Source organism: Marmota monax, unplaced genomic scaffold (assembly GCF_021218885.2).
Source record: "Marmota monax isolate L192 unplaced genomic scaffold, Marmota_monax_Labrador192_F-V1.1 WCK01_AAM20220418_F8-fsc00033, whole genome shotgun sequence".
Taxonomy (NCBI): domain Eukaryota; kingdom Metazoa; phylum Chordata; class Mammalia; order Rodentia; family Sciuridae; genus Marmota; species Marmota monax.
Genome location: NW_026694282.1, coordinates 5,407,032 through 5,695,389, shown reverse-complemented (window position 1 = coordinate 5,695,389; position 288,358 = coordinate 5,407,032). Strand labels below are relative to the sequence as shown.

Below are 288,358 nucleotides of genomic sequence, written 5' to 3'. Positions count from 1 at the left end.
GCTGACAGCCTCTGAAGCAGCAGACAATGCTAGTTGTTTTCCATTTCTGAAGCATGAAATGTTAGCAGTTTTTAGGTAGCAAGGCTAAAGCAACTAGATAACAAGACATTCTATCTGCTGTCTTTTGATATTTCCATCCTTTAGATATATATAGTCCTTTGGATTTCCATTCCTTTAACTTGATTCCAATGATCAATTGAACCTCATTTACCTTGACCAAAAAAAAAAACAAAAAAACAGGGGGCCTATAAGTCTAAAAGAAAAAGACAAATGGCCTAATAGAAAACCATGTAAAAAAAAATACAGGCAAGCTCTCCACAACAGAGGAAGCAGAAAGGACCAGCAACTTCTGAAAAGAGGTTCAGTCTCACTGGTGATCAGGAAGATGCAGATGAAGGGGAGTCTCTGAACTCGCCTTCCTTCACCCACAAAGATGACATCTGACTGTACTCTCATCTTGAGGAATGGGTGCCTGTCCTCTGTACTCTCACCCATTCCTAGGCTCCTCTGGAAAACTCTGAAGACAATAAAAAGATTAGTGATTGCAGGAGTTAGAGAGGAGGGAGGAATGAATAAGCAGAGGATCTTTAGGACTGTGAAACTACTATGTTAAAATGGTGTCGCATATTGTCATACATTTATCGAAACCCAGAGAATGTACAACAGCTAGAGTAAACACTAAAGCAAATGGCGGCCTGTGGTGGATAGTGATGTCCCACTGCTGGTTCATCCACTGTAACAAACACACCACTCCTAGTGGGGGAACCCCAACAATGGGGAGCCTCTGCGTATATATGGATGCATCTGGGATGTCTGTACCCTCAGCTCAATCTTGCTGTGAAACTGAATCATCTCGAAAAAATGAAGTCCATTTAAGACAAAAACAGGTGGTAGTTTTCCAATATAGCTGGCCAATTCCTGCTCCAGAGTCACCTAAGGAAAGATTCCAATTGTCCTGCCAATTTAAGTCAAAATCTCTGAGGGTTGAAACAAAGCATCATTACTTTCTTTTCAAACCTCCTCCGAAATGTCTAAGATGTTCTAGGACGGAGAATTTTTGGACTGGGGTAAAATAAAAATGCAGGTTAACTGAGGGCTGACTGTTCTCACCCTTATTCTACACAGTCACCCACTTAAATTTCTTGGCTTGATGGGGTGAGTGCAAATCTCTCCATTTCACAGATGTGAACACTGAAACACATGGAGGTTTAAGTCCAAGGAAAGTCTACAGACGTGATGTAGGTCTTACAGAATGCAGGAACTTCAGGTTAGGAACTTCAGAGAAGGACAGGAGAGGACAGCAGGTACAGTGGCCAGTGCTAACACTTGGTAGGGTATGACCAGGTGGTAAAGGGACTCTGGGGACACTCAGATGATTTCACCCTGGAGAGGTCAGGCAGCCTCCACGTGAGACCCCGTGAGGCAACCATGTGGGCAACTGAGAACAGGGAGTGAGGAAGTTGAGCTATTTTTAACTATAGCTGCAATGAAGAATTTAGGTTGGTAGAAACTACAAACCAGGGTTGGGCTCAGATGGCAGAGCTGATGTCCCAAGGAGAAAATTCGGGAGACTTGAAAGAACAGCAACAGCTAATAGGCTTTGGTGTTCTGGGCCATTCACAGAAAGAAACTCCTGGCCCCTCTCACGACTTTCAAACCTGTCCACTGAAAAGGGCTAGATACCAAGATGAGTCAGTCCAGTAGCAGTGAGTGTCCCTATGCCCAGACTTATACAATTTCTCACTAAAATAAAAAATAAACATACAAAAGGCCAATATGGAGACCTGGCTGGGTCTAGATCTGGGCAAGAAATGGTGAGTCTGGAACACATGTCCTACCAAATTGCAAGAAGACTATTGAAAATAATTAGGATCACATCAGAAGGATCCCAGAACCAACAACTTGAAAAGACATCACCTTTTATTGGTTGCATGTGACCTCTGAAATTCATATGTTGAGGCCGTAACTCCTAGTTCTTCCAAAGATCATTGAAGATGTAATTAGTTACAATAAGGTCATACCAGAGTAGGGTTGACCCCTAATCCAATATGATTAGTGTCCTAATGAGAGGGAGAAATTTGGGCACAGATATGAAAATGAAAATAGAGATCAGGTGATGCTTCTATGTCCCAAGGGATGACATAGATTTCCAGCAACCATCCAACACAGGGAAAGGCACAGAAAAGAGTCTTCTTTACAGACATCAGAGGGAACCAGCCTTGCTAAAACCCCAATCTTAAGACTTCTGACCCCCAGAACTGTAAGACAATCCATTTCTGCTATTGAAACTACCCAGCTGTGGTACTTATTACAACAACCCTAGAAAACAAACGGCACCCAAGATTTCTATCCCTGGACATCCACATTTTGTATGAGCCCCTCGGTCAGAACTCGTGAATGTGATGGATGTCACTCCTCAGCTGTGATGCTATATGGCAGAAAGGATTTTACAGATGCAATTAAGGTCCCTAATCAGTGGACTAATCACTCTTGGATAAAAAGGGATGATTGTCCTGGATTGACCTGACTGCCTCAGATGAGCCCTTGAAAAAGATTGACCCTTCCCTAAGAGATAAAGCATGAGAGAACAAGAGACTGTGGTGAAGGCCATGTGGCAAAGGTCAGAAAGTGACCTCCAAGTGAGAACGGTCCCTCACTGACAGCCTGTGAGAAAACAGGAGCCTCAGTCCCACAACCATGAGAAACTGAGTCCTTCCAATAATGCTAATGTTCCTGGAAAGGAGCACAGAGCTCTGGGTGAGGAAGCAGCCTGTCCACACCTTGTTGGTGTCCTAAGGCCTAAGTAGAGGATCCAGCTGCACCCTGCCCAGACTTCTGACTACAGAAGTAGAAGATAATAAATAGGTGTTGCTTTATAGCCAGACGTGGTAGCACATGCCTTCAATCCCAACAGCTCAGGAGGCTGACACGGGAGGATCGTGAGTTCAAAACCATCCTCAGCAACTTGGTGAGGCCCTAAGCAACTTAACGAGAACCTGTCTCAAAATAAAAAATATCAAAAATGGCTGGGGATGTGGCTCAGATGTTAAGTGCCTCTGGGTTTAATCCCTGGTACCAAATATTTATTTATACTATTTATTATAGGTGTCATTTTAAATGGCTAGCTCATGGTATTTTGCTATGCTGCAATCGAAAGCTAATACATAAGCCAAGCTCCAAGCTGTGAGAATAATAATAAAGGTATTTTAAAATGACCTAAATGCAATATTGTGAGCTTTTTATTATAATGTTAATTATAAATAGGGGGAAAAGTCAACAGTAGCTAAGCACTCTAGCTTTCCAAAGTGCTGTAGGAACAAGAAAGTTTTCAAATATGCTAAAAATAATTCTACTAATTGCTATCAGTTGGTAAGAAGTACTCAGTTGAAAAGAGGACTCAAGTATCTGAAGAAATATAATGAATCCACCCCCACATCTTTCAGGCTCCAAATACATGAGTGGCTTAATAGAGACTGCTGATGAGAACAGGAGGAAGGAACTGTCTCCTTCTTCCCACTCTTACCCACCCAGAAACAATTAGTGACAGGGAACAAAGAAAGCCACATGCCTCTTGTTCCAAGGCTCAGGAGACTAGAGCCAGGTGAGGAAGAGAGGTGGCAAGTGTTTGCATCACAGGAATAATCTGACAGAAGTCAGGCAGTTCAAAGTGGGAAATATTGGCAGACTGACCAATGGATCTCCAGTTCCAATTCTCCTTAGGTGTCTATTCAAAGCATGACCAAGAGACTTGGAAAGCTGAAGAACAAAGCAGCATTTATTGAACACTTACTAGAGACTTTTATACTGAACTTTCAGTTGATCCTATGGCCATCTGTATCAGTCAGGATTGTCCAGAGAAACAGAATCCATAGGGTTCATATGGAGAGAAAGATTATGAAGAATTGGCTCACATGGTTATGCAAGCTGGCAAGTCCGAAATCTGCAGTGTGGTCCAACAGGCTGGGGACCCAGAAGGGCCAATGTATGGTCATGGCCTATAGACTGGGTGCCCAGGAAAACTGGCATTTCAATGCAAGTACAAAGGCCTTCTGCTGGTATTACAAATGAAGCCTAAAGGCAGTCTGCTGGAGAATGTCTCTTGTCAGGAAAGGCCAGGATTTTGTTCTGTTTAGATCTTCAACTTATTGGACAAAGTCAGCCAACATCATGGAGGGGAATCTGCTTTCCTCAGAGTCCACAGATTTAAACATTGATCTCATCCAAACATCCCTTTACCTCACAGAAACACCCAGAATAATGTTTGATCAAATATCTGGGCATCTCTGGTCCAGCCAAGATAACATAAAATTAACTATCACCCACCTGGAAAGTAGATATTGTCTTAATTTTACATATGAGGAGATAGAGAGCAGAAGAAATCCTCATATCCAATTCAGCCTCTGATTGGAGGTCAGGCTACAATCAAACCAGAGTCTTTCTGACTCCAGAAAGTTGGGGGTGGGGCCAGTATCATTGAATCTCACTGGAAAGAAATCCAGTTCTCGCCTACCCACATTAATAACCCAAAATAGGTGTTGGATCAACTAGCAAGTATTTGAGCCCCTGCTATTCACTGAGCTGTCAGGGAACTAAACATCTCATCTTGGTCTCAAAAGCAAAAAATTGCAAAAATGTATAGGAGGCCTCTTTTTCTGTCCGGTAAGGTTTTTGGGTGAAGGTTGAGTCCCACAAGAAGTAGGTAGCAGTGCCAGGACGAGGACCCAGACCCTCTGCTTCTGCTTTGAGTTTGCTTTCCCTTCTCAGATGACCCGAAGTGACCACAGAGAAGATTAAGTGCTCAGACTCTGGGCTGTGTACTGACCTCAAATGATCTCCTTTCTTAGGAGGATTGCCACCAAGGTCCACTGAGGCAAGAGCGATACTTCTTTCAGCAGGAGGTAAGTAGAAGTATTCTGCTGGACAAGCCAACAGGGAACATAGAAAAGTCACAGGGCGAAGGTCTCAGAGCCCCATCCTGCTTTCTCCTGCACATTCCCCACACAGAGCACTTAACCCAGTGCCTCTAATACAGTTTTGAGTCTGAGTGCCACCTCTCAGGAGGCAGACCACCCCTTCCACCCCCATCCCCCAGCTTTGTCCCTTGACCTGGACCTGATGGCTGCCTCTCACCTCCAGGGACTATGGGATCACTGGTGACACCTAGTAGTCAAGGCAGCTGCAGCAGGTGAAAGCCAGGATTTCTGGTTTCCTCTCCTGGAAGCAGAGTAAAGCACACTGACCTTGAACCCAGGGAGCACACAGAGAGCCTTTGAGATTTCCCAGGAGGGGCCCTGAGGGCCATTGAAGAGAGAGGCGGAGAAGGGCACCAGGAACCCTCAAGTCTTATGGTTTGAATATCCAAAAACAGTGCCTCATTTGTCACTCTAAACTGTCGAAGGACATCTATGATGAAAAGCATAGACAGACCTGCAGCCTTTTCGTGATTCCAGCCAGGAAAAGGGCCACGGGGTTGGACCTTGTCTGGGGCCCCTTGACATACACTCCCTTGGCCATGTCTGTCACACTATCCGATGTCTGCTGCATGCTATCACCACCAGTCAGGTGTAACTACTTAAATTAAAATCACACTAAAAACTCAGTTTTTCAGTTGCACCAGAGCTCAGGAGCCACTTGTGACCAGCAGTTTGTGGCAGGTCACAGAACTATCCCTCATTACAGAAAGTCACAGTGGACAGTGCTGAGTTATGAACTAGAAATTTTTTCATCTGGATATTAAAAACTCTTTTAAAAAAAAAATCAAGGTTTTGTTTGGATAGAAGAAAAAGCAGAAAACCAAATGGACCTGTCATCTTGTTAAACTTCATTAGCAAGGAAACAGACTGACATAAGTTTGGCTTGAACTGGGGTTTTCCAGATGCCACCTCATGGGGCCTCTCTCCCAGGAACACAAGCCCCATGGGCATGCGTGTGTTGGGGCCCTAAAGGCACTGGAAGTTCAGGCAAGTCATTCTTTCCCTTCTTGCTTTCTCTTCACAAGAAATAACTTTCCTTAAACAACAAAGAGATACTTGGCATAAACTCCTAGAACTCTGATTTGGGCTGTGAGAATGCAAGTTTGAGACACAAACTAGCCTAATTTTAAATTATGAAGTCCTGAGCCAGGGAGTCATTGGACAGGCCACCAAGATCTAATTATCCCATGGGGTCTTCAAATGCCCCTCATGTGCCAGGACTATTCTAAGCTAGAGGGAGAAGCTATGAGCCAAGGACCTTCCCTCAGTGCCTACATGGAAGGACCTGACCCACAGGGCAAATAATAATGTCCCTTCAGTATCCTAGATCCAAGGCAGCCATATAACGATAATTCATCTGCCAATCTCTTTTCCAGTTCTGTAATCCCACCCCTAAATTCTCTGCTGTCAGTATATCCCAGTGACCATCACGGCAACCATATTAGATCTCAGATGTTGTCATTCTCTCTTCCATATGTGCAAACATTCTCAGAGAAGTAAAGCAAGTGGCACAAAATCATGCCACCGGTACAGGATGAGCCAGCCTTCCAACCCTAGCGTCATAGTCCATATGACGGGGGAAAGCACATGCTGTCAAATGTCCAGTGGTTCTAGGATTTTAGTGAGGACCTATAGCTCTGCAGATAGAGAAATGAACAAGACATAGACTCCTCCCCGTGGTAAAGACAAGTGCAGTTCAGTGTGCCCCATGGTGGGAAAATAGAATTTTCTATAGAAACATAGGAAGAGCACATGATGTGACTGTGGTGGTATCAGGGACAGCTTCCTGGAGGAAGTGATATGTGTTTGAAGTCCTGCATATTGAGTAGAAGTAATGGTGTTGACAATGGGGGTGAGGGGCCCTTCAGGATGCAGCTGAGTGGTATAGTACCCCTGGGTTCAATCCCAGTACCAAAAAAAAAAAAAAGCCCAGAGGCCTGGCTACTTGTCAAGTAACAATAATAATAACCAGAACTTTAAAACGAAGAATTAAGAGGAAATTTGCAATAAATACTATATTCAAAAGGCTAACTTCCTTATCAAAAGTTCTCCTAATGTAGGGGATGATAAAAACAGGACAAGACAGTAGAATGAATCAGACATCACTTTCCTATGTTCACAAATTAATATCTGATGAGAATAACTCCATATTATACACAACCACAAAAATGGGAAGTTATACTCCATGTATGTATGATATGTCACAATACATTCTGCTGTCATGTATAACTAAAAAGAAGAATGAAAGAAAAATTGTTAAGAAAATTTAAAAAAAAAAAAAAAGCAGGACAAGGGTGTACTCAGTGGCGAACGCCTGCCTGAGGCCCTGGACTCAATCCGCAGCACCAAAAAAAAAAAAAAAACAGAACCTCACAGCTGACCATTAAGGAAGAAACAGTCATGTTCATGTATGACCTCATCCTGTCTTCACATAACCTAAAGATCTGTGATGAACAGTGACTATGACAATGGAACCGACTTGTTCACATTTTGCAGCAAAGTCTGTAATGAACAATTTGCAATGGCCAGTTAATGTTTCGGTCCTGTTTCTTGATCTGTGGCACAATTCCTTTAGCTAAGTCATTGGCTCAGCAGACTGGAGGGAGCTGGCATAGATCCCTCAGTGCCAATAAAATGAACTTCCATGCACTCCATTGCTTCTGATGATGTCTACCAACCAAAGGGGAATGGCTTCCAAGGCCACCTATATGTCACTATGTTCCCCTGCTCTGTGCAATGACGCATAGGCCTGCCAACACACTAGGGTGGGAGGACTCAGGAGACCCAGGCTCTGGAGGGCTTGCCATCTGCCTTAGCCCCAAGGACAGCTCATTCTGAAGAACCTGAACATGCCTTAGAAGCCTTGGGAGTCACCCAGGGCAGTTTGAAGGGGAACCAGGACTGGATGGATCTACAGTTCCATTGGCATCTGTTTTATATATTGGCTTCCATTTGAAGAACAGTTTCCATTGCTATAAACAGCTTGAAAACCTCAAGCTAATCCAGCCTTTCTCCATGATAGGAAAGAAAACCAAGCTGAAAGAGAAGAGCTGAAACTGAGATCCAGGTCTCCTGGTCCCAGGGATCTTTGTCTGCTGTCCAAGCAATTCCCTTTACTCTCTCCATATCCAGGTTGTAAGTTTATTTGGCTGGTCTGTTCCCAGCCTTGAATAACCAAAATGTTTACTGAGTGTGCTGACCACCAGGACAAGGTATGGCCAGGCAGGATGTCCAGTTCAGCTGCATGGATCAAAAAACCCAAAAGGACAGTCACTTAAACAAGATAAAGGTTTATTTCTCTATTATATAGGCGGCAGAGTGGTATGGCAGTTCCATACTAACACCTTAAAACTTTTAAGATCCCAAGCTCTTTCCAATCCCTCACTCACCATCTCAAAGACTCCTTTGACACCTTTGGGATGCAAGATGGCAACCAGAACTCCAGCCACCACATCCGTATTCCAGGAAGCAGACTAGAGGAGGGCAACAAATAAACAGAGCAAATGGAGACATTGTTGTTTAAAAGGAAATTTCCTGAAAACTGCTACATACCATCTCTACTCTATGTCTTCAAACAACTGGCTCCAAAAAGATGAAAATAGAACATGTAGGCAGCCATCATCCCAACTAAATATTTCAGCTTCTAGTTCAAAAAGAAGGGAGAACTGCTATTGGAGAACTTCTCTGCTGTGCTAGGATTATTTCATTAATCCTCCAACATTGTGAAGTAATTTATCTCTTCCGTACAGATGAGAAAACTGAGTCTTAAAGAAGATCTTTGATCAAGGTTGCATACTCAAAAGCCCTGGCCTCCACATTTTAGAAATATGTCTCAATATGTGGTTCTCCACCGTCAGGAGCAACTCTGCTGCCCATCCCCCAGCCGCATCCTCCCCACCCCTGTCTCCAGGATACATGTGACAAAATGACGATGTGCGGAGATACCTGGGGATGTCACAACTGGAGTGGACAGTGCTCCTGCCACCTATGTGGTTAGATCCTACAGTGCACAGGAAGATCCTCCATAATAAGGAATTATCCAGCCCAGAAACTCAACAGGGCTGAGGCTAAGAAACCTGATTGAAAGGAAGGTATTCCTTTAGGGCAAAGAACAGAGGCTCACAACATAATGATTTTTCCCAAAAATGTCATAGGGCAAAGGGAACGATTCCTGAAGGAGAGATTTATAAATAGATCAAGGTCAGACTGCGCTGAGCACTCTCTAGCCGCCCCACCACACACACACACACACACACACACACACACACACACACACACACTCGCCTCTGGGTCTGCCGGTGTGTGCCTGGTTCTTGGAAGTCAATTTTGAGACCCTCAAGCCAGATACCAAACTGAAACTTGGAGCGGGACTGCTCAGAGGCCCAGCCGGGTTTCAGGGGAGCTGAAACACCCATTATTTTCGGGACATTTCTAAAAAAAAAAAAAAAAAAAAAAAAAACAGAATCGAGGCTTTGGCGTGGCCCCTGCAAGTGAGGTTTGGTGTCATCAGCTTCAGGGTAAACCCATTCTCTGGAAGCCCAGCTATTAGGAAACCCGCGGAGCGCCGTGCTTTCGCCTTGGTCTGCACCTGGACTCAGCGGTGACAGCTCCACTGGAAACTCTCGGCACAGCGTCCGCTCCAACCAGCGCGGTCCTGGGCGCGCCACCGCTGGGCTCTGCGTTGGCTTCATCGCCCCCTGGTGGGCACCCGGGGCAACGCCGCCCGCTCCACTCGCAGATGACTCCTGATACGGTACTCACCCTGTTCAGTACCCCACACCATCTACCTCCCCATCGTCAGCGTTAGGGACGGACAGAAATACACCCGGTCCCAGACGGCTGGAGGCTTCTCTCCGATGTGGCAACCCTGCCCAATTATAATAATTATGTCTTGCAAATCATAACCCTTTTGATATTTTAAACTCCTGAACATGGCTCCTGTTGACATCTCTCACACTTCCCTTGCACAACAAAAACACACACAGTCACACGCAATCACCTGTACTCCTGATAGATCCAACAAGATGAGGTTGCCAGAGGCCATCATCCGAGCATTTTCCCCCAGCTCTGCTGAGGTCTTCACCTGGGGCTGTCCTCCCCACCCTGTACATCTGTTTGAAGATCACTTTCCTATCCAGGAAGACGTCTTTGCTCCTGCAAGGTGTTCCCACCATACCCTGAAGGTCTATGGTTCTATGAATTGACTGATTGATGAAATAATGTTTAGATGCAACCTCGAAAGCATTGATTGACAAATCAGGTCCTGGGCTTGTCTCTAGGAATACACACTTGAGGAGGTATATGACGGTGGCTTTACCCTGGCAGATACCCCAATGTCCCAGAACAGAAGGGGTTTTTCTGGCAACTGAACCCCCAGGCAAGCTTCCTAAAACCCACTCTTCCCTAACTCAGGCTATAAACCTGAGGGTTTAAAAAAAAAAAAAAAAACCCTGAAGGAGTTTTTCTGGCAACTGAATCCCCAGGCAAGCTTCCTAAAACCCACTCTTTCCTAACTCAGGCTATAAACCTCTTCTTAATTATGCCACCCCTCACTTTGTTTCTCAAGGTATCCTTCCATAGCTGGTTGTGGATAGGAGCACACACTCCCCAACTCAGATTCAGAAGCATGAGCCAGGCACAGGGTTGAGCACCTGCAATCTTAGCTACTTGGGAGGTTGAGGCAGGAGGATCATGAGTTCAAGGCCAGACTCAGCAACTTGCAAGACCCTGTCTCAAAATAAAATACAATTGTATCTTTAAAACTCCAGGAGCATGAAAAGTGATTGCAAAAACATTTCAATAGGGACCAGGGAAGAGAAAGAAGAAACCCTGAGTGTGCCATTATGTGTGAGCATGACTGTAGGTGTGTGTGTGTGTGTGTGTGTGCGCATGTATAATGAAGAGGCCAACTGAACTGGGACTAAATCAATTCTTGTTCCTTTAATAACTGTGAAGAAGGAATACCACATTCTGGGAAGATGCAGGAAACAACATTCAGGACAATGTAATGGGTCAAGGAGTGGTCTCCCCCACCCCACCCCCATTCACATTCACCTTGAATCTCAGAATGTGACTTTATTTGGAAATAAGGTCTTTGCAGATGTAACTAGTTAAGATGTCAAACTGGATTTGGATGGTCCCTAACCCAAAATGGCTGGCATCTTTATAAGACAAAGGAGAACGAGATTTAGGCACAGAGACACAGGGAATAAGCCATGTGATGAAGAAGGCAGAGACTGGAGCAATATATCTACAAAGCCAGAAACAAGGAGTGTCATCAAACCACCAGCAGCTAGGAGAGGGGCACAGAGTCATCTCACAAAGAGCCTCCAGGAGAGCTGAACCCCACAAACAACTTCATTTCAGGTTTCTGGCCTCCTGGACTATGAGAGAATAAACCTCTATTGTTTTGAGCCACGAAATTTTGGGGTTATTTGTTACACAGCAATGAACATCTAACGCCGATCCTAAGGCCATGTGAAAGATCACATGGAACTAAACAAAATTCTGAAAGACTCAGGTAAGAGGACAGGGGAAAAACTGAAAACAAGACTGGAGGAAGAGGAGGACAGACCATGCCCATCAGATTAAAGCTGTCAAATTAGGTGTCCCTGGTGCTGGGAACAATGAGAAGTCCTAGTGGTACTGAGGAGACAGGGATGTGGTCAGATTCCTCTTTAGAAAGACCACTCTGGCGCCATAGAGGATGGGTTTGAGGAATTGGGCAAGTGGAATATAGACTCCTGAGGGAGTTGGGGACCTCCCCTAGCAACTGAATACAAAGTGTACCACTCACTGAGAAGGCAGCCAAGGCACAGGGTTGTATAAGTAAATGTGTGGTGTCTATTGAGCGTCCCAGTGGAGATGGCCAGGAAGTCCTTGAGATCACTTGGACTATGGGAACAGATCAAGAAGGAGTCTGAATGTACATAAACCCCCACCCCAGGAAGGTGCAGGATATGGGGTGTGGCTTCTCACTAAGGCCACAAACAGTACTGTCATCCAGGGCATATCATCCAGATAAGAGGTTATCTGGATTATTAGCTGCTGTTTACTGAGTATCTGCTGGATGCCAGCTGCTTCTGTAGATTTTAATTATTTGTATTAATAGGGCAGCTTTGAACCTGATAACCCCAGTGTGGTGCCCATCTATACAAAAAACTTTATCTCCTTTGCCATTTTGAAAATAAAATTAAATCCTTTGTGGAAAGAGAACTACACCTGCATTAAAAGAGAAAAAAATTACAGCATTTGCAGGTAAATGGATGGAGTTGGAGAATACCATGCTAAGCGAAGTAAACCAATCCCCAAAAAGCAAAGGCCAAATGTTCTGATAAGTGGATGCTGATCCATAACATGGAGGGGGGGAGCATGGGAAAAATGGAGGAATTTGGGCAAAGGGGAGGGAGGAGTGGGAGGGAGCAAAGGGTCAGGAAAGATGGTGGAATCAGATGGACATCATTACCCTAGGTACATGTGTGATTGCACATATGGTGTGATGCTATATTGTATACAACCACAGAAATGTAAAGTTGTCCCGCAATTGTGTACAATGAATCAAAATGCATCCTGCTGCCGTCTATACCTAATTAAAATAAATAAATTAGGGGATGGGGATATAGCTCAGTTGGTAGCTGGGTTCAATCCCCAGCACCACCAAAAAAATTAATTACTTAATTTTAAAGACAGAGAGAGAGAGAGAGAACTACATCTAAGAGTCCAAAGCTTTGGATTCAGATCCTGGCTCTGCCACTTAATAGCTGTGGTCAAAATACATTTCTAAGCCTTGATTGTATCATATGCAAATATGGAACGATAACAATGATGACCTTACAAAGTAGCTCTGAGGAATAAATAGGGCAACCTAGATGAAATATAATTTATGTAATGGGTTCTCAAGTAAGATTTGCTTGTAAAAGAAAATAATACTCCTAGGAAGTCTATAAATTCTTTCATTGGGTTGAGGCTATGTATTATTAATGTGGCTCATGGACTATCAGTTAAAACCTAGAATTTTCAAATGCAACTCCTCTGAGTCTAACTACCCCACTCTCCTTCCTGAATCCCCTCCTGCAAGAATTCAGATGAGTGACTCCTCCCCTCTATGCAGCCCTCTGTTGCTGGTGTGAAGCAAGCACATGCTAAGTGTTGATTTAAACTGTATTCAGTCTTGGCATGAAGGTGTAACTCAGAGTTGGAGCCCTGGGTTCAAATTCCCAGCACTGCAAAATAAGTAAGTAAACTAAATGCAGTTTCATAAGATTTGGGTCGTAACAGCACTTGACTGGAGCTACTAATCTCAAAAGTTAAATTTAGCTCCAGTGGGTTAAAAACTTCCTCTAGATCATATCTATATGACATGCATGAATGTACTTACATTCACATTCAGCAGATTTTTAAAACTCTAAAATAATCAAATACCGAGGAGATGGAGAACAAGTTACTGAGGGAAGAGAAAAGAGGAATGTGGCAGCAGACTTGAAAAAGTCCAGGGAAACATCTCTGGACCCAGAAAGAATTCACATAACCTGTGGGAGTTTTTCAGACAATTATAGTGAGTTCTGGGAAGACTAGGAATTGGCCACCAATAGCAATACCCAAAATGACCACGAGATGGCAATATCACTCTGGGAGTGTCTCCAGGTCCCTCCCACCTCAGCAGCTTTGTTTGCTTTGCTCATAGGAATCCCTAATAAATATCATCAATACCACTGTGCATTTTCTGTCACTTTGTGCTCCTACCCTTACCTTCAACCACTTCCTCATCACTAGCCCTAATATAAAAATAAATTCTACTGACTCTACTGCTACTTGTTATATTTTAAAATAGTGTTGTTGTCTCTGCTCTCAGTTGATCAGTTGTAAAAACAAAAACCCATGTGAGGCTAATTTTTTTCCTTTTTTGTGAGTTGATAGCAGAGAGAAGACTTCCTAGGTAAACCGGGTGTCATCAGCCTGGAAACTGTCAGAGACAAAAGTGCCACTTAAGACAAATATCTAGGGAGAAGAGCTGCTGGCCTGCATGAGTGAGGCACAGGCTAGGTGCAGTCACAGGTGCCTGTTGCCTCTCCTATTCCCAAGGCTGAGGCAGGAGCATCACTTGAGCCTGAATTTGAGGCAACATGGCAGAGCCAGCCTCTTCAAAAAAATAAATAAATAAAAATAAGACAGGCCTGGAGTCGGAGCCCTGCCCAAAGATTGTAGAGAATAAAAACCCAAACTGTGTTTTTGAACTTTTTATTTTGGGAAAAAAAAAATGCAATAATACAGAAGTAGATAGAATAGTAGGAGAAACCAAAATCCTTAAGATAGCATTTGAAGGATTGTCTGAGACTATAAACTGCAAAGAGGCTTGGAGGAAGATTTGTTGAGGCCTCCTAAGATGTAAGTTACCAGCACCATGGGCCTGCCTCTCTCCGGTCCTTTAAAGAACAGTCCTTTAAAGAACAGTCCTTTAATGTAAAGTCTTTGAATGTTATGTATAGCCTTTTTAAAAATTGTCACATAATAATTGCACATATTTTGGGGGTACAATGTAATAATTCAATAAATATATATGCCATGTAATGATAAAAATCAGGATAGCCAGCATTTCCATTCCTTAAACACTTAATAATTCTTTGTGTTGGGGGCCTGAGAACTCCTCTCTTCTATTTCCTTATAAAATATATAATACATTGTTGAAAACTGTGGTCACCCTACTGTGCCATGGGACACTAGAATTTATTTCTCTTATCCAACTGTATTTTGGTACCCATTATCCAGCTTCCTCCCTCCCCATACTTCTAAGCCTCTAGTAACCCCTGTTCCGCTCTATTTCCACAAGATCAGCTTTTTTAACTTTCATATTTGAAAACACACAATGTTTGTCTTTCTGTGCCTGGCCTATTCCACTTGACATAATGTCCTCTAGTTCCATCAAATGACAGGATTTGGATCCTTTTATGGCTGAATAATATTTCATGGTATATATGTACCATGTTTTCTTTATCCATTCATCTGTCAACAGACACCCTGGTTGATTCCATATCTGGGCTATTGTGAATGTTCTGTAAGAAATATGGAGATACGGAGTACAGGTATCTCTTTTTTATTTTTTAAATTCTAATTTGTTATATATGACAGCAGCAGGTATTTCTTTGATATACTGATTCCATTTCCTTTGGGTATATAACCATGTAGAGTCTTTTAATGTAAAATCTTCAAAAGAGAAGAGTCAGGGAGACTAGGGTCCCAGCTCTGGTCTTTCAGGGAATTTGGGAAAGGGGAGCTGAATAAAGTGTATTCCCTTCGACCAGACCCAGGACAAGATGACACCCACAGGAAGGAGAAGACAGGATCAGACTGTAGGGGAAGGGAGTAGGTGTGTCCTGGGGTGATCTTTCCCACTGTTCCTGCAAACAGAGCCCTCAGGTTCCTCAGCCCCTGTCCCTGACCACAGCCCCAAAAAGAGAGTCAATCCTCAAGACTGAGAAACCAATTTCAGCACCAGTAAGGATTTGATTCCTTGCTTAATCTTGTCATGGGGAGATTTCAGCTGGGTGGGCTGCTAGCATACATCTGAACCCCCAGGAATCATCCATGAGTGTTGTCCTAGAGAGAAGACCCCGATTTCATCAGATGTCATAGGGCTCCCGGGCCACTCTTATGTCCTTTCACCCTAGCCAGAAAAAAGTCTAAAGCGCACCACTGTAATGACAGGTAATGCTTGCCCCATTCTTCTCTGATGGTCACATTATTGTTTTAAATCTGATGATCAATGAATCATTTAGTTTAAAAAAAAAATAGAACTGTCACAAGAAATTAAGCAAAATATATAGGTGGATTCAGATTCTCCTGCTGAAATCATTAATGGTTGGTTTTGAAATGTCAAAAAAAATTCACAAATGAATTATTACCTATGCTTGAGATTTTATATTCATATGACATAATTATAGAACTTCTAATAAATGTAAGGTATAGGTACTTTATGCTAGGGATATTTAGATGTATTGATTTCACAGCACTGAGAAGATACCAACAATGAACTACATGTATTTTAAGTATGTTTAGTAACAAGGATACCCAAATCCATTAACAAATGAACTTGGGCAAATGTGCTTTGCTCTATAATCCATGAAATGCCTTTTCACCTCAGATACTTCAGAAACCACTCTAGAAATAGATAAAAACATATACATATTTATTCACAGAAAATGCCATTTACAGCTTTAATATTAAACATCATTATCAGAGACAGTTCACAAAAAGAGCCTAAAGTGCAAAAGCTCCATTTCAAAAAGCCTTAAATCGCTCCCAAAGCAATGGAGATTAAACGCTCCCCTGCCAGGAGGCAAGCCACGCTCCCAGCACACCCTCTATGAAGTAGAAAACAAGGGATGTATCTGAAAATACTGTATTTTCTCTGATTACATATTGGAGTTATAAAATAGTCTCTAAATCTGGTTTAACATGTAGGAAAAGATACAACACTGAAGCCTTTCAAGGGGGGACCGTATTTTTAAGTCTATAGGAGAATAATGTCTATAAAATCCACTAAGAATTCCAACCTGCCAGGAAGATTCTTTGACCAGCTGAAACTACAGCACCAGGATTAGCCTGGATAGCAAAGGTCTCAAGTTCAACTGAGGAGAAGAAGCTGAGGAAGGGGCCCTGGCCGGACAAGTTTCGCCCTCACCTGTCCCCCAGAGATGGTTCCATGGCCCCAAAAGACAGAGAACCAAGGAAGTTCCAAATCCCAGTCCCAGAGCCCCCAACATGGTCCTGGCTCACGGAAGCCTGAGGAACTGGAGAGAGAGGTTTTCACACACCTGAGAAATCCAATCAACGGAAGAGGTGGCAGTATTTCTACAAAACCTGGCTGGGATGACCATGAATCTTTGTTGCCAAAGAGAATCTTTGATCCATAATTAATGTTTCAGGCACTCTTCACTGGACAGGCACAGAGTTCCCCCAAAATGTAGCCCATGCTGACATCTCATCCCCACATAACTTCAATAGGTTCATTCAAGTGCTTGCTTTACAACATAACCATAGAGGGGTGCAAAGATTTCTTTTTCTAATAATCAATGACCAATCAAACAACTATAAAATAAGAATCACAGGGCAAAATGATCAATTGATAACATTAATGGGTTTTTCTATCCTAAATCCAGTTCCCGGATATAGATCTAGGATAAATTCTAACCAGAACAAAACCTGATCGCCATTCTGAGTAACTATCACCATGACCTAACTCCTATCTGTGAGGTCTATTGGACTGAGGGAGGGATGGAGACTCTTGATTGTACAACAATTAATGAAATAAGCTATTCATTTTTAAAAATATCTGAACACATCAAAATCTATGAAGTTCCATAGTTAACAGCTGTTTTCTATGACACATCGATGGATTCAGGTGGGGGAAGTACATCAAAAAAACATAATTCAGTTCATCATCTCTTAGGCCCATTCATGTCAGGTTTGATTAAAACAGAAGATCCAGTGGAAAGTCTTAGAACCCAGTGACAGGCATTCCAGTGCTTAGCTAACTGGTGTATTCCACACCTGCTCTTCATGAAAAATACACGATGGACACTCACATTCCATTTAAGCTACAGGATAAACCGTCAATGCTAAACGATATCTATTTACAACTACACCAGGGAAAAGCAGACAGAAAGAAAATAAGGAAATCTATTCAAATATCAAAATATTAACAATGGTTTTGGTTGGGCAATAAAGATATGGGTTATTTTCTTCTTCTACAATTTTTCTGTAGTTGCCCAATTTTCCTTAAAAAGCATGTAGTGCTTTGTTATAAATACAAATGATGTCCTAAACTCAACTGAAATATAAATGAGGATATTTCTACTCTCTTGCTTTATCATCCCATGCTGGCAAGCTGTAGTGATTTCTGTTCAAAAGTAGAGTTATGTTTTGTCCTCTCAAATATACTCCATTCTACTCCCCCCCCCTTAGTTCTCATTTCTTTGGAAACAATCTCTAGATGGGCATACTGCTTTTCATAACAAAACCACTCCTGACATCTTCACTTAGTCATTTTTCTTGTAGAAGAGGGATAGAAATAGCTCAGTGAGTCAGGGTATGTATTTTCTTTTTCACAGGCCCATTCAAATATACCCATCCATGTAATATGTTATCCCTATTTCCAGGGTCTGGAGGTGGGAGTGTAGGCAGAGCCCCTAGGGAATATGTCCTTTCTTTGGTAAAGATAAATAGTCTCTCCTTGAATGTTAGGATAATCCTCCTGTTACTAGGGAACCTTCAGGACAAATTAAACTTATACTAAAAGAACCATTTCTTACAATCTGCCTCTCCTGCTCCTGGATTCCATACTAAGACACCTGGGCTTTAAATATGCCAAACCCTCTAGTTAACAGAATTTTTATCCTGTAAAATAGATGAGACAATAATTCATGCCTGGTAAGGTCAACCTGAAATGAGAATGGTCTGATATTTCTCTTTTTAAAATTCTAGACTTGAAACCCAAAGGACTTCACAGCAGTTCTAGTCTACCAATCAGCAGGATTTAGAGAATCACATTAGGGGTTCTGCAGATATTCAATTTAAAATGATTTAAAATATATTTTAAAATTATAATAAAATAAAATGTACATTCATTCAATACAAGATTTTTCTGCCTTGGAAAGCACCAATTTGTTAATTTGTATTTTCACTGCCTGGATATGTTATTAGGTAAATGCTATCAATTTAAACTTAATATTTAAGTTCATAAAATAGAATTTATTTCATGCATTGCGTTTCATAAATATTTCTTATTACAGGAAGAAACAGGAAATAATCCAGTGAGTTACATGTAAAATTTGAAAACCACCCAAGTGGAATACAATTATTCTTTTTAAACTCTGAACTCAGTTACATATTGGCCTTTCACTTTGAATCCTATGCAAACTCTTAACTAGAGGAAGAGTTCCTAGACATGCCAAACACTGCTGCTCCCAAAACTTAGACCTTCAACACAGTGACATGACTCCTACCCATAGGAAAAGGACAGAATAGCCTATCTGTCCTGCCTTCTCCCAACCAGGAATGTTACAAAGCAGAGGATGCCTGAGTTAAAATGAGAGTCCCTGAGGTTGGTAATGCCCATCTGCTGCCCTGAAGACAGTCCTGGTGTCATTGGAGCACAGTGACTCATTGCAGCCAGGTAAGAAAAACCCAGAAGGCAAGATTTGCCCCCCTGCACCAGCCAATCAGTGTGTGATTATTGCCAATATCTGAGAAAAGTGAGCCAATGCTCTGATAAAACCACAGGAAGCACCATGTACTGTGAGAGTGTGGAGCATAATTCCCACAGGATTTATCCGAGAAAGTCAGAGGTGAGACCTTTAAAGGTAGTTTCCAAAACAGTATAGTATACTGGAGACTTTAAATGAGAAAGTTTGAAAAAACTTCATGGAGCCCTTTTGGTAATCAAACGGTAGGGAGGGTGGGCTGTGTATGGAATCTTAACACCATAGCTATTCTTCTCTGTGTATTTGAAGCCACTGGGCTGGAGGAGGCGGGCAGAAACGATGTCAACATTTATAAGTTGTGCTCATCTTCAAGAACAGCTTAAAGTGGAGTGCAGTTTTTGGCATAGAGAGTTAGTCATTAGCTTCACCCTCTCTGAAGTTAAGTCTCCATCTCTCAGCAGAGGTAGTAGTAAAAGGACTCACAGTACATGTGCAACCAGGGTTAGTTGAGAGGTGTAAGTGAAAAACTAGCCTCTGGAGCCACAGCCCTGTGTGTGTTTTGTTTGGTTTGGTTGAAAGACAGTTTCCCCAAATGAACATCTCTGGCACCTTTCATTAGAGAGTCGGAGAGTCCGTCTGTCAAGAGTCCACTCCAAGAGTGCCTGGGAGGGTGGCGTCTGGAGCAGGCCAGCTTTCTCCAGAAAGAAGCACTGGGTAGCCCTGGATCCCCCAAGGGACTGCTCTGCCACCACCATGAAGAATGAAGCCCAACACACCAGTGCATCTGGAAGTGACGCTGAGAAAGTTCACCTAGTGTCCCTATGCCCTCTGCTTTCCGTCTTCTCCCGGGGCACAGTGGGACCCTAGCAGTCCAGACACACACTAGTTAGAGCCCAAGGGAACAGAATTTTTAAAAGATACACCCTACACCAATTCTTAGAACCCCCTTGGCTGCCCTCGCTAGCAAACGAAGCCCAGTGTGTGAAGGAAAACAAGCAGAGAAGCCAGCCACTGCCTTGACATCACGTGATCTTGACTGGTGACTTCTTGCTGGCACACAGGAGGGACACATAGGGGACGCCGATGAAGGCCCATTTCTCACTGGGCCAGAACTTGATGACCGGCCCTTGCTCAGGGATCTCTGAGGCGGCATCGAAGTAGGCGAAGCACACGCAACCCAGATAGGCAGCAAGGCAGATGAGGATGTGCCTGCAAAAGGAGACAGGGGTGAGAACCTGACAGGCCAAGCTCCACTGCAGGCAGCTCGACTGCCCTTCCCTCAGGGAACTCATCTTTCCTGTGGGAATTATAGTCATGATTAAGTCAGGAAGGGATGAGGGTGACCAACAGTCTCATAATGGCAAGGATGATAGTCTTGAGCAATTTAAGCCCCATCTTAGAATGTTCTAAAATATTCCCACCTGATAATTGGAACAAACTTGCAAATGTTTTTGGAGCTCTACCAAGACTGAGGCCCACAGACTTAAACTAGATTGCCAAGATGGAGACAAATCAGTCTAGACCCCATCTTCTCAGTGTAATGACTGGTCATGGATCATCTATGCTCCTCATCAGAAATTAGCTTATGTTGATGAAAGTGTGTTTGCAGTTTTGTGGATGAATCCTTTTTGTTTTTAATCTAAATTTGTGTGCCTACAAAAGTTTCAATATTAATCTTGAGCAAGCAATAGATCATTTGAAGACTTGTAATCCTTCCTTATATCCTTTACTGAAGCTTAATTCCAGATTAATTAAATACTTAAAGTATATATGTAAAATATATTTTTAAGTATGTGTTTTCATAAATTTTGGTGTGAGAAGCCTTTCTGAATGACACAAATTCCAGAAATCCTAAAGAAAAGACTGACAGATGTGACAACACAAAAATTTAAGGCAGTGTGACACAAATATACCATTAACATACTGAAAGACAAACAGAAAGCTGGAAGGGAAATAACTGCACCTTATGATAAAAGTTTTAAAAATCCCTGTATTACAAAGAACACTAAAAAAGTTTGTTGTTTCAAAATTATGGCATTTGCCAGTAAATGGATGGAACTGGAGAACATCATGTATTATGGTTTAGATATGAGGTATCTACCAAAAACTCAAGTGTGAAAGAAAGTTTAGAGGCAAGATGATTGATTATGAGAGCCTTGTAATCAGTGCATTGATTCCCTGATAGGAATTAACTCGGGAGTAACTGTAAGCAGGTAGGGTGTGGCTGGAGGAGGTGGGCCATTGTAGGTGTGTGCCTTTGGGATATATATTTTGTCTTTGAACAGTAGAGTGCATTCTTTCTCTCTCTCTCTCTCTCTCTCTCTCTCTCTCTCTCTCTCTCTCTCTCTCCTCTGAGTGTCTTTCCTCTGCCACACTCTTCCATCATAATGGCCTCACCTCAGGCCCAGAGCAATGGAGCTGGCTATCTATGGACTGAAACCTCTGAGTCTATAAACCCCAAATAAATTTTCTTCCTCTAAAATTGTTCTTGTCAGGTCTTTTGGTCACAGCAGTGAAACAGCTAACTAAAACACCATGCTAAATGAAATAATCCAACTCAGAAAGTCAAGGGTTGAATGTTTTCTCTCATATGTGGAAATTAGAGCAAACTAAGGGATTAAAAAAAAAAGTGTGTAGAGGCTGTCGATATAAAGATGGAAGACGAGTGGAGCAGAAGGAGACTGAAGGAGAGGAGGAACAGGAAAGGGGAAGAAAAGGAGAATGAATATGTTAAAATTATGCTGTGGACATGTATAAAACACCACAGGGAATTCCATCTTTATGGAATTCTGTATATCTTTATGGAATATGTATATCTGTAAAGCACCAATTAAAATAAGTAAATAAGTAAACGGAAGACCAGGAGAGTAGAGGAAGGGAAATATGGGAAGAGGAAGAGGAGAGAGAAAGGGGAGGCCACAGGGACTGCAATGGAGGAATTAAATTCCATGCATGTGTGATTATGTCAAAATGAAACCAACTATCCCATGCAACTACAATGCCCTAATAGAAGCATTTTTTAGAAAAAAGTTAGTTATTTCACAAGATGTCTGGAATGTGCTTGAAAATAATCCGGGGTGGGGATGAGGAATGGGTGAGGGTGTTAGGAGCAAGATCTGGCCTCATGTTGCTTATTATGGGAATCTAGATGTTTGGCTACATGGGGCTCAATGTGCTATTCTTTGGGCTTTTGAAAAATATTGGGAATTTACATAATAAATGGCACATAGTTGTGTAGACAGTAACATAAAAGGCAATGGGTGCTGGATATAAATTTTTAAAAATAAAAACAACGAAGACAAAGAAAATGAAAAGGCACACCTCAAAAGAGGAAATACACATAGCATTTTTAAAAATTTTTTTTTTTAGTTGTCAATGGACCTTTATTTTATTTATTTTATGCAGAGCTGAGAATCGAACCCAGTGCCTCACACATGGTAGGCAAGTGTCCTACCACTGAGAGACCACTCAGCCCCATACACATAGCAATTTTACATTTGAAAAGATGTCCAACAATACCAAGTTGTTTTAAAGATGTGAAAACAAAAAATAAAATTTTTATTCAATCTTTTAGATCTTTTTATAGATATTTTGTTAATAATTTGTTAATAATAAAATAATTGTTAATAATTTGTTAATAAAATTTGTCAGTAATTTCTATATGCAAAAGGATGAGTAAAAGGCATTCTTTATAGACTTTAGTAAAAAAGTATTAATTGGTACCATCTTTCTAGATTTGTCAATACAGACTATAACTTAACCTATGGAAATATTCAGGAATTAGAATCACTATAGATGTTTATTATAGATTGATTGCAAAAGTGAAAAATTACAAACAAAATATCCATTAAGAGACAGCTTGGGCCAGGCATGGTGCAGCAGGCCATTTGACTTTTAAAAAATGACAAGTTTGGGCTGGGGTTATGGCTCAGTGGTAGAGCGTCTGTCTGGTATGTGTGAGGCACTGGGTTCAATCCTCAATACCATATAATAAATAAATAAAGTAATCAAAAACAATGAAAAAGAAAATGTCTTTTTAAAAAATGACAAGTTTCTATCTGTTTACAGAATGATTCTATCCTTGTTTTTAAAAAGCAGAATGAGCCAAGCTTAGTGGAACACACCAGGAGGCTGAGGAAGGAGGATCATAAATTCAAAGCCTGCAACTTAGCAAGGCCCTAAACAACTCAGTAAGAACTTATCTCTAAATAAAATATAAAAAGGGCTGGGGATTGCTCAGTGGTTAAGCACCTCTGGGTTCAATCCTCAGTACAAAAAAAAAAAAAAAATGCAGAATGATTAATAGGCACAAGGGTACAGTTGCATAGGATGAAACATTTGTAATGTTCTTTGGTACTGTAGGATAACTATGGTTGACAACAACTAATATTTCAAAATAGCTAGTAGAGAGGATTCTGAATGTTACCAACACAAAGAAATAATAAATATCTGAGGTGATGGCAGTTACTCTGCTCTAATCATTACACATTTGTATACATGTACTGAAATGTCACATGTACTTCATAAATGTGTAAAATTATTATGTATCAATTAAAATAAAATGATTTTAAAAATAAAAAAAGTAGGAGAGAAATATAATGTATATACATATATACATATACACTAGAAAATCTGAAATGATACACTTCAGACATTAACAATTATCTCTTTGAGGAGGTAGAATTATGAGAGCCACTTCCTATACTTCCATGTTGTTTAAATTTGTCACAAAATACATAACACTTTCTAACTGGGAAGAAAAGATGGCTAAAAATTGAAAAGCAAAGCAGAAAGTATAACAAATTCAGAAATTCAGACGCAAACTAAGTTTTGCCACAGTTATCAAATAATCTAAATTTGTACTTTGATAAAAATGTACAAATCTTGAATGAGGTCATAAATTTATAAAGCTGTGCATATTTAATCAATGTATGCACTTAAAATCTGTGCATTTTATTATCTGTGAATTCTAACTCAACAAATATATTGTATTTTTAGCTGTACAAATTCACTAGTATGAGTTGAAGTTAAACCTCAGAAATTTCAGGCAACTAATCCTAAAACCAAAAACCCCAACTTGTGCTGTTTATGATCTTTTTTTTTTTTTTTTAGTTGTAGTTGGACACAATACCTTTATTTCACTTATTTATTTTTACATGGTGCTGAGGATCGAACCCAGGGTCTCACACGTGCGAGGCGAGTGCCCTACCGCTGAGCCACACCCAAGCCCCTATGTTCTTTTTTTTTTGCAAACAGATCTGGAAGTCCCCCCAAGACTTAGCACAGGATGGGTCTCATGATAAATACATACAAGTTCAAATTCATCTGAGCAAGGGAATTTTAGCCAAGTCTTTCAAACTGAGTCTCTTTATGCCACTTCTAAAGAGAGATCAAGCTTCTGGATCTGACTTCAAAGCCTCCAAATCTTTAGCACTAGGTTTCACCTCTCAATGCTCTCAATATACAAGAGACTGGAGACAGCGGATTTCTCCTGCTCCTTGTACAGTTAGAAATCTTGGAGGGCAGAGAAGGAAAGATTACCCTGGGTTTAGACAGAAACACTTCCTTGGAAGAAAGTCACTCCGCTTTCCCCTTAGCTTGGAGTGTAGGATTCTGCAAGTTGTTCTGTGACCTGTATTTTTTACTTCTTTAATGTAGTAGTAGATAAGCATCCCAAAATACAGATGTTCCAATTTGCTATTATTCAACTCTGAGGTTGTTTTTATATAAACCGGTGGGTGATGTTGAACAATTCACTTGGTTATCTGGTCTTCAAACTCTACCTGTTCAGGAACAGGTGAGACTGTCCCTAGGTGCCCTATGATGTCCATGCTCTCCCCTGGTGACTCAGGCCCTGAAGGTGTGGTCCCTACTGAGGACCAACCCAGGCTTCATTCACATCCCCTCTCTCCCAAGCTCTCTCACCCCGCCCCCATCTAGCCAGAGCTCAGGTTGCAGATTCAGTTTTCAGGCTCCTTTGTGTGCTATTAATGGAGCTAAAGGTGAGAGAATGCAGCCTTGCAGCCTAACAATTCGGTCTTTTTGTTCTGCCTAAACCTTGCTCCCTGGAGCCAATTTCACTTTTTGCAATACTTTCTGATGCTTCTGAAATGTCTGGCAATGTTATATGAGGAGAGAGGCAGCTGGGCTCTGCGCCCACCTGGTGCTCCTCGCACCGAGCCCAACAGCAAGTACAGACACCTGTCTCAGCCAACTCCCCATCAGGAGGGGCTTACCACACGCAGTGCAGATAGGGGAAGTGGAAGGATGATAACAGCTCACAGAAGGCCCGGTCACTGATCCAGCAGAAGAGGGCGAGGGTCCACCACAGGCCCGAGAAGAGGCCCAGCTTAAACACACGTACATTGTCACACCTACAGGGGAGAGACACAGAGCAACCCACCGTCAGTCCTGGTTTCTTCCTACCTGGCAGCCCCCTCTCCTCTGTCTCCTTCACTGGCTTCTCTCATTTCACCCAAGCCGTTGGCACTGGAGTCCTACCCAACATAGACGTCACTCAATCATCTCCTGGATGTAAACACCATGTATATACACAAGGCTCACAAAGGCCCTCTTCCCTCCCAAACGCCTAATCTTTCCCCTGCCCCAATCCTATTCTTCTCTAGTTCTTCTCTTTCTCACTTACCCTACATCCAGGGCCTCAGCTCTACCTTCAAAATTCATCCCCATCTCTTCCCACCTCCACCTGAGTCCCTGTCACCAGCGTCTCCTCTATGGTCTACTCCCACCCTCCCCCTACAGTCAACTCTAAGTACTCTGCTCAGAGTCTCCAATGTCTTCCCCTTTAATCAGAGGGAAAATCAAAGTACCCACTGTGGCCATAAGGCCTCACATGTGGACTTCCACCTTCCTCTTTACCTCTGTCCTCTACCTACACCCTCCAGAACTCGTGCTGTTCCTCAAACGTCCCAGGCCTTAGCCTGAATAGGTCCTGCAGGGCCTTAGCACATGCTGTTCCCCCAAATATCCACCTGGCTCCATTGTCAAGTCTTTGCTCAAACATCACTCGGTAAGCCCTTTCCTGACCACTGTCTCCACCTCCCAAGTGAACCTCCCCTCCCACCACTTTTCCTCCTTTAATTTTCCCTGTAGCAGTTATAATCCCTCTGATATCCTCCATGTCACTTTTGATTTGTTCAGTCTGTGTCCTCCTCACATACACTGCTGTGTCCCCAGCATCTGGACAGTGCCAGGCACAGGGAAGGCTCTCAGTGTTTGTTGAGTGAAGGAATGCATTCTTACACACACACACTGGGACAAAAATGTTCTCCTAAAACAATTCTTAATGGCTCACAGGAAATTTCAGTGGCTTGTTTTCTTTCCTCATCATGGAACTGCTTATCAAATGGGAGATTTCCATTCCTGGGGAGGAGAGTTGGTAGCCCAGAAGGAGTTAGTGGCCAAGGGTCCTTCTAAACCCTTCCCTCAGGGTCTCTTTCCCCTCAGTGGAGCAGTCCGAGGTCAGTCAAGTTCTCTTAGGGCACCCAGATTCCAGTACCACATCTGCAACCAAGAAGCCTAGTTCATCCTTTTCATCAAACAGGTGGGTGTCAGAAGCCTGTCTTGCTCTACCTCTCCCAGTGGTCTCATAGGAACATGAGCAAAAGCATCAATTAAAAGGGCTAGTCAGAAAGAACTGCTCAGAAAGCAAACCAAAAGACTCCTTTGCAGGAGGGCTAAACGCATCCTTTGAAAATTGGTTTGAAAGAATTAATAAAGGCTCATGACATGAAGAGACCCCCAATTCTACTCTGACTAAAATGAGAAAATGGAAATATCCATTTTCCCCTGCTCCCTTTTTCCAAACCCTACTTCAAATAACTCATCTTCAGACCTCTCTCCCAAAGAGCTGTCTCCCCTGGGGCTGACTGCTCTTCTTCAGGTATGTTTCCATGCTTCCTGAATCAGCTTCTCTGACACCCAGCACGCTCCAATGGCAGTCTCCCCCCACTGCATTCTCTCAGGACCCCCTGCCATTTTCCTTCATTAACATATCACAAGTTAAAATCATGTTTGTATTTATGTAACTATTTGCTTAGTGTCTAGAAGACCACAGTAGGAACTATATATATTTTATCTTCACAAATGTACACCCAGTGCCTAGGAACAGTTGCTGGTCCAGAAGAGGTGTCAAATAAATGTTTGCTGAACGAGTGCCAAAATTATGAAGTATAAGGCCATTTTACTTGGATTCTAGAACATTTTAGGCAGAACATTTTTTTGAGGTTTTTTTGTTTGTTTGTTATTTTAAGTAACCCTATTAAGCTCAGAGCAGTGGCACACACCTCTAATCCCAGCAACCCTGGAGGCTGAGGAGGGAGGATCACAAGAGTTCAAGGCAAGCCTCAGCAACTTAATGAGGGCCTAAGCAACTAAGTGAGGCCCTGCCTCAAAATAAAAAAATAAAAAGGGACGGAGATGTGACTCAGTGATTAAGCACCCTGGGTTCAATCCCTAGAACCAAAAAATAAAAATTTAAAAAAGAGTAACCGTATTGATCAGGTCCCAAATTCTCAGAGTCCATGCTAGGCACTGTAGAAGACAAAATAAAAAGGTCTCTTGCCTTACAATTTAAAAGGTAAAAGAAAAACTGACACCAACACATATCAACAAATGCATGTACAATTGGTCTGTTACAAGAGGTTCCATGAACATCCAATGCAGTTAAATGTAGAAACTTTAGCTTAAGGAGCTCACTTAAAGTCCTTCCTCTATGTCTTCTGAGCAAAGGGAGTGCAATAAGAAATATTTGACTTAGACATTATGGATATTGCTGAGGTCAAGAGAACAGAGAGCAATGTCCTGGAGATAAAGTACGTGGGGGGCATCAACAAAGAGCAGAAGGTCAGGCTATTAGTCATCACGAGGCCCACGCCAGATAAGGGCAGGGCAGATGCCCACAGGCAGGGCGAAGGCAGTACAGAATAAGGGGGCCAGGGCAGTCCGTTACTGTTCTTCCTCTAAAGAGAAAGCAGGTCCTGCTAGAAGCTACTGACTAGGCTGACTTGCATTTGATCCAAACCTGGGCCCCCTTAGGATTTTGTCTCATTTTTAAGGCTTTTATCAAAATGTCAATGTGAGGTTAAGTCAAAAAAAAAAAAAAAAAAGCAAGGCAAAAATCATACATATAACAGGACCCTATTTAGGGACTAAAAAGTCTTAGGGAAATGTCTACTATTTCTTTTCTTATTGAACCTTATTGTATTCCAGAGGTTTTTCTTAAGAATAATATCACTCTTATCATCAGAAAATAGTATATTTTAAAATGTCCTAAATGCAGCCAAGTCTCTTGGCAATGTGCCTTAACACCACAAATTTCAATAAGTGTGAGGTCATGACCCCAAATCAGAAATAAACTTCTGTATTCTCACAGTATGAAGAAGGTTCAGAAAGGACAACAAAATATGAAAAGACCAGTCACAAGCTTTCAGAGTGAAGGCTAAAGAGAAAAAGAAGGCTAAAAAGTCCTTCCTCTCTATCTTCTGAGCAAAGGGAGTACAATAAGAAACATTTGACTTAGACATTATGGATCACGCTGAGGACAAACAGGGAAGATGCTAGAAAGAAATGCAGAGTGCCCTCGTGTCCCAGAATTTTATCAAAGCAGGGAAACAATTATCTTTTCTTTTCCTTGCTGGGACTAGGGGTGGTAACTGGGACACAGCAGGAAACAAAGAGACCTCATCCCTGCCCAATGGAACCCATGTCAAGCAGAGGGACAGACACTGAATAAAAAATTAACACAAATAATTGTCTAATTATGGTGGGAATGAGTACCACAAAGAAGTTCAGGGGGTAACAGAACACATAGACAGTTGAGCCCCAAACTGAAGGATGAGTTAGTCATGGAAGAATGTCAGGAGAGAGGCAAGAATGAGAGCCTGGGGCTGGAAGGAGCTGAGCCCACAGGAAGACACAGGAGTCAGAATGGTGAGGACAGATGTAAAGGGGAGTCTCATCTTGGGGAGGTCAGCCTTCAAGGCAGGCAGGGACTTTTGAAGATTCTTAACTTTATCTTATAATGTCAACTAATAGGAAAACGACTGTGACCATGTGGGATGTTCAGGGAAGGAAAATGGAGCCAAGTTTCTGACTTGAGCAACTAGATAAATGGTGCTCCCATCTACTATGGCCGGAAATAATTGTGAAGAGAACTAGAAGTGGGAGATGCAGATCAGGAACCTATCTTTGGATAAGTTGACTTCTAGATGCCTGTTTATATGGAATTAGAGAGGTGAGGTAGGCAGCCAGATACATAATGGCAGAGTTAGAAATGGACTAGATTGGAAATGTAAATTTCAGGAGTTATCCACATATATACAGTAATTAAAGCCACAGAGGTAGATGAGATCTTTCAAGGAGAGGTATAGAAGGAGAAAAGAATGCCTTAGTCCATTAGTGCTGCTATAACAAAACACCATAGCCTTGGTTGCTTATAAACAAGCAGTTATTTCTTTCCATTCAAAAAGCTAGGAAGTCTAAGATCAAAGCACCAGCAGATTCAGTGTCTGGTGAGTGTCCATTCCTCATAGATGGTGCCCTCCCACTCTGTCCTAACCTGGTAGAAGGAGTAAGGAAGTTCTCTGGGGCTTCTTTTGTAAAGACACTAATCCCATTGATGAGGGCTCTGCCTTCAGGACATAATCTCTTCCTTCAAGTCCCCATTTCTTAATACCATCTCCTTGGTGATTAGTTTCCAACACATGAATTTGAGGTTGCACAAGTACTCAGACCATAGCAAACAGAGAGCCCAGGATGTACCTGAAGAAATTCCTTAATGCAAAGCTGTACAGAAAAGGAGTCTATGGGGCTGGGGTTGTGGCTCAGCAATAGAGCGCTCACCTAGCATGGGCGAGGCCCTAGGTTCAATCCTCAGCACCACATAAAAATAAATAAAATAAAAATAAGGGTATTGTGTCCAACTACAACTAAATAAACATTAAAAAAAAAAGATAAAAAAGAAAATGGAGTCTATGTGAGAGACAGGAAAGCAGTTACGCAGAGTCAGTAACAAAACCAGGAGGACATGGTACCACAGGAGCCATGGGAAAGAACATTTCAAGGAGGGCTACCGTGCATACACCCAAGAGAACAACACATAGGTTACAGGAGGGCAGAGAAATGATCACGGGATAGGCAACATACCAAGAGGGGGTTGAGTTTTGCAGTGGGGGAAGAAGCCAATTTGGATTGCATTGAAGAGTAAACGAAAGACTGTTAGAGAAGTTTGGCTCTGGAGCATGGGGGTCGGGTAGAGAGCAGTGATGGAGCAGATATGAACTGAGTGCAAGTTGGTTGACTGGGGGAGATGCTAACGTGTCCATGGCTGACAGGAAGGACCTGTACAGAGGGAGCGATGACACAGCAGACAATGTATAGCAGCAAAATGGGTATAGAAGAGTGGAGGGAACAAAGCAGAGACACAAAGACTGCTCCTGGATGGAAAGGAGGGCACTTCCCACAGTGCTGTGACTGTTAATGGGACGATGATGTCCAGTTGGCTACGGCAATGGCTAGCGTTTCCATGGAAGATGTTAAGCATGCAACAGAAACTGTTTCCTTTGTGACTACTTACAAAGATTAGGGTATGAAAGGCAAGTGTCTCTCCCTGCTCAAAGATTACAACTGTGAAACAAAATTTATAACAGTCTGCCCTAATCACTTGTCTCCCCATTGGCTCAATTAGATACTATGAACTTAAAATATTTTCCTTTGTCTTAAGCTATTTTTAGTAAAACTATAGGCTAAAACATACTGTGAAGACTCAAAAGTTAAAATGAAACTATGTTGAGATGAATTCTCAAGACACACAGCTAAATCCAAAACATTCTATTCACTTTGGGTCCCATATAAGCCAGCACTACTGGGCCAAACAGTACAAATGAAAATCCACTTCAAACGACTTCACTAGCAATTTTTTTTTTTTTTTTTAAGAAAGAGAGAGAGAGAAGAGAGAAAGAGAGAGAGAGAATTTTAATATTTATTTTTTTTTTAGTTATTGGCGGACACAACATCTTTGTTTGTATGTGGTGCTGAGGATCAAACCCGGGCCACACGCATGCCAGGCGAGCGCGCTACCACTTGAGCCACATCCCCAGCCCATCACTAGCAATTTAATCACATGTTTTCAAGATCCGTTCATATCCAAGGCTGGCTAGAGGAAGGTACCTCAGGAGCCAGTTTACTCATAGTCCACCATCATTATACAGAAAAGTCACTTCACTAACATCTCTACCCCAGGGACAGTAGGGAGAATTCCTTAATAATAAAAATAGGATTGCTAAAAGATCCTAATAAATAAGAAGAGAAGGACATTTCTCTTTAAGTTAATTGAGCTCCCCTTGCTGAAACATACAGCCAAGCAAAAGAAAAGGCAACTAGTGTTTGTTAAGTAACTACCATGTTACAGATATTAGACTAAATAGGCTTATTTAGGTCTCACTGAGACCTAAGCATTATTATCCTCCATATCAATAGTGCCAGTATGTCCAAAGTACGTGAAGTAAATGCCCAGAATTTCCAGAACCGAGACTCAAACTAAGCTCTCTAGTCCCCAAACTCATGTTCCTTCTGTACTTTCCACTGAAGGGATGAATTCTGTAATGAGAAGTTAATGCTTCCTAGCAAGCTAAAATGCAATCTTTAAAATTTTCAGAGTAATGGGCACTCTGGAAAATTCACAGTTACAAAGCATGATTTCTGCCTTGGGACAACACAATATCAGAGAGGAAGAAGAGAAGGAAAGTTGGAGACACAAATCTACATTCAAGGTAGAATATTCTAAATACTATATAAAAGCACCAAGAGTTTAGGAAGAGAACAATCACATCTGGCTGAGGAGAGAAGTCCAGAGAGGCCTCAGGAAGGAGCTGGCTGCAGGGTAGGAGGCTCTGCATAGTAGTAGGGGGGAAGGGCATTCCAGAGGGAGAATAGGGCTGGGATTGTGGCTCAGCGGTAGGGGGCTCGCCTAGCATAGGCAGGACCGGGTTCGATCCACCACATACAAGTAAAGGCATTGTGTTGTGTCCATCTACACCTAAAAAATAAAAAATATATTAAAAAAAAAACAGAGGGAGAAGAAAATATGAGGGGGAATCTAAAGGCAAGAAAGCAAGGAACCTATTCAGACTGGTTGGCCATGGGGCATATATAAGGAGCCAGAGGCAGAATAGGCCCTAAGGGAAACTTGGACAATACAAAGCCATTGAAGACTTTTGTACCAAGGAGAGAGAGTACCATGAAAAAGACCCCTCTTAAGATAGAGAACTGGAGGAAGAAAAGAGCTATTACAACACAAATGCAGTGGCCACTGGAGAGGTGGGAGGGTGGGACAATAGGAATGGCAGGGAGGGGACTGACAGATGAGACACTGAAGAAGATTCCATCAAGTTTAGTGGTTTAAGGTGGCAGGAGACTAAGGAACCCAATTTTCAAGTCCACAGGACTGGAAAATAGTGAGCATTAAAATAATTCGGGGAACTTTTAAATGGGATTTGGGAAGGGTAAATGTTATGGCTTGAATGAGGTGCTCCTCCAAAGCTCCTGTGTTGATGCAGGAATATTCAAAGTTGAAATTATGTATTCTGAGACCTGTAACCAAATCAGTCCATCCTAGTTTGAATGTCTGACTGGGTGGTAACAGTAGGCAGGTGGGGCATGGCTGGAGGAGGTGGGTCACTCAGGTGTGCCCTTGAAGGATATCTCTTCCCTGTGGCCCCTCCCACCCCTGGCTTCCTGGCCACCTTGAGCCTAGCAGCACTCCTCCACCACACCCTTCCACCATGAGGCTCTGCCTCACCTCAGGCTCCGAGCAATGGAGCTGACCCACCAAATCAGACTAAATCTCTAAAACCGTGGTCCAAAATAAACGCCTCTAAGTTGTTCTTGTTGGGTATTTTAGTCACAGTGATGAAAAGCTAACTAATATTGGTAACAAGAAGCATAGTGAGGAGATAGGCAGAGCAGACAGGGCACAGTGCCAAGCAATGATCATGAAAAGCAGTGCAGGAAACAGGAGTCTAACTGAGGCTACCCAGCAGGTAGCTGGAATCAGGAGAAAGGACTCCAGAAAAAACAGATGAAGATGGACTGCAGAGAATCACGCAGAAATGACAGCTGAACCCAGAGGGATTTACATCCCCATCCCTTTTTATTTTGAATCCAGGATCTAAGTTGCCCAGGCTGACCTGGAACTTGTGATCCTCCTGCTTTAGCCTCTTGAGTAGCTGTGAATATAAGCCTGTGCTACTGTGCCCAGGTACATTTTTTTTTAAGACAGATAAGATGGCAAAGAATAAAAAAGCTGGAAGAGCATACAACAAAAGCTAACAGTCATTATCACCAAATGACAGGTTTAGCCATGTTTATTTAGTGCTATGCACCAAGCATTGTTGGAAGTACTACAATATATTAATTTTACATTTCAGACTCAAATAGGGAGAGAGCCAGGTGTAGTGGTGCTCACCTGTAATCCCAGCGGCTCAGTTCAGGAGGCTGAGGCAGGAGGATTGTGAGTTCAAAGCCAGCCTCAGCACCAGCAAGGCGCTAAGCAACTCAGTGAGACCCTGTCTCTAAATACGATACAAAATAGGGCTAGGGATGTAGCTCAGTGGTTGAGTGCCCCTGAGTTCAGTCCCTGATTACCCCCCTCCCAAAAAAAAAAAAAAGATAGAAAAGGAAGACATATTACAAGACACTTGAAAATGAGTAGCTAAGAAGGAGGGGCCATGGAGATAGAGACACTCTTTAAAAACGGAAGAAAGTCATTTTGTCCCACAGCTACAGCAAGTAACCTGGATCTCAGCCAGTCATCAAGGCCACTGGGCAGATATGCTCAGCTCTAGGCAAACGCACAACAGTGGCAAAAGGGCTTCCAAACAAAGGCCTCAGTGATAACCGAGTTTTAGATACCTTAAAGGGTGAGAGAGCTTCACTGAAAACTTCCTGCATGAGAAGAAACACGGCTTGATGGTATTCTGTTACTTCAGACTTACTCAGCATTACATTTGTTGGTAAGATGGCCAGTTATTTACTGACGACCACAAATTCCTCCTCTTTATGTTTCTTTATGATCTGATCCCAGTGTGCCACCCAGAAGTGGGGAAAGTGCTGTCTCCAGAAGGCTAAACACCCTCTTCCTGAAACGTGCAGCTCAGATCAGTCTGAAGTAGATACCACACAGAATCACAGGGCACATTCTGGAGAGCTTCTGTTTGTTTGTTTTTTATTTTTGTCCATGGCTTTACTCAGCCATGTTTCCCATACTATAAAATTCACCCATTTAAAGTATATAGTTCACTTTTCATTTATTCAGAGTTTTTTGACAATCATCACAACCTAATTTAATGATTTATGTCTAACATTCTAAAAAGAAACACTTTGCTTATTAGCAGTCATACTAATAGTAGCTGAGACCTTCCCCGACTAACTCCTTACATGCGGAGGCCACTCCTACCCTCACCCAAGCCCCAGCTGACCAGGTTTTTGAGCTTTTTAATCTACGGATAACAGCCCCCACCCTGACCTCCCAAATCAAAACCAATGCATGAGCAGAGCTAGTATCTGTACTTGGCAAATGTACTGCCTGAATGGTTCCCACGACTTTCCTGTCAAGAACCATGACAGCTGACACTTATTTAGGACTCAAACAACTGTAGAGTGAGTATACGGAATAAGCAGAGTTGAGGTTGCTAAGAACCCTTCTATTTCTAATAGGCAATATTACACTAATGAAATAGAAAGTTGATTATTTATTGATTGATTTAATTTATTTTTGGTGCTGGGGATCAACCCAGGGCCTTGCATACACTAAGCACACACTTACCACTGAGCTATACCCCCAGTCAGAAAGGGGACTTTTAAAATTAAGGTTATTAGGATGTAGGGACTAAATCCTTTGTAATTTACTCAATTATCTGTTTTTTCACTCATAGCACTCACTACCATAGTTATTCTTCTAGAATCAACTTGCAGCCTGCTTCTGAAATGAGTCTCTTACATCGCCAGTCCTTGAAGGCAACTCAAAGAAGCCAACTAGAGATCTGACAGCATTCTTTACCTGCCAGGCAGCAAGTTCAAATCCCTCATCAGCCAACTAAGGCCCTGAGTTATTGCTGCCCATCAAAGCAAACCCTGGAGCCAGGAAATTGGAAAGCAATGTATATAACTCCTCTCTAAGCAAGGACAGAAAGCTGACTAAACACATTGCACAGAGCAACTAGTGCGCAGAGGGAGATAGATTGAGACTTTGGTTAACAAACTCAATGTCTACAACAATGAGCAAAGTGTGAATTAAGGTGTATTTTTTTAAAGTGGCTGCAAAGAAAAAGAAATGTTCCAACAAATATTAAAGTAAGGGCAGTGATTACTTGTACTTTAGATGAGGTGAGAAGAAAAGTCATGTACACACAAGTGCTAAACTAAATGTTTTTAGATATCCACCTGTGCCCTGGATTTTACAACTTCCCAAAGGAAAATGCTTATGCAAATAATGAGCCTGAGCCTTGGAGACACTAAGCCTGAGAAAGTATCTCAGCCCATTCACCAAGTTTATGTTTCCTTGTATACACAGAGTCACTTTCCCTCCCCCTTCCTATTCTTCCTGTGTATGTGAACACAATGACCCCTACTTCTCTTTTCTCCTTAAACCTGTCATATGGACTAATGTACTCTTCTTTCTACAGAATTAAGTCAACAGCTTGGTCTTGGCACTTAATCTTATTTTTTTTTTTTTTTTTGTCTTTTTTGGAACTGGGGGTCAAAGCCAGGGCTTTGCCAATGCAAGGCAGACGCTTTGCCACTGAGCTACATCCCAGCCCTGATAAGCTAGCTTTTGATCATTAGGATGTATGACACCACTAAACAGCCACTCCCCTCTTTCTGAAAATGAGATCATTCACATTTTGTACCAGAGCATCAAACCTGTTCCAATCAGTCAGGAACTAATTCTTCATACAGAACATTTCTCTTCCAAGCTGGAGGAAACAAAGGAACACAGAGCTAAATGTTCCCATTACAGGGACAGCCCAAGGGGTGAGCAGGAATAGTGGCACTCACCTCTTCAGCTCTGCGATGAGCAGCGCAGTACAAGGAACCCCCAGAGTCATCAGAGAGATGTTGTTGATGGCGGGCTTGACAAACGCCAGGCATGTTGTAACCACAGACAGGACACAGACCACCGCCTTGAATCTGCCCCTAAATCCACGGAAGCAAAACCAAATCTGTTAGCAAAAGAGTTCTTGATCATTTTGTTTGATTAATGTTGGCCAGGTACAGCCACTGCTATTCATGTGAGCTAAAATGAACTTGTGTTCAAAGTACCCACTTGTGCAAGCCATTCACACTCACTGGATCAGCAAACCCATTTCTAGGGATTTATTCTTGGGAAATAATCAGAGCTTCTCAAAATTGTTAGCCATGACAATGGTAAAGCTAGAATCAACCTCAGTCTCTGGGGGTGAGATATGGATAATCATTCTCCTGGTGTGAATTTCCTATAAGTTTTCAGATGTTCTGCATCAGGGTTTGACAAATGTTCTCTGTAAAGGTTCAGAGAGTAAGTATTTTTGATTTTACATGCCATGAGTTCTCAGCCACAACTATTCAACTCTGCTACAATAGAAGGTAAGTGTGTTAGTTTTGTGCCACTATGACCAAAATATCTGTCAAGTACAAGTTAAAGGAGGAAAAGTTTATTTAGGGCTTACAGTTTCAGAGGTTCAGTCCATGTTTGGCTGACTCCATCGCTCTAGACCTGGTGAGGCAGAACATTTGTGGCAGAGGAAAACTACTCAGCCCATGACAGCCAGGAAACAGGGTGATTGAAATACCAGGAACAAAATATAAACCCCAAAGGCACACTCCAAGTGATCCACTTCCTCCAGCTACCCCCACCTCCCTACAGTTACCACCCAGTAATCTATTCAAAACATTAAGCCATGAAATGCAATAATCCACTGATTAAGTTATGGCTCTCATAGTCTAATCCTTTCACCTCCTATATTAACACAGGAGGGTTTTTTTCATATCCAAACCATAAGTAAATTAATGGCCATTTCTGTGTGCCAATAAAATTTGACTTGCAAAAGGAAGTCCCATCTGGTCTACAGGACATAGCTCACCAACCTCTGTCCCACCAAGTGAACATGTAGGACTTTTATGAGAAAAAGCAGAGACTATTAATAAACCATAAAACTTCCTAGTTTAAGATGAAAAAAAAAAGTCTACATATCTAGCACACAAAACTGAAAATTCTAAAAATATATGTACCTACTGACAACCTGCACATCTGGTAGGCACTAGAATTTGTCTTGACAGGCTCTTAACATGACAAATCTTGGAAAAGTCATTGATACTCTCCTCACACCCCTCAGTAGAGGTCACTCCAGTGGAAAAGAGTCAGAAGTGGCGACGTGATCCTGCACATGCTGCTTCCTCCCTCCTGGGGACCCCATTTCCTGATCTATAAAATGGAAATGCCGGACCAGACGATCTCCAAGGCCTCATCTGTGACTTAAATTGAGAAGCACATGATTTTCCTGAAATTTCTGTTATTCCCCATTAGCAGAATTTGCTTTGGCCAAAAGCCTTAGAAGAGGTCCCGGTTAGGAAATTAATTGGAATGAAATTCTATTATAAAGAAATCAAAGGGCATTGAACATTCAAAATACAAATTTATCTCTTAAATAGGAAAACCATTTATCATCAAGGCACGGGAAATCATTGATCAAGCTGCCAACTTTCTGACTGGAATGAACACGCCTTATAGCCCTGAACTTTTACCAGAGGAAAAAATACATATTGGAAAAGATCCAGGCAGCAAATCCTCAGAAGAATTATGTTTTTCTCCTGGCCTTAGCTGGGTTCTTCTGCAACTGGATGAAAAGCTGCCTTCTGTAGCACCAGGGTCAGCCATCATGTGCCTGACCCTGGGGACACAAAACAGACTCATTCACTGGGTTTGAGGTTCTGACATGTCATCCTATTTGGCCTTGTGGGTTTGTTTTTGTTTTTTTTTTTTTGTTCTGCTCCATTCTTTCTCCTCTCCTTCTGGGATGCTCCTTACATGTATTTATTTACCTTCTCACTACATTGCCTGAATCCCTTACATTTTCCTACACATTTTCCACCTTTTCGTCTCTTTGGGTTTTTCTGAAATTTTTTCTTTACTTTTTTTTAAATATTTTTTTGATTGGATAAACACATAATCAGAAATTTTCAAAATGTATCAAGTCAATGTACCTAATGATTAGGACTCAGTTACAGGTAAGACTGGGGAACAGGGTGATTAAAAACATAGGTGTTAGACTGGGGTTGTGGCTTAGTGGTAGAGCACATTGTCTAACATGTGTGAGGCACTGAGTTTGATTCTCAGCACCACATATAAATAAATAAAATAAAGATCTATATATAACTAATATATATATATATATATATATATATATATATATATTTTTTTTTTTTTTTTTTTTAAAGGCAAGGTGTTTCAGCTAGACATTTGGGTGTTCAAATCCTGCCCTAATCACTTAGTAGCTGTGGAGCCTTTAGAAAGTAACAATTTTTCAAGTCTGTTTTTTTTTTTTAGTTGCAGATGGACATAATATCTTTATTTTTATTTATTCATGTTTATGTGGTGCTGAGGATCAAACCCAGTGCCTCACACATGCTAAGCAAGTGCTCTACCACTGAGCTACAACTACAGCCCACAACTCTTCAAATCTTTCCCATGTAAAAACATGAAAGCACCAGTACCCATGATATTCTTGTAAGCATGAAAGCACATAACAGTGCCTGGTACATGTTATGTATTAAGAAAACAACTATTACCATTCTCTTTATCATCATTTTGAGGACAAATACTGTTTAAAAAATATTATTCTTGTTGATAATATCACACTCTCAGGAAGAATCTGGCAGAGCCTGTGCTGCAATCCCCAGGGTCTCTGTATAACATTGCCAAATTGTTCAAAGGCTTGGGCTTGATGAAACATGTTTTTAAGGAGACTATCCACAGACATCTCCCCACATCAGGTCCAGAGAGTGTGGAGGAATGTTCTGGCCAATGAGGACATCCCGTGAACACACAATTCTGCAACCAGCAAAAGTAAACAGAGGTCATGTGGCCAACAGAAAGCCAGATAGCCCAGCAGACCAAAGTTATCAGAGGTCCCTGGGACAACAGATTTCAACAACTCTAGAAATTTCCAGAGAAGAGGGGCCTGACAGGGTGTTTTCTAAACTGTAAATCAGTATTTCATCCTGTTTTCAGTTTTCCAGCCCATAGGATCTCATACTGGAACACAAGTTCAGGGAACCCATGGTACTCTCTTCTTCCTTTTTTCTCCAAACCAAAATCTGGCTACCCAGTGCCATTATCATAATATTATAATAACAAATATGTGACTAAAATCATTAGCTACCCTTAATCCAGTGGTTTTCAACCCTATCAAACCCTGTCATACTCCTTTTTTATATTAAATATTTGGTAGTGTCCCTTTAACTCTTCTGAAATAATATGGAATTTATGGATGATAAAACCTGCCATCATTGTGACCACCAAATACATGTCCACAAACTTCCCAAATGTCCCTTAAGAGAAGGAAATATTCCTGGTTAGGATCCACTAACTGTTAGGAATAGAGCATAACCTATTTATAATAGAAAGCCTTGATATTTACAGTAGTACAGCATTTGACCCTAGAAGAGATCTCAGAAAAAAGTGCAACCCTGTCATTTCAAAATCAATGAGGAAAGGCCCAGAGAGTTTAAGATTCCAGCCCCAGGATGTCTGGCAACTGAACTAGAAGGACAGGTAGATCTCAGCCTATTCCCTTGCTATACGATTCAGAAATGAAGTGGGTTATAAAGTGAGAGTTTTTCCTGGATTCTGTGGAGGCAAATAATAAAAAGCACATATCAAGATAAATTATTTTTGTTTTTTCTCAAAACAAAAATATATAAAATTATTAATAACCATTAACAGCTGAGTGTATATACTAAAGATGCTAAGCAAGATAAAAGAAAGCCTTTCTTTTAATCCACCAATCTTATTGACAAAATGAATGTTAATAATTTACCTATTTAATCTAAACATGCTTATTTCCCACTTATTCAGCCATTTGTAATGGCTAATAAGTGTTCGTACTTATTGAGTTCTTATTCGTATGAGGCACCACTATACTATACACATCATTTCATTTTCTCATTTATTTCTGATCCCATGAAGTAGCTAATTTTACTACCTCTACTTTACAGTGAGCAAAATAAGGTACCAGAGTTTTACAGGGAAAAATGGATTATGATTCAAAGCCATATCTGTCTATGTGATCCAAACTCATTTAGCCACGGTACTCTACTTCCTCTTCTCTAAAAATCTCACACTGGAACTACTTTTTTTTTTTCCCTCAGTACTGGAATTGAATCTAGGGGCACTTTACCACTAAGCTACATCCCCAACCCTTTTATGCTTTTTCTTCTACGACAGAATCTTGTTAAGTTGCCCAGGCTTGCCTCAAACTTGGGATCCTTCTGCCTCAGCCTCCCATGTAGCTGGATTTACATGCTTACACCATTACATCCAGCTGGAACTACTCTTTACATGTGTTAGGAATATTCCAGCAAAGTCTAGAAAAAAAATGAGGCAGGTAAATAAATATTAACTATCTAGTAAGTTAAGGCAGCCAACCCAGGCAATCCTGGTCTACAGAAATCCTGCTTTTGATATGAATTCTTTTTATGGCCTGACACTTAATTCTACTGCAGAACATCCACCTGTCCCTGCCATGGGCAGGGAAGCCCATGCAAAAAGGTCTGACCATCACTGGCAAAGTGAAGACAGACAAATTGATCTGAAATCCTTATTTTTTCCCTTAACATACACCATTTTTTCTTTGTTCATAAAAATTCTCCATGGCAATTCTCTTCCTGCATTTGTGCACATATCTCAAAAATCCTAGACTGAACTCTCTTCTCTGTTCACCACTGGCAGCATTATGAGCTAATTTGAGTACTGGCCATGTCACTTAGTACTGTACAGAGTGCTCTTCAGGATCATCTCAAAGAACCCTGAGGTAAGTACTATTTATTACCTACAATTACAGATGAAAAAGCAGAGTCAAGACTAGATATATAGTTTGTAAGCAGTAAGGCTGACATTCAAATCTGAATGGTACCCAGAGCCATGGACTCATACATATGTGGTATTCAGCATCTTAAAAGGACCCTCCCCATATGAGGACAGAGCAGTCATATCTTTACCTCTTCCCCAGAGAAATGCCACATCGTACTAGTGATAGAAAAATCCCACATGGCCACAGACATCTCTGCCTCGTAGTATGTTTTCATTATTAAAGTTAGGAAGCTTTAATTACCAATGCATTACCCCATTTTCTTTTCCTGTTCATAACAACATGCCGCTAATCCTACCTCTAAGAAACAAAAAGAAACTTTTTTTATATAATTAACGCAATTAAAGCTGTCACTTGGGTTTTGTGTGTGTGGGTGGGTGTGGGTGTGTGGGGGTGTATGTTGTGTGTTGCTGAGGATTGAACCCAAGGCTTCACACTGGGCATGAGGAAAGCACTCTACCACTGAGCTACATCCCCAACCCCTGTCACTAGGAATCTCAACCCAAGTCTCCAGAATGCAACATAAATAAAACCCTTATTTCCATTTCTTCAGTTCCTCACTTGGGTCCCCAGACTTGAGGTGAGTTCTGAAGGAAAAGTAGTTTTTTGATATGAATTCTTTTTCTGGCCTACCTCTTAAATCTACTGCAGAATGCACCAGGCTCCAGGAAAGGACACTGGGACTGGCAAGGCACCTTGGGAGAGAGTAAGAAGGGCCAAAAGGCAAATGGTTTGCTTTTTAGGCAGTCACAAAGTTCCTGCCTATGAAAACACCTTCTGACCCTGCCTGCTGCTCACACCCACTCCCCTGCCCTTACTAGGTTTCTCCTAAAGCTGAACAAAGAAACCAAAGAACAAGGAACAGGAGATAGCTGAAACCAACATTTTAAAGCAACTTTCTGGGGCTGGAGCTGTAGCTCAGTGGTTAAATAGATGCTCAGCATGTGCAAGGCATGTGCATGCGTTCTATTCTTAGCACACACATACATACACACACACACACACACACACACACCCAAAAAAAAACTTAAGCATCCTTTCTCTGCTAACTAGAAAGCCTCAGCAAGATAGAGACCACATTTAATTCAAAACCAGGAATTTCATTCCTTCTCATTTTTTTTTTTTTGTTAAGTAAACTTCTTGAGGGTATTTCTATCTGTTAGATGATACTCAAAGATAACACTATGTAATTCAAGTCCTACTTCCCAGGATAAAGGCTTTACAGCTAATCCACTTAAAGTGTGTTTTCTCCCTACTTCATTTAAAAAGAAAATTTTAGTGTTAAAATTAACATGTGCTCCTTGTTTAAAAAAAAAAATCCAAGCCAGTTCAAACTAAAGATAAAAGTGCAAGTTGAAGCTCTTCTCTGCCACAATGCTCAAGAATAGCCAATGGCAGGAGCACGGCATCCCCATCCTCCCAGACATGTTTGTGCACATAGAAAAACATACTCAAGAAGAATTTAACTCATTCATTCTAAAATTAGGATATCTGACACACAATTCTAGAATGTGCTCTTTGCAGCCAGTATTTCCATAGACACTCCTCCACCTCAGCCCACTGGAGCAGCCTCAGTCTTCAACCGCTGCATAGCTCCTGCTCCTTTTCAGAGTTCCAGAAAAACTATAATGAATTATTTTGTTCTCCTGGCATAACTCTTCCCTGCTTGCTTCATTAATCCATATTTTATTCATCCATAGACTGCATGTATTTCAATAAACCACCATGTTCTGCAGAGTAATATGTGGGTGATGTGTTTGGGGGACATTTCTCATCTTTATTAGCCTGCCTCTCCTCTGCCTGCAAATGGTAACAAACCTCACACAACTCCTCAGCAGAGCTCTCTCTGACCAGACTCGAAGACAGCACCCCAAGCCACCGCTACATCCTTCCCACCCTCGCTTTTTCAACATAGCCCTTCTCACGCTCTAACATGACATTATTTGTTTGTTGATTTATAGACTCTCAACTTCAGTACAAGCTCTTTAGAAGCAGAAACCCTGTCATTTTGTTTACTCCTACCTCCCAGTACTTAGAAAAGTGCATGGTATAAAATAAGTGTTTAAATATATTTACTATTTATTATTAAATAATAAATATTTACTATTTATTATTATAAAGCCTTAATACAATGGATATTAAAATGCATCTCTTCCTGATATTCTTGGGTTTCCTGCTTGGAAATATGTGTGTGTGTGTGTGTGTGTGTGCATGCATGCCTGTGTGTATGTGTGTGTGTGTGTGTTTGTGTGTGTATGTGTGTGATCAGAAGCCAAAAAAAAACAATGCAATTTGAAAACCAGCTCTATAGCTCCAAGAATCAGATCATCAGCGTGGATTCTACTTTATATGTATAGCACTGCTGGAGTTGGATTGCATTCAAAGAAAAGTTCTAGCAGGAAATCAAAGGTGTTTGAGCTACTATCCCAAAATTTCTCTCCCATTGAATGTCTTTCCACTGTTGCTTGTATCAGACAAGTATTAGATATTTGACTTTTTGTCTCTACCATTTTATAAATTCTTTCCCAAGTGTTATGAACTCGTCTTCTTTTATCTGTCAGTTTAATTGTACTGTCAGATCATAAAAATCAATGGACATTAAACAAATATATGATTTTTATCACTAGGTTAAGCTCAATCATCAGCTATTTTTCTTGATGTGCATACACACTGTGCAAAGAGCAAAAGTGTTCAACATAAGCTTACCTGTCATTCCTAAAGATCTTTGGCAGATACCTTCGGGGGAACCACATGGCCAGAGCACACATCAGAACCCAAAGGATTGCAAGCTCATCGAGCATCTGACCCAGGAAACTTAGGGTTGCATGGAAATAGACAGATCCAATTCCTATAGCAAATTATAACAAAAAAAAAAAAAAAAAGGTCACCACAGAAGAACAGACTACAAATTCAATTCACTGCCTAAGAAAGCCCTTCCCTAACTGTTATCAGAATCGCCAGATCTCTTAAGAAACTCACACCACCAACACATGCAGACTTCACTCAAGCCTAGCAAGAGGATTTCAAATACAGCCCAAATACCAGCACATCAGAACAGTAATAATTGCACAGTTAAGTACAATGTTTTCATCCACAGAGCCTTTGTGGGAACAGGCAGTAAATAAAAGTCAACATTGTTTCACTGTTAAGAATTCCCAACCTGCCTAGGAGAGGAAATGGAAATTGCACAAGAATTTCACAAAACAATGAGGGACACAATGTCTAGTTTTTTTGTTTTTGTATTTTGTTTTTCAATTTAAGTGCATTGGAAACCACAGTCTCACCAGAATTCAATTGTTTCACACAACTTTCTTCAGAGAATTGCACTGGCACAACATGAATGGCTAATTCACAAAGAAGTCTCAAACACAGCCAGGAGATAACGACAGCCAGCCTTGTTATCAAGCCTGCATTCGAGACTCCTGACTCTTACTTTTGCTGCCAAGCAAGTGAAAGAGTTTACTAAGACGTCACAGTGGCTTTGGTTTATAAAACACTGTGTTCAAAGGGGACAGGAAAAGTGCAGAATCCCATTTCCTCCCTTTCAGTTCACGTTCCCACATGATCCACTTACCAACTACTACTAGGAGAGTCCATATTAAATAGATGCCACTGTTGAAGCATGTGGCATACTGACGAAACAAGCACATGCAGATGGGCGGTAAAATGAAAAACAAGACGTTGCTGATCTGGAGGAAAAATAAATTGCAAAACAAAAAGATGTTTTTGTGCACAGATTAATTACGAAGCATTCTTACTTGTAATTATCTTTTTAAAGATAAGGTCTATACTAAATAATGATTTTTTTTTTTCGTACCAGAGATTGAACCTAGGGTCACTTAACCTCTGAGCCACATTCCCCAGCCCATTTTTTATTTTGAGACAGGCTCTCACTAAGTTGCTTAAGGCTTCGCTAAATTGCTGAGGCTGGCTTTGAACTTGTAATCCTCCGGCCTTAGCCTTCCAAGTAGCTGGGATTACAGACAGGCATGTGCTACCACATCCAGCTGCTCCCAACAATCTTCTGCCAACAAGACCAGCCCTTTTTCCCAGGCTCACAATACATCAGATCTCTTTCTCCTTAGTCACCCTTTTTCAGCTTTCTCTTCTTAAACATATCTTTAGTAAAGATCAAATTTGTAATTTTCTTCCCAACTTTCAAATGAGATCATTATAGGAGCTGGTGATGTAGCTCAGTGGCAGAGTACCTGCCTAGTATGCATGAGGCCCTGGGTTCAATCCTGGCACTGAAGGGGAAAAAAAAAAAAGATAAACTGAGCATTCCGTTCTTTAATTTAATAGTGTGTCTTATTGGACGCAATATATTCCAAATATTATAGTTTGAATATGCAATCAGTATTAAAATATCATCAGCCAGGCTTAGCAGCACATGTCAACAATCCCAGCTACTCTGGTGGTTGAGGTAGGAGAGAGGATTTCAAGTTTGAGACCATTGGCAATTTAGGGAGACACTGTCTCAAAAAAATTATTTTTAAATTAAAAATAAATAAATATAAATATTATTGATGAGAAGCTTTACATTCTTTTGTTCTCACTAAGGATTCAAACTCTAGTGTACACTTTGCACATACAGCAACCCTCAGTTTGGGCTAGCCTCGCTTCCTGTGATAATGGCCACATGTGGTCACAGTCTGCCATATTGAAAAGCATAACTCTAGAACTTCACCTCTCATTTTTAATTTATTGGTTTTTTGTTTTGTTTTGTTTTTTGGTTTTGGGTGTTTTGGTGTTTTTTTTGTGTTTTTTTTTTGTTTTGTTTTGTTTTGTTTTTTTCCAGGAACTCACAGCCAGCTTTTTTTATTTCAAGAATTTTTAAAATTGAAGCAAAATTCACATACCATAAAAATAACCATTTTAAAGTATACAGTTCAGTGGAACTTAGCACATTCATATTGTCAGCCATTACCTCTACCTAATTCTAAAATGTATTTATTACCCAGAAAGAAATCCTGGGTTGCCACTCTCCATTCCCCTCTCCCAGCACCCCTAGCAACCACTAATCTGCTTTTGTTCTGTGGATTTACTTATTCTAGATATTTCAGATTTATGGAATTACACACTATATGACCTTTTGTGTCTGGATTCTTTCACTTAGCATGATGTTTTTAAGGCCAAAGTCATGAGAGCAGAGCCTCTGGAATAGGATTAGCACTCTTAGAAAAGAGGTGCCCAGGAGTTGCCCACCCCTTCCACCACATGAGGACTGCAGGAAGTCACATCCATGAAGCAGAGAACCCTTTCCAGACAACAAATCTGTTAGTATCCTGATCTTGGACTTCCCAGCCTCCAGGACTGTGAGAAATAAATTTCTGTTGCTATAAATTATCCAGTTTAAGATATTTTGTGATAACAGCAAGAACAGACCCAGGCACTGAGTAATTCTATGTTCAATTGATTACGGAATTACAAAACTATTTCCTCCAGCATGTGGGTTTTGTTTTTGTGTGCGTGGTTCTGTTGTGTTTTGCTTTGTTTTTTACCTTCCCACCAGCAATGCACAAGGGCCTACCTAGCCTTGCCTAACACTTGTTATACTCTGGTTTTTGTTTTTAAACTAAGGCCATCCTGGAAGGTGAGCAGAGGTAGGAATTTTCAGTGATTGAAGCTCATCTAACTGCAGAATGAGGAGGGCCTTGCCTGGGACTCTGCCCACAGAAGTGCATATGGGGGTGAAGACAACAGCTGAGTCAAAATGAGCATTATTGATGGGGATGGAGTAGGAGGGTTCATGGAACAATATTTTAAGAAAAAAGAAGGTTTCAGAGATGGGCAGATGAAGTCTGGGAAGCACAGGCACAAAGGCTTTCAGAAGAAAGGAGTAGTCATCCATGTTGGATGATACAGGAAAGCCATTAGAGGACACCTCAAAGGAACCATGAGGGTGGGCTCCTAGCCTGAGCTGTAGGGGCAGGGCAGGCAGAGGGTGTTCCTGGGGGTGGGGAATCACAATGGTGCACAACTAAGTTAAATGTTTCAGCAAACCCCAGAACTCAGAAGCCAACACCTTCTGTGAGTGACACAGTATTTAGAAAGGAAAGAAAGACAGAGTAGAAGAGAAATAAAACAATCGAAGAGAAATACAAAATCCTTTGTCAGGGCAGGATAGGGTCAGGGCTACTGCCTGTAGTTAAAATCTAGGACTGAGGGGTGGGTGTAGCTCAGTGGTCCAGCAGTTGCCTGGCACAGACAAGGCCCTAGGTTTGATTCCCAACACGGAGACTTTCAGTCTTGGAAATAAGCCAGTTTTAATTTGCCAATAAGGAAGGAAGGAAGAATCAGGACAAAGGTTGACATACTGTATACACAGTACATTTGCTTTCATTGTTGCGATCATAATCTTTAATTTTCAATGGAACCATTTAAAAGAGCAGAGATATTTGTGGGTAAAATGAAGGGACTTCAAAGCCACCCCTTGCTTTAAAAGGGGATACAACTGAGGCCCAGAAAGGCTCCAAGAGTGATCAAGGTCAGAGAGACAATCACCCAAAGCTGGGGCAGCCATCTGGCTCCTCCATTGCATCACCCTGACTTCCACCTTCAACCCACCCATCCACATTCTGAACTCCTAGCCTTCTCTTTTCAATTGATACTTTTTTTTTAACATGGTGTCATTTTTTAAACACCTTTATTTTGTTTATTTTTTATTTATTTTTATATGGTGCTAGGGATCAAACTCAGTGCCTCATGCATGCTAGGCAAGTGCTCTACCACTGAACCACAACCCCAGCCCTCAACGGATATCTTAACATTGCAAATTGCATCATACAATCTGCACATATGACCCATTACATGATTTAAAGCAAGGCTTTCTTTTGCTAAACATAGAAATAGAAGGAAGAAAAGGAGACAAGGGGAGAAAAAGATGGGGACAGAGAGAAAAGGATGGGGGCAAAGAGAAAAAGATGGGAGCAGAGACAAAAAGAGAAAAGAAAACTGGAATTATTATATCATAGGTAACAATATTTCTCCCTTCCTATGCATGAATGAGTTCTCCTTTTGAGAAAAAATATAAAAATAAAAAAATATGTTACAGACCAGAAGTCTCGTTTCTACTCTGCTCCCCAGAGGTAACCAATGTTCTAGATTCATAGTCTTCAAGTCTTTTTTTTTTTTGCATTTACATGAAAATATATATATATATATATATATATATATATACTTATTCTAACATTATCATTCTGCGGCATTATTTTCTCATTCGACAATATGCCTTGCAAACCTTTTCATCTTAGTAAATGCAGATTTAGCTCACTTTTTCCAAGTCCTGCAGATGGCTACAGTTTATTTAGCCATTTTCCAGAGGAAGGAGCACCAACTTGCAGTCCCACCTACAATGTTGGAAAATATATTTTGACTTTAACCCCAGTATATCTTCATTGCTTCAATCTCCTTTGTTTCAAGTAAGGATAGATATCTACTGCCAACTTGTCGCCCAAATGACTCTACCAATTTATATTACCACCAGCAATTCATACATTAATCACTTTTAAATATATGTATATAGTATTCAAGAAGGCATGAAGTCATTTACTATATCTGCAGTATAAGTATAATCTGCAGTATAATTGTTGAAGTATAACACTTCAACAATTTTTTCCCCCGGTACTAGGTATTGAACCCAGTGTCACTCTATCACTGAGTTACATCTCAGGTCCTTTTTATTTTTTATTTTGAGACAGGATCTCACAAAGTTGCTGAGGCTGGCCTAGAACTTGCAATCCTCCTGCCTTAGCCTCCTGAGTAAACTGGAATTAAGGCATGCGCCATCGTCCTCAGCACTTCAACATCATTTTGGGGAGGTAGGTACCGGGGATTGAATTCAGAGGCACTTGACCACTGAGCCACATCCCTAACCCTCTTTTGTATTTTATTTAGAGACAGGGTCTCACTGAGTTGTTTAGTGCCTCATTTTTGCTGAGGCTGGCTTTGAACTCGTGATTCTCCTGCCTCAGCCACCAGAGCCACTGGGATTACAGGCATGCACTTCCTTACCTAGCTTTAACATCATTTTTAAATGCACATATTATAGCTCCATTCAGAGCACTAGTCTAATATATTGAAATCACACCATTGCTTCTGCAAAGCCCATCTACCAAGGCCTGCTGCTGCCACTGTCCCTCTTGAAGACAGCAATGTTTGTAAAGGAAAAGCCCAAATTCAAGAGAGATTCTCCTCAAAACAAAAAGAGGAAGGAACGCTAAATGAAATATAGAAAAGTAAATGAGTCATAGTTAAAAGAGACTCAGTGGCTCCATCTCTACTGAGAAATGAACTTTCCTTCAAAACTCTGCAGGTCACTGAAGCTGTAGAATATTTCGGTCAGGGCACATTTTTAAAGCTTATTACTGGATTATCCTTTGGGGAACTGGTTTGTTTAATGCTTGCAGATTTTTTTTTAATTAAAGGAAAAGCACAACTTCAAAATGTATTAATTATTTCCTTTAAAAATTCCTCATTCTGTGAATTCCAACATAACATGTGCTCCAAAATAATCTCAAGAACACACTGCAATCTCATCCTGAGACATCAAAATGTGCACTTTCCCAGAAAAAGGGTACATACTAGCAAAACCACAGGGTGGAAACTTTCTGAACAGTAGTTTCATAAACAGCTAAGGACTTTTTCCCTGCTTGAGTAAATTGTGCATCGTGATTGTATGTCGATCACTAACTCTCCATTCTACTATCCCACTCCTGCTTCTGGTGTGACCAACTGTCCTAGTTTGCCTGACATTGAAAGGGGTTCCCAGGGCATAGGACTTTCAGTTTTAAAATCAGGAAAATTTCAAACAAAACTCAGGATGAGTTTGGTCACCCAACTCAGAAGGCTTCTTGCAAAAACCTTCTACCCCAGCCCACTAGTGCTAACCCCATGCAGAGTGCTAACAACACCCTCAAAAAACTGCACACATCACTGTTATGTTATGGCCCTCACTACCCAGATGACATTTTCCAGATCTGGTCTCTGTGACAGGCCCATATTAGTGTGCCCATCTAAATGCTAAATAGTATCTAAATGCTTAGATAAACAGACAGGCAGACAGGTTCTACCCTACAGATGGTGGGTCATGGACTTGGGCATGTAAAGAAAGCATATACTTTGTTGAAGATTTTGGGGGACTGAAGGGATAGGTAAGAGATCATGGGCTGATTTTATGCATAAGCCTATATGCTGTGAGACTTTTTCAGCACTAGTTAAGTTCCTGAGTTGCCTGAGTTTCTCCCCAAAAGAGTCTCCAAAGGGCAAGTCCAGTGGTTAAAAGACAGACTCTACCTTTCTCCAAAGTGGTTCATCTATGTGAGTGGGGCCTTAAAGCTCAAAACATAAAAAGAAACTCAATTCAATAAAATGTGTATGTGGAGGGCTGGGCTATGGCTCAGTGATAGAGCACTCGCCTAGCACATGTGAGGCACTGGGTTCGATTCTCAGCACATAAAAATGAAATAAAGATATTGTGTCCACCTACAACTAAAAAATAAATATTAAAAAATATCTGTATGTGGAAAAAAAAACAGTTCAAAGATGAATAAGTAAAATGCTATGAAAGGAAATGATGTGTTCTTGGAAGAGATATTCTTTCTTGGCTGAAGCAAAGGATAATGAAAAGATCTGAGGCAATAGTCAAACACTGTTTGTGGAAGTTACATCAATGGAGTCTCTTTAGTGGGCCATTTAGCAACAATAATCAGTATTTAAAGTGAACGATCTCCTTCACACAACAACTCAACTAAAATTAGGACTTTAAAAAGTGCATCCAGATGCAGATATGAGGATATTCACTGCATGACTCTTCAAAAACCAAAATGAAAACAATAAAACAAACAAACTGCTCTAAATGTTCATTGATATGGGGTTGACTGGTTAAATGACTTATGGCCAATCCATTAAATGGGAAAATATGCAGACGTTGTAAGAGGAAGGCATCTCTATCTGAGTTGATATGGAACCATCCCCAAGACATATTTAGTGCAATAAGCAAGATGTAGAAGGTTTTGGATAGTGTAATCTTGATTGGGTTGAAAAAAAAAAGTTTTGAGTGTTTGAGAATGCACTATACATACATATTTTACATAAACACACAAATACCTGTAGTTCTACATGCCTAAGAAATGTCTGGAAAGATACAGGAGAGAAGGAATTTTTTACTTTAGAGCTCAGTACTCCAGTTTGTTTGTTTGTTTGTTTTTTACCATGTATTGTGTTATTACTTTTATAATAAACAACAATACCAAAAACTATTTTAAACGATTTTTTTTTCACATCATGAGTTTTATCTATGGACAAGATGGTCCCAGTACAGGAGTTTTAAGTTAAAGAATAACTGAATAATAAATATCTATAGTATGACAAAAGGTACTTACAGTGGCATTTATACTTTAAGAGAACTCTCTAGGTAGATAGTCCATATGACCAAGTTCTAACTCCACCTCTTCCATTTTCTTGGCTTCATCAACCTACATAAGTTGTGTATGCCCTAATGTCCTCCTCTATCAAGTGAATATAAAAAGTAGCACCCACTGCCTAGAGTGAGTATAGAGTACATAGCAGAGCTTCAACACATGGCAAATAACTCACAGTAGCCAGTAGTAACTGAACTTGTACAAGTGTCATGATACCCTTAAGACCCATTAAGAAGGTTCTAAATCCCTTTCCCAGTCTTCTCCTGATTTGACATCAATTCCTTTAACTTTTTCTCAAAATTGGTAATGATTAGTTTCTTATAAAATAAATAATTAGACCTGTTTTCTTATTATTAGAATTGAAGGAGATGTTTATCAACAAGTTATTTATCAAACAAAGTGTTTATCACAATATAAGAGTAAGATAAGCTCAGGTGTGTCCTGTGATAGCATCAGAAGATAAGTAGAGCCCTGGGAGCACAGAGGAAGAGAGTTTTTGCTAAATTCTTCAAATCTACATTCAATAGTCAGGTGATCAATTTCTTTTCTGAGAATAGAATATTCTCCACATTGCCAGAGCAAATTTTGTGGTTTATAAATATTCTAAAAAATAAGGTTGCCATGTGTAGTGGCACTTGCCTGCAATCTCAATGACTCAGGAAGCTGAGGCAGGAGGATTGCAAGTTCAAAGCCAGCCTCAGCAACTTAGCAAAACCCTAAGCAACTTCGTGAGACCCTGTCTCAAAATAAAAAATAAAAAGGGCTGAAGATTTGTCTCAGTGGTTAAGTTCCCCAGTACCAAAAATAAAATAAAATAAAGAATAGGTCTATCGTATGTATCTGCTGGCCTAATCAGCCACATACACTGTATTTGAACATCAACGGTTCATTTCTTTAAAAAAAGCCTTCAAGGGCTGGGGTTGTGGCTCAGTGGCAGAGTGCTTGCCTAGCATGTGTGAGGCACTGGGTTTGATTCTCAGCACTATGCTTCAATAAATAAAATAAAGGTCCACTGACAACTAAAAAAACTATTTTAAAAAAAGAAAAAGAAAAAAAGAAAAGCTTTTGACACTCACTACGTAGTAACAGCTCTAACAGGAATAGGTTAAAAGTAAAGACAAGATGTCCTCTCATCCAGTAGTCTTGGGCTGGGTTGTTCAAGGTGGGCTCAGCACACTTATGCATTAACTTTTTTTGGCCTAAATAACCAGGCTTGACACTCTCTGAAGACCTCAGACTCCACAGATAATTACCATGCAGGATGTGTAAAAACCTATTATCCATCTGTCATTTCTTCCTTAATCCTGGTGAAATCCTTAGTATTTCCCAGTATTTTTCACTTAAAATTGGAGACATCAGTTACTACTGGTATTTTTCCTTGTTGAAAATGTCCAGACCTACTCCAGCCCATCCTCTGTGAGCACCTGTATATACCTGATAGCATGTTCCACCCGGTTTTACAATAGGGATAGTGTGGCTTCTTCCACTAACTGCATTTTTTCATGGTATCTCTGAACAACAGAGGGCCTAGTTTTCTTGAGCAACTCACCTGGTCATATAAATAGAAGGGGGCTGGGTACCATGCATGCCTGTAACCCCAGCTACTTGGGAGGCTAAGGCAGGACAACTGCAAGTTTCAGGCCAGTCTGGACAACTTAGGCAGACCTTGTCTCAAAAGAACTTTTTGCTCAGTTCAATCCAAAGAACTGGAAGGAGGAAGAGTTGGTGGTGGAGGAGGAGGAGATGAAGGAGATGGAGGAGGAGGAGGAGAAGATGGAGGAGATGGAGGAAATGGAGAAGATGGAGGAGATGGAGGAGGAGGAGGAAGAGGAAGAAGAGGAGGAGGAGGAGGAGAAGGAGGAAGAAGAGCTGGTGCGGAAGGCTGCCATGAATTTCAGTACTGAAGGGAGAGTCAAGACTTCTGGATTGTGACCCTAGACATACCACAATGTGGGGATGACAGCTCTCTCAAGAGCCTGTTTTTCTGGTCTTAGGAATAAAAAGACACGGACTAGAGAATTGTCCAGGCAATAAGCACCTGACTCCTGCCAAGGACATTTTCTATGGCAAATCCAAGGGGAAAAATCCTAAATAACAACCTCAAATTCACAATGACTCAAATCCACAGTTCCTGTTTTTTGTGTTCGGGCAGTGAAAAGATAAGCCACACAAATGACTGAGCAAAGTCCTACATTTGGTACCAGAATCATGAGCCACAGGGACAGAGAAAAACAGAGGCATTTCCTCTTCCAGAGACAACTTTTCACTCCCACAACGACTGAAATCCCGGGATTCTGCATTGGAGAAGTTTCTGTTTGCCCATATCTAGGGACCCAGGCAAGTCCAGAAAATCCGCATGCTATCATTTCCAAACTTCTCTTTGACACCTAGACTTAAGAACTGGAAAAAGCACAGGCCTGAGGGAGACGAATTTGGAGCTGGCACAAGAGTAGGAATATTAAAGGGAAGAAAAAAGAACTTGTAGTAATTAACCTGATTCTGGACAAAAATAAAATCGACCATGATTGCCATATTCTTGGGGGCGGGACAAATCAGCGTGGTGGGAGAGTCCAGCCCCTAAGACCTGCGGGGGACTTCCCCCTTTCCCAGTGCTCCGAAAGCAGGTATTCAGGGCAAAAACGCACAATGCGACCCAAGTGCGTCACGCCACAGAGATCCCTAGGGGAGGAAGGGAGTTGTCCCAGGGGATTCATCGCCCCCAACTGACCCAAACTGGGAGAATGGACGGACAAGGACTCCAGGCTCCGGGACGTACGGAGACCAAACAAGACAATAGAGCCATCAGAAGGAAACGACAGAAGGAGGAGGAGGAGGAGGATCCCAGATGTCCAGATTAGGGACAGAAGAGGAGTACAGACCAAGAACTGGAAGGAGCGCTCAAAGGAGGGGGCGTGGATCAACTCTGGCCCTGGAACGAGAATGGCTCCTATACACACAGCGAACGTCCAGCTTCCAGGCGCGGCGGCGCACGGGGACAGCCCCCTCCCGCCGGCCCTCCTGCCATCCCCTCTCCCGCGACCCGCACCGTATTGTAGAACTCGGCGATGGCAGGCACGATGGTGTAGTTGTCCTCGCACCAGTCCACCTCCGAGCTACCAGCCTGCAGCTGGTCCCACCAGTGCGGGGCGCCCATGGCCGCTCTGGGGCATTGGAGCAGCCGCTCCTGTAGCCGAGAATAGCCCAGATCTGCTGTCGGAGGCAAACTGCCGCGGCCGCGGCTTTATGCAGTACCCAGCACCTCCGGATGTGGCGCCTCCCCCGCCGGCCTCCAGGCGCTCGGCTCCGCCCGCTGGACTAGACCCTCTCACAGACCCCTCCCCCGGCTCCGCCTCTGGGGAGGAGCCCTCGGGTGCTCGGCGGTCACGCCCACTAGGGGCGGGGTCCACGTGGAAGGAGGGGCCTAGGAGGGGTGAGCAAAGGCAGCGACCTACTTCCTGCAGACACCTGCCGGCACCGGTGCTCACCTCTGGTGGTAAAGGACTTAGTTGTCCGTCCCTTGCGCACCCTGGCTCAGACTCACAGGCGCCCATGTGTTTTGCAAAAGAAAACCAAAGCCCTCCCTGGCAAAAATTAAAATGAGAAACACAGGATGACCCAGACCCCTTTGAACTCTAAGGGAGTTTGGAGCGATTTGGTTTGGTCCTGCGTGAGACTGCAGTGCTACCGCCTAAGAATTGCCCTTGGTGTCCCTGAAACCCTAGCGACTTGCTACAGTCGCTGGGACAGGAAGATCTTCCAAGCTTCAGGAAGGCTTAACGACCGTCCAACGCAGCCTGGGCCGCCCACTCCCCAGTGGAGAACGTCTGCAATTTCCATTTTGTTCCTATCCTTGATCTCTAAGGCTCCAGCGTTAGACTTTGATCCATTTTGTCCCATCCTCGCAGATGTCTGACACCTATAAAAACTTAAATTGAGCAACAAATATACCACTTAATAGTAACTTTAAAATGACAATTTTATTTTTAGAGGCCTATTTTGAGAAAAGTAATAGATGAATGATTAAAGCAATTGAAAATATTTTTAAATTCATTGTAAAAATGGCATAAACTTGGCTGCAAAAGTTACTTCTAAATGTTCAACTGAACAAAACATTACATAACTTATGTGTAATATTTAAGAAGTGCATCCATGAAAGTATAATCTAGGACTAGGTTGTCATTTTATTTTGAGGAAGCACTGTAATTTCAAATTATAAATGGTGGAAAATAGATGTCCTATAAATGGGACAATTTATATTGTATAGTAATGTGCAGTGTACTCCCTGAATGTTGTGGGCAGCAGAAATGACACCTGCCCTCATTATTTTCTGTACATCAAAATTAATCTTTGCCCCTCTCAACCCTGCCTTGAGATTTAAGAGACTGGTCTCTAAAGGCCAAGTCAACAGGGCTTTGTTTTCCCTCTAGTTTCATGTTGGACTTGCCCAATGGAAGGCACTGCCAGAAATGAGAGAAGAGGTCAGGGTATTTATTCTCCATAAGCCTGTGTAACAGGCTGCAGATTGGCTAAGGCCAAATCTCTATCCAGAGCCACAGCTTCTTCTGGTGGCACTCACTTTGTAAAAGTTCCTTCTTTCATTCCCTTGAAACACCCCTTGTATGCTGTTATTTTTCTGCTGAGGCCCTGGCTAGTACACTGACTTTGAGAAATAGTCTCAAGCCAGATATATAAACAATATTTTTGTGCTATGCTGTAACCAAAAGTACAATGGATGCATAGATGGATATTTCTAGTTGTCTACTCACATCCATTTTCTTTTTCTTCCTTATGTGGAGTGTACTGCACTGCTTCCTGCTAAACTCCAATATGTTGCTACTTGTGGCTATTTGTTGACAAGTTGTAACCTGTGTTTTCATGTTTTTTCTAAAGAGTTCTTGTACTCATTATTGTGCACTCATCAAAAGCAGATGAGACTGTGGAACAGATTCTTTGAAGATTGTAATAAAGTGTCATATAAATAATTATGACCATAATATATAGTATTTATTTGTATTCTAGAAATACACAGAAAAATGTGATATGATTTGAATGAATATTTTTGAGGATCATTAGATTATTTTTTGTTTAGTTCATCTTGCTGCAGATGTCAAGAAAACATGTTCAAGCACTAATCCCAGAAGAAATTGAGAGTCTGTTGGATGAATGTTCTGAAGACGGAAATATTGAAGCAGCTGACATAATTATCCCACCAGACATAAAAAATATAACGGATAATGGTAAAACCGACGACAAATCCACTGACTCAATAGTGAAAGATGTTTCAGGTCCTCTGGAATTACATTTTGAAACATCTAACCAAAATGCAGAAATAGAAAGTATGAATGAGAGGGAAGATGTTGATGTTTTCACTACTGATATTCCTATCTATTCTCAGGGGCGGTGGACAGAAAACAAGGCAGACATCACTAGATAAGAAGCTAGAAGTTTGTGATTCCATAACTATTTGAAGAGCAACAGCTCCAAAATACTCTAGAGATATTCAAGAAACCATTTATTCTGAGGGCTTGAGAAAAATGGAAATTACCTGCCATTTTCAAATCCAGTGGAGATATATATATATATATAATATATATAATATATATATTAGTTATAGGTGGACACAATGTCTTTTTATTTTATATTTATGTGGTGCTGAGGATTGAACCCAGTGCCTCACACATGGTAGGCAAGCGTTCTCTGAGCCACAACCACAGCCCAGTGGAGATTTTTAAAGAAATATTGACACCTGAAACATATTATCATATTGTAAAAGAAACTGTTTTTTTCTGAAGAAAGTAAGAATACATCTGAGTACTCAGTGTAGATGAGTTAAAAACATTTTTTTGGAATTCTTACATTTCCAGGTTATCATAAACTACCTTCCATAAGAAACTAAAGGTTAAATGATGAATATTTGGATATGTCATCAAAAATGTAATGTCCAGAAATAATTTTCAGGAGCTAAAAATATCATACATTTTTATAACGATAATGAATAGCAAGAGGCCATTGAAGCCTGGCACAATGGCACATGCCTGTAATCCTGGCAACTCGAGGCCAGTCTCAACAATTTAGCAAGGCCCTAAGCAACCTAGAGAAACCTTGTCTCAAAATAAAAAATAAAAAAGGGCTGGGGACTTAGCTCAGTGGTAAAGCGCCCCTGGATTCAATCCCCAGTACTAAAAAAGAGAGATTATTGAAGATAAAGTTTTTAAAAGTCATTGTCTAATAAATATGATTCAAAAGTCAGACATGAATTTGGTATATTTGAAGAATGTGTGACAATATATGAAGTGATTTTGATTATCAGCTATTATAGCCACAATCCACTGAAACAATTTATAAGCGGGAAAGCCATAAAATTTGGTTATAAATTCTGGGCAATATGCAGAGAATTGGGATATTGCTATGATTCTAACTTGTTTTGTGGGAAAACTACTCAAGAAGGATCCAACAATGATCTTTAGCTGGGCAGCAATGCTTGAAGTGGTAGAGAATTCACAATCTTACACTGCTTTTTTTCAACAATCTATTCACGGTTAATTTACTTGTCAGTAAACCTTTGAAATATTGGATTCAAAGCTATAGGTATAATGAGGAAAAAATGGACTAAAAAAATGTCCTCTGAAACTGACAACATGGATGTAAAAGCAAACGAGATTCCTATGATTGCAGGTTTGATACAAATAATGAAATTCTCATTGTAAAATGGTTAGATAGTAAATGTGTTGGAATGAATGATGAGACAGTGGAATCACTTGGCAAAGTTCAACAATAGAAAAAAGAAAGAGTAAGGTCAATGTGTCTCAACCAAAAATAATGGGTACCTAAAACAACTCGGTGGTGTAGAGAAACAAAATAGTTTTGTTTTCAAATATCCCACTTCCATTAGAGTAAAATTTGTTCATAATTGTTATGTGTATCATAAATGCATGGATTATTCACAAACTTGTGAACAAAAACAAAAAAAAAATCTCATAAATTTGCTGGAAAGAGACATCTGTTTAGCATTCCTAAAACAATGCAGTAAGGACCCATCAGGAGGAAGAACACTTAGTACTCCCAGACTGTCAGCTGTCCCAGATACTATAAAATTTTGTTTTCAGTACTAGGGATTGAACAGAAATCCGGGTGCTCTGCCGGATTTCTGTTCTTGCGACTAAAAGGCTCAGGGGTCACTCCAGTTAAACTGGGCTAACTGGGCTGCACGAAATAACCATACAAGAGACACAAATACCTTTTTCTTTGAGGTCGATGTGACGGCTCCTCTGACCTTAAGGGTCCGCAGAAAGGGAGAGAGCTCGAGACGCTGACCCCTTTTATTGAGGAGAAGCTATTCAAATGAGGCAAGGGGTCAGGTTTCAGGGGGCTGAGTCTATCTTCATGATGTCCACTGTCAGCAGGTTGACTGACACCTGGGTAGGCCACACCCAAGGGCACAGTAAGAGGAGGGGACCCACACAAGGCACTTCCATGGAAGATTCTATCCTAAACAGGGCAAGGGATTATATTACAAAGGAACAGGTGAGCATAGCTTCACCCATGGGGCTGTAGCAAGGCACACCCATTTCTGTGACTGAGCGCCTCAGCACCCAGCTGGGGAGTGTAACTCAGTCACCCGTAAGGTCGGCCTCCCACAGTGCTCTACCACCAACCCACACCCCCAAGCTCTTTTTTGTGAGACAGGGTCTCGCTAAGTTGCCTAGGCTAATATTATCTGTGATTCTGCCTCAGATAAGAGGCCATATTCTTAAACAATGATGATAATGTAAAATCAAGCCATATCATGGGAAAATTGCTATCATGACATGACAACATACTGTCTAAAATCTAATGTAACCTTTTATTTGAAGGTTTTGCTCCTTCTCACCAAAAATAATTGTTGAGGGTCAAAAAAGTCACTTTTCAATATGTCAAAATGCATTCTATTGTCATATACAACTGACTAGAACAAATTTAAAAAAAAAATAGAAGGAAGACCAATAGGAGAGAAGAAGGAGATCAAGAGTAGGGAGAAGAGAGAAAGGGGAGGAGGTACTGGGGGAATTTAAATTGATCAAATTATACTGCTTTATTGTGTGCACATATGAATATACTATAACATCCCACTGTTATGTATAATCAGAATGTGCCCAATAAAAAGGAAAACAATTTAAGTTAGAAAAAAAAGAAAATCACTTTTTTTTAATTCTCTCTTTTTTTTTAGTTTTTTTCGGCAGACACAACATCTTTGTTTGTATGTGGTGCTGAGGATCGAACCCGGGCCGCACGCATGCCAGGCAAGCGCGCTACCACTTGAGCCACATCCCCAGCCCCAGAAAATCACTTTTTGTACATTATGTAATGTGTGCCCAGTGTCCTATTTATAGGGTAGCTTGTATGTGTGTAAAAGATAATACGTTGTCCCAGCATCTCATTTATATGAATACTTGTAATTTTTCTGATAATAAAGGATATATAAGTTGCAGATTTCCAACCTATTTTAATGCATCATGTTATTAAAATATTTGAAGAATTGAACACTTGAGACTTAATAGGTCTTTGGTATGGATACTTAGAGTCAAACTTCAGTCACAGAGGATACAGTGTGGGACAGGCATGAGGCCTCTAGCATAGACTAGATGCAATGGATAATGATTGATATGTGTGTGTGTGTGTGTGTGTGAGTGTATGTGTGTGTGTGTGTGTATTTCCATGTACATGGGGAATCTTCACAAGAGAGTGATGTTTGAAGAAATGACCAAAGCATGATGCATCTATACTTTTTAAACAAAGAACAATAACTTTGTGAAGGAAAGATAAGATAGATATATATTTCTGGATGAGAGAAGTAAATTCTAGGGTTATTATGGGGGTGGGAGGATGTAGAATCTAATGGAAGAAGGGCTTCTCAAAGAGTTTGTTTATTCAGGTGTACTGAAACCCAAGCACCAGTCTTTGGTGACCAAGATTATTTTTCAGCCTTGGTATGTGAAAGACAGCCCTCCCAAAAAAATCTATCTATCTATCTATCTATCTATTTATGTATTTATGTATTTAATTTCTGTGATGCAGGGGATCAAACCCAGAGCCTCACGCAGGCTAGGCAAGCACTTTATCACTGAGCTATTTCCCAGCCCATCCCCCAAGCAATCTGTATGCTAGCTGCATCTAGGGAAAGACAGGCCTAATGGCCCTTTCTGAAGTTACTGTTCTTCAAGTGATTTCAGTGTGAAATAACCATATATATATATATATATCCACGTGCTGATCCAGATTCATGGGACAACCAGTTTAGAGAATGGCCCTTGCAAGGAAGTGAGAATGCCCATATATTCTACTTCTTGTACATAGTGTATAACAATGTTTATTTGGTCTGAGTAAATATCTGATGGTAAATATCTAGTTCAACTTGTTCCACAAATGGAAATTATCAAGTCACAAAGTCATTGGGAAAAAAAATGCAGGCACCTGAGTAAATGAAGCAAGACATGCCTGATTGAGGATGAAATTTTCTGTATTTTCCTGTTTGGGGTTTTACACCGTGGTCTTGCTTGACTGTTTAGATTAATGATTTCTAAGGCCAGACCATCAGGATCAGCATCACTTAGGAACTTTAAAAAATTTCAATCATCCAGTACTTACCTTAGACTACTAAATCATAAACTGGGGTGGAGTTCACAATCTGATTTAATAAGCTCTCAGGTGATTCTGACTCTTATTTAAGTCTGAGAACTATTGTGTGAAAAGGTACGATTTCATGATACACTGTACGGTTTGCTTCCTCAGAACTTCAAATCCAAGTCAAGACTGTTGCTTGATGATGGGAGGATGAATTACATGTCCAAAATTACTGATAAGGGCCAGGTGTGGTGACACACACCTGTAATCCCAGAGACCTGGAGGTTGAGGCAGGAGGATTGCAAGTTTGAAGCCAAGGAATAGAGGAAGAAGGAACCCAGAGAGAAGGTCATCTTTTTCATCTTTTATCCCTAGGGGCTCAGAGTCTGACCCCACCCCTTCAACTAGGAGGGAAATAATAAAATATTGAGGGTGTGTTTGTTCATTTTTTAAAATCTGAGTCTCCAGGCTAAGAATTGAAGGAGAGGCTGGAGTTATAGCTCAGTAGTAAAGTGTGTGCATACAGAAAGCCTTGGGTTCCATCACCAACCCCAAAAAGAAAAGAATTCAAGGAGAGAACTGTGGGAAGCAGGACATTTCCAGGGAAACCCACTGCAGCCACAACAGGAAGGTGCCCATGTTTGCTGGGTCAGGTCCCCTCTACTTGTTTACTGACAGGTCCTTAGGCACCATTTTTCTGCTGTTGTCAGTGGGCCTCTATTCAGAAGTGCCTCTCTCCTTTTTTCTAATCTGCACAGGAAAACCACAAACAATGTCAGGACTGGTGTATAATAAATGTAATTAGATTCTAATGGGAAACCTGAAGCTTTGCCTATGCCTAATGGGCATGGGATTTGTTTCTGTGTATTTTTCTGCTGTTTCTAGATAGAGAAGGCATGATTTTGTCAACTAACATAGCTTGCAAATGTGTAACGAGCAATTTCTGAGAATCTGTTTTGTGCATGTCTCCATCATAAATACTAAATAACATAAAGACCAACCAAATATTGTTCTCCGCCTTGAGGGGCTTAGTCTAATAGAGGCACACAAACAAACCATTAGAATATAACATGATTACTAAAATGGAGGTGTATACTACAATGTGGAAGCAGAGGGCTGGGGACTAAGTCATGGGAGGCTCAGCAGAGGACTTAGTCTGGGAGCTGAGATTTAGAAGATGAATGGAATTCTAATAGGCCAGAGCTCTGGGAAAGGTGGGGGGAATTCTACAGAGGGAACAGCATGTGCAAAAGGACAGAAATGTGAGAAAGCACATACATTCAGGAAACTTCATGCAGAAGGCTGACCTGGAAGAGTAACAAACGATATAAAAAGAATAAGTCATTAAGCCAGGTGCCTTGGCACCTTCCTGTAATACCAGTGATTCAGGATGCTGAAGCAGGAGGATCGAAAGTTGGAGGCCAGCCTCAGAAACTTTGAGAGCACCTGCCTCAATGTAAAAAAGGGCTAGGGGTGTAGTTCAGTGTCAAAGCACCTCTGGGTTTAATACCCAGTGCGAGTGCGTGCACGCGTGCACACACACACACACACACATACAGTAAGTCATTAAGAGGGAACCCCTTGATGATGGGAGGATGAATTACATGTCCAAAATTATGATAAGATCCAGGTGTGGTGGCACACACCTGTAATCCCAGAGACCCTCGAGGTTGAGGCAGGAGGATTGCAAGTTTGAAGCCAGCATCAGCAATTTAGCAAGGCTCTAAGCAACTTAGTGAGACTCTGTCTCAAAATAAAAAATAATATGGGGATGTGGCTATGTGGTAAAGTGCCTCTGGGTTCAATACAAAAAAAGAAAACCAACAATAAAAGAACCCTACTGATATGGTCTTTCAGTAATCCCAGGTGAAGGATAATAATGGGCATCTAAAGCACTCATTCATTCATTTACATATAATTATTGAATACTTGCTGTATGACAGACAATTTTCTAGATGCCAAGGATAAAATGTTGAACAAAACAGATACTGTCTTGCCCTCAAAGAACTTGCAGTCTAGGGGGAAATTCAGAAATTAAAAGAGCACAAATAAGTACAACTGTATCACATGTAATGAAGGAAAAGTACCATGACAGCTGAGTGCCCTAGATGTGACTCTCATCTGAGGATATCAGGGAAAACTTTCTGAGGAAGGATATTCTAAGCCAAGAGAAGTGAAGTTTAAGGCAGTAGTAAAGGGACTTGAAATAAGAGATGCAACTGAGATACAAAGCAGGAGTTGTGACATATTGTACTATTGATTCCAGATATTTGAGCCCATTTTCTCTGCCCATTGGCATAGAACTTGGCCTCATCATTTGCTCTGGCCAATGAAATGTACATGGAATTGATTTGCATCATGAGAGAGGAAGCTTTGAAAACTACCTCCAGCTTTGCCATTCCTTTTTTCCTCTGCCATATCTCAAATTGGGATGTTCTTTTGTCTGGACCCTAAAATGAAGAAAACCTATGAAACAGATCAGAGGTCTGGTCGACTCACAGCTGACATATAACATAAACAAAAAAATAACAATTTATATTTTAAAACACTGAGATCAGGGGTCCTTATTTCTCACCCCAGCATGACTTAATACTGGCTGACAAATACAGGAGAATTAATAAAGCTAAACTACTAATTAGAAGGTAGAACATGAAAGAGTGGGAAAAAATAGAAGACAACTTCAAATAGTCTAGCCTGAGTTATCAAAAAATAGGTTACCACTGGAAATGGTGGCCCACGCTTGTAATCCCAGCAGTTCAGGAGGCTGAGGCAGGAGGATTACAAGTTCAAAACCAGCCTCAGCAAAAGCAAGGCACTTAGCAACTCAGTGAGACCCTGTCTCTAAATAAAGTACAAAATAGGGCTGGGGATGTGGCTCAGTCTGTGCCCTGAGTTCAATCCCTGACACCCTCCCCACCAAAAAAAAATAGGTTACCAAACTCAAAGGGAAGATAGGGAAAATAGTGGTTTAAGTTTGATTTGTTGATTTCCAAGCATAGAATGAATATTTGAGAAGAGATATTCTCTTGGCAACTAAAAAGATAAGTTAGGAGAATAAAGACAGGCCAGAATTAAAGAGATTTGTGAATCATGAGGACCAATGAGATACTTGAAAGCAATAGTAGGAAAGGAAAAGGGAACTGGGGACAGCTGGCATCTCTTTGGACATGTTGACATCTGCAGAGAACTGAGCTACAAGGAGGCCCAGGTTCTGGCTAATGAGAAGCAGAGAGATGAGCCAGTAAGCACAGCTAAGAAACAAGGAGTACAGCAACCCCAGCAGGCTTGCAAAAACAAAACAAAAAACAACAATGAAAAATAAATCACATCAAAATTCAATCTCCTGCTACCATTTATAGGAGCAGAATCATCTGAGTATCTTGTTCAATGTTAAAAATTCAGATTCTGATTCAGTAGCTCTTGAGTGGAGTCCAAGATTATGTGTTTCTATCAAATTCCCAGGTGATGTGGATGTTGGAACATATTTTAGTAACAAGATATAGGGAGCAGAAGCAAAGAGAATATGTGGATACAAACAATAAAATCCAGTTATTTATAACAATAAATATTTATTCTTAAAACAAAAGATAGGGAAGAAACCTATGGAAGAGACTTGAGAGACATAACAACCAACTGCAATGTATAGGCCTAATTTACATCCTGAATCAGAGTACTTGAAAATATATTTTAGGCTGGGCATGGTGGTACATACCAGAGACTTGGTAGGCTGAGGCAGGAGGATTGCAAGTTCAAGGCCAGCCTCAGTTCCTTATTGAGGCCCTACGCAACTTAGTGAGACCCTGTCTCAAAAATAAATAAACAAATAAGCAATAAAGAAATAAATAGGTCTGGAGATGTGGCTCAATGGTTAAGCATCCCTGGGTTCAATTCCTGATACCACAAATTTTAAAAAATTTTAAAATACATTTTAGGACAATTGCAGAGATGTAAGCAATAGATATTTGATGAAATTTGAGAGTTCTTATGTATGTGGGGAGTGATGCGATGATAGTATTACAGCTGTTTTAAAAGGTAAGGCTTCAGGGCTAGGGCTGTAGCTCAGTGGTAGAATGCTTGCCTAGCATGCGTAAAGCACTGAGTTCCATCCTCAGCACCACATAAAAATAAACAAATAAAATGAAGTCATTCTGTCCATCTACAACTACAAAAAAAGATTTTTTTTTAAAAGGTGAGGCTTCAGAAATCTGTGGTGGCACAGGCCTATCATTATAGCCACTCAAGATGCTGAGGCAAGAGGATAGAAAGTTCTAGGCCTTACATTTCATGAGACCCTATCTCAAAAAGGGCTGAGGATATAGCTCAGTGGTAAAGTGCCACTGGGTTCAATCCCCAGTAGTAGGATGGGAAGGGTGGCTTCCAAGTGCTACATATTATATCTATGATTCCATTTTTTATGGCATTCTGGAAAAGGTAAAATGATAGAAATAGAAAACCGATCTGTGGCCCACGGACAGCAGAATGTGTTCATTTGAAGCAAAGGGACACGGGGGGCCTTGGGGAGAAGATAGAATTTTTTTTTAATCTTGATTGTAACGATACATGACTGAGTCTATAAAATCTCAGGACTAAAGGGGTAAATTTTACCGTATGTAAATTCTACCTCAATAAACCTGACCCAAACCAAGAGTAAACAACAACAAAAAAAGAGAGTTGTTATTCAGCGATACACACTGATATGTTTACAGATAAAACATAGTATAGAGATTTGTATTGAAATATTGAGGAAAGGTTGTTGGTTTGGGGAAATGAATGGCGCAACATTGGCCCCAAATGAATAATTGTTGAAACTGGGTGGTAGACACATTAAACTAGTCTACTTCATACATCTTTTCAAACTTCCATAATAAATGTCAAGGAAAAAAGAAGCAGCAAGGGGCTTAATGAAGTAGGTGGTCCCAAAAAACACATATAGTCAAGAGTAACAGGAATTCAAGGTAGTGAGTGCCAAAGGCTTAGCTTTTAGCAGCAGTAACCCTCATACAATTCTGGTCCAACTTGTACTTGTTACCTTTCTGCTTCATTCCAGAGAGCAATCCTGAAAAACCAGAGCTGCAAAGAGCAAACACCCCTGAGAATGCACCACCCACTCTACAGGAAAAGGCCCTGGAACCTGGGAAGCTTTAATAAACAAGGTGGTTATCAGCAGCCTGGGTGGGGTCCAGGTGGCTCAGTAGCCACAGACTCTCTAGAACCAGGACACTAGAAAGGCTAGGGATAGGTCAGTGTGCCACCATCTAAAATCCAGGGGGTCTCCTGTGGTTGGGCTGTAAGGGGTTTGGCACCATCACATCAGAGACTGTCATACCTCCTGGTCCCAGCAGGGCTGCATCACAGTGGCCTACAAACATCTTGCTTCCTTCACCCTGCCTTCTTTCTTCAAAGACCAAGAAATACCTCAGGGAAATGGAGGGGGCCATGAACAAGGACATGAAGAGGAATGAGGGCAGATTGAGGTAAAACATGACTAAGGGGCCAATGACATTTATTTGGAAGAAAAAGAAGGTATACAGATTGGGTAGGAGCTTGAAGAAGGGCTATGGGACGTCCCTTAGATATAGGAGAGTTCTGAGCAAATTTGAGCTCAAAGAAAAATAACTTGAGTAGAAACAGATTTAAAATGTGAAAAAAAAGAGGGGTAGTTAATGAAACTAAGTCCTAAAGAAGATGGGAAGAGATGGATTTAAAATTTTTTTTCAGTTTGCCCAGAGAGAAGGGATGACATGTAATGAATGTTCTGTCCATTCTGGCATTCCCCATCCCCACCCTTTTCTGAAATCATCTCCTTCTTCAATGGGAACTGCCCACCTCCCACCTTCCCTGAACCCCTAACCACATCCAGATGGCTACCATAGAAACAATCGTGTAATTCACTGTGATCCAACTCAAGCTAGAATCATTGGTTCAGGAGTGGGTCCTGACCCAAGCTGGCTAATCACAATGCACTAAGCGGAAATTGGAAACAATTGAGCTCTTCTAGTTCCATCCAGTTGTATAATGAAATGGAGATGTGAACTTGGGTGCTACAGGTGGTCTGTTCTACAGATGAAATGGAGTAGACAGAACTGATGAAGAAGAGAGCATAATGAAGCAGTTTCAAAATAAAGCCATGTAGTCAAGGGACATTTCAGGTAGGAAAGAAGTCCCCGGTTCCAGCTGTGCCCACGGATGCAGCCTCATACAAATGTGCCTTTCTAGTAAAGTCACATTTTTCCTTAAGATAGTTTGAGTTTCTGTGACTTAAAATCAAATCTCTTAACGGAATTCTGTGCTAAGAAAGAGGGAAATATAGAACATATCTACGAACCCTTGGACATATTTTGAAAATGAGAAGATGAAGCAGTTCACACTTTCAAAAGAAGTAATAGAAAATATTTTCTACTGAAAATGTGAGTCATAATCATGATATTGGGGCCTTGAAAACAAATGGAAAAGATTGTGACCAGTAAAAAGATCATCCTTTTGTACTAAATTCTTTAGTCACACTAAAGAATGGTGGCACATTCCTGCAATCCCAGCAACTTGGGAGGCTGAGGCAGGAGGATCACAAGTTCAAAGCCAGCCTTAGCAATTTAGTAAGACCCTAAGTAACTTAGCAAGGCCCTATCTCAAAATAAATGAAAGGACTATTTAAAAAAAAAAAAAGAAAGAAAAAAGAAAGGATGCAGCTCAGTGGTAAAGCATACGTGGATTCAATCCCCAGTATCACCTCCCCACAAAAAAAAAAAAAAAAAAAAAAAATCTCTAGTCATGACAGTTAGAGACACGGATCTTAAATGCAGTTAGTATATTCAGGTGGGGGGCAGTGATTGCAAGGAAAGGTCAAGACTATCCAAGAAGAAACAAAAAGCTTTAATCTTTCTCATCAGCAATGCAGTCTAAGGGAACAGACTGTATTATAAATTATACAGTAAACTATATAGAGTAGAGTTTACTCTCTTCTGAATTGTAAAAATTTAAAGAAATCTCATCCTAGAAATATTTGATGGTTTTCAAAATGGACATATCACAAGGACTTAGATTTCCCTCCACATGAGAAAGTTACTAATGTATTAAGACAATTAGAATAAATATTTGGTAGGATTATTATGATATTTCTAGGGAATAATTTGGTCATCGCCTTGCAAAGGCAAACTAATTATAAAAGAGTCATGGATTTTCAGAATGCCCACTTTTCTGACCAATTAGGAACAAGAAGTGGATGGGGCCCTGTTGTCTCTGAGGGTCAGTTTTCTCTGCCCTACTTTGCACCTGGCTTCTGTGTAGGTTCTTGCAAGGAGACAAGCTCAACCAGATTAAATCCCACTCACAGCTTCACTTGTATAAAGAATCTGCTGAAACCCCAGGACCAATTACTGCTAAAATTATAATCTGATTGTCAGGCCCCAAAGGGTCTTACCTTAATAGTAGTAGCCTTAATTCTCTCAAGAGGATCAGACCATTTGCATGATTAAGATGTCTATAATTTTGTCATTTCTTATGTGTTATATTAACAGAATCATATAGACTAGACTACAACCTTTGGGAGTTAGCTTTCGTCACTAAGCATATTCTCTGGACATTTATTCTGGTCATTATATTTATCACTATTTTTCCTTTTTGTTGCTGAGTAAGTATTACTTGATATGAATGTACCACTGTTTTTTTATCCATTCATCCACTGAAAAGAACATGTGGGGGTTTTTTTTCCCCAGAGTTTGACTATTACAAATAAAGCTGATATCAATGTTCATGTACAGGTTTTTATGTAAACATAAGTCATCATTCTCTAAGATAAATGCCCAGGTGTGCAATTGTTGGTTCACATGGTAATTCCATGTTTAGTTTTTTAAGGTACAAAGTTTCCAGAGTGGCTATCCCATTTTACATTTCTACCAGCAGTGAATGGGTGAGCCGGTTTCTCCATATTCTCACCGGTTTTTGGTGTTAAAAAAAAAAAATTGTTGTTTTAGCATCCTGATAGTTGTGTAGTAATATCTCATTATGTTTCAAAGATACTTTTTCAGTCACTAATGTTGTTGAATATGTTTTCATGTACTTATCTACCTTCTAGATATTTCCTTCAGTGAAAATGTCTCTTCATAACTTTTGTTCATGTTCTAATTTTAAGCAAAAGAAAAAAATTATTTTGCTTTCATTTATTATTTATGTAATCTTTTTCTTTTATGTGAAAATGAGTTTCTGATCTATATACTTTTCTTTCTCTCTGAAGAATTTAACATTTCTTTTAAAATAGGTATACTGAAAAATTCCCTCAGTGTAAAATTAAAAAGTCTGTATTTTTTCACTTTTTTCACTTTTTGCTAAATGCAGAACTCTAAGTTGGTATGTTTTACTTTCAACAATTTAAATGTTAGAGTAATTCTCTTCTTGAGAATCATGTCTGATATGATGATTCTTACTTCCTTTATAGGTAAGATTACTGTTACCTTTTTTTTGTATGTACAATCTAGAAACTAGTCCTTTATTGGATATATGCTTTGCAAATATTTTCTCCCACTTTATAGCTTGTCTGTGCATTCTTTTAACAAGTCTTTTATGAGTAAAAAATGTTAATTTTTATGAGATTCAATGTATCAGTTTTTCCTTTTATAATGCACATTTTTAAAATCAAGAAAAAAACTCTTTTCCTACCCCTATATCTAGAGTTTTCTCCCATGCTTTTTCTAAGTTTAGGTAGCCTTAGTAAAGAAGTAAATTTTTAAGTTTAACTTTAAGTTTGTGACCCATTTTGACTTAATTTTTGTATAATGTGTAAGATGTGTGAGGCTTAGTTTGAAGTTCAGCCCTCTCTCTAGCTCACTGTCTCTCTCTCTCTCTCTCTTTTGACCTATGAATGCCCAGTTACTCTAGCATCATTTATTGAAAGACTATCTTTCCTCCATTGAATTGCTTTGCAGCTTATAAAACATGAGGTGGACATATTCATCTGGAGCTTTTTCTGGGTTATTTTTATCCATTTACTTAAGTATTTGTCTCTCTCTCTACCAGTAACAGTCTTTATTACTGAAGCTATGATAAGGTCTTGTTTTGCTTTGTTTTTTTATGTACTGGGAATTGAACCATGGATACTCTATCACTGATATACATCTCCAGTCCTTTTACTTTTTGAGACAGGATCTCACTAAATTGCAGAGGCTGTCCTCAAACTTGGCAATCCTCTTGCCTCAGCCTTGTGTATAGCTGGGATTACATCCATGTACCACCACACTAGTTTAAGCCTTTTTTTTTTTTTTGTACCAGGGATTGAAACCAGAAGAGCTTAACCTTTGGGCCACATCCCAACCCTTTTTATTTGGAGATAGGGTCTCACTAAGTTGCTTACAACCTCACTAAATTCCTGAAGCTGACTTCCAATTTGTGATCCTTCTGCCTCAGCCTCCAGAGCCACTAGAATTACAGACATGCACCACAGTGTCTACCTAGATTGATTCTTCCTATTTTATTCTTTTTTATATAATTATAAGCTATTAGTTTTTTTACCTTTCCATATAAATTTTAGAAAAATATTTTCTAGGGGCTGGGGATGTGGCTCAAGCGGTAGCATGGTCGCCTGGGATGCGTGTGGCCTGGGTTCGATCCTCAGCACCACATACAAAGATGCTGTGTCTGCTGATAACTAAAAAATAAATATTAAAAAATTCTCTCTCTCTCTCTCTAAAAAAAAAGAAAAATATTTTCTACATCTATAAACAAATCTTTCTGGGATTTTACTATAAATTAGAGAAAACTGACATCTACCAGTTTTTTTTGTGTGTGTGTGGTGCTAGGGATTGCACCAGTGCCTCTAGCTCTACCACTGAGTTGTAGCTCCACCTTGAAAATTTACATCTTTACTAAAGCTACCTAAGATTAGGCTTTCAGTCTATGAATTTAGATTTTTTATTTCTTTTGTTAACATTGCATGATTTTTAAAATTTAAGTATTGTACATATTTTATTAGATTTAATTTTATTTTTCTTGAGTAATTACGATACTACATTTTTAGTTTCAGTGTTCACATTTATTACCAATACATAAAAATACAATTGAGTTTTATATTTTACTTTGTATTTTGTGATCTTCTTGAATTAATTCATATGTTATTTATAAAAGTTTGGAAATGTTGTATTTTGTGGTCTTCCTGAATTAATTCACTTATTATTTATGGGAGTTTGTAAATGTCTTGAAATTTTCATAGTAGATGGTCGTGAGTGGTGACAGAAGACACTGTGGCCTTGTTCCTGATCTTAGGTAGAAAGTATTCAGTAAGCATAATATTAAGAAGGTCCCCCACCATTCCTATTTTTCTGAAAATTTTTATCATGAATAGGTAGTTTAACTGTGAAATGTTTTGTCTGCATTGAGTGACACGATTTTTCTTCTTTAACCTGTTAACATAATGGATTACATTCACTGGCTTAAAAAATATTAAAACAGCTTTTCATCCCTGAAATAAAACCTATCTAGTCATGGTATATAATTATTTACATATATTGCTCACTTATATATGTTAATATTTTGTTAAAGTTTTCTGTGTCTTCCTGATGTTCCAAGATTCATTCTTTTATTATTTACTTACATTCTGTTTAGGGAAAAACTTCATTAGCCATTTTTTTTAGAGTAGATCTGTTAGCAATAAATTATTTTAATTTTTCTTCATCTGATAATATAATAGTTTTCCCTTCAAACACAAGGATGTTTTCATTGAGTATTGGATCCTGGAGTTCTTTTTTTGTTTGTTTTGTTTTGTTTTTTCAGCACTTGAAAAAATACCATGCTACTTCCTTGTAGTTTCCATGTTTGCTGACCAAAAAACTATTCTTCCTGGGCATAGTGGCACATGCCTGTAATCCCAGCAACTGGGGAGACTAAGGCAAGAGAATCACCAGGTTCAAAGCTAGCCTCAGCAATTTAGCAAGGCGCTAAGCAACTTAGCAAGACCTAGTCTCAAAATAAAATAAAAAAGGGCAGGGGATGTGGTTCAGTGGTTAAGCATTCCTGGCTCAATCCCCAGTACCAAAAAATAAAAATCTATTGTATTTGAAATTGCCTTCCCTTTCTATTTATTTATTTATTTTTATTTTTTAATTTTTATCTTTGTATATCTTTTTATTATTATTATTATTTGTTCAAAACATTACAAAGCTCTTGACATATCATATTTCATACAGTTGATTCAAGCAGATTATGAACTCCCATTTTTACCCCATATACATATTGCAGATTCACATCGGTTCCACATTCACTTTTTTACATATTGCCATACTAGTGTCTGTTGTATTCTGCTGGCTTTCCTATCCTCTACTATCCCCCCTCCCCTTCCCTCCCCTCCCCTCCCCTCCCATCTTTTCTCTCTACCCCATCTACTGTAATTCATTTCTCTCTCTTGTTTTTTTTCCCCTTTCCCCTCACTTCCTCTTATATGTAATTTTGTATAACAATGAGGGTCTGCTTCCTTTACCATGCAATTTCCCTTCTCTCTCTCTTTCCCTCCCCCCTCTCGACCCTGTTTAATGGTGATCTTCTTCTTATGTTCTTCTTCCCTATTCTGTTCTTAGTTGCTCTCCTTATATCAAAGATGACATTTGGCATTTGTTTTTTTAGGGATTGGCTAGCTTCACTTAGCATAATCTGCTCTAGTGCCATCCATTTCCCTAAAAATTCCATGATTTTGTCATTTTTTAGTGCAGAGTAATACTCCATTGTGTATAAATGCCACATTTTTTTATCCATTCATCTATTGAAGGGCATCTAGGTTAGTTCCACAGAATAGCTATTGTGAATTGTGCTGCTATGAACATCGATGTAGCAGAATCCCTATAGTACGCTCTTTTAAGGTCTTCAGGGAATAGTCCAAGAAGGGGAATAGCTGGGTCAAATGGTGGTTCCATTCCCAGCTTTCCCAGGAATCTCCATACTGCTTTCCAAATTGGCCGCACCAATTTGCAGTCCCACCAGCAATGTACAAGTGTACCCTTTTCCCCACATCCTCGCCAGCACTTGTTGTTGTTTGACTTCATAATGGCTGCCAATCTAACTGGAGTGAGATGGTATCTTAGGGTGGTTTTGATTTGCATTTCTCTGACTGCTAGAGATGTTGAGCATTTTTTCATGTACTTGTTGATTGATTGTATGTCCTCCTCTGAGAAGTGTCTGTTCAGGTCCTTGGCCCATTTGTTGATTGGGTTATTTGTTATCTTATTGTTTAATTTTTTGAGTTCTTTGTATACTCTGGATATTAGGGCTCTATCTGAAGTGTAAGGAGTAAAAATTTGTTCCCATGATGTAGGCTCCCTATTTACTTCTCTTATTGTTTCTCTTGCTGAGAAATAACTTTTTAGTTTAAGTAAGTCCCATTTGTTGATTCTTGTTATTAACTCTTGTGCTATGGGTGTCCTATTAAGGAATTTGGAGCCCGACCCCACAATATGTAGATTGTAGCCAACTTTTTCTTCTATCAGACGCAGAGTCTCTGATTTGATATCAAGCTCCTTGATCCATTTTGAGTTAACTTTTGTGCATGGAGAGAGAAGGGGATTCAGTTTCATTTTGTTGCATATGGATTTCCAGTTTTCCCAGCACCATTTGTTGAAGATGCTATCCTTCCTCCATTGCATGCTTTTAGCCCCTTTATCAAATATAAGATAGTTGTAATTTTGTGGATTAGTCTCTGTGTCCTCTATTCTGTACCATTGGTCCATCTGCCTTTTTTGGTACCAGTACCATGCTGTTTTTGTTACTATTGCTCTGTAGTATAGTTTGAAATCTGGTATCGCTATGCCGCCTGATTCACACTTCCTGCTTAGAGTTGCTTTTGCTATTCTGGGTCTATTATTTTTCCATATGAATTTCATGATTGCTTTATCTATTTCTACAAGAAATGCCGTTGGGATTTTGATTGGCATTGCATTAAACCTATAGAGAACTTTCGGTAATATCGCCATTTTGATGATGTTAGTTCTGCCTATCCATGAACAGGGTATATTTTTCCATCTTCTAAGATCTTCTATTTCTCTCTTTAGGGTTCTGTAGTTTTCATTGTATGAATCTTTCACCTCTTTTGTTAGGTTGATTCCCAAGTATTTTTTTTTTTGAGGATATTGTGAATGGGGTGGTTGTCCTCATTTCCATTTCAGAAGATTTGTCACTGATATATAGAAATGCCTTTGATTTATGCGTGTTGATTTTATATCCTGCCACTTTGCTGAATTCATTTATTAGTTCTGGTAGTTTCATTGTAGACCCTACTGGGTCTTCTAAGTATAGAATCATGTCGCCCACAAATAGTGATAATTTAAGTTCTTCTTTTCCTATGTTTGTGCCTTTAATTTCTTTCGTCTGTCTAATTGCTCTGGCCAGTGTTTCGAGAACTATATTGAATAGAAGTGGTGAGAGAGGGCATCCCTGCCTTGTTCCAGATTTTAGAGGGAATGCCTTCAATTTTTCTCCATTCAGAATGATGCTAGCCTGAGGCTTAGCATAGATAGCTTTTACAATGTTGAAGTAAGTTCCTATTATCCCTAGTTTTTCTAATGTTTTGAACATAAAGGGATGCTGTACTTTGTCAAATGCTTTTTCTGCGTCTATCGAGATGATCATATGGTTCTTATCTTTAAGTCTATTGATGTGGTGAATAACATTTATTGATTTCTGTATATTGAACCAGCCTTGCATCCCAGGGATGAATCCTACTTGATCATGGTGCACAATTTTTTTGATGTGTTTTTGTATCCAATTCGCCAGAATTTTATTGAGGATTTTTGCATCTAGGTTCATTAGAGATATTGGTCTGTAGTTTTCTTTCTTTGAGGTATCTTTGTCTGGTTTCGGAATCAGAGTGATGTTGGCCTCATAGAATGAATTTGGAAGTTCTCCCTCTTTTTCTATTTCCTGAAATAACTTGAAAAGTATTGGTATTAATTCTTCTTTAAAGGTTTTGTAAAACTCTGCTGTATACCCATCCGGTCCTGGGCTTTTCTTGGTTGGTAGTCTTTTGATTGCTTCTTCTACTTCATCCATTGATATTGGTCTGTTCAAATTGTGTGTATCCTCCTGACTCAGTCTGGGCAAATCATATGACTTAAGAAATTTATCGATGTCTTCACTATGTTCTATTTTATTGGAATATAGGGTTTCAAAATAATGTCTAATTGTCTTCTGTATTTCTGTAGCATCTGTTGTGATATTGCCTTTTTCATCCTGTATGTTAGTAATTTGAGTTCTCTCTCTTCTTCTCTTCATTAGCATGGCTAAGGGTCTGTCGATCTTATTTATTTTTTCGAAGAACCAACTTTTAGTTTTGTCAATTTTTTCAATAGTTTCTTTTGTTTCAATTTTGTTGATTTCCGCTCTGATTTTAATTATTTCTTGCCTTCTGCTACATTTGCTGTTGTTTTGCTCTTCCTTTTCTAGGGCTTTGAGATGAAGTGTGAGCTCATTTTTTTTTGAGGAATGACCTCCAGGCGATGAATTTCCCTCTTAAAACTGCTTTCATTGTGTCCCATAGATTCCAATATGTTGTGTCTGTATTTTCATTTATCTCTAAGAATTTTTTGATTTCCTTCTTTATGTCTTCTGTAACCCATTGATCATTCAGTAACATATTGTTCATTTTCCACATGATGTAGGATTTTTCCTTCCTTCTTTTATCATTGATTTCCAGTTTCATTCCATTATGATCAGATAAAATGCATGGTATTTTCTCCACCCCTTTATATTTACTGAGGGTTTCCCTATGGCATAATACATGGTCTATTTTTGAGAAGGATCCATGTGCTACTGAGAAAAAAGTATATCCACTTGATGATGGTTGATATATTCTATATATGTCAGTTAAGTCTAGGTTATTGATTGTGATATTGAGTTCTATAGTTTCTTTATTCAACTTTTGTTTGGAGGATCTGTCCAATGGTGAGAGAGGTGTGTTGAAGTCACCCATAAGTATTGTGTTGTGGTCTATTTGATTCTTGAACTTAAGGAGAGTTTGTTTTATGAACGTCACAGCACCATTATTTGGTGCATAAATATTGATAATTGTTATGTCTTGTTGGTGAATGGTTCCTTTTATCAGTATATAATGTCCTTCCTTATCCCTTTTGATTAACTTAGTCTTGAAGTCGATTTTATTTGATATGAGGATGGCCACCCCTGCTTGCTTACGAGGACCGTGTGCATGGTATATTTTTTCCCAACCTTTCACCTTCAGCCTGTGTATGTCTTTTCCTATCAGATGTGTCTCCTGGAGGCAGCATATTGTTGGATTTGTTTTTTTAATCCATGTTACCAGCCTATGTCGCTTTATTGGAGAGTTTAAGCCATTAACATTTAGAGTTACTATTGATATATGGTTTTTACTTCCAGCCATGTTTGATTATTTATCTTTTTTTTTTAATTTGGTTTGTTTCTCCATGATTAGCTATCCCCCCACCCTCTGGCTTTACTGAGGTACTTCCCACTGTTGGTTTTGGTTATTGTTTTTCATTTCTTCCTCGTATAGTGTTTTGTTCAAGATGCTTTGCAATGCTGGTTTTCTGGCTGCAAATTCTTTTAACTTTTGTTTATCATGAAAGATTTTTATTTCGTTGTCATACCTGAAGCTTAATTTTGCTGGATACAAAATTCTTGGTTGGCATCCATTGTCTTTCAGTGTTTGAAATACGTTGTTCCAGGATCTTCTCACTTTCAGCATCTGTGATAATAAATCCGTTGTTAACCTTATTGGTTTACCCCTGAATGTAATCTGCCTCCTTTCTCTTGTAGCTTTTAATATTTTCTCTTTGTTCTGTATATTGGATATCTTCATAACAATGTGTCTTGGCGTTGGTCTACTGTGATTTTGTATGCTCGGTGTCCTGTATGCATCTACAATTTGTACATCCATTTCCTTTTTTATTTCTGGAAAGTTTTCTATAATTATTTCATTCAGCAGGTTGCTCATTCCCTTGGTTTGAACCTCTATACCTTCCTCTATCCCAATGACTCTTAAGTTTGGTTTTTTTATGTTATCCCTTATCTCTTGGATGTTTTTCTTGTGATTTTTTACCAGCCTTTCTGAGTTGGCTAGACTCTTTTCAAGATGATATATTTTGTCTTCATTATCTGACGTTCTGGCTTCTACTTGCTCCACTCTGTTAGTGATACTCTCATTTGAGTTTTTAATTTGGTTTATAGTTTCCTTCATTTCTAGAATTATTGTTTGATTTTTTTATAATCTCTATCTCCTGATAAAGATGCTTATTTGCTTCTTTTATCTGTTTATGCAATTCATTTTCAATGTGTTCTTTCACTGCTTGGATTTGCTGTCTCATATCCTCTTTAAGATTCCATTCCATCTGTCTAAGGTATTCCTTGAGTTCTTTATTTGACCATTTTTCTGATGACTCTAGGTCCTCCTGAATATTTAGGCTGTCCTGCATTGTTTGTACTCCTTTTCTTCCTTGCTTTTTCATGCTGCTCATGTTACTTCTTGTTCTGTTTGACTGCTGAGTTACTGTTTACTCCTATAAATTTATTTGATGCTTGGGAGGAAAGGTATTAGAAGGGAAGGGAAGAAATCACTAAAGAGAATGAGAGTAAACAGGTAGAATTCAAGGAAGGGGGAATAAGGAAATTGAAAAGAAATGAAAAGACAAAAGAAAAAAATAGAAAATAAAAAAGAAAAAAATTTAAAAAAATAATCAAAAAAATAAAAAATAAAAAAATATTTAAAAAAATTAAAAAATTTTTAAAAATAAAAAAATGAAAATGAAAAAAAAAACCCAAATTAAAAAAAATTAATAAATGCAGTCTTAGAGTTTGATTAACTTCTCTTCCAGTAGGTGGAGCTGTGCCCACCGGGCAAAGCTTCTCCTCTCAATACGCGGGAACCAATCACTGTGCAGCAGCTCCTCCTCCCAGACTGGGTGGGTCTCCAATCCTGAGTGCCTAGGGCCTTTTCTTGTGTCTAGTCACTTCCCCACTTTTCCTCAAGCCAGGCCCCGCTCACGGGTGACGCTCACCACAATACTGGCTACACGCCAGGTCTGCTGTTCCCGGGAGCCCTATTTTCTTGAACGACTGGGCACACTCTCCCTGTTTGCCATTCCCTCAGGCCCTAAGTTTGTGGAGCTTGGGGCTGAGAACCCTCAGCGTATTTTGCTTGCCCTCCGGTAGCCATGCCCCCAGTAGCTGGTGCAGGAGACCTCAGTTTTCAGCACTGGTGGGAGCGGTAGCCGGGGGTCCTGTGCCACTCCTAATTCCCTCGGTCTGACTATCGCACTCACAGGAGAGCTGGGAGAGGCCCTTAAGTTTTCCCCGCTGTGTGGAGAGGGAAGGCTAGGGGGTTACACACCTGTCGCCGCTGGTTTCAATGAAGTTATCTCCTCCACCACATTCTGGTGACGTCAGTTCTCTGCCATGGTGGTATCCCATGCAAATGGCGACAGTTCGTTCCCTTTGCTGGGTGACCAATACAACGGGTGGGTCCTGACTGGCTCTCCCAAGCCCTGTCTCAATCCTGTGGCCACTGCCTATGAAGGCTCAGTTGGTATTAACCTCCGCAGGTTCAGAAGGGCTGACCAGTTGTTTCAGCGGGATCATTTAGTGCTGAGTCACAGCGGTTTGTCTGCGAGACGCAGGCGAACGGGAGCTTGAATTCAGCCGATCCAGGCTCGGTGTGTGTTCTGAGAGGCACAGACTGTTCGCCCCAGATCCACGTCAGCTCAGAATTGCCTAGTGATCCTGAGCAAACAGCATTTAGACGGTTTAAGACTCCCTATGCCCGCGCAGCTGAAGAGGTCAGAGACTTGATCTCTCCCTTCCCTTTCTATTTAAAATATCAATTTACTCTGGCTGCTTTCAATTTTTTTTTCTCTTTGGTTTTCAGAAGTTTAGTTATGGGAGTGTAACTCAGTGGCAAAGTAAGTGCTGATCATGTTGTGAGACCCTGGGTTAAATCCCCAGCACTAAAACAGAAAAAACAAGTTTAATTATGATATTTTTATATCTTAATGTGAAGTTTTTTAGGTTATCCTATTTGTGTTTGCTCAACTTCTAGAACTGCAAGTTTATTTCTCTTGCCAAATTTGAGAAGTTTTCAGCTATTATTTCTTTGAGTATCATATTTGATTTCTTCTCTTTCTAGAACTCTAATGACATAAACATTAGATATTCTTTTGTGGTCCCATTCCCTTAGGCTCTCTTCATTTAAAAAGAAATTTTGTAGTTGCAGATGGACAACATGTCTTTATTTTATTTGTTTATTTTTAGGCAGTGCTAAGGATCAAACGCAGTACAGTACCTCACATGTGCTAGGCAAGTGCTCAGCCACAGAGCTACAGCCCCAGGCTCTCTCTTCATTTCTTTAAAATCTGTTTTCTCTGTTGTTCAGATTAGGATATATCTATTATTCTATCTTCTAGTTCACTGACTCTTCATCTATCCCCTCCATTCTACTGTTGAGCCTGTCACTGTGTTTTTTATTATGGTTAGTGTATTTTTCAAGTCTAAAAGCAAGAAACATATAGCTTAATGACCATTCAGTTCTCCTTTATAGTTTGTAACTTTCTATTTCTTGCTAAGTCACTTATTTCAAACATATTCTTAGTTGCTCATTAAAGCATTTTTAATTATGGTTGCTTTAAAAATAATTATCAGGTAGTGCTAACATTAGTCATCTCCAAGTTGGCCAGCCTTCCTGCCTTCCTTTCTTTCTTTTTTCTTCCAGTAGTGGATTGAACCCAGGGATCTTCTAAGACTAAGTTACATCCCCAGCCCACCCCCCCCACACACCCCCCCCCGCCTTTTTTTGAGAAAGGTCTAAGTTGCCAAGGCTGGCCTCAGACTTTTGATTCTCCTGCCTCACCTTCCAGAATCACTGGGATTACAGGCATGTGCCACATACCCAGCTTTTTGGCATCTGTTGATTTCGTTTTTTTCATTTTAGAGATCTTCCTGGATTTTGGAATGACAGGCAATTTTCTACTGCAACTTGGAATTTTCATTTGTTACACAATACTGAATCTCATTTAAACCTTCTGTTTTAGCTGACTTCCCCCTGACACTGCTCTAGTAAGGAAAGGGGAGTGGGGCACCACCTCATGACTGCCTAATGCAGATTGACATCAAAGTTACCCACCTGATACTCAAGGGGGGAATCCTCTCAACTAACAGGAAGGGGAGGAAGTCCCTCCTTCCATGGAGTGTCCATCAACATCATAGGGAATAATGGGAAGCTCAGTACTGCAAACCAGAATGAAAGTTCAGTACTCTGCTTGGCTTCCTTTAACACCACCCTGGCAAGATTGAGACAGTCTTTTTTTTTTTTAATGTATGTAGATTTTTAGTTGTAGATGGACACATACCTTTATTTCTATATGGTGCTGAGGATCGAACCCAGTGCCTCACACATGCTAGGTAGGCCACAACCCCAGCCCCTTGAGACACTTTTTAACAGCCTCATAAGGGTAGAAGCAGGAATCCACTCGGTCTTTGCTTATATGGTTATGTTTGACACCATAATTTTTGTTTTCTGAAGTGTTTGGCTGAAGCAGATGGTTATTATCTAAAAGTTTTCTGTCTTTCTAGGCTGCCCCCTTTCTGGTTCTGAGATTTAAAAAAAAAAAAGATTTTTACATGTTTTAGTCTATGCCTGCTGTCATTTTGGGTTGCTGGACTATTCAGTTCTAAGTCTCCTCTCCACCTTTCAAATGTTTTTCTATATATAATGGCCAGGGTTTTAGTTGTACTCAGCTGAAAGAATAAGAAAAGTAGGGTTGGGGTTGTGGCTCAGTGGTAGAGCGCTCGTCTTGCACATGCGACCCTGGGTTGGATCCTCAGCATCACAGAAAGATAAGTGAATAAAATAAAGGTATTGTGTCCAACTACATCTAAAAAATAAATATTAAAAAAAAAGAAAAGTATGTCTACTTCGTATTCCTGGAAACATAATTTTATAGGAGCAGAGTTTTTATAGCCAGCTAGTAGTCTTTCCAATACCAAAGGATCTGCTGAGTGGGTGAGAGGTGCAGACAGAAAAGAGGAACAATAACTGAGTCCTGGGGCTGTAATGCCAGATTCATGGGACCCCAATTGAACTCCAGGGGCCAAATCCGATGCAATCACACAAGAGTCTTTATTGCAAGCTCGAGCCTGGACTCACAACCATTCCTGATGCAGAGGTCCCAAAGTCCCTGTCCTTTGTCCAGTGAGATTTTATAGGTTTTGGAGGGATACTCTATGCGTCACAAAATCACACAGCAAACCATTCCATACCGCGGGAAAATCAAACAACAACTCTTAACCTTGATTAGCACATTCACTGGCAGGAACAAGTTGGGTAGGGGTGATTGGTTAGTACAAGAGGTGGATTCGTTTGAACTGATCGGTTTAAGCCAAGAGGGGTGTACGTGCTGAACTACATAGTTTCCCAACATGTTATCAACCACCATAAACTATTGGGGGGTCATCTGGCATCCCAGGTATTTTCCCTGTCTCATGCTGATTGGTGGTTGCTAGGGGGTTGCTATGGGTCCGCACCTAGACTAACTGAATCAGGGACACCTGGTGCTGCAGATCTCTCCTGTTATTTGTAGACAAACAACTCAGCAAGGTGGGCATGTGGGTTTTTCCAAGGACAAGGGTCACGCTTTGCTCTGAGGTAGAGTCTGGTTTCTCAAAAATGGAGTCACATAAATTTCTCAGGGGCTCCCATTTCTAGAGGAACTAGCAAGGAAGATTGAGAAGGCCAGGTAGGTGAGATAGAAGGAAAAACAGAATAAAGCAAGAAACATATAGCTCATTGACATTTGAAAGGACAGTTTAAGTGGGGACAAAACCCTTACTAGAACAGATTGAATTAAGAATGGGAACAAAGTGAGTTAGTTACCCAAGACCACATGTGTGTGATTCCATTTTGATGAAGTGACCAAAACAGATAAATAAATATATATATATATATATATATATATATATATATATATATATATATATATATATATTGCTTGTTGTTTCAGGCTGGGAATTACAGTTGGAATGACAATAGGAATGAGTGCTAATGGGTACACAATCCCTTTTAGGGATGATAAAAATGTTCTACAATTGAATTACAGTAAGAGCTGCAGAGCTCTGAGATATATATTACAATAGTGAATTTTTACTCTATAAGGGTCAACTGTACGTCAATCACATTTCAATAAAACTGTTAAAGACACACTAGGAAAAATGTGAAATTTTTATGCAAGGCTAATTTTCCTTAGACAATGTGTTAACAGTCCAAAATTTTAAAAAAATGGGTAAAAGATAGGAACAGGGCTGGGGTTGTGGCTTAGCAGTAGAGCGCTTGCCTAGCACGTGCGAGGCCGTGGGTTCCATCCTCAGCACCACATAAAAATAAATAAATAAAGGTATTGTGTCCAACTACAACTAAAAAATAAATATTAAAAAAAAGATAGGGGCGCCGGCAAGGTAGAGGGAACTGTGACCACCCACAGAGCAGGCCCAGCAGCCTGCTGAGAGGCAGAGCCGCCCCCTCCCCCTGCGCCTGCAAGGTAGAGGGAACTGTGACCACCCACAGAGCAGGCCCAGCGGCCTGCTGAGGGGCAGAGCCGCCCCCCACCCCCCGCGCCTGCCAGGTAGGCAGAACTGTGACCACCGACAGAAAAGGCCCAGTGGCCCGCGGCGGGACAGAGCTTCCAATCACTCCTGCAAGATAGGCGGGCCTGCAACCCACCGGCAGAAGAGGAGCAGTGGCCTGCTGAGAGGCAGAGCCACCCCCTCCCCCCGTGCCTGCAAGGTAGACGGAACTGTGACCACCATCAGAACAGGCCAGACCTGCAACCGACAGACAGAACAGGCCCAGTGGCCTGAGGAAGGGTAGAGCCGCCCCGCCCCCCGCGCCTGCAAGGTAGGCGGACCTGCGACCCACTGGCAGAACAGCCCCAGAGGCCTGCAGAGGGGCAGTGCCGCTGCCTGCGCCTGAAAAGTAGGCAGAACTGCGACCACAGACAGAACAAGCCTAGCGGCCGGCAGAGGGACAGAGCCACCGCCCGCGCCTGCAAGGTAGGCGGACCTGCTACCGACCGGCAGAGCAGGCCCAGTGGCCTGCCAGCGTGGTAGGCACATTGCCCCAATTGGAGGAGGGGCAGAGCCGCCGCACGCGCCTGCAAGGGAGACTTTGCAACTATACAAGACCAATATAAATATATAGGGGGAAAATTCAATAGCACAACAGTTTCACCAAGTAGAAAGGAACTCGAACAGTATGAAGAGACAAGGAAAGAAAGGACCACAAGCAATGCAGGTCAACTCAACGTTAGAAGAGGTAATAGCTGCAGCAAATGGAATGTCAGATAAAGAATTCAGGATATACATGCTTCAGATGATCTGGAGTCTCAAGGAAGACATCAGACAGCAAAATCAGACAATGAAAGATCACTTCAACAATGAATTACATAAACAAATCCAAGAAGCAAAAGATCAATTATACAGGGAGATAGAGGTTATAAAAAACAAACAAACAGAAATCCTAGAAATGCAGGAAGCAATAAACCAACTTAAAAACTCAATTGAGAATACTACCAGCAGAGTAGAACACTTAGAAGATAGAACATCAGACAATGAAGATAAAGTATTTCAACTTGAAAAGAACATAGACAGCTCAGCAAGACTGTTAAGAAACCATGAGCAGAACATCCAAGAAATATGGGATAACATCAAGAGACCAAATTTAAGAGTCATTGGGATACAGGAAGGGACAGAGTTTCAAACCAAAGGAATGAGCAATCTATTCAATGAAATAATACGAGAAAACTTCCCAGACTTGAAGAATGAGACAGAATCCCAAATCCTAGAAGCCTACAGGACGCCGAATGTGCAAAATCATAAGAGACCCACACCTAGACACATTATAATGAAGATGCCCAACATACAGAATAAGGAGAGAATTTTAAAAGCTACAAGAGAAAGGAAGCAGATCACATTTAGGGGTAAGCCAATCAGGATAACAGCTGATCTTTCAACACAGACTCTGAAAGCTAGAAGATCCTGGAATAGCATATTTCAAACACTGAAAGAAAATGGGTTCCAACCAAGAATTGTGTTTCCAGCGAAATTAAGCTTCAGGATGGAAGATGAAATTAAAACCTTCCACGATAAACAAAAGTTAAAAGAATTTGCAGCTAGAAAACCATCTCTTCAAAACATCCTTGGCAAAACATTACAGGAAGAGGAAATGGAAAATAACAATGAAAACCAACAGTGGGAGGTAGGACAGTAAAGGGGGGAAAAATAATCAAAGAGGAAAACAAACCATGTTTAGTAACATAAATAAACAAATATGGCTGGAAGAACAACCCATATCTCAATAATAACCCTAAATGTTAATGGCTTAAACTCACCAATCAAGAGACACAGGCTAGTAGAATGGATCACAAAACAAGACCCAACAATATGCTGCCTACAGGAGACGCATTTGATAGGAAAAGACATACATAGGCTGAAGGTGAAAGGTTGGGAAAAATCATATCACTCATATGGACTTCGGAAACAAGCAGGAGTGTCCATACTCATATCAAATAAAATAGATTTCAAGCCAAAGTTAATCAAAAGGGATAAAGAGGGACACTACATACTGCTTAAGGGAACCATACACCAACAAGACATAACAATCATAAATATATATGCCCCAAACAATGGTGCAGCTATGTTCATCAAACAAACTCTTCTCAAGTTCAAGAGTCTAATAGACCACCATACAATAATCATGGGAGACTTCAACACACCTCTCTCACCACTGGACAGATCTTCCAAACAAAAGTTGAATAAGGAAACTATAGAACTCAATAACACAATTAATAACCTAGACTTAATTGACATATATAGAATATACCACCCAACATCAAGCAGTTACACTTTTTTCTCAGCAGCACATGGATCCTTCTCAAAAATAGATCATATATTATGTCACAGGGAAACTCTTAGACAATACAAAGGAGTAGAGATAATACCATGCATCCTATCTGATCATAATGGAATTGAACTGAAAATCAACGATAAAAGAAGGAAGGAAAAAGAATACATCACTTGGAGAATGAACAATAGGTTACTGAATAATCAATGGGTTATAGAAGACATCAAGGAGGAAATTAAAAAATTCTTAGAGATTAATGAAAACACTGACACAACATATCGGAATCTATGGGACACATTGAAAGCAGTTCTAAGAGGAAAATTCATTGCTTGGAGTTCATTCCTTAAAAAAAGAAAAAACCAACAAATAAATGATCTCATACTTCATCTCAAAATCCTAGAAAAAGAAGAGCAAAACAACAGCAAAAGAAGTAGAAGGCAAGAAATAATTAAAATCAGAGCTGAAATTAATGAAATCGAAACAAAAGAAACAATTGAAAAAATTGACAAAACTAAAAGTTGGTTCTTTGAAAAAATAAACAAAATCAACAGACCCTTAGCCATGCTAGCGAAGAGAAGAAGAGAGAGAACTCAAATTACTAGCATACGGGATGAAAAAGGCAATATCACAACAGACACTTCAGATATACAGAAGATAATCAAAAATTATTTTGAATCCTTATACTCCAATAAATTAGAAGATAGTGAAGGCATAGATAAATTTCTTAAGTCATATGATCTGCCCAGATTGAGTCAGGAGGATATAGACAACCTAAACAGACCAATATCAATTGAGGAAATAGAAGAAACCATCAAAAGACTACCAACTAAGAAAAGCCCAGGACCGGATGGGTATACAGCAGAGTTTTACAAAACCTTTAAAGAGGAACTAATACCAATACTTTTCAAGCTACTTCAGGAAATAGAAAAAGAGGGAGAACTTCCAAATTCATTCTACGAGGCCAACATCACCCTGATACCTAAACCAGACAAAGACACTTCAAAGAAAGAAAACTACAGACCAATATCTCTAATGAACCTAGATGCAAAAATCCTCAATAAAATTCTGGCGAATCGGATACAAAAACATATCAAAAAAATTGTGCACCATGATCAAGTAGGATTCATCCCTGGGATGCAAGGATGGTTCAATATACGGAAATCAATAAATGTTATTCACCACATCAATAGACTTAAAAATAAGAACCATATGATCATCTCGATAGATGCGGAAAAAGCATTCGACAAAGTACAGCATCCCTTTATGTTCAAAACTCTAGAAAAACTAGGGATAACAGGAACATACCTCAATATTGTAAAAGCAATCTATGCTAAGCCTCAGGCTAGCATCATTCTGAATGGAGAAAAATTGAAGGCATTCCCTCTAAAATCTGGAACAAGGCAGGGATGCCCTCTCTCACCACTTCTGTTCAACATAGTTCTCGAAACACTGGCCAGAGCAATTAGACAGATGAAAGAAATTAAAGGCATCAAAATAGGAAAAGAAAACTTAAATTATCACTATTTGCAGATGACATGATTCTATACCTAGCAGACCCAAAAGGGTCTACAAAGAAACTATTAGAGCTAATAAATGAATTCAGCAAAGTGGCAGGATATAAAATCAACACGCATAAATCAAAGGCATTCCTGTATATCAGCGACAAATCCTCTGAAATGGAAATGAGGACAACCACTCCATTCACAATATCTTCAAAAAAAATAAAATACTTGGGAATCAACCTAACAAAAGAGGTGAAAGACTTATACAATGAAAACTACAGAACCCTAAAGAGAGAAATAGAAGAAGATCTTAGAAGATGGAAAAATATACCCTGTTCATGGATAGGCAGAACTAACATCATCAAAATGGCGATATTACCAAAAGTTCTCTATAGGTTTAATGCAATGCCAATCAAAATCCCAACGGTATTTCTTGTAGAAATAGAGAAAGCAATCATGAAATTCATATGGAAAAATAAACGACCCAGAATAGCAAAAACAACTCTAAGCAGGAAGTGTGAATCAGGCGGTATAGCGATACCAGACTTCAAACTACACTACAGAGCAATAGTAACAAAAACAGCATGGTACTGGTACCAAAACAGGCGGGTGGACCAATGGTACAGAATAGAGGACACAGAAACCAATCCACAAAACTACAACTACCTTATATTTGATAAAGGGGCTAAAAGCATGCAATGGAGGAAGGATAGCATCTTCAACAAATGGTGCTGGGAAAACTGGAAATCCATATGCAACAAAATGAAACTGAATCCCTTTCTCTCGCCATGCACAAAAGTTAATTCAAAATGGATCAAGGAGCTTGATATCAAATCAGAGACACGCCGTCTGATAGAAGAAAAAGTTGGCTACGATCTACATACTGTGGGGTCGGGCTCCAAATTCCTCAATAGGACACCCATAGCACAAAAGTTAATAACTAGAATCAACAAATGGGACTTACTCAAACTAAAAAGTTTTTTCTCAGCAAAAGAAACAATAAGAGAGGTAAATAGAGAGCCTACATCCTGGGAACAAATCTTTACTCCTCACACTTCAGATAGAGCCCTAATATCCAGAGTATACAAAGAACTCAAAAAATTAGACAATAAGAGAACAAACAACCCAATCAACAAATGGGCCAAGGACCTGAACAGACACTTCTCAGAGGAGGACATACAATCAATCAACAAGTACATGAAAAAATGCTCAACATCTCTAGCAGTCAGAGAAATGCAAATCAAAACCACCCTAAGATACCATCTCACTCCAGTTAGATTGGCAGCCATTATGAAGTCAAACAACAACAAGTGCTGGCGAGGATGTGGGGAAAAGGGTACACTTGTACATTGCTGGTGGGACTGCAAATTGGTGCAGCCAATTTGGAAAGCAGTATGGAGATTTCTTGGAAAGCTGGGAATGGAACCACCATTTGACCCAGCTATTCCCCTTCTCGGTCTATTCCCTAAAGACCTAAAAAGAGCATGCTACAGGGACACTGCTACATCGATGTTCATAGCAGCACAATTCACAATAGCAAGACTGTGGAACCAACCTAGATGCCCTTCAATAGATGAATGGATAAAAAAAATGTGGCATTTATACACAATGGAGTATTACTCTGCATTAAAAAATGACAAAATCATAGAATTTACAGGGAAATGGATGGCATTAGAGCAGATTATGCTAAGTGAAGCTAGCCAATCCCTAAAAAACAAATGCCGAATGTCTTCTTTGATATAAGGAGAGTAACTAAGAACAGAGTAGGGTCGAAGAGCATGAGAAGAAGATTAACATTAAACAGGGATGAGAGGTGGGAGGGAAAGGGAGAGAGAAGGGAAATTGCATGGAAATGGAAGGAGACCCTCAGAGTTATACAAAAGTACATACAAGAGGAAGTTAGGGGAAAGGGAAAAATAATACAAGGGGGAGAAATGAATGTCAGTAGAGGGGGCAGAGAGAGAAGAGGGGAGGGGAGGGGAGGGGAGGGGGGATAGTAGAGGATAGGAAAGGCAGCAGAACACAACAGACACTAGTATGGCAATATGTAAATCAATGGATGTGTAACTGATGTAATTCTTCAATCTGTATATGGGGTAAAAATGGGAGCTCACAACCCACTTGAATCAAAGTGTGAAATATGATATATCAAGAACTATGTAATGTTTTGAACAGCCAACAATAAAAAATTAAAAAAAAAAAAGATAGGAACAAAAAATACATGAAAATATCCTTAAGTCACAGGTATAGAATTCTAAAACTGGGGCTGAGGTTGCGGCTCAGAGGTAGTGTGGAGAGCCATTCTCACGCGTGGCTGGGTGACTCCCGGTTTGGGTCTGAGGCTTCTGGCTGTGTCGGAACTTTCCAGGCCGTCTCCTGATGAGAGAACCCGTCCGTGTGGGGATGTGACTGACCACTGATCCCGGGGGCCCAATCACTGACCCTGACCTTGGAGTGCGGCCCCCCCTCAACCTTCATTGGATGGAATTCTCCCCTGAATTTCTTGTTCCCCAATAAAAGGCTACTCCCTGGCGTGCTCGCTCTCTCTCTCTCCTGCTAGCCCTGAGTAATCCTTGCTGCCCTACGGGTGGTTCGAGATTGGAGCCAGAGAGGGGAGCCATCTCGGACCTGGTCATAGAAAAAGGTAACTGAGTCTGTGTGTTTTATTTCGATCTCTGCTAGCTAACTTTTATGCCAAGAACCTCATTAATGAAACCAATGCGCAGGCCGCATGGTGGAAGGTAGAGCATTCGGCTAGCATGCATGAGGCACTGGGTTTGATCCTCAGTACCACATAAAATAAAGATATTGTGTCTACCTATAACTAAAGAATAAATATTAAGAAAATTATAAAACCACATTGAAATAACTTTTATTTCCTCTAACAAATAAATAAATTATAAAGTCCCAAAGTTTGATAACATTTGGCAAGACTTCAGGGAAACAGGTACTCTCACTCATTGCTAATGGGGATGTAAATTGGAACAAGTCTATGAAAAATGATTTCACATACTATCAAAGTTACAACTGTGCACACACTTTGATCAGGTTATTTCTACTTCTAGTAATTGTATTACATTTATACTCCCAAACATGGGAAATGACTTACAGGAAGGGTCATTTTCATAATTGTAGCTTTATTTATAAGTGGAAATAACTGAAGACAACCTAAATGTCTGTTAGGAAGAGACCAATAATAGGCAACAAGGAAGTTTTTCATATGTTAAAGGACAAAGTTATCCCTGATATATTGTTGATGCAACAATAACCAGGAGCAGCTTAACATATATATAGAGAGGGGGTGGATATTTACCTAAAAGGAGGGTAGAAAGAATACATTTGTACCATCAAAAATTGCTGAATCTACAAACAAGAAGCTAATAAGACTATGTGGCATGAAAGGTGGATTTACTATAAATGAGAGTGAGAACCATTATCGAAGTAACCAGAGGATGCTGTGGGATCACAATGGAATTTTTGAAGATAGGAGATATTCCAGTATATTTTTAGGCTGATGGGAAGCAATCCAGACATTTAGGTTATTTTCCGACTTTTGCTATATTATTGTACCCCCCATACCCATACTGCTGGGGACCAAACCTGGGGTCTCACACATACTATGCAGGTGCTCTAACCACTGAGAAACACACCTAAATTCCTCTGTTGTATCTATCGCTTATATGTTTCCTATTCCATTAGATAAAACATTCCTTGAAAGCAAAGACCATTACTTTTCATTTCCATTTCTTGCTCCTAGCTTGGTAGTGACATAAAGTAGGTGTTCAGCACATGTCGGTGGAATAGCATTGTTGAGGACTCTCTCCATGGCTGTCCACCATCCTAACGAATCCAGAACACCTCAGCATCAGGTTCAGGCTTTCATTCCCTCCCTGCAGCAAGGTCAATGTGGGTTGAAATCCTCAGAAGCTGCATAATTTAAACCAGGCAAATGTAGAGGTGAAAGGGAAGGAAGGCACTGCCAACAGAGACAGCATGAGCAAAGTCACGGCACTGAGGCAATGACAATGATGATGGCAGTGGTAGTAGTAGTGATAATGAAGGTAATTCATATTCATTGAGAGTCTCCTATGTACTAGGAACTTTTTCACTTTTTTCAGGTATTGGTTCATTGATCCCTGACAAGAGTTCTATAAAGAAGGTATCGTCTTCATTTACCAATGGAGATGATAAGGCACAAAGAAAGAAATAAGTTGACCAAGATCACATAACAGTTAAGAAATAAAAATACATGGAGCCTGTTGCAGTGGCTCACACTTGTAATCCCAGTGGCTCAGGAGGCTGAGACAGGAGGATCACAATTTCAAAGCTAGCCCCAGCAAACTCAGTGAGTCCCTGTCTCTAAATAAAATACAAAATAGGGCTGCGGATGTGGCTCAGTGGCCAAGTGCCCCTGAGTTCAAGCCCTGTTATGCACCCCCCCCCAAAAAAAAATACATGGGGCAGAAGATTGTCATGATATAGTGACTTGATATGATAAAAAAAATTTCATTCTTGCACTTCCCTGTCATCCCTTCCTCCTGCCCACTACCAAATCTTCAATAAATATATGCCAGATCTTGTTTACCACAACCCTGCAAAAACATCCCTTAGTCTCTGATCCAAGGTTAAAAAATCCATTGTAACTGTTGCTCCTGGAGATAGCTGCAGAAATAAGCCAAGAGTTTTCCTAGCTTCATTTCTTTAACTTCCGTTTCCAAAACAGTGTGGCATGTTTTAAAATGTTTCTTCCTTACAAGTAGAAATTGTCCTTAAAACTTAGTTTTTTGTCTGTGTAAAATGATTTTTTCTTCCTGTTTCCTTGACTTGGGCCAGAAAGGAAACAGCTTTCTGAAACTCAAATTCATTTCTTCCCTTAGTACTTGTCTTCCTTTCTGTATTTCTACCTCTCCTTGAAGCACTGATTGCTTTTAAGACTATTCTAGGGCTGGGGTTGTGGCTCAGTGGCAGAGCACTTACCTAGCATGTATGAAGCACTGGGTTCGATTCTCAGCACCACATATCAATTAAATAAATAAATAAAGGTCCATCAACAACTAAAAAAAAATTTTTTAAAAAAGACTATTTTAACAACACGATTTAAAAAGTGTTTTGTTTAGTCAAGATCCTGTGACTAAGAGACTTTGCCCTTAGGCCCTCTTATGGGCTGAATTATGTCCCCCCAAGAATTTACATGGGGAAGTTCTAACCCTCAGTACCCCAGTTTGCCCCTGTATTTGGAAATGAGGTCTTTTGTTTTTTTAAGATTTTTTTCTAGTTGTTGATAGACCTTTATTTTATTTTTTTATATGCAGTGCTGAGAATTGAACACAGTCCCTCACACATGTCAGGCAAGTGCACTACCGCTGAGCCACAACCCCAGCCCCTGGAGATGAGGTCTTTAAAGAGGTAATTAAGTTAAAATGAGGGGGCAGGGTGTAGCTTAATGACAGAGTGCACACATGAGGCCCCTAATTCATTCCCCAACACCATGTACACACAAACAGAAGTTAAAATGAGGCCATGGGAAAAATAAACAAATAAATAAAACGAGGCCATGGGGTGGGCTTAATCCATTATGACTGGTGTCCTTATTTTATTTTATTATTTAAATATTTTTTTTAGGTGTAATTGGACACAATGCCTTTATTTTATTCACTTTTTTTTTTTTATGTGGTGCTGAGGATTGAACCCAGGGCCTCTCGCGTGCTAGGCGAGTGCCTACCACTTAACCCCAGCCCCAGCCCCTGGTGTCCTTACTTTAAATAAAAAAGGAGGTTAGGATGCACACAGAATAAGAACCATAAACAAAAAGACACAGAGAAGATAACCACTGACAAGCTAAGAGAGGCCTCAGAAGAAACCAACCTTGCTGACATCTTAATCTTGGAATACTAGTCTTCCGAATTGTGAGAAAATAAAATTTCAGTTGTCTCACCCACCCAACCTGTGGTACATTATCATCGTAGCCCTAGAAAACTAACATAGGCTCTTGCTTATACCACCTCATTCATTGTGTCAAACACCCAACCTCGAAACCTTAAAACCAACAGTCTACTGGGTGTCTCTACTTTATCCCCTGACCCTTCAGAGTCAGTGTGTCCAAAATAAACTTTCACTGCTCTCTGTAAGCCTGCTCTTCTTTCAGGGTTCCCCACCCATATCAGTGATGGCACCTTGGTGACAAGCCAGAATCTAGTTGTCATTCTGGACCTTATCCTCTCTCCATTCCCTTTCCTATTATAAAGTGTTATCCATTCCATCTCTTAAATCTTTATTTCTTAATTTTTTGACTGAAAAATTCATATCCAAAGAAAAGTGTAAAGAACATAATGAACACTTCTGCACTATGTTGATGATTTTCTATTTATGGTTAGCTCTCCATATCACTGGAATCTACATGTCTGGATACAACTACCTTGAATATGTGAAAAACAGTGCATCTATACTGAACATGTCATTATTTATTAAATATAGTAGAACAACTATTTACATAGCATTTACATTGTATTAGATCATTAAGAGCAAACTAGAGATGATTTAAAGTATACAGGTTACATGCAAACACAATCCCACTTTGTGTAAGGAACTTACATCCATGGATTTTGTTATCCACAGGGGATCCTGGAACCAGTCCCCCACATATACTGAGGGGCAACTGTATATCTTTATTTTTTCCTGAACCATTTGAAAGCAAATTGCAAACATGATATTTCATTTCTAAATACTTAAGTATGAATCCCCTAAAAATAAAGAGATTCTAAACATAACCTCAAAATCATAATTGCACCTAAAAATTAAATTTATTTTGATAATATAAACTATTATACTATTTTAATTTTTACCAATTGTCCCTAAAATGTCTTTTTTTCCTTTTTAGTTGTAGTTGGACACAATACCTTTATTTTATTATTATGTGGTGCTGAGGATTGAACCCAGCACCTCACATATGCTAGGCGACTGAGCCACAACCCTAGTGCCCCCTAAAATGTCTTTTTAAGCTTTCTTTCCCATCCTTACACTATCCATAATCTAATAAAAATTAATGTCTTTCACTGATTAAGTCCCTTTAGATATTTTAAATTTAGGACAGTCCCATCCCTTCTTTACCTTTTATGATACTAATTTTTAAGATCCAGTCAGTTTTCTTGGGTTGAGGATGTAGCTCAGTAGTATAGAGCATGTGTGAGGCCTGGGTTCAATCACCTGTACTATAAAATAATTTATAATAATAATGTCAGTTGTTTTGTAGAAGAATGCATATCCTGGATTCGTTTGATGAGTTTTCTTGTATTTAGAGTCTAAATACCTGTACCTATTTGTTCTTTTGATATCAGTAATTGGTCTTTGAGATATTTATTTCTTTCCCACACAAATATTCTAGATTTTTTATTTTATTTTTTTGGTTGCCCCAGTCAACCAAATTCTCTAAAGTACTCTTATTCTTTGAGGCATGGTATTTAAAAAACAAGATTTGGGTCCTACATGTGCTTATTGTTAGGGCATAACTGCTACTAGGCCCTATCAAACAAGCTATGAACAATATAATCTTTTATTTTTTAAAATATGAATATTGACTGACATTTCTGATTCAAAAACAGCACGATGGGACTTTTATAGTATTGTCTATATATTTATATACCACAGTAGAAATCCTGGGTCTAAGACAACAATTATTTGCTCTATCTTATAATATACCAAAAATTCAGAATTGTGAGACTAACACAGCTAAATTAATAAAATTACTAAGTAACATTCATGATACCCTTGCAGTTCTTTTGGTTATTACAACATATCCCCCACTAGGGAAGTATAATTAAAATATTATATTCTTGGGTGTGGGTTGTAGCTCAGTGGTAGAATGCTTGCCTAGCACATGTGAGGTACTGGGTTTGATACTCAGCACCACATAAAAATAACTAAAATAAAAGTATTGTGTCCATTTACAACTAATTTTTTTGATTTCTTAAAATTTATTTTCATCTGATTGTTGTTCCAACTTTATACACATTGTTAGACAAACTTGTTTCTTTTTATATTTACTTTTATGCTTTTATCTTTTACCTTTTTAATTTGCAAAAAAAAAAAAGTTTTACAACAATTTACACAGAAGTCATAAAAAAGGAGTACTCAGGGAAGTCTTATCTCTATCCTTATCTACTGAACTCACTAAAGGTAAATAATTTAGTTTCTTTTATCCTTCTTTTGAAACAAATACATCCCTGATTAACCCCTTTCTTTCTTTCTTTCTTTCTTAAAAAAGGGTAGCTTGGCTTTTTTCACTCAACAATATACCTGGGAAATAACTACATATTTATTCATAGAGACCTTCATCTTTCTTTTTGATTATGTTAGTTTATATATATTTATATATATATTTCACTGTGTTGCCCAGGCTGGCCTTGAACTCCTGGGCTCAGGTGAGCTAACCTCCAGAGTAGCTAGGACTATAGGTGCACATTAATACACCCAGCCTGTTCTCATTTCTTATTGCAACATACCATGTTTTCTCAATCTAAGACTCAAATTCCTTTATTTTTGGTATTTTAAAAAGCAAAGCAAAGCTTAAAGCAGTGTCAAGTGAATTTCTCAACCACAAAGCAGAGAGGTAAGTTGTGACATAGTTGTTTACTGTATTGTTCTAATCGTTTGCTATTAATGCAATTAAGTTACTTGAAAGAGCAGTACCACAAGAGGTAAATTTTACATAATCTGTACTGTTATTCCTTGATGAACATATGTTCAAAATTATTGTGATGCATTTTTAAGTAAAACGTTGTCATATATGCACAAGATTGCCTGTCACACACTACAAAGCAATTAAATATGGTACACATGGCCAAGTCTCTTGGGAGTAATGGCAATTTTCAAGACAAAGTTTGGTGTAAGCCACTTATGTATCAGAAAGTACACAGATACCAAATATCCATCAGTTAAAAACTTTCAGTAGGGCTGGGGTTGTAGCTCAGTGGTAGAGTACATACCTAGCACGTACAATCCTCAGCACCACATAATAATAAATAAATTAAATAAAGGTATTTTGTCCAACTACAAATAAAACAATAAATATTAAAAAAGCTTTCAATGGATTTGTAAATGCAGTTTTTATTTTAAAAATTCCAGTTATATTAATGAAAAGACAATACAGACAATGGAAGTGAAATCCCAGCTATTGTTTATATTCTTTAAAAGTTTTCAGATAATTCTAAAATGTATAATCAAACTACATATACAGGATTCTCACTTTCACCACTGTTATTCCACCTTGTACTATAAGTTCTAGCCACAACTAGGAAAGAAAGATAAATAAAAGCCTACAAATTGAGAAGCAAAATGTAAAACTAATTTCTATTTGTAGATGACATGATTTTATATGTAGAAAATCTCAAGCCCTAATAAAGCTATTAGAGCTGATTTAAAAATTCAACAAACTTTTGGGGTATAAAATCAACATATTAAAAATCAGTTGTTTATATTGCTTAATTTTTTCAATACTGGGGATGGAACCGCACTTTACCATGCAGCTACATCCCAGCCCATTTTATTTTTTTAGGGAGGGTCTCAATAAGTAACCAATGCTGGAGAGATATCCTGTGTTCTTGGTTTGGAAGACTTAATATTTAAAGATGGCAATACTCCCCCAAATGATCTACCGATTTAATGTAATCCTCATCAAAATTCCAACTCCATGTTTGCATAAATGGACAGGCTGATCCTAAGACTCTTATAGACCTGCAGGGGATCCTGAAGAGCTATACCCACCTTGTAAAAGGACAAAGTTGAAGAACTCACACTACCTTATTTTAAAACTTACTACAAAACTAATCAGTACAACAGAAGCTGCGCATGATGGCATGTGCCTGTATTCACTGCTACTCAGGAGGCTGAGGAAGGAGTATTGCAAATTCTTTATGTTAGCCTGGGCAACATAAAGAGACCTCAAGTAAATACAATGAGAAAGAGAGAAACCAGTATGGAACTGGCATAGGATAGACATAGAGCAATGAAACAGAGCTGATAATCCAGAAATAACCCCCTACCACTATGGCAATTGATTTTCAACAAGAGTGCCAAAATCATTCAGTGAGGGAGAGTCTCTTCCACAAATGATGCTGGAATAAGTAGATATCGACATGCAAAAGAATGAAACTGGACGCCCTAACTCACACCATATTAAAAAAATTAACTCAGCTGGGTATAATGGTACATGCCTGTAGTTCATTTGGAAGTCTAAGACAGGAGGATTGCTTGAATACAGGAGTTTGAGGCAAGCCTAAGCAACATGATAAGACTCCTTATCAAAAACAAAACCAAAAGCACACTCAAAATCCATAAGGGACCTAATGTAAGAACTAAAACCATAAGATAGAGATACATTTTAATTAGATTAGAGCTGAGCATGGTGGCTTATGCCTATAATCTCAGCAAATCAGGCTCAGTAATTTAGTCAGGCCCTAAGCAATCAGTACCAAAAGAAAAAGAAAAGAAATTGTAGGGATAAATTTTTATGATTATGAATTTGGCAATGTACTTTATAAGTTGACACATAAAATTATACATATTTATGGTATTATGTGATGCTTCTTAATACATGTGCACATTTTATGATGTTCAAATCAAGTAAGCATTTTATTGCCTCAAACATCATTTCTCTGTGGTGAAAGCATTCAATATCCTTTCTTCTAGCTTCTCTGAAATATATAGTACATTAGACAATGTATTATTAAATGACACCAAAGCATGATCCATAATAAAAATTAGAAAAAAAGAACATCAAAATTAAAAAAAACATTTGGCATCAAGAAAGCAAAAAGACAACTTAAAGAATGGGAAAAATTATTTGCACTTCATATATCTAGGGCCTAGTATAAAGAACTCTTATGATTCAATAAGACAAACACTCCAAATTTTAAAATGGGCAAAGACCCCTGTATGGTTTAGATATGAGGTGTCCTCTAGAAGCTAATGTGAGAAAATATAAGAATTTTCAGAGGTGAAATGATTTGAGTCATGTGAGGCTTAATCTTATCAGTGGTGGATTAAATGGGTGGGGTAACTGTAGACTGGTAGGGTTTGGCTGGAAGAGGTAGGTAACTAAGGGCATGCCTTTGGGGTATTTTGTTCCTGCAGAGCAGAGTTTGCTCTTCGCTGTCTGCTGTGTCCTGAGCTGCTTTCTTCCTCCACACCCTTCTACCATATTTTGGCTTACCTTGAGCCCAGAGCAGAGGAATTGGCCATTCATGGACTGAGACCTTTGAAAATGTGTGCGTCAAATAAACTTTTCCTCCTCTAAAATTGTTCTTGTCAGGTCTTTTGGTCTCAGCAGCAAAAGAGCTAACTAAAACAATTTCTTACATACTTTTGGTAGGATAGTAAATTGATAAAGCCATTGTGGAAAACATGGAGGCTCCTCCAAAGGTTAAAAATAGAACTACCATTTAATCCAGTAATCACACTTCTGGGCATATATACAAAAGAAATGAAAGCAGAGTCTCAAATAGATAGTTTTACACCCAGTTTCACAACAGCATTATCCACAGTACTAACAATAGCTAGGAGGTAAATGGAAGTAACCCAAATGTCCACTGACAAATGAATTACTACACCAGAATTTATTCAGCCTTAAAAAGGAAGAAAATTCTGTCATGTGGATAAACCTTGGAGACTTCATGCTCAATGAAATGTGCTAGGCATAAAAAGACAACTATTGTTTAATTCCACTTATATGAAGTATTCAGAGTAATCATAATTGTAGACAGAAAGGAGAATGGTTACCAAGGGCTGCAAGGGAGGCAGGGACAGGGGGAGGTGTTTAAAGCATACAGTTTCCCTTTGGCAAGATGAAAATGTTCTGGAGGACTGTTCCACAACAATGTGAATATATTTAACATTACTGATGTGTACACTTATAAATGATTTAGATGATAAATTTTATGTTAAGAGCCACATGTGCACACCTGTAATCCTAATGAATGAGAAGGTTAAGGTAGGAGGATCACAAATTCCAGTCCAGCAACTTAATGATACACTGTCTCAAAAAAGGGTTGGGGGATGCAGCTCAGATGTAGAAAGCTCCTGGGTTCAATCCCCAGTACTGAAGAAAATAAAAATTTAAAAATAAATAAAGGTTTGATCTTCAGCACCACAAAAAAAGATAAAAGAAATCAAGGCATAGTCGTAGACTTTGCTCTTTGCCTTACATTAACTAAACTACTTCAATAAAAATAACTGGAGCTAAGCTGCTGCATAGCTGTACACACCTATAACCCCAGCTACTCTGGAGGCCACAAGTTTGAGGCCAGACCAAGCAATTTAGTCAGACCCTGTCTTAAAATTTAAAGGGTGGGGGTGGGGGGTGGGGGGATGAGGGGGTGGGGTGGGGTGCTAGGACCTAGTTCAGTGGTAAAGTGCCCCTGGGTTCAATTAAAAACAAAGAAACAACAAAACCTAGAGCCAAAAGGGAGAATAGTTAGAGCTTGAGTAGGCATTTTTTCAAAGAATATATACAAATGGCTAACAAACATATGAAAAAAACAACATATTAGTCATTAAGGAAACGCAAATTAAAATCACAATGAGGTATCATTATTTCACCCATTAGGATAAATATGATTAAAACAAAAACAAAATATCAAGTGTTGGCCATGAGTTAGAGAAAATAGAATCCCTCTTACATGGCTGGTGGGAATATAAAATGGTTCAGGTGTGGTGGAATACAGTTTATACAGTTTTGCAGTTCCCTCTGAGAGTTAAACACAGAATTACTATATGATCCCGCAATTTCACTCCTAAGTTATGTACCCAAAAGTACTGAAAACAGGTACACAATCATAGCAACCTAATTCACAATAGTCAAGAAGAAAACAGTCCAAATGTACATTGATGTATAAATGGATAAACTGCAGTCTATACATACAGTAGAATATTATTTAGCCACAAAAAGGACTGTGAAATTGATACATGCTACAACATGGATGAACCTCAAAAACATTAGAAGGTATGTACAAATGGTTAAATATTGTATGATTCTAGTAACAGGGAATATACAGAATAGGCAAATCCATAATCCATACAGGCAGAAAATCCACTAGTGGTTACCAGAGGCTGGTGAAAATGGTAAATGGAGAGTAACTGCTTAATGAGGTATAGAGTTTCCTTATAGGGTGAAGAAAATATTTTGGAACTAGATAGAGGTACGGGTTGCACAACATCATAAACGTAGTAAATGCCACTGAATTTTTCACTTTAAAATGATTTTGTTGGGCTGGGGATGTGGCTCAAGTGGTAGCGTGCTCGCCTGGCATACACGAGGCACTGGGTTTGATCCTCAGCACCACATAAAAATAAGATAAAAATATTGTGCCACCTAAAACTAAAAAATAAATATTAATAAATAAATAAATAAATAATGATTTTGTCCAGGCTGGGGTTGTGCCTAGCATGTGTCAGGCACTGGGTTCAATCCCTGGCACCACATAAAAATAAAAACAAATAAAATAAAGGTATTGTGTCCATCTACAACTAAAAACAACAAAAAAAATTTTTTAAATGATTTTGTCCACCTGGGGGTGTAACCTAGCATTTGTGAAGCCCTGCACAGCAAAAAAAAAAAAAGTAAAAATATGAAAATTTGTCATGTCAATTTTGTCACCTCAAAACCAAAAAGATTACTTACCTAAATCGGTTTTAAAATGCACAATTTCACAAAACTCTTTACATTAATGTCAATGACAAAATAGGATTTCATAGAATCTTTCCACTTTGAATCTGAATCAGGCCTAAACTCAAAAACTTTGTGATATGGAAGAAGACAATGTGTAATAATCTTGGAAAACAAAAATTATTTTTGTTTACTTAAAATGCAGTTTTTTTTTTTTCATTGAAGAACACAGTACAGAGGTTCAATGTAATAAACAATAAATGGTATTTCCTTCAGGGAACTGATTAGAAGTGTGGGCTTCAGAGTTAAATCACCTGGGTTCCCAGCCTTATTCTCCTAGGAATGTTTCTGGAAGACTAATCAAACGTACAATATTTTTCTCTACATTCTTTCTGTACTACTGAGTTACACCATTGCTTTTTGAAGATTTACTTCATTTATTCTCCCTCTGCTGGCTCGTTCCATAATACCACATCCCATGAAACTAATGCACACCTGAGGCGGGATTATAAGCATTTAATAAATATTTACTGAGTTAGCTGCGTCTTGAGTGTATCAGAATGAAGAAAAGACATGAGTACAGAGGACAGATCATAAACAAATCGTTTATGGGGAACCATGTTAAGTATTATAAAAGAAAATAGTTCTATACTAGAGAATAAGGGTGAGTCCTATTTCAAGTAGTGTGGTTAGGATTCTCATAAAAGGTACCTTTAATCTGAGAATCCTCCATAGCATTAGCTGGTGACAAAAGGCGAGTTTGAGACGGGAAAGTCTATGAGGTCACGGTAAGGAGTTTGACAGTATTTAAGTACAGTGGGTAAGCAAAAGCGAACACTTCCAGCAGAGAAGTCAAGCAATTTTACGATTGGAAAAGATCGCAGAGGCTGTTAAATGTTGCTCAGTGGAAGAGACTGTTTAGCTATCATGGAAGCCCTGGGTTCAACTCCCACCCCCACTCCCAAAAAAGAAAATGATCAGCGGCAGGAGAGAAAGCAGGGAAACTTCTGGAGGTATCCGACGGTTGTCTGGACTTGGGGTAATCGTGCCTGCTGATTATGCGACAGAGGGACTGGGATGTCATTCTATCATAGGAAAGAGAAGATTACAGAGCAGTTAGAGAAGCCAAGAGGATGACCCAGTGTTTCAAGGAATAACAAAGCGCTGCTTTCAGAATTTCTTGCTGTGATTCGAGGTATCAGCACAAGAGTACGCCCGGAACTGGAAACCATCCAGTCAGAGCCCGAAAGACAACACAGTTCAAGAGGAGTCAAGTTCTGGTCCAGCCTTTGGTAGCACCAGATAAAGACTGTCAGAGGCGGAGCTGGGCCTCCGCAGTGACCCAGCTACAAAGTGCAGGCGAGAGCATAAAATTAGGCAGTGAAGGGTCTCTCACAAGAGGTTGCGCCTCATCGGACAAGCAGTCCCGCGAGTTCACCTTCCCGGCGCTGATTAACCTCGCCCCGGAAGTGCATGTTCACTTCCGCTCACTCAGGCATCTGCTAATCTCGCGAGTGCTGAAAGCGCTATGTGACCTGGGTTAAGCGGAAGCCGGGCCTCTTTTTCGTGGCGCCTTGTGGGCGATCAGCTGCTCCAAGATGAAGGTAGGTTGTTGTGGCGGGTGTTGATCTAGGCTTCGGGAATTTGGATCGAACCTTGGAACACTTCGTCAGTCCCAGCACACCAAGGTCCGGGCTCCAGGTGGAGAAGGGTGTAAGGCAGGATAACGTGTGCACTTCTTGGGCCAGAGCTCTTTGGGAAAGCGGATGGCGGACGATTACGACCGGAGTTGTGTAGTTCTGAGAGCGCCATGGTGGCGTTCCCGCGCCCAGCCAGGACAGATGCTGGCGGCGTGCTCGACCTATCCTGCTATAACTCTCTTTTACTTAAGTCGGGCTCCCTGTACGGTGGCGGTAATGACGGGAGCCTTAGGCCTCGCAGTCATTCCTCAGGGCCGCAGGGAAAACGTGCCCTGTTAGTGTTTTGCTTGGCGTGCATCATTAACATGGGGTTATGATGAGTAAAATCACCAAATATTACTGATTGAGATTGGCTTGAATGGCTTGTGATGTTATTGCCGTTGTGGGGAGTTCTGCAGTTACCTGTTTAATTTTTCCTTCTACTTTTAATCCTAGCTGAATATCTCCTTCCCAGCCACTGGCTGTCAGAAACTCATTGAAGTGGACGATGAACGCAAACTTCGTACTTTTTATGAGAAGCGTATGGCCACAGAAGTTGCTGCGGATGCTCTGGGTGAAGAATGGAAGGTAACAGTTAACTGGCATTGTCACGACTGTTTTAAGAGAGTAAACGCTCTGGGAATTGGTGTTTGGAATGGGGTTTGCTTTAGTTTTCTGACTTGGGTTATCACTTTGTGAAGTAGAGCTATCACCTGGTGGGGTTCTGTAGTATGTAAATGAGTTTGCCAATGCACTTACTTGACAAGTTGGAAATAACAGACAAAACTTTGATCAGAAATTTAAATTGGTCTTATTGAATTACACTTCTGTAGAAAAGAGGTGTGGGTCAGTAAAGGCCGTAACACTGAATTTAATAAATTTGGAATAGAAAGGTTACATGTGTGGTGTTTTCCTGCAGGGTTATGTGGTCCGAATCAGTGGTGGGAATGACAAACAAGGTTTCCCCATGAAGCAGGGTGTCTTGACCCATGGCCGTGTTCGCCTACTACTGAGTAAGGGGCACTCATGTTATAGACCCAGGCGAACTGGAGAGAGAAAGCGCAAATCTGTTCGAGGTTGCATTGTGGATGCCAATCTGAGCGTTCTCAACTTGGTTATTGTAAAAAAAGGTAAGGTTTATGTTTGCTTTTTATTGAAATTGACTTAAAGCTGTTTGTCCAAATACTTTTTCATTTGCAGTATAAGGAGGTTGTTGGATTAAGATATTTCTGTTAATTTTCTCTTTGAAGGAGAGAAGGATATTCCTGGACTTACTGATACTACTGTACCTCGAAGACTGGGACCCAAAAGAGCTAGTAGAATCCGCAAACTTTTCAATCTCTCTAAGGAAGATGATGTCCGCCAATATGTTGTGAGAAAACCCTTAAACAAGGAAGGTAGGAGATATTATGCAATTTGGACCTGCTTAATTTTTAGGAATTTGTCACTGGTATTTTGCATGCATGTAGAAAGTAGAATTTGTTCCTTTGAAGTGTAAGCATTAACTGGAGTCTGATTTAAAATAACATACTTTAAATTCATTGCTTTTGGGCTTAGGAATGATGTGAAAGTTGAAAAATTATGGGATTCTGAAGGTACTCTCACCTTAACACCCATTTGATATGTTAGAGATTCTGAGGGATTTTTTTTTTTTGGCCTATAGAAAAAATAGATGCTTTTTTAAAAAAAATCTACTGAAATTGATTAAATTTCTGGTCCTCTGACTCCTTCTTTGAAATGTGAAGAACAATAATAAAATTGTGAAAATTAGAAAAATACTTATTCCTAAATATAAAGGAACAAGCGTTTGCAATTGGTAATTCTAAGAATACATATACATATTATATGTTGGGCAACATAGCCATCACCACTGAGGTCCACATCAGTGATACATACATAACATTATTGTTTCTTCAGTCAAAGGTATAATATTTTCATTGGATAGAATTATCCCGTTGTCTTCTTGACATCTGGAAAAAGAATAATTTGGATTTTGGTTTTCAGGATATCTGTACTTAGTGTATAGTTCCAACTATTTAGGCACCTACCCTGTGCTAGGTACTATGTTAAGTGCTGGGGATGTGGTATGAATTGACAGTCTACCTTTAGGAAGCTTATGTTGCAGAAAATGTAATTGGCAAATGTGGCACTTCTCCACGATCACACCTCTGGAAACCCAATCTGTAGAAACCGATCTAGTTGACAGACGTGTTTTTAAGATGGCACCTGTCTTTTGTGGAAGGTATAGGCTTAACTATTTAGCAGAGCCTGAATAATTGAACATTTACTCCAAGATCCTGAGGTGTCACTTCCACAAAGCGACTGTGAACTAAAACTACATTTGAGAAGCTTTATGTATGTTGGGGGTGGAACCCAGGGCCTTGTGCATGTTGACCATGCCTTCTAAGTTATACTCTGACTCAATAAAGTATTCTTGAGGAATTATTTCAGTCATTTGAATTTTTAGGTAAAAAACCCAGGACCAAAGCACCAAAGATTCAGCGTCTTGTTACTCCACGTGTCCTGCAACACAAGCGCCGGCGTATTGCTCTGAAGAAACAGCGTACTAAGAAGAATAAAGAAGAGGCTGCAGAATATGCCAAACTTTTGGCCAAGAGAATGAAAGTAAGTCTTAATAAGATTTGGGGGTAGGGTGAAGCAGGACTGGCTTTTTCTATCTGTGTTTTTCACCTAGACAAAGTTTTAATTGTGTTTTTTTTTTTTTTTTTTAATTTTCTTTAGGAAGCCAAAGAAAAACGCCAGGAACAGATTGCCAAGAGACGTAGGCTGTCTTCTCTGAGAGCTTCTACTTCTAAGTCTGAGTCCAGTCAAAAATAAGAATTTTTATCAGTAACAAATAAATAAGATCAGACCTTCAAACTTTGACTTGTCATTACTGATTTGACCTGAGTAGAAAATGGATGGAAAAACACGTCAGAAAGGGAAGCAGTGGAAAAAGTCTGCTTACAGGAGATGCATGAAATGATGTTCTTTAAATTCAGAGACTGACATGACACTAGTTGACGAGCAAAGGTTTCTGTTTTGAAGATGAGTGGCTCAGGAAAGGATTACTGGTTCTAAGATATAACTAAAATATTACCTTTGCAGAAAGTCATAACTTAAGGTAAATAAAAAACTACCACCATTAAGTTGTTTTGAGTAATAAGGAGTTGACTCCCAATATAAGGAATGCTTGCAGGATGGCATACTGTGGCCCACTAGAGCACTGGCCTAGCATGCAGCAGGCCCTTATATCAGTCTCCTGCACCACACATGAAAGCTAAACTGGTTCGTTTCCACAGTAACTGACCTATTTAGTTCTAGTATTTATTTTTGGTAGTAGGGTTTAAATCCAGGGTCAGTTACTACTGAGCCACATTGCCAACCCTTTTTTGAGACAGGGTATCAGCTGATTTAGGGCTTCACTTAGTTGAGCCTTGAACTTTGAGTTGTGCATCCTCGTCTTCCAGTGTTGCTAAAAATTAACAGATGTGTGCTACTACATCCAGCTTGGGGTAGCAGTATCTTAAGAAGGCACAAGAGGTGTATTTTCCTATAGTACAGTACATTGAATCAGCTAAGAGAATCCAATAACTCATTTCTGGTTTCCTATGACTTGCTCAAAGAATTTTAAGTTTCCTAAAAGGACAATAATGGGATAATCACAAGGTGATACTCTGTTACTAAGAGTTCTGCTGTGTTGAGAGTACCTGGTTGTGATGCATAGAACATTAAAAAAAAAAAAAAACAGGATATTTCTTTTTTGTGTGTGCTGGGGATTGAACCCAAGGGCGTTTTACCACTGAGCTATATCTAGCCCTTTTTTTGTGTGTTTAGCCTCAGACTTCCAAGTCTGCCTCAGTTTCCTGAGTCACCTGAGATTACAGGACTGTACCATCACACCAGGCAATAACCAGCTTTCTTTAAGGAACACAAATAACCATGAAAAAACATTTGGCTCCTCTATAGTTTTCTAGGTAATTAGTTGGGTATTTCTGACTAGAATCTACAGGTATTTTGTTTAAAAAATAGTGTTAAATTTGTGTACCAAGAATTATATTAGCTACCCTATTTATGCTTATACATCAACCATGCATGTTGCTATGATCAACATAAACTAAAGATAAATCACATATCAAAACATAAGACTTGGCTAAACAACTAATTTTGAAAGATTATTTCTAGCGATCACTAGGATTAAGTTAAAGTGCTCCCAAAGTATATTTCTAAAATTTTCCATACTTCAGATATCTGATAGCTTTTTTTTTTTTTCCCTGTAAATTTTTTTTGGGGGTATCAGGAATTGAGCTCAGAGATACTTAATGACTGAGCCATATCCATTTTTAGGTGCTCTTTTTGTGTAGGTGCTGAACAAAGCCTTTTAGAGATTTGGTACTAGAAACTAGTCCCTGCAGATTTAAATTGAAGGAGTTAGACTGGTTCTAAGATATAACTAAATTATGTTATAAAGCCAGATACAGCAGTGCAGACCAAGGCAGGAGGATTGCAAGTTCAAGTCCAGTAGGGGCAATTTAGCAAAACCTGGTCATAATTTAGGGAAAAAAGGGTAGGGGTTGTAGCTCAGCGGAGAGGCATGTGTGGGGCACTGGATTTGATCCTGAGCACGTTAAAAAAAAAAAAAAGATATTGTGTCCCTCTGCAACTAAAAAAATTTAAAAAAAAATGATGGAAGAGGTACACTGGGCATATATAACTCAGTGGAAAAGCCCACCTGAATTCAATCCCCAGTACTGTAAAATAATGTTTATTTTTTTAAAAAAAGTTATAATTTGATGTGGTTATATATAAATGTAAAGATATCTTCAGCATACTTTAAAACATGAAGTGCACTTTGGTAATGATATAGTTCAAACTAATAAAACAGCAAAACGATATTGGAATTCTAATGATCACAAAGATTCATACTAAACAGATTTCAAGAGCCTTAAAAACATAACAGACAAGTTAGCAAATTTAAGAATATTTTTTATTTTATTCAGCCTGTTATTTTTATATGCAAGGTAATGAAAAGATTTATTCAGTCCATAAGTGTTAAGTTGTAAGTTGCAAAAATTTACACTCGAGATAGTGCAAAAGATGCATTTTTGAAAATAATGTAGATTTACATAATGTCTGATTAGTTTTTTCACTTAGCCCTTTCATAATAAATTCAGACTAAAAGTTTTGTGTACGTCAAATTCACCCTTAAATGGTGCAAGATAGTTAATTTTTTTAAGGTTATTCCATTTTAGAAGGGAAATCTGTGCTCTTTAGTATATGAAAGTAAATTTTTTGTGTGTGTATCAAATGATTTAGTCTGCATAATTATAAAAGCACACATAAAACCACTTGCTTTTTAAACTATGCAGAGTTAAGGCAAACTTACTGTAATGGGCATTTTTAACAACAACAAAAAAAACATGATAAATGTCAAAGTGAGGCCATAATTTACTTAAAACTAGTGACAACAAACTCAAGCTTTAAAGTTATAAGACTTAATTTGATTCAACCTAAAAAATTATTTACAAATGCACATTTTTACTCACAGGCATATAAATCTAAATATTGTACAAGAATAAAACTTTAGTGTGCAGTGCAAGTTTATCCCACAGGTTTCAAAAGGTGATCAACAGCAACAATTTACATGCCTGAACAAAGACTTCAGGACCTAAGACAATATACGCTTGCATTTTCAGCATAACTCAAAACTTACAAATAGCTTCATAAGTTATGAACTTTAGTTAATTTTATTTTGACTGTTTGACTTCTAATTTTAAAGCCTTTGCAAATTAACATGGGAAGAGGATGAAGGAAGTACCTGGATATTCAACATATCCATTAAGCAAGGTAATACATAATTAAAAAGATGAAGGCATATATTAAATTTAAAGTCAGATCAGGTAATTTTGACTACAAATGAGATTAGTAGTAGTCATTTATTTAACAATGAGACCCCTTTCAGAAAACTATTGCAACATGCAATCTAAGAGTTTTAATAAATACACACTTATAATATACACATACCTACACAACCCTACACATTTACAGTCATACACAAGTAGTAGCTCTTATAATTAAGATATTTCATTTGTTCGGGGGTTAGGCAAGTTTCATTTCCCATTCCCCAAACCCAACAGCTTCAAATATTAACAAATGCCTGGGATGAATGGTTTCTCATTTCTATAAAACTACCACAAATACAGAGAAATCCAAAACAGTTCCAGCAGAAGCAGAGAAACAGTTCAGGAGTTGAAAATCTTCAATATCAATAAACTTCAGGGCATTTAAATGAGATTTTACACTTTGATATAATTCAATATTATTTACAATTCATTGTATATTGTCCCCAAGAGTTATTTCAGTTTTCACCAATTCCTAGGATGTGGAAAAACCTTGGATATTTTCAATTTATTCTCCAGCACTATATCAAAATTCTAATGAATCTCTTTAAATGAGAGGCGCTCCAAAACATTTTCTGCACCATTCCACACTAACACTTGGTGGAGCATCAATTTTCTGTAACTTTTCAAGAACCTCTGAAGGTAGACTATTGTATGCGAGTCCATATTCATTGTCAAAAGCCTCTGAAAGACATTTTCAAAAATGTTAATTTGTTAACAAAGCAAAGATTATGCATTTTGAAATGGTACTGAGTCATATTTATGTTTAAACTACATATTTTAAGGTAGAAATCACTTAAAGGCAAGTATTTACTTTTTTTTTTTTTTTAAACAGCACTATTGACCCAAGACCTCATGCACACTATGCAAGTGTGATCTCTCACTAGGCTACACCCCCCAGCCCAACAATAAATTTTTAAAAAATCATTTTAGTAAATAAAATTAAGACTGAGGAATCCCTCATTAACCAACTTACCAATATCAATATTTTCTCTTCCAAGAGACACTAATGATAAGAAGAGTATTTCTCTGTATAAACTCCTATAAAACAAATATATTTTAAAAGTGAATGGCAAATAGCATTTAAAAATATATACAGAAATACGATTTTATTTCTTAATAGTGAAAACATTAATTTCCAAATATCTAGTTATGTACCCACTCATATAAATATCCTGGCTTGGATATGCTACAGGTATATGAGATCTTTGAAGGATGCTGAGTGAAAGGTACTCTGAATTCTTTGTGTTAATATTGCAGTGTCCAGTAAGTATTTCAAACTATGCAAGTCTTTGGGATGGGTTGTAGTTCAGTGGTACAGTGCTTATCTAACATGCACAAGGCCCTGGTTCAGTTCCTAGCACCACACACAGACCCACACACACCCATAGGAAAAAAAAGGGTGGGGGGAGGTAATGGACTTAAAGCTTCACTCCATACACAATTAAAAACAGCTGATTGGAGAAAAAAAATGGCTGGGCATGGTGGCACAGGTGAGTTTGAGGCCAGCCTGAGCAATTTAGCAAAATCAAAATAAAAATAGAAGGGGCTGAATATATAGTGTGGTGCTACAGAACTCCCAGATTCCATTCTCAGTACTGTAAACAAAACAAAAAACCCTACCCACAAACAAAAATGGCTTTTATTTGCTTATTATTATCTTTTATACTAGGGATTGAACCCAGAGGTGATTAACCAGTAAGCCATATCCCTAGCCCCTTTCTTATTTTTTATTTGAGACAGGGTCTCACTAAATTGCTGAAGTTGGCCTCAAACTTGTGATCCTCCTGCCTCAGACTCTCAAGTCACTGGGATTACAGGCATGTGAAACCATGCCCAGCTGATTTATTTTTTTGATGCTAGAGACTGAACCCAACACCTTGAGCATGCTAGGCAAGTGCTTTACACAGTTACATTCACAGTCCACAATTTTTAAAAAACATTTTAAGTAATATTAAAACAATTTAATTTCTAACTAAAACTTTTAAAAAACAAGAGTTTTTTTCTGATATTTTGCCACTCAATAAAGTAAGAAATTAATTTTCCAAGTCAGACATGGGTCTAAAACCCTTGGACACAATGTGAAAGAAAGGTGGTATAGTCTCCTAACTATTTAATCCAATAGAAAAGGATATATCACCTAAAGATATCAAAAAATGAAACATTAAAAATAAGCTTCATGTTGGGCGCAGTAGTGCAAGCCTGAGGCTCTGGAGGCTGAGGCAGGAGGATCCTGAGTTCAAAGACAGCCTAAGCAATGATGAGGTGCTAAGCAACTGGTAAAACCCTATCTCTTAAAAAAAAAAAAAATACAAAATAGGAATGGGGATGTGGCTCAGTGGTGAAGTACCCCTCAGTTTGATCCCCAGTATACAAAATAAAAAATTTTAAAAAAAAAAGCTTCATGAAGCAATTAAAAGCAAAGATGAGGGGGAAACTAATGAACTAAACTGATTTACAAAAGGAAAAACTTAGGAGGTAATGCTAATTCTAATTTCATCTCACACAGCTTTCTTTAGAACCTTCAGAAACTATAACATGACATTTCTAGTATTAATTTCTTGCTGTAAACTACTGATGCATGAAGCAAGCTCCTCCTTAGACTGAGGAGGACGTCTCTTAACAGTTGAGATTACAAGTGGATCCATCCATTTTCATGATCAAATCTTTCTCTATAACTTCTGAGATACATTGAGTAAGGAGACTTTAAGAGGACTCTGGAAACATTAGTAATACTCCATATAATTGTGTCCCCTTTCCCAAAACTTCCTCTGCAAAATTCACTTACGCTGAGATGGGAATGAGTATTGATTGAAGCACATTAGCCATCAGTAATACTTGGAAATCCGTACAGATGACATTTCAAAGGAGATACCCTGTTGGTTTTGACTGGATATTCTTATAAACTTTCTAAAGAAATGAGTGATAGAGCTAACCCTTATCCGTAAGTCTTGAATTTATATTTTTCCATCCCATGTACAAAATTGTTTTTTCCCTTAAAAAAAAAAAAAAAAAGGGCTGGGGATGTGGTTCAAGCGGTAGCGCGCTCGCCTGGCATGCGTGCGACCCGGGTTCGATCCTCAGCACCACATACAAAAACAAAGATGTTGTGGCCGCCGAATACTAAAAAATAAATATTAAAAATTCTCTCTCTCTCTCTCTCAAAAAAAAAAAAAAAAGGTTTTTACTTTTAACCCCTTTAGGTTCAATGAGAAAATATATGTGGGTATCACAGGGCCTAACCAAGCAGTACCTATATATATCAATGTTAATAAATTCACAGAAGTCTCTGTTGACGATCAGTAATGCTTCCGAAACACAACAGTACATTTTAGACATCAATAAGTTCCTAAAATTCAATCAATTCTATCAGAAATTTTTATTATGTATTTGTGCTCAATTATGAATATATATATTCAGGTAGCACTTATCAAAACAATCAGATATCTGGCAATAAGCATTTCTTTTACAACTCAAGGTATTTTTAAAAATAAGGCATATTTTTTAAAACAGAAAATCAAGGGCACCAAGTAAAAAATTTTGGATATTACCTTTGTCTTTTCATTTCTGGCTTCATTTGCTCAGACAGCAGATTGATAGGCTTAAGAACATCATTATGCTGAATACTCTGCCTAATAGTTTCAACTAAAGTGCTTGTTGCTTGTTGTTCCTCTGACAGGAGGGATAATTTCTTTTCAGAATCTAAAAAGGACACAATAAACAAGAATAAGTTTTTCCCAATTAGTAATGAATTTTTTTCCCCCAGAATTCTGTCACTATTTGTCTACCCAGTATGAACTCCCTCTTTATTAATAACATTATGTAATTCCAAAAATAAAAATTGTACATATTATACAAATAAAATTATATATTATGGTTATTATGGCATAATTCATAATATCTTTATGTAAGAGAATAATCTTTACCTGACTAAGCCTGGTATTTTCTATTCAAAATAGCAATCTAATCTTAATATATATAACTATATATTATACTTAATATATACTTAATATATATAACTATATATATAACTATATAACATCCAGAACTATTAAGAACATTAATACAATTGGGTGCAGTGTTGCACACCTGTAATTCAGCAACCTGGGAGGCTAACACAGGAGAACAGCAAGTCCAAGACCATCCTGGGCAACTCAGTGAGACATTCTCAAAATAAAAACCAAATAGCTAGGGATATAACTCAACAGTAGAGTGTTCCTGGGTTCCATCTCTAGTACCACAAGAAAAAGAAAAAAAATTACAGATCTTATATTTCATAGATGATAAAAAGTTTTTCAGTAGTAGAAATGGAATTGAATCATATACTAATATCAAGTATATACAAATTCAAAATGTGTACTTGACCTGGAAAAGGGGAATACTTTAATGATACAGGCAATTCCAGGAATCCTACAATTTTATTTATACCCATATTAGCATAAGATGGGGATATGTATCTAATATAGCTCCTTGAACTCATTCTGAGTGCTATCATAAAGTGATACTGCATTTTTCATACAATATAGCTCTAAAATAAATTAGGTTTTTTTTTTAATTTTTTTAGTTATAGGTGGACACAATGTCTTTATTTTATATTCATGTGGTGCTGAGGATCGAACCTAGTGCCTCACGCATGCTAGGCGAGCACACTACCTCTGAGCCACAATCCCAGCCCTAAAATAAATTAGTTTTTGTTGTTTTTATTGTTTTCTGTATCAGAAATTGAACCCAAGGGTGCTTAACCACTGAACTACATCCCCAGCCCTTTCTATTTTTTAATTTTGAGACAGGGTCTCTCTAAGTTGCTCAGGACCTTGCTAAGTTGCTGAAGCTGGCTTTGAACTCTGGATCCTCCTGCCTCAGCCTCTGCAGTCACGGGGATTACAGGGATATGCCACCATTCCTGGCCCAAAATAGTAATACTTCTAAGAATTAGCACCTTTCTCTAATATGACAACAAAAGGAAATCCTGGCTGCTATGGTTTTCTATCTTAGCTCTTTTCCCACTAAGTGATGACCTTTGAATAGTTTTCATGCTATACTGTGACTTTGGAACCCAATCCAAATATAATAAGCAACACTACCATTTCCCCCATTAACTCAATATTTTAAATAACAGGTTTATTGAGAAATAATTTTTAAATCATACAATCTGATTTTTTAGTACACTCACAGAGTTATAACCATAAGAAACCACTAATCTATTTTTTGTCTCTACAAATTTGCTTATTCTGGAAATTTCATTTCAGTGAATCATACTGTCTAGGCTCTTTTGTGACTTGTTTCTTCTATTATATTTTCAAGATTCACCCATGTTGTAGCACATATCAGTAATTTATTCTTTCTGTTGCCAAAAAATTCCATAGTATAGGGTGGGGCATGGTGGCACTTGCCTGTAATCCCACTGACTCAGAAGTTTGAGACAGCAGGATAGCAAGTTCAAGGCCAGCCTCAGCAACTTAGCAAGGCCCTAAGCACTTAGAAAGACCCTATCTCAAAATAAAAATTAAAAGGGGCTGGAGGATGTAGGTCAGTGGTAAAAACACTCCTGGATTAAATCCCCAGTCCCTCCCCACCAAAAAAAAAAAAAAAAGTGGGGGAGTTATTGTGTGGATATACCATACTTTATCCATTTATAAGATGAAAATTTAAGTTGTTTCCATTTGTTAGCTGTTATGAAAAATGCTACTACTAACATTTGTGTATAAGTTTTTGTGCATGGAATATGGTAACTCTGCTTACCATTTTGAAGGCTGTGAAATGTTGTCCACCATTTTTATAGCCTAATCAGTATGTATGCCAGTTCCAATTTCTCCACATCCTCACCAACTCTTGTTATTTTTTTTGTGTGTGTGTTTTTATTATAGCCATCCTAGAAAGTATGAACTCATCTTTTTATGTTTTTTTTGTTTTGTTTTGGGTACTGGGATTTGAACTCAGGGGCACTCAACCACTGAGCCATATATCCTGAACCCTATTTCGTATTTTATGTAAAGACAGGGTAGGATGTCTCACTGAGTTGCTTAGTACCTCATTTTTGCTGAGGCTGGCTTTGAACTCGTGATCCTCCTGCCTCAGCCTCCCGAGCTGCTAGGATTACAGGCATGCACCCCCACACCCGGCCTCCTGCTGAATATTTATAGTAAAGTTTTTCATTATAACAAATAATCCCACAGTAAACATTATTGTGCATTGTATTTCTATAACAGAGTTGTCTCACTAAAATTCCTGAGTAGTTAAAACACATTCACATATTAAATTTAGACAATGTTTGCCATACTGTTCTTCAGAAATAAATCATTTTAGAATTTTAACAGTTTATCAGTGTTCTTTTCCTCAGCATTTGGGTGGAGTAGGTACTGGGGCTTGAACTCATGGGTGCTTTACCACAGAGCTTCATCTCCAGACCTTTCTATTTTGAGACAGCATCAAGCTAAGCTGCTGAAGGAGGGTCTCTCTAAATTGCTGAGGTTGGGTGTAAACCTGTAACCTCCTGCCTTGGCCTCAAGTCACTGGGTATACAGGTATGCACCACTATGCTTGGCTTCCCCCCACATTTCAATCTTGACTTAGTGGCAACTTAGAACAAAGCAGCCCGCACCGGAAAAGAACATCAATCAGATGCCAGCGGAAACGCCTGTCAATCAGCCAGATCTCCTGACTAATGCCTGTCAATCAACAGGACCCCCCTGGCCAATCCTGGAGTTCAGCCAACTCCCCTGACCAACTTCAAGGGGGCAAGGGACCCTAGAAACACCTTTTCCTGTCCCAAGCCCTTCCTTTCCTGCTGTAAGCCCCATAAAAGTCCAGTCCGGTTGAGCTTCCATGCGGTTTCTCCTCAGACCCTTCCCCTGTCCCCTCTGTGGGTCTGATCGAGTTCCGCCCAGGAGTGATATCTCAATAAAGCCTGTTCAGCGGCCCTTTTAAATCTGCCTCCTTTGGCCATTGCCTGCCCCGACTGATCTGACAATAGGTACAAGTTTACACTTTTCTTTTTTTAAAAAACGTAAAGTAATATTTCACTAAAATGTAAAAACTAATGTGATTGAGCATCTTTTTATGTTTGTGTTAGGGAACAAATTGTGCCCCCACCCTTTCAAATTCATACATAGAAACCCTAACCACTAATGTTACTGTATTTGGAAATAGGGGCTTTAAAGAAATAATTAGAGCTAAATAAGGCCATAAAGAGTGGGAGATTCTTATCTAATATGACTGATTGTTAGTATTCTTACAAGAAGAGAAAGAAAAACTAGGTATGTGCCTGTGTGCATACATGCATTTACACAGAAAAAAGGCTACATGAGAGTACAGCAAGGCAGCAGCCATTGCAAGCCAAAAAGGGAGACCTCAGGAAAAATCAAACCTACTGGGAAGTCCAGCCTTGATCCTTGCTAATTTCTTGAAATTTAATTCCTGTTGTTTAAGGCATGCCAGACTATGGTGTTTTGTTATGGCGACCCAAGCACACTATTACAGTCTGAAAGCCACTTTAACTTTTCTTCCATGAAATTCCTATTAATGCCATTTTCTCCTTTAATTGGTGTATTGTTCTTTTGGGGTGGGGTGGGGCGGGTGGAGTACTGTGAATTGAACCCAGGGGCACTCAACCACCAAGTCACAAGCCCAAGTCCTTTTTATTTTTTATTTTGAGACAGGGTTTCACTAAGTTACCTACAGTCTTGATAAATTTCTGAGGTTGCCTTTGAACTTGTGTTTCCTGCTGGGATTACAGGCATGTGCTACCGTGCCCAGCTCAGTTGCATTGTTCTTAATGACTCAAAATGCTTCAAAACACAGGATGATGATCATTTAAACTTTTATAATAATATGTTCTAAATATAAAAGATGGAAAATGAAGCCAGAATCTTTTAGACTATATCTACCCATTTAAACTGAAATTATAATCCTAAACCAACACATCTATAATACTTTTCTACTATGTAGAATTTACTCTCAAAATACCCAAAATAGTATTTAACAAACTGCCGCAGTCTGGCTGGGCACAAAATCACGAGCCACCACACAGCTTGTAGATTCAAACAGCAACTCTTTATTCCTGAACTCACACCAGCTGTCCACAATCACGTTCTGGGGAAATCCACGTTCTCTGCCCAAATCCACCTCCACTGGGCTTCTATCTCCCAAAAAATACTGTCTGAATCCCGTGAGAACTCAAGGGGAACTCAGGCAGCAGGATACGCCCTATTCCCAGCAGGAATAATCTTAAACCTGGAACCACCCTAAACCTGGATAGTCCTAAACCAGGAACGCCCTAAACTCCTAAACCGGGAACACCCTAAACCCGGATCCGCCTTGGTCCTTGAGCAAGGTCACCTACATGCAATGTCACTGCAAAATGTCCTATTTCCACGAGTCCTTCCACTAAGCAACATGGGGTACGCTGACAAGGAAATTGTCATACCTACTTGGCTAATGGCTCCCAGCAACAAACAAGCTACCAAAAAAAAAAAAAAAAAAATTATTCCTTAACACACTTGAGCCCTGACATAGTTAAACAGGTCAGTATAATAACAAATCAATTTGAATTAATTAAATCTTTAAAAACAAAGCACAACAGTTTGTTTTCATCATCTCTTTAGTTCTATTCCTTCTCATTCTTTTTTGTTGCTAAATAATATCCTACCATATGCATGAACTGTATGACAATTTGCTTATCCATTTACCTATGAAAGGATATTTGGGTTGTATGTATTAACACTTTTATGTTTTTAGTTCTATTTTACTTACTAAAATTCCTCCAAGAGACATACAGAGGTTCTCCTGGTTCTTGATGAAGGTTGATATTATCCCATAAGAGTTGAATATAGACAAGTTTGCTATCCTGGGACAGAGATGATAAAGGAAGCTAAAAGAGATCAATAAAAAATATTAGCATCCCAAGCATAATCATTACCACTGGACCTAGTGAAACTTGATTATATATAAAGCAGATGAATTCTTTCAAAACTCTAGATCTAAAATTCTGAGCAAAAAAAAAAAAACATCAATTTTTATTAACATCTAATGATAAATGTCCTTGTTATTTTCTGACATATAGGTTTCTCTGTGAAGTACTGGAATGTCAACTTGGTAACTGTCACATGGTCATGTGAGAGGTTAACAACATTACAACAAATTTTAAGGTAAGACAAAGTGTAAGAGTTTCTACTATCTTATCAGCTAATTTTGCTTCAATTACTACTCAGAATAAATGAGTCAACTTAAGACTTTATAATACTTTATTTAAGATTGTGTTGTGCCTCAAATGTAGAGAGTGTTGTCTCTCAATATTCAATTTGATAAAAGAGTGCTAGGAGCTCAGTGTCTCCACTGGAACCAGGGATCTTAACACAAGCGGAAGAAGTGCTTTGGGTGTCAGGTAGCAGTTTTCATCACTTATTAGGCCTGTGACCTTACACAAATCACTTATATAACTTTTAATTATATCATCTGAAAAATAAAAATAATATGAGAGCTTTCAAATAAAGTTGTGAGAATTTCAGGTGGGAAAATGACAGTTCATCTTTGCAGCTAGATATGACCAGAAGTTCTGAACGCATGGATACATGTGGAAATATTATGAACTCCATGAACTTTAATAAAGAAGAATTACTCTTCTTCATCCATTTTTTCCCTAACCTTGGACATGGAGGTCAAGCATAGCTAAGCAAAAAGAGGATCTCAGGTTCCTAACACTGTACCATCCCTGGACCACCTATCCAAACTTTTATGTTGAGAGGGAAATAAATCTTTGTTAAGCTACTGTTGCTGTATACTTTCAGTAGCTTGAAGATAAGCCTCATCCTAATATACCAATGTACTATAAGTACAAAGTTAGTACCTTACCTGTATACCTTCGTTACAGTGTTCAGATGTGAGAATAAGTCCTGGCAAGTTACTAGGAAGGTCTAAACGTCTGAAATACCAAACAAGGTTCCAGAAAATGATTGGATGTTGATTGATGAAAGAGGATGTATGAATCACCTGATCACCTTCATTTTCTAGCAAAGATTCAAGTTCCTTACGAAGCACTAGAGGACTCAAATAGGGTACAGAAACAGGGGGAGGATTGGGCCTTTTTCCTAAAGGATCCTTAAAAAGAAAATACAAAAAAGTGAATATTATCTACTTAATTCTGTATGTTTAACAATACTTTTCAGTGAGATTATATTTCTCTATCTCATTAAAATCAGATTTCAGAACCACTGCTACATGCTGTAGAACATCCTAATGAATGAAAAAAACCTTAAACAAAAGACCACTTTATCTTAATTAGTTACATTTAGATTATTACAAAAGAAAATTAAGAGTCCGTATTTTAACAGACCCTTTATTTCTTTTTATTAAAAAAGAAAAGAGCTCCTTTAAAATAGAGCTTCTCAATCATGTTAGTAAATACAATAGCTTGTATGTATGACTCATTTTTTTATTTTTAATAAGAAACATTTGCATTTCACCTATTTCATATATGCATTTCACCTATTTCATATATGCGTTTCACACACCAAAAACCGTGTGATCTAATTTTCATAACTACAACAAATGTAGTATTTTTTTAAACATCTGTCATTGGCTACTTTTAAAATTATACTTAGCTCATATTCGATTCCAACAAAAACAAGGGAATTACAGAACAGTTGTACAATTCAAATGAAATAAGGAATTAAAAAAAAATACAACCCAGACTTCAGAAGTTATACAAATATTTATGACCAAATAATTAACAAATGAGCACCTTAGTATCCAGACTCTAGTCTCTGAATAGCATTTCCCTCTAAAAGGGAACCAAGAAATGGCTGATTCTAGGTCTGGGAAAAGAAATACATGAGCATGTAACATCTTGTCATATAAGAAAGCATGGAAGTCTTAAAATCTTACCAAAAGGCTACTAGAAAGGATTAATAAGCCAAAGATGAAATAATACAAACATCAATAAAGACATAAACAGAAATAGATTTTTTGTGGGGGACGGGGGAAACTGGGGATCGAACCCAAGGGTGCTTTTACCATTGCGCTACATTCCCAGCCCTTTTTATTTTTTATTTTGAGACAGCATCTCATGACAGAGTTGCTTAACACCTCGCTAATTTGCTGAGGCTAGCCTCTAACTTGCAATCCTTCTGCCAAGCTGCTGGGATTACAGGCACACATCACCAGGCCCAGCTAAACAGCAACAGATTCAAACAAAAATGCTTTAAAAAGAAGTTCATAATAATACCCTATGTTGGGGCTGGGGTTGTGGCTCAGTGGTAGAGTGCTTGCCTAGAATGTGTGAAGCACTGGGTTTGATCCCCAGCACCACATTAACACAAACAAATAAATGAAGGTATTGTGTCATCTACAACTAAAAAATATATTTAAAAAAATAATAAAACCCTATTCTCCCAAATTAACTGATATGTTGTGGAAAACACTATAGTTCCCAATTTTCTTTTTTAAAAACTGTCTTCCCAATATACTTTGCATCTTTAGAAAACCAAACAGAAGACATTACGCAGTTTTTCTTTATAGATATATTCCATTTAATAAAGAAGAAATGACAGAATTAGACTATCACCATTTTACAGTTTCCAATGAATCAATTATCTAGGCATTAGAACATTAATAGTTACTAATGCCTCCTACTGGAGGAGAATATACAGCCATTTATGAAGTTGTCTTGCAAAATTTAACACATGAATATTAAAAACCCTGAATCTGAGAAGTTTTTAGATACTAATTTATAGATTTGCAATTAGCCAAATTAGAATTTTTGAAAACTAGTATCTAAAGGCAAATGACTTAGTTTTACCAAAGAACAAATTTCAAGGGGAAAAAAAAAAGAATCTGTAGATTTAAAAAGATAAAACCCTAACAATTACAAGGCATGGAGTTTGACCTTTATGCTTCAAACCAACTCCACGCACATAAATTTAATACTTTTGAGAAATCTGAACAAAGACAGAGTAACCTGATAATGTTATTTATTTGGGGGCAGGGGTCTTTTGGTATGATAATGGCACTGTGATAAATTTTTTTTGGTTTGGGGGTGAGATCAGGGATTGAACTCAGGGCACTCAACCACTGAGCCACATCCCCAGCCATATTTTATATTTTATTTAGAAACAGGGTCTCACTGAGTTGCTTAGGGCCTTGCTAAATTGATGAGGCTGGCTTTGAACTTGCGATCTTCCTGTCTCAGCCTCCTAAGCCACTGGGATTACAAGGCATGTGCTTTTTAAATGCCTCTTTATTTAGAGTTACATACTGAAATATTTACAATCAGAATATATGTTGTTTGAAATTTCTTTCTAAACAATCTAGGAAAGGGGAATTAAATGAGGACTTGCATAAAAGAAGAAAGCCTATAGGCTGAAAAGTATTGAAGCTAGGTCAAGGGAGTCATTACACTCCTCTGCTAATTTTTAATATACAGTTTAAATTTTCAGTTTTTAAAAGTTTAAAAAGTTTTTTGTTTATGGAAAACTCTTTGTCACTTCATGTTATTAAAATGAGTCTACCTCTGGAAGGAGACGCATGCCTGCAAGCAGAAGGATGGCAAATTTGAAGCCAACCTGAGCATATTAGTAAGACTCTGCTCAAAAAATAAAATAAAAATGGTGGAAATATAGCTCCAGGGTAAAACAGTTGCCTATCTTGTGCTAGTCCCTGGGTTCAAAACCCAGTTACCCTACTCCCCCCCAACCACCAAAAAATAAAAGAGAGTGGAAGAAAGAGTATACCATACAAGAATTATGTACTATTCCAATGCATACATACAAGAAGCACATAACATGATTACATTATTACATACCACAACTTCCTGCAGACTGTTTGGAAGACTAACTGTTGAAATGCCATGAAATGGTCGTTGGGAAAAGTCAATGTTTTGCAAAGGGCCTCCAACACTGTGACTTCGAGTCAAAGGTACATTTCGCTTTGATAAACTATTAGGCACAGATGGCACTTGCACAGTTTGGACATCTCCACTGATTTTCTTTATTTTATCGCTTTAAAAAATAAAGAATAAATGCTATGTTGGTTCTGAAAAATAATGTAAATCTGGGGAGATAAGAGTATTTTTCTACAATGAGTTTTGAGTTTATTAAATATCCTAGAAAAACCAACACTGCCATTTAGGAATTAAATTCAGGCTGAAGGTATAGCTCTGTGGTAGAGCACTTGTCTCACCTGAACACTTAAAAGCCTCCCCCAAAAGAATTAAGTTCTTTTCAAACATGTTTGTAAAACTAGTCAGGAAAACAGATGAAATGGATGATTGGTAAGGTTTGGGAAGAGGATATATGTCATAACTTTAAAAAACTAAATACCCATTCACTTTATTCAAATGTTATTTCATCTTTATTAAACAAAATCACCTAGAAATATATTGCATACAAACAGGTACAGTAGATTCATGGAGAGATATTTAATCTCTATCATGCCATGATCCACTTAAGGATAAAGGCCAGCTCTGAGTTGCTTTTTTATTCTCAGAACTTTGCATAATGCTTACAAAACAACAGTCTCTTAAGAAATGTTTGGCTCAGATAATATTCAAGAGTAAAATTTATACTTCACATTGAAGAGAATATTCTGGAAATTGGCATTGATTACACTAACAAGAAAAATATTTTTTTCTGTTCATTTTGTAAAAGACCACTATAAAAAAAAAAACAAACTAAACTTAGATCAAAAATGTTTTACCATCAGATTCATTCACTAGATATTTAAATATTAAGTGGTACTAAAACAGGAAGATTTGGCTGGGGTTGTGGCTCAGGGGTAGAGCTCTTGCCTACTGTGTATGAGACACTGAGTTAGATCCTCAGCACCATGTAAAAATAAATAAGTAAAATAAAGGTATTGTGTCCATCTACAACTAAAATTTTTTTATTTAAAAAAACAGGAAGATTTAATTTTATTAATGTCAAAACTTGTACCTACAAGAGTCTGGATGTCTTTAAAGACAGAATTCTTACAAAGGTACTTAATTTATTATAGAGTTCGCTGCACTCTATGATACCTTGATTCAACTGCATAGCTTGTTTCTTCAGTTATGGTCTGTTTAGGTTTTGGGAAATCCACAAAGCTAATCAACTCAGGTTCTGCTGAACTGCATACAGGTCTGTGCTCCAAGGGTTCACTTGCTAGAGGAAGGCTGCCACTTTGTAAACTGTCACCAGAGGTACTTGGTTTCAGGAAAAAGCTAAATATGGAAGAGAACAACAACAACAACAAATCCTGTTTAAAAAAATCTGTGAGTCCTCAAAATTTTAACATACTTAAAATTACTATATTGTAAAGTAATCATTAATACATTAGACAATCCATAAGGGAAATACTGTCTGTTTTAAATATCCACACACACTCCTGTAATTATTCTTTCTCTCCTCCTGCCCTAAAAATTTTAAATAAAAAGTTCAGTGTAGTCCAACATAAGATTGCTTCAGTTTTTGAGAACTATTGAAGAAAACTAGGAAGAAGGAAAGCAAAATACTTTATTAATTTCCCAAGTTTAAAGAAAGAAACATTTTAATATGTTAACCTGTAATTGTTGATAGTTATACCCCCTTTTTCCCCCACTTAAAAATCTCCATTTTGGTCTCTAGTCACTTCTGCTCTATTTATTTATTTTAAACTTCTCTCTTTCATTTTCCCTTTGGGTAAAAATTGGGTAAGGTCTTATAGCTCCTCTAAAAGGACGTTAGAGAACTTTCTGAGGTAAAGATAATACTTTGTATCTTGAACACAGCTTGGTTTGCAGAAATGTATTTGCTTTACAAATGGCATGTTTATTAATATTTGTTGTACATTTTATTGTATGTAATACTGACTAGTAATTAATGATATGTATACTGAAGTCTTTAGAGAAAGTCTATGAGAGTGATAAAGATATGGAGGGTTAGATGATAAAGCAAGTACAGTAAAATATAAATTGGAGAATTCAAGAGTAGACATTGGATATTCAATGAAAATAAAGAAATCTTTAGCTAGCAGTGTAGGTCAGTGGTAGAGAACATGCTTAGCATGCTCAATGCCCTGGATTCAATCCTCAGCACTCTCCATCCTCTCCAAAAATCTTTAAACTTTGCTGTAAGCTTGAAATTTTCCACAATGACATACTGGGGTGGGAAAAAAAATAGTGTTTCAGTATACCCTAATGACAAAATATTTATAAAAAAATTCTGGTTACAATAGCTTAAAAAAACACAATTAAACAAAAACCTACAAGGCACATGGAAAATACTTTAAAAGTCCTAAAGAAGATCTGAAAAATATGGAGAGATATACTATGTTCATAAATAATTAATAATAAAAGAAACATTTTCACCAAATTAATCTATAAATCTAATGTGATCTAATGCAAATAGAGTAATAAAAAAATAGAGTGTTGGGGAGGAAATGTACAACTAGAGTACAGTATATATGGGAACTTGATATATGATAAAAGTGACACCATGTATCAGTGAGGAAAGGATAGGTTACTTAGTAGATGATACTAAGATAACTGGCTTGTTATATGGAAAAAAATAAAAGTCAGATTTCTACCATCACCCATGAAAGTGGAATCTAGATCATCTTAAGAGCCAAATATAACATTTAGCCTAGCATGCACAAGGCTCAGCACCGAAAAGAAAAGATATTCCGGGAGAAAATGAGAGTGAACAACTCTCAAAACAAGACCACAAAAGCACAACTCATGAGGTTGGAAAATTACTAATTTCTTCCAAGGAAAGAATATCAAAAACATTCAATGAACTGGGATGTACAAGGCCCTGGGTTTAATCCCCAGCACCCCACCCCACCCCACCCCCCCAAAAAAAACAACCTCAAATTAGCAGGAAATCAATTCTATTCACCATAGCTTCAAAATGAAAACAAAAACAAAGTAGAAATAAATCTGACCAGGGAAGTGAAAACTATAGAATACTGTAGAAAGAACTGAAAATGACACAAGTAAAAGGACCTCCCATGTTCATGGATAGGCAGAATTAATGTTGTTAAAATGATTCAATGCAATCTCCACCACAATACCAATGACATTTATCACAGAACTAGAAAATAAACAATTCTAAAATTAATTTGGAAGAATAAAAGACAGAGAAGAGCCAAAGCAACTCTAACTAAAAAAAGCAATTCTGGAGAGATCATAATATTTGACTTCAAATTATACTACAGACCTGTAATCCCAGCAGCTTGGGAGGCCGAGGCAGGAGGATCACAAGTTCAAAGCCAGCCTCAGAAACTTAATAAGCCCCTAAGCAACTCAGCAAAACCTTTCTCTATAAAATATAAAAAAGGAATGGGGATATGGCTCAGTGATAAGTGCCTTGGGGTTCAAGTCCCAGCACCAAAAAAAAAAAAAAAAAAGAAAAATTAAAAAGAAATGTTATACTACAGAGCTACTGAAACAAACAAAAAACTGCATGGTACTGGCATAAAAACACACACAGAGCAATGGAACAGACTAAAAGCACAAAGACTGGGAGTTGAAACAAGAGGATTACAAGGTTAAGGCCAACCTGAGCACTTTAGCTAGACCCTGTCTCAAAATAAAAAAGGGCTAGGAATGTAGCTTAGTGATGAGTGTGCCGAGTTCAATCTCCATACCACAAAAACAAAACAAAAATCTCCAGAGAGACACTCATCTTTGATAAAGAGGGCAAAAATAGTCATTGGAAAAAGGATAGCCAATGGTAATGAGAAATCTGGTTTTCCACATGTAGATGAATAGGACTAGATCCTTATCTCTTTCACTTTGCACAAAAGTCAACTCAAAATAGATCAAAGATCGAGGAATTAGAATAGAATCTAAGCAGCTCCTAGAAAAAAACAAGGTCAACATTACAACATGTAGGCACAGGCAATGACTTCCTTAATAAGACTCCTAAATCTCAGGAAAAAATACTAAGAATTAATAATGGGATGGCATCAAATTAAGTTTCTGAACAGCAAAAGAAAAAATTAAGAGTATGAAGAGAGAACCCACAGAATGACAGTAAATCTTTGCTACCTACTCTAACACAGGATAAATATCCAGAATAAAGAACTCAAACATCTTACACCCCCCAGCCCCGCCACCCACACAAACACAGATAACCCAATTTTTTAAAAATGGGAAAATGAGCTAAATGGACCCTTCTCAAAAGAAGAAATACAGCCAGATGTGGTGGCACACACCTATAATTCCAACAGCTCAGGAGGCCTAGGCAGGAGGATTACAAATTCAAAGCCAGCCTCAGCAACTTAGTGAGGTCCTAAGCAACTTGGCAAGACCTTGTCTCAAAACATAAAAGGAGTAGATGATGTGGCTCAGTGGTAAAGAGCTCCTGGGTTCAATCCCTGACATAAATAAATAAATAAATGAATAAACAAACAAATAAATAAATGCATGCTGGAGAGGATGTGAGGTAAAGGGAACATCAACATACTATAATGATATATGCATACCTATGTTCACAGCAGCACAACTCACAATTGCCAAATTAAGGAACAGGCCTAGGTATCCATCAAAGGATGAATGGATAAAGAAAATATGGCATATATACAATGGTGTTTCAGCCATAAACAAGAATGAAATTGTCATTTGCAGGAAAATAGATGGAACTTGAGAACATTATGTTAAGCAAAATAAGCCAAACTCAAAAAGTCAAGGGTCATATATTTTCTCTCATATGTAGAATCTAGAGAGAAAGATGTGTGGGGGTAGTGGTGAGACATGTGTATGGAGGTGAGGATCTTCCTTCAAACAGAAAGATGACCAGCAGAGTAGAAAAAAGGTACTGGGAGAGGAAGAAAAGGAGGAGATACTAGGAAACAATATTGACCAAATTATATTGTTACATTTTGTGCATGCGGAATATGTAACAATGAATCTTACTATTATATATAATTACAATACAGCAATTAAACATCAACAAAAAAAAATTCAGTGGAAAAAAATGGGCAGGAAATATAAACAGGCAATTCATAGAAAAAGTTGGAATAACTAACTAGTAATGAAAAGACTCAAACTTACCTGTATTCAGAGAAATTGAAACAAAAACAGTAACACTTTTTACTCCTTAGAATATGAAAATTAGAAAAATGCTAATACCAACTGCTGGTAAGTTTTTATAGAAATGAGAATTCTTGGGCACTGTTGATAACAATTTTTTTGTATGTACTGAAATGACATACAAAAATAACCCAGTAACTTCACTTCTAAGATAAGTTTTCTGAGGAGAAAATACTTCACAAGCTAAAAGAAGATATATATTTTGCAGTATACTGCATCACTGCAGTAATAATTGCAGAAATAAAGAACTGAAAGTAACTCAAATGTTCTACAATAGGATAATGCAAAAGCCAGCATTAGCTTCCTACAAGATGAAAGGAATAAATTAAATATATACACAGTATTTCTGAAAGATTGAAAAGAAACTGAGATTTTCAGCATTATTCTAATTACATATATTAAAAATTGATAATAATACAAAACAACCTATATATGTTATACGGATATATATTCAAGGATATATCACATACAGAAGAGTTGGTATCTTTGTTGGATAAAGGAATGAGTGGAAATGGAGAAAAGAGAATAAATAAGAGGGCCTTGTCCAAAAAAATCAGGATAGTGCATTAAGAATTAAGAGTATGATCCAGGCATGGTGGCACGCGCCTGTAATCCCAGCAGCTCAGAAGCAGAAATGGGAAGATCAGAAGTTTAAAGCCAGCCTCAGCAACTTAGTGAGGCCTTAAACAACTTAGTGAGACCCTGTCTCTAAATAAAATATTAAAAAGGGCTAGGGGTGTAGCTCAGTGGTTAAGTGCCCTTGGGTTCAATCCCTGATACCAAAAAGAATAAAAAAGTTTTAAAAAATGTATTAAGATTATGATTTGATTTGACCTCATGCCTGAAACTATATAAGAAAAAAATAAAGAGAAAACATCTCCAGAATTGAAGATAAAAAAAAAAAAAAAAATACACAACTTTGAAAGTGCATGTATAGCATGTGCAAGTGAAGCCCTGGGTTTAATTCTTAATGATCAAGAAAAAAACAAAAACAAAAATAACTACTAAAGGCACACAATAATATAAAGTTGACCTGCTCCATAAGACAAATAAAATATTAACTATAATTAGGTCACCATACAGTTAGCAAACTCTCAATTACATAATGACTGGTTACAGACCAGCTAGTCTCCTTTCGGTTGACTAGAAGTTGCTCTTTTCACTGTAGCAGAAAGTGACAAGTTAATAGCTGAAAACATAATTAGAGTCACCAAGGCAGAAGGTCTGAAATAAGGCCTAACACTAGAGTTTTGAATTATCTATAAAGAAAGTTTAGTTCTAAGAATGAACTACTACTGATAACCACATATTAAATAAAATGGAAATGTAATCTCCTACATTACTACTACTTTCTCCTCAAATACTAAAGGTGAAGGACAGAAGGGAAAGGCAAGCCTGAAGCATACTGTAAATGATTCATTCTTGCCCCAGGAGTAGTACATTTAATGGGACACTTACCTCTTGAGGGAGCTTTTACAATACTAACCTTGCAGAGCCTCTCAAGTCTTTAAATTCTATATTGAGAAGAGGCAAGAAGTTGCTTTTACAGAATGGACATGTTGTATTCAAATTTGAATCATCTGCTGTCCATCCAGCCATAATTTCTTCATCATAAACCAAAGCTCCGCAAGTTCTACATTGTGAACAACTTGACATCAAAACCTAATAGGAAAATAAGAACACTCAGAATCTCTAAATGAAAATGAACCTTAATAGGCCATTCTCTAGAATAAACAGAATTTTAGTTATTTTACTAAGCAAATTTGGAATAGTTCTATTATGTTACAATTAAAACTACCAGTATGTTGCCTTACTTACATATAAAACATCAAATGAATTCATCAAAATGACTTATTAGTCTGTCCATAGGATCTCATAGAAACCTGTTAAATGCTATTCTTAAATAAAAATGTTAACAGCACTTTATTACGGGCAGAATATAGTACTTGTACCTCCATTGCACAATTCTGATAGATGCTAGACATGCTGGTATTTTGGGATGAACCATGGTCTGATTTTTCAAAGTCCTGCCCCTTTATGCCTCTTGGAAATGAAACTTCACCTAGACAGGAATAAGCATCAGAACACATTAAGTAGGAGAATGTCCTTATGTCTTGGAAAAATGTGTTTAGGGGGAAAATATCATGAAATCAGCAATTCATTTTCAAATTGCTTAATATAAAAAGTGCGTGTGTGTGTGTGTGTGTGTGTGTGTAGAGAAAGAGAGAGAGGGAGGGAGAGAGAGAAACTTAATAAAAGTTAATTAAATCTGAGGACATAATTGCCCTCATAAGAATTACAGAATTAGGGGCTGGGGTTGTGGCTCAGTGGTAGAGCGCTTGCCTGGCATGTGTGAGGCACTGGTTCGATCCCCAGCACCACATAAACAAATTAAATAAACAAAATAAAGGTATTGTGTCCATCTACAACTAAAACAAAATTTTAAAAAAAGAATTACAGAATTAGAAGAATTTGAAATTCTCTCAAATTCTTAGGACATTTGGAATTTTTTCATAATAAAAAGAAAAAAAGCAGGTCACTTTTTTTTAAAAGTAACAGAGCTAAGAAATTTCAATGATAGAGCCCAAGATCTTTAAAATCTGGTTCAAACACTGAATTACCCAGAGAGCTAGATAAAAATGTACACCCCAAGGCCTTGCCCCACAAATTCCATCTTAGAAGTTTTAGGCTAAAATTTGTTAGATGATTCTGATGCATTATAAAATTCAGAAACTAATGATATAATGCACAAATACATACAACTAAAATCAAAACAAGTGACTATAATACTTGTAGGTAATACAAAATAAAACTAACAATAAGGTGTGGCTACTACTAAAAAATCTATCAGATAATCTCAACAAATGAGGTTTTGGGAGGGGAGGGTTATGAGCATTTAAACTGAAAAAGACAGGGCTGGGAAAAGAGCTCACAGGAAGAACACTTGCCTAGCATACATGAGGTCCTGACTTCAATCCCCAGTATATAAAAATAAATGATAAATAAACAAATAAACAAAAGAGACTAAATGAAGAAAGGAAAATCCTTCCCCATACCTGTTGAATAATGCAGTTTTCCAATATCTCCACTGCTGCTGCTACTGCCAAGGCTTGTGTTGCTTTGGGTAAGTTCACTAGGGACCAACCCTGAGATACTTGTGTTAGGAGATACATTTTCCCCCAAAATGTGGTCTTCCAAGCCAGCTGGGAAGCTGTAATCTCTATTAATTTCCTCCTTTAATTGAAAAGAATAAAATCCCACATGCATAAACAATATCTTCTCCAATGGGAATATACTCACTCCACTATTATCAGAATTAAACTCCATAGCTTAAAACAAATCATTCATATATGTACATGAATGTATGTATGTGTATATATGTGTATGTGCATGCGTGTGTGTGCGTGCACGCCAGGGATTGAACCCAAGGGTGCTTAACCACTGAACCACATCCCCAGCCCTTTTTAAAACTTTGTATTTAGAGCCTCCCAGTGGCTAAGATTACAGGCATGCACTACTGTGCCCAGATCCTATTTTTTTCAAAACCATGAATTCTTCTGTTATTTGAGACTTCCCTTCCATACTCTAAAAATATTCAAGAAGTGATCTGCAATATTTAATCCATGTTGCACCACAGGTGAGTTTGGGGTCTAGTGTCTCTCAATATAAAATAAAGCAATGTTAAGAGGTCACTGTCTCCAATAGAATCAGGGATGCCAGTACAGTTAGGGAAGGGGTTTTAGAGTCAGCAAGCTTATCACCTTGGCTCTTTATCACTTATTGGGTCTATGACCTCACAGAAGTTAATTTTCTAACTTTTATTTATTATATCATCTGAAAATGTGGATAATATGAGACCTTTCCAAACAAGGTTGCTCTAAGAATTTCAGCTGGGAATCTGTTTAGCATAACAAACAATAATTTTAGAAACAAATAACATAATCTAGTTCGTAATTACCATAAGTGATTGAAACTTTAGTTGCATAGAAATCATCTCAATAATAAGTTCCAATTTATTTATTTAGGTATTTTTCTTTAAAAAGGCAAGATTTGTATTGTCTTTGATATAAAACCATGTTAATTATTATTATTATTATTTTTAGTACTAGGGATTGATCCCAAGGGCCACTCAACCACTCCTGAGTCACTGGAATAACAGCATGCACCATCCAACCAGCAACTCTTTAAATACATTGCCATTCAATGTCTTTTCCTAAAATATAGCTTCAAAAGTAAGAACATGGGCTCTAGAGTCAATATCTATGACTTCAAGTCTTTGTTCTGCCACTTACTAGTTCTAAAGTAAGAACATGGGCTCTAGAGTCAATATCTATGACTTCAAGTCTTTGTTCTGCCACTTACTAGTTGTATGATCTTCAGACATTAAACTTATAACTCATCTATAAAATAAAAATACTACTACTACATAGGGTTGTTATGAAAATTAAATAAATATATATGTTTATATATATATCCATATACAAAAATAAATGTACAGCTTATAACAGTACCTAGAACACACTGTGACAATTATAATAATAGCAAATATTTACAAATAATTGTCAAATTGAGACAGGAGGATCATGAGTTCAAAGCCAGCTTCAGCAAAAGCAAGGCACTAAGCATAAGCAACTCAGTGAGACCCTGTCTTCAAATAAAATATAAAATAGGGCTGGGGATGTGGCTTAGTACCTGAGTTCAATCCCAGGTACACCCCTGCCTCAAAACAACAACAACAACAAAAAAAAAAACCTGTCATTTCTACTGCAGTACTCCAATACCACATAAAGTTGTGAAAACAAAGGTAAAACTTTAATTACCTTTTTCCCATAAAATAAGCCAAATGCCCCCACTTCCACTTTTATAAAACAAACAAACAAAAAAAAACTAATGATTAATTCTACTTACAATGATTTTTAAAAGTCTTAATAATTTTGTCATGTAGTATGAACTCTATAGTTTAAATGGAAGAGACTTCATACACACACACACACACACACACGCAGGAAAATGTTGTTTTAAAAATAAAGTGCTGCTGGGTGCAGTGGCACACATCTGAAATATCAGCTATTAGGAAGGATGGCAAATTCAAGACCAGTCTGGGCAACTTATCAAGACCCTGTCTCAAAATAAAATAAAAAGGGCTGGGGATACAGTTTAGTAGTAGAATGCCCCTGGGTTCAAGTCCCAGTACTGAAATAAATAAGTAAGCAAAATAAAATAGAAGTCCTATGCAAATATAACATGACATTGTTATTAATTTCAAATATCATTAGTGCTTTCAAAGAACTAAACAATGTTTTAGGTTAGAATGACTAATGGAATTAAAAAGTGATCCTGATACTATTTTTTACATTATGAATTTCCTACATAAATATTCAAGTTATTTTAAGAAAGAAACAGAATATGTACAAACTTTTAAAATATAAAAAAACAAAATTACTAGAAATCTTTAAATTGTACTACACATACACAAAGATACTACAAACCTCCTCATATCAGAGTACACATGTAAAACTTTCTTACCTCGTCATCTGAGTAGTTGTAGGCAGATGCTACAGCCACCCACATCTTACTGGCTACTGTTGCTGCTTGTTTCATACCAGATTTTAGGACATCTATCTTGGGCCCTGAGAGTAGATTATCCAGCTTTAGCCCTGACAAAGAATTTACTACAGAACCCAATGAGCCATGTGGTGAAGAACGAACCAATGCAGATAAAGGTGAACGATCTTTGTAAGTCCAATAGGGAGTGTGCTGCTTGAAACGTCCAGTAAAAGTTTTAGACCTGGACACTGCAGGAGAACTCTTCTCACTTTTAGGATTTTCCTGGGCTGGTGGGCTATTATCTAATGGTAGGCTTGATCTTCTCTCTAAAGGGTGCATAAATGTAGTAGTAGTGCCAGATTCTCTGCTTTCCTCTCGGTGCAATTCCATACTAGAAGATTTACTACCCAGGGGACTTTTTAAGTTCATGTAGCTCTCAATTTCATCAGCCAGATTACGTGCAATAACTGGAGAAAACATTTTATCTTCAGAATCAGGAGGCTTTTCTTCTATAGATTCAGTGGCTAAAAGAGACAAAGGATCTAGTCCAGTTTCAACATCCTCCCTTTCAACAGCTTTAGCAACACCATATACACTACTTCTCTTATACATCAGATCTTTGGATTCTGCTTTCAAGTCTCTTGACTGATTACTGTTACTATCATGTTGTTGACTATCATATGTCATCTTTGTTGTACTGGTTTCAGCTATATTATCATCAACCACAGGCTCTAGGAGCTCTTGGCTTTCCTCAAGCATCTCTAGGACAGCAGATGATCTGTGCTCAGAATCCCAACTACTTTCAGAGACATGGGTCCTAGTATCAGCTAGGTGACAGCTAACATTCTCGAAACTATGAGTTCTTGCCATATGAAGTGGAGAAGACTTAGGACATGTCAATGCTGCTGTAAGAATCTTGGCATCTGCTCCCATCATGACAGCCATTTCATTTGAATTCAAATCCAAACTGCTTTTCTTAAGTAGCATTCCTGCTCGACTTTCAGAACTAAAACTACAACTCCTCTCTGGAAAATGCTTTTGTCTTTTTTCTCCTCTATCACCATTCTTCTTGAGATTAGAAACTTCACCAAAGACTGCATCTTCAACTAGATCTTGTGTAGAAAATAGAACATTTGATGTACTACCTGAAAGGGAGAGTAGAGTATTAAAAATAAATCCTTATTTTCCAATATAACATATATAAATGTTTATTGCTTTTCCGATTATTGAAAGTAATATTCCCAGTAAAGGTTAGAAAAGATTAACAAAAGATTCAGAAAATTTAGAAGGCATACAGAAAAAAATACCCTCAAAAAAACCTACTCAACCCTGTCTTCAGAAATAACATTTTAACGTACAACCTACATTTTAATTCAAATCCAAACTGCTCTTCTTATGTAGCATTCCCACTCAACTTTCAGAACTAAAACTACAATTCCTCTCTGGAGAATGCTTTTGTCCTTTTTCTTCTCTATCACCATTCTTCCTGGGATTAGAAAATTTACCAAAGACTGAACCTTAAACTGAATCTAGTATGTATGTATGTGTGTGTGTGTGTATGTGTGTCATGTGAGGATATAAGAAGTTGACAGTGTAACTGGAAGAGGGTCCTCAAAAGAATCCACTATGCTGATACCCTTACCTTGGACATTAAAACCTCCTGAGCTGTAAGGAATTTCTGTTGTTTATAGTGTACCCAATCATATAGTATTCTCTTATAGCTGCTCCAACTAACTAGAACACCACCCATTCATATTTAGGATTCTCAATTTTTTAAAAAAAAAAAAAGTTAAAAGAGCACATTATAGGGATACTGCCACATCAATGATCATAGCAACACAATTCACAATAGCTAGACTCTGGAATCAACCTAGATGCCCTTCAATAGATGAATGGATAAAAAAAATGTGGCATTTATACACAATGGAGTATTATGCAGCACTAAAAAAGGACAAAATCATGGAATTTGCAGGGAAATGGATGGCATTAGAGCAGATTATGCTAAGTGAAGCTAGCCAATCCTTAAAAAACAAATGCCAAATGTCTTCTTTGATATAAGGAGAGCAACTAAGAACAGAGCAGGGAGGAAGAGCATGAGGAAAAGACTAACATTAAACAGAGACGAGTGGTGGGAGGGAAAGGGAGAGAGAAGGGAAACTGTATGGAAATGGAAGGAGACCCTCATTGTTACACACAATTGCATATAAGAGATGGTGAGGGGAAAGGGGAAAAAAAAACAAGGGAGAGAAATGAACAACAGCTGATGGGGTAGAGAGGGAAGAGGGGAGGGAAGGGGAGGGAGGATAGTAGGGGATAGGAAAGGTAGCAGAATACAACAGTCACTAATATGGCATTATGGAAAAATGTGGATGTGTAACCAATGTGATTCTGCAACTTGTATTTGGGGTAAAAATGGGAGTTCATAACCCACTTGAATCAAATGTATGAAAGATGATATGTCATGAGCTTTGTAATGTTTTGAACAAGCAATAAAAAAAAAAAAGTACAACGAAGCCAGGAACACGTGGCACACATCTATAATCCTAGCTTCTTGGGAGGCAGAAGAAGGAAAATTAAAAGTCTGAGGCCAGCCTAAGTAATTCAGTGAGACCCTATCTCAAAATAAAATATAAAAAGGGTTGGGGATGTAGCTCAGTGGTAAAGTGCCCCTGTACTTCAAAATAAATAAATAAATAAATACCATGATGATCTGGAAGCTTTGAGGAAAAAAAAAGATGTCTTTGATTTAATCCTTTTTAATCTTCCAAAATGGTTTCAGGGTTCTTTTTAATCTTTCAGATTAGTACTAATTGGTAATAATAATCCTATCAGTTAATCAGAGTTAATAATAAGCATTTAGAGATATTTTTGAAGCTTTTAGGGAAATTAAACCAACCTATTTTATAATTCCAAAATGTATACCCAATTTGAAAACTACTTCCAATATATAAAAAACAGATCTCTGCAAATACTACAGGCTATCTTATTTCTAGGAATTTAGTGGCACATTTATTTTCAAATTTTAAATGAACTGGACTGTCTATACTATCAAAGCCCCATTACCATCTCTTTCTCTCTCTCTCTCTCTCTCTCTCTCTCTAGTATCAGGGATTGAATGCACACTAGGCAAGTATTCTACCACCGAACTATATCTCCAGCTATTTTATTTTGAAACAGTCTTGCTAAGTTACCCAGGCTGACCTAGAACTTATATAATAATCTCGTCTCAGCCTTTTGAGTAACTGGAACTACAGTTACCTACCTATATCCTACCTTCCTTTCTTTTGTGTTTATGTAGGGTGTGGGGTGAAGGTGAAAGGTTGAACCCAAAGATGCTTTACACTGGGTTACATCCCTAACACTTTTATTTTAAATTTTATTTTGAGATAGGATCTTACTAGGTTGCCTAGGCTGGCTCTGAACTTTCAAACTGAACCTCCTGACTCAGTCTCCTTCATGACTGGCATTACAGGCAGCACCACTACACTTGGCTCTCCTTTTTTAAAGAAATAAATCTTCCTAGATCACGATGTAATACAAAAATAAGATGGGTATAGCAGGAAGAAAAAAACACCAGAAGCCAGACTACTTTCAGTTCAATATCCTGAAAGAAGATAAAAACCTGTTGAAGGAAACCTCTATTCTCCTTTTTCATGCTCTCTTGTTATCAACAAGGCTAGGAAAATGTGATCTGTAGTGTTGTTTTTTTTTTTTTTTTTGTGTGTGTGTGTGTGTGTGCATTTATATGCAGATAACTATTTTCCCCAAAAGCTTTTAGCACTCTCTCTTAAACACTACTGCCCACCAAACAAACAAACAACAACAATAAAAACCCATAATCATTTATACTTGGCATCCTGGTATATGCAAAAAGAAAACCCTTTTAGTACTCCTACACCAATTTAAAAGACTGAATAAATTAATTTCTCTAAAGTTAATTGTAAATTATCTATTGTATAACTTTAGAGAAGTGAATTGTAGCTACCACTAGGAAAGGGTAAAGGGCACCAGTCAATTTGTCCTTTTAAACCATATACTTAAGCCAAGTGCAGTGGCACACACCTGTAATCCCAGCTAGTCAGGAGGCAAAGTCTGGAGGATCACAAATTCAAAGCTAGCTTGGACAATTTAGTGAGAACTTGTCTAAAAAAACAAAACAACAAAAACAGGGCTGGGAATGTAGCTTAGTGGTAAAGCGCTTGCCTTTAGTGGTAAAGCTAGCATGAGTGAGGCCCTGGGTTCCCCAACACTGCCCGCCCCCACCACAAAATCGTACATTTTTTTAGAACTCAAGTGATGTGAATCCTTTTTCCATTTCCCTTTCAGAAGTGATAAGAATTACCCTGCCATACATAAACCTCCTGGGATTTCATCACATCACTGCCTCTGTTGTTAGTGAGTACAAGAGGCCCTACTGTACATGGTCTACAATGAGAAAGAACAACCAAACTGAGACCAGGCACAACAAGAAAGGCATTCCAAATAACATATACATTCAATATAGATCTTTTAAAAATTTAAATATGTCTCCCTTCGTATCCATGGAAGACTGGTTCCATGAATGGCCACCCCTCACAATACTAAAATACCTGGGTGTTCATGTCCCTTATATAAAATGACATAGTACTTGCACATAACTTAAACACATCCTCCCAGTATACTTTAAATCATCTCTGAATTACTTCAAATACCTAACGAAGATGCAATTATTTTCTGATATTTTCAAACCCTAGATTGGTTAGATGGAGAACATATGGACAGGTATGGCTACTGTTCTTTTTTTTGGGGGGTGGGGTGGGGGGGGAGATATTGGGGACCAAACTCAGGGCCTCATTCATGTTAGGCAAGCACTCGTACCATGAGTTACAGCCCCAATCCTTCTTTTCTTTCTTTCCTGCTCCCTGTCTTCCTATTTTACTGTGTTGGCAGGGTTTCACTAAGTTGCTAATAAGACTAGCTTCAAACTTGAAATCCTTCTGCCTCAGCCTCCCAGGTAATTGGGATTACAAGTATGCACTACCATGCCCAGTCCAACTGTACCTTTAAATAACAATATTTTAATATTTTCTTCAGACTGTTTATATGATTTGGGCTCATTTCTGGCTCTTTAGTATGTTCATTATAATTAAGTTGACAATTTAAAATCATCAAAGACATATATATCTGTAGAATATATTCTAAACATTTAATAACCAATATAAGTAACTTACCAGTGCTACTTTTTCTGTTGTTGACATCAAATATACCAGATGAAACTTTCACAATACTGCTGCCCCATGAAGGAGGTTCATTAGGACTCTGAGACTCTGGACTAGGTTGTGAATGTTTTGCCACAATAGCAGACACATCACACACCTCTGAAAATAAGTATTTGGCTGTTATCATTCCTAATATTGCTCATACTGAACAGAAACCTCATAGAGATTACGTGTACGTATATATTTTTTCATCAAGTAGGGGTAAATATATAACTGTTTTATTACTGGTTTACTGTATCTAGCTAACATTAGATTATAAATGTCACTAGCACTGACTGAAATAAATGTTTTATTTTAGCATTCAATAATCCTATACTGAGTGTTCTTGAGTCAATCAATTTAAGCCTCTGGTCTTTAATTCTGTTTCTCATTACTTGGTAAATATGAGAGGGACTTGCTTCTGGGTAACTCAGGAGAATAAAACAAGAAGCATTATCAAAGAAAGTATAATTTTGTATAAGAGAACAGAAGGAACATCCTGTTACCATAAACTAAATGTTCCTCTGCGGTCTCACAAAATTTTTACAACAAATCATTTCTACCTCAATGAGTCCTGTAAAAACCAATACAACCATGAGGACTATTTTTGCTGTATTAATGAAAAACATTCACATAGCTACTTGAAGGACTTCTGGTAGAAAAGCCTTTTAAAATAAGTACAACACTAGAATACAAGTTTGATGAGTCAAATTTAGTTCTGATTTTGACACAAAGTAGCCAAGTAACTTTGACAAATGAAAACCTTAGTGGGTTGCACTTTCCTAAAACATTAACGGTAACATACAGACTCTCTAAAAGGTCTGTTAAATTTCAAACCTCAGAGACTATAATAATAATATATAGTATTATCTTATTATTAAGTAATACATACTTATTAAGTATTATACTTAATAGTACATAATATCTTGTTAGCTAGACCTTACATTCCTGAAAATGATCACCAAAAATTATTAAATAAAATAAAATGAGCTAGGGTTGTGGCTCAGTGGTAGAGCACCTGCCTAGCATGTGTGAGGCTGGGTTCAATCCTCAGCACCACATAAAAAGGAATAAATAAAATAAAGGTATTGCATACATCTATTTAACTAAAAAAAATTTAAATATAAACATCTAATTAATATAGGTATATTTCCTAAATAAAGTTTATAAATATCAGTACTTAACCTTCTACTTGCAGGTTCATTTTAGTTACCAACTCTGGTGCTATATGTTCTTCAGGCACATGAATTTCTGCTTCGTCCTTTATAAGTTCATCCTTAGACCCATAGCCTTGGTCAGACTGACCACCTGTTACAAAGAATGCAAGCTTATAAATGTTTTTGTATACTTATAACCCATTTATAAAATATCAAAAGAAAATTCCACTGGTCTAGACAACTAAAAGAAAAGGAAGAAAACTGACAAGGCACACAGAACATTTTTTAAAACAATGACAGGAAGCAAATTAACAACAGAAACAAGAATGTCAGAATCTGAAAAATCATTCCATATTTGAAAGTAATGAACCTTAATCTCTTCACCTGGAAATTAGAGATTTGGACAAGATGTTTTAAAAAGACTCTTGGAGGGTGTCCATAGAATGTTTCTTTTTTGTAAGAAAGAGAAAAGAATGAAACACATATTATACCTGCTACCTTTTGCAAAAAGAAAAGTAAGAATGATAAATCAGGAAAAAATAAAAATGGTTACCTACAAGGGGTGGGGGAAAAATAGAAAGGGAAAAAATAAACAGGAAGAAACTTCTTTACATAAGGTTTATTATACTGTTTTTGGAGATGTAATATATTTGTATATATTCAAAATAAGTAAATCAAAATGGGGAGTAGACTTTAAAATTGAATGCCAGCAGAAACAAGTGAAAGCATTTGTACTTCATATGAAATAACCACACTGAATGAGTCAAAGAAGACTAATTTAACTTTTTTGGGGGGAGGGATGGGTACCAGGGATTGAACTCCAGGGCACTTAACCACTGAGCCACATCCCCAGCCCTATTCTGTGTTTTATTTAGAGACAGGGTCTCACTAAAGTTGTGTAGAACCTTGCTGTTGCTGAGGCTGGCTTTGAACTTGCAATCCTCCTGCCTTAGCCTCCTGAGCTGCTGGGATTACAGCTGTGCACCACCATACCCTGCTTTAAGTTAACTTTTAAACACATTATTTTGAGTATGTACCCTAAACCCTGGAGTAATAATCAAATAAAACACAGCTTAAGTTTGTTTTTCACAGGGGATGAGTGTGATAATTCTGAAATTATTTTACATATACTGTAGAATTGAATCAATGAGTAAATGTGATAATGTTTGGAAGATAAGATTTTTACTATGGAATAAGGCAGATTTTTTTTTTTAAATGGACTGAAAGAAGGTAAAGAACAATCTTATGAAATTCATTTAGAATTAAGGTATTTCCAAAGTGTACACACACACACTTTCTAACTCTGTTTGTTAAAAGCATAGAAGCAATATTACCCTGGAGACAGTGGGCATAACCCAGGCTCAGATCCTGGCTTCCAAAATCTATTCCTCATTAAAATGAACCTGGGATCCTTGAAGAAATGGCTGATTCCAAAGTTAAATCAGGGAGGGTACAAACATGAGCTTGGAACCCTTTTTTTTTTTTGGACCAGAAAAGCTCAAAAACCATGTTGGGAACATGTCTAAAGGACACAGGAACAGTTAGAGACTATAATCCACTGAGTAAAATAGGAATCCATAAGTCCATACTGATAATAAAAAAGAAAAAACAGAGAAGGGAAATTGTTCTGTATACTATGTGTCATCTTGTAAATGTGGAAGTAGTGACATCACACTTTGTAACCACTGTACTAAAGATTTTTGTCTTAGGCAAGCATCATCAATTGATGCTAACCTTAAAACTGAGCTAAGAAAGAAGATATTATCACATAGCTTATTATCTGCAAGAGGTAAAATATTAACCACAGTCGGACATGATGGCATATGTCTATAATTGTAGCACCTCAGGAGGCTGAGGCAGGAGAATCACAAGTTTGAGGCCTGACTTGGCAACTTAGTGAGACCCTGTCTCAAAAAATGGCTGAGGGCTAGGCACAACAGCATATGTCTGTAATCCCAGCGGTTCAGGAGGCGGAGGCAGGAGGATTTCAAGTTCAAAGCCAGCCTCAGCAATTTAATGAGGCACTAAGAAACTCAGTGAGACCTTGTCTCTAAATAAAATACAAAATAAGGGCTGGGGATGTGGCTCGGTGATCAAGTGCCCCTGAGTTCAATCCCCAATACACCCCTACCCCCCCACCCCCCAAAAAATGGCTGGGGATATATCCCAGTGGTAAAAGTACCCTTGATGTAGGTAATATTTGCCTCTGGGATGCAATAATCTGATAAGGTTACATCACTTTTTTAGTATAGATACCCTGGATGCATAACATACCCTAGTAACAAGGAAGTATCAGACAAACCCAAGTTAAAGAACATTCTACAAAATAACCAAAAAGAATTCTTCAAAAAGGTGAAGGTCAGCCAGGCATAGTGGTACATGCCTGTAATTTCAGTTACTTGGGAGGCTGCAGGAGGAGCCTCAGGAAATCAATGAGACCCTGTCTCAAAATAAAAAATAAAAAGTATCTGGCAGTATAGCTCAGTGGTGGTAAAGTGACCCTGGGTTCAATCTCCAGTACTGGGGGTGGGAGTAGGGGAAGATTGAAGTCATAATAGATAAAGAAAGCATGAGAAACTGCCAGGTTAAAGGAGACTAAAGAGAGGGATTTAAAGTACCACAAAGGACATTAGGAACAATTGACAAAATCAGAATATAAAGTATATAAACTTTTCAATTAGCAATAATCGCACCTTGGATAAACCTCATTGACTACTATACTGCTACTGCACAAAACTAAGTATATAAACTTTTCTATAAATTTAAAAATTATTTCAAAATAGAGTTTCTGAAGTCTGTTTTGGCTTTAAAGTTCTATAATTTAAAACTGAAACTAAGTCCAGTTACTGAAGAAATCAGTTATGAAGATATCAATGAAAGAGACATAAAATATGCAGTACCTTCCATTTCCTACAACATATTACTATACAACCACTCAGACTTGGATTTGCCATATAACAAAAGAATTAAACTTCTCTAAATACTACTATTTAGAATGGCTAACAACTTCAGTTGTTTTTTGTTTCTTGGGTTTTTTGGCACCGGGGATTGAACTCAGGGGCACTCAACCGCTGAGCCACATCCCCAGCCCTGTTTTGCACTTTTTAATTAGAGACAGGGTCTCACTGAGTTGTTTAGTACCTCGCTGTTGCTGGGGCTGGCTTTGAACTTGCAATCCTCCTGCCTCAATCTCCTGAGCCTCTGGGATTACAGGCATGTGCCACCACACCTGCTTTTCAGTTGTATTTTTATTGTCCCCCTCAGAATATCCAGTATAGCAACCTAGTGCCACGAAAAAGGCAAAAGACTGAGAATAGGGTAAATTGATTAAACCCAGATATGCCTCTAGGATCTAAATTCACTACCGGGTACCAAGTAATAAGATTCCAAAAGATAATCCTTAATGAAATGAACAACTTAAGTATCTGGGCTGGAAGACACCAAAAATATCCAATGGCATCACCAGAAGCCTTACAGAAGAAACACATGATCACTGCAAATTCAGTATCTAGGATTCAGTCATTAGAAATGCAGCTAAATTGACCAAGGTGGCACACACCTATAATCCCAGAGACTCAGGAGGCTGAAACAGGAATATCTCAAGTTCAAAGCCAGACTCAGTCATTTATCGAGGCTCTAAACAATTTAGTGAGACCCTATCTCAAAATGAAAACTATAAATAGGGTTGGGGATATGGCTCAATGGTGAAGAGCCCCTGGGTTCAATCTTTGATACAAAAAAAAAAAAAAAAGAAAGAAATATATGAAAAAGGCATCAAAGGTTCTTCCCAAAATATTGGAATCTTTATACCAATTACCTGGAATTATTAGGAGACTATTTTCTGTTAGAAAACTAAATTGCCTTTATAATGAGATAAGCTTAAAAATAAGGAGGATTAAGAGGGGGGTATCTTTCATTGTTATTATCATTCATGGTAAGCTGTTTTATTTACCAAAAAATTATTTGCTTGATTTTTTTTCATTTGTTTTTAAACACACAAAGCCCATTTCTTCCAAAGTATTAGGAAAAAATACAATGGAAATAAAATAAGTTGGCAAAAATTTTTAAAGTCTCATAAAAATTCCTACTTGTTAATTTACAAACAGGATTGAAAACTAATAAAGTTAATTATAAACAAGATTGCACCTATAACCTACGTTGAAAAAAATTAAAAGCAGTTATTAGACAAAAATGCAGCAATCTAGTTTTGGAAAGCATAACCAGCTCAACAACTAGAACAATGAATTAATTAATGCCCATAACAGTATTCAACACAATGATGCTATAAACCAACCTCAAAGTAAAAATTACAGCAAAGTACAACATATTTTAAAATAAGATAAATAAAAATAAGTCAGTTTTGCAAGCTGACCATAAATGTTAGTTGGATATTTTCAGGAGAGTCTAAATATGATTACCCTTATCTTAAGGAGAAAAGCCAAGAAATCGAAAATGGTTTTCCACTTGTAATAAAACTTAAAATACAACAAAATGTCTTTTCCCCCACCCTTGTTTGTCAGCAAAATTTAACCTAATAAATGGGAAATTACCTGAAGTGGTTAACATTCAAGGGCAGAATTAACGCACACGTGTATCCATAGCTTCACGTCATAAAAGTCTGTCTGCACCCCACACCATGACAGCCAAGGACAAATGCAGCACCAAGAAACAGCACAGAGCAAAAAGCAGAGCAACAAAGAGCAGAGAAAAGGAAACTTCAGTCACTGAGACAAGTTTATCAGATGAAGCACAGGAATTAGACTCAGAATTGTTTCTAAAGGAAGGCTTGAGATAATAACCACCACCACAACAACAAAAAAAAACAACACAAAAAGAAGGATGTGCAACACACACATATCTGCCCAAAGTGCTACTTTGATTACACTTATTTGTAATTTCAGAGGACTGAGGTAATACCCAGAACTATGTACATAAGTAGGTTCTCAGATTTCTTAAAAATGTCCTTTAAAATAAACAAAATATGTTATCTCATGGCATGTGACTTATTTTTTTTTCCTTCTTTAACATTCATAATCTCAAAGTTCTAAGATATATTTTCCATTTAATGAAAGTAAAAAAAGATTTGCCAGTTGTGTCACTAACAGTCAAGTTCATTAGCTCACAATGCCTAACATATCATGCACTTTCACAATTTAATAATGAACAAACACAAAGAAAGACAATCCTAGAGCACTGTGCACAGCACTCCAAAGTTAATTTTATACTATAGGAAATAGAAGTGCGGAAGTGAAATTTCTTTTCTTATATACTACTTCAAAAGTGTTCATATTGCACAAACTTAAAAGAGGGCAAAACTTTTTGAAAAAGACTAAGTGATACTAAGTGAAGGGTTAGTAAAATACAGATTCTAGTACCTGTGCTAGAGTGATTATCAGTGGAATCAAGCCTGATTAAATCTCTGACGAAGACCGTGTGCTCCCCATTGTTAGCATCATTAGAACTATCCACGCTACCGTGGCTCACCGTGTCCCCATCACTTCCACCTGTGGCATTCTGAGGAACTGAAGATAAGGACAATGGAATTCAATAACTCATGTACTGATAATTTCTGAAATTAAATATGAATGACCCACAGTTTATTTATAATCACAGAACACTTTCTAAATTTCTACAGGGGAAAAGGCAAAAATAATTTTGGACTAAGATAATCTGTTTTCCACTGTACATAAAAATATTAACCAGAATTTCATTTGAGTTTTCTACTTCATGTAATTAAAAATCCCTATGCCTATAAAGCTATGGTTCATAATGAAAGTATCTTTCCAATTACATATATTACCTGATATTGAGGATGCCAGGGACTTTTGAATGGTCTTTTTAAGTGGCTGCCTAAATTGTGCCAAGCCACGTACTACATTCCGTACCTTTGTCCATAAGAAAATACCACTGCGAGTACTGCTAGGCCATGGGCTCTCCAAAACTACCTAAAGGTAAAATAAAGGCAAAAATAATGGTCATTAAGAATATTTTATTTAAAAATTACATACATATACAAATGTGCATGTTTGTATACGTATAAAATTACACATGCACATGTGCATATATACATATAAAGAATTACACAAATTATGTGTATACATACAAACATATGAACACATCATCAACAGGTATGTGGAAAACTGCTCAACATCATTAATCAAAGAAATAAACTAAAAATATCACCTCACATGTGTTAAAATGGGTATTATAATAAAGAAGAAAGAAGTGTTAGTAAATATGTAGAGGAAAGGAAACCCTGGCATACTGTTAGAAGCAATGTTATTAGCTATTTCACATAAGACCTATGTGCATACATTTCATCTGAGTAAATAAGAGAATGACTATTATTCACCATAACTTAGCAAATTAGTACAGATTATGGAAAAGTGTGAATATTCCTCAAAAAACTAAAATAAAACTACCATATGATTCAGTAATCCCACTACTGTATTTATATTCAAGGAAATTAAATCAATATCTCAAAAAGATCTGCACCCCCATGTTCACTGTAGCATTATTCATAAAAGCCAAAATACAGAAACAACCTACGTGTCCATCAACAGTTAAATATGTTAAATGAAATAAAACAGATGCAGAAAGACAAAAGATACTGCAAGACATTGCATGATATCACTTAAATATGGATTCTAGAAAACAGAATAGTAGTTACAGGGATAGGGAGTGGGGACAGAGTTTAAGAAAATGTTGGTCAAAGGATATAAAATTTCAGTTAGATAGCAAAAATAAATTCAAAAGATCTATTGTACAACATGGTGGCTACAGTTAATAAGAACATATTATATTTTGAAAATTAGTAAAGAGTAGATTTTAATTGTTCTCACCACAAAAAAAAATGTAAGTGAAAAAATGCATAAGTTATTAGCTTGACTGTGTCATTCTACAATGTATACATATTTCAAAACATCATTTTGTATATCATAAATATATACAATTTTCATTAGTCAATTAAAAGGGAAAATAAAAACTTATGCCCCTAAAATCTCCTGTAGGAGAAATTTTATAAATAATAAGATATAAAATTTCTTTAGTTTAATTTTATTTATTTATATAGGCACTTTACCACTGCCACATCCCAGCCCTTTTTATTTTGAAACAAAGTTTCAATGAGTTGCTTAGGGCCTCACTAAATTGCTGAGGGTGGCCTCCCAAGATACCGAGATAACAGGCATGTGCCACCACGTCCATCAACTTATCATTCTTAAGTATCATATATTGCCTGGTATCAACTCTACTTACCTTATTATAATAACCATAAGTAATGGCATTTGGTTTTATCTTAGCAGTTTTCATTTCAAATAGGACTCTCACTGCTAAAACAGGATGACCCCAAAGTCCACAAAGCTGCATTACTACTCGATAGCATACCTAACAAGAAATAACATCAAACCATTAGGAGGTATGCATGTTAGTCCATCTATGGACTTGTAGAGTTTTTTTTTTTTTTGTTTTTTTTGTTTTTTGTTTTGAGTGGGGTTGGGGTTGGGGGAGGATAGAGGGGATTGAACTCAGGGGCACTCAATCACTGAACCACATCTCCAGCCCTACTTTATATTTTATTTAGAGACAGGGTCTCACTGAGTTGCTCAGTGCCTCACCATTGCTGAGGCTGGCTTTGAACTCTTAATTCTCCTGTCTCAGCCTCCCAAGCTGCTGGGATTACAGGCATGCACCACTGTGCCCAGTAAGAGATTTTTAAAAAATAAATTTATTCAAATCTTTTCATAAAGTTATTAAGCATTATTTTATCTTTCATATGAATTTGAGCTCTTTCTTTCTCTTTCTCTCTCTCTCTCTCCCTCTCCCTCTCCCTCTCTCTCTCCCTCCGCCCTTTCTTTTTTTCTTTCTTTTTGGTACCAGGGATTGAACCCAGGGGCACTTAACCACTAAGTCACATTCCTAGCCTTTTTTGTTTTGAGACAGAGTCCTGCTAAGTTTCTTAGGGCCTCATTAAGTTGCTGAGGCTTGCTTCAAATTTGAGATCTTCCTGCCTCAGCCTTCCAAGTTGCTGGGATTACAGGCAAGTGTCACCACACCCAGCTTGATTTGAGCATCTAAGATAATTATTTTTTAAACCTATTCAATAGCATTATTAGCTATTTCACATAAGACCTATGTGCATACATCTCATCTGAGTAAATAAGAGAATGACTATTTTTCGCCATAACTTAGCAAGAAGTTATTTCTAAAATCAAATATGATTAAAATAGCTCTCTTCCCCAATCACTATGTATATACTCTATGCCAAAGGAATTAAACACAGCAGCTCCAGGGTGCCCATTTAGGATTTGTAAAGTCATGTCTTAAAAAGAACGAGAAGAAAATTAGGTACACTCTAATAATATCAGCAAAAACTTTTCATTTTAAATTCTGATCTAGTTATAGATTTTTTGCCCCCTTTTTGGTGCTGGGGATTGAACCCAGAGGTGCTTAACCACTAAACCATATCCCCAGCCCTTTTTATTTTTACTTTTTTTATTTTGAGGCATGGTCCTGCAAAGTTGCTTAGGGCCTTGCTAAATTGTTGAAGATGGCGTTGAATTTGTGATCCTTCTGCCTCAACCTCCCACCATACCTGGCTAGGTAGTTCTTGACAGTTAATTATAACAATACTAAAAATAATTTCTAAAGGGAAAAATAGCAAAGAAAAAAGCTAAAATAAGTGCCTCCATTTACTTAACTGTTAACTAGATTATATCAGTACCTTCCTCTTACGATGATTTTGAGGCTTAAGAAAGATGCATAAAATGTCTAGCTGTCATTCACTGAATGCATTTTCTGAGCCAGCCCTATAAGTATATCAATCAATTTAACCTTCAAATCAACCTTACAAAGAAGCTAGTAACTATGATTATCATATCAGTGGTTTTCCAGGGGCAATTCTGTTCTACAGGGGACAATTGGCAATGAGACATTTTTGATTGTTATAACTTGTGAAAGAGAGAGGGGGTGATAGTGGCATCTAGTGGGTAAGGGCCAGGGATGCTGCCAAAAGTCATATAAAACACAGGACAGCCCCCCCCCCCAAAAAAATAATAAATAATTATGTGGGCCAAAATGCTAACAGTATCAAAGTTGAAAAACTAGGAGCTACATTTTCAGATGAATAATCTGAAACACAAACAGATTACGTAACTCATCTTAGGACAATGGTCCTAAGAGAACCACTTGCAAAAAGCCTATGTCCTGTCTATTCCCTAAAAAAGTTATTTTAAAAATCAAATGAAATCATTATTATTTTCTATTCATCAAGGATAATCAGGCCCAAGTAGGAGGTCTTAACTTCATTCCAAAGCAGTAATTTTTAATAAATATATTTTAAAATAAATAATGAGTATTAGCTTTATGAAACAGAGTAATATTACCTTTCCTGCCTAATAAATCCTGAGCCTACTTTAAAGCAACTAAAAACTAAATTTTCTTAACAGTATAAAAATAAAAATTTTCTTTTAAACATTATTAAATGTTACACTTGCCTCATCCAGTGGATCCACATCTGTTTTTCTCATCTTGATAAGTATATCATATGCCTGTTGAAGTGCTCTGACCTTAGGATGAGAAACTCTAACATAGGCTGGGAGACAAATGAACCATAAACTATAACAATGACTGAACAGACACTTGGCCCACTGTGGTGGATTTGTATAACATCTCCTTGCCAATTTATGAGCTGTTTTAATCTCCTAGAAAGAGAAAAAAATAAAATATTACAGTGTTTACTAAAATCTATTAGGTTGGGGGGCTGAGAAGGCAAAGGGAAAGAAATTTTTAATGTTAAATTTGACTCCCAAATCAAGTATTTCTTAGTTTTATTTTTATGAATGACTTTGTATTTAGTGTCATGTGGCTCCTTGAGCAATCTGCAAGTATATTTGCTTGCAAGCACATCTTCTAACAGACTAGAAATTCCTTAGAAAAAGAAAAAAAGCACTCTAAGATGCTGCTCATTTTTAATGGGAAAAGACAGAACTAAAACCATACTATTCCTTCTCTGGACTGTTAATTCTCTCCCTGACCATTTCCCTTTAAAGTGTTGTTCTTTTGTAGTCAACAAAGTCTGAGAAATATCACAGATCTTCCTAACAGTTTGATAGCCATGCTTACTATTTCTGATTTTCATTCTGACTTAGGTAGATTAGAGATCAAAGATTTGGGAGACTATTCAGGAATCAGTAAAACCTGAACTAAGAATGTTATTCTGAAATTTTCCATGTTTTTTTTTTTTTTTTGAGAGAGAGAGAGAGAGAGAATTTTTTTTTAATATTTATTTTTTAGTTATCGGCGGACACAACATCTTTGTTTGTATGTGGTGCTGAGGATCGAACCCGGGCCGCACGCATGCCAGGCGAGAGCGCTACCGCTTGAGCCACATCCCCAGCCCCAATTTTCCATGTTCTGAAGAATCTCAAAATGTTAGTATACAGGGGCTGGGACTGAGGCTCAGTGGTAGAGTGCTTATCTTGCACGTGTGAGGCACTGGGTTCAATCCTCAGCACCACATATAAATAAATAAAGATATTGTGTTCATCTACAATTAAGAAAATATTTTTTAAAAATGTTAGTGTAGAGATTAGGTATTAAAATCACTTGCTGGTAATTTATGAAATTACACACTGTGGGAAACTACAGAGCCTTCTAGATTTGCCAGGATGTCACTGCATGCCTTGCGCTAAAGATTCTTTCTGTTGGGACGTGTTCTAAATAAAAATGATACTTTTATGTTCATTTTCCTTTTGGACTGTATCTCCATGAGACTTGAAGATACAGCTGAAAATTCATGCCCTTGTTTATCTAAGGTATTAATGGTCCTTTTCAAGGTAGTTTAAAACACAAAAATCTGCTGAAGTTAAGAATTAGAAACTAAAATTACCCAATTTTAGAAAGCTGCCTTCATTAACCTGGTGACAATAAAAAATTATAATTTTTGTTTTCCCTCAGAAAATACTGAAAGAAACATCAACTTTATAAAATTAAGGAACACCTCAAAGATTTGGGAGACTATCCAGGAATTAAAACCTAAACTAAAAATGTTATTTGAAATTTTCCATGTTTTGAAAAAATCTCAAAATGTCCTGTACATAAAAAGGACATTTAATTTTAATTCATACCTAAACACAGCTTAATTCTCAGACTGAGCAGTAAAGAAAAATATCTGGATTGTCCTTTAGAATGTACTATCTGGTATATTGTACATTTATATTAGCTACTAGGGAAATGAAAATCAAAACTATATAAATAAACCATTTCATATCCACTAGATGACTATAATCAAAAACATAATAACAAGAAATAAGAAGGACACTGTGAAACTGGTACACTATTCATACACTATTGGTGGGAATGTAAAGTGGCTCTGTCACTTTGAAGAACAACCTAACACTCCCTTTAAATGGTTAAACCTGAAGTTACTATATGACATAGCAATTCTACTCCCAGATACATATCCAAGAGAAACAAAAACATACATCCACACAAACACTTGTACGTAAATGTTCATAGCAGCAATATTCATGAATAGCCAAAAAGTAGGAATCACCTATGTATCCTAGAACAGGTAAATAAATGTGAAATGTCCTTAAGTGGAATATTATTCAGCAAGAAATAAAGTACTGGGGCTGGGATTGTGGCTCAGTGGTAAAGCACTTGCCTCGTATGGGTGAGGCACTGAGTTCAATCCTCAGCACCATATAAAAATAAATAAAATAAAGGTATTTGTCCATCTACAATTTAAAAAAAAAAGAAAGAAAGAAATGAAGTATTGGTACATGTTATAAAATGGATGAACCGTAAAAACATTAGTAATTGAAAGAAGACAACCACAGCAGGCGAGGCAATGCATGCCTGTAATTCCAGGGACTTGGGAGGCTGAGGCAGGAGGATCCCAAGTTCGAGACCAGCCTCAGCAACTTAGTGAAACCCTATCTCAAAATGAAAAATAAAAAGGGCTGGGGATGTGGCTCAGTGGTTAAGTGTCCCTGGGTTAACCCACAGTACCTCCCACCAAAAAGAAAGAAAGAAAGAAGCCAATCACAAAGGAACACATATTGTACAATTCTATTTATATGAAATGCCTAGAATAGACAAATCTTTGGAGATTAGTGGTTGCCCAGGGAGGGAGAGGATGCAAGTTTGTTTCCTGGGGTGATGAAAATGGCCTGAAATTGTCCTGATAGCTGTACAACCCCATGTACATGCAAAACAAACAAACAAACAAAAAAACACCACTGAATTGTATGCTTAAGAATGGGTGAGTTGTATGATATGTGAGTTATATTGATAAAAAAAAATTTTAAGTATATTTAGTTCCCAAGGATTCCTTTAAAGCATAAACATGTGCATTCAAAAACTTTAGCCTCAATAATGGAAAGAGGCTTGTAACAAATCTAGTTAAATTCAGTAACAACCATAGTAGGTCTTCAAATGGTTGTCATCGGTGTTAATTGTATACTAGAAGCTGCATATCACATATACATATTTCACACTTTAAATTAACATGTATTATAAAGAATATCTGACCTGTTTAGTTCTTTTAGCCATGAGAGCTGGACTGTTTGTAATGCTATTCCCAGTAGGGTGTCTACTAAAACAAAGTCTCAACTCCTGTGGTCTGTCAAAAAGTTTAAGGTCCAGTCTTGGAAAATATTTGTAACTAAAATAAAAAACAAAAATAGAACTGCTAATTTAAAATACATAAACTCTTCATAGTATTCCAGTAGGTAAATATTTCTACACCTTCAATAGCACCCAGTATTGTCCCTTTAAATCCTTATATGAAGAAATTTTTCTTCCAAAAATATACAATATAGCTATAAGATACATGAATTGCCTACATGGAAACTCTGGCTCTTCCCCACCCGATTAGTTATTTTTGACCAATCCCTGAAAAACAGAAATCCCTGACACCTTACTTAACAGAGGAATTAATAATTCCTTCAACAGAATCTGTTTGATAATTTATATTAAAAGTAATATTTAGTATACTTTGTAACCATTAGGTTTTTCTTCATAAGATTACTTTGCATTGGTATTTAAAAGAAAAAAATTTCACACTACTTTTATTTTAGGAATGTACTATAATTTGACAAATTCCTCCCTGTTGGACATTATTAGCTAACTTCTAAATTTCTGCCATTAAATTTTTATATTCATTACCTTTATAAACATTTTATTTAATTTCTTAGGATGAATACCCAATAGTAGTTTTCTAGGTCAATGTTTATCAAAAGATGTAAGATTATTATGATCATTGTCAAATTATTTCCAGAGATTATAACTTAACATATACACTAATTACAACATAATGTATCCTCAGTCAGGTAAATTAAAAAATGCTTCTTCCTACCAATTTGGTTTTCATTTCTTATACTAGAAAAGTGGAATATATTTTCAAATTAATGATTTTGGAATTCTTCTTAGAAATTGTCTAATTTTCTTTGGCTTATTTTCTTCTAGGAAATACTGCTTTTCCCTTTTGATTTTACCTTGTGTGTAAATAATAAGAATTCTAACTTATAGAAGTTAAGCCAAAATAAAAAAGAATTCTATAACATGAAATTAAAATAGTATTTAATTAAGTCACACAATTCCAGATATATACTCTTTATTCTCATGTAGTCCTGCTGTGATTATGTATTAAGTTCATATTTGGGGAAGGTACATTTTATACTTTCCCTTATAAGAATTCCTTTAGGAATGCAGCCTAAGAAAATAACTGTATATGTCCACAAAGATATGGACAGCAAAGAATTACAAACAAGTACAAAAGAAACTAGTTAAATAAGTCATAATAACTGTATACAATGTGATCATTAAAAATGATAAGGCACAAAAAATTTAATGGCTTGGAAAAGTGTTTGGACTCTTAAAGGCAAACACAGGTTACAAAGATTATGTACAAGATGAACTTGTAACATACAATGCATACACACATACACAGTTTCTAATACATGTAAGTATTGGTGCTAAAATGATGTATTATGTTTTCAATTTGATTTTATAAGTTTATTAACAACTATGTATTATTATGATTATAAAAATTTGAAAAAACAAATCCATTCTAATTTCTTAAAAGGTTCACATTCAAATCCTATTCTTCGGGTTTATTTTAACAAAGAATGACTCCAATTCTGTAAGTTTTCTCTATCTTACTAATCATACGATTTTCAAGTTATTTACATTAGCAATAGACCTCCTGAAGAAAGTGGGAACCTAACAAAAAGTTAAATTTTTTTCTTCTTCAGAACTGAAATTTTTAAAGATTATTATAGTTAAACATTTAGGTGAATAATGATCAACACCTGGCTTCTCTTCTAACAAGGCCATCTAATTCTTAAACTATAATACCTGCTGGCATCTCCGTATGATAATCATCTCTATTAGGTCAGTGAATTACTATTAAAAACAACAATTACAAATTACTAATATACATATCTAATAATACTGATAAGAAATTGAAATAAACTATTCAAGCAGTGCCCAAGAAGTTCTTTAAATTTCTTTTTTCTACCTGTACTTTGGTGAGAGGTCCTTTCCATCATCAGGAGGTGGCTCAGGTGGCATTATTAATACAGTATGCTCACTTTTCTGTGAATCATCTAATTCTATTAATTTGGTATCTTCTGCTAAGTCAAAATCAACCTGAAAATAATTATTTTCTCCAATTAATTTGCATATAAGCAAGATCTAATTCTGAACTTTCAACACTCAAGGAAAAAATACCTTTTCTGTTTTCTCTGTGCCTTTATCAGGAAACAACTAGAAAAGAAGAAAAGAGATTTATAGCAAAAATGTCCACTGTGGATTTAATAAATTATTATCTTAAATCCTGATTTGAACAAGAAAAAAAATCATCTTTTTGTTCCCCCAGTATTAGGCAAATACACAATATTTTACAATATATTTTTTAGATCCTAAACTTTTTGGCTAAAGCATAATATTTGTCTTGTGGCTAGCAACATAAAAACAATCTATTTTGATTAGTTCTTTCATAACCCTTATTCACATACAAAACATAACCAAACACAAAGGAAATCTGGCCTCTCAAAAAAATAAGTTATTAATAAAGACCTACATTATCCAAGTTACCTACCTAACTGGAAAATGCTGGAATATCAATGTTATAAAGAAAGGTTCAACAGTTTTAATCATATTCCTAGAGTTACAGATCACATTGATAGAATGGGAGAAAATTATTCAAGTGTCGTGTAAGGCATAAATCACTCAGGTCCCATAAAAATTAAAGTGTCATAGTATTCTATGTTTTATGGATATAACTTCAATTTTTATAAAACCTATAGTTAATAATCAGCCCCAAAAATCCACTTAGCAAAAGCAGAAACCCTATTAAATATTAAAAAATATATCAGGCATAATAGCACATGCCTGTAATCCCAGTGGATCGGGAGGCTGAGGAAGGAGGATCTCGAGTTCAAAGACAGCCTCAGCAATTTAGCAAGGTGCTAAGCAACTTAGCAAAATTCTGTCTATAAATAAAAATACAAAGAAGGGCTGGGAATGTGGCTTAATGTGGTTAAGTGCCCCTGAGTTTAATCCCTGGTACAAAAAAAAAAAAAAATAGAAAACATATATGTAAAGAAGTCATCACTGTTAAAAAATTAAACTTCTTTAGGTTGAATAAACAAAGCTGTAAATTTTAACATACTTCCCAATATACTTCATTAGGATAAAAGAAAAATTAGCAAAAGTATTTGAAAAGGCATTAAAACAAAACAACACAGGAACATCCATTACCTATAAAACTAAATTTTTAATTTAAAAAAAAACCTAAATCATATCCTATTTATTTAAATAAAAATATGGTAACAAGACTTGAGAGTTTCAAGGAAATGTTCTAAGAACTTAATAGTTACAAATCCAAAGAGGGATTCAAAGAAAAAATTAACTATACAGTAGAAACTAGATACCACAGAAGAAAATGACTCTCAATATGAAGTCTGGAATCAATTAATCAATATTTTCCTGGAATCAATCAATCAATACTTTCCCCCTCCATCTCTCTCTCTCTCTCTCTCTCTCTCTCTCTCTCTCTCTCTCACACACACACACACACACACACAAATTATTATCTTAAATCCTGATTTGAACAAGAAAAAAAATCATCTTTTTGTTCCCCAGTACTAGGCAAATACACAATATTTTACAATATATTTTTTAGATCCTAAACACACACACTGACTGTACTGTCTTCCTCAAGATACGGAGGATTAATAATAACGATAATTACACAGTGAAGCCAAACTTTTCTCTTAGGATTGGTATGTAAGACAAAATTTTACCTTCTCTATGCAGTCATCAAAAAATGCCAATCCAGTATCTTTATCACTTACAAAACTGCATTCTTCAATGAAACGAATAAAGATCTGTGTTTTGGATAAAAGGGTATAGAATTTTGTATAGGCCCGATCCCGACTTTTTATAAATCCTAAAGAAAACAAAATTGTAATTAAATTCAAATTTTAAAGTAGAACTAAAAGTTATATTAAACATTATCTTAAGCTTTTACTTATCTATATCATATTCTCTTTAACTCCACATTTATAGAACCTTCCATTTACCACATCTAGCTCTTTCTTCCAGATTCAACCACAAAACAAAACAAAACTTAAACCATTAATCTTTTCACTGAAATATGAATGCTCTCTGAGGCATCTCCAGCTGCAAAGCTCTCAAGTAGAAATTCCTCCTTGATTTTACTCTGTGTACTCTTGAGCCAATGGTCAATATCCAAAAGCTCAATATTCTCTTTGCAATGCCACCAGATCATGTCTTATAAAAACTTATGCTGAGTTAAAAGTTCAAGCATCTGGCTAATTCACCCTTTCCCCTATTAATCACAGACATCTATTGATAAAGGAGGATGCTCTTCCATTCAAGGAAAAAACAGGACAGTTCACTCAAAGTCTCTTCCAATTCCTACCATCATCATTCTTCTATACCCACAAGCACAAACAACACAACATTTTGATCTCTTAACTCCTTAATTTTCAATGATCCTATCATTTACCCCACCTCAAACTTTTCACTCCTATACACAGTTATACTCATTGGATTTTCTTTCCTTGCTACCATTCAGAAAAGCCCTCCTTCCTAAATTATCTCATATTTTCATGTAACTCTCAGCCCATTACAAGTAATGAGTATCCTAGCTGGGCACTATGGCGCACACCTGTAATCCCAGCAATTCAGGAGGCTAAGGCAGGAGGATTATGAGCTCAAAGCCAGCCTCGTAATGGCAAAGTGCCAACCAACTCAGTGAGACACTGTCTCAAAATAAAATACAAAACAGGGCTGGGGATGTGGCTCAGTGGTTGAGTGTCCCTTAGTTCAATCCCTGGTACCAAAAAAAAAAAAAAAAAAAAGAGTATCTTGCCTATCTGGTTTCCTTCTACAAAGTTAAGCTACTTCCACCAAACATTTTATCGTTTGGTGAAGATATGTGGGGTAGGGTGGGTAGAGGGTTCAATGAATCCTCCAATCTACTGTTGCTTTTACTTTCCACCTATACTCTCCTGTCTTCACTTTCCTGCCTATCCAATATTAATTCCATATCCATATCCATCATTTCAATTACTTTCTTGTCAAAGAAAGTATATGAGTTCACTGATTTTTAATATTAATTCTTAAGAATTTCAGTGAATATTTCTTGGTAGCAATATAAAATGGTAGAAAATATCTTTCACTTAAATTAAAAGCAACTGTAATTTCCATGCCACTCACCTTGTCGATCAAACAATGAATCTACAGCTGTGGCTTTATTTGAAGGAGCCTCTGTGATTGGTTTGAGATATGTTCTATATCCTTTTAAAACAGATGCCATAAATCGCAAAAATGCCTCTTGAATTTCCATCTCAAGTTGTGTCATCTTTTTTTGCCAGGAGAAATCTGCTTCAATTGGAGTCATTTCAATGGCTGAACCTTCTTGAGTTTTCCGGTGAACTGACAAAAGGAAGTAAAAACAAAACTGATATTAATGTATGTATCTATTTACATAATGGTGATTGATTAGGAAATAGTCAAAATAAAGCCTATCACTTCTTGAAATTCTTCTCTGCTAACGTAAAGAAATCAATGACAGAGGCTGACCAGAAAAGGTCAAGCAGGAGGACACAAAGAATGTGCTCAAAAGATCATGAATCAGCCAGGTAAGGTGGTGGTTGCCTGTAATCCCAGCAACACTCACAGAGGCCAACCTAAGTAACTTAGCAAAACCCTGTCTCAAAATAAAAATAAAAAGTGTTGGGGATGTAGCTCAGTGGCAAAATATTGCTGGGTTCAATCCAAGTGCTGAAAAAAAAATCATTAATTACATATTAATTTTTATTACTAAAATATTATTATGTAATGAGACTCACTTCGAATAAAATATATTCTTTCACTAAAAAAATTACTTTGGGGGCTGATCCCAACACCTAATCTCTCTCCCTAAATTCTTTACCTTCACATTTACCTGTAGATAGCTGGGAATACAGTTTCTTTAAAGTGCTAAGTAGATTTTTGCATGGCTTTTTAGGTAGCTGTTTCCAGTTCATGTTCTTCTTTTCATCTGATCTATTGAATAAGAACATAATTAATAAAATGTTATTCATAATCTGCTTTCACTAAACAAAAAATTAAAAAAAAGAAAGGGGAAAGGACTTTTTACTGAAGTTATAACTGATATTGAGTAGCTGGAATAAGTGATTTTCAAGAACTTCTCTTTTCATTTCAGTCTGCTTCAGTAAAATCTGCTTACCTACCTCATTCTAACCCTCCAACAAAGATTTTTCAATGTTGTAGTTAGCAATATAATACTGAATTAAAGTCTTACTTCAAAAGTTACATTTTCGAATTATACTATTTTAAATATTGGCTCTAACTGACTTGAAATCCAAGTTACCACAAGCCTATTCTAAAATACTATGTGCCTGATGGACACAATGGTGCGTGCCTATAATCCCAGTGATTCAGGAGGCTGAGGCAAGAAGATCACAAGTTCAAGGCCAGTCTCTGCAATTTAATAATGCCCTAAGCAACTTAATGAGAACTTTCTTGTCTCCAAATAAAATATAAAAAAAGGCTGGGGATATAGCTCAGTGGTAGAATGCCCTGGCTCAATCCCCAATAGCAAATGAATGAATGAATGAATTTAATTTAATAGGAATTTAAGTGAGGATTAAAAGTATATTTAGTTATTTCTCAGTCATTAAAAGATAAATCAATCACAACACCATTATTCAATATAATCTATGATCATAAAATGTTAAATATGCAAAATCATAGAAATGACAGGTTTTTTTTCATTTATTACTAGTAGTAGTAGTAGTAGTAGTAGTACCAGGGATTGAAACCAAAGGCACTTAACCACCGAGCCACATCCCCAGTCTTTTTTAATATTTTATTAGCAACAGAGTCTCACTGAGTTTCTTAGGGCCTTGCTAAGTTGCTGAGGCTGCCTTTGAACTCTCCATCCTCCTGCCTCAGCCTCCCAGGTTACTGGGATTACAGGCGTGAGCTACCACATCCAGCTAGAAATGACCATTTTAGAAAGCATTAACAAAAGCTTACTTTATAGAATTTTTTTATTATAAGAATTTAACACAGTAGACACAATGGCTTGAAAAAAAACTCTTCTTGGAAAAAACTAGCATAAATATTAGACTCATTCTTTGAAATTTATACTTCAGCTGGCAAGAAAATTAGGAAGTCTTCGATGACTAGAAACCCCAGAGTAACACCAACACCATGGCCAGATGTGCCCTAAGGATTAAAAGAGTCTTGGATTTTTTTTTTTTTTTTTGTACTGGGGATTGAACCCAGGACACTTTAACACTTTGCTACATCCCCAGCCCTTTTAATGTTTTATTTTGAAACACCGTCTCACTAAATTGCTTAGGACCTCACTAAGTTGCTGATACTAGACTCGAACTTGTGATCTTTTAAAAAGTCTTCAGAGAGCAAATGCCTGTAATCCCAGCAGTTTGGGAGGCTAAGGCAGGAGGACTGCAAGTTCAGTCAGCCTCAGCAACTTAGTGAGGCCCTAAGCAACCCAGTGAGACCCTGTCTCAAAATAAAAAATAAAAAGGGCTAGGGATGTGGCTCAGTGGTTAAGCACCCGCAAGATCAGTTTTTGGTACCAAAACAAATAAAAGTCTTCAGAGGAAAGGAGACAGTCTGAGTTCCATCAAGTAGGGTATTAGAATTGAGATCTTCAAATAAAACTGGGGCCCTTATAAGGTTGGCTCAGCTTAGATTTCTATTGGGAGAAGAGGGATCTCCCCCTGAGAATCCAATAATATAGGCCTGCCAACCTTTAGGCAAAGGCTGAGGTGTTACATTATCGGCATGTTCCAAGAAATTAACTTCAAGTATTCTCTGATCATTAATGCAATCAGCACAGAATCAAACACATCCTCCCAGGAAGGACACCTGACTAATGAAAGAATTAACACTTCTATGTAAAAATATATATTTTAACATCTCTCAAAAAGGAGAATGTTTTAAAACTGATAGCAGGTCAAATTTAACCCTGATCAATTTCTTTCATTTTATGAACTTCTAATATTTTAGTGCCTTTAACCTCCCCAAATTAAAACGTGTTGTTACTATTCAGATAATCATCAATTTGTAACCTGATCCTAACATTTACCATCTCTGTGTGGCTTTGTACAACTCACTTAACTGTTAATTTTCTTATCTGCAAAATGAGGATGATAATGTACCAACATTCAAGGGCTATTATGAGATAATAAACTGCATTTCATCTAATCTAAGGGACCATGAATTGTAAAATTCACCAATAAGAGTGAAAGGTTGGCCGGGTGTGGCACACACCTATAATCCCAGTGGCTAGGGAGGCTGAGACAGGAGGATCATGAGTTCAAAGCCAGCCTCAGCAACACAGAGTTACCCTAAGTAACTCTGCAAGACCCTGTCTCCAAATAAAATACAAAAAAGGGCTGAGAATATAGTCAGTGGTTAAGGACCCATGGGTTCAAATTCCCAGTACCCCTCCCCCCAAAAAAAAGAAAAGAAAAAAAAAAGTGAAAGGATGTTGCCAATTAAAGTTTATTCAAAAGTGGGGAAGGGAGGATATAGTTCAATGGTTAGAGTGTTGCCTAGGATAACACACTGTGTTCAATCCTCAACACTGCAATAAACAGGCCTACTTAAGTTTACTGCTTGAATGAAGGGCAAATATTAAACTTTAAGCTTAAACATCCATATTAAAATATTTAGGGAGAGCTGGGATGAAGATTGGTCATAGAATGTGAGGTTAGCATAAGCAAGACCTTGAGTTCATTCCTCAGCACCAAACACACTCATTAAATAAAAAATAAATAAAAACTAAGGGAAATAAATACATAACAACATATAACAATAAAATATACACTACATTTACAAAATTCAGCACCCTTTTAAGATAAAACACTAAAGAAACTAGGGATAGTAGGAACCTACCTCAGCATTATAAAGGCTATGGATAACAAACCCAAAGCCAATAACATAATGAATGGGGAAAAACTGAAAGCATTTCCTTTAAAATCTGGAACAAGACAAGGATATCCACTGTCACCACTCCTATTTAATATAGTACTAGAAATTCTAGCCAGAACAATTAGGCAAGAGAAATAAAAGGGATAAAAAAATAGAAAAGGAAGAAGTCAAATTATCACCATTTGCAGATGATAAGATTCTATACTTAGCTGATTGAAAATGTTCCACCAAAAGACTGCTAGAGTTAATAAATTACTTTAGCAAAATAACAGGTTCCAAAATAAAAATTTAAAAAATCAACAGCTTTCCTATATAACAATGAATCTGTTAAGAGAGAAATCAGAAAAACAATTCTATTTACAAAACAAATAAAATATCTAGGGAATAAATCTAACCAAGGAGATGAAAGACCTTTACAAGGAAAATATGGAACACTAAAGAAAGAAATTGAAGAATACTGAAGACTTCCCATGTTTGTGAAAAGGCAAAATTAATATTGTTAAAATGGCCACACTACTAAAAACAATGTACAGATTCAATGCAATACCCACCAAAATACCAGACATTCTTCATAGATCTAGAAAAAACAGTTCTAAAAGTCACTTGGAAGAATAAAAGACTCAGAATAGCCAAAGCAATTCTAAGCCAAATAAGCAATGGTGGAGGCATCACAATGTGTGACTTCAAATTATATTACAGAGCTATAATAACAAAAACTGCATAGCACAAATAGATCAATGGTACAGAATAGAAGATACAGAGATAAACCAATACATTTACTGTCATCTGATTTTTTTTTTTTGGGTGGGGGAGGATGGGTACTAGGGATTGAACCCAGTGGTGCTTAACTACTAAGCAACATCCCAGCCCTTTTCATTTATTTTTTATTTATTTTGCTTTATTTTATTTTACTTTGAGACAGGGTCTCACTAGGTTGTTTAGAGCCTCACTAGGTTGCTGAGGCTGGTTTGGAAGTTGTGATCCTCCTTCGCGGCCTCTCAAGCTGCTGGCATTAAAGCTACCATATCCAGCTTTTTCATCTGATCCTTGACAAAGGTGTCAAAAATACACACTGGAGAAAAGACAGCCTTTTTAACCAGTGGTGCTAGGAAAACTGGTCAAATGATGAATTGGATGTTGTGGGCTTTTTTGTTTGTTTGTTTTGGGTACTGGGGACTGAACCCAGGTACTGGGGATTGAACCCAGGGATTGAACCCAGGGATGTTTTATATTTTTTTAGTTTGAAACAAGGTCTTGCAAAGTTGCTGAGGCTGACCTCCAAGTGGTGATTCTCCTGCCTCAGCCTCCCTGGCTGCCAGGATTATAGGTGTGCACTACAGCACCTGTATTATACTGGATTTTTAATTTTTTTATATATAATAATTGAGAAAAATCTGAAATTTAAAGAGTATGGGGGGCTGGGATTGTGGATTAGTGGTAGAGCGCTCGCCTAGCACCGGTGGGACCCGGGTTCAATCCCAGCACCACATAAAAATAAAATGCATTGTGTTGTGTCCATCTATACCAAAAAATAAATATTAAAAAATAAAAAAAGAGTATGGAAAAAGATACACCAAACACAACTATATTAATGTTAAAGACTACTACAAAGAGCACCAGAAATATTTTTTTAAAAAGCACATGATAGAAATACTTATTTAACTAAAAAATAGAGCAATTCTGAATGTAAGTTCACCTAATAACAAAGCCTTAATAAATAAAGCAAATGTCCAAATAACCACTGGGCATTTTTTAAATATAGTTAATATGATCTCACTTCCAAAACAACTTTTTAGCCAGATGTGATGGCTTATACTTGTAATCCCAACAACTCAGAAGGCTGAGGCAGGAGGATTCCAATTTGGAGGTCAGCCTCAGTAATTTAGTGAGGCCCTAAGCAACTTAGCAATACCCTCTCTCAATATAAAAAATTTTAAAAGGACTGGGTATGTATCTCAGTGGTAAACCACCCTAGTACAAAAACAAAACAAAACAAAAACCTTTTACATATCTTTGTTTCCCATCTACTCAGCTCCCTCCCATCCCAAAGATAATCACCATGAAGACATGAAGTTTAAAAATAATCTGTATTTCCAGCTTAAGCTACTAGACAAGAAGAACGATTCTAAACCTTAGACACCAAGAAATAATAAGTATTAACAGAAAATATTAACAAACTAAGAAAGGAACAGTAGAGAAAACCGATTAAATTCTGTTTCATTCTTGTATACATTTAAATGTTTCATTCCAAAACTAGCAAACAAAAGTGCATATTTATCCTCTACCTCTTCTTTGCACAAGTAGCAAGCAGCACACTGAAATATGTAATTATACACCTTAAATTTTTTTATTTAATAATTTATCTTTTGTGATCTTTTCCAACATAGAAAGCATTTTCACTTATTTTGTACTGTAGAGTAGGATTCCATTGCATGTGTATACCATTTAACACAGCTGAGACACCTCAATTTTATTTTTTTACTTTAAACAAATGCTATAGTAAGTAACTTTTTAACTTTTTATCATTTTACATGAAATAAAACATTATGATACATTACTAGAAGCAGAAGTGCTAGATCAAGAATATATACAAGGTGCTAAGCAACTCAGTGAGACCCTGTCTCTAAATAAAATACAAAATAGGGTTGGGAATGTGGCTCAGTGGTCAAATGCCCCTGGGTTCAATCCCTGGTACCAAAAAAAAAAAAGGGGGGGGGGCACACATTTGTGATTTTGACAAATACCACTAAATAAATATAATATCTTTAAGGTTGCTTGTACAATAGTCTCAAGTGAATACTGTCTTATTAAGCATTTCATTTTAGATTTTTTTTTTTTTTTTGGCCAATCTGAAAATATAAAAGCAGTATCCAAGTGCAGAGGTGATGTTAGCATTTCTCCTATTATGGGTGAGATGTTCACATATCAATTTTTATATATTTTTCTACAAAAAGACTTCATAATCTTTGCCTTCCTTTCTTTTTTTTCCCTTTTTTTTTTGTTGTTGTTTTGTTTTCTTATTTAATGAAATTATTTAACTGGGGATCAAACCAACAACTTTTTTTTCTAGGTTATGTTTATTTAATCAAAAATAATCAGAAATCTTTGCCTTCATCAGATTTTTTACTGCATTGCAATATTTTTCATCTTTGACCTTGAACATGGAGTTTCACTCCATAAATAATACAATTTTCCTGTTGGATTGTGATTCTGAAAAACACTAAATCCAACCTGTAACTCTGTGAAAGCCAGTCTCTTTTTCAAAAGATACAGTGCACTTTTGTATATGAATAAACTGAACAAAAGGTCCTCTCAGTTTGCAGGACGCTGCAATAAAAGGAATTTTTCTGACAAAATCAATAAGACATCTAATACTCATACATAGAGCCAGGGTACTCTTCACCGCCATACTTGAACCAATAGTTTTTTGCATGCTAGGCAAACACTCTACCACTAAGATATATCATATGTCCCCCTCCCTTTTTTCTTACGCTTTGAGACATGGTCTGGCTGAGTTGGCCAGACTGACCATAAACTTGGCATTTCTTCTGCCCCCCAGTAGCTAGGATTACAGGTATGAGCCACTGCACCCAGCTCCTTGCCTACTTTATTGGTCTTTTATTTATTTCTAGAGACTCATCGTATGAAATATTTACAAAAACTTACCATATTCTTTCCTTTAAAGCAAACCTCAATAAATTAATAGTCAATAACGTATACTACATGTTCTGATCAGAATTATACTGAATTAGCATTTTTAAAATAGTAAACTCTGGCTGGTTCTGGTGGCACATACCAGTAATCCCAGGTACTCAGGAGGCAGAAGTGGTAGAATCACAACTTACACCACTTATACCTTCCAATGAACTGTTCAAAGCATTCCCTTTGAAATTAGGAACCAGACAAAATATAAACTATCACTACTCCTGTTCAACACTACACTAAAATCCTAACCAGAGAATTAAAACAGGAAATTTTAAAATATATAAGAATTATAGATAAGTATCTATAGCCAGAAAACTGAAGAGAATCTATCAGACAAGAGAATTCTAAATGTTAGGTATGAAATCACTATATATAATTTTTTTTTTTTGCATTTCTATACCCTAGTGACTAACAAGTAGAATATGTAAATTTAAAATACCATTTGCTGTAAGACAGTAAGAAACAATGAAAGACCTTCATAATTTTTATGGAAAGAATGTGAAGTTGGTGTTTTTGTTTTTTTGTTTTGTTTTGGAATTTGTTTTCCCTTTTATATTGGTATTAGAGAACAAACCCGGGGCACTTTGCCATTGAACTATGCCACAGCCCTTTTTATTTTTTATTTTGAGACAGGGTCTCTCTAAATTCCTTAAAGTCTCACTAAATTGCTGGTGAAACTTTCGATCCTCCTGTCTTAGCCTTCTGAGTCAACTGGGATTACAAGCATGTGCCACCTTGCTGAGTCAAAATGAAATGCTTATTGAAATTTTTTTAAAAGATCAATGAAGTAAAATACTATAATCATGGACAGGAAAACTTTATATCAAAAAATATATATCACTGGCTGGGCACAGTGGCACAGACCAGTAATCCTAGCAAATTGGGAAGCTGAGACAGGAGAATCACAAGTTTGAGACCATTCTCAGCAATTTAGCAAAACACTATCTCAAAATAAAAAATTGTAAGGACTGGGGATGTGGCTCAGTGGTAGTAAAGTGCCTGTAGGTGTGACCCCCAGCACCACCACCCCCAAAGCATTTTCCCCAAATTAATTCTAACCAAAATCACAACATAGCTTTGTGTGAAGCTTAACAAGATATTAAAATTAATTTTGAAAAAGCAAAAGACTAAATACAGTGAAAATAATTTTAAAGAAAAACGTCAGTAAAGGTGACTTGTTTTGTTTTGTTTGGGATGTGGGGAAGAAACCAGGGACTGAATCCAGGTTGCTTAACCACTGAACCGTACTAGCCTCAGCCCTTTTGCTTTTTTTATGGGACAGGGTCTAAAAATTGCTTAGGGTCTCACTAAACTGCTGAGGCTGGCTTTGAACTTGTGATCCTCCTGCCTGAGCCTCTCAAGCTACCATGTGCTACCATGCCCAGCATGACTAGTTATCTCATGACTTTTTTTAACAACTTCAGGAGAGAGAACTCACATGTCATAAAATTCACCCCTTTGAAACATGCAATTCAGTGGTTTTTAGTATAGTCACAGAATTGTGTAATCAACTCAAAAATCAATTGTAGAATATTCTCATCAACTCAAAAAGAAACCCCATTCCTTTGTCCCCCAATATATCTATTCTCCCCTTTCCCTGCATCAGAAGGCAATCATTAATTTGCTTTCTGGCTCTATAAATTGGTCTGTTTGGACAACTCATATAATAAAAGGTATATCTATAATTAACCCCACCCTGCAGTTCTGAACTGGATTGAACCCAAGGTGTTCTACCACTGAGTTATATGCCAAGTCCTTTTTATTTTTTGAGACAAGATTTTGCTAAATTTCCCAGGTTGGCCTAAAACTCATGATCTCCTGTTTCAGCCTCCAAAGAAGCTGAGATTACAGGTATGCACCACCACGATGGAATAGACGACTTAATTTTAAAGTCGGTAAGATAGTATAATACTGGTAAGAAGCTGAAATAGACCAAAGGAACAGTGTAATCCAGAAACATATCCACAGAAATAAAGAAAGTGGTATGTAATGCAGTTGATACTGAAGACCAATAGGTAACAAATGAACTAAGTATTCAATAAACAATCTGATGATAATTGCTTATCTGAAAAAAACAATGCTATCCTTAAGTAATATCTGACACTAGTATCAAGTTTAGTTGAATGAAAAACCTAAACAATGCTACAACTTTAAGACTATGCAGGACAATGGTTCACGATCTCAGGGCAGATCATTTTATATACAAGAACCAAAAACAGGGGCTGGCTCCATGGCTGAGTATGCATTTAGCTTTCATGAGGCCCTAGGTTCCATTCCTAGCACCACCTGAAACAAAACAGTAATCTATACAGAGAAACTGAGGTTGATGTAAAAGGAACACTTGAGCCCAACAGTTCAAGGCCAGCCTGAAGAACACAGAAAGATGGTCCCGTTTTTAAAAAGGCTCGGTGTCGAGCGTGTAGTTCAGTGGTAAGTGATTGCCTAGCATGCACAAGGCCCTGGGTTTGATTGCCAGCACCACATATATGCACACACACACACACACCAAAAAAAAAAAAAAAAAGACAAATAATCCAACAGGAAAATGCATCAAAAGGGGGAAATAGCCAATTCATGAGAGGAATACCAAAGGGGAAAAAAATTAAAATGCTCAATTCCCTACTAATTTAAGAAATCTGAATTAAAGACACAGTAAAATACCATTACTGTCAAATTAGCGAAAAAAAAATAAAAGTCTAAGCATAACAAAGAGGAATTTTATCCACTGAAGAAGGGGAAAACTTGGGAGAAAATTCTGCTTTTAAGCTATTAAGATACTTGTTCCCCACCAATCAACCAATCAGCTCTTCCCAGGATAAACTTCAGAGGAATTCTCACCCTGGTACTTAAGGATATATGTACACAATGATCAAAATGACATTGTCAGACTAGAATATAGCTCACTGGTAGAGTGCTTGCCTAACATGCACAAAGCTCTCAGTTCAATCCCTGGTACAAAGGGAAAAACAAATGAACAGACAAACCCCATTGACAATTGCAAAGATCTAGATAAAACCTAAATGTCTATCAATATTAATCTTGGGAACTCAGGAGGCTAAGGCAGCAGGATCATAAGTTTGAGGCCAGCCTAAACAACTTAGTGAGGCCCTGTCTCAAAATAAAAATAAAAGGATTAGAGATGCAGCTCAGTGTTGAAGTGCCCTGAGTTCGATCCCCAAGATAAGAAACTAGAGATATACAGAAAACCATTATATATAAAAAATGTTTAAAGCATGCCAAGCAAAATCTCAATTTAGACTAATACATATAAACTGCTTTTGAAACACATGAGAATTATATAAACACCAGATCCAAGATAATGGTTACCTCTGGGAGATCACAGCAAGATTTGATTGTAGAGGACTATCCAGGGGTTTCAACTTTATTGGTAATATTTTAATTTGTCTTGGTCTGACATTATGTACATTATTCTCTATGACTTTTTTTTGTGGGCGGGGGAGGGGGTACCAGGAATAGAATTCAGGGGCACTTAATTCCCAAGTCACATCTCTAGCCCTTTTCACTTTTTTACTTTTTGATATGGGCTCTCACTAAGTTGCTGAGACTGTCTTAGACTGTCTTTGAACTTGTGATCCTCCTGCCTCAGCCTCCCCAGTTGCTGGTATTACAGGTGTGCGCCATCACTTTTAGTATCTGGAGAGTTTCATAATTCTGTAAGTATAATTGATCAGTCTAAATTGACTTTAGAAAACACTATTTTTATTAATGTAAATTATTCAAAATGGCAAAATTTAGAATCTCTAAGTAATATCTTAATTCAGAATAATAAATAAAGTAAGGTAAAAATCTGAGTTACAATTTCATAGTCATTTCTAGAAGGACTACAATGATACATAACAGAATTAACTGTTTTCAGAGTAGCTTACAAACAAGAAAATGTGTACAATTACAAATATTTAATCCATTCAGGTAGTTTATTACATGTTGTAAGCAAATCTAAATATACCCAGAGTAAGGAGCTACTACAGCTATATAATTTCAAAATATATTTCTGTTTGAAAATGACTTTTTTAGTTATAGCAAATGTTTTCTTCCTTCCTGAAGATATTCTTTTGGTTCAAATACAGGTATCTTCCCACCGAATTCCACTGCTGTGACCATTCAGGCCTCACCCAAGATTTTTATCTATTCAGTATCAATCCGAAAGAGCAAAAAATTCAAGTGCTAAAGGATCTAAGGAAGTAAAAAGAAATTTAAAATAATTTCCAATACTTCCTTCCCTTCCCCACTTTGGGGGAAAGAGTTGAGGACCGGCTCTTAAGCATCTATCCAGAATTAATTCTTTTATTAATGTGGTATGCTATGCCCTAAACCCTCAGCTGTACCACTACTCATATTTCTGATATCAATTTCTATGCAGTAAAGAAGAGATCCTTATAAAATTCAAATCCTGACAACTAAGAAAATGGAGTATCTATCACCTTACATTGTGATTAAACTTTACCTAAAACAGGTAAATCCATTTTGCTTACATATGGATTTTTAATTAAATCTAGAAAGCATATCATCTCTGAAGCTCTTAAAACAAGTGTACAGACTTTTCTTCAAATCCATATTCTTTTGATAAACCCAAATATCTCCTGGCCATTGTTAACATAACCAAATATATTTTAATATTAAACTTTTTTGTAAACTACACAAATTTCCCAGATTCTAATACCTTCTCTGCTTAAGAATTACTACATTAAACATGAAGACTTACTAATAAATTTCAAAAACAACATATTGCTAGATGTCTTCTAAAAACTGTAACTACGTATAGTGAAAAATATAAATGGGAGATAATACAAAATGAAGCAACTTACACATATAACATGTTCGTATCCAAGTCAATGCAAACAACATCTGGTGGTGGGTCATGAAGATCAAAATACCTTGAGTCAACTCCAACTATAAATGGTAAAGGTGCACTAAGCACTCCAGCCAGTGAAAGAGGACAAAGGGGAATATATGGGCATTGCCACTGAAATGGAAAGATCATCTGGAGAAAAAGTTATAAAAAAATTAACCAAACTTTAAATTTGCAATGAAAATTATGTAATTAACTAATATTACTGAAAAGGGACCACTGAAAAGCAGTGAAGTCTAGTTTTTTTTTTTTAACCTTAAACTTCATTCCCAAACTGAATGACTATAAAATATAACTAAGCAATACTATAAACCAATGTGATTAAAATTTTCAACTATGACAATGATCACAAGCACAGTAAAAATGCTAACAACTTTTCATGTTAATTTTTATAATATCTATATAAAACCCACATTCCAATTTTATGGAATCAAAGCAAAACTACCCTAAAAATCATAAAACAAACTTATGCTTTTTAATGCTTATGCATTGCAGCCACCTATTAATTGTCAAAACAATATCTGGCCACAATTCAACCAAGAGCACTAAGGATTTAAAAAACACTAATGTAGGAACTGGGGGGGGGGGTGTGCACACCTAATGCCAGCTCTCTAGAGGCTGAGGCAGGAGTATTGCAAGTTTGAGACCATTCTCAGCACTTTAGGAAAACCCTGTCTTAAAATAAAATTTTATTTATTTATTTTATTGGGGATGTGGCTCAGTAGTTAAGCGCTCAGTGGTTAATCTCTAGTTAAAAAAAAAAAAAAAGGTATCGCTCAATTGTAGAGCATGTACTTAGCATGTGTGAGGCCCTGAGTTTGATCCCAACCACATTAAAAAATACTAATATATTTAAAATTAATGATTCTCGGGCTGGACATATAGCTCAGTCGGTAGAGTGCTTGCCACACATGCATGAGGTCTGGGTTCAAACCCCAGTACCACAAAAAATAAAAAAGAAAGAAAGAAAATTAACGATTCTCTTGGGAATAGTAAAAGTCACTTGATGCTCAATAAAAAATTGCTTGATCGTTCAAATAAACATTTTAAATAATCCAACTTCAGTGCAATATAACATCTTAAAAAGTCATTAAAAATACATTCCTCAAGAATCTTTACCAGTCTTCCTTTACAAAGCTAAACTTTAATTGTATCATATGTGCTGTAAAGAAAAGGACATTTTTGATAATTAAAAAATTTTAATCAGCTTAGATTTAAATTTTAATCATTGATGGTGAAAATTTTTCTCTCCTATTAAAATCCTTGCTTTCTTAAGACCTGGGTCAATTCTCACCCTTATTTATCACCACTCACCCCAAAGAAATACCCACAGCACTTAATTACCTCAGTTATTACAGATGGTTATTCAGGATTGGGTTTTTTTGTCTTCAATCATTATTTACTTGACAAATATCAGAGTACTTAGTAAGTACCTAACATTGTTCTTCATGATGAGACCATAGTAGTGAATAAAAAAAAAAAAAAAAATCCCTATCCTCTTATCCTCATAGGATTTTAATCTACTTTTTTCTATAAAAAGTTCTACGTATTTTAGGTCTTACAAGTCATATTGTCACTGTCACAGCTACTTAATTGTTTTTGTGCATGAAAACAGTCTTAGCTAAGATGTAAAAAATGGCCTATGTACCAATAAAACTTCACTATTTGCAAAAACAGGTGAGATGCAGAATTTGGACATGGTTTGTCAATAACTGGTGTGACAGAAAGCAGCTGAAATTTTTTAAAAGGCCAGGCATGATGGCACACACCTTTAATTTCTGTGACTCTAAAGTTCAAGGGAAGCCTCAGCAAATTAGTGAGACAGTATCTCAAAATAAAAATTAAAAAGGGCTGGGCATATGACACAGTCGTTAAGCACCCTAGGTTCGGTTCAATCCCCAGTACCTGCCCCCGCCCCCGCAAAAAAAAAAAAAAGACATAATAAATAAAATATATACACTATGTAAAAAATGATAGTCACAGGAAAGTGATTAGAGTTCAGAGCAGGAGAGAGCGAAAGCAGGTTGTATTAGGAAAATGAGGATAAAGTGACGGCCAAGCAGAAACCTGAAAAAGTTGAGGGATTTAACCAAGGGGAAGATACCTAGAGAACAGTGCTTTAAATGCAAGGAGCAGCTAGGGCAAAGGCTGCTCTAAAGGTAGCAAAAAGTGAGGTTGGCAAGAGTGAGCAAAGGGAAGAGTAGTAGAAAATGAGATCAGATTGCTGAAGGGCAGTCATTCTCATAGGACCGTGCAAGGACTTAGAAAAGATTCCCTTGAGGGAAAGATATCTTTCATTTGATGAAAGATAATTTATACCTGCAAATAAAAAATCTTAGAATAAAACTATGTGACAGCAACCTATGGCATCCTTCTCTTCACCTTTGATTTTTGCAACACCATCATAAATAGAGTCATTTTTGAAAAAGCATTCAGAGTTTCATCTATCTTTGCTTTGGGTCTCCATTAATTTCTTTTCTTTTTTTTTTTTTTAAACATACTTTTCAGATTTTTTAAAAATATTTTATTTACATTTTAGTTTTCGGAAGACACAACATCTTTGTTTGTATGTGGTGCTGAGGATTGAACCCAGGCCACACGCATGCCAGGCGAGCACGCTACCACTTGAGCCACATCCCCCCCCCATTAATTTCTTAATGTTCTTTGATATTCAAATCATTTTCCTTTTGAACATGTATTGTCATCTTCACCCTTTTTTTCAGTTTTATCTTCAAGTGTTAACTTGCTTATCAAATTCTGATTTATCAATGGTTTTATACACTATTCAGACAATTCTCCTTATCAGCAACATAAACCTACATAGTCCTGCAATTTTCATAAGATTACCAATTTCAATGTGCATTTTTTCCCCCAACTGTTCATGCACTGTATTGCTGAGATCAGCCTGGGCCACAATGGGTCTGACAAAGGAGTATGGATAAACACCAACATTTAAAGGGAATATCTGAGAGGGAACTTGCTAAAACTGTCAGTTCATTAACAAATGTTTCATTACAACAACTAGTGTTTTCACATGCAACTATAGAGACCTGAAAAAGTAATAATGAGTATCTTCAAAAGCCATGTCATATGGTTATTAATATTTTCAGTTATAGAAGCATTTCTCTGATCAGTAGAGTACCTGCCTAACATGGGTGGAGCCCTAGGTTCAATCCCCAGAACCGCAAAATCAAAACATCAAAAATATTAAGTTCTTAGAGACATACTCCATTTATTGTTTTAACAAGTATTTATTTCCTGATGCCTACTCCATGCTAGACAACTGGAATAAGTGCTAACAATACAGGAGTAAACAAGAGACTTAGGAAGAGAGGAGAATCAACTACTTTAAATAACAAATGAGATACAGAATTAGAAAAATGCAAAATCCAAAGTTCTACACTATGGCTTATAAAGTCCTACATGATCAGATTTCTTTCTAAGTGCAATAAGAAGCAATCATAGAGTTTTATACAAGGTACTTCATTTAATTTTTATTTGTGCTTTATATAAGAGCTGATCATTTAGATATTTTTCTATCCATAATCAAGTCATATATATTACTGGATACAATGATTAAAAATTAAGAGAGAAATTAACTGTGTAATTCATTTGTATAATTTAAAATGAAATTGTCCAGAGCTCTCAATGGACAGCTTCGTTTATAAGATTTATTATTATATAAATATGCAGTTTCTCACTGAAAGACTTTAAATATAAAAAATTAGAAATTGACATTTTTCTTCAAATAGAAACCACCTTTGTTTTCTTTACACTTCCTATTTTTCTTTTTTTTATATTTTAAATTTTTTCATATATTTGTTCTTTTTAGTTATACAAAACAGTAGAATGTATTCTGACTGGTCATACATACATGGAGTATAACATCCCATTTTTGTGGTTGTACATGATGTGGAGTTACAATGGTCATGTATTCATACATGAACATAGGAAACTTATGTCCAATTTATAATTCATCCTACTGACTTTTCCATTCCCATCCTCCCTCCCTTCCCCCCAACCCTCCTTCCATACTTCCTATTTTTCTTTGCAACCTGATTACATTGAACTATTACTGGACTGGTTAATTTTCAAAGGGGCTTTCTTTGAAGGATATTTCTCTTTAGAGTGCAAATTCTCTATCAGCAATTTTGTTCTAAAAGTAGAATACTGTACTTACAGCTACAACAGCTTCAGCTACCCCAGTCAACACAGCTGGCCTAAGAGAATGCAGCAGAATCTTACTCTCAAGTAAAACCAAGAGCAGCAGTGTTGCACAATTCTCAGGACCCAGATTCATCAGCAAGGTACTAAAGTTGGCTCCACTAGAAAAAAAAAACAGAAAGAAAAGGTTATGAACTACTTCGATAAAACATATTATAATCTCCTTATTAAATCATTTCCTAAGAGAATGGGGCAGGGGAGTACTGGGAATTGAAACTGAACCAATGATTATTATGTGCTTGAATGAATGTCACAATGAATACCACACTATTATGTATAATTATAATGCACCAATAAAAAACATAAATAAATAGGCCAGGCCCAATTGGGCATATCTGTAATCTGAGTGGCTCAGGAGGCTAGAGCAAGAGAATCACAAAATCAAAGCCAGCCTCAGCAATTTAGTGAAGCCCTAAGCAACTTAGTGAGACCCTGTCTCAAAGTAAAAAGGGCTGGGAATGTGGCTCTGTGGTAAAAGCACCCCTGAGTTCAATCTCTGGTACTACAATAAATAAATAATTTCCTGAATGTTAACAGATGGAGAACCTAGTATTAATTTCAAGTCTAGATTTGCTACTTTTAAAAAATAAAAAGTAGCAAATTTAATGAGATAGTATAATGGGATGCTTTAAACTCTCTTTACAAAACAAAGGGGCTATTAATGGAGAAAGATTTTCATGAATTACAACCATTTGAGCTGAGTTCAAAAGAATGGAGGTAGCCAGACATGATGGCCCATGACTGTGATACCAGCCACTCCAAAGGTTCAGGCAGGAAAATCACAAATTCAAGGTCAGCCTCAGTAACTTAGTGAGACCCTGTCTTAAAAAATGGAAAGAGATGGGGAGATGGGGAGGTGGCTCAGTGGTAAAGGACCTCTGGGTCCTTAAAAAAGTACCACACACACACACACACACACACACACCAAAAAAAAAAAATTGGGGGAATGGAGAAAGATGACATATGGAAAGGCTCTGGGGCAAAATATAAATAAATAAAGTCAGTGTTTAAATCAAGGTATTGAATAGTAAGTAAGGGGATAAAAATAACATGAGATTAGGCTGAAATTGAAATGACACAATTATATTGGCATTCTCAAAAGGGCACACTGGCTGGGGGGTAGATAAAGAATGAAGATAAGAGTAAAAAGATTAATTAAGAAGTCAATCATGAAGGATAAGTAATCATGCTAGCCCAGACTAGTGATGCATACAAAAAGAAACAAATAGATACGAGATACTTAGGATGCTAAAATCTCTTCACTTTGAACATTTACTTATGACTTGGATATGGGAATGGGAGATAAAAGGGGAAAAGGAAGAATTTCCTACATCTAATCTTGCAACTCTCTGAAGTATTACCATTTTAAAATACCACCATTACCTACCCAGGTATCAAAGACAGAAACATTAAGGTTAGCTAGGATAACAGCACACACCTGTAATCCCAGGGACTCAGTAGCCTGAGGAAGGAGGATCACAAGTTCAAAGACAACCTTATCAAGACCCTCAGCAACTTATCAAGACCCTGTCTCAAAAATAAAAAATAAAATGAGGGGCTGGGGATGTGGCTCAAGCGGTAGTGTGCTCGCCTGCATGCGTGCAGCCCGGGTTCGATCCTCAGCACCACATACAAATAAAGATGTTGTGTCTGCAGAAAACTAAAAAATAAATAAATATTAAAAAATTCTCTCTCTTTCTCTCTCTCTCTTTCCTCTCTCACTCTCTCTAAAAAAAATAAATCAATAAAAATAAAACAATAAAATAAAATGAGAGGGGATGTGACTTAGTGGTAAAGTGCCTCTGGGTTCAATTCCTGATACAAAAAAAAAAAAAAAAAATCAAAGCTATTCTTACCTATTTTTAAAATAATAATTAACTTTGTTATCCTAACCCCTAAATATTTTAAAGTATTCTGCTCCGAATAAAGAAATATATCATTTTAAATATCATTAATTGGGCTGGGGGTGTGCAGCTCAGCAGTAAAGCACTCTGCTACCATGCACAAGGCCCTGGATTCAATCTCTAGCAACTCAATAAGTAAACAAACAAACAAACATATAAATACCATTAATATTACCTTAGTGGTAAAGGTGTGGAAACTGGCTGTGATAATATTAATGCATCATGGACTGACAGCTTGAAAAAAAAGAAAAATAAATTAACCAAACCCATTTTGAAATCTAAATATTTAGATCAGGTAAAATGGAAAATAGTTCAATACACAGAAATATTTTTTTGAAATATAATAAGATATAAACTGACAGCTGTATTTATTCAGAGGTATTACATAAGTTCTTTTTAACTAAATTGTTAATTTGAGCTTTAATTCAGTTAACTGGTTAAAAAGCAGTTACTTAAAAATTTGGGAATAACTCCTTTATATAAAAGACTCAGATTTATTTACTCAATAAACTGGTAAGTATTTTGTATTTGCTTCATGTATATTAATATTTGAACTAAAATATTTACTAAATTAGTAAAATATTTACTAAATTAGTAAAATATTTACTAATTTAGTAAAAATATTTCCTAAAATAACTAAAATAATACACTCAAGATCAACAGTATCTGTCTTAATCATACCATATATATAATGTTAATATTTAGGGAAAAAATATTAAAAAGCTTGCCTCTACAGACCAGTGCTACTCAACTGCTATATGCAAACTACTATTGTCCAGGAAAAGATAATAAATATATATCAAAATCTTTAGCAGCTTTTAGGGCACTCTGATCCTGCTCCCTCATTCAAGCAATGGAATAACATCTATGGACAGGACACACACCTGTCTATTTCTATCCTGATCTCTTACAGCAAGGTGCATGTGTTACAAGCTATATACCTACCTAGGTTGGCCACTTATTAGAAAGAAAAAGAAACCAGCCTTGAGCATAGATAGATTAAAAAGCACTATTACAAATTGTTTCAGTTCCCTGCTCCAACCATGGTTCAATACATTTTTAACATTGATCCATCACTCTAAAATTAGGAACAAAATCGTAATTCTGGGTCTTATATTATTAAATTTAGCTACATAAAGGCCATGTTTGGACCAATGATGACAATGTCATGAACCAAAAATTATAATTATTCCAATTCTGCATACTTAGGATCTAAAAAAAAAAAAAAGCCCCTAAGGAAAAATGGTCAGGAAAGCTATTAAATAATAGAAATTGAACTTCATGAATGCATTGCTTCACTTCATACTCAAAGGGTCATGGGATCCACTCTACAATGACTAGAATGGCATATGCAGGGCTCTCTCAAAATGTATTTCTTTTTAATTACCTGTACAAGGATTCTTGGTCTTTGTGGTGAAGGAAAAGGGATGTTTTGCATAAAATGTGAAATATGCCTGGAAAAGAATTTGAAATAAAGATCATAATTACTTTTCTAAACTTTTTCATAGATTTTAACAAATCTTAACTATCTCTATACCTCATCTCAGATATGACAAGGCTATTAATTTAAAACTTAGGCTAAGGAAATAAATTTGGGGGCCAGGCACAGTGGCGGACACCTGTAAGTAATCCCAGCTACTCAAAGTCTGAGGTGGGAGAATAAGAGGTTCAAGGTAAGCCTGGGCAACTTAGTAAGACCTTGTCTCAGAATAAAAAGTTTTTAAAAAGTAGAGAGGTAGAGGTGTAATTCAGTGATAGAGCATCTCTGGGTTCAATCCCTAGTAATGCAAAACAAAAAAAATAATTGTTTTTTTCTTTTTTTACTTTGTATACTGGAGATTGAACCCAGGACCTTACACATGCTAGGCAGGCATGCATGCTAACCCTGAGCTACATTCCCAGCCCCAAAGAAATTTCCTTAATGTAAGTAAATGTCCATTAAAATTCTGAAATGTGCGATGTACTTTCTGATACAAAGTCCATATTAATATCTCCTGTTATTACCAGGAAAATATAAATTAAAAAGAAATAGTTTTCGGCTGGGGATACAGCTCAGTTGGTAGAGTGCTTGCCTCTCATGCACAAGGCCCTGGGTTCAATCCCCAGCACCACACACACACAAAAAGTAGTTCTCATGGGGCTAGGGATATAGCTCAGTGGTAGAACATATGCATGCAGAAAGCCCTGGATTCAATCCCCCCACTGGGGGGCAAAAAGAGGAGCAACTCTATATCTATTTTTCTGCTTACAAAAGATTTCCATGAAAGGAGAACTATAAATTAAAGGAAAATTATCAACAATTCTGATGCTAAAACCCAAACTTTACATTTAACAAAACTCACCTTTACTAATTTCTATATCTGTTTAGAAAAATTTTATACTTAAAACTCAAATTGGCCACTTTAGTATAGAGGGTGCCCTTGTGTGTGTCTTGGTTATTAGAGAATGAAAAGAAAACCACAATACAATCTATGAGTTGCTTCCTCGGGTACATTCTCAGAAAGATTCATATTTGGGCATTCTTAACTGTCACTCTTCAATTTTAAATTACATTCAATGACTCAGGTGAAGAAGAGAGTTACGTAAAAACTAGGGTAACTGTGACTCTCCTTCCCTTTCAATTTTGCTGCTAAAGCTGGATTAACAATGAAACATATTCATATACATTCAGTTTTTCTACCAGACTTCAATCTAATCATTATACATACTTTTCAATGGGAAGAGGATGTGGTCCAGACACAGAAAGTTTGTAGATAAACATAAGAAACTTTCTAAAAGCATCAAAAAAAGGCCAGTGTGAGAGTAAACAAATGCATTTGTTTGAATTGATGGATTTAGAGATCACTTTTCTCTCCACAGGCGTCAACAAGCCCAGCTGCATAAGCTGTTTCTCTGTTAGAAGTTCCCGAGAATATGGTTCGTAAAACTGGATGGCAGCTCCATATACCTAGAGTAACAGAATTGTTATAAGATTTGAGTTTATTTTTTAAAATTAATTTCTTTTTCTCTTATGAAATAAGAAATATTTGCTGGGAGTGCAAATGAAAAGAAAAACATCTCACTCAAAATTCCATCCCAAAGATAACCAAATTTTGATGTAAATTCCTTTAATTTTTTTCCACTATATTTATACATTCAAGCACATACAGTATACAAAAGTGGACACTAACCTCTTATATTTTCATTTTAAACCACACAGTGAAATTTTTACCTACCACTTACGCTAGAGAATATACCCGAATGACCACAGTCAAGTTGCATTTGTGTTTTTTTTTTTTTTTGTACTATGGTAAAATATACTTACCAAAATTTAACCCTTCAATCATTTTTAAGTGTACAATTCAGTGGAATGAACCTTCACAGTGTTATACAACCATTACCACTGTCCACTTTCAGAATCTTTTTATCACTTCAAAGGGAAGCTGTGTATCCCTTCACAGAAATTTACCATTCCCTCACCCCCATTCCAAGTCCATGGTAACTTCTATTCTACTTTTTGTATCTATGAATTTTCCTATTTTAACGTGCTTTGTACAAGTGAAATCATATAGTGTTAGTCCTTTTTGTGTCTGGATTATTTTGCTTAGCATGTTTTCAAAGTTCTTCTATGTTGCAGCATATATCCCTGTTTTACTCCCTTTAAAGGATGAATAATATTCTATTGTGCATGTATACCTCGTTTTGTTTATCCATCCAATTACGGGAATTGGGTTGTTTCTACCTTTTGACTACTGTGATTAATGCTGCTGAGAGTGCTGAAGTACAAGTTCTGAGTCCCTACTTTCAATTATTTTGGGTGTATACCTAGGAATGAAACTGTTGGACTGAATGATAATTCTGTTTACTCTTTGGAGGAAATGCCAAACTGTTTCCACAGCAGCAGCACCATTTTATATTCCCATTAGCAAAGTTCAAGGATTCCAATTTCTTCATATCCTCAACAATACTTATTTTCTGGGGTTTGTTTGCTTGCTTGTTTTTCTTTTTTTTTTTTTCTTTTTTTTTTTTGGCGGGGGGGTAATAGGGATTAAACCCAGGGCATTCTGGCACCACTGAACTTTATCACTAGCCCTTTTTATTATTTATTTTGAAACTGGGTTTCAGTAAATTGCTGAGATTGGCCTCAAACCCACAATTCTCCTGCCTCAGCCTCCAGAATAGCTGGCATTACAGGTGTGCACCACCACTCCTAGCCATTTTGAGATAGGGTCTCATAAGTTGCCTGGGCTGGCCTCAAACCTGAATCCTCCTGCCTCAGACTTTTGAAATATTTAGGATTACAGGCTTGCACCAACACAGTAGATTTTATGGTTTTTAACAGCCATCCTAATGGGTGTAAAGTGTTATCTCACTATTGTTTTCATTGCATTTCCCTAATGCATAGAGATATTGAACATCTTTTATCTTACTGCAATTTGTACTTCTTTGGAGAAATATCAACTTAAGTCCTTGGGCCATTTTTAAATTGGGTTATTCAGTTTTTGTTACAGGAGGTTTTTATATAATATATTCTAGATATAAATACCCTATCATCTGGGAATGGAGCTCAGTGGTACAGGGACTACTTAGTATTTGCCAGGCCCAGGTTCGATCTTAGAACCATAATACAAAACAAAACAAAACAAACAACAATCTTCTCAGATATATAATTTGCAATAATTCTCTCCCTTTTCACTCTCTTGATAGTGTTCCTAGATGGGAAAAAGTGTTATTAATTTTGTTGAAGTCCAATTTATCCACTTTTTCTTTTGCCCTAATTTTGCTTTTCATGCCATAATAGATATCACCAGCAAAACCAGTGTCATTAAGATTTTTACCTATGCTTTCTTCTAAAGAGTTTATACTTACAGTTCTCAAGTTGAGGTCGTTGATATATTCTGAGTTTTGTATATCTGTATGTGTGTATTTGTTCTATTGTTCATTTCTTGACCTTTTGTGATGCTGGGGTTTGAACCCAGGGGCTTGCACATGCTAGTCAAGGGCTTTATCACTTTAGCCTTGGGTTAAATTTTATATATCATATATGTATGCACATGTATACACACACACACACATACACACACACACACACACACGTCAATTACATCTACACTTTTTACAGTCCCTGTATCCCTTTATTTTCTTTTAACCTAAGGGCCCTTAGATGGTTTTAATTACTTTCTTTTCTAAGATCATTTGGTCAAGCACCTATTGGCATCTTTGTTATTAAACAAAGTACCTCTATTTTTTCACCTCTGTCTACTACAATCTACCTTCTATTTCCATTAAAACAATTCTAATCAAGATCCCAATGACTTTCAGGGCTTAAATTTTTTTGATCTCTCTATAACAAAGTACAGCTAACATTCCTCTGTTTTGAAACTATACTCTTTAGGTATTTGGGGGGCGGGGGGGAGTACCTGGGAATGAACTCAGGGGCACTCAACCACTGGGCCACATCCCCAATCCAATTTTTTGTATTTTATTAAAGACACAGTCTCACTGAGTTGCTTAGCACCTTGCTGTTGCTGGGGCTGGCTTTGAACTCATGATCCTTCTGTCTCAGCCTTCCGAGCTTCTGGGATTATAGGCATGCACCACTGTGCTTGGCTTCTTTTAGTATCTTTGTGGCCTCTTTTTTCGATCCAACACTACATTCAATTCTATTACCCAACACTTAAATACTGGCACTCCTCAAGGTTTTAATTTTATTTGGAAATTTCATCTTTTGAAGGTTTTGATGTTTTTGTTTTCTGTTTTTTTGGTACTGGGGATTGAACCCAGGGGCACTAAATCCCTAGCCCGTTTTATTTTTCTTTTGAGATAGGGGCTGAGGCTGGCCTTCAACTTGGGATCCTCACGCCTTACCCTCCCTGGTAGCTAAGATTACAAGCATTCACTAACATACCCAACTTCAGGAATTTAACAGTTGAACTAACAAAACACAAACCTTTACTATCTTAACTCCAAACTTCTATTTCTAAATAACATGACAATACCTGTAGCTGAAAGTCCCATAGGAAACATAAAACATTTTCAAAAGTGAATTCATTGCATACACACTTTTTCCAGTGTTTCCAATCTCACTCAGTGACAGCATATTACCCAGTCCCAAGTTACCCAGTCTTTAAGCTAGAAACTTTCAACTCCATGTTGACTCACCACATCTCAAAGTAAGCACTGCAGCAATTCACAATAGCTAAACTGTGGAACCAACTTAGATGCCCTTCAATAGATGAATGGATAAAAAAAAAAATGTGGCATATATACATAATGGAATATTACTCAGCAATAAAATCATGGCATTTGCAGGTAAATGGTTGGAGTTAGAGAAGATAATGCTAAGTGAAATTAGCCAATCCCATAAAACCAAATACCAAATGTTTTCTTTGATATAAGGAGGTTGATTCATGGTGGGATAGGGAAGGGGAGCATGAGAGGAATAGACCAACTCTATATAGGGCAGGGGGTTTGGAGGGGAAGGAAGGGGGCATGGGATTATTAATGATGATGGAATGTGATGATCATTACTATCCAAAGTACAGGTATGAAGACATGAATTGGTGTGAATATACTGTGTATACAACCAGGGATATAAAAAATTGTACTGTATATATGTAATAAGAATTATAATGCATTCTGCTGTCATATATAAATTTTTAAAATTTACATTAAAAAAAACAAGCACTGCAGTAAATACTAACTGGTCTCAGCAAGGAGTATTTTAGTGGCCATAGACCTGCTGAGTTAATAATTTGATCCATCAAAAGCTCCCCATTACAGGTGATACATCCCAGTCCATGTGACTGGCATAATGTTCTCAATTCCTATTTAATAATACAGAACTATATACAGTACGAGGCATAGGTATTATTTCATTATTTTGTACCTTTGTACATACTGTTATACTTTGGTGCTTCCTCCTGATCTATTCTTCAAAATACTGCTAAGGTATTTTGTGAATACTTTGTAAAGCATTTCTAACATCATACCCATCCCCTCCTCCAAACCAATCAGTCCTTCTCTCTATACTTCATAAATCTTATTAGTAATTGACCATGTAATCACATGGGCCACTGTGGCACATACCTATAATCCCAGAGGCTCAGAAAACTGAGGAGGAGGATCACAGAGTTCAAAGTCAACCTCAGCAACTTATGCTTGCTTTCTTTTCTTTTCTTTTTTTTTTTTTAAGACAAAGGTGCCTTTTTATTTTTTAGTGTCTTTATTTTTATTTATTTATTTCTTTAATGTGGTGCTTGAGGATTGAACCCAGGGCCTCATGCATTCGAGGCAAGCTATAACCCCAGCCCCAACTTTGCTTTCTTTATAAGAAAAAAAAAAAAAAAGCTGGAGATGTGGGTCAGTGGTTAAGCACCCCTAGTTCAATTCCTGGTAACAAAAAAAAAAAAAGAAAGCATATAATCACATTGCCTCACTTGGGCACAGAGCAATGGACTTGACCACCTATGGACTGGACTGGACCTCTGAAATCAGGAGCCCCAAATAAATGTTCCCTGCTCTAAATTGTTCTTGTCAGATATTTCAGTCACAGCAACACAAAACTGAGGGTCTCACTAAATTGCTGATGCTGACCTCGAAATTGTGATCCTCCTGCCTCAGTCTCCCAAGTTAACAAGGATTACAGGCATACACTACCTTCACCCAGCCAGATAATTTAAAGATTTTTAAATTTTCAGTTATATTAACAACTTTCAATGAGAAACATAAATGATCATTAAGCTAACAAGTTAATTTAGTTATAGGTAATGCAGTTAACACAGCACTGATCTTTATATTATGAGAGATATTTTATCTTTAATATAAAGGTCATAAAGTTACAGCATGAGACCACATATAAATTCTATTGATCCACATGAGTCATCTGTGGTGAGATATGTTTTTTCAATAAAATTGATTCTTTATCAACTTTCCTAAAAAAGTTTTCAATTTCCACTGTTATCTGCTTTTTTTAATATTTATTTTTTAGTTATAGGTGGACACAATATCTTTATTTTATTTTTATGGGGTGCTGAGGACCAAATCCAGTGACTCACACATGGTAGATGAGCGCTCTACCTCTAAGCCACAACCCCAGCTATTATCCCCCTCTCCCCCTCCCCCCCCCGTAGTACTGTGGATTGAACCCAGTGGTTCTCTACCACTGAGCAATATCCCCAGCCACCTCTCCCCAACATTTTTTTAACTTGGAAACAGGATCTTACTAAGTTGCTGAGGTTGACCTCAAACTTAATATCATCCTGCCTCAGTCTCCAGAGTCACTGGATCACAGGCAAACACAACGGCACCCACCCTCCTTTATTTTAATCTATCATTTTATGTCAATATTACTGATTTATGCAATACATATTTTATATAAGACAATATCCTGTTTCTTTGCTCTTCTGTCTTTGGTGTACTAGTTTTAGATATAGTTTTTAAAATATTATATATTTTATGTATTAGTTTATATATAGTTTTACTATCATAAAGGAGTGAGTTTACTTATTAATTATTTTTTCTGCTAAAAATTCAAAGTGTACCTTTAAAGACAACTTTCCATCAACTTTGGAAAACTCTCAACCAACAGCTCTTAAAGTGTTCCCTTTTTCTTTTCTAGTCTCTCCTTTTGCAACTCATTAAATACTTACTGAACCTTCTGATTCTCTCTGCCACATCGTCAAATTCCTTTTATGTTTTACTGTGCCACATTTAAAAATATCTATATTCCATATCACTAATTCTTCCTTTAGTTATGTCTGACCTGTTGTTTAATCCATTCACTAACTTTTGCTTTTAGGGCTTTTTTTTTTTTTTTTTTTTGCTGTACTGGAGACTGAACTCAGTGACACTATACCATTGAGCTACATCCTCAACCCTTCTTATTTTTTGAATGGTTTCTCCAGAAAGCCTCAGAAACTCCAGGGGTATTAGCATGGACATTTCATGAGGGTACTCACATTGGGCATTGCAACATACATTTAAATGTTTGTGTTTTTTTTTTTTTTTTGGTACAGGGGATTGAACTCACTTGATCACTGAGTCATATTCCCAGCCCTATTTTGTATTTTATTTAGAGACAGGGTCTCACTGAATTGCTTAGCGCCTCGCTTTTTCTAAAGCTGGCTTTGAACTCTCCATCCTCCATCCTCAGCCTCCCAAGCTGCTGGGATTACAGGTGAGCCCCACCGCATCCAGCAATTTAAATGTCTTTTGTTTAAATAATGCTAATATCCAAAGCTTACATCATATTAACCACTAGAATAAGAAACATGGACAAAATAGAGTTCATCAACAAGACAAAAATATACCTTTTCAGCTGAAGAACCTGTCAGGACAAAAGTTGAAAAAACTGGAAGTGGATATTTGGTTTGAGGATCCCAACATTCAATAGTTGCTCCCATAGGAAGGCAGAAAAGAGGTACAGATTCTGAGAGTGGAAAGGATTCATAGTCATCTTCTGGATACCTAAAAATTAAACCTTTTGGGAAAAGGAGGTAATGATGAATTTTCTTTGAAAGTCACTTTTCAATAAACTATATATAATATGTATTAACAGGATATTTTAATACCAAATTTCATGGAAATATCTATGAAATTTCAAAATCAATTTGGGGGATGGGGGTAACTGGGAAAACTCTCAACCAACAGCTGAATCCAGGAGTACTTAACAACTAAGCCATGTACCCAGCCCTTTTTTATTTTTTATTTTGAGACACGGTCTCACTAGGTTGTTTAGGGCCTCACTAATTTGCTGAGGCTGGCCTTGAATTTAGAATCCTCTGCCTCAGCCTCCCAAGCCACTGGGATTACAGGCATGCACCACCACACCCAGCTCAAAATCAATTTTTCTCTTGCTATGACAGAAATTAAAATAAGCTAACAAATTTACCCTTTAAATTTTACCCATGGACTTATAGTAAATTATAACATGGAAATGTATTAAATATACTAGTCAAGACTTTTCAATCTTAATCACAATCGTAAATGTGTTTTTTTCTACATACATTAACACCTTGTGAAAAAATGGTAAGAAAGTTATAGGAAAATTTACTATTTCAGTTAGTCTTCAGAAAAAAATTCAGGGAAGGTACAAGTGTTATGAAATAATGCCAAGGCAACAGAAATTATCATAGCTCCTACACTCATGAGGGAGAAGCAGTGCAAAAGGCATGCAACATGAAAAGTAAACAAAACAGAAACCCCTGACACTGAGTACAGAGTATGTGAGACCCAGAAAGCAGGAGCAGGGAGCACTGAGAGAACCAAAGTAGCTACATGGCATCATTAATTAGCCTCTAATTTAACAACTTCTAAGTTAAAAATCTGAAAATCACTACCAGACTTTTGAGTTCATATCCAGTCTCCAAAACTCTGTATTCTAAAATAAATGTCCCTGATATCAAGTATCTAAATACTTTCACAGTTTCTTTCAACAATTTTTTTTTGGGGGGGAGGGGGTACTAGGGATTGAACCCAGAGGCACTTTACCATTGATCTACATCCTCAGCCCTTTTTATTTTGAGACAGGGTCTCACTAAGTTGCTCAGGGTCTTGCTAAATTGCTGAGGCTAGCCTAAACCTTACAATCCACCTGCCTCAGCATCCCAAGTTGCTGGTTTATAGGCATGTACCACCATACCCAGCTAGTGATTTTGTTTGTTTGTTGTTTTTTAAGTGAAACCCTCTCCCCACAAAAAAAGAAAAAACATTCTAGGGAATTATGTACAATCAACACATTACAACAATCATTAGCAGTTACATATTTTAAGATCACACTGAATTTTACAGTTGTTGCCTTTATTTTTATAGTATCAATTAAATTGTTTGATTCATTAGTATGAATGTTTTTATGAGGACAATCAAGTTTTCAATTATGGATTTGCCTGACACCCCTGAAGTAGAGTCCATTTCAAAAACTGTGCATGATCAAAAAGTAATTGGCACTGCTTCTTTTCACAAAGAAGTATTCCAGTAGTTCTTCTATTTACAACTGGAGCATACCTGTATTTTCAGTTTTTATCCCACCATACCAGTGGGATGAAGAGGTCACACTTAAATCTTTACAGCCCTTGACACTTTACTGTGCAGTAAGAATGTGGCGATAGATTTCTCAAAAACTTCATGGCAGAAAAGTTTCTCAGGCCCTCCTCTCCTCCATATAGCTGATTCTTTGCAACAAGAAAGGAAGCAAGTCCACTTTTCATGGCAAGTAACATGTGGTTTCAAATAAGACACACAAAGATAAGAGAAGGAAATATAAGAAGTAAAGATGCAGTTTGACACCTTCCTGATTGCCAAAATATAAAAGGTCAGAGAGTAAGCAGTTTCCCATTAAAGTGTTAACTCTATTAGTATAGACTGAAAGCTTTAATATTTATTCCACATAATGCTTGCTATAAAAAAAAAAGTTTAAACTTAATTAGCATATTTTTGTGTGGGAGAGGAGCATTACCTTGTGGTACGTAATGCATTTAAGAAATTTTATATGCTAAAATTATAGGTAATTCAATTTTATGAATAGATCAATTCCACAAACTACATAAGGGGATATACTTTGTCTCTTCTAGCCAAATGTTAATGTGCACCTGTAACTATAATAATAGAGACAAATCTTCAATTCACTTACCAGCTTTATATGCTATTGCATTTGAAGCAGGCACAGACTTCTTGTAACATAGAAATACACTGGAACCCCACTGTAAAACATGAATAAGTCTTACAAAAGACAAAAAAAAAAAAAAAAAAAGTGAACAGAAACTGATTTTCTTGAATCTAAAGATTCAAAATCTAAAAATTTTGGTTAGTTAGAAGAGTCAATTTAAAACCTATGTTTATAGGGAAAGAGATACAGCTCAGTGGTAGAATACATGCTTAGAATGTGTGAGATCCTGGATTCAATACTCAATACCAATAAACAAATCTTTTTTTTTTTTTATAAATGTGTTTATTGAATAGACTAAATAGCATAAAACATAGCAAAAGTATACAGACAAAACTAAAAAAAAAAGGAGTAAAAACAGTGAAATTACAAAAAGTTTACAATTCTGCAATGATTCAGAGACTGTCTCCACTTGAAAGAGACAGCACGAAGTGAAGTAGGTATTAAAACCCAAGCTAGGCAAGACTTGGGTCAATGGATGTTATGAGGATATCACTTCCCATCTTAATAGTCAAATGCACATCATTTCTGCCCATATCACATTAAGCCAATATTAACTGACCTGTAACTTTTTTTCAAAATAAATCTGACCTGAACAAAATTGACCAAACGATATTATGTACATATATACCTACATATATATATGTAAAAATGAATCCCACTATATAATTATAATGCACCAAAAAAAATTAAAACACAAAAATAATTTATTTAAAAAATGCTAACAGTTAATTTTAGTATTATAAAACCATAAATCAAACGTATATGTAGCCAGGAACGGTGGCACACACCTATTATTCCAGCAACTCAGGAGGCTAAGGTAAGAGGATCTCAGATATAAAGTCAGCCTTTGCAACTTAGCAAGAACCTGTCTCAAAAATAAAAAAGGGCTGGGAGTGTAACTCAGAACATCTCTAGGTTAAATCCCCAACACTACCAAAAAAAGCGGGTGGGAGGAATGTGTGCGTCCAATTTTCTTCTTCACTCGAGTTGAGTCCTTTTAAAAAACAAATATGTTGCTGGGCACAAAGGTGCATGCCTATAATCCCAGTGAATCAAGAAGCTGTGGCAGGAGGACTGCAAGTTTGAGGCCAGCCTCACCAATTTAGCAAGATCCTGTCTCAAAATAATAAAAAAGGCTGGGAATGTAGCTCAGTGGTAAAGTGCTGCAGGGTTAAATCTCCAGTACTAAATGAATAAGTAAGTAAAGTAAATTAGCCAAACCACAGTGGCACACGTCTATAATCCCAGCAACTCAGGTGGCTGAGACAGGAAGACAGCAAGTATGACGACTGCAAGTACGACGCCAGTCTCAGCAACCTAGTGAGACTCTGTCCCCAAGTTTATAAAAGGACAGGTGGGGGCAGTGGGTAGCTATGGATATTGCTCAGTGGTAGAGCATAGACAGGCAGGCAGACAGATAGATAGACTCACAATATTTAAAATAAATAATGTAAAGGGATCTCTCACCCACTCTCTCTGAAAGTTTTCTGTGAAGATAGGACTGAAACCCAAAAGCTAATAAAATCTCTGTATTAATGTAACACAGACAATATTAGGATTTACCCAAAAATAATCGTAAGTAAAAATCCCTGACTTAAAAGTATGCTTTTTTCCTGGATATTAATTCTGAATTTATTCTAAATTATCTAATAAAACATTATGATTATGAATCAAAAAAATTAGAGAGTTGAAAAGAATAAAAACAGAATCATAAAAACATGAAAATAACTATGTACACCTAACAGTAAGAAGTTCAAAAAGTATCCCTTTGGGGTTTGTTTTCAAATGAAACTTTGAAAGTGAAATGATTACTCTTACCATTCCACAATTTAAGTTTTTGTCAACTTTGCAGAAGGTATGAGGAGGGGTTTCTCCTTTGCTGGTTACAATGACACAGATATCAGTAACTGCCAAGGAATTCTGGGGTCGAATTAGAGGAGCCCTTCGATAAGTGATAAAGATTCTTTGTGAAGTAGTTGAACTATTGTTGACATTGGCACAGCGACCATAGGGCGTGGCTTGGATCACTTCACATCCTGGAATAAGTCTTTCTTTCCCTTCATATATAACTCTGCATGGCAGGGTGGAGAGAGAGAGACAAAGATAGATTTCAGGTTAATGCTGGTTTTCTTTTTTTTGAAACAAACAAAAATTTGATTTCTCCTATTGTTAGTCAAATCTTATTTTCAAAATAAAACTAAGATTATTGCTTTAGGAATTATAAATCTCTGAATTATTTTTTAAAATCTAGCATTTAAGAAGTATAAATAGGATTGAACAACTTAACTTTTATCACAAGATATATGAAAAAAGAAAAGGATAGCACCATTAACATTCAAAATTAATTCCTAGAAATTTTATCAAACGTTCAGTAGTTTTCACAAGAATTTCATAATTCCTGTCAATTTTTTACCTGTAACCACTTTGACTGAAAAAAATTAAATAATGTTTTCAAGAAATGAAAGACTTATAAAACCAATGTTTATGAATAAAAAGACAATATTGGTAACATAGATGAACTTTCCAAATAGATTACAAACTCAATGTGATTCCTATAAGTCCCAGCTGCTTTTATTATTGTTTTGTTACTGTTTTTTCTTATAGAAAGTGAAGTCTGATCAAAAAGTTCCTATGAAAAATGTGTGAGTCCCAGTATAGTGCAAGTAATCAGAAAAAAAACAAAGTTAGAAGATTCATATCTCTCTGCTTCAAAACTCACGATGGACCTACAGTAATCAGAACAATGTGGCACTGAAAATAGGAACAGACAGATAGGTCAATGCAACCAAAGGAAGAGCCCCAAATTAAGCTCTTAATATTTACAGTCCATTCGTTTCAAAAAGATTGCCAAGTCAATTTAATGAGGAAAGCACAGTCTTTTCAACCAAACAGTACTGGAACAATTGGATATCTATATGTAGCAGTATGAATTTGGGCCTCTCTTCCTTAAACTACTGTATACCAAAAAAACTCAAAATCTGTCAACAATTACTTTTTTCCCAGAGGGTCTCACTAATAATTGTCCAAGTTATCTGCAAACTTGGGATCCCTGTTGTTCAGCCTCCCATTACAGGCATGTGCCACCATGCCCAGCAGCATCAAATACTTAATTATAAGAACTAAAAATTTTAAAACTCTTAGGAAAAAACTAGGATTAAGGCTTAGTGACCCTGTGAAACCTTTGTGACAAAACCTTCTTAAATATAACATCAAAAGCACAAGCAACAAGAAAAAGTAAAGTGAACACACATCATCAAAATTGCTAAGACTGGCTTTGAACTTGTAATCCTCCTGCCCCAGCCTCCCAAGCCACCGAGAATACATCTGTGCACCATGACACCTGGCAGAGGCAATCAACTAATAAGGTATTCATACCCATTCAAACTTCCTTTCCCCATTCTTGAGGAAAAGACCTTCCCATTAAAAGCCAATCCAAGGCTGGGGATGTGGCTCAAGCGGTAGCGCGCTCGCCTGGCATGCGTGCGGCCTGGGTTCGATCCTCAGCACCACATACAAAGAAAGATGTTAAGTACGCCGAAAACTAAAAATAAATATTAAAAAATTCTCTATCTCTCTCTCTCTCACTCTCTCTTAAAAAAAAAAATGCGAATCCAGTCACCTTTTTTTGTGGTACTGGTATTGACGTAAAGAAGAAACACAAAGCTAAACAGAGTGGGCAATACTATATATTTAAATGGATACTGCATAAAGATGAACTTAAGATCAACTTATAAAAAGAATCCTTTGGAGGGCTTGGATATACTCAGTTGGTAGAGTGTTTGCCCTGCAAGCATAAGGCCCTGAGTTCGATACCCAGCACCAAAAGAAAAAAAGAAAAAGAATCCTTTGGATTTGGAAATATTAACACAATGCGGACCTCACAAAAATTTCATCAGAGCTCTACTGCAATGAAGAGGATGATAAGCATAACAAGTGGTAGTCAAATACTACTGCTTGCTACCTATTATTATCTGAACAACTAGACGACATGGTGGCACACATATATAATCCCAGGGACTTGGGAAGCTGAGGCAGAAGGATAGTAAGTTCAAAGCCAGCCTGGGCAAATTTGCGAGACCCCATCTCAAAATAAAAAATAAAAAGACCTGGGGATATGGCTCAGTAGTAGAGCGAATGTTAGGTTCAATCCTTAGTACCAAAGCAAAAATGAAAAAGGCTGAGCCGGGTGCAGTGGTGCGTGCCTGTAATCCCAGAAGCTTGGAAGGCTGAGGCAGGAGGATCATAGGTTAAAGCCAGCCTTAGCAAAGCCCCAGTGTTAAGCAACTCATTTAGACCCTATCTCTAAATAAAATTTTAAAAATTAGGGCTGGAGACGTGGCTCAGTGGTTGAGAGCCCCTGAGTTCAATCCCTGGTGCCCCACCACCCACGGGGGAAAAAAAAAGGAGGCTGAGAACTTAGCACAGTGGTAGAACACCAATGGATTTGAGCCATAGTACTGAGGGGAGCAGGGGAACCTACTAGCAATCAATCGTTTAAAAATAAAATTAATGGTTCAGGGAAATGTAGATATGTGATGATAGTAAGGAATTAATCATTTTTAGTTGTGGTATATGGTTAGATTAAAGGAAATTGAAATTTTTTTAAAAAAAATCCATAATAGAACAAAGGGGAAAATGGCATAATTATCTCTATTGACAAACAAAAGTATTTGACAAAATCCAACAGACCTTCACAATCAAAACCTCTCAGAAAACTTCAATAAGATAAATGGTATTACTTCTGAAATAATACCATTAATATCATGGTAAACAACTAAAATCTTTCCATAGAAGATGAATGAGATAATATGTCTACTTTCACCACTGAAGTTGAACACTATACTAGAAGTTCTAGTCACAGTAATTAGACAAGTATCCAAATTGGAAAAAAAAAAAAAAAAGGTAAGACTACTTATGTTTGCAGTTGACATGGTCCTATATTTATTTTATTTTGCTTTTTACTGGGAATGGAACCCAGGGACACTGAGCTACATTCCCTTGCCCTTTTTATTTTATACTTTGAGACAGGGTCTCAGTAAGTTACCCAGGTTTGCCTCAAACTTGCATTCCTCCTGTGTCATCCTTCCAAGCAGCTGAGATTACATGCGTGAAGCAGCTAGTAAAAAGTAATCAAGAAATAAAAGACATATACACTGAACCAGGCATAGCGGTGCACGCCTATAATCCCAGCAGCTCAGGAGGCTGAGACAGGAGGATGGAAAGTTCAAAGCCAGCCTCAGCAACTTAGTGAGGTCTAAGCAACTTAGTGAGACCCTAAAATAAAAAGAGTGGGAAATGTGGATCAATTAAGCACTCTGGGTTCGATCCCTGCTACCAAAGAAAAAAAGATATGTACACTGAAACTCACAAATTATTGCCAAAAGAAATTAAAGAAAAACTAAAGTTTTCTTTAGTTTTAGTCATTTTAGTTAAGTCATTCCATGTTCATAGGCTGGACAAGTTAATAGTGTAAACATGGCGATATTCTCCAATTGATCTATAGTTCAAATGAAATCACCGTGAAAAACACATTTTGTCTAAACAGATAACCTGATCCTAAAATACTTGTCAGGATGTTCTCTACTATCTAAAATGTCTACTTTACTAATGGCAACTATAATGAATAAAACACCTTAATACATGACATGCATATACGGTAAAGTACTATAAATATTCTAAAAGCACATCATTTTTACAGAAGAATCAATGTAGACAATTTTTTGGAAAAAGACACCTTTATAGGTGTTCCTACAAATATTCTTCACTGACTGTGAACTAGATAGATTTTAAATACTTAATGACCTGCACTCCTAAGCTGTGTTACTCTCCTCCCAGCACTAAAAGCCAAACAGCACAATTGTATTTTTCTTTTCCTTTTTTTTTTTTTTTGTGTGTGTGTGTGTGTTGTTGTTCTTTTGTGTTTTGCTTTTGCTGTACTGGGCTCAAACCCAGGACTTTGTGCATACTTGTCAAGCACTCTACCAATGAGCCATATCCCCATCCCACAAGTACACGTTTTAAAGCAAGAGTGCTCCTTTGTTAATTGAGTTCAGAGCTTAATAAAACTTCAAGTAAGGTTCTTAAAAATACAGTGTCTTTTATTATTTTATTCTTATTCTTTTGTGATTAATAAGCTTACAATAGAATTGAACTCATGTTTCAAGGTCTACTGCTTTCAATATTCTTGTTTTCTTTTCTTTTGCGGTACCAGGGATTACACTCAGTAGCACCCTGTAACTGAGCTACCCCACTACCATCAGCACTTTTAATTTTTGAGACAAGATCTCACTAAATTGCCCAGATCAGGTTTGAACTTGTGATCCTCTTGCCTTGGCCTAACAAATTGCTGGCACTACACCACTGCACCTGGCTCAATATTTGAAAGAAAATTCTAACAATTCAATTGCAATGCAAACAAATTCAGTAAGGGAATTTTTTATATACACATATATATATAAGTGTGTGTGTAATATATGAATATACTTGTTACTAAAGTAACAGATAATAATAAAACCATCAAGGATTTTGAATTTCTGCCACATGTACCTTAAATTAATTTTATTCCACCTCACTATAGTAAAAGAAAAGTTACCATACCCAATATCTGTAAGAGGTGGTTTATCTCTTCCTCTCTTATAACACAAGAAAAGTTCTGGACTTTTTAGACTTCCATAGTTCAAGTTTGCTTGGAGAGCTGATGGAGTGGCTTCAACACAGGTGTAACCTTCAGGTACTGTTTCCCCAGCTGATTTGATGATAATGGCAATGTCTGTAATTGGAGCTTTAGGTCCTGTTGACTTAGTATCTAAACGATTTATCTCTTGATCCAAAAGAGTAGATGTATCAGTGAGACCTGCCACAACAAAGTAGTCTGTCACTCTTGGTCCTTTGTCTTCGATCATGGCTGCTATTCTACTTCCTAAAAGAGAGGGAGACTATGCATCAATTAAATAATATACTTTATCATAACTCACTGAACATTAAAATATCTTTGAGTTAACAATAATCAACTTCCATACTTCCCAATTAAACTGTCAGAGCTGGGCACAATGGCGCATGCCTGTAATCCTAATGACTCAGGAGGCTGAGACAGGAAGACTGCAAGCTCAAAGCCAGCCTCAGCAACTTAGCAAGGCCCTAAGCAACTTAGTGACACCTTATCTCACTAATAATAAATAAAAGGGCTGAGGATATAGCTCAGTGATAAAGTGTCCCTGAGTTCAATCCCCAATACATGCCCTTCCAAAAAAAGAACTATCCAACTTTCAGAGATGCGTGCTTTCCCTTAAGCAAAATGCACTTAATGAACTATATTCAGAGTATTTTAAAAAGTCATATATCTGGCCTATGTATTGCAAATATTTTTTCCAAGTCTGTGGCTTGTCTTCTCAAAAGAAGCAGATTTTTTTTTTTTTAATGAAGAGCAAATTATCAATGTGGGTCTTTTCTCTCTTTTCTTTTTGCAATTACTGAGAAATTGAATCCAGAGCTGTCCACAGTACACTACAACTGAGCTACATCCACAATTTCATTTTGATACAGGGTCTTGCTAAGTTACCTAGCTTAGCCAGGAACTTGCAATTCTCCTGCCTCATCCTCCGACTAGATGGGATTACAAGCATGTGCCATAAGGCCAATTTTAATAATGCGTTCTTTTATGTGTGATTCAAATTGTATATTCCAAGATGACAAAGGTTTTCTACCACATTTTCTTGTAAGAGTTCTATAATTTTAGGTTTTACATGTAGGTCTATAATCCATTTTTTAAAATATTTTTTAGTTGGACACAATACCTTTATTTTATTTATTTATTTTTATATGGTGCTGAGGATCAAACCCAGCGCATTGCACATGCTAGACAAGTGCTCTACAGCTGAGCCACAACCCCAGCCCCAGATCTATAATCCATTTTGAGTTTACTTTTGTATATGGTATAAAGTATAGCACCTTTAAGAAGTGGGGCCTGCCAGGCACAGTGGTACACATATGTAATCCCAGCTACTCAGAAGGCTGAGGATTACTGGTTGAAGATAAGCCTGCACAACTTACTAAGATCCGGTATCCAACATAAAAAAGGATGGAATTGTAGCTCAGTGATGAAGTACCCCTGGGTTCAATCCCTAGTAACCACTTCCAAAAAAGTAAGACCTAGTGGAAGGAAGTTAGCTTACTGAGAAATTCCCTTGAAAGGAATATTGAAATAATGATCCCTTCTGTCTCTCTTTGTTTCCTGACTGTCATGAGAACAGGCCTTTTCTACAATGATCTCATGCCATAATGTGCTGTGCTACCACAGGCTCAATGCAACTGGACCAAATGACCATGGACTAAAACTTCTGAAACTGTAAATGAAAATAAATCTTTTTCCTAAGTTGATTATCTCAGGTATTTTTGTTACAGTAATGGAAAGCTGATTAAACTCAAACATACATACCCCTTTTGTCAGATTTATCTCTAATTTAAATGCTATTATAAATGCTATTGTTTTCTTTTAAAATCAATTTCCATTCATTCCCTGCTATTATGCAGAAACACATTTGATTTTTTTGTATTGATCAGAAACTCTAGAATTTTTTTTAGGGTCCATCATATTTTAGTTATATAGACAATAATGTATGTGTGAATAAAGATAATTTTTTCCTTCTTTCTTTCCAATGTATATACCTTTTACTTCTTTTTCTTGCCTTGTCAGACAGGCTAGACCATCCAGTACATATTCAGGGAAAATGGTAACCAAAGAAGAGATATAAATGGCCATAATAAGATGCTTGAGATCATTAGTCACACAACATTATTCACAATAGCCAAGAGGTGGCACAAACATACAGTGTAAAATGTGTAGAATTCTGACACATGCTACAACAAGGATTAACTTTGAGAACATTATGCAAAATGAAATAAGACAGTCACAAAAATACAAACACTATATGATTCCACCTATATGAAGTAACAAAAAAGTAGAATAGAGTGATGTAAAAATTATCCTTTACTCTTTATAAAAAGGAGTCTACATTAAAAACTTTTTTATATTTCAGATTTATTAATTTTATCACATAAAATATATATATATATATATATATATATATATATATATATATATAATGTCCTTAGATTATTCTAAAATAAGTTTATGAAAATGTTGATTGTAAACATTAGTGGTACACAGATAACAACATAGTCAAATTAACTAATACATTCATCAACACTCATAGTTACCCTTTGTATATAAGGGGATAAGGGCACTTTAAAATCTGCTTATCAAATTCCAAAGAAACAATAACATATTAGTAAATACAGTCATCATGGTTACATATATCCCCAGGACTTATTAACCTTATAACTGAAAGTTTACACACTTTGACCAACATCTCCCCATTTCCATTCTCCTCTTCAGGAACTGGCAACAACCCCTGGTAATCTCTATTCTGAGTTTAGATGCCACACATTTAAGTGAGATAGTAAAATATTTGTCAGTGTCTGGCTTATTTCACTTAGGGTAATGTTCTATAGGGTTTTCTTTTTGTTGTGTGTGTGTGTGTGTGTGTTTTCTTGTTCACCTTTCCAGAGATTGAACCCAGGGGCACTTAACCACTGAACCACATCCCCAGCCCTTTTTATTTTTATTTTGAGATATGGCCACACTAAGTAGCTTAGACCCTCTCTAAATTGCTAAAACTGGCCTTGAATTTGCAATCCTCCTGCTTCAGCCTCACCTCCCAGCCGCTGGGATTACAGACATGCACCACCACATCAAGCCCCTACAGGGTTTTCTATATTATCACAAGTGACAGGATTTCCTGTCTTTACAGCTAAATAATATTCCATTATACTTTTTTTTTTTGTAGACAGGGTTTCAGTTTGAAGACCCTTGGCTTCTAACTTGCGATCCTCCTGCCATAGCCTCCCAAATGCTGGGGTTACAAGTACGTACTACCATGCCCAGCTATACCATATATTTTTTAACTGACAGATAATAATTGTAAACTTGCATGGGGTACAGTGTGATGTTTCAGAACATTTCTGTACTCAGTAATGACCAGCTCAGGATATTTAGGTTTATCCATCTTCTCCAACATTTATCACTTCTTTCTTTGTGAGAAGAACATTGAGCAGGGAATGATGGCGCACACATATAATTCTAGGAGCTAAGGAAGCTAAAGCAGGAGGATCAACACAAGTTCAAAGCCAGCCTCAACAACTTATGCCCTAAGCAACTTTGTGATACCCTATCTCAAAATGGAAAATAAAAAAGTTTAGGGACATGGCTCAGGAGTTAAGTGCCTCTGGGTTCAATCCCCAGTACACACACATATACACCATTGAAAATTCTCTCTTTGGAGCTATTTTGAATCATACAATACAATATTATTGACGATAATTATCCTTTTGTGTAACAGGATACAAGAATTTATTCTTCCAGTCAAGCTGTGAATTTTTTTTTTTTTTTTTAAGTGCTAGGGATTGAACCCAGAGCTTCATCCATGCTAGGCAATCACTTTACCACTAAACTACACTCCCAGTCCCTGGGGGTGATTTTATATTCCATTCACCTCTCTCTCCCAACTCCTTTTCTCCACTATACTCCTCAGCTTCTAGTAACCACTATTGTGTTCTCTAATTTTATGAATTCAATGGTTTCTTTTTTATTCATAGTACAGTGCAAATATGAGTTATCTGTCTTTCCGTATATGACTTATTTTCTCAGGGCTATCCATGTTGATGCAAGTGATAGGATTCTATTCTTTTTATGGATGAATGTTATTCCTTGGTACATATATGTAAGTGTATATATCTCATACTTTCCTTATCCATTCATTTACCATTGGACACTAAGTTATTTCCATATCTTGACTTGAAAAATGCTACAATACACTTGGGAGTACAGATATAGCTTCAAGATACTGATGTCATTTCCTTCAGATGCAGACTAGAAGAGAAATTGCTGGATCATATGATAGTTCTATTTTTTTTTCTTGGAGACTCTCCATAATGTCTTCCATAATGATTATCCCAAACTATATTCCTACCTAGGTATACAAAGTTTCTGCATTCTCTACATCCATGCCAACACTTTGTATTAACAAAAGCTTTTGAAGAAAAAATTATATGTAAAATTGGGGCTAGGGATGTGGCTCAAGCAGTAGCGTGCTCGCCTGGCATGCGTGCGCCCCGGGTTCGATCCTCAGCATCACACACAAAGATGTTGTGTCCGCCGAAAACTAAAAAAATAAAATATTAAAATTCTCTCTCTCTCTTAAAAAAAAAAGAAAGAAAAAATTATATGTAAAATCAACTTAGATATATAGTTTAATAATTAATTCACTTTCCAACTATAATGAAGATAATCTTTCATAATCAAGTTCATGTCACCTTACTAGTCGGAATGGCATACATTCCAATAAATAAATTCATTAACATCAAAAAAATTATTAACTTCAATTTACAATACTCAATGTAGGTCACACAATTCTTCTCATTGTAATAAAAATATATTTTTTAAACTTCAAAAATGCCTGTCTGTTCCTCAGTGTAACAAACCATGCAAAATGAATAATGGATTTTGTTTAAACCACAAAGTACAGTTTGATTAAAGTTATTTGCTACATTAAATGATTTAGAACAGGGACTTGATCATTCCTTTTAGAGAACATTATTAAGGTCAGTTACACCAACTGGTCAGGGAACCTAAAAAACAGTCATTTCAGATGATATGAATTCCTCTTTCTCATCACAAACCAAAGTAATTCTCTACTGTCATACCTACCACTGGAAATTCTGCAAAGGAGTGCTTTAGAAAAGGTTGCAACCACAAATGCCTATAGGATATAATAACCCTGTGAGCACAGGCAATCACTGCCACTAGGGTCCATCCAGTAGTTAACTGCCACATGAACTTGGAAAAAACAGAACTTCCACAACCAACAATAAAAAATTAAAAAAAAAAAAAAAAACAGAACTTCCTTTTTGTCTTTTTAAGAAAAGCCAGAAGTCAGTTTTTCTGTGTAAATCTCTAACTTTTAAAACATTAGAAAAAAGCTGGGTGAGGGGCTGGGGTTATGGCTCAGTGGTAAAGCACTCGCCTCACACATGCAAGGCCCTGGGTTCGATACTCAGCACCATATATAAATAAATGAAATTAAGTTATTAAAAAAAAAAAAAAAGCTGGGTGAGGTGATGCACACCTATAAATAAATCCAAGGCACTTTAGAGGCTGAGGTAGGAGAAAAACAAACTGGAGTCAAGGCGATTTAGCAAGACCTTGTCTCAAAATAAAAAATAAAAGAGCCAGGGATTTGGGGCGGGGGGTGGGGATAGGGAGTACATGCTTCTATGTGTGTATGTTGTTTTTTTTTTTTTTCCTATCTTTCTGCTAAAAAGAACCCCAGGAACAGTGTCATCCACTATCCACAAACATACCTGACACCTAGCTCTTTGTTTCTTAAAACCATTTTCCACTAAAACATACCAGAGGTCCTTAGAAAAATGACAGAACAGGGCAGGAAAGTTCAAGATACACACAGAACAACATATGCAAGGAGGGAAAATCACTTTTCTTTTTTCATTTTTATTTTTGTTTTCTGGCTTTTTGGGGGAGGGGGGTGCTGGGGATAGAAAATAGAGTCATGTACACTAGGCAAGTGCTCTACCACTAAGCTACAATCCCAGCCTCATTTGTTATTTTTATTTATTTACTTTTCTATAATGCTCGGGATTGAACCCAGGGCCTCATGCATGCTCAGCATGCACTTTACCACTGTACTATACTATTTTTTTTTAGGTAGCCCTAAAAAAACAATAAAATGAAATAAAAGACTATTGCGGTTCTGTCAAAAGGACAAAGGAACTAGCCTAAAGAGTCTCTCACTAGTCAAACTGTGGACAATTTAGAAATGAAAATGAGTGGCAGGACCTGGGGATACTATACTCAGCAGTAGAGTGCAGGCTTACTATGTGAGGCCCCCCAACATGGCGGGGAAAAAAAGACAACATATTATAATCCATTATTGCCATTATTTTCCTCCTGTATATTTGTGTGTGTGCATGTGTTGTGCTGGGGATGAAACCCAGAACCTTGTGCATGTTAGGCAAGGGCTCAACCCCTAAGCCACATTCCCTAAGCCACATTCCCAGCCAACACTGATGTTTTTAAACTCTTGAGCCCACACTGACACAATAAAATGAATGAATGAATGAATGAAGGTTTTTTTAACAATAGAATGTCAACTGATAAATGTAGATGGAATGGTAGAAAATAATCATTTTACAATCATACATTCAGATTCAATAAAAAATCATCAATTGTTATTAAAACTACTAGGTAGAATTTTGTTGGAAAATAGGACACTTATACAATCTCAAATTAATTCCTAAAGATACTAATAATCATAAAGAAATAAAATGTAATACCAGAGAAATACAGCTCATATCACTAATAATTGATCAGACTTATACAATATGCCTTCTGTTGGGATGCACTATAAAGAACACAGCAGTGATACAGTATACCAACAAAAATACACTGCCTTAGCCAGGCATAGTGGGGTACGCCTGTAATCCCAGCAGCTCAGGAGGCTGAGACAGGAAGAACATGAGTTCAAAGCCAGCCTCAGCAACTTAGAGAGGCACTAAGCAATTCAGTGAGATCCTGTCTCTAAGTAAAATACAAAATAGGGCTGGAGATGTGACTCAGTGGTCAAATGCCCCTGAGTTCAATTCTCGGTACAAAATAATAATAATAATAATAATACATTGCCTTAGTCTAATCATGAAGGGCCAAGCAGGCAAGCCCAAATTAAGGGGGAGAATTCTGGGAAAATGTCAATATAATGAAAAGAAAAAGAAGGGGGGAGGTCTGAGGTACTCTTTTAAGCTAAAGAAGATTCAAATTTGAGTACCAAAATCAGTGACAACAGGAAAATGTCCAAAAGTATGGAAATTGTTTTAAGTAAATTTGTTACTTATGAGATACCAGCTAATTGTTTGTTGTTGTTATTTCATTTGCTTTGATTTTTTTTCATGTTGATACAGTGGTTTGTACCCAGGACCTCACACATGCTAGACAAGCACTCTACCACTGAGCTACACACATCCAAGCCCGTAACACTTGGAAATCAAACACAGTTCTAAATAATTAAGGGTTCAGAAGGAAATTACAAAATGTTTTAAACTTAAGAAAACAGAAAAGATAACATACCAGGGCTAGGATTGTGGCTCAGTGGCAGAGTGCTTTCCTAGCACGTATGAGGCATTGGGTTCGATCCTCAGCACCATATAAAAATAAATAAAATAAAGGTATTGTGTCCATCTACAATTTAAAAAAAAAAAAAATTTTTTAAAAAAGGGCTGGGGATGTGGCTCAAGAGGTAGCGTGCTCGCCTGGCATGCACGGGGCACTAGGTTCGATCCTCAGCACCACATAAAAATAAAGATGTTGTGTCCACCGAAAACTAAAAATAAATATTAAAAAACTCTCTCTCTCTCTCTCCCCCTAATTAAAAAAAAAAAAAAAAAAGAGAGATAAACATACCAAAATTGTAGAATTCAGTTAAAGAAGTGCTTGGAGAAAAAAATGTATAGCACTGAACACTTTCATCTGAAATAAAGCAAGGTCTCAAATCAATAGTCTAAACTTCATCTTAGCATGGATGACATATGCATATAATACTAGCAAATCAAAAGGCAGGAGGACCACAAGTTCAAGGCTGACCTGAGCAATCTGGCTGGTACCCAGTACTGAACCCAAGGCAATTAACCACTGCACACATCCCCAGCCCTTTTTATTTTTTATTTAAAGACAATATCTTTATTGGAAGGCCTTGCTAAATTGCTCAGGCTGGATTTGAACTTTCGATGCTCCTGCCTTTAGCCTCCCATGCCACTGTGATTACAGGAGTGCACCACCATGCTCTATCGCAAGACTCTGTCTCAAAATCAAATTTTGAAAAAGAAAAAAAGGGCTGAGGATGTAGCTCAATGGCAGTACTTACCTAGCATTCATATGGCCCTGGGTTCAATCTCTAGAACTGAAGGAAAAAAAAAAAAATCTTTGGGGCTGAAGCTGTGGCTCAGTGGTAGAGTGCTTTCCTAGCCATGTGTGAGGCATTGGGTTCAGTTCTCGGCACCACATATAAATAAACAAATAAAATAAAGGTCCAAACATCTAAAAAAAATTTTTTTTAAATCTAGATTTCAACATTAAGATAGAGGAGCTGGGGTTGTGGCTCAGTGGTAGAGCACATGGCTAGCATGTGTGAGGCACTGGATTTGATCTTCAGCACCTCATTAAAAAAATAAATAAAAGTATTGTGTCCATCTACAACTAAAAAAATTTTTTTAAAGATTAACCTTTAAAAAAAAAAAAAAGAAAAAGATGGGCTGGGATTGTGGCTCAGCGGTAGAGCGCTCGCCTAGCACAGGCAGGACCCAGATTCGATCCTAAGCACCACATAAAAATAAATGCATTGTGTTATGTCCATTTACACCTAAAAAATAAATATTAAAAAAAAGAAAAAGAAAAACCCAATGGAGAGGAGGAAGGAAGATGGCGGCGAGGGGAGTGCATTGCCCCCGTGTGCTGCTTCACTGTGTGGGAGTATGACAAGTCAGGACGGCTAAAGGATATCTTGTTAGGAATTTCCAGCAATAGTGGGGTGCTCCGGAACCTGGAGGAAGGATTTCCATTGCACGAGGATCGGCTACGGGGTCTCAAACGCGAGAGGTTTGTCGCACGGAGGGTAACACTGCTTATTCAGCAAATCGCCCCGCGGCTAGAGTCTGCAGCATGCGCTGGGAAACGAGGAGATAGCGACGCAGGGATACAGCGCTGCAGTTTCTGCCAGCCGTGCAAGCACCGTACTCAGGGCTGAATTCTGGGTTCGAGACGGGGGAAGGAAGCGGTCCATCTCGGTTCTCCACACCGGTCAGACCACAGAGGAGGCCAGCAGCCACCATGTTGGAAAGCTGACGTCACCATACCTGTTTTCGACTGGACGCAGCTCATTCAGCCATAGAACAGGTAATTTCAGGCTGCAATTCGCCTGCGGCTTGCAGACAGATTGCTAGGGTTCAGTGCCTGGGTGCTTCTTAGAACCTGATCTTATCGGAGCGAACACCAAGCGCGGGGCGGCCGAGTTCCGGCTCCCGGAACCGTCCCGGAACCGCCCTGGCCCAGGGCTGCGGAGCCTGCGGAGGCTGCTTCTTGGACCCTGCTCCTATCAGAGCATACACCAAGCACTAAGCGGCCGAATTACGGCTCCCAGAACTGAGCCCGCGGGGACTGCTTCTTGGAGCCTACACTTATAGGAGCTTACACCGCACGGAGCGGCCGAGTTCCAGCTCCCGGAACTTCCCTGGCCCGGGGCTAGGAGCCCGCGGAAACTGCTTCTCGGTCCGGGTCCTGCTGAGGGCCGGTCAGGACTCACCCGTTGCTTTGGTTGCCCGGCAAGGGGAACGAAATGCTGCCATTCGCATAGGATACCAACATGGCAGAGATCTGATGTCATCAGAAAGCGGCGGAGGAGAGAACTTCATCAATACCAGCGGCAACATAAACAGTTGGTCTCCTGGTAGCGGGGGTGAGGCACAGACACCCGAGTCTCCTCAATTTGTCATCGAGCCAGAGGGTAGGAGACGGGCCGCCGCCAGCGCCCGGAGCAGGCCCAGCGGCTCGCCAGCATGGTGACAGCGTGACCCCAATTGGAGAGGGGGCAGAGCGGAGCCGCCACCAGCACCCGCAAGGTGGGCAGACCCGCGACCCAGTGGTACATGGGCGTGGTAGGAGGGGCAGGGCAGAGCCGCCGTTCGCGCTTGCAAGGTAAACAGACCTGTGACAGCCTGGCGGGTCAGGCCCAGTGGCCTGCCAGTGTGGTACACACGTCACCCCAACTGGAGTAGGGGCAGAGCAGATCCTTCTCCCACGCCCGGAACAGGCCCTGCCTGTGTGGTGGTCACGTGACCCCAATTGGAGTGGGGGCGGAGCGGAACTGCCAACCGTGCCCGCAGGGTGAGCAGACCTGTGACCAACCTGCAGATCAGGCCCAGGAGTCCGCAGGCGTGGTAGGAGGGGCAGGGCAGATCCGCCGCCCGCGCCTCCAAGGTAGGCAGACCTGCAACAGACCGGCGGATCAGGCCCAGGAGCCTGCCGGCGTGGTACACACACCACCCTAATTGGAGTAGGGGCAGAGCAGAGTCGCCGCCCGTGCCAGGAACAGGCCCAGCGTCCTGCAGGCGGGGTAGTCACGACACCCCAATTGGAGTAGGGGCAGAGCAGAGCCTCCACCTGTGCCCGAAAGGTGGGCAGATCTGCGACCGACCAGCGGGACAGGCCCAGTGGCCTGCCGGTACGACAGACACATCACCCCATTTGGAGTAGGGGCAGAGTAGAGCCGCCGCCCGCGCCTGCAGGGTAGGCAAACCTGCAACCAACCGGCGGATCAGGCCCGGTGGCCTGCCAGCGTGGTACACTTGTCACCCCAATTGGAGTAGCGGCAGAACAGAGCCGCCGCCAGCGCCCAGAACAGGCCCAGTGACCTGCCGGCGTGGTAGCCACGACACCCCAATTGGAATAAGGAGAGAGCAGAGCCGCCGCCCGCACCTGCAGGAAAGATACGCAAGCAGTATGAAAAGACAAGGAAAGAAAGGACCACAAGCAATGCAGGTCAACGCAACTTTAGAAGAGGTAACAGCTGCAGCAGATGGAATGTCAGATAAAGAATTCAGGATATACATGCTTCAGATGATCTGGAGTATCAAGGAAGACATTAAACAGCAAAATCAGACAATGAAAGATCACTTCGACAATGAATTACGCAAACAAATCCAGGAAGCAAAGGATCAACTATACAGGGAGATAGAGGTTATAAAAAACAAACAAACAGAAATCCTAGAAATGCAGGAAGCAATAAACCAACTTAAAAACTCAATGGAGAATACTACCAGCAGAGTAGAACACTTAGAAGATAGAACATCAGACAATGAAGACAAAGTATTTCAACTGGAAAAGAACATAGACAGCTCAGCAAGACTGTTAAGAAACCATGAGCAGAACATCCAAGAAATATGGGATAACATTAAGAGACCAAACTTAAGAGTCATTGGGATACAGGAAGGTACAGAGCTCCAAACCAAAGGAATGAGCAGTCTATTCAATGAAATAATACGAGAAAACTTCCCAGACTTGAAGAATGAGACAGAATCCCAAATCCTAGAAGCCTACAGGACGCCGAATGTGCAAAATCATAAGAGACCCACACCTAGACACATTATAATGAAGATGCCCAACATACAGAATAAGGAGAGAATTTTAAAAGCTACAAGAGAAAGGAAGCAGATCACATTTAGGGGTAAGCCAATCAGGATAACAGCTGATCTTTCAACACAGACTCTGAAAGCTAGAAGATCCTGGAATAACATATTTCAAACACTGAAAGAAAATGGGTTCCAACCAAGAATTGTGTTTCCAGCGAAATTAAGCTTCAGGATGGAAGATGAAATTAAAACCTTCCACGATAAACAAAAGTTAAAAGAATTTGCAGCTAGAAAACCATCTCTTCTAAACATCCTTGGCAAAACATTACAGGAAGAGGAAATGGAAAATAACAATGAAAACCAACAGTGGGAGGTAGGACAGTAAAGGGGGGAAAAATAATCAAAGAGGAAAACAAACCATGTTTAGTAACATAAATAAACAAATATGGCTGGAAGAACAACCCATATCTCAATAATAACCCTAAATGTTAATGGCTTAAACTCACCAATCAAGAGACACAGGCTAGTAGAATGGATCACAAAACAAGACCCAACAATATGCTGCCTACAGGAGACGCATTTGATAGGAAAAGACATACATAGGCTGAAGGTGAAAGGTTGGGAAAAATCATATCACTCATATGGACTTCGGAAACAAGCAGGAGTGTCCATACTCATATCAAATAAAATAGATTTCAAGCCAAAGTTAATCAAAAGGGATAAAGAGGGACACTACATACTGCTTAAGGGAACCATACACCAACAAGACATAACAATCATAAATATTTATGCCCCAAACAATGGTGCAGCTATGTTCGTCAAACAAACTCTTCTCAAGTTCAAGAGTCTAATAGACCACCATACCATTATCATGGGAGACTTCAACACACCTCTCTCGCCACTGGACAGATCTTCCAAACAAAAGTTGAATAAGGAAACTATAGAACTCAATAACACTATTAATAACCTAGACCTAATTGACATATATAGAGTATACCACCCAACATCAAGCAGTTACACTTTTTTCTCAGCAGCACATGGATCCTTCTCAAAAATAGATCATATATTATGTCACAGGGCAACTCTTAGACAATATAAAGGAGTAGAGATAATACCATGCATCTTATCTGATCATAATGGAATGAAACTGAAAATCAACGATAAAAGAAGGAAGGAAAAAGCATACATCACTTGGAGAATGAACAATAGGTTACTGAATGATCAATGGGTTATAGAAGACATCAAGGAGGAAATTAAAAAATTATTAGAGATAAATGAAAACACAGACACAACATATCGGAATCTATGGGACACATTGAAAGCAGTTCTAAGAGGAAAATTCATTGCTTGGAGTTCATTCCTTAAAAAAAGAAAAAACCAACAAATAAATGATCTCATACTTCATCTCAAAATCCTTGAAAAAGAAGAGCAAAACAACAGCAAAAGAAGTAGAAGGCAAGAAATAATTAAAATCAGAGCTGAAATTAATGAAATCGAAACAAAAGAAACAATTGAAAAAATTGACAAAACTAAAAGTTGGTTCTTTGAAAAAATAAACAAAATCGACAGACCCTTAGCGATGCTAGCGAAGAGAAGAAGAGAGAGAACTCAAATTACTAGCATACGGGATGAAAAAGGCAATATCACAACAGACACTTCAGAAATACAGAAGATAATCAAAAACTATTTTGAATCCTTATACTCCAATAAATTAGAAGATAGTGAAGGCATAGATAAATTTCTTAAGTCATATGATCTGCCCAGATTGAGTCAGGAGGATATAGAAAACCTAAACAGACCAATATCAATTGAGGAAATAGAAGAAACCATAAAAAGACTACCAACTAAGAAAAGCCCAAGACCGGATGGGTATACAGCAGAATTTTACAAAACCTTTAAAGAAGAACTAATACCAATACTTTTCAAGCTACTTCAGGAAATAGAAAAGGAGGGAAAACTTCCAAATTCATTCTATGAGGCCAACATCACCCTGATACCTAAACCAGACAAAGACACTTCAAAGAAAGAAAACTACAGACCAATATCTCTAATGAACCTAGATGCAAAAATCCTCAATAAAATTCTGGCGAATCGGATACAAAAACATATCAAAAAAACTGTACACCATGATCAAGTAGGATTCATCCCTGGGATGCAAGGCTGGTTCAATATACGGAAATCAATAAATGTTATTCACCACATCAATAGACTTAAAAATAAGAACCATATGATCATCTCGATAGATGCGGAAAAAGCATTCGACAAAGTACAGCATCCCTTTATGTTCAAAACTCTAGAAAAACTAGGGATAACAGGAACATACCTCAATATTGTAAAAGCAATCTATGCTAAGCCTCAGGCTAGCATCATTCTGAATGGAGAAAAACTGAAGGCATTCCCTCTAAAATCTGGAACAAGACAGGGATGCCCTCTCTCTCCACTTCTGTTCAACATAGTTCTCGAAACTCTGGCCAGAGCAATTAGACAGACGAAAGAAATTAAAGGCATCAAAATAGGAAAAGAAGAACTTAAATTATCACTATTTGCAGATGATATGATTCTATACCTAGCAGACCCAAAAGGCTCTACAAAGAAACTATTAGAGCTAATAAATGAATTCAGCAAAGTGGCAGGATATAAAATCAACACGCATAAATCAAAGGCATTCCTGTATATCAGCGACAAATCCTCTGAAATGGAAGTGAGGACAACCACTCCATTCAAAATATCTTCAAAAAAAATAAAATACTTGGGAATCAACCTAACAAAAGAGGTGAAAGACTTATACAATGAAAACTACAGAACCCTAAAGAGAGAAATAGAAGAAGATCTTAGAAGATGGAAAAATATACCCTGTTCATGGATAGGCAGAACTAACATCATCAAAATGGCGATATTACCAAAAGTTCTCTATAGGTTTAATGCAATGCCAATCAAAATCCCAACGGCATTTCTTGTAGAAATAGATAAAGCAATCATGAAATTCATATGGAAAAATAAAAGACCCAGAATAGCAAAAACAATGCTAAGCAGGAAGTGTGAATCAGGCGGTATAGCGATACCAGACTTCAAACTATACTACAGAGCAATCGTAACAAAAACAGCATGGTACTGGTACCAAAACAGGCGGGTGGACCAATGGTACAGAATAGAGGACACAGAAACCAATCCACAAAACTACAACTATCTTATATTTGATAAAGGGGCTAAAAGCATGCAATGGAGGAAGGATAGCATCTTCAACAAATGGTGCTGGGAAAACTGGAAATCCATATGCAACAAAATGAAACTGAATCCCTTTCTCTCGCCATGCACAAAAGTGAATTCAAAATGGATCAAGGAGCTTGATATCAAATCAGAGACGCGCCGTCTGATAGAAGAAAAAGTTGGCTACGATCTACAGTCGGTGGGGTCGGGCTCCAAATTCCTCAATAGGACACCCATAGCACAAAAGTTAATAACTAGAATCAACAAATGGGACTTACTCAAACTAAAAAGTTTTTTCTCAGCAAAAGAAACAATAAGAGAGGTAAATAGGGAGCCTACACCCTGGGAACAAATCTTTACTCCTCACACTTCAGATAGAGCCCTAATATCCAGAGTATACAAAGAGCTCAAAAAATTAGACAATAAGAGAACAAACAACCCAATCAACAAATGGGCCAAGGACCTGAACAGACACTTCTCAGAGGAGGACATACAGTCAATCAACAAGTACATGAAAAAATGCTCACCATCTCTAGCTGTCAGAGAAATGCAAATCAAAACCACCCTAAGATACCATCTCACTCCAGTAAGATTGGCAGCCATTAGGAAGTCAAACAACAACAAGTGCTGGCGAGGATGTGGGGAAAAGGGTACACTTGTTCATTGCTGGTGGGACTGCAAATTGGTGCAGCCAATTTGGAAAGCAGTATGGAGATTTCTTGGAAAGCTGGGAAGGGAGCCACCATTTGACCCAGCTATTCCCCTTCTTGGTCTATTCCCTAAAGACCTAAAAAGAGCATGCTACAGGGACACTGCTACATCGATGTTCATAGCAGCACAGTTCACAATAGCAAGACTGTGGAACCAACCTAGATGCCCTTCAATAGACGAATGGATACAAAAAATGTGGCATTTATACACAATGGAGTATTACTCTGCATTAAAAAATGACAAAATCATAGAATTTACAGGGAAATGGATGGCATTAGAGCAGATTATGCTAAGTGAAGCTAGCCAATCCCTAAAAAACAAATGCCAAATGTCTTCTTTGATATAAGGAGAGTAACTAAGATCAGAGTAGGGACGAAGAGCAGGAGAAGAAGATTAACATTTAACAGGGATGAGAGGTGGGAGGGAAAGGGAGAGAGAAGGGAAATTGCATGGTAATGGAAGGAGACCCTCAGGGTTATACAGTGGAGGGGGTAGAGAGAGAGGAGGGGAGGGGAGGGGAGAGGTGGGGAGGGGGGAGGGTGGAGGATGGGAAAGGCAGCGGAGCACAACAGACACTAGTATGGCAATATGTAAATCAATGGATGTGTAACTGATGTGATTCTGCAATCTGTGTATGGGGTGAAGGTGGGAGTTCATAACCCACTTGAATCAAAGTGTGGAATATGATATGTCAAGAAATTTGTAATGTTTTGAACAACCCACAATAAAAAATTAAAAATAAATAAAAAAAAAAAAAGAAAAAGAAATTTGAGAAAGAATTACAAAAACAAATCCAAAGAAAGCAGAAAGAAGGAAATCATAAAGGCAAGAAAAAGAAATAAAGCTATTCCGAGTCTAGCATGATTGCACATGCCTATAATCCCACTGACTCAGGAGGCTGAGGCAGGAGGATCACAAGTTCAAGGCCAGCCTGAGCAACTTAGCAAGACTCTCTCTCAAAATAAAAATTAAAAATGGCTGGAGATGTGGCTCAGTAGTAAATCACCCCAGGTTCAATCTCTGGTAACACCCACCACCAAAAAAAAAGAAAAAAAAAAGAAAGAAAGAAATAGAAATCAACTGGAAGTAAAAATTATGTTTACTAACGTAACGGAATGCAAAGTCAATATACAAAACAATCATTTGTGCTTCTATACACCAAAAACTGGAAAAAAATTTAAATACAGGATCATTAGCAACATATAGCATCCAAAAACATGAAATATGGACTGGGGGTGTGGCTCAGTAGTAAAGCACTTGCCTAGGATATGTGAGGCACTGGGTTTGATTCTCAGCACCACATATAAATAAAGAAAATAAAGGTTCATTGACAACTAAAAAAATATTTAAAAATAAAATGTGAAATACTTAGGGATAAACTGAGCAAAATATATACAAAACTGTAAAATAAAAATTACAAAACACAGCTGAGGAAATTAAAGAGACCCAAATAAAGATCAATGAAACAGAAAGAGCAAAAATACATTTAAAATTGTAAAAAGGAAACAGACTGCATATAGCTGCAAAATTACTAAGTAGACCAAATGTGAAAAAGGAAGGAAAAAAAATTCTACAGATAGCAAGATAATCTGATAGGCAATAACCCATCTCCATAACTAGATACCATGATCAGGAAAGAGCTCTCAGCAAGGGTAGCATGCAAATGGAATCATGTTAAGGCACTGAGGTAAAGAAGTTGAAAATAGGCTGGTGTAACTGGTACATAGTGGATAAGGAGAAAATAAGGCTAAAGAGATAAGGCCCCTGGGCCAGAAGAAAAAGTTTGTTTTCAGGATGTATCCTTTCCCCTCCCTCATGCTATTAGTACTATTACCAATTGCCTTCAATACCTTCTAACAGATGAACCTGCAGCCTCATAAAAGCTGCTCTCCCAGTCCATCCTTCAAAATGGAATTAAATTATGTCATTTGCAGGAAATGGATGAAACTTTAGAGCATCATGTTAAGCAAACTAAGACAGACTCATAAAGTAAAGGAATGTATGTTTTCTCTCATATGTGGAAACTGGAGAGGAAAAAGAAAAAAAAAATGGGAGTGGGGAATCTCATAAAAATAGAAGGGTGGCCTGCATGGTGATGCACATCTACAATCCCAGCAACTCAAGAGGATCACAAATTCGAGGCCAGACTCAACAGCCTAGGGAGATCTTGTCTCAAAATAAAAATTTAAAAAGGGTTGGGGGGTGCTGGGGATGTGGCTCAAGCGGTAGTGTGCTCGTCTGGCATGAGTGCGGCCCAGGTTCGATCCTCAGCACCACATACCAACAAAGATGTTGTGTCTGCCGAAAACTAAAAAATAAATATTAAAAAAAATTTAAAAAATAAAATAAAAAGGGTTGGGGGTGTAGCTTAGCGATACAGAGCTGCTGGGTACTGACAAAGAAAGAAAAAAGGAAAAGGAAATAGAAGGGAGACCAGTAGAGTGAAGATGGGACTAGGGCAAGGGAGCAAGAGAAGAAAAGCGGAGATACTGGGGAGCAACAATGACCAAATTATATTGTTATATTGTATGCATTTATGAATATATAACAATGAATCACACCATTATGTATAATTATAATAGACCAATTTTAAAAATTTTAGCACAAACAAAACATGAAGTAAAAAATATGTAACAGTTTAAAATCCTTAACTGGCTCTTCATCCTCCCTCCCTCCCTTCCCTTCCTCATGTCCCTTCCTCCCTTCCCTTCTTTTCTTCCTTCCCTTCCTTTCTTCTTTCCTGTTTTTGGTACCAGGGATTGAACTCATGGACGTTTAACACACTGAGTCACATCCCCATTTTTTATTTTGAGACAGTCCCTCTGAGTTTCTGAGGCTGGTCTTAAACTTGTGATCCTCCTGCCTCAGTCTCCCAAGCCACTGGGATTACAGGAATGCACCACCGTGTCCAGCTTGGAGGGTCTTCTTTTGACTTTAAGACCCTCCATGACATAGTCCCCATTTATCCCTCCAGCTTAATATCCATTGCCCTCCAAAACTACCTTTGCTCATATACTAAATTACTGCATTTTAATTAAATCTGTCACATTCTTTCATTACTTTGTGCCGATTAGGAACATTCTTTGAATTTTAAATTAAATGACTCCTGGACTGTAGTTGTAGCTCAATGTGGTTGTGACTCAGTGATAGAGTGCTTGCCTAGCATATGTAAGGCACTGGGTTCAATCCTCAGCACAACATAAAATAAATAAATAAAATAAAGGTATTATGTCCATCTACAACAACAACAACAACAAAATTTAAATTAAATGATTCCTATTATGTAACCATCTCTGCTGAATCATACAAAGTTGGGTGATTCTCTCTGTTTCATCTTTTGCACTATTCTATATTAGTTGTGCTATACTTATGGTACTTATTTATAGGACTATTTACCCTACTAGACTTCAAGATTCACCTTTTTGTTATGTTAGTCATATTTTTATCCCAACAGAACAGATCCTTTTTCCATAATTAAAAAAGATATAACATTTATGCTTTCAGAAATAATGAAGAAATTAAGAAATAAATGAAGCAGGGCCCAGCAACTGGAGTGAGGGAGTAGCAATGAGTCAGGAAGATCACAAATTTTATTTCAGCAACTTAGTAAGACCCAGCCTCAAAAAGGGGGTAGGGGGCAGGGGACTGAGGATAAAGCTCATAGGTAGAGTATCCCAGGGTTCAATCCCCTGTAACAGGAACTGGGAGACAAGTGGCAATAATTTTAAATTTTTGTTTTGAATTCCTTAAATCATATTATATTTTTTTCTAAGTAAAAGTTTTCACCCTGACATGGTGGCACATGCCTATAATTCCAGCAACCCTGGAGAATGAGGCAAAAGGATCACAAATTCAAGACCAGTATGGGCAACTTGGTGAGACCCTGTCTCAAAGTAAAAATAAAAAGGAGTGGGGATGCAGCTCAGTGGTTGAGCACTCTTGGGTTCAATCCCCAGTACCCTGATCCTCAAAAAAAAAAAAAAGGAAAAAGAAAACATTTTCAAATACAAGCATGGTGGCACACACCTATAAGCCAGGGACTCAGGAAGCTGAGGCAGAAGGATGGTGAGTTCAAAGCCAGCCTCAGCAATTTAGGGAGGCCCTAAGCTACTCAGTAAGACCCCATCTCAAAATAAAAAATAAAAAGAGCTGGGATGTGGGTTAGCGGTTAAGCACCCATGGGTTCAATTCCTGGTTTAAAAAAAAAAAAAAATCAAATACCACATTAAGCTTTTTTATATCCATACACCTACATATATATGTAAAATTTCTGGGTTTTAATTTTAAGTTTATAAGCAACGTTCTTTCCACAAACACTAAACTGTATATTTCAAATAATAAAATTAATTAAGTTTGGAATGTCCTATAATCTGATGTTAAAGACCTATGGTTTTATACCAAGCAAACTATTTGAATTGTTCCCCCAAGTTTTAACTCTTCAAGGAGTTTTCCATTACCACAAAGTACCCCATTAATACAAGTCTGTTAAATTGACAGTTGAAAAGAAGAGGTACAACTTGTGGTATCAGCTTACAGATGATAACATATAATTCATATACTGTGAAAGTTTATCTGCCCTACTAAGTTTCAGCAAGCATATTAAATTGGAAATTCAAATTATAACAAACTGTTTTCCAAATCAGAAAATCAAATGAGATGAGCTGTCACTGACTCGGCAACTTTCTTTTTTACTTTACAACCTGTACTTAAGATGTAAGCACAAGACTAAAACCTGGTCTTCAAACTGAGGAGTAAAGCCAATGCAAAACCAGTATTTGTCTTGGCAGGAAACTACAATGAAAATATGAAATGTTTTGGTCTTAACTGGCCAATAAACAAAGAGCAAAGTTTCCTGGTTATTATTTATCATGCAAAATCCCTTGCATATAGCTACAAGTTAGCTTTTCTGTTACAAAACTTGTTTCTTTAGAAAGAGCTCCTGGCCCAAATAACCTTCTAAGTCTGGCATCATGAATTGTTACAACCTACACACCACTGCAGTTCCTTGTAATTTAAAAAGCTTTTAAGAACAGTTTCTACACACCAACTCTGTTGCCAATTTCTGCAACTAAAAGCTCAAGTTTATACTACAAATACTATATTTACTCTCAACAACAGAATGTATTCGTTAACAAATTATACAGAAGTTGCTCCAACCCACAACTTCAACAATTCTAACATCATAGCTTTTCTATTACCCAAATTAATAAGCCTTAACAGTTGTACATTAGGTAAGGTACTACTGGACAAAGTCAACTGAGATTAGACCCCTAATCTCAATCAACTATTTTGCAACTTGGTAAAACGGGATACCAATGGGGGAAAAGTATGGACTGAGTAGCAGAAAACTCCTTGACATTTCAAAAAAAAAAGAAAGAAAGAAAGTAAGCCTATGAGACAGATCATGTTTATGAACACAAATCTACAAATCTAAGTTTATTTCTGAGTTCCTAGTCTCACACACAAAAAAAGGCAATTTACAACTCTCTAACAGTAATACAAAGAACAGGGTAGAAAATAAGTTTTTGTTGGTTTGGTTTGTTTTTTTGTTTGTTTTTCGTTTTTTGTTTTTAAGTTATAGTGAGCAAGAGAATACGTATCCTTTCATGCACAGAGATGAAGTTTTCCTTTTGCAATTAATTTCACTCTTGTAGGATGTACCCAAAACAAAACAAAACAAAACAAAACAAAACGCAAAATACATAGCTTAACACACACAATCACCCCAAATCAAACATTTACTGAAAACTTAGTAACTAAGCACGTCAGAACTACACGCCTGTCACCCTCTAAACTGGGAAACCTGAAGGGAAAATCTACTCGTACCGAATTGTGGTTTCGGAAGAACCCCTTAACTTGGGCTTGTACACAATTAAAGCAGACTCAGGAGATCGATTTCTCAGGTTACAGTATTAGACAATTTCTGAGACAAGCACACAAGCAGCCAAGGGTTCGCTACTGGAAATTACACTCTCATATTTACACAAGTAACTACGGTTACTGCCCTAAATTTTCCCGTGTGGAAGAACCCCACACACCATTTAAAACTGGGTCATTCCTTCTCTGCTCTGATGAAGCACGGTCTTTGGGAGGGAAAAGGCCGCGGAAGCAGAAAAAAAGAGGAAAAAAGGACATGACAGCATCTTCAATACAGAAAAGGTACAGCACTTTACAGGAGTCAGCACTAGAGGCTCATTCGTTGGCTTTAATTGTGTTTAGTCACTCGGGAGTTGGATGGAACCGGCCTTCGTTACAAGTCACCCCCAACAAAGCCCTAGGGATCAGCCACCGCACGGCGAGGAGGAAATGTCCTCAATTCACCTGCGACACCTGCCCGGGCACCCCCGCTCTTCCCCCGGAACCCCTCGGTACCCCAACCTCTCTGCAAACACCGCCACCCGCTGGAGCTCTCGATCCCCCGGGAGCCCCCGGTCCCAACCCCCCACCACCCGGCTCCCCACCTAGGCGGCAGAGGTCCGGGCGGTCCCTCGGGCCCAGGGCCCTCGCGCCTGCACGCCAGCGAGTCTCCAGAGCCCGGGCTGAGCCGCGAGAAGGCCCTTCCAGCCGCAGCCTCTCCCCCAGCGCACCGCGAGCCTGTGAGGACTCCCTGTCCCCCGAAAAGTAGAGAAACTAGGCCAGGAGTGCCGGCCCGGATCACTCTCCGCCTCCTCGGCGCCCCCGGCGGGCGGGCCACTCGCAACTCAAACCTCGGAGTTGCTACCTGCCCGGCGCCGTCCCGCCTAGACGCGTTGCCCCGCGGAGGCGCAACCCGGAGTTTCTCCGCCAAAGGCCCCGCGCCGCAGACTCACCTGCCGCCGGTTCCCGCGTCAGCACACCTCGTCAGCACACAGCGCCTTCCTGGGGCATGAAAGTGCCGGCTTCTCGGCCTGGGCGCCTTCTGCAGCGAAGGGCAGGGCCGGGGACTCGTTCCAGCAGCCTCGGCCGATCTGCGCCTGCGCCGCTTCGCGGGTTAGGTCTCAGGGGGCGCCGCCCGCAGCTAGGGGTAACGGCCTAGGGTACCGACCAGTGCCCGCACCGCGACTCTCGGGGCGGCCGGACAGTGTGAACGGAGGATGGCCTAAGAGCTGCCAGCGGCGTGGCCGTCCCGACAGCTGACCGCCATGTTTCTGTTCCCTTTTTCTTTTTTTTCCTCCCCTCCTTCCGCCCCTTTCCACAGAACAGCACTTTTCCTCCCTCCTCCCTCTCCCTTTCCTACTGCGGGGGCGGGGGACGAGGGTGGGGGAGGGGTGGAGAAGGGCGGGCCCGGGCGGGGCGGGACCTTTCTTGAGCCCCGCCCCCGAGGTGGGCCAAAGCGGCAGGGCCCCTGCGCTCCTCCGCCGTCTCCCCCCAACCTCACCTCGACCACCTTGGGGTCCGAGGCTGACCGGTGGGGTTACTCTCCGCCTCCACAATTCGGGCCAGGCGGGCACCGAGCTGCGCGGAAAGCGAGAGCTCGGGGCGCTGCTGGGCACGGTTCCTGCGGGGCTGAGACTCATCGTGAGACCTCTGGCAGGTGGCGGCTGCACTTCTTGGGGTTTTCAAAGATATGGAAAGTGGTGCTGAGTAGCTCAAGATCACTGAGGAGAGGGCCAAAAGGGACGTGGAGTTTCAATTCCCCTCCGTGACTGAGGAGTCAGGAGGCCCGGGAGAGACCCGCGCTAGGAGAGTGTTTGACCGCTGACGGTTTCGCTACTTCTGCCGAGATTTTGGGATGGGAGCTCCAAATATGGAAATTGTTCATTGAAATAATCGGTACCCTCCTGCCTCTTTAAGTGGCGACTCTTTATTTACACATTCCCATTCAGAGTCATTTCGCTATAATGCAAACTTTGCAAGGTATTTTCGACATCGTTTTAAAAAATTATTCAAGAAGAAGCAAATGGTTTGAAAAATTAGAAATTTTTGCCTCTAGGTCCCCCTCCCAAAAAAATAAATCAATAAGCTGGCGAGTTACTTCACAGATTCCATGGTAGGTCAAAAGTAGAACTATTAAGATTTGTACAGCCGGGTGTAGTGGTGCCCCCCTATAATCCCAGCGGCTCGGGAGACTGAGACAGGAGGATCGCGAGTTCAAAACCAGTCTCAGCAAAAACGAGGTGCTAAGCAACTCAATGAGACCCTGTCTCTAAATAAAATACAAAATAGGGCTGGGGATGTGGCTCAGTGGTCGAGTGCCCCTGAGTTCAATACCGGGTACCAAAAGAAAAAAAAAAAAAAGATGTGTGCATATCTGGTGAGTATTCTTGTAGATAATGATCATTTTCCTAAGTATTTATTTATTCTAATTTGGTATACATGACAGCAGCAGAAAGCATTTCAACCCATAGTACACATATAGAGCATAATTTTTCGTGTCCCTGGTTGTTCACAAAGTAGAGTCACACCATTCATCTCTTCATACATGTATTAATTAGGGTAATGATGTCCATCTTTCCTACCCACACGCCCCCTCTCTTCCCCTTCCTCCCCTTTGCCCTATCTAAAGTTCCCCCATTCCTCCTATGCTCCCCCCATTTTCACGAGAATTACTGTCTCATTTCATTTGTATTTTTGCTGAAAAGGGTGAGGTTAGACCTAGGTCACAATTACCTTGCTGTTATTTTATTTATGGGATTCTATATTCAGCAATAGAAACTACCTTCCTAACCACATTAGCAGTCAGAATAGATTCAAGAAGAAATACATAACAGACCACACGGTTGCGCTCCCCTGTAATCCCAGCTAAAGCAGAAAGATCTCAAATTCTAGGCCAGTCACAGCAATTTAGCAAGAGACCTTGTCACAAAAGGAAACAAAAAATTAAGAAAAACTGGGGATGTGGCTGAGTGGTAAAGGACCCCTGGGTTCCATCTCCTGTACCAGAAAGAGAGAGGTGGTGGGGGAAGGGGGGATGAGGAGTAATGAATGAATGGCAATAAAAGTTTAATGATGTCAACTGGAAGCCATCCTTGACATTGATAATCTAGATGGCAGAAGTTTAAAAAGGGGTATCACTATTTTGAGAATTAGCTTATTGACTTCTTGTCCTTACTTCCCCAAGTGCAAATTTGTTTTAAAATATTTAAGTGGGGCTGGAGTAGTGCTCAGTAGTAGAGTACTTGTCTAGTATTCCTAAGGCTTTGGGTTCCATCCCCGGCACCCCAAAGAAAAGGTAAAAATATTTAATAGGGACAAAATTTCTTAGTTGTACATATTACAGTTAATTCTTAGAAATTGAGAACTTTTTCTTTTCTGTGGGTGTCTCTCTTTCCCCCTTCCCTCCTTCCCCATAACCCTTAAAAATGAAAAATGGAAGAAGCTAGTATCTCTACCATTTTATTAATTTTGCTTATTTTGCAGATTTGAGAAATTCTTTTTCTTACTATTTTAATTGTCCTGTAGTTTTACCATAGATTTTTTCTTTTCTTTCTTTCTTTCTTTTTTTTTTTTTTTTTTTTTTTTTTTTTGTGTGTGTGTGAGAGAGAGAGAGAGAGATGCTGACATACCCAGGGTCTTATGCTTGCTAGGCAGGCACTTTACCACTGAGGTACACACCCCCAGCCCTTTTTATTTTTTATTTTGAAACAGGTCTCATTCACCTACCAAGACTGGCCCTAACTTGCTACCTCAGCCTCCCCAATAGCTTGGGTTACAGGCATGCACCACCACACCCAGCTGGTAACTTTGTGTGGTGTGTGTGTGTGTGTGTGTGTGTGTGTGTTACTAGAGGTACTCTACCACCTGAAGTACATCCAGCCTTTTTTTTTTCTAAATAGGGTCTTGCTAAATTACAGAGACTGACCTCAAATTTGTGATCCTCCTGCCTCAGCCTCCCCAGTCTCTGAAATTACAGGCCCACATCATACTGGCTAATATGTGTCTCTAGTGCTCAGCATGCCATATTTTTCATCAGTCTTTTTGTGCTCTTCAAAAACTTCTTAACATTGCTGGATGAATTCAGGATCATATAAGTCACACTGTATTCATATGTCATGTTCTTTTCCAGATGCTTAGTACCTAGCATAGTAATCTATATATAATATTCTCTCAAAAAATATAAATCAGTAGGTTCTGGATGTGTAGCTCAGTGGCAGAGAGAACTTAACCTAGCATGCACAAGACCCTGAGTTCAATCCCACCACCACAAAAAAGAATGAAAAGAAAAATTTGATGAATGACTGGTATAAGTCAGGGTATAAGTCAACCTGTTTCCCTCACTACTCATCTCATCTGTAAGGTGAGTAGAATTATATTCATAAAGTAAGATCATTTGTTAATTTACAATAAGTTGTAAGTATTAAGTAGAACAGTTCAGTAACTAATACTCAGCAAATGTGACAGGATGATTCATGTTTACAACAATCCCTGCCTTCTAGTATTTACATCTTTGTGTAGTTCTTTCTCATTGAGTGTGAGGTAAGCTATTGACTAGGTTTGAATACACAGAATACATGGAAGTGGTGATGTCTCTGTCTAGTGAGATGAAATTTTATAAAAAAGACTTCAGTCTTGGATTGTCTCATCCTCTGGGATTGATGGCTCACTCTTGGAGAAGCCAGCTATCATGTTGTCAGGAATTCCTTTGAATAAATTTAAGAGTGCACTCTCTCAAAGGCGAATCTTGAAATGACTGCAAGCCCAGCCAACATCTTGGTTGCAGCTTTCTGGCAGACCCTGAGCCAGAATTACCCCACTAATGCACTCCAAGATTCTTTGCTCAAAGAAACCATGAGATAATAAATGTTTCTTCTTTCCAGCTGCAAAATTTGGGGGTAATTTGTTACATGTATTGTAAGAAAAATAGTAAATGCTCATGATTGGTAGCTCTTCTTTTAATGAATGTATCTGAATTCATTCAGTGTACGATTTAGCATCCTATAATGCTGATCCCAAGCTTAATGAGTTTGTTTACAATTCCAGTACAAGAAAGCATCCAGGAATAGTGAAAAGACTGGCTTTATCTAATGTTACTTATAGACTATCTTTGATAGTCTAGAAGAACTCATTCGAGTGTGTTTCACATAGCTGTTTGTAGTGGCATGTGCCTCTAATCCCAGTGACAGTGACGCAGGAGGATGAAAAATTTATAATGCCCCAGCAATTATAAAAACTGTGGAAGCCAGGTGTGGTGACACATATCTGTAATCCCAGCCAATTGGGAGGTAGGGGGATCACAAGTTCAAGATCAGCCTCAGCAAAATTTAGTGAGACTCTGTATCAAAATAAAAAAAATAAAAAGTGTTGGGGATGTAGCCCAGTGGTTAAGCAACCCTAAACTCAATCTCTGATTTAAAAAGAAAAAAAAAAAAAAGAAGAAGAAGAAGAACTGGTTTCAATCCCCAGTACAAAAAATAAATAAATAAATAAAAAGAAAGAAAGAAAGAAAGTTTCACATTGTATTTAGAATTGCTTTAAAGTAATGCAATAGGGATGAGGGGGAGAGGAAGTAGTGATTTAGATTAAAAAAAAAAGATTGTATATATGTTGAAATTCAGTTACTGATACTTGAGAATTCTTATATTGTTCTTTATTTTTACATCTTCTAAAACTTTTCCATAATTTAAAATAAAGTTGTGAGCCAGGCACAGTGGCACACTCCTGTAATCCCACCAGATTGGTAGGCTGAAGCAGGTGGATCTCAAGTTCAAAGCCAGCCTCAGCAATTTATCGAGGCCTAAGCAACTTAGCAAGACCTTCTCAAAATAAAAAGGGCTGGGGATGTGGCTCAGTGGTTAAGTACCCCAGGTTCAATCTCTAGTACCTGACTCACCCCCCAAAAAATTGTTCTAATTATTTCATGGATTCACAAGTTTGATGCTGAGGGGAATCTTTAGAGATCATCTCTTTAATTATTTAATTATTTATTTATTGGTTTTGTTGATTGAACCCAGAGACACTGAACCACTGAGTCACATCCCCAGTCCTTATATTTTATTTAGAGATAAGGTCTCATTGAATTACTTAAGTCCTTGCTAGGTTGCTGAGGCTGACTTTGAATTCGCAATCCTCCTGAGCTACTGGGATTACAGGAGAGCACCAACGTGCCTGGCTCTTCTTTAATTTTTTTTTTTTTCTGGTACTTAGAATTGAACCCAGGGTCACTTTACCACTGAGCTAAATCCCCAGTCCTCTTTATTTTTTGAGACAGGGCCTTGTTGTATTGCCCCAGTTGGCCTTGAGCTTGTATAGACTGGCCTTTAATCTGTGATCTTCCTGCCTCAGTTTCCCAAATCACTGGAATTATAGGTGGGTGCCACCATGCCTGTCAGAGATCATCTGTTCTAATTAACTCATTTGCTAGATAGGGAAATTAGATACCAGCTGTTATGCTTTGGATATGTGGTATCCCCGGAAAACTCATATGTGATGGGCACAGTGGTACTCACCTGTAAGTTCATCAATTCAGGAGGCTGAGGCAGGAGGCTTGCAAGTTCCAGACCAGGTTTAGCAACTTAGTGAGGCCCTCAGCAAGTTACTGAGATCTTGTCTCAAAATAAAAAGGGCTGAACAGATAGATCAGTGGTGAAGCGCCCCTAGGTTAAATCCCAATCCCCCCCCCAAAAAAAAGCTCATATGTGAGACAATACAAGAATGTTCAGAGGTAAAATTAATTAATTGATTATGAGAACTATAACCAAATCAGTGGGTTAATCCACTTGAATGGATTAACTTGGTGATAGCTGTAGGCAGGAAAGGTGTGATTGGAGGAAGGAGGTCACAGAGACTTACCTTGGGGTTTATATTTTGTCCCTAGCACCTCACTCTTTCTCTCTCTGCTTCCTGGCTATCATGAACTAAGCAGCTTTCCTCCACTGTGCCATTCTGCCATAATGTTCTGTCAGCCAACTCTGGACGGTACCTCTGAAACCATGCGCCAAAATAAACTTTTCTTCCTTCTAAGCTGTTCTTGTCCAGTCTTTTTAACAAAAAAACAACAAAACTTTTTTACTCAGTGTGCTAATCAGCTTTTTGTCACTGTGACAAAATGCCTGAGAAAATTAGATTAAAGGAGAATGGATTTATTTTGGCTCACAGTTTCATTCTGTGGTCACTTGGCTCCATTGTTAGGTGGCCTAAAATGAGGCAGAATATTCTGGCAGTGGGAGCCTGTGGCAGAGGTGACTGCTCACCTTGTGACAGCCATGACACAAAGAGAGATAGGAAGGGTCCCTGCATGTTGATGCCCCATTGACCTGCTTTATCCAATAGGCCCTACCTCCTACCTTCCGATAACCCATTAGGATATCTAGTCAGAGCCCTCACGATCCAATCACCTCCCGACAGCCCCACCTCTGAATGCTGCCACATTGGGAATCAAGGCTTCATTCAATACGTGAGCCTTTGGGGGACACTTACAATCCAAACCATAATACCCAAAGTCTCCTGGTCTCATTTTTGTTGATTTCATGTTTGAGTGTTGAAAACAAAGCACCAAATTCATAGCTTCATTTATTATTTTTATTTTTTTATGATGGATACTGGGGATTGAACTATGCTATACCTTCAGTCCTTTTAATTTTTTATTTTGAGACAGCCTCTAAGTTGCCCAGGTTGGCCTCAAACTTGTGATACTCCTGCCTCAGCCTCCCAAGTCGATGGTATTACAGTTATGCACCACCTTGCCCCACTCATAGCTCTTTGTCAATCAGGATAAGTTGCTCTAGATTTCCTGGTCTGCAATTTGGATGTGTTGTCCACTTGAAGATTGGCAGATTATTTGGTTCTAGTCTGCCACTCATCAATTTTGGAAGATATATTTGCAGGGTTTCACATTGACAGGTGCTCTTAGCCACTATTTAAGAACTTTAAACTTCACTGGCAACATTCATTGAAATATCTAAAATAGCAAAGAGAATTCAGAACAAAAAGTCTTAACTGTTATTTGGGGGAAAATTTTTATTTGGATCTGTATTTTCCAGTTTATTTTTTCTTTAACACCTAAAATTTTCTCTAATGGCCTGAAAGCAATTGAAGTTGTCCATTGATCTTACCTTAAGCAAATAAGAGAATAGTTTCACAGGACAAAATAGGAACCAGAAGTAAGAACAGAAGGGGAAGGGAAGGAGGAAAATAGTTAATACTTATACTGTATTCCTGTATGTATATGTTTGGGGTTTTTTTGGGGGGAGGAGGGGGGACTGGGGATTATACCCAGCGGTTGTTAACCACTGAGCCACATCCCAAGCCCTTTTTATGTTTTATTTTGAGACAGGGTCTCACTGAGTTGCTTAGGGCCTCACTAAATTGCTGAGGCTGGCTTTAAACTTGCAATCCTCCTGAGTCACTGGGTTATAGATGTGAGCCACTGCAACCAACACTGTGTGTATATGTTAAAAGCTGAATATCCTGTCATCCTATTATATGTGTAGTTGAGTTTTCAGATTTGTAAGTTTTTATACATCCTTTCATTGAGTAAACATTTAATTAAATGGGGGCGGGGGAGTACTGTAAACCAGATGCATGACTCAACATCTGTAATCCCAGCACCTAGGGAAGCTGAGACAAGAAGATTGGGAGTTCAAAGTCAGCCTTGGCAAAATCGACGGGCTAAGCAACTCAGCAAAAACCTGTCTATAAATAAAACATTAAAAACAGGCTGGGGATGTGGCTGCATGGTTAAATGCCCCTGGGTTCAATCCCTGGCACCAAAAAGTAGGGGAAATGGGCTGGGGAGATAGCCCAGTGATAGAGCACCCCAGTTCAATCCCCAGTAACACGCACATGCGCAGGCACACACCCACACACAGTTTTAAGTAAGGCAGTAGTGCACACCTGCAATCCCAGTGGCTTGGGAGGCTGACACAGGATGAGTTCGAGTTCAAAGCCAGCCAAGGCAATAGGGAGGTGCTAAGCAACTCAGTGAGACACTGTCTCTAAATAAAATACAAAATAGAGCTGGGGATGTGGCTCAGTGGTCAAGTGCCCCTGAGCTCAATCCCTGGTACCAAAATATATATATATATATATAAAATAGAGTTTTAAGTAAGAATAACATCAAGAAGCACTAGCTCTAACTCTGCTTTGTTTTTATCAAAATGATCCAATGTGGCTAGGGGCTGCGGCCTGGCCCCGGGTGGAGGCGAAGGCGGAGGCGCGGGAGTTATTGGTGGGGGTGGGTTCTGCAGGGAAGTGCATCAGAGGAGGCGCGGGGAGAGTAGGGTGCTGTGGTCTCCGTTGAAGGGTGAAGCTGGCGGAGCAAGAGGATGGGCGAGCAGTCTGAATGCCAGAATGGATAACCGTTTTGCTACAGCGTTTGTAATTGCTTGTGTGCTTAGCCTCATTTCCACCATCTACATGGCAGCCTCAATTGGCACAGACTTTTGGTATGAATATCGAAGTCCAGCTCAAGAAAATTCCAGGAGTCCAGTTCAAGAAAAAGTGATTTGAATAAAAGCCTCTGGGGAAGACTTCATTAATGATGAGGCAGATGAAAAGACTTACAATGATGCACTTTTCCGATATAGTGGCACAGTAGGATTATAGACACGGTGTATCAAAGTACCCAAAAACACACATTAGTATGCTCCACCAGAAAGGACAGAGTCATTTGATGTGGTGACAAAATGCATGAGTTTCACATTAAATGAGCAGTTCATGGAGAAATTTGTTGATCCTGGAAACCACAATAGTGGAATTGATCTACTTCGGACCTATCTTTGGCGGTGTCAGTTCCTTTTACCTTTTGTTAGTTTAGGTTTGATGTGCTTTGGGGCTTTGATTGGACTCTGTGCTTGTATATGCCGAAGCTTGTATCCCACAATTGCCACAGGCATTCTCCATCTCCTTGCAGGTTTGTGTACACTGGGCACAGTAAGTTGTTTCGTTGCTGGAATTAAACTACTCCACCAGAAACTAGAGCCGCCTGAGAATGTGTCTGGTGAATTTGGATGGTCATTCTGCCTGGCTTGCGTTTCCGCTCCTTTACCCTTCATGGCTTCTGCTCTGTTCATCTGGGCTGCTCGCACCAACCAGAAAGAGTACACCTTAATGAAGGCATATCGCGTGGCATGAACAGGCCTGCTTTACATTTGCCGTTTTAATATTTTTGATATCTGTTTTCCCTTGCATCCCTCCCAAATGTTTTATTTTTTATTTTTTTGTGGATATACCATTTTATCCTGAAAATCCATTTTATTTAAATACACACACATGACTAAATATACAATAAATGCCACTAAAATTTATGTGGTTTACTCAGTGATTCCATTTCTCAAACTAATTTAGGTTCAAAATCTAGTCAGAAAGAAAGAGGCTTGACACAAATTTGTGACAGAAAATCTGCAATAGGAAATTGACCCAGAGCAAGTTCTCCTTATGTCTATTAAGACTTTTCACCAAACACACAGTAACTATCTGTTGAACCAGAAATAAATTTCTTTGGTAAACCTCAAAAAAAAAAAAAAAATGACCCAATGTGTCCCAGTCTCCACAGAGAGTGTGTTCTCTTCCCATACCTTATCAGGCTGGCACTCTGCCTCAGCACTAAGGAGGAAGGAGGGGGAGGAGCTAATCTGAGAGTCTCTTCAAGTTACTCAGCACATTCTTTATTCAATAGATTTCTTTTCTAGGCCTAAAGAAAAAACACAACTGGGCTAGGAGTGTGTAGGACTGGCTTCTCATTATGTTGGAGGAGAGCAAATGATCCTGAATGAGAACAGTCCTAACAAATCATAAAGAAGGATAGGGGTGCTTGACACAGTGCATGCCTATAATCCCAGCAACATAGGAGGTTGAGGGAGGAGGATCACAAGTTCAAGGCAAGCAAGCCTCAGCAATTTAGCAAGGCCTTAAGCAAATTAGCAAGACTCTCAAAATAAAAAATATTCTTATTTTGATAATGTAGCTCAGTGGTAGAGCACACCTGGGTTCAATCCCCAGTACCAAAACAAACAAAAATAGTAGTATAACAAACTCTTCTGAATCCACTATTCACACCTACCATTTTTTGTTAAAGAATTGTTTCTTTCTTTTTTTAAGTTATTGATGGACTTTTTTGTTTGTTTGTTTTGTTTTAATGTATATGTGGTGTGAAGAATTGAACCCACTGCCTCACACATGGGAGGCAAGTACTCTACCACTGAGCCACAAACCCAGTCCCCATCACCCACCTTTAATGATTACTTTTTTTTTTCCAATACTGGGGATTCAACCCAGAACCTACACATGCTAGGCAATTATTCTACCACTGAGCTATATCTCCTTTTTAAATTTTATTTTAAGACAGGGCCTCATTAAGCTGTTCAGGCTGGCCTTCCAAAGAGCTGACATTACAGGTGTGTCCCAGCTCTCCTGCTTAATGATTAACTCTTGTTAATCTTATTTCCTGTGTTCCTGTACCTATTCCTCACTGCTCTCTGAGTATTTTGAACTAAATACATATCATTTCATCTGTAAACACTTCAGTGTGTATCTCCAAAAGATAAGGACTTTTGAAAAACATAATCACAAGGCAACTCTTTTTTTTTTTTTCTTTGCAATAGTGGGGTTGAACCCAATGGCACTTTAACACTGAGCAACATCTCCAACCCTTCTTAGGGCTTTTTAAAATTTTGAGACAGGGTCTCAGTAAATTATGGAGGCTGGCCTCCAACTTGCCACCCTCTTACCTTAGCCTTCCCTATTACTAAGATTATAAATTTGCACTACCACACCTGATCACACATATTAAAATTTTTTAATATTTTTAGTTGTAATGGACACAATACCTTTATTTTTATTTATTTTTTTTAATGTGGTGCTGAGGATTGAACCCAGTGCCTTACATGTGCCAGGCAAGTGCTCTACCGCTGAGCCCCAGCCCCAGCCCCTTAACATAATCATTCATAACTTCATTCTTAACTATAATGTCAATTAATAGTAATTTATTTTTTTTACTTTTTGGTGTCCTGGGAATTGAACCCAGGATCTGGCAAGTGTTAGTCAAGTGCTCTATCACTGAACTACACCCAGCCCCTAAAGGTAGTGTTTTAATGACAAAGAACCTAGAAATATTGATTTTTTTTTTCATCCTTTCCCAATCATGGATCTAGTCCTTTGGATACAACTCCTGCCTGCTGGATTTGAGTTTGCCATATACTTTTCTGACTGGTGAACTCGAGTGTTGCTGCCCCAGTCCTTTATTTCAGCATCCTCTATGCTTCACAGAGTGTAGGGTTCATTTCCTTCAAATTCCCCACCCTAAAATGGTTCATTATTCAAATCAAAAACTCTATGATGTGATGTGAGACTTCCTAAAAATCTCAAAAGTAGCCTTGCTTGGTGGCACAAGCCAGTAATCCCAGTGACTCCAGAGGCTTAAACAGGAAGATAGTGAGTTCAAGTTCAGCCTCAGCAATTTATCGAGGCCCTAGCAACTCAGGAAGCCCTGTTTCTATATAAAATGGCTAGAGAAGTAGCTCAGTGGTAAAGTGCTCTGAGATTCAATCCCCAGTACAGCAAAAGAAATAAGAGTCTAGGGATGTAGCTTAGTGACAACACACTTGCCTCGCAGGCAGGAGGACTTGAGTTCAATCCCTAATACCAGGGGGAAAAAAAAACAAACAAACTGTGATCTTATCTAATACCTTCTAATACCTATTCAAAATTTCGCCCAGTTTTATGGTCTCTTTCACATTGAAAAGGAAAACATGAATTTAAAAATATCTCTAAAATTGATCACTAAAAACCATAACTATTTCAACCTTTCTTTGTTGTTCTAGGTTCAACCTCTTTTCTTTTAAGGGAACTCATTCATCTCAATGTGTGTTAATACTATTCACTCCCAAGTTAACTTCTTCAACCCCAAGCTATAGTCACTGTCTCTAGTGTCTAAATAGCAAAGCACAATAATTCATTCCCTTCCTTGACAGCATTTCACCTTTCCCAAAAAAATATTTCCTTTTTAAACTACCCCATTTCAGTATTATGGTTCCTCAGTGTCTACAGAAGATTAGTTGCATGATCCCCTGCACTACTAAAATCTGTGATTGCTGAAGTCCTTTCTATAAAATGGTATAATATTTGCATTTAACCTACTCACATCCTCCCATGTGCTTTGTTATTTATAATACTCAATGCAATGCAAATTGCTATGTAAATAATAATTATGCTATGTTGTTTAGGGAACACTGACAAGGAAAAAATTTTCATGTTCAGTACTGATGCAATTCATTTGTTAATTTATTTTATTTTTACCGTGTTGGGGATTGAACCCACAGCTTCACGCACACTAGTCACTGTGCTACACCACCACTGAGCTACATCAATATAGCCTACATGATTTATTTTTTATGGGATATTTTTGATCTATGATTTGTTGCATCTGTGGATGCCCAACTATTGGATGTGAGGGCCCAATTGTAGATACTACCATCATCCTCAAGAAAAATAAGACTTCCAGGTATGATGGAATATACCCGTAATCTCAGCAACTTGGGAAGCTAAGGCAGGAGGATTGCAGGTTCAAAGCTGGCCTCAGCAATTTAGCAAGGTGGTATGCAACTTACCAAGACCTTGTCTCAAAATAAAAAAGAACTGGGGAGGTAACTCAGTGGTAGAGCACCCTGAGTTCAATGCCCAGTACCACAAAAAAGAAAAAAAAAATTAGAGAGTTACCATTGACTCAGAAATCCCACTCCTAAATATATACGCAAAAGAACTGAAAATGTATGGCCAAATAAAAAGTTACCCGTAGAGCCAAGCACAGTGGCACAAGCCTGTTATCTCAGCCACTCAGGAGGCTGAGACAGGAGAATTGCAACTTCAAAGCCAATTTCAGGAATTTAGCAAGACTCAGCAACTTAGTAAGACCCTGTCTAAAAATAAAAAATAGGGCTGGGGTTGTGGCTCAGTAGGAGAGTGCTTGCATAGCACACTTGAGGCCCTGGGTTCTATCCTCAGCACGACATAAAAATGAAGTAAAGATATTGTGTTCACCCACAACTAATAAATAAACATTTAATAAATAAATAATAAAAAGAACTGGAGCTGTAACTCTATGGTAAACCCCTCCTGGGTTCAATCACCAATGTCACATATACACACACACATACACACACACAAAAAAAATTTTACATTGATGTTTATAATAGTATGATTTGTAATGACCATAAAGTGGAAATAATCCAAATGTTCATTAACTCATGAATGGATGAATAAAATGTATACATTCATACAATGTAATAGTGCTTAGCAATAAAAAAGAACAGAGCACTGATACATTCTATAATGTAAATAGCTATATCTGTTATCAAAATAAGATGCTATGTTGCTAAGAACCCAACTACTATGTGTAACTATGAAGTTCTAATAAAAAAAAAAATAGTAACATGCTAAGTGAAAGAAGCCAGTCACAAAAGGCAATAGAGTATATGAATCACTATACAAAATTCAGAATAGCCAGATACATAGAAACAGAAAATAGATCCATGGTTACTAGGAGCTGAGGCCTAACTACTAACAGGATGGAATTTCTTTGTGGAATGTTGAAAATGATTTAAAATTGATGTGGTGATGATTGTACAACTGTGTGAATGTTTTCAGTACTATTGAATTATAGACTTTGATTTTTATTTTTTTAAGACAGAGTCTTGTTATGCTGCCCAGGTTGGCCTTGAATTTGCAATCCTCGTCCTTCAGCTTCCTGAGTAGCTATGATTACAGGTATTTACCACCATACACAGCTTTGAATTTTAGACTTTAAAACAGTAAAAGGCTAGCTGGGGATGTAGCTCAGTGCTATAGTGCTTGTCTGTAGGTCCTGGTTTAATCCTCATTGCCACCAAAAAAAAAAAAAAAAAAAAATGGCAGCTAGTAGAACATGCCTGTAGTCCCAGCTACTTGGGAGGTTTAGACAGGAGTATTACAAATTTGAGTTTGAGGCCTGCTTGGGCAATTTAGCAGGACCCTGTTATTAAAAATCATAAAAAATTTTAAAAATGGCTGGGGATGTTAGTTTCCTGGTAGTGTCCCTGGGTCAATCACTGGTTATCCCCCAAAGAAGGTAAGTATGTGTCCTAAGTTGATTTGTTTGTTTGTTTGTTTGTTTTTGTTTTTGGTACTGGGATTGAATTCAGGAGTGCTTAAGCACTGAGCCACATCTCCAGCCCTTTTTTATATTTTATTTAGAGACAAGGTATTGCTGAGTTACTTAGGGCCTTGCTAAGTTACTGAGGCTGGCTTTGAACTCATGATCATCCTGCCTCAGCCTCTTAAGCCACTGGGATGAGTTGTGCACTACCACACCCAGACTTGTGTCCTGAGTCTTGAACCACATTGTCCATATAAAGAACTGTCTTGATGGGTGCAGTGGTGCATACCTGTAATCCCAGTGACTCACGAGGCTGATGCAGAATTGCAAGTTCTAATCCAGAGAATTTAGTGAGATATTGTCTCAAAGTTTCAAAAGGGCTTTGAATGTAGCTCAGTTATAGAAGACTGCACCGTACACTTACAGCTCTAGGTTCAAACACAGCAATGCCAAAGGATAAGGGAATAAACAACCCTTTCTTTTTAGTTTGCAGATTACCGACCAGGGCAACTTTGATACCCAGAGAGGCAATTATAGCATAGCAGGGAAAGCCTTAGCACTAACACTTGGGCAGGATTGGGCAGAGGTGAAACCACCACCTCCCCTTTCAAAGTTGCTTTCTGAGTTAGAACCTGGTCTTATTCACCAGTACTCACAACATTGTGGCACATAATAGATACTCAATATTTATAAGTCAATGAATGAACCACCCAGTCATATGTTTACCAGTAGATAACAATTCATACCTCTCCCAATTGTCCCCATTCAGAATTGCCCATTAGTTAGCCCTTCTCTGAGTCATAGTTACAAGAAAACCACATGAACCCCACAAGAGCAGTGGCCTGTCAGGGCTCCAACTTTTGCTTCAGTGAAACTCAGGCTAGCTTTCCTTTTAGTGAAGCTCTTCATCATTCTCTGTATCAACATTCCTGGTAATTATAACCAGCTTGAACAAAGAGCTTTTTAAAAAGGCCTGTGCCTACCATGAAATAGGAGTGAATGTACCAGAGTTCATGTGAAATCTCCAATCCACTTTTTTGTCAGGTTGATGGTCATGGGTTAAACTGCCTATAATAAAATAAAATTTAAAAGACAAGTCTCTATTTTAATAACTACTTCTGTCTTCCTTACCAGTTCCTTTCCAATAGCCATTGATGCATGTATTTATTTTTGCCTCCTCTTTAGCCAGAAAGCATTTAAGTTATCTTATAAAATTATATACAACAGCTGAGTTTGGTGGCACACACCTGTAACCCCAGTGACTCCAGAGACTGAGGCAGGAGGATCATAAGTTCAAGGCCAGCCTGTGCAATTTATCGAGATCCTGTCTCAAAATAAAAAGCAGGGGATGTAGATCAGTGTAAGGTGCACTTGGGTTCAATCCCCAGTTAAAAAAAAAAATCTGGATTTTTTTCCCAAAAGCATGTGTATTAGATCAAATTTAAATTAACTCAGGACAAACTATGATTTTAGCATAGTCTCTTGATAGTTATTATCAGACAGTTATGCACGAGACTCCTTTTTCTATAAACACTCAGCTTTACTTTTTGGTAGGACTGACATAAATGGACATTTCAAGTTACACTTAAAGGACCATTATCTTTCTCTTTTAAATGTCCAGGCATAACTGCACTTTTCTTCCACCCATATATTCATAGTTTTGTCTTTGATTATACTTCCCTGCTGGGCATTCAACACCCAGTAGGTGACTCCTACTTTGGCCAAAAATTAACTCTTTCCTTCCTAAAGTTCTGCTAAGACTTTTCATGGGCTACTTTTAGGAACTTGTGAGAAGCTTCTTGGTGCCTTCACCTCTTGCTGTGCTATCTGCCAGGAAGGGTCAGAGTCTTGCTAACTACAGGTAGCTTCCCTTGGAAGCATTAGGAACATTTCCTTCTCCAATGACCCTTCTCTTTGCAGAATGTATACTGATTGGACTCCTGATCCATACAGTCCCTACAATCCTCCTATCAGAAGGTCAGATGACTCATTGGAAGGCCAAAATATTAGCTTTTTTTTTTCAAAATCATTACCTCTTTTTTTTGGGGGGGGTGGTGGGGATGTACCGGGGATTGAACTCAGAGGCACTCGACTACTGAGCTACATCCTCACTGAGCCCTATTTTGTGTTTTATTTAGAGACAGGGTCTCGCTGAGTTGTTTAGTGGTTTGCTTTTGCTGAGGCTGGCTTTGAACTCACAATCCTCTTGCCTCAGCATCCTGAGCCGCTGGGATTACAGGTGTGTACCACTGTGCCTGGCCCCAGAGTCACTACCTCAATGAGTTCCATGTTCAGGTACTAGAAGAAGGGATGTCACTAGAGGTCCTAGTTCCAGAAAGGGAAACCTCAACGTAAGACAATTGAGGTCAATGTCATGTGTGATAGAAGAGAATTTCAGCATGCACTATTAAAGACACAGATTTATTTAGGAAAGCAAATATACATTCAAGGGAGGATGAGGGTCATCTCTACAGGAAGAGAGAGCCTATTATCCATATTTCTTCCCTGTGCACTTCATGTAAAAAATTATTTGAAGCTGGGTGTGGTGCACACCTGTATTCCTAGCTATTCAGGATGCTGATGCGGGAGGACCAAAAGTTCAAGGCCAACCTGTGCAACAAGTCTCAAAATAAAATTGCCACAAAAGGACTGAAACAAAAGGAGCTCAGTGGTAGAGCACTTGCTTGAGATTCAATCCCTAGTACCACAAAAACAAACAAACAAAAAAGAGGGGATGGGATTGGGTCCAGAGCATTAAAGGTAGTTGTGGATACTTTCATGATAGCAGTGACCATAAACTGACTAATGCCTGAAAGAGAACAGCAAGTAACAAATTCTGTTGTAACTAATTTGAATGACATGTTAATTCTCAACTTAATGGTTTTTTTACAGCTGCCTGCTACATTCATTAAGGATTATTATTTTTTTTAGCTTGTCAAAGGGAAAATTGTATTTGTGTTTATGTTAGTCACCATAAACACTTAAACACATACTCTTCTGATGTATTACTAGCTCCTCAGGAGGGTTGTTAATTAAGAAACCAAAAGGAGAAGGCAAATTTTTCAGATATTCTAAATCTATTCCTATGAATCACCTCAGTTCTAGATTTACATATCCTAGGACTTAGTACTCCTAACTTTCTACAGTTAAACCAAACTCAATCTAAACTTAATTTACTGGAAAGTATAGAACAGACCTTAGAATCACTGTTTTTCATTTATTAGCTGGATAAGTTTTCGTTCTTTCTCTCTCTCTCTCTCTCTCTCTCTCTCTCTCTCTCTCTGGCACAAGGGATTGAACCCAGGGGTACTCTACCACTGAGCCACATCTCCAGCTTTTTTTTTTTTTTTTTTTTTTGAGAGAGGGTCTCACTAAGTTGCTTAAGGCCTCTCTAGTTGCTGAGGCTGGCTTTGAATTCGTGATCCTCCTGCCTCAGCCTCCTGAGCTGCTGGGATTTCAGGAGTATACCACTACATCCAGCTGAATAAGTTATTTAATGTCCCCAAGCCTCTCTTTCTTCATCAATAAAATACCCATCTTGTATTGGGCTCAGTGGCACATACCTGAAATCCCAGTGGCTCAGGAGGTTGAGGCAGGAGGATCAAGAGTTCAAAGCTAGCCTCAGCAACTTAGCAAGGTCTTAGCAATTTAGTGAAACTCTGTCTCAAGATAAAATATAAGAAATGGGCTGAGGATATGGCTCAGTGGTCAAGCACCCTTAGATTCAATCCCCAGTACCAAAAAAAAAAAAAAAATCTTCTGCTGGGCACAGTAGCGCATGCCTGGAATCTCAGGGACTTTGGAGGCTGCTGAAACAAGAGGATTGCAAGTTTGAGACCACCGTGGCAACTTAGCATGATCCTGTCTCAAAATAAAATAAAAAGAGTTGGGGATGTAGCTCAGTGACAAAGCACCCCTGGGTTTAATCCCCAGTACTGGAGTGGGGGGATCTGTCTTACCAAGTAATTTATTATTTTCAACAGCTATTCATCAAGTGTCCACTGTAGGCCAGCAACACTCTAGATGCTTAGCTTTCATTGTCCACCCCTCCAACTTATAGGGAATATGTCACTGTAGTTTCCCATAAGGTGTAGTATATAAAGCCTCTATCACAGGGATTGCTATATCTCGGACAATGGTTAGTACACATAGCCCTTGGGCCAAATCCAGTCTGATGCCTGTTTTTTGTTTGTTTTTTGTGTACTAAGGATTGAACCCAGGAGCACTTTACTACTGAGCTACACCCCAACACACACACACACACACACACACACCTTTTTTAAAAATTATTTTAAAATTTTGAGACTGGGTCTCCCTAAGTTGCTGAGACTGGCCTCAAACTTGCAATCCTCCTGCATGAACCTCCCCAGTCATGGGACTGCAGGTGTGGGCCATCAAGACTGGCCCTGATGCCTGTTTTTATAAGTATTTTTACTGGAATATATCCATGCTTATTTGTTCAATATTGTCTTTGGCTGCTTTTGCACTACAATGGCAAAATTGAAGAGCTATGACAGAAACCATGTGGTCCATAAAGACAAAAGTATTTATTATCTGATCCTTTACAGAAAATGTTTGTCAATATCTGTACTGGAGATCAACAAAAGTTAGTTTGATTTACTTTTCCATCTAGTCAGACAGCCAGAAAGAGCAGACAAGCAGGGGTGGAGAATGAGTTATAAAAGACTGCAGCCCCAAGGGAGCAAAGTTTTTACAAAAAAAAAAAAAAGAAAAAAAGAAAGAAAGAAGAAAAGGAAAGGAAAGGGAAAGAATAATAGAAATGGAATTGAATAGAGACCATCCTCTGTGACTTACAGATGCATGGGATACTGCAGAGTGAGCAGCTTCTCTTACAAGAGAATGGTAAACAAAGATCACATGGGAGTATAGTTCAGTGGCAGAATGCTTGCTTAGCATGCCTAGGGCCCTGGGTTCCATCCTCAGGGGGAAAAAAAAGAAAGAAAGAAAGAAAAAAGGTAGAATTCAGGGGAGAGTCAAGTGGAAAGTGCTCAGTGAATAGGTTTAAAATATAAAAGAAGCCAGCACACGCCTATAATCCCAGTAACTCCAGAGGCTTAGGCAGGGGGGGGGGGATCTCAAATTTAAAGTCAGCCTCAGCAATTTAGCAAAACCCTGTCTCAAAATAAAAATAAACACATAAGTAAAAATAATTTTAAAAGACCTATGGGGTATAGCTTGGTGGTAGAGAACCTTTAGTTAAATACCCAGTACTGAAAAAAAAAATATTTATTTATTTATTTTAAGTCAGGGTCTCACTAAATTGCTTAGGGCCTCGATAAATTGCTGAGGCTGGAGGATTACAAATTCCAGCCTGGGATGTAGCTAAGTGGTAAAGTGTTTGCTTGCCTAGCATGCATAAGGCCCTGTGTTCAATTCCCAGTACCACAAAAAACAAACAAGCAAAGAGGTCCTTTGTAAGTTTCAGTCCAGCCTCAGTAAAAAGATCTCTTTTAATATTTGTGTGAATGTCAATATGCATAGACATATGTGCAGGAAGAAATCTGCAAAGTGTGTTGAGGTCATAGATAATTCATTTTTTTCAATTTGCTTAATTATTTCCAAAGACCATATTTTATACTCACTGAATAAAAATTTAAAAAAAATATTTAAATTAAAAGTAGGTTTTGATATAAGTTAATATATATATATATATATATGATTTTCTATCAGAAGTAGACTGAAAGAAACAAAAGCAAACACAGACGGCTGAATTTCTATTGGTGAGAAAGGTTTGCTTCTTTTTAAGCAAAGAATAGCAAAAGACTCCCTGCAGATACAGGGCTTACTTTGTCAACACAAGGATGTGTTTTTGTAACTATCATTTCTTTATTCTTATGCCAAGTGGAAAGAGAACAGAGCAGGCAGAAGAAACTGATAAGGACTTTTAGCTGATGGGGTGAGGGTGAGGCTAAGAAAAGGAAACCTTAATTCATTCTTGAAGTCATTTTGTGTTCCAAGAGAATACTCTGGACTTAATTAAGATGGGGAAAATTTTCATTGAGCTCATGTTACCAGAGCAATTTTGAGACTACATTGGTCTGAAGTGTGGTTATCTTCTTGGCAGGAGAACTCTTATAAAAATTATATCCAGGGTCAATTAGAAAGAGGCTTTCCTATTCTGACTATGCATAAATCCAAGATAGATTTGTTTTGAAATATGTGAAAATATCATGATTGCTATTGTGTGTTTTCAGTAATACTGTCCTGATATAATCATGATATAAACATGGTGTTTATATCATAAGGTAACAGCATTTTAGGTACTTTCATATTAGAGTTATCTCTTTCTTTCTCTCTTTGTTTTTAATTGCAAGATTTACTAGAGATTGGACCTGGGGTGCTCGACTACTAAGCTATACATCCAGCCTTTTTTGAAATTTTATTTTGAGACAAGTTTTCACTAAGTTGCCAACGCTAGCCTGAATTGTGAGATCCTCCTGCCTCAGCCTCCAGAGTAGCTGGGATTTACATTTTTGTATTGGAGGAAAAAGATACAAATGTTTTAAGCTGCCTTCTGGCTAACCATTTTTATTCCCAGAGTTCAGTTATTGGGACCATGTAGCTCTTACTCAAACATAATTTATAGTTTTAAAATCCAAAGGAATTAATAATCATCAGAATGTTGAATTTGAAACCTAGAGCTACATCCAAAACCAAACCATCAAAACTATTAAGCACATGATAAATGAGCAAGTAGCTTTTGCAAGGTTGGACTATTTTTGTTAGATTTTAGCAATGACTTGTTATAGTAAACAAATGATAATTCTATGATAAACCTATAAGTGATGACTTTCTCTCAGAGAATTAGTCACATAATCCTTTTGGGGGGTAGTAGAGCACTTGCCTAGCATGCTCAAGGTCCTGGGTTTAATCCTGAGTACAAAAAAATAAAATAAAAATAAAAATAAATAAATAAAATAAAGGTATTTTTTTTAAAAATCCCAATGAGACAATGAAAGACATGTAATCTTCTACTATAGTCCTCACAACTGAAAATTATTTCTCATTAATTCCTCTTGAATATAATAATTTAAACAAATGTAAAATATACTAATTTATTTGCTTAACATTGTTTGCTAAATACTTACATTGGCTGATTTAATCCATCCCATACCATGTGGCCAGGTATCAGGGCTGGCAGCCAAATGAGGGATAAAGTGACCTCATCTCCCATCCAGCCTCGCCAGATCCACTCACGTAGGTGCACCTTTACATTTTTTGTCCTCTTTAAGAAAAATATACACAAGCTTTACTCTGTGACATCAGTCTTCCTGCTTTCCCTTTGTAGTCTGAATTTAGTTTATTTGGTTCCTCATATTTTAGAACCTACCTTTGGCATGTTTTTCTACTTTTGTTGTATCTAAAAATTCCTGAACTTGACACCACCAAGCTCCACCCACACACCTCTTGAACTGAGAGATTACTGCTCAAATCCTAAAGAATAAAACCTCAGGGGAAGCTGGGCCCAGTGGCACACACCTGTGATCCCAGCAGCTTGGAAGGCTGAGGCAGGAGGATGGCAAGTTCAAATCCAGCCTCAGCAACTAGCAAGGCCCTAATCAACTTAGGGAGACTCTGTGTCAAAATAAAAAATAAAAAGAGTTGGGGATGTATCTATGTGGCAAAAAGTCTCTGGGTTCTATCCTCAGTACCAAAAACAAAAAACGAAACAAAACAATCAAACAAAAAACAGACTAAGACTATGAGGGACGTATCACTCCACTAGAAAATCATCTGTCTTAGTTTCTAGATACAATTACTTCTTAGGTGAAGGGTCCACACTTTAACCCTAAATTTGTTCATCCAAAAGACATTGTGCAAGAGTCATCTGTTTATACAGGCCTTTCCCCCAAGGGGACAAGAAGAACCTGTTAGACTGGTTGCCTTAGCTGAATGAAGAAAAGATATTCATGATATACACACTGGAGACCTGTCTTTCATTTAGTGCTCATCCCTTCATTTGTTCACCAGATATAGACACACTTACCTGCACAGTTTTGTCTGGTTCACAGACAGTTTTGGAGGAGGAACTAAGGTTTCCCTGTACCTTGGCTCTGTTCTGGTTTTGTCTGACTATTCACCTTTCCTGATGACGTCACCTTCCATCAGTCCAGGAATATACTTACCTATGGACATGCAAATGCTCACGACACCAGGCATAAGCTTACCTAGCATGAATTTCAACACTTATAAAATCTTATTGTCTTAAAAAAATTATTGTTAGTATGTGAGTTTGATGCCAATTTATTTGAATTATAATGTTAAATTATTAATACTTATGCAATAAGCCTGAGCTACTTAATTTCTTTTGTTCTTTTCCTTCTCTGGTACTGGGGATTGAACCCAGGGTGCTTTGCCACTGAACTACATCCCCAGGCCTCTTTATTTTTTATTTTTATTATTTTTTTAATATTTATTTTTTAGTTGTAGTTGGACACAATACCTTTATTTTGTTTACTTATTTTTATGTGGTGCTGAGAATCGAACCCAGGGCCTTACACGTGCTAGGTGAGCGCTCTATCACTGAGCCACAACCTCAGCCTCAGGCCCCTTTATTTTTATTTCGGTTTTTTGGTACTGGGGATTTAACTCAAGAGTGCTCCACCACTGAGCTACACCCCCAGGCCTTGTCATTTTGAGACAGGATCTCACTAAATTGGAAGCTAACCTGGAAAATTTAGTGAGATCCTATCTTAACCTCCCAAGTAACTGGGATTACAGATGTATACAGGTGTGTGCCACCATAACCTGTTCAACTACTTAATTTCTGAGTGTCTAGGAGTATCAAAATTATGCTGTCTTCTGGGAAATACAAATGTTTGGCTTGATGTAATTTGAAAAGATCTTAATTCCAAACAAATTAGGGGGCTCATATATTTGCATCTTAAAGGAACTCAAAGTAACTATTAAAACATACCTGTAGACTGGCAGGTGGTGCATGCCTATAATCATAGCAACTCAGAAGTTTAAGGTAGGAGTATCATGAATTCCAGGTCAGCTTTAGCAATTTGGCAAGACCATCTCAATTTACCAATGAGCTATGTTCTCAGCCCTTTTTATTTTTTATTTTTAGACAGAGTCTTGTTCAATTGCTTACGGACTCGCTAATTACTGAGGCAGACCTTGAATTTGCAATCCTGTCTCAGCCTCTAGAGCCCTGCTGGGATTATAGGCATGAGCTACTGAGCCCAGCAGAAAAAAAAATTTTTTTTTAAAGGGGTGAGGCTAGGGATATAGCTCAGTGACAGACAACTTGCCTGGTATATGCCAAACTCTGGGCTCAACCCCCAATACCACCAAAACAAATAAACAAACAAATAAACAAAAAAAGGGCCTGGGCCAGGCACTTTGGAGCAAGCCTCTAATCCCAGCAGCTCAGGAGGCTGAGACAGGAGGATTGAGAGTTCAAAGCCAGCTTCAGCAAAAGCGATATGCTAAGCAACTCAGTGAGACCCTGTCTCCAAATAAAATACAAAATAGGGCTGGGGATGGTGCTCAGTGATCAAGTGCCCTTTGGTTCAATCCCCAGTATAAAAAAAAAAAAAAAAAGCTGGGATGTAACTCATTGGTAGAATTTCTCTGGATTCAATACCCAATACCGTGAATAAATAAATAAGGACTGGAAATGAAGCTCAGTGGTAAAGTACTTGCCTAATGTGTATGAGGCTGTGGGTTCCAATCCCCAGTATCAATTTTTTTTTAAAGTGTTCATGTGGGCTGGGGCTGTAACTCAGCAGAGCGCTTGCCTAGCATGCATGAGGCACTGCGTTCCATTCTCAGCACCACATAAAATAAACAAATAAAATAAAAGCATTCTGTCCATCTACAACTACAAATTTTTTTTTTAAGTGTTCTTTGGGGCTGGGGATGTGGCTCAGTGGCAGAGCGCTTGACTAGCATGTGTGAGGCACTGGGTTTGATCCTCAGTACCACATAAAAATAAAATAAAGGTTATTGTGTCCACCTACAACTAAAACAAATATTTAAAAAAGGGTTCACATGTGTATGTATTCCTAAGTGTTTACAGTAATTATCAGAACATTGTTGAATTATCACATATTATTACTTTCTTTACATTTCCCTATTTTCAAGATTTCCTGCCATGAGCAAATACACCTTTATTATCAGAAAAAATGGTGTGAAATTTTCTTTCCTTCCTTCCTTTCTTCTTTCTTTCTTTCATTCCAAGGATTTAACTCAGGGGTGCATAACCACTGAGCCACATCCTCAGCCCTATTTATATTTTATTTTGAGACACGGTCTTGCTAACTTAACTGTTCAGGACCTTACTAAGTTGATGTGGCTGACTTTGAACTTGTGATTCTACTGTCTCAGCCTCCTGTGCCTCTAAGATTACAGGTGTGTGCACCACCACCAGCTATTAAATTTTCTATCGACCAAGAATGGGTTAAGGGCTGTGGATATAGCTCAGTTGGTAGAGTGCTTGCCTTGCATGCACAAGGCCCTAGGTTCAATCACCAGCAACGCACATACACACACATACATACACACACACACATACATACACACACAAATATATATATATATATATATATATATATATATATATATATATATATCCCTACTTACCAGGTTGCATGTGCTCGAATACATATTTCTCAGAACTTTAATGTCAAAAATGCCAAGTAGCTAAAGCCAAAACCCTTCAGAAATAGGTGTATGAACCTAAAAGAAGGTTTTATCTTATTTTGTTTTCTACAGTCCTGGGGATTGAATCCAGGGCCATTTACCACTGAGGTATATCCTGGGTCCTCTTTATTTTTTATTTTGAGACAAGGTCTTGCTGAAGGACTTAGGCTGGCCTGGAATTTGCAATTCTTCCACCTTAGCATCTGGAGTAGCTGGGATTTCAGGCCTATACCACTGCACCCAGCTAGAAGGATTTCCTTATAGCTGATGTTGCTATTTAAGTAGAATTTCTAAAAATATTTTAGAAACTAAAATATAAAATGACGAATATTATGGCAAAGTCTACCCATGTTATAATAAAAGTTTAAACTATTGAAATTCAATTTAAACTGGGCATGGTGGCACGCACTTGTACTCCCAGCTACTCCAGAAGCTGAGGCAAGAGGATCTTAAATTTGAGGCCAAGATCAGCAATCAGGTGAAACACTGTCTCAAAATATGAAAAATAAAAGAGTGGGGGATATAACTGTGTGGTAGAGAGCACTGAGTTTAATCCCCAGTAGCCGGTGAAAAACCAGCCTCTACCTCAGAGCAAAGCCTGTCCAAGGAAGGGGGCATGACCCTTGTCCTTGGAAAGACCCACAGAGCACTCCTAGGCATATACCCACTCTGCTGAGTTGTTTAATCTACAAATAACTGGAGAGATCTGCTGCGCCAAGTGTCCCTGACTCAGTCAGGCTAGGTGAGGACCCATAGTGACCCCTTAGCAACCACCAATCAGCATGAGACAGGGAAATACCTGGGATGTCAGATGACCCTCCCAGTAGTTTATGGTGGTTGATAACATGTTGGGAAACCATGTAGTTCAGCACGTACACCCCTCATGGCTTAAACCAATCAGTTCAAACGAATCCTCCTCTTGTACTAACCAATCACCCCTACCCAACTTGTTCCCACCAGTGAATGTGCTAATCATGTTTTAGAGTTGTTTTATGATTTTCCCGTGGTGTGTGATGATTTGCTAAGAGATGCTATGATGTACATGAAGTCCTTGCCTTCCCCAAAGAGTGTATAAAACTGCTGCAAACCCTGGACCCAGGCCCTCTCAGCTTCACCAGCTGCTGTGTGCACTCAGAGGACCGAGCTAGCTCTTTGCTGCTTACATTGATCTTGGTCTCTGGTGGTCTTTTGGGGGTCCTGAATTCGAGCATAACACGGGATAAAAAGAAAAGGAAAGGGAAGGAGAGAAAGAAAGAAAATCTAAAGCTCTGTGGTTGGATTTTTGTCTTTTTTTTTTTTTTTTTTTTTTTTACCAGGGATTGAACCCAGAGGCACTGAGTCACATTCCCAGTCTTTTTAAAATTATCATTATTTTTAAATCATTATTATTTTAGCAAGACAGGCCTTGCTAAATTTCTGATGCTGGCTTTGAACTTGGAATCATCCTGCCTCAGCTTCCCAAGCCACTGGGATTACAGGCAGGCACCATGGCACCTGGCTCCTTTCTACTTAATTTTGAGACAGGGTCTTGATACATTCTCCAGGTTGGCCTTGACTTTGCTATCCTCCTGCCTCAACCTCCCATATAGTCGGGATTATAGGCCTGCGCCATTACACCTGGCAGACAGTTGGTTCTATAGGGCTTGAAGAAAGCAGAAATGAAAAATACAAGTCTGACTTGTTACCAGACTTGTTACTGACAGCTTGGTCCTTGTCCCTGATGCCAATCCAATGATGAGGACACAGTTTTGAGAAAAAAGGAAATAGAAGTTTTTATTGCTTTAGTAGCAAAGGAGAAGCATGGGGGATTCCTGTTCCAGAGGCTATGATTCTTCCCACCCCGGGGAACAGGAGTTTTTTATAGAGGTGATTCAAAGACTGCATTCCACAAGTTCCTAGTGAGAGTTGTAATTCACTTGTTAACTTGGGAGAAGTCATTTCTGGGATCTTCTGGTGTCATCCTCAAGTATGAATTACTTTATTCTTGTGGTGGGTGTGTGCTCAAGGACAGATAACTGCCTAGGTTGGGGAAGAAAGGCAATTCTGTTTCCCCTGAGATTAAAGAGGGGAAGAGATTGTCGAAGGGAGGAGGAGAGGAAGAGAAAGAAACATATTCCTTTTAAAAACAAGTCACAGTGGCAGAGTAGCAATAGGTCTATTCAAAGCATAAAGTAGACCACTGTTACAGTGGGTACAGGGAGACAGAAAAATACTAAAATAACTGATTAGCTAAGATTAATTTATTTCAAGTTTCCTCTTCTGTGTAGGAGGATTTAATTATCACACAGAGTGAAAGTGGCCTGCTTAGGAAATTGGGCTGTTAACTCTCCTGATTTCTCTGAAGGTCAGATAAACAGCTTAGTTTCAGTTTGGTTACTAGAAATTTCAGTATGATTGATTCCTTTTGTGCATGTTTGCGGGAAGAGGTACTGGGGATTGGACCCAGGAACATTTATTTATTTAGTTAGTTATTGGTACAAGGGATAGAACCCAGGTGCAGTTAACCACTGAGCCACATCCCTATCCTTTTTAAAAATTTTATTTAGAGGTAGGATCTCACTAAATTTCTTAGGGCCTCACCAAATTGCTGAAGCTGGCTTTGAACTCATGATTCTCCTGCCTCAGCCTATGGAGTTGCTGGGATCATAGGCATGCTTCACCACACCCAGCAATTTATTTTTATTTTTATTTTTTTATTTTTTAGTTGTAGATGGACAGAGTACCTTTATTTTATTTATTGTTTATTTTTTTTAATGTGGTGCTGAGGATCAAACCCAGTGCCCCACACATGTGGGACACATGCTCTACCACTGAGTCACAGCCCCAGCCCCTAGCTCTTTATTTTTTAAGACAGGATTTCACTAAATTGATTTAAGCCTAATTAAATTGCTGAGGCTGTCCTAGAACTTCAATTCTCCTGACTCAGCTTCAGAGTTGCTGGGATTACAGGCTGGTTTTATTTTTTGTTTTGAGAGAGTGTCTTGCTAAATTGTCTAGGGGCCCTGAATTTACAATTCTGCCTCCAATTTCCCAAACAGCTGGGATTATAGGCCTGTGCCTCCATGCCCAGTTTCATTGTTATTTTCAGTGTCTGGCAAATTGATTCTTGATTTCATAAAAATTCAGAGATTAAATTTGGGTAGGTTCCTCCAAGGGTAACTAATGTCTATCCCATTTCCCATTTGCCCATTCATTTACTCAAGAATTTCTTGAGTCATATGCTAGGTTTATGCTAAATTTGTGCTAGTGATAGGGAGGGGAATAAACCAGAGACGGTTTCTGACCTCAAGAAAGTTACACTGTATTATGTGATGGTATACCACCTTACCAATTACATATATATTTTAAAGCTATCATTAACACACCATAAAATTTGTCCTTTAGCTGAGCACATTGGTTCATGCCTGTAATCCCAGCAACTGGGAGCCTGAGGCAGAAGAATTGCAAATTCAAGACTAAACTGAGCAATTTATTGAGGCCCCAAGAACTTAATGAGACCCTGTCTCAAAATAAATAAATAAATAAATGGGTGGGGTAGTACATGCCTGTAATTCCATTGATTCAGGAGGCAGGAAGATTGCAAGTTCAAAGCCTGCCTCAGCAACTTAGCAAGACCCAAGCAAGTGAGACACCTTCTCGAAATTTAAATATAAAATAGGCTGGGAATGTGGCTCAGTGGATGATAAGCGTCCCTGGGTTCAATCCATGGCGAAAGGAAGGAAGGAAGGAAGGAAGGAAGGGAGGGAGGGAGGGAGGGAGGAAGGAAGGAAGGAAGGCTATAGCTCAGTAGTATACCACCATTAAGCTCAATTCCCTGTACCAAAAAGAAAAAGGGGGCTGGGGATGTGGCTCAAGCGGTAGCGCGCTCGCCTGGCATGCGTGCGGCCCGGGTTCTATCCTCAGCACCACATACAAACAAAGATGTTGTGTCCGCCAAAAAATAAAACTAAAAAATAAATATTAAAAAAAAAAATTCTCTCTCTCTAAAAAAAAAAAAATCTTGAAAAAGAAAAAAAAATACCTTTTAAATTATCAATTATATCATCGTCGATTTTTTTTTGAGGTACCATGGATCACAAATTCAGGGTCTCATATATGCTAGGCAAGCCTATACCCGCTGAGCTACATCCCCAACTTCCAACTACTTACTGAGTGTTGATTACCTGTAAGGCACTGTGTTGGATAAGTGAAATAATTATGGATTTAACCCTCATGTGCCTTGCAGGTGAGATTTATAAGATAGTAAGAATGTTGGAATTCAGCTTCTTTATTTCCACTGTCTAATCTCAATATTTTTACCTATCACATACCAGTTTTAAATAGAATTAATCTATACTTAACATTGACCCTTCCCAGAATTGAAGATTAAATTTTTTGAATCCAAGGCCTTGTGCATGCTAGGCAAGTACCCCCATCACTGAGTTATGTCCAAGCTGAGTTTTTCTTCTTCTTCTTCTTCTCCTTCTCCTTCTCCTCCTTCTCCTTCTCCTTCTCCTTCTCTCCTTCTTCTTCTGTTTTGGTTTTGTTTTAATCACTTTTAGTGTAAAGTGATTTTTAACCTTTATTCCTTCCTTATTACAATGAATAGAATTAATAATTTCAGTGACTTTGGTGCTCAGGTATTTTCCCTGTCACAAAGTACAGCCCAGCAAGGTTGATATCTTTCTAAAGCAAGAGTTCCGGTTTCACCCAAACTTTAATGCACAGATAAACTCTAGGGATCTTGTTAAAATATACATTGCCATTCTTTAGATGCAGATTGGAACCTGAGATTCTGCACCTCTAGTAAACCTGCAGTACTGCCAAGGCCTATGGTCTGGGGGCTCACTTTGAGTACCAAGACATTTAGCTCCCTCAGGGGTGTATGTATGTGTATGTGTGTGTGTGTGTCTGTGTGTGTGTGTGTGTTTGTTTTCATGAAGGCCTTTCTTGGTTCTTGTTCCTCAGTCCATGTAACCTCTCCTTACCTTTGGCAGCACTTTGGCCAGCACAATCTCTACTCCACTCCATCCCCAGTTCTTCAACAAGTTTCTCCTGAAGGCAGAGAACGTTACCCTGCCCTACAGCTCCTGGCCAGGGCCTGCTTCTCTTCTCAAAAAGGACCTGTGCTGCTTCCCTGGAGTTCTCTTTCCCCACTCCACACACTCAGTGGACAGTAATACTGCTGCCTTAGATCCCTCTTCTTTGGATGCTTGGTAACCAGATCCTTTGTTTGTATTTATGGCCCATTAACTACCTTTATCTAAGAGATAAGAAAGGTCAATGAAACCAGCTGCCCTTTGTTCAGACCATTTCACTTTGATTTAAGCCTGACTCTACTCTTTCATTTGCATCCAAAGTTTGTTGTTTATTTTGTAAGTTTGGGAAAGGTGGTTATAGCTTCAGGCTTATTTTGATCTTTGTTCCAATTCCTTAAACTCTGGGGTGAGGAGTAAACATCTCAGAAGCCAGTAACTACTGGTCTTTATTTTAGCTGTCTCAAAGCCATAGAATTATAAACTTTGACAGGAGGAAGAGGCTATCAAGAAGTTTTACTGTAAGTGCTCTACCACTGAACTACATCCCTCACCCTTAGTTTTTATTTTGAGACAGGGGCTTGCTAAATTGCTAACAACCTCCTGAGAACCTGGGAATATAGTTGTGTGTGTGCCACTGGCCTGACTCCTACATCTTTTAAACTGTGTTCCATAGAACACTTAGGAGCTTTCAACTTGCTTGTGTTAAGTTTTTGTTTGGCAGATTGGAGAAAAAGGCTTCCTTCTCTCCTTGCCTCCTCCAAAGTAGCATCATTTATACTTTAAAATGCTTTCTTTAAGTGTTAAGACTTCTATTTTAGATTTTAAGAATGGGGATATAACTCAGTTAAGAGCGCTTACCCAGAACATGCAAGACCCTAGATTCTATCCCCAGCACCATAAGGCGGGGAAAATCCTCTCTACTTTTTATTTGAACAGGTTTTATATCTAAAACAATTAAAACCATTTAAAACCTTTTTTTTTTTTGGTACCAGGAATTAAACCCAAGATTGCTTAAATACCAAGACACATCCCCAGTCCTTTTTATTTATTTTTCATTTTGAGACAAGATCTGTCCAAAGTACTTAGGGTCTTGCTATGTTGCTGAGGTTGGCCTGTAACTTGCAATCTTCCTGCCTCAGCCTCCTAAATCGGTGGAATTATAGGTGTACACCACCATGGTGGTGCATGCCTGGTTGATGCTGACTCTTAAAGCATTAGTTTGATTTGTCAGGTGACTATTCCACTGGATATTAGAAGTGTTGTAGGAGATATTCTATCTCATATCCCTATAATCTATTTGGTGGCTCAATCATTCCATGAAAACTTTAGAAATATCTCTCAAGCCACTTCCTTAGATATTTGCCTTCTTTCATTTTTCCACTTATTTTGTGGTACTGGAAAAATTTTTATTTTGCAGTACATCCTTAGCCCCTTTTATTTTTTCTTTTGAGATAGGGTCTCCTTATGTTGCCAAGGCTGCCTTCAAATTTGCTATCCTTCTGTCCCAGCCTCTGTAGTTGAGATGACAGGTGTGCACTACCAAGCCACGTTGTTATTATTCATCTTCTTGCACCAGGTTTATAGCACTTGTCTATCTGGTTTCTGTCTTTCTTCTCCAGGTATCTTCAATCTGTCACCAAAATTATCTCTTTTATCTGTCATAGCATACCTTTGTTGAAAAACATTGAATAACTCCTACTGATTAGAGGATAGTATATGCACTTCTTCCTTCGACAAGTAGGTCCTTCAACAACCTGAAGCTAGCATACCTTCCCTATATCAACTCCACCACCTTTCTTCTTTACTATAGTCTTTTTTTAAAAATATTTTTTAGTTGTAGATGGACACAATACCTTTATTTTATTTGTTTATTTTTATGTGGTGCAGGGAATTAAACCCAGTGCCTCACTCAGCAAGCACGCTGCTGCTGAGCCCCAGCTTCAGCCCATTATTTTCTAAATTTTGAGACAAGGTCTCACTAAGTTGCTGAGGCTGTCTTTGAACTTGTGATCTTCCTGCCTCAGCCTTCTAAGTTGCTAGGATTACAGGTGTTTGCCACCATGCCAGGTCCACAGTCTTAATTTTATTGCACTTTTACTTTTATTTCCTTCTTCCCCTTTTCTTGCATAATAATATCTGACATCCTTCAAGATCCAATTAAACCTGGCATGGTGATATAGACCTGTAATCCTAGCTATCCCAGAGCCTGAGGCAGGAGGATTGCAAGTTTGTAGGCCAGCCTCAGCAATTTTGCCAGACCCCATCTCAAAACATTTTTAATAGTCTAGGGCTGTAGCTCAGTGGCAGTACTTGCCTAGTATGTGTGAGGCACTGGTTTGATCCTCAACACCACATAAAAATAAATAAACAAAATAAATATATTATGTCCATGTATAACTAAAAAATTTAAAAAATATATATTTTTAAAGGGCTGGGGATGTGGCTCAAGCGGTAGCGCGCTTGCCTGGCATGCATGCGGCCCGGGTTCTATCCTCAGCACCACATACAAACAAAGATGTTGTGTCTGCCGAAAACTAAAATAAATAAATAAATATTAAAATTCTCTCTCTTTCTCTCTGTCTCTCTCTCAAAAAAAAATATTTTTAAAAAGTGATGGGGTGTAGCTCAATGGTAGTACACCCCTGGGCTCTGGCAGCTGAGGTAGGAGCATCACAAATTCAAAGCCAGCCTCAGCAATTTAGCAAGGTTCTAAGCAACTTAGGGAGACCCTGTCTCAAAATAATACATACAAAGGGCTGGATATGTGGCTCAGTGGTTGAGAGCCCCTGGGTTCAATCCCCTGGTACCAAAAAAAAGAAAAAAAGAAAAGAATGAATGAATGAATACTTTATCCCAAAGAGACCAAAAATGAAACACAATGGTGAGTTAGAGGTTCCAAAGCCAGCCTACCAATACTTGGCAAACTCATAAATCATGATAAAACTTCTATTAGGCTGAGGGTATAGCTCAGTGGTAGAGGCCCTGGATTTGATTCCCAGCATCAAAACAAAACAAAACAAAAATGAAACAAAAATCCCCGAACACTTTTAAAAGCCTTGAAGTTTCATTTGCTTACTTATTTTTTTCCCTCCTTAAAAAAAAACCTTACAGCACATACCAAAACAGACAAACCGGATGCTAGTTGGAGTGCAGGAGTGGGAAACCCTGAGCTTTGGCTTTAGTCTTCTTTCCTTCCCTCTCTTTCTTTAGAAGCCCCTAAAGCATCTCTGAAAAACCACTTTGAAAGCCACGGAGAAAGTAAATCACTGCCCTGGGGCCCCTGGAAGTCCCTGAAATCTGACCGTTTTCTTCCTCTTTATCTCACATTCTGCAGCCTGGTGCCTGTTTGACAGGAGTGAGTTGGGTAAGGCAGATGGACAGCTCCAGAGCAACAGTGGATGGGGAGTAGGGGACAAAAGGGGGCGTGGGGAGGTGTGGGGTTTGGGCTGGGGTGGGGCGTGGAGCAACTTCCAAAGCAGGAAAAGACTTGTTTTTGGTACAGGGATTGAACCCGGGGGCGCTTAACCACTGAGACATCCCCAGTGCTGTTTTGTATTTTTCTTGCGGGGGAGGGGATGGGTGGTGGGGGTAGGGTGTGGTTTTACCAGGGATTGAACTCTAGGGCACTGAACGGCTAAGCCACATCCCCAGCCTTTTTTTTTTTTCTTTTTCATTTTATTTAGAGACAGGGTCTCCCTGAGTTGCTTAGAGCCTCTGAGTTTCTGACTGTGACTTTGAACTCTGCATCCTCTTGCTTTGACTGACTCTTTGGGATTACAGGCATGCGCCACCAATGCCCGCTTGTGTTTTATTTAGAGACAGGATCTTACTGAATTGCTTAGGGCCTGGCTAAATTGATGAGGCTGGCCTTGAACTTGCCATCCTCCTGCCTCAACCTCCCATACTACTGGGATTGCACGCATGTGCCACCATGCCTGTTTGGGTAGCCAGTTCTTATAGGTGCAGAGGCACAGGCCAGTAATCCCCAGTGACTCAGGAGGCTGAGGCAGGAGCATCACAAATTCTAGGCCAATTTGGTGAGGCCCTGTCTAAAAAAAAAAAAAAAAGGCTGAGGTTGTAGCTCAGTGGTTAAGCTCCCCTGGTTTGAATACCTTATCTTGTTAAAAAGAAAAGAAAAGAAAGAAAGAAATTAGGTATTACTGGTTCAAAGCTGTGAATGGGGAGAGAGATTGAGACTGGAAGGTAGGATGAAGTCAAAGGCAGAACAGAATTATAATGTCAAATTTTTTGTCTTCCTGTGCTGGGGATCAAAGGCAGTGCCTTCTGCATTCTAAGCAAGTGCTCTATCACTGAGCTGCATGTAATGTATAATGTAAATTTTTAAAAGTCAAATAGTTTAGCCAGGTGCAGTGGCACACGCTTGTAATCCCAGCAGCTTGGGAGGCTGAGGCAGGAGGATCTCGAGTTCAAAACCAGCCTCTGCAATGGGGAGGCACTTAGCAACTCAGTGAGACCCTGTCTCTAAATAAAATACAAAATAGGGCTCAGGATGTGGCTCAGTTGGTCAAGTGCCCCTGAGTTCAATCCCTAGTACACCACCCCCCCCCCAAAAAAAAAAATCAATTAGTTTTACTTTTTGATTGAAAACATTCTTTAGGTTGGCATGTATACATAGGGAGATAAGAAATCTAACCCTGTGCAGAGGAAATTCAAACTGGAGGAGGTGGTGAACTGTCCATGAGTTTAAATGTTATTTGAAACAATAAAATGAGGAAGATTAAAGAGCCATGCTCCTTTGATGTCAGATGAAATCATCTCTATGAAAATACTTCAGTCAAAGTTCAAGAACTGGTTATCTTTATAGAAGTATTGCTCTCCTCTTTGAAAAGCCATCACCACAGCTCCACAATGATTGGGGTAATTTTTGTTCTCTATGGGAAAAGTTACTTTTTTAGCCGAGTTGACTGTAAAACAAAACTTGGCTTATTGTTGGATTTTTTATGTGTGTGAGGTACCAGGGATTGAACCCAGGGGTCCTCAACCACTGAGCTACATCCCCTGTCCTTTTTTAGGAGAGCAGGATACTGGATACTGGGGATTGAACTCAGAGGTACCTAACCACTGAGCCACATCCCCAGCCCTATTTTGTATTTTATTTAGATACAGGATCTCACTGAGTTGCTTAGGGCCTTGTTAAATTACTAAGGCTGGCTTTGAACTAAAGATCCTTCTGCCTCAGCCTCCTGAGCCACTGGGTTTACAGGCATGCGCCATTGCATTTTTTAGTTTTTTAGGTGGACACAATATCTTCATTTTGTTTTTATGTGGTGCTGAGAATCGAACCCAGTGCCCCACGCATGCTAGGTGAACACGCTACCACTTGAGCCACATCCCCAGCCCCCCCCCTTTTTTTAATGAGGTGGTAAGGATCAAACCGGTCCCACCCATGCTAGGCTAGAGCTCTACCCCTGAGCCACAATCCCAGCTTATTTAGCATTTTAATAAAGAACAATTCATTTATAATGAAGTGACAAGAGGAAGGAAAAGGGGTTTAGGTTTTTAGGGGCAGTAAACTTTGGAAAGCTACATATATGGGGTGAAACTAATGAAAAAGAATAGAGGTTATTTCATTAAAGTTTGATTTGTAGAATCTTCTGTTTGTGCCATGTCTGATCTCAGGGCTGATGAGAGTCTAGATGGAGTCATTTTCCTTTTCCTGGGCAGAAGAAAGTGACACCTCTACAAATGGATATTTATGTCTTGCTTTTAGTCAAATAGGGGGAGAGCTATTTCTCAAGTATCTTCAACCCAAAATAATCCTTATGCCAAAGTGGCATATTTAAGATGGCCCACTCTGATCCCTTACAATTTATTGCATTAACAAATGGTAGTGCTTATTCATGCATACAGTATTAGACACACTTGATTGGTGAGTTTCAGTAATTACATCTTAAAATGCCCCTCTACATGCCTCAAATGGCTGAGCATCTCAGGGATGTCATTAGTTCTAAAGGAACAATTCATGGTAGAAGAACCAGTCTTACGACTTGGAATTATGGCTATAGAAATTTATCTTATTTATTTATTTATTTATATTTTTGGTACTGGAGATTGAACCCAGTAATGTTCTTCCACTGAACAACATTCCAAGTCTTCTTTATTTTTTATTTTAATAAAGTCTTACTAAATTGTAGAGATTGGCTTTGTGCTTGCAATTCTCCTGCCTCAGACTTTGGAGTTCCCGGCATTACAGGCATGCATGCTAGGCAAGAGCTCTACCAATGAGCTACATCTCCAAGCCCATGGCTATAAGATTTTAGACATGACCACTATCATGCACTTCAGAAATGGTATGACCTGAATTTTTCTTACTCTCTAGCCATCCTGGTGGCTGCTCTTGGTTCCTGCACGTAAGGCAGGAAGATGGTGGCTGCAAAAATGAAAAATATCTATGGAGTCCATCAACTCTAGAATCCAGCTTGTTAGGAAAAGTGGAAAGTACATACTGGGATACAAGTAGACTCTGAAGATGATCAGATAGGGCAAAGGGAAATTGATCATTCTTTGCTAACAATTGCCCAGCTTTGAGGAAATCTGAAATAGAGTAATTTGCCATGTTGGCCAAAATTGGTGTTCACCACTACAGTGGCAATGATATTGAAATGTGTACAGCATGCAGGAAATACTATAGAATGTGCACACTGGCTATCACTGATTCAGGTAATTCTGATGTCACCAGAACATGCCAGAACAGACTGGTGAAAAGTAAACTGCAAAAATTTTCTTTGTTGGTTGGTTTATTGGTACAGGAGATTGAACCCAAGGGTGCTACATCCTCAGCTCCTTTCTTTTCTTTTTTAAACTTTTTTTTTAGTTGTAGATGGACACAATACCTTTTTTTAAAAAAATTATTTATTTTGATGTAGTGCTGAGGATTGAACCCAGTACCTCATACGTGCAAGGCAAGCACTCTGCCACTGAGCCACAATCCCAGCCCTCTTTTTTTGTTTTTGTTTTTTGGTACCAGGGATTGAACTCAGGGGTGCTCAACTACTGAGCCACATCCCCAGCCCTATTTTGTATTTTATTTAGAGACAGGATCTCACTGGGTTGCTTAGTGTCTCGCCATTGCTGAGGCTGGCTTTGAACTCTCTATTCTCCTGTTTCCTCTCTGGGATTATAGGCATGCGCCACTGGGCTAGACAAAATTTTTCTTTAATATAACTTGTTGGAGTTTGTTTAAAGGAAAAAAAAAAGAAGAAGAAGAAGGAGGAAGAAAGGAAAGACAGATTATCTGACTCAGCTACTGTTTTTTTTGTTGTTGTTTGTTTTTTGATCTGGGGATTACAAAACCAACCTCAGCAATTTAGGGAGGCGCTAAGCAATTTAGTGAGACCCTGTCTCAAAATAAAAAATAAAAAGGTCTGGGGATGTGGCTCAGTGATTAGGCAACCCTGTGTTCAATCCTTAGTACCAAAGTGGGATGGGGGGAGCCAATAGTGACTATGTGATCTTGAACATTCTGGGTATCTTCTTATTTTCAGAGGTCAATTACAAGGAATAGATGAGACAATAAAAGTGAAACAGTGTGTGCTGAGCCCAAATAAAATCATTCAAAGAATATTGTTATTACTATGGATACAACAAGGAACAAAGGTTCCTGAATCTATTAATTCTCCATTTACTGAGAAAGTCTCTTAATATCTCTGGGTCTCAGTTTTACTAATCTGTGAACTAAAGAAATTAGACTCGAGTCAGTAAAGTTGTGCTTTAGAGCCTAGTGCTGAGACACATGCCTGTAATCCCAGCTACTTGGGAGGTTGAGATCACAAATTCCAGCAATTTAGTGAGACTCTGTCTCAAAATAATAATAAATAAATAATAAATAAAGAGGGCTGGGGATGTGGCTCAGTGGTTAAAGCTACCCTAGGTGCAATCTCCAGTACAAAAAAAAAAAAAAAAAGAAAAAAGAAAAAGAAAAAAAAGAAGAGGGGTGCTCTCTGTGGCTCCATGGTAGAGCACCTGTGGGCTCCATCCCAATAATTCCCCTCCACACAATAAATAAATAAGTAAATAATTTTTTAAAAGAACAAAAACTGCTTAACAACATAATCTTTAAAGTTCTTTCAAGGCATGATTCTATGATTTTGCAAAGCTTACACTATATTTCTGTTGTTATGGTTTCAAAATAAAGACAAACGTTTTGGGGATAAGATCAACTTATGACTGTAGGCACTGAGCCAGGACCCAATTCTGGGTCTCCTGACAATAAGGCAAAGATATAATCTCTTGGAGCCAATGAGAGGAGATCTTCAAATGATTAATGCTCAATAATGCTATAGACATTCTCATATTCTATTTATGAAGAAACAAATCTTGTATTTTTGCTTCTTAGTTTATTTATGAATTATTTAAGGAGAGAGTATTCTTTTGCACAGTGTTGATGACTATTCAGTTTATGATGATCACATTTATTACCCAATTCTTTTCTGGGTAACTGAAGTTTCATGTGTACTAAGTTCTAATTTTATTGGAAGGACTTTTTTTTTTTTTCTTTTTGTACCGGATATTGAACCCAGGGATGCTTAACCACTGAGCCACATCCCCAGCCCTTTTGTGTGTGTGTGGGGAGGGTGGGGGTGCCAGGGATTGAATTCAGGAGCACTTGGTCACTGAGCCACATCCCAGCCCTATTTTATATTTTATTTAGAGACAGGGTCTCACTGAGTTGCTTAGCATCTCTCTTTTGCTGAGGCCAGCTTTTAACTTCTGATCTCCTGCTTCTGCCTCTGAGTCACTGGGATTACAGGCATGAGCCCCCTGTGCCAAGGGAAGGAGAACCTCAAGGAGAGATTTCACTATCATTTCTACCTCAGATTTGCTTTTTAAATTGCTAAAGGGTGGCTATCTACATACATACTATTGAAACATCCAGGTGAGGATTTGTATATTTCAGATGCAGTTCTCTCATATAGTTCTAATGTTTAGGCAAATCAATTTCAAAGTCTAATTTAAATCCCAGGGAGTCTGGAGACTGAGACAGGAAGGTCACAAATTCAAAGCTAGCCTCAGCAATTTAGCGAGGCCCTAAGCAATTTAGTAAGACCCTATCTCAAAATAAAAAAGGGTTGTGGGATGTGTGGATGTGTCTCAGTGGTAGAGCACCACTCCAGTACCAAAAAGATCTCCAGTACTAAAAAAAAAAAAAAAGAGAAAGAAAGAAAAAGAAATTGTAATGGGGGAGGGGTGTTGGAGAGATATATATCAGTCAAAAGATACAAAAATTACTGTTATATAGGAAGAAAAAGTTTAAGAAATCTAGTATATAACATGATGGATATAATTAGTGATATGATGTAGTTAATTTTTAAAATATTTTTGGTACTGGGGGTGGAACCCAGGGACTTTTTACTACTGAATCACATCCCCAGTCCTTTTTATTTTTTATTTTGAGACAGGGTCTTACTAAGTTGCTAAAGGCCTGCCTAAATTGCTGAGGCTGGCCTTGAACTTGCCATTCCCCTGGTTCAGGATTGAGTTGCTGGGATTACAAGCATGTGTTACCATACCCAGCTGTAGCTACATTAATGAAAAATGTTAAGAGAACAGATAAGTGTTTCTTCAAAAAATGATAACCATATGTTAGTTAGCTAGACTTAAATATATATATATATATATATATATATATATATATATATACATAATATACCTATATAGATAGAATAGAAATATATGTAAGACATGTGTAAGAATATACACATATATATATATATATATATACACATATATATAATTTTGTCCAGAGGTGCAATTTTTGTCCAGAGGTGCAATTTTATCTGCCAATTTAAAAATAAATGCTTTTGAAAAAATTTTAAAAAGAGAGATTGTATGATGTTAAAATGTTAAATGACTAAATTTTTTTTACATATATACTTCTGATATATTTTCTGTTGGGCTAAGCCTTTAACAGTAGCCTTGTTTTTCCTACATTTCAGACTTTCCCAGAATAAAAAAATATTTAGAGCCAGAATTGGTAGCACACTCCTGAATTCCCTGTGACTCAGGAGACTGAGGCAAGAAGATGGCAAGTTCAAAGCCAGTCTGGGCAATATAACAAGACCCTGTCTCAAAATAAAATAAAAAGGACTGGGGATATAGATCAACCATAGAGTATCCCTACATTCAATCCCCAATACTACAAAACAAAAAAGTTTGGAGTTGGATTTACAAGTACTATTCCAATATATGAATTCCATGCTATTACTTCCATCTAACTTTTTCAACTGTCTCTGAACTGAATGTTTTCATTGTATGGGTATTTTTTTTTTTTCAGTGCTAGGATCAATTCCAGGGCCTCAGACATGTTAGGCAAGTATTCTATCACTGAGCTATGTCCCAGGAACTGTATAAAATAGTTTATGGGAATTTATTTTTGTCAGATAAGAAATATGATTGTAGGGGCTGGGGTTGTGGCTCAGTGGTAGAGCACTTGCCTTGCACTTATGAAGTACTGGGTTAGATCCTCAGCACCACGTAAAAATAAATAAAGATATTGTGTCCAGAGGCTGGAATTGTGGCTCAGTGGTGGAGCACCTGCCTGGTATGTGTGAGGCCCTGGGTTCGATCCTCAGCATCGCATATCAATAAATAAAATAAATGATTCATTGATAAATTTAAAAAAAAGATATTGTGTCCATCTACAACTAACAAATATTTTTTAAAAGAAATATGGTTGTAGTTTCCTACTGTTAATAATAATATATATGTGTGTGTATATTTTTTAAAGATTTTTAAAAGATAGACACAATATTTTTACTTCCTTTATTTTTTTTTTATGTGGTGCTGAGGATTGAACCCAGTGCCTCATATGTGCAAGGTAAGTGCTCTACCACTGAGCTATAACCCCAGCCCCTACACACACACACACACAACACACACACACACACATTTTTTTTTTTTTTTTAAGATAAAAGAGTCTTACTATGTGGCCTAGGCTGGTCTTGAACTCATGGTCACAAATGATTCCCCCATCTCAGCCTCCTAATGCTGGGACTATAGGAACATGCCACTGTACCTGGCTCTGTTATTTAATTCTCATTTGGAACCTACCTAGTTCAGACATTGTTGCATGGTGTGGTAGTTGTAGGGGATAGAGAGATTCCCTTTACCCTCTTTAGTTTTTTTGTGGGCTCTCTGGATGGATCTAGGAATCCAACCAATACAAGAGATGATTAACAAGAGAAAAGCATAAATGTTTTATTAATTTTACATCTAGTTGGGGATCTTCACAAAGAATGAAGTTTGAAGAAATGACCAAAGTGTGATGATTTTATACATTTTAGACATAGAAAAATAACTTCGTGAAGGAATTAGAGGACAGATGGACATCTGAACAAAGATAGAAAATTCTAAGCCAGATGAAAATTTTAAACCAGATGCAGTGGCACACGCCTGTAATCCCAGCAACTCAGGAAGCTGAGGCAGGAGGATCATGAGTTCAAATCCAGCCTCAACAAATTAGACAGTTAGCAACTCAGTGAGACGCTAAATAAAATAAAAAAATAAAAATGAAAAAGGGCTGAGGATATAGCTCAGTAGAGTATCTCTGGGTTAAATCCCTAGTAAACCCCACCCCAACCCCCCCAAAAAGAAAGATGGGCTGAGGTGTAGCTCAGTGGCAGAGTGCTTGCCTAGCACATATAAGATACTGGGTTCAATCCTCAGCCCCGCATGAAAAAAAAAATAAATAAAATGAAGTCATGCTGTCCATCTACAACTACAAGAAAAAAAAAAAGAAAATTAAGAATTGCCATGTTAAGAACAAAAAGATGGGCTGGGACTGTGGCTCAGTGGTAGTGAACTTGCCTTGCATGTATGAGGCACTGGGTTCGATTCCCAACACCATGTATAAATAAATAAAATAAAGATCTAGCAACAACTAAGGGAAAAAGTATTTAAAAAGAAAGAAAGAAAATTCTAGAGGTGCTACTAAAAGATATTTGGTGAGGGTGCAGGGGGACATGGAAGCTAGTGGAAGATAAGGAGATAAGGTTTACTTCAAAAAACTTATTTAGGGGCTGGGGTTGTGGCTCAATGGTAGAGTGCTCACCTAGTATGCATGAGGCACTGGGTTCAATCCTTACCACCATATAAAAATAAAGATATTATGTCTTTATTATGTCTTTAGCCAGTTCCTAAAACTAAAAAAAAATTCTTTAAAAAGGTTTGTTTATTCAAGTTCCCTGCAGCCCAAATTATCAGTCTCTAATGATCAAGGCTCTTTTCCAGCCTTGGAATGCGAAGGACATCCCTCCTAAAAGAATCTTTGTAGCTTGTTACATGTTGGGAAAGACAGGCGAACGGCCCCTTCTCAGGTGAATGGCCCCTTCTGAAGTTACAGTTCCTCAACTGATCACAGTTTAAAATAATCAACATACTAATTTAGCATATTTTGAGATGACACATCCCTTACATGTTCACAGTCAACGTAACATAGAAATGTAAATAAAATATATAGCATGCTTTTGTTTTTATGAAAATTTTATTAAAGCTTAGATTTTATACTAACCAGTCTGATATACACATTCTTCTTTTACTCCACATTGCAAAAAGTACTGTATATAATTGAAAAGGAAATCTTTTGTTTAGCAACCACCCTGGTCTCTTGGTTTCATTAGCCAGTTCCTAATGTATGCTTTCAAAGCTATTTCATGCATTTTTATTTTTTTTAGTACTGCGGTTTGAACTTAGGGGCATGCAACCACTGAGCCACATCCCCAGTCCTCTTTTGTATTTTATTTAGAGACAGCGTCTCACTGAGTTGCTTAGTGCCTCACTTTTGGCTGAGGCTGGCTTTGAACTCATATCCTCTTGCCTCAGGCTCCTGTGTCTCTGGGATTATAGGCATGAGCCACCATGCCAGGCTTATTTCATGCATTTTTCTGACATAAGAAAGCAAAACTTCCATACATGTTACTTCATCTGCTCTTATAGAATAGGCAGAAGATATTCCCTCTCTGATCACAGAAATAAAATTAAGGCTCAAAAAAGGGTGGATAAATTGAGTAGAGTGGTGCACCCCTGTAATCCCAGCAATTTGTGGGGGAGAGACAGGATTGAAAATTCAAGGCCAGTCTCAGGAATTCAGCAAGGTCCAAAGCAGCTAGTGAGACACTGTCTCTAAATAAAAATTTAAAAGAGTGTTACATATACACAATGGAATATTCCTCAGCCATAAAGAATGAAATTATGCCATTTACCAGTACATGGATGGAACTGGAAGCTATCATGCTAAGTGAAATAAGCCAATCCCCAAAAAACCAAGGGCCTAATGTTCTCTCTGACGTGTGGATGCTGACTAACAATAGATGATAGTAGTGGGGGAGTATGGGTTCACCGGATTGGGATGGGTGAATGCAGGGAAGGGGAGGGGGAATGGAATTCGAAAAACAGTAGAATGACTCAGTCATAACTTTCCTATGTTCATATATGAATACAACACCAGTGTAACTCCACATCATGTACAACCACAAGAATGGGAAGTTATACTTCCTGTATGTTATGTCAAAATACATTCTACTGTCATGTATAACTAAGAACAAAAACATAGTTCAAAATTAAAACAATAAAAAAAAATTTAAGGGGTGGGGTTGTTGCTCAGTGATTAAGCACCTCTGGGTTCAATGCCCAGCACCCAAAACAAAACAAAACAAAAAAACAGGGTGGATGGACATGATCAATATACAATGTATGCATGCATGGAAATATAGTGAATCTCATTAATCTGTGCAATTAATAGTGTTAATAATTATAATTTTTTTTTGTACCAGGGGTTGACCCCAGTGGAACTTAACCACTGAACAACATCCCCAGTCTGTTTTTTAAATATTTTCAGACAGGGTCTTGCTAAATTGCTTAGGACCTTACTAAGATGTGGAGGCTGGCTTTGAACTTGCAATCCTCCTGTCTCAGCCTCCTCAGCTGATGGGATTACAGGTGTGTGCCACCATACCCGGCAATAGTTGTAATTTTTAAAACAAAGCCTCAATGAAGTTATCATTGTCGATGCTGTATAATTAATAAACTTATCATGTAGACAGTTTAAAATCCTTGTAGAATACATTTTACACTGTGTGTGTGTGTGTGTGTGTTTTGCTGGGGACTGAATCAGGGCCTCCTGAGCTCTGGGCAAGAATTCTACTATTGAGCTACATCTCCAGCCCCTTATTGAGCAGTATTTTACAACCAGGCATTGGGTTAAGGGAGATAGCCAGGATTCAAGTTGTTTCTTCTACTTGCAGTGGTTTTCCTTAAATTTGTCTTTTATTGGTGTATTATAATTATATATAATAGTGGGATTCATTATGCCATATTAATATATGCTCATAATGGAGAGGTACTTGAATGCCTCAATTTAAGGACCAAAAGTTTTAAAATTTGGGGGCATCTTTTTACAATTTAAACCTGATTAATAGAGAAAGCTTAATTTATAGAGTATAGTCTATTCAACAACTTTCCCCAACAGCTGAGGATAATGAAAAGAGAAAAGTAAAGGTTGGCTTTTCTAAATATACAATTTGCTTACTGGGCTTTCTAGATACGCATTTTAAAGATTTCTTAGGAAACTCCAAATGTTACAAGGAAGTATTGCTTTTGGTTTAAAGTTTTACCCTGGTCATGCACTCCACCCTTAAATGATCTTAGTGACTAATAAGACTGGCACCAGTTCTCACTTACCAGATGTGAATTCTACTTACCAGCGGGTTTTTTTTTTTTTTTGTGTGTGTGTGTGTGTGTGTGTTCTCCTAATTTGCAGTCATACACAAAACCAGATTAAAGAATTTCTTAAAATACATGAGAATCCTCAATGATGCAGTTGCTCTTTAATTTTTAAACTGGCCTGGCACGAGGGCCTAACCTAAGAGTCATAGGGTGATTTTGTTCCCTGATGTTAGAGGGCCCTCCCCTGCAGGCCTCAGTGACTAAGAAGGCAGCTGCCCAGAACAGGAAGGCCTGAGGTTCATGTGACAAGCCACCAGCCTTCACCAGAAAAAACAAAGCAGGTGAGATAGGTCCCTTGCACCTCCTCCCTGCTGGCTCGTTTTATGTTGCATCTCAGGATTTTTTTTTTTTTTTTCATCTTCAGACTGCTCTGGATTTTCTCTTTGACCTAATTTATTTTGTGCAGAAATGCTGTCCAGAAGGGCTTGCTGAGATTTTTGTCTGGGCCTGCCTCACTGAAGAAGGCCAATGATACAGTTGCACACTAAGAATGGAAAAAAAAAATGTTTCCATGCTTCAGAGATTACTGAACACAATCTTTCCACATTAAATCAATTCCTACCAACAGGGATAATTTTCACTAGTTGGGAACATGATGCCATTAATATTCAGTAGCCACTTTCTAGATTTGGAAAAGACCACATAACTTCACAATTTGTTGGCGCTTTCCTTCACCAGATACAAGTCATTGTTTTCCAAGGTGGTCTGGATGCTTACCTACATTTAATTAATTAATTAATTATTTTTTGTGGTGCAGGGAATTGAACCAGGGGTGCTTTTACCATTGAGCTTCATCCCTAGTGCATTTTATATATTTTATATATATATATATGTTTTTGAGACTGGATCTTTCTAAGTTGCCAGGGCCTTGCTAAGTTGCCGAGGCTGCCTAAACTTGTAATCCTCCTGTCTCAGCCTCCCAAATCACTGGGATTACAAGAGTATGCCACCATACCAAGCTGAAGTGATAATTCTTTAAATTAGGTATTGGCTATATTTTACTGTAGTTAGTTCATTCCAAGAACGGTATAGAAAACTTGCCAGGATAAATTCATGGTGGCTTGTAAAGTGCTGGAAACTTGTCCTTAATTGTTTTTCTTAAAGACTTGCTTTCAGCATGTCATTCTGTCATGCTTGTATTCAAAAACATCAGTGTTAGCTTACGTATTAAATTCCTTCACTCTGTATTTCAGGCCTTGGAACATTGTCTCAATTCACTTTCCCAGGCTGACTTAAGCAGCTCCACTTCACCTGCCTGTTTTGGCTCACTGGTCTCTCCTCTCTCCTGGAATATGCCCCAGAGTTTCCCTTTGTTGAATTTTCCTGCCTGTATTACCTATATGTAAGGCCTAATTCAATGTTATTATTGGGTGAAATCTTCCTTGATCACTCATGATAGAAAAGGTCTTTTACTGTCGTTCACTGTTCCGTAATAAAAGTGAAAATATTTGATAATAGCTATTTTTGAGGTAAGTGCTTAAAAATACACCTATATGCAGCAGGTAGGGGTTTAAAGTAATACTGTTTGTACACACATCTATAATCCCAGTGGCTCAAGAGGCTAAGGCAAGAAGATGGCAAATTCAAAGCCTGCCTCAGCAACTTAGAGAGGCCCTCAGCAACTTAGCAAGACCTATCTCAAAATAACAAATAAAAGACTGGGGATGTGGCTCAGTGGTTGAGCACCCCTGAATTCAATTCCCAATACTGCAGAAGAAAAAAAAAAATAAGACCTTCTCAGAAATATTTCAGGCCCTGGATTTGATCCTTACCACCACCACCAAAATACACATGCACATGCGATTCAAATAAATAAAGCTTTAAAAAACAATCAATACTCTGGGAGAGAAAGCAGTTGCAATGTCTACAACAAATAGGAGATTACAAAGCTAGGACAACAGCTTTTTTCTTTTTTCCTTTATTATTATTATTATTTTTGCAGCGCTGGGGATTAAACCCAGGGCCTTCTACCTGCTAGGCAATCAATCTACCACTAGGCCACATCCCCAACGGAGATTAGCTAAATAATAGACTTTTTTTTTGCCTTCTTTGTGTGTTGATGTTTGCCCACATTCAAAATGTTGAGGAAAATTGATGCCCAATTTTTGTCTTAAATTGAATGCATATTAGTATATTTACTGAGGTGAAAAAGCATAGGAATAACAGTCTAGTAGAAAGGAAGAATCTGGCTTTGGATGTATTGACTTTGTGATGTCTCTGGGCCATCCATGTGGAGATGGCACACATGGATCTGGACCTCAGCAAAGTACTAAATGTAGTCAAGCTTCAGATGGGTAGTAATCATGCTGCTTCTTTACTTACACAGTTTCTTCTGACCAGGTTAAGTCCTCTCAATATTTTCTTTTTGCTTAAGGCTGCACAGACACTTATGAATCTGTGTAATCTGGAGCAAGTAAAAAAAATCTCTTCAAGGCTAGGGTGTAATTCAGTGGTACAGCACATGTTTAGCAAGCCCAAGGCCCCTACACTGAGGGGGAACAAACCTTCTCTGGTTCTCAATCTTCTCATCTATAAAATGGGGATAAAGAACCTTTATTATAGGACTGGTGGGAGGATTAAAGAATTTAATATGTTCTAAGTGCTCAGAATAGTACATGGTATATAGCAAGCACTATAATAAGTAATGGCTGTTTTATATTTTTAAAGCTCCAGGAACTTCTTTTTTTTTTGTCTCACTTCTCACACTTGTTAGTGTATATTTACCAGGGTATAATCTCCATGAAAGCTGGGTCTTGATCTCTGCAGTATCTCTAGCATTACTATGTAGAGATGCTCAAAATAAAAAAGTCAATGAATTAGTAAATATATCTCCCAGTGTGGTGGTTGTGTTGATGTAATTCCCTTTTCTCTTCAAAGTTGCTTCTGATTTAACTCAGATCAATGGATTAGAGAACTGAGTTCACTGTGACTTATTTTCTGCTTTGAACAGTGTTGTGTCCCCCACAGTCCTTCCCTACCTCCACCGGTACTGGGCATTGTACTGAGGGGCGCTCTACAACTGAGCTACATCCCTAGTCTTTTTATTTTTTAATTTTGAGATTGTGATTCACCAAGTTGCCCAGGCTGGTCCCAAATTTGTGATCTTCCTATGTCAGCTTCCTTAACTGTTGAGAGTATAGGCATGTGCCACCATGCCCAGTCCTGCAGCCCCTTTGATGGTGTGCATACTTAAGGGAATCAGTAAGCATTTAAGGGTTGGCTAATTAAATGATGTGTCTTGCACTGGGGCTGTAGCTCTGGGTAGAGCACTTGCCTAGCACATGTGAGGCACTGGGTTCAAGCCTCAGCACCACATAAAAATAAATAAATTATTAAATAAAGATATCATGTCCATCTGAAAAAATGGTATGATTTGATACTTACCCCACTTTTGCCTGTTGCAGGATATGACACAAAGACAAAAACTAAGGAAGCAATTCTTAGGTTATAAAGATTAAAAGTTTGGATAATAATGATCATCACATTCCACCATCATTAATTACCCCATGCCCCATCATTATTATCCAAAGTACATGTATGAAGACACAAATTGGTGTGAATATACTATGTATACACCAGAAAAATTGTGCTCTACAGATGTAATAAGAATTGTAATGCATTCTGCTGTCATATATAAATAAAAAATTAAGACAATCAAAAAAACTTTAAAAATATTTTGCATTGTTAATACTGTATCTCAGAGGGGTTAAATTAACCCATGATGTGTCTATAGTTAATCAAATAAAATGCTGTTAAGTTTTCAGGAAAAAAAAAGATCAAAACTTTGCATGGGATATTTGAAATATAGTTTGGCATTGCAGGAACTTTCCTTTGTAGTCCACTAAAAATAATCAAATATCCTATGCCAGAAGCCTAATGCCTAGTAACTGACTGCATTGTCTTAAATATTATAGATATGGAGTTTGTGAATTCCTCAGATTATAAATTCATGGGTTTTAATATATCAGAAAAAGTCCTACAAAATAATAATAAAAAACTCACACAAGGTGGGCATGGTGGTACATGCCTGTAATCCCAGCCATCAGGAAGCTGAGGCAGGAGGATCTCGAGTTCAAAGCCTCAGCAACTTAACAAGGCCCCAAGCAACTCAGTGAGACGGTGTCTCTAAAATACAAAATAAGGCTGGGGATGTGGCTCAGTGATCCAGTGCCCCTGAGTTCAATCCCCAGTACAAAAAAAAAAAAAGGAAAGAAAAAATAAGTAAAAGAAAGTATTTATCTCCCCTTCCCCCACTGTAGATTAAACCCAAAGACTGCACCTGCTTGGCAAGAGCTCTACTACTGAGCCACCTACCTAGTCCCAGAAAGTATTTGTCTTTGTCCTCTGTCCTTTACAAATGTAAGGGAAAATATTCACTATTCTCCTATTCACTGTAGCAAAATCATAACTAGATCAAAGCATTACTAACTCACTAGCTATGTGACTTTTGGAAAATCATTTCTCATTGGGAGTAAATTTCCTCATTGACAAAGTGAAGAGATTGTATTCTAAGGTGTTCTAATTCTATCTTCCTGCCGCCCCCCCCCCTTTTTTTTTCTTTATTTCTTCTTCTTTTTTTGGTAGTGGGGATTGAATCCAGGGGTGCTTAACCACTGAGCAACATCCCCAGCCCTTTTTAATATTTTATTTAGAGACAGAGTCTCGCTGAGTTGCTTAGGGCCTTGCTAAATTGCTGAGGCTGACTTTGAACTTGTGTTCCTCCTGCTTTAGCCTCTGGAGCCCCTGGAATTACGAGTGTGCGATACTGCGCCCAGCTCTCCCTCATTTCATTCAGTGCATCACACCACATTAATTAATTATCTTTATTTTATTCAGTTTTCCCTTTTGTTTACAGGGAAGAGATATAACTCAATCTTTCCATTAATCTGGAGGTAAGCTTTCTATTAAAATTGTGTATGTGGTTACTTAAACATGACTACTTCTGATATGTGAATGCTAACCCTAAACAAGGTGGGAGGGAAAGAATAGAAGTTCAGTAGATTAGACAAAGGGGAATGAAGGGAAGGGAGGTGGGATGGGATAGGAAAAGACAGTGGGATGAATCTGACTTAACTTTCATATGTACATATACAAATACACCACAGTTACTCTCACTATTGCGTACACCCACAGGACTGGGATCCTAACTAGAATGAGGTATATTACATGCTTGTTCAAATATATCAAAATGCATTCTATTGTCATGTAAAACTAAAAAGAACAAATAAAAATAAATACAAATAAAAACAAGCAAATAAATATAAAAATAATAGACATTTTCCCTGTTTGGCCATTAGAGGTCGCTCAACATCTAGAAAGTGGAAGAAACCAGATGAACCTTATGAAGATCCTGGATGGTCCTCTGGGGCTGACCCAGTCCCACTGTCTGAATCTGTGTTTTATTTCGTTAGGTACTGATATTTGTGTGCCAGTGTCTTTCTTAATATAACCAAAAATCCCCTCAGCCATTCAAAATATGTGTTCTCCAAATGTCTTCATTTTGTCATTTAAGTCAATGTCTAGTTGTCCGGCATTTGACTTACTACATACAAGGTTCAGTGTACTCTATCACAGAGTTGCTACACATCCTTCATCTGTAGAGGAGGTAGCTCACATGCAGAGACTTCACTGACCTTCCTTCCTAACCCAAGGCACCGAAGAACCAGAGGTGCTTTAGCACTGAGCTATATCCTCATTGCTTTTACTCTATTTTATTTTTTAATTTTTTGGTATCAGGGATTGAACTTGAGGTTGCTTAACCATTGAGCCACATCCCCAGTTCTTTTTATTTTTTATTTTGAGATGAGGTCTGGCTAAGTTGCTTAGAGCCTTGCAAAATTGCTGAGGTTGACCTCAAACTTGTAATCTTCTTGCCTCAACCTCCCTCATCACCGAGATTACAGGCATGCACAAGTGCACTCGGCATATAAGAATCTTTTGTCACAGTGGTTTTGTTTTGTTTTATCTTTTGGTGTTGGAGATTGAACCTAGTAGCACTCCATGACTGAGCTCCATCCCCAGTTCTTTTTTCCTTTTGAAATGAGGTCTTGCTAAATTGCTGAGGCTGGCCTCGAATTTGTAATCTTCCTGCCTCAGCCTCCTGAGTTGCTGGGATTACAGGCATGCACCATCATGCCTGACTGTCATAGTGATTTTGTACTGTGTTTGTTTACAAACACTTTTCTCCCATTCGGGAAAAGATTCCTAATCTCCTTCATAATAAAAGAAGTACACACCAAGCCATGTACAGTGTACAGTGGTGCATGCCTGTAATCCCAGTGACTTGGGAGACTAAAACAGGAAGATTGAAAATTTGATGCCAGCCTGGGTAATTTAGTGAGATCCTGTCTCAAATTAAAATTTTAGAAAAGCTCAGTGGTAGAGTGCTTGCTTAGCATTAGTGAGGCCCTGCATTCAATCCCTAACTCCCCCTCCAAACAAAAAAAAAATAGAAAAAAGGAAATGCTTGAGAGGTTGCAGAGAGGGGGGAATCCATACACACTATTGGTAAAAATGCAAATTAATGTAGCCATTATGGAAAATAGTGTGGAATGTCTTCACCACACTAAAAAGAACTACCATATGATCCAGCAAACCTACTACTGAGTGTGTATTAACATCCCATTGCTGGGACAAAAATATCTCAGATAATCAATTTATAAGGCAGAAAGATGTATTTTGGCTTAGAGTTCCTAATGTTTCAGTTCATGGTCACTTGGTACTGCTGGTTTGGGCCTATGGTAGCCCAGTACATCATGGCTGGACAGCATAGTGGAGCAGATGCTCACTTTATGGAAGCTGGGAAGCAAAGAGAGGAAGGAACTAGAATCCTAATATCTCTTTTATTTTTTTTTTATTTTTATTTTTTATTGGTTGTTCAAAACATTATAAAGCTATTGACATATCATATTTCATACATTAGATTCAAGTTGGTTATGAACTCCCAATTTTACCCCAAATACAGATTGCAGAATCACATCAGTTACACATCCACATTTTTACATAATGCCCTATTAGTAACTGTTGTATTCTGCTACCTTTCCTATCCTCTACTATCCCCCCTCCCTCCCCTCCCATCTTCTCTCTCTACCCCATCCACTGTAATTCATTTCTCTCCTTGTTTATTTTCCCATTCCCCTCACAACCTCTTATATGTAATTTTGTATAACAATGAGGGACTCCCTCCATTACCATGCAATTTCCCTTTTCTCTCCCTTTCCATCCCACCTCATGTATCTGTTTAATGTTAATCTTTTCTCCTAATATCTCTTTTAAAGACACAGCCCACCAATGACCCAGCTTCCTTTTGCTTGGCCCCACCTACCAAACGTTCCACTCCTAGTAGTGCCACAGGTTGGCAACTATATGGGTCTTTGCAGGACATTCACAATTTAAATGTCACAGCATGTATCCATAGGACACGAAGTTGGTATATTGAAGAGATTGCTGCACTCACATGTTTATTGTGTTTATTGCATCAGTATTCACTGAAGCCAAGCTATGGAGTCAAACGAGTGGCTGTCAATGGATGGAAACTATGGTATATATACACACAATAGAATATTTGGCCCTAAAAAAAGGATGAGTCCTATAATTTCTGGCAAACATAGTTGGAATTGAATGACATTATTTCAAATAAAATGAGCCAAGCTCAGAAAGCCAAAAAAACTAAAAAGGATAAAAACAGAGAAAGTAGAATAGTGGACTCCAAAGAAACACTAGAGTCTATGAAGGGTAGGACACAGCAGAGATAGAGAGAGGCTGGATAACATGTACTAAAATACAGTTAGATCCAGATGTGGTGGCATACATCTGTAAACCCAGCAACTGGGGAGACTGAGACAGGAGCATCTTCGAGACCAGCCTCAGTGACTTGGAAAGACCCTCAGTAACTTAGTGAGAATCTGTCTCAAAATAAAACATGAAAAGGGCTAGGAATATGGCTCAGTGGCAAAGTGCCCCTGGGTTCTATCGCCAGTAACTCCCCCAAAATACAGTTAAATAGGATAAATAAGTTCCAGAGTTCTATAGCATAGTAGAATGAATACAGTTTGCAACTTACTATGTATTTATTTATTTAGGTACTGGTGATTGAACCCAGGAGCTCTCTACCACTGACCTATACTCCTAGCCCTTTATTTATTTTTTTATTTTGAGATAGGGTCTCACTAAGTTGCACAGGCTGGACTTGAAATTGTAGTCCTCCTGCTTCAGTCTCCAGAGTTGCTGGGATAACAGGCTGCACCACCATGTTGGGTTGTGCCAGTGTGCCTGACTGTACGTAGCCATTTTGCAAAGGTGAAAGCTGGTGTTATAACCGAGATCTGTGTGACTTTTAAGCCACTTATCCTCCACACCACTCTGCTTCTCAATATGTTGTTGATTGCTTTGAGCTGATTCTTAACTCCTCTCAATTTTATCAGCATACTTTGTGCTTTAACCCCTGTGAGCTGTGAGCTCAGCTTCCAGCTCTAGGTGAAGCCACTCCCGAAGAGTGAAGTAGAGTTCAGAAATATTCAGTGTCCTCAGGCGATCTTCTCTGGGAACCTCATTCACCTTTGGATGACCCTGATGTGGGAGTCTAAGAAAGAAGAATGATAAACTCAGAGCACCTGAACAAGTTTCTCTTTACTTACAGGCTTAGGTAAGTGTACTTTGGGAAGTCGCCCAAAAGGCGAAAGTGTCCATCTAGGGCAAGTGGAAAGCTTTTCCTGAAGGAAGACAACCATCTGACTGCTGCAAAGGTTGACTGCACACCAGCATCTTGAGCAACACATCACCTTATCGTGTGTGACACTCCACATGGGTCGTTTTGTCTTGCACAACTTTTCTTTGTGGGAACTTTGCTCTAGACTTGAGTCATTTCCTGTTAAAATTTTATGTCCACCTCATGGTGCTAAAAGGTTAACTGGTCTTATGATCAGATGGATGAATAACTCAGCCACGCTGTCTAGCTCTGAACTTTGCTCTGGTTTGTGTTGCAGTGGCACACGTTCCTCTATGAACTTTCACCTAGATATCTGATTTATTGTAATTGTTAATAGTATTGCAGGTTGGCTTAATAATCTTTTTTACTCTATTGATATACAATATATTTAAATATTTCATAAACATTATTAGCACATACATTCAAGGATAAAACCACTGTTTTCCATCTCAGCCAGAGAAAACAGCATTTGTCTCCTTTTTTGTTGTTGTTCTGTAGCACTAATAATAATGAATACTTATTGGGCCCTTACCTCAAGGTAGGTATTATCCTACTAAGCCCTTTAAGAAATGCTCTCAAGCCCAGTATGGTGGTTCAGGCCTGTAATCCCAGCAGCTCTGGAGGATAAAGCAGGAGAATAGTGAGTTCAAAGACAGCCTCAGCAATTTAGCAAGGCCCTAAGCAACTCAAAGAGACTCTGTGTCTGAATTAAATACAAAAAAGAGCTGTGGATGTGGCTCAGTAGTTGAGTGCTCCTGAGTTCAATTCCCCATACCAAAAGAAATGCTCTCACGAGGTAGGTTCTTTTGTTATCATCATCAACAAAATGATCCTCTTCATCATCATCACTTTATAAGTAAGGAAACTGAAGTACAGACTTGTTAAGTAATTTGCCTAAGGTAACACAGCTATTAGGGAAACTGAGATTCAAACTCCTTGCACTCACTGTGCCACTTGTTGGGAAACAAAGACCTCCATCTCTGTTACTGTGACTGGCACTTCCCATCTGCTTCAAAGAGCCTTTCTTATCTTTTTATCCTACCTATTGCTACCTCTACCCTCTACCACCTAAGCTCCAAACTGACAGGGCTGACTTAGAGAATCAGCTGTCACAACAGTGTACCCCAATTTAATGATGTTTCAAAATGTCATGATCACCTAACTGGAAAGAACAATATTAACAATCAATAGTTGAGAACATTTCAGTGAGTGCCACAATCCTTGTATAGAGGGCAAAATAGCAGATAAAGGGAGCCAAACTATTCCTGGGATAGGTTTGTGTTCTAGAGATGCCATCATTAACGACCTCCAGTGTAAGGCAGGTGGAGACAGGCTTTAGACAGAAGAACCCCCCTTGGCTTCCTAGGGTTTTCAGAATTTCCATCAAAACCAGACAAAACTAGTTCTTCTTTTTAAGCTATCTGTCCTTCCTAAATCTGTCTTGAATGCTGCATCAAACCCTCTCTAATCCATCTTCCACATGGCTGCGGAAGCCCATGCAGTCCTGGTGAGAACACCTTTAACCCTCCAGTTCTGCCTATCATCACTTCTGCTGCAAGTCACTCCCTTGCACAGCTGCAGCAGCTCACCTGCCTCCCTGACGTGCCTTCCAAGGTCCTCCCTGATCTGCCTTTCTAGCCTCATCTCCTACGGCCTTCCCATGTACACTCTCTGTCCCAGACTCGCTGGACTATATCCCCAGCCCCCCAATCCACCTTTTTTTTTTAGGTACTGGGGACTAAACTCAGCCACATCCCCAGGCCTATTTTGTGTTTTATTTAGAGACACAGTCTCACTGAGTAGCTTAGCATCTTGCTGTTGCTGAGGCTGGCTTTGAAATAGCGATCTTCCTGCTTTGGACTCCGGAGCTGCTGGGATTACAGGCATGTGCCACCACGCCTGGCCCTCCCCAGCCCTTTTTCTTTATTTATTTTGTTTTGAGACAGGGTCTTGCTAAATTGCTAAGGCTGGTCTCAATCCTGTAATCCTCCTGCCTCAGCCTCCTGTATTGCTGGGACTACAGCCATGTGCCATCACACCTGGCTTTTTGCCCCACTTACTCTTTATTTTGTGTAGTGCCAGGGATTGAACCAGCGGCACTTAACTACTGAGCCACATCCACAGCCCTTTTTTTGTATTTTTTATTTAGAGATAGGGTCTCACTGAGTTGTTTAGGGCCTTGCTAAATTGCTGGGGCTGGCTTTGAACTCACAATCCTTCTCTCTCAACCTCTAGAGCTGCTGGGATTACGGGTATGTGCCACCACTTACTCATTTTTTTTTTCTCTCCCTTTTTGGTACTGAGGATCAAAACTAGGGTCTTGGGGCTGGGGTTGTGGCTCAGCAGTAGAGCACTCGCCTAGCACATGCGAGGCCTGGGTTCAATCCTCAGCACCACATAAAAATAAATAAGTAAAGAAATTGTGTCCAACTAAAAAATAAATATTAAAAAAAATAAATAAATAAACTAGGGTCTTGAGTATGCCTGTAATCCCAGCAGTTGGAGTGGCTGAGGCAGGAGGATTACAAGTTCAAAACCAGCCTCAGCAACTTAGTGAGGCCCTAAGCAATCTAGCAAGACCCTGTCTCAAAATTAAAAAATAAAAAAAGGGCTGGGGATGTGGCTCGGTTCTTAAGTGTCCCTGGGTTTAGTCCCTGTACTCCCCCACCCCTCAAAATAATTTTTAAAAATTTTGCCCAGGCTGGCCTTGAACTTGTGATACTCCTGCCTCAGCCTCCCAAGTAGTGGAACAAGTTTTCAAGAATGAGTGGGCATTACCCCATGTGGTGGTGCACACCTGAAATCCCAACACTACAAAGCCACCTTCTTTATGAGAGCTTCCTTGCAGTAGTAACTCCCCTGCCCCCACATCCCACTCTGTAAAAGCTGATTCTTTAGCTGTGTCCTCAAGGCATGGCATATCTGATTTTCTGCTTAGATCACATTGCAACATCCATATTGTACACTTAGTTGTTTACAATTTTTTTTTCTCTTCCAATAGAATGTAGGCTCTTTAAGAATAAGGATTGAAGCCTGGCACGGTGTCATACCTGTAATCCCAGCGGCTTGGGAGGCTCAGGCAGGAGGATGGCAAGTTCAAAGCCAGCCTCAGCAAAAGCAAGGTGCTAAGCAACTCAGTGAGTCCCTGTCTCTAAATAAAATACAAAATAGGCCTGGGGATGTGTCTCATTGGTTGAGTGCCCCTGAGTTCAATCCCTGGTACCCAAAGGAAAAAAAAATAATAAGGACTGACACTACTGCTATTTCATTTTTGTATCCTTTTGCAGGTTCTACTAAGGTATCTAACAGATAATGTTCCTTGGAAATGCCCTGAGGAGCCTATTTCTTGTGAATTAAGGAAATGCCAGGCAACATTTGCTAAATCATTTGTTTACAAGGTAAGTCAAAGTAGCAGGTGTATTACTCTTTTTATTTAAAAAAAATGAAGTTTACTGAAAGATACCACTAAAAGACTGTAGAGTGTCATTGTTCAATATGATAGCAAAGACCATATGTGGTTACATAAATTTAAATTCATGAAAAGTAAATAAAATTCCATTACTTAGTTACATCATCCACATTTCAAAGTTCAACAGCCATATCTGGCCAATGCCTATATGGGCAGCACAGATAAAGAACATTTCCCTCACTGCTGACTGAAACTTCTATTGGATAGCACTGTTCTAGAAAGATCATTGGTACACACCAGTGGCATATAATAAAGTTTATACACTATTAAGAAACCATTCTTGTGAGCACATGAGGGTAACATTGATAATAACTTCATTAGGAGAACAGCTGTTAAAGATTTACACTTGGGGTATTCAATAGTTGAGACTTGAGAGAAAAGAAAAAGGAAAGCTATTAGTTGTATACATAGGCTATTAAGACAAAGAAAGATGAATGGGTCTGCTGGGATGCCCGGCCTGCTTTCCTCTTGTGTCTAAAAACTACCATGCTTCTGAGGAGAACGAGGTTGGCTAAGGATTATCAGGGAGAAGAGCAGCAGTAGGTTGCTAGGGTAGGGAAATTATAAGTGAATAAGACAAGAGCTCTCTGGGGCTTATCTAGAGACCATAGTCAGACACAAGAAACCACTTGTAAATTCCCAGGGAGTGTTAATCTCTTCAGACCTTGGTTGAAATGCTGGAATTAAATCCCAGCAGCTTGGGAGGCTGAGGCAGGAGGATCTCAAGCTCAAAACTAGCTTGAGCAATTTAGCAAGGCCCTGAGCAACTCAGCAAGACCCTGTCTCTAAATAATATATATATATATATATATATAAAGGGGGGGCTGGGGTTGTGGCTCAGTGGTAGAGTGCTCGCCTAGCATCCACGAGGCCCTGGGTTCGATCTTCAGCACCACATAAATGTAAAATAAAGATATTGTGCCCACCTAAAACTAAAATAAATAGATAAATAAATAAATGGGCTGGGGATGTGGCTCAGTGGTTAAGTGTACCCAAGTTCAATCCCCAGTACCAAAAAAAAAAAAAAAAAAGAAAGAAAGAAGAAAAAGAAAAATAATGCTGGAATTGAAATGATTAAGCAAGGGGCAAGATAGCCCAGGAAACTTCTGAAATAAATATTAACACTTAGCATAGCTTTGTCAGCAGTAAAATAGGAATAATAACAATAAAGACTAAAGCAAATACAGCAAATTACCAATCATAGAATCTAGATGGTGGGTGTATGGATGTTCAATGAGCAATTTTTTCAACATCCCTGTATATTAAAAGAAGAAAGAAAGAAAGAAAGAAAGAAAGAAAGAAAGAAAGAGGGGGTGGTACAAGATATTGAATCCATGGACACTTTGTCTCTGAGCTGTATTCCCTGCCCTTTTTCAAATTATTATTATTGTTGTTGTTATTATTTTGTTTTAAATTTTGAGACAGGGTCTTGCTGAATTGCATAAGGCCTTGCTAAATTTTAATGGCTGGCCCTGAATTTGTTACCCTCCTGCCTCAGCCTTTCAAGTTATGGGATTCCAGGTGTGTGCCTCTGTATCTAGCTATTTGAAAATCATCTTAATAAAACATTTTAAAAAATGCTTCCTACCTCTCAGGATTTTTGAAATGAGACAATTAGAACTAAATAGTGTTTCTAAGTAATATCCTAATTTGAATAGTGAATCACTTTCTTTCTTTTTTTTTCAAAATAACTATATTTATTTAACTTGGGAAATGTAAAAACTTGAAGATAAAGAAATCCTCTTCAATAGCACTTTACTGCTGAATTTGCTATAGCCTGCCCTATTGATTTGATTTTATTTATTCTTATTTGTTATACATGATGGCAGAATGCAATTCATTTCATATTACACATATAGAGCACAATTTTTCAAGACACTGATTGTACACAAAGTATTTTCACACCATACATGTTTTATACATGATTAAAGTAATGATGTTTAACTCATTCCACCTTCATTTCTACTCCCTTGCCCACTCTCTTCCTTCCCTCCCCTTTGCCCTATCTAAAGTTCCTCCATTCCTCCCATGCTCCCTCCCCCAATCACCATTATGCATCTGCATCCTCATATCAAAAAAAACATTCAGCCTTTAGTTTTTGGGGATTGGCCTGCTTCGCTTAGCATTATATTCTCCAACTCCATCCATTTACTGGAAAATGCCATGATTTTATTCTCTTTTAATGCTGAGTAATGTTCCATTGTGTATATATACCAAAGTTTCCCTATCCATTTATCTACTGAAGGGCATCTAGATTGGTTCCATAATTTAGCTATTGTGAATTGTGCTGCTATAAACATCAATGTGGCTGTGTCCCTGTAGTATGCTGTTTTTAAGTCCTTTGGGTATAAACTGAGGAGTGGGATAGCTGGGTCAAATGGTGGTTCCATTCCCAATTTGCCAAGGAATCTTCATACTGCTTTCCAGATTGGCTGCACCAACTTGCAGGTCCACCAGCAATGTATGAGTGTGCCTTTTATGCCACATCCTCGCCAACACTTATTGTTGTTTGTATTCTTAAGAGCTGCCATTCTGACTGGAGTGAGATGAAATCTTAGAGTAGTTTTGATTTGCATTTCTCTAATTGCTAGAGATGCTGAATATTTTTTTATATGTTTGTTGATTGATCGTTTATCCTCTTCCAATAAGTGTCTGTTCAGTTCCTTGGCCTATTTATTGATTGGGTTATTTGTTTTTTTGGTGTTAAGGTTTTTGAGTGCTATATATGTCCTAGAGATAAGTGCTCTATCTGAAAGATTCTCTCCCATTCTATAGGCTCTCTATTCACCTCACTGATGCTTTCTTTTGCTGAGAAGAAGCTTTTTAGTTTGAATCCATTCCATTTATTGATTCTTGGTTTTAATTCTTGCACTACAGGAGTTTTATTAAGAAAGTTGGGGCCTAATCCAACATGATGGAGATTTGGGCCTACTTTTTCTTCCATTAGGTGCAAGATCTCTGGTTTAATTCCTAAGTCCTTGATTCACTTTGAGTTGAGTTTTGTGCATGGTGAGAGATAGAGGTTTAATTTCATTTTGTTACATGTGGATTTCCAGTTTTCCCAGAACTATTTGTTGGAGAGGTTATCTTTGCTCCAATGTACATTTTTGGTGCCTTTGTCTAACATAAGATAACTGAAATTATGTGGATTAGACTCTGTGTACTCTATTTGGTACCCATGATTATATTAAAGAGGAAGTGAATCACTTTCTGAAGAATTTTTTCTTTTTTTTTGCCATTTTCTTTTTTTTTCTTTTTTTAATTAGTTGTTCAAAACATTACAAAGCTCTTGACATATCATATTTCATACATTTGATTCAAACAGATTATGAACTCCCATTTTTACCCCGTATACATATTGCAGATTCACATAAGAATTTTTTCTTAACAGCTTAACAAGTTATTTTATAAATGATACACATAAAACTTGTCTATGAGGATACATAAGAAAAAATAATAGTATTGACTGCCTCAGCTGGGCAGGATGGCACACATCTGTGATCCCAGTGGCTTGGGAGGTTGATCAGGAGAATCGTGAGTTCAAAGCAAGGCTCAGCAATTTAGTAAGGACCTAAGCACCTTAGGGAGACCGTGTCTCTAAATAAGTTATAAAGAAGGGCTGGGGTGTGGCTCAGTGTTTTAAGTACTCCTGAGTTAAATATCTGCACACACACACACAAACAAACAACAACAACAACAAAAAACAGAGTATTGATTGCCTCCAGGGAGTGGGAATTTTGTGGCTAGAGGACAAGAATGAAAAAGAGACCTTTCACTGTGTTGTCTTTTGTAAGTTTTGAACATCAGATCATGTGTACATATTTACCCATTTAAACATAAAATAATAGACAAATCATAAGGCTCCCAAAGTCTAATAGTTTGCCTCTCTTCCAAGTGGTAAAAATGAAGCTGCTATATATATGGCTCTTGGTTACCTAAGAAGTCAAGTTCCAGCTTTGTGATGTGACATTGCAGGGTTGGACTGACCTATCAGCATTCAGCTGGCATGCTATATTTGAGGACAGTCTTAGCTATGAACCAAAGGACTGCATTTCCCATTCCTTTGGTTCATAGCTTTCCAGATAAGGTGGGGCTCAGGAAGTAACCTGGTTGGGTAGCTTAGAAGAATGAGGGTTTCAGGGGCAGACTGCAGGTTTACATTAAAGGAAGTAGACAGAAGGGAAAGAAGAGTTATACCTTGTAACTGGGGTATAGTTCTGTGTGAATAATATTTTATATGTTCTATACAATTCACAAAATGTTCATAAACATTACCTCCTCTGAGCCAGACAACTTCCCTGGGAGGTAAGAAGGCAAAGGATTTTGTCCTGTTTCACTGAAGAGGAAACAGTTGAGTATGTTGACCATGAGACACACTTGAGATGTCCTTCCCACTGTGGGGAGCAAATGACTGAGGTCCCCTGGCCTTAGCTCAAATGCTCCTGGCCAGTGACTGTTGCGGCACAGATATTAATTCAGTTCATTCTTTCAAGATGTTGGGGTTCCTCTGAGGACTTAAGTGCTCCCCAACAGTCTTCCTGAACTTTTTTTAGAGCACACTGATCTAACATGCTTCTACTCACCCACCCACCCTTCCTTTTCTCTTTTCTCAATTCAGGGAAAGACCTGCATCACAGACTGATGACTCTGGTAGTTTTTCCTGGCTTTCTCCCATTTTCTGTTAAAGACATTTCCTGAAAATTTAATACTGTTTTGGCATCAAATGTAGATCTTAATGATTACATGTTGTGCTTTTAATCAATGTACTATATTGTTTTTTTTTGAGAAATTCACTTCAACTTGAGTTACTAGTCCGGCACATCCTTATTTATTTATTTATTTATTTATTATTTACTTATGGTACCAGCGATTGTACCTAGAGGTGCTTAACAACTGAGCTACATCCTAGACCTTTTTAATTTTTTTTTTTTTAATTTTTTGAGTCAGGGTTTCACTAAACTGCTCAAAGTCTCACTAAGTTGCTGAAGGCTGGCTTTGAACTTGTGATCCTCCTGCCTCAGCCTCCCAAGTTGCTGGGATTACAGGTGTACACCACTGCTCCCAGCATTGTTGTCATTTTTTTGGCGGGGGAGGGTTCTGGGGATCTCAGGGGCACTAAACCACTGGCTTCATCCTCAGCCCTATTTGTATTTTATTTAGAGACAGGGTCTCACTGAGTTGCTTAGCGCCTTGCCATTGCTGCAGCTGGCTTTGAACTTGTGATCCTCTTGCCTCAGCTTCCCAAGCTGCTAGGCTTACAGTCATTCACCACCACGCTCCTTCTTTGTTGTCATTTTTGATGCTTTAGTTAAAATATAAGATACATATCATTACATCTGGCATATTACATTAGCATAGAAATGTTTTTTAGAGAAAAATGTCTCACTTTGTTGCCTAAGGGGGCCTCAAACTTTTGGGCTCAGTTTCCTGAGTAGCTGGGACTATAGGTGTTAAAAATTGACACATCCCCCCCCAAATAAAAGGGGCTTGGGATATAGCTCAGTGGTAGAGGACTCCTGGTTCAATCTCTAGTACTGACCTCCACACAAAACTTAATTCTGTGGCTGGTGGTACATCTCAGTGGTAGAACACTTACCTGGTATGCACTGAGGCCCTGGGTTTGATCCCCAGTGCCACAAACAAAAATAAAGTAATTCTGCTTTATATTAAATTATATAAAACTTAAAAACTCAGTTTCATAAAGCTTTCTATTTGGTTTTAATGCAAATTTAGAGATTTTTAGTTGTTGTTTTTTTGTTTAATAATTTGTCCTTTTCCCTTCTCTGTCTTCACTTTTCATTGTCTTTGTTAATCTAACACAGAGGATTGTAATTACATAGTCATCCTAGGGGGTTCTGGGAATTTATGCAGGCCAGAGGGATTTCTGTTTGTATGTAACCCTCGTAGTTTGGCAGTGAAGGGTGGGGAGAAGGCAGAGAAACCAGCAGACTGACTATTACTTCTGGGCTCTTCCTGGAATTGGCTGGCAGCGAGCTGGCTGGCTGTGCTATTGCAAGAGTTTCCAACCCTCTCTTGGGAGTTCTAACTGACTAAATGGACTCTTTTGTCAGAAAAATTAGGACGTCCTTCCTAAAGTGTGCTTGGCTGGAAAAGGAAGCAGGAACCCCTTAGGGGCCAATATTCTAACAGTGATTGACCCTGATGTGATGTGTGGAAGAAGGACTTCAGAGCAAGGATGGTGGAGAGGGTTTTGAACCAATTGGAACAAGCTGGGTTGTGTGAAAGAAGCCCTCCTGGGCATTAGACCAGAGCATTATAATAGCTTAGCTTCTGCTCATATGTTCCTAGTGGGGCAGGAGGGTGGCTGCAGAGGAGGAGAGTGCCAAGGGCAGAGGACTAAAGTAAGAGCTTAAGCAGAAATACTTAATGAAGAATGTCCTCAAGAAACTGTCTGTAGCAGATGAGTGATGAGCTGGTCTTAGTATAGTGAGAAGCCAGTAGCTTACACACCCAGACACATGCAATATTACTTTGCCCCTTCATTAACAGTGAGAGATGTCATATACTAAAAATATATTTTGAGTTCTTCAGGAGCAGAGGTCATGAATTTTATGTCTCTTGCATCCCCCTGGGACAGCCACACATTTGGCAGGACCTCCTTGAATACAGAGTATTGTTTTAGGGGCATTATGGAAAACAGGTCTTTGACAATGTATACTGTGCTAAACAGTTGGCATCCCCCAGGAGCACAAAAGTTCCTCACCTCACCTCCAACTTTCACTCAATTTGAGGATTCTAACTAACATTCTACTTCTAAGATACTACTTTGATTAATCATGAGGTTTGTTGTCGCTAACAATACTAGGTTATATCTCTGTGGCCTTAGGCTTTTCTTAGAGGCCCGGGAATCAACCATAAGCAAAGTGTTCATGGGGGTGAGGGAATCAAAGAGGACCCCCCAGGGAAACTGCTCACTCTGATGGTAATGACTGTTGCTGCAGATCTAGGGGAAGGAGTTACAAGAAAAGGAAGCCCCGGGGCTTTTACTTTTTCCCAGATTCAAATCTGAATGTCTTCCTGCCATTCAGAAGATTGGTAAGGAGCTGCCAAATCTTCTCAGGGAATGCGACAGCAGTTAGAGATTCTTGCAGGCCTCAGGAATATCTCAAAAAAGTATGACATGAGCCAGGCATGGTGGCACATGCCTGTAATCCCAGCAGCTCAGGAGGCAGAGGCAGGAGAATCCCGAGTTCAAAGTCAGCTTCAGCAAGTTAGTGAGGCCCTAAGCAACTCAAGGAGAACCTGTCTCTAAATAAATTATTTAAAAATGGCTGGAAATGTGGCTCAGTGGTTAAGTACCTCTGGAATCAATCCATGGCACCAAAGATAAAATAAAGTATGACATTAGCTAAAGATGCTAATATCTGATTCACTGATAAGACAAAAGGCATGCTGCTTTTCTCTGTGATGCTTCCTGCTTTCAAAAGTAGAAATACAAACTCACTAAACATTTTCAAACATTGTAATAAATACATTATATGAAAAGTAGAAGTTTTTTGCAATCCCCACCCATCTACCCCAGATCACCACTGTCAACTGTTTGGAGTCTTATTCTTTCCCTTTTCTGGGAAACATTTTTCAGTCCTTGATTTTGTCTTTTGTAGAAAGTATGGTATGAATTAACCACATAATTTATTTAACATGAATATGTTAAAATGTAGTCACAGTATGCTCTAATCAGAATCTACCCACAAGTTCATAAAACAAACAAACAAGGACTGGTTATGATCTTCATATTCTCACCTGTCAAGAATGTGTTAGGCAAAATGATGTCATTTGCAGGAAAATGGATGGAACTAGAGAACATTATGTTAAGCAAAATAAGTCAAACTCAGAAATCAAGGGACCTGTGTTTTCTCTCATATGTGGTAGCTAGAGAAGAAGAAGGACAGGAAAGGTGGCGGCAGATCTGATGAAAATCAAAGGGAGATCAGTAGAGGAAAGAGACCAAAGGGTAAGAAATTGGGAGGGTCAGGGGAAGTGCTGGGGAGTGATACTGGCTACTGGATTATGTTGCTATATTATGTGCATGTATGAATATGTAACGACAAATCCATCATTGTGTACAACTATACTGCACCAATAAAAAGTGTGTGTGTTGGGGGAAGGATATGCTAGGCAAACTGAGTTCAGTGGCACACAACTGTAATCCCAGGTACTCTAGAGGCCAGCCTCAGCAACTTAGAGACCCTGTCTCAAAAGTAAGTAAGTAAGTAAATAAATAAATAAATAGGACTAGGGATGTAGTTCAGTGGTAAAATACCTCTGGGTGCTAGTACAGCAAACACAAAACACACAAAAAAACCAAAGCATGATGGCCTAGGTATGGTTTCTGCCCAAGCACCCCTGAGGTTCTCAGGAATGCAGGAACCCTGTTTTTTTTTTTTTTTTGGTTGGCGGGGAGGGACTGGGGATTGAACCCAGGGGACTCAACCACTGAGCCATATCCCCAGCCCTTTTTATATTTTATTTAGAGACAGAGTCTTGCTGAGTTGCTCAGGGCCTCGCTGAGACTGGCTTTGAACTCACAGTCCCCCTACCTCAGCCTCCTGAGTTATTGGGATTACAGCTGTGTGCCGCCATGCCCAGCTTAACCCTATGTTTGATGCCTAGCAAGGGTATCCTGCAGTGATAGCTTGAGGAGAAATATTTTTGTAAGCAACTGCTTGAGAACCTCCAGTTTAATCTTGGAATCCTTATGAAAGTAAAACCGTGTGTTTTGTGGTTCCAGGGACTGGTGCTGGCTTTTGGGATTTATGTTCCTTAGATAAAGCAGTTAGAGGCCTAGAAAATGACTAGGAGCTGGGCATGGTAGCACATACCTATAATCCTAGTGACATGGGAGTCTGAAGCAAGAGGATTTCTGGCTAGAGGCTGAGGCAGGAGGATCACAAGTTCAAAGCCACCTTAGCAATTTAGCAAGGCCTGTCTCAAAATAAAAGATGGCTTACTGCTTAAGCACCCCTGGGTTTGATCCACACACCCATACTTTTACAGAACATTTGAAGGCTTTGTTTTTTTTCCCCCGCGCTGGGGATGGAACCCAGGGGTGTTCAATCATTCAGTTACATCTTCAGCGCTTTTTATTTTTTATTTTGAGATAGAGTCTTGATAAGTTGCCAAGACTTTGTTAGAATTTGCAATCCTTCTGCTTCAGCCTCCTGAGTTGCTGGGATGACAGTTGTGTGCCTCTGTGTCTAGCAAGAGATTGTTTTGATTCATGAATTAGACTTTCAGTTTGCGACTCCCTAACTGAAGACTCAGAGCCGTTTTAAGAATCTGTAATTCAGATACACATGTAAAAGCTTGTGGTAGGATCTTCTAGGACAAAGAGCTGCACCCAGTTACTAACTTCTACAATAACTTATTTATTTGTTTATTTATTGTGGTATGAGGGATAAAGCCTAGGAGAGCTTTATCTTTGAGCTGTGTCCCTTGTCTACCCACTCCATCCCCCATACTTTTTTTTTTTTTTTTGAGATAGGGTCTCAATAAATTGCTGAGGCTGACCTCAAATTTGCAATTCTCCTGCTTCAGCCTCCCAAATTGCTGGGATTACAGGTGTGTACCATCACATCTGACTCTAGAATAAAGTTCTGAGCTAGAATTTACCAATCATCACTGACTCCTCTGGTTAGTTGTTTGGTTTTTCGAGCATTAAGAACAATCTAATAAAAATTTTCATTTAGCTGGGTGCTGTGACACATGCTACTCAAGAGCCTGGGACAAGCACTTAAACACAAGAGTTTTAGGTCAGCCTGGGCAACAGAGCAAGACCTCATCTCTTTAAAAACAACAACAAACATTTTAGAAAATTCACGTCATCTTAAAAAAAAAACACAACTTCTTATCCTTTCAATAGGTAATACATATTCAGCTTAGAAAATACTGATCAAAGCTGGACCTGGTGGCACACATCTTTAGTATCCCAGCTACATGGGAGGCTGAAGCAGGAGGATTGAGTTTGAAGCCAGCCTGGGCAGCATAGCAAGAGACCTTTTTATTTTTATTTTTGTGGTGCTGGGGAATGAACCCAGTGCCTCACGCTTGCTGAGCAAGTGCTCTACCACTGAACTGTTTCCAGCAAGAAACCTTTAAAAAAAAAAAAATGCTGGGCACAGTGGCACACACCTGTAATACCAGCAGTTTGGGAGGCTGAGACAGGAGGATTGTGAGTTCAAAGCCAGCCTCAGCAACTTATCAAGGCCCTGAGCAACTCCGAAAGACCCTATCTCTAAGTAAAATACAAAAAAGAGCTGAGGATATAGCTCAATGGTTGAGCACCTCTGAATTAAATCCCTGATATAAAATAAATAAATAAATTTTTTTAAAATAAAAATAAAAACGGGTTGGGGATGTGGGGTTGTAGCTCAGTGGTAAAGCATCCCTGGGTTAGATCCCCAGTACAAAAATAATAATAATAATTAAATAAAATTTAAAATACAGACAATAAAAAGAAGCTGTAATCCTAGTAAGTGATAACCACAATTAATATTTTATATTTCCTTCTGAAATCCCCATTCATTAACAAGTTTCAAAAAATACGTAATTTATATGAGAAATGTTTTCTTTTCTTACTTCAACTTAGGGATAGAGATGATGTTTCTATATGAAAATGAAACTTTCCTATTTACTGTAGATTGAGAAGCAGATAATAAATTCATTTGCTTTGATATTTCTTTTCTTTTTTTTTTTGTGGTGCTGAGGTTTGCCCATGTTAAACATGCACTCTACCACTGAGCTATAGTCCCAGCCTTTATTTTAGTTTATTTTGAGACAGGATCTCACAACATTGCCCATGCTGGCCTCCAACTTTCAATCCTCCTGCCTGAGCCTCCAGAGTAGCTGGGATCATAGATGTGCACTGCCACATTTGGTTCCAACCTCTTCTTTTCTTGGCTGATAATCTGGGCCCAGTTCATTTCTATGCACAAAGAAGCAAATGGTGATCCAGTGGGCTTAGATAATCAATTGGGACTCTTCCTGTTCTAATATTCTAGGATTGTCATTTTTGTTACCAGAAGTTGATAGTTGATTGTGGAGCACTGTGATTTGTTTCATAGTCCTTGGGTATAATTTGCCTAAGATTAGGATATTACCCTAGTGCAGACGCTGAGTTATACAATGAGGCACAGATAGTGTTTAAGGCAGGTTTATTGTGAGGTAAGGGAACAGCAAGAAAAAGGGTGACATACGAGAGATAGATAGATAGATAGAGAGAAAGAGAGAGAGAGAGAAATGGCCAAGGTGGCTAGGGGCCAAAATGCACCAACATAGGTGACGGGGCTTGCAGAGTCAGGAACCTTGGAGCTACAAGTAACTATACTCTTTGGGCCCATTGTTTTGTGTAGCTGTTGTGCCTTTGGAGCAAGTGTTAAGTCTGCCTTATGTGAAAATTGAGGGCATGCACCTGTGTACTTGGGTCCTTTTGCCCTTTCTGGCCTAGCACTGCCTATGGAAAATCATATACATACTGGTCAACTGATCCTTGGAGCAGCTTTTGTATGCATGTGTGGACTTGGGACTGTGATGGCAAAATCAGACCTGGTTGTGAAATGAAATTACAAAAATATTATGGTCAGAAACCAATGCCTGGGGAAAGGGTCAGTTCTCCTCCTCCTCTTAGCCTTTCTCCAGGAAGCCTAATTAACCATGTGTCCCTACCTTTTGGATCATAAATAATTGCCCTAAGAGTCTGATTATTCCCTCTAGAAATGTAACAGATGCCTGTGAAAAGAGCCCTTTCTTCTTATCTGTTTCTGTGAACATGCCTTCAGCCTCGTAGACTAGGAAATTTTTTTAAAAGAGGAAAAATCCCCAATGATAGATGGGTCTAAGATGATATCAAATAACCTATAAATGTTGTGAGAAACTGTGGATCAAGGCTCAGAATTGGAGTTTTGTTTTCCTCTGAGCCTGCCAGCGTAAAATAAAATTTCGAGTTCTCTTCCTCTTTCAAGCAAGTGATGTTGCTGTTTCTTGATCAGTTTGTTTCTGGCAACACGAACATAATGTGTGCTGGCAAATCTACGGGACACAGTGTTAGGTCTCTTTCTGCCTAACACTGTGTCCCATATGAAAGGAGACTGGTACCTCTGGATAAATTCCTAGTCAGGGGCTCTTTTGACAATTGCCACTTACTTTTTCCCTCCCTTCTCCCATTCCTGTGTATCTCTAGCAAATCTACCTAGGCTAATAGGTTTTGTACCTCTTATCATTTTTTTTTTCCTTTGTTTTCCTTGCAGGGATGGAACCCAGGGGATTGAACCACTGAGCTACATATTGTTAGGTGAAGGTGACTTAGGAACAAAGCACCAAGCAGCCTGCTTGGAGGAAAGAAACACTGATCAGGCACTGAGGGAACCGCCTGTCAATCAGCAGGGTCTCCAGGCCAATCCTGGATCTTAGCCAGTTCCTCCACCAACTCCAGTAGGACAAAGGACTCTAAAAAACCCTTTTCCTGTCCCAAGCTGTCCCTTCCTGCCCTAAGCCCAATAAACATTCCAGTCTGGTGGAGCCACCCCCCCCCCCCAACCCTGTTCGCTTCTCCTCAGACCCTCTTCTTACTCTGCTGGTCTGAGAGGTGTTGTCCCCCTGCCCCCACCCCAAGCGAAATCTCAGTAAAGCCTCCTCCAGCGGCCTTCTAAAATCTGCCTCTTTTTGGTCGCTGCTGCCTGACCTTACACATACCTAGTTCTTTTTTTTTTTTTTAACTTTGAGACAGAGTATTGTTAAATTGCCCAGGCTGGCTTTGAATTTCTAGGCACCCTGCCTCAACCTCCTGTGTACCACTTGCCACCTCACCTGGCTCTCTTGCGGATTTTGTGTGTGTGTGTGTGTGTGTGTCTGTCTGTCTGTCTGTCTGTCAGGGGTAGAACCCAGGGGCACTTAACCACTGAGGCACTTCTGCAGCTCTTTTTATTTTTTATTTTGAGATAGGGTCTCACTAAGTTGCATAGAGCTTCTCTAAATTGCTGAGGCTGGCTTCAAATTTGGGATCCTCCTGCCTCATCCTCCTGAGTTGCTGAGCCAAGGGGCCAGGCACTCTCTTGTGATTCTTAATTTTTGAGAAAGAGCAAGCAAGAAAGAAACAAACATGTTATTAACAGGTTCCTTTGGGAAGCCATTAAATCTGAGGACTGACACATGGGCAGTATATGGGAGAAGGGGTGAGTTTATGGTATGAGTGTGGTGTGTGTGTGCGTGTGTGTGTGTGTGTGTGTGTTGGGGGAGTTGCTTTCTTAATTTCTCATAGTCTTCCATGTCTACTGAGAACAATTCCCTTCTGGTCCCCTAAAGTAATAAACCTAAGTTTTATTTTTTTTCTTTTTCACTACCTCATTTGCTGTTACTTTTTATTTCAATACTCACTCAACAGACATTCACCAGGGGCCTTTAGTTGTCAACCCCTCACATTCAGGTTGATATAACTGAAAGAACTTTGCCTTCAAGATTACAGACAGGCTTTGATCCAACATAGTATTTAAACAGTAGGTAATTTTGGACAAGTGACATAACCTTCGAGTCAGATCACAAAAACATGTTCTTCCTGCTTTGCATGAGAATATATTTTGTCAATTGCAAATAATAATAATGATGATAATTATTATACATATACAATTAACTTAGAAATGCCTCTAGGAGGGCTGGGGATGTAGCTCAGTTGATAAAGTGCTTGACTCGCATGCACAAGGCTCTTTGTTCAATTTCCAGCTTCACAATTAAAAAAACCAAAAGAAAAAAGAAAAAGAAATGCCTCTAGGTGAGGGGCTTAAATAAACTAGTCTTCAATATTTTGATTTTAACTCATTTGTAAAATGCCTTTTGACTTTTTAGTTGCAAGAACAAAGGCTTGGGCTGGAGTTGTGTCTCAATGGTAGAGTGCTTTCCTAGCATGTGTGAGGCACTGGGCTTGATTCTCAGCGCCTCATAGAAATAAATAAAATAAAGATCCATTGACAACTAAAAAATATATTTTTTTAATTTTTTATTATTGGTTGTTCAAAACATTACAAATTTCTTGACATATCATATTCCACACTTTGATTCAAGTGGGTAACTAAAAAATATTTTAAAAAAAGAACAAAGCGGGAGGGCTGGGGTTGTGGCTTAGCAGTGGAGCACTTGACTAGCATATGTGGGGCCCTGGGTTCGATTCTTAGCACCACATTAAAATAAAGATATTGTGTCCAACTACAACTATATATATATATATATATATATATATATATATATATGAACAAAGGCTTATTTAGGTTGGAGTGAGTAGGAAATACTGCTGCAGAAAGACTTAGAGCAGATAAAGAATATTAATGCGCCTAGAGAAAGTAGGAAAGTAAGATTCTCTAGGGAGAATTTGTGAGTAAAACACTCACAAATGCTTTGCCCACTTTGACTTTCCTGTGGTTAGGCCCTGATTGTCAGTGACATGTACAAATAGTGGGCTGGGACCTCAAAAGAGCTGCTTAGGTTACTCAAGACTGAGACTATTCTACATGCAAAGCAAACACTGTTCATGCTCCAGCCCCTCAAAAATCATGTTCTTGTGGTCATCAGGACTTGAAGACGGGAACCTTCTAGTGTTGGGAACTGGTCACAAAAGTTGAGTTAGATCTTAATAAAATCATCAAAAGCAATTCTTTTTTCTTTTTCTTTTCCTTCCTTCCTTCCTTCCCCAACCCTTTTTATTTATTTATTTATTTTATTATTGAAATGGTCTCACTGAGTTGCTTAGTGCCTTGCTCAATTGCTAAGACTGGCCTTGAACTTGCAATTCTCTTGCCTCAGCTCTTTCAAGCTGCTGGGATTACAGAGTGTGCCACCATGCCCAGCTGGAGGGCAATTCTTTAGGCAAAATGATTAGATGAAATAGAGCCTGATTGTTGAGCTGTATTTTTGTGCCTACATGGTAGTGTGGCTGAGCAGACTGAGCTATTTTTTGTAGCACCCTGGAAACAATGCAACATTGTAGAAAGGCTGTGAGTCAGGCACCTGGGATTCTGCCAGCTGTGCTGCCTTAGGCAAATAACTCAACTGCCTTTTCTCTCTGTAAAGAGAGAATCTGGTTTGAATGCTGTGTTTCTCAATGTGTAAATCTTCTCAGCCTGAAGAAGCCAGAAAGATCCTCTTCGCCCCCCTTCCTTACAGCAGTAAGGAGTTCCCAAATTAGAGGGGGGAATGAAGCCAGATTTAAAGTTAGGTAGTCAGTGTAGTTAGATAAATCGGGGTCTAATACCGAGTGAAATCTAAAATGGAGGCCATGCAGAAAATGATTCCAGGGAACACAACACAACTCATGAAATGTGAAACCCTTCAATAATCGTGATGCATTACTTTTAAGATTAAAAGTAGTCAGAAAAAGGAGTGGGGAATGTAAGGGTAAAAGAAATTGAAGTTAAAGTGTAAAAGTTAAAGTATAAAAGACCAGGCATTGTAAAGCTTCTAAACTGCAAAGCATGGGTTAAATTCCTGAGGCAGTTAAGACAATGCCCTACTGGCCATTTAGTTGATTTATAGCATTCAAGACCCTGTGCAGCTTGTCATGTAGGCATTCAAGGCCCAAACCAATCAGTTTGAATGTAACCCCCTCCTTAGGAATGACCTATCACTCCAGCCTGACCTGTTCCCGCCAATGTATGTACTAATCAAGTCTAAGAATTGTTGTTTGACTTTCCCACGGTGTATGATGATTTGTTAAAGGAGACTGTGATGTATGTAAAGTCCCGCCCTCCCCAAAAAAAGTGTACTTAAGCATTGCACAACCCCTGCTCTGGGCTCTGGGCTGCTTTCCCTTCTCGAGTGGGCACGGAGCCCCAGCATGCTGGTTCAATAAATCCCCTTCTGCCAATTGCATGATTGGTCACTTGGTGGTCTCTTTCTCCGACGCTTCGCCGGACCCTTACATTACATTCCCAGGAAATAGGGTCTTACTAAGTTTCTTAGGGCTTCGCTAAATTGCTGAGGCTGGCTTTGAACTCACAATCCTCCTGCCTAACCTCCTAAACCACTGAGATTATAGGCCTGCACCACTGCCACTGTGCCTGGTTCTCCATGGTATTTGGAGAGGGAACAAAAGAAGGAGAGAAGATCAAGTTCTGGAATGACTAGAGTAACTGGTTCATGCAAGAAGTTGTTCCTCCTGGTTACCAGTTTGAATTGGTTAAGACAGAAATCATCTGGCCGTATGGCTTCCTGCTTGTGACATTATTTTGTTCTCAGATCCATGAGAAAGGCAGATGAAAAGAAGAAATGAACAGAAGATTATCTCCCCATATTTGAATAGAACTATCTTGTGATAAGGAAATTTAAAAAGTTATCTGGCTTGAGATAATCTTTGAGGAAAGGTAATTTTTTTTTTTTTGTACTGAGCAGGGGCACTCAACCACTGAGCCACATCTCCAGCCCTATTTTATATTTTATTTAGAGACAGGGTCTCACTGAGTTGCTTAGTGCCTCACTGTTGCTGAAGCTGGCTTTAAACTCATGATCCTCCTGCGTCAGCCTCTGGTGCTGCTGGGATGACAGGTATGTGCTACCGCACCTGGCCAAGATAAATTTTTGTTGTTATTGTTTTTGATTTGTTGAGATATTATAGCTGAAAAGAACCCTAGATATAATCTCATCTGATTTATTCATTTTACTGAGGGCTATACTGGTCAAGAGTATTTATTGTCCAAGAGCACAAACCACACCAAGTAGAAATAAGCAGTGTACATTGGAAAGTCAGACACACCCTGTCTAAAGCCCAACGCTGCCTCTGTTTATGTCTTAGGGTTGGAGA

The 288,358-nt window shown here is 38.4% G+C and overlaps 3 protein-coding genes, 1 long non-coding RNA gene and 3 pseudogenes across 11 annotated transcripts; 4 read left to right on the top strand and 3 right to left on the bottom strand.

The window, feature by feature from the left end:
• Window positions 1–16,134: 16,134 nt before the first annotated feature.
• Window positions 16,135–55,006, bottom strand: Acer2 (alkaline ceramidase 2). Its single transcript, XM_046467387.2, has 6 exons — window positions 54,784–55,006; window positions 44,891–45,005; window positions 44,023–44,164; window positions 36,248–36,385; window positions 25,408–25,545; window positions 16,135–20,380 (listed from the first exon to the last, which is right to left on the bottom strand). Exons 1-6 carry the CDS (start codon window positions 54,889–54,891, stop codon window positions 20,194–20,196), a joined length of 828 nt encoding a protein of 275 aa, XP_046323343.1. The 5' UTR covers window positions 54,892–55,006; the 3' UTR covers window positions 16,135–20,193.
• Window positions 55,007–101,850: 46,844 nt separating this feature from the next.
• On the top strand, window positions 101,851–104,939 carry Rps6 (ribosomal protein S6). The gene is made up of 6 exons (XM_046467340.2): window positions 101,851–101,984; window positions 102,516–102,647; window positions 102,979–103,189; window positions 103,310–103,456; window positions 104,527–104,684; window positions 104,802–104,939. Exons 1-6 carry the CDS (start codon window positions 101,979–101,981, stop codon window positions 104,895–104,897), a joined length of 750 nt encoding a protein of 249 aa, XP_046323296.1. The 5' UTR covers window positions 101,851–101,978; the 3' UTR covers window positions 104,898–104,939.
• Window positions 104,940–107,024: 2,085 nt separating this feature from the next.
• Window positions 107,025–215,151, bottom strand: Dennd4c (DENN domain containing 4C). 6 transcript variants are annotated; one of them, XM_046467314.2, is made up of 33 exons: window positions 214,774–215,147; window positions 192,398–192,719; window positions 187,619–187,871; window positions 185,765–185,834; window positions 183,447–183,616; window positions 176,865–177,103; window positions 175,544–175,610; window positions 174,332–174,390; window positions 172,209–172,353; window positions 167,985–168,160; window positions 156,416–156,528; window positions 155,698–155,916; window positions 154,257–154,402; window positions 152,680–152,715; window positions 152,468–152,598; window positions 150,478–150,610; window positions 147,438–147,644; window positions 145,201–145,329; window positions 143,744–143,888; window positions 143,319–143,465; window positions 137,972–138,094; window positions 136,760–136,906; window positions 131,529–132,694; window positions 129,059–129,236; window positions 127,955–128,064; window positions 127,489–127,664; window positions 121,968–122,150; window positions 120,756–120,951; window positions 117,809–118,054; window positions 116,711–116,828; window positions 111,511–111,661; window positions 108,936–109,000; window positions 107,025–108,643 (listed from the first exon to the last, which is right to left on the bottom strand). In XM_046467314.2, exons 2-33 carry the CDS (start codon window positions 192,700–192,702, stop codon window positions 108,507–108,509), a joined length of 5,886 nt encoding a protein of 1,961 aa, XP_046323270.1. In that variant the 5' UTR covers window positions 192,703–192,719; window positions 214,774–215,147; the 3' UTR covers window positions 107,025–108,506. The 6 variants fall into 6 exon arrangements, with proteins under 6 accessions (XP_046323270.1, XP_046323272.1, XP_046323271.1 ...); XM_046467316.2 differs by having other exon boundaries at window positions 156,428–156,528; window positions 214,774–215,146; XM_046467315.2 differs by lacking the exon at window positions 214,774–215,147 and adding an exon at window positions 214,426–214,567.
• Window positions 140,602–140,681, bottom strand: LOC131425051 (U4 spliceosomal RNA; annotated as a pseudogene).
• A 7,920-nt stretch (window positions 215,152–223,071) lies between the features above and the next one.
• LOC124108834 (claudin domain-containing protein 1-like) lies at window positions 223,072–224,555 on the top strand (annotated as a pseudogene).
• A 26,398-nt stretch (window positions 224,556–250,953) lies between these two features.
• LOC124108765 (large ribosomal subunit protein eL30-like) lies at window positions 250,954–251,369 on the top strand (annotated as a pseudogene).
• Window positions 251,370–264,214: 12,845 nt separating this feature from the next.
• On the top strand, window positions 264,215–285,169 carry LOC124108777 (uncharacterized). Of its 3 annotated transcripts, XR_006856775.2 has the most exons (5): window positions 264,215–264,273; window positions 267,832–268,025; window positions 271,376–271,486; window positions 279,451–279,532; window positions 283,824–285,169. It is a non-coding gene; the product is annotated as an uncharacterized LOC124108777 (long non-coding RNA). The 3 variants fall into 3 exon arrangements; XR_009228862.1 differs by lacking the exon at window positions 264,215–264,273 and having other exon boundaries at window positions 265,132–268,025; XR_009228863.1 differs by lacking the exons at window positions 264,215–264,273; window positions 279,451–279,532 and having other exon boundaries at window positions 265,132–268,025.
• Window positions 285,170–288,358: the final 3,189 nt, after the last annotated feature.

Bases quoted from the DNA above. Each gene is read 5' to 3' on its own strand.
- Acer2 (XM_046467387.2), bottom strand. From the start codon at position 54,891: ATGGGCGCCCCGCACTGGTGGGACCAGCTGCAGGCTGGTAGCTCGGAG. The intron at 44,165-44,890 runs GTAAGTGGATCA...AATTTGCTATAG, and splicing joins GACTCTCCTAGTAGTAGTTG to GAATTGGATCTGTCTATTTC. The intron at 20,381-25,407 runs GTAAGCCCCTCC...CTCCTTTTGCAG, and splicing joins CCCTATCTGCACTGCGTGTG to GCACATCCTCATCTGCCTTG.
- Rps6 (XM_046467340.2), top strand. The intron at 102,648-102,978 runs GTAACAGTTAAC...GTTTTCCTGCAG, and splicing joins CTCTGGGTGAAGAATGGAAG to GGTTATGTGGTCCGAATCAG. The intron at 104,685-104,801 runs GTAAGTCTTAAT...AATTTTCTTTAG, and splicing joins TTTTGGCCAAGAGAATGAAA to GAAGCCAAAGAAAAACGCCA.
- Dennd4c (XM_046467314.2), bottom strand. From the start codon at position 192,702: ATGATCGAAGACAAAGGACCAAGAGTGACAGACTACTTTGTTGTGGCA. The intron at 143,466-143,743 runs GTAATATATGTA...CCTTATCTTCAG, and splicing joins CCTGGCATCCTCAATATCAG to TTCCTCAGAATGCCACAGGT. The intron at 136,907-137,971 runs GTTAAGTACTGA...ACTTATTTTCAG, and splicing joins AATGAACCTGCAAGTAGAAG to AGGTGTGTGATGTGTCTGCT.